Genomic DNA, 284,755 nt, shown 5'->3' with positions numbered 1-284,755 from the left:
CATGAGTATCTCCTCTACCAGGACCTGCTCTGCCTGAGCCTAGCCGTGCTGGGACTCTGTTCTCTGCGAGGCCCAGCTCCGACTGAGCAGTGCCAGTACCTCCCCTTGCAATCTAAGAGTTCTGAGATGTTTACCAGATGCTGGGTATGGGCAGCTGGCTCCCAACAGCAGCTTGTGACTCTGGCCTGTTCTCTCACAGTGCGGGAGAGCTCCTGCCTCAATAGAAATCTAAGGCACTTGCTGGCTTAGACTCCCTTGCAGTCAGCCTTAGATATTCATGGCTTTTTTGCCTCAGCTCCCTATCACTGCAAGCCTGCAGTGCTGGGAAGTGGGTAGCTGCAGCACCTCATACCTGGGGCAATGGGATCACTACAGCTCTCTTACTGGCTTCTCCTCCCTTTTGGGAATCAGGTTATCTGATCTCTGCATGACCCCTGGAAAAGTCCCATTGAATAGCTGGGCTATGTGTGTGAGAACAGCATGGAGCACTGACTCTTCCCTGTAACATCTGACATGTGTGGGGCGGCTGGGGAGGATTTGCCAAATGGGCTGAGACCCCAAAGCAATCAGTAAACCAGGTAACTGATTTCGGGAATCATTGGGAAGGGGAGCTGCCTGCAAGGGAGTCTCAGCCATGCTCTAGCAGGGAAGTAGCATTTTCTATAGCCAGAGAACCACAGAGGGGAGCTCCCTTTGCTGACTGGCCATTGCTGGGGGCAGATGGCATGAGCAACCTGCAGTGAAATGGGGAAGGTGCAAAGCAGTATTTAGGGGGAGGTTCTGTCCCTTCTCTGTCCTGATTCCCTCTGTTCTTAGACAAATCTGTCAGCTTCTCTGGGCCTTGGTTTCCAAATCTATAACGTGGGGGATGTGTATCCCTAGGCAGAGGATGGAAGAGGGATTTTGAGTGTTCATCCCTTTTTAAAATGGTTTGAGATCCTTGGCCAAATAACACTGTGGAAAAGTAAAGTATTGTTCTTGCCCTTTGAAAAAGCCCTGGTGGGTGTAATAGGATTCTGTCAAAATTACTCTAATCACTTGTAGGATCCAACAGAGCATTAGGTTCTTTCTGAAGGGCTGTTTAAATCCTGCTATAGAGCTTGAGAGTCCAATACACTTTCATTATTCTGTCAGATTTAGAAATGAATGGATAGTGAAGAGAGGTGAGGCTCTTCTATTCCCCTTGCCTTGTGATATAGGAGTGAAGGACATCAGTGACATTGATAAGGTAGCACATTTAAAACTGATGCACTTTTTTACACAGCACACAATCAGTCTGTGGAACTCACTGCCACATGGTACGTTGAAGCCAAGAGTCTGCAGGGTTCAAGAACGTTTCAGACATTTATGTGGATAACAAGAATGTCCATAGTATTGGCTTGGATTACATTTGATTTTAGCAGTGATATAAACCCTTGTGCTTCAAAAAAGTGGCCACTAACTTTGGAGGTAGGGGGCGAGAAAACTCTTCCCCTGTGGCTGGGATAGTCCATACTCATCTATTGTGAGGTTTCTGGTGTTGTCTCTGTTAGAGACACAATGCTGGTCTTGTGTGTATGCCTGCTTTGTGCTGGCAGTGCCTATCATTGTCTCTTAGCTAGAGCTGGCTGGAGAATGACCATTTCATTTTGTGACAACTTTCAAGGTTTTGACATTTGCTTTTGTTCCACATTGGAATGGAAACAAAACATTTTGAATGTTTTCATCAAAAGAAATTGTGTCAGAACAGCTGAAGTTTTCAATTCTGGTCTCTCTCTCTCTGGTCAGAAGTGACTAGAGAGCCCTGGACTTCAGAAACGTTCCTGTTGAAAACTTTGGTGAAATCAGTAAGTCTCAATAAAACATTTTGGTGTCAACAAAACAGCATATTTCAACAAAACTACATCACTGAAAATATTCCGACCATCTCTACTCTTGACCTCTGTAGGATTTTCCATATGAGAAGTTATTGGCCATTACTAGTGGCTCCCAACGGAGATCTGTAGGCAGGGGGGTCCTGTTGTCTGGTGGGGAGCAGTCTTTGGGGTCATTTATTTCGCTGACCCATGAAGGGTGCCTAATGGGCTTTCTGTGGGAAACAATGGTTCTGTCCTGGGCCCCTCATTTCAAAGTGAGGACTTCCTGGTTGAAGGTTTGGGGGTATCCATGAGGTACTTCAGATCAGGGCCTCTTGTGGCATGATGGGGGTGGTTTAGCGGCATGTGAGAGACTGGGTATTTGCAGTAGGAACCTGTCTGTTACCAAAAGGACTGGCTGGAGGAGAGGGGCGGGGATGAATATTTCTGCTTGCTGCATTGGTTTGTCATGCCCCATCTCTCCATGTATCAGGGGGTAGCCGTGTTAGTCTGTATCCACAAAAACAACTAGGAGTCCGGTGGCACCTTAAAGACTAACAGATTTCCGTGCATCTGAAGAAGTGGGTTTTTTACCCACAAAAGTTTATGCCCAAATAAATCTTAGTCTTTAAGGTGCCACCGGACTCCTCGTTATCTCTCCATGTGTCCACTCATTGGGCATTTGCATTCTATGGGGCATGACAGCACAGCACATGGAGAGCCCAATTCTGGTTTCACCTGTGCCCATGTAACTCCAGTTTTACTCTGGCCTGTTATGACCTCTTGACCAAGTGTCTCCTTGCTGACGGGTAGAGAGGTGTCACTGACATGGTCAGTCTCCTTCCTTCTCTAATTGTCTTGTTTTTGGTTTTCCCTGCTTCCTTTCTCGCTGTTGCTCTGTCAGTGCGCCGTGCGCTCCCCTCTTGCTGGCTGGTGTGACTGAAGGATTGCACTGCAGTGGTGTCAGTCTGCACTGAAATGTGGAAGTAGCAGGGCAGGCGGATTGGCTGCTGGGTGGCTTCCCTGCTCCTTCTGGAGATGGGGGGCGGGGGAGCCTCTGCGTTCTTGTGGCTGCATCAGGAATCTGTGTTATCCTCCTTTCAGTATGAGCAGGAGCATGATTCACCAGAAACTCCTCCGAGAACGCACCAGGGTTTCAAGTTGCTTGAAATATCAGCTAGCAATTCCGGGACTGAGTGTGTGTCAGGTTCACTCCTCAGCCTGGAGTTTCCTCCTCCTCCTCTATCGATCAAACTGAGACTGCAAGAGACTTATTGAAACCAGCTTATTTTTTTTCCTGTCTAAAGGTCTTTTGATTTAGGTCTGCGGCTTGTTGAATGTGCAGAGAACCAAATACTTGCCTGTGATGTTTTGCATTTAGCATCTCAAAAGGCTGTAGAGGCATTTATTAAGCTTCACTTATCCCTTAGCACACTAGGTTATCATCTCCATTTACTGATGGCGACATTGAGGCACATAGACATGAAGTGTCTTGGTCAAGGTCACTCAACGAGACAGTGGCAGAGCCAGGAATAGAACCCAGGAGTCCTGGCTCCTTGCTTTAACAACTAGGAATCAAAAGTTGCTGCTGTCTTTAAAGCTGCCAGGTAAGGGTAAGGTTTCTGCTAAACCTGCTGTCTTGTCACTAATTGTCAAGGTAGCCACATTTCTGTGCAGCCTCGTTCTCTTTGATGTGTCCTTTCCAGGGATATTTTGGGTCATTTGTCACCCTGGGTCCATGTAGGCACTTTCCATGGTCCAGATGTTTAACATGTCTGCTGGGCAATTTCCCTAAACTCCTCATCTGCCCCTTCACCCAGAAGTCCATCATCTCCCTGCAGAGAGATTGATGGGGGAAGTGGCTTATCTCTCTATGTATCTTCAACAGGATGCAACTGTTGCTACTGCCGAAGGCACTGTAAAAACTTGCAGGCAGTCACTTCTGGCTGCAATCCTGTTGGATCTCACAAACTAAGGGAGGCCAGACTTAGTTAGAATGTGAGTAGGAGAACCTCCCCAGAGAAACCCTGGATTAGCAGGGGGGCTTGACTCAGGATTGGGGATTGGCAGTGTTGAGGGAGGGAAGAGCCATGGGCTGAAATAACAGGGGCTGCTGGTTGGTATCAAGGGGCACTGACAAAGCGGTGTGTGGGGAGCCCAGGGCTGGAATTGGTAGGGGGCTGCTGGTCAAGGTTGAGGAGGCATCAGAGAGCTGTGTGTGGCTATCTGCACTGTGTTTGGCTCAGGGAGATGGTGATAACCTTTCATGAGCACCAAACTCACCTGATTCTGTAACTAAGGGGGAGGGAACTGAGGCAAATGCCTGATCTAAAGAGAAATCTTCTGAAGCCATGGCTTGACCAGGCAGATGGGGGCAGCTCACTGGCAATGGTGGTCACTAGGCCCCCCAGGGTTGTTCCATCCTAGTCTGCACTAATGTTAACACGTGTTAGCTAACACATTTTTAAATATGACTTATTTTCCAAGTCCAGGCATGGCCTGGAAGGGGCTTTGCTAATTGCCCTAGAATGGAGCTGGGCTGGGAGGAACCAGGACTCTGCTCTGGAGAATCCCTTGCAATGGGGAACTTTTATTTACAGGGCACCTCATATCCAAATGCCTCTCAATGCCAGTGAGATCTGAGAGAACCCATCCCCAAAGGCAGCATGGCCTAATAAACAGCAGCAAACAGAGTCCTCTCTAACTCCTCTGCCAAACACAGCAGATAGGTCCCCCTCCAAGCACACAGTCCAAGCTGTGGGAGACTCGGAAGGAAACCAAGGCTACTGCTCAGACAATTTCCGTGTCTTAGTATGGTATGGACACAGTGTCTGTGGGGAATGTCTTTGTCTGTGCCTGGCTGGGGTGCCTCTGGGGTGGCCTGGTATGTGGATCTCTGTTGTGCATGCAGGATGTAAACAGTTTTTGTTAACTTTTTAATTTAAACATTACCTTTCCCCTTCACTATTTTAATGATTTTATTATTGCTAAAAGGGCTGTCTATATAGCAGGTTCACTGTATCACCCACAGAAGCCCTGTAACCACCGTGATGGTGCTGTCTCCATTCTTTGCGAGCGGCTCTGTCCCACTTTTGTCTGTGCTTGGCGGAGCTGACTCTTGCCCAGACCACGAGCACTCTGTCCTGGTGCTGTGCAGTTCAGAGGGGCAGCCAGAGGGTTAATGACTGAAGTGAGAACAGTGGGCATTTCTCTAGTCAGCTGTGCCCTTGAGCTGGCAACACAGGCCCCAGCCCCTGTGGAGCCTGTCAGCAGAATCCATAGTGATCAAGTCAGTCTGCTCACTGGTTTTGTCACCCATGGACAATGGAAATGTTCCAAACATTGGGGCTTTTATGAGAGAATCTCCCAGTTTGAAGTGTTCCTTGTCTTGTCTCTAGGGACTTTCAAGCCTGCTTGGATGGGATGGCTGGTGGGTCTCAAGCACCTAGACTCTCTAGAACCCATGGGTTTGGGTTCTAGCAAGGCTGACTCAGACCTACCCCCCCCCCCCCCCCAAAAAAAAAAAAAGTACTAGCAGCTTAGTGGGTATGTGCGATTTGTGTACTCAGCCTTTAAACCAAGGGCCTCTTGTCTGTCCTGGATGGTCATTAAGTGTCACCAAGCCTAGGCACATTTCCTAGGAGTAGAAGTTTACACTCCAGTCCTTGGCCATGATTCCCCCCATCACTGACACATACAATACTGTGCTCTCCCACCTCCCTGAACTGGCAGCATCCTGGTGCTGCTGGGTGTGTACTTGGTGAAGCACTTTGAGATCCATTTCAATGAGGTGCTGTGTCTATGAAACTTCGGATACCCTGCTGATCTCAAAGCATCCTGCATGCTGTGCACAAGGGGATGGCTAGTGAGAGGAAGGATGGCATCATCTCTCTGCCTGCCAGTGGAGCCCCAGCCTCAAGTCAAGTGTGTGACCCTCAGGGCTGTAGTGTAATGTGCTGCATAGACTGCTGGCTTCTCTGGGATCTCTCAGCAGTAGGCAAAGGCTCCAGGCCATCAGCAGCAGGAACTGCTGCAGGGCTTGCTTTCTGGAATGCCGTCTGGCAGCAACAGCAGCTTCCAGAGGGGCTGAGGGCTCCCTGCAGGCAGCCTGTGTGCTTAATGCTGCAGTTTGCACCATATGGACCTTCTCCTCCTCTTCGCTCATCCTCCCAGTGTCTCCTTCCCTGTTCTGCTCCCCTCCCCCTGCAAGCAGTTAGATAGAGCAGTTGGCCAGGCACTGGGACAGCAGCACTGACATAAATCTCTCCTAGTGTGGAATGAGGGGTATAAATATCCAGAGAGTGATGTGATCTTTCCAGCTGCTATTAATAGGTCCCTAGGGAGAGAGAGCAAGCAAGCGAGACTGGCTGACACTTAAAGGGCTAGCTACTCCCTTATGTGCTGTGAAAATTAATCAGCACCATGGCTCACCATCTTCCTCTAGGCCCTCTGCTAGGTGTGTGGGGATAAGGAGGAGGAGGGAGCCACTAATGACTTGCTAGTTAGGAAGCAGTGATAGGCCAAATGGTGCAGGAGGGATCTCACTTCACTAACTAGAAATGCTTGGGCAGGCTGTGTGGCAGCTCTGCACTTGCAGGCCTCTGAGTCCCATCTGGTTTGGTCTCACGCCCACTGGCAAGGCAGGTGCTATCATCCCACATTTTACAGATGGGGAAACTGAGGCACAAAACTGTGAAGGGACTTGCAGGGGTTATGGGGGAACTGGTGGCAGGTTGCCTGAGTTTGGGTCCTGGCTGACCTGACCCCGAGGCTGTTGCTGTCTCTTGGACAGCACAGATCTGCAGCAGGCAGACTGGCTGCTTTGCTGCATCTTGTTCAAGGTCCAACATCCTGCTGCAGTGGAGTGGGACTTGGCTTTTCCCCATTGCGTGTCCCCAGGTCCACTCTGAGCAGGTCAGAAAGGGCATCCATCCCACTGCTGAGCTGATTCAGTTCTATTTAGAGCCCTGGGGTTTGGGTTGGTGCCCAGCGCTTCTGGTCCCTGGCTGGCAGAAATAGCTGTATTCAGCGTATGGGTAGGGCAGCCCGGCATCACGCAGCAGAGCCCAGGCAGAAGGGCTGGTACCCTGTGTGTGGTGTGGTGTGGTGGGGTGGGGTGATCTCTTTGCCTATGCACGGGAGGAGGCTCCTTTGTGGGCAGGGTAGGGAGTTGAACAGAGCTGAACAAGCAGAGAACACCACAGCAGCTTCCCCGAACAGCTGGCTGGAGGCTCCCCCCAGGAAGTAAAAACGGAGTGAAGGGGAGTGTCTGTATCTTTAGGGCCAACACAGCAGAGGGACATGGGGGGTGTCTCTGGAAGATCCTGGCACATGAGCAGGGTACTTTTCATGGAGAGTTTGGATGCACTTTGCCTTGTTCCTTTCTCAAGTGCAGGAGCCATCTCACACTGCTGGTGGTTTGTCAGGAGCACAGGGCAGGGGAAGACACCGCTCCCCTTCACTTGCTTCCCCTGCCTCTGCCCAGGTGACTCTGAGTGCACTTGCCTCTTCCTCTCCTCCCATTGTGGTACTGCATTTACTCTGGCCTCATTGGGGTTATTGCTCCCTGCTAATGTGAGCCGTTGTTTGTTGCATGCAGGGAACAGTGACAAGCCATGAGGGATGCAGGCTGCAGCTGCCTAGGCAGCCCATTGAACGGTGAGTGGTGCTCCATGGCTCCCCAGAGCAGATAATGGACCCAGCAAATACCTGGCATCTCATTCCAGTCACCGCAAGACTCCTTATCCCAGCATCCAGGGCAGAGACACGGGAGAGCTCCAGGGAAGGGATGAGGATGTGGGTGAAAGAGTCCTGTGTTACGTCAAATAGATGCTGAATAAAGGCTGAATCTGCATTTCCTGAACAAACCACACACACACACACCTGCCACTCCCCAACCTCCCATAGGTGCCCTTTGCTCCCATCTTCCCTCTGAGCACCCTGTGGGGCTATCTAGAGAACTGTGCCCAAGGTCTGGTATGGTGAAGACCTCACCCCATTATCCCTGGCAGCCCCATGCTGCACCACAACATCCAGCTGGAAGTTCTGGTTGGTATGGAGCTTTCCCCATCCATCAAGCATTCCTGTCTCAGGCCATTGTAGCAGGTGCTAAAGCTACCCCTTTGCCTCCTACAAGAGCAGCGACTGTTGCTTGGCTGGCTGGTTCCTCTGCCTGCTCCCACTTCTGCCTCTCTCTTATCCCTCTGCCCCCCACTCCTCCATCCATCCCACTGCCTCCATTCCCTCCTTCCCTCAGCCTTGTTCATTAATTCCTGCTCAGAACAGCCCCCTCTCACCTCCTGCTCTCTCAGCCCTCCCTGGATTTCTCCCCCACTGCATCCCTCCCCTCAGTAGGCTAGGTTGTCACCTCTTGTCCATCTGGTTGAACCACATGCTGACTGGTAGGCATCATGTCTCGTGTGTTTTGCAAAGCACCGGAAAGGCTCTTTCAGTACTAGCAACAACTGGGGCTGGCTGAGAAATGGGCAGTAGGATTTGGGGTGCTAAGGCCCTGAGGGCTCTGTATTTCTGTTCACTGTACAAATTTGTTCTGTACTCTGGGAAACACCTGCAAAATCTTAGAAACGTAGGACTGGAAGGGACCTCGATAGGTCCTCTAGTCCAGGTCCCTGCACTAAGGCAGGACTAAGTATTATCTAGACCATCCCTGACAGAAGTTTGTCTAACCTGCTCTTAAAAACCTCCAAAGACGGAGATTGCACAGCCTCCCCTAGGTAACTTGTTATAGTGCTTAACTACCCTGACAGAAAGTTTTTCCTAATGTCTAACCTAAATCTCCCTTGGTGCAATTTAAACCCATTGCTTCTTGTCCTGTCCTCAGTGGTTAAGGAGAACAATCTATCACCCTGCTCTTTATAACAACCTGTTACCTACTTGAAGACTGTAATCATGTCCCCCCCCCCCCCCAGTCTTCTCTTCTCCAGACTAAATAAAGCTTTTTTTTTTTTTTTTTTTTTTTTTTTTTTCCAATCCTTCCTTGTAGGGCATGTTTTCTAGAGACCTTTAATCATCTTTGTTGCTCTCCTCTGGACTTTCTCCAATTTAGCCACACACATCTGTCTGAAAGTGTGGAAGAATTGTGCTGGGTGTCCTTCCATTCAAGAGAGGACAAGCTTTGAGTGAAAATAGCCCCATTTTATTCATACCATATTGAATTGGTGGATATATATGCCTGCATGTTTTTGTGTACATGCCTCTACTTGGTGGAATTGCTTCTCTGTGTGTCATAGATCTACTGTTTCTAGCAAAGGAGGCTTTTCCTTTAGCTCAAGTGGTCAGGGCCTGATTTTTGCCTCTGGGAAGTCTGATTTATCCTGCTGCCACCTTGAAGTTCCACACAGCCAGATATGCAGCACAGTGACAGTTGTGATCTCCTGGGTCCCCAATGTAGCATTTAAATAGGCAACTTAGAAAATATTACTGTGTGAATCCCATTATTCCTGGCAAAAAGGCCTGCAAAGCTTATTTTTGGGGGATGAAGAGGTGGTGTCATGGGATGACCCAGAATGTAGAATTTTGTGTCCATCCTTAGTAATGTGTAATGTGCCAGGACTACTGAACTGGGCATGCTGGGCTTTGCTAAAAGTTAGAACCCTGCAAATCTGCGGGGTTGAGGATATCCATGGACTGTTTGTGGATTGCAGATCAGATACGGATATAAACTTCGTATCCACACATGACTCTACTTATAGTGGTAGGTGTGGGTACAGGCACTTTCAGTTGGGATGGGGGACAGGCACAAGGGGTGCAAGCACCCTCGATGGAGGGAGTGGAGGAGGCACTTGGGCTGTGGGCACCCTGGAAGGCTTGCGGGGAGGCCCACAGGCACTCCTGGTGGGGGAGGCATGTAGGGCACAGAGGTTTATTGGTTGCTTTCTCTTTTTGCAGGTGTTTTGACCAAAGGGAAGCAGCAGCAGGGACTTGGAGCTCCCTCCACTGTCGCTGCCAGAAGTTTTAGCCAATCAAATGCACCCTGACAATAAACTGACCAATCATGGAAAGACAGGTAACAGCGGCACCCAGTCTCAGCACCATAATGTGAGCCAAGGACCCACCTGCAACCTGGGGTCTAAGGGCGTGGGGGCGGGAAATCATGGCAGCAAAGCCAATCAGATTTCTCCTGGCAACTCTGGACTGAAAAACAGCCAGAACGCTGTCCCAAACTTTGGGTCCTTGAAGGGCAAAGTGAAACGGGAACGAAGCATCTCGGTGGACTCAGGAGAGCAGCGGGAAGCCAGCACCCCCTCACTGGACACGGAATCGAAAGGTAATGCTCAAAAACCTTTGCCTTGGAGAGATTCTCTCTGAACTGTCCCTCGCATCCTAGTGGGAACTGGGTGTGGAGCAGCCAAGAGCCTTCCCTGCAGCCTGTGATCCTGCAGTGCCCATGCTGGGCTAGCTAGGAGCTCCCCGACTCAGCCTGTGCTCCTGCACCCTTGGGCTGCCCTCTCCCTGCAGGTGGTGCTGGGACTGGAATAACTGTGAGCTCACTCATGGCCTGTGTTCCTACACTACTCCTCACAGCACCTTCTGCTGGGGAATGCTTGGATTGCACTGGTTGGCAGCGTCACCCCAGACACCCTACATACCCCATACTGGGCTCCGTTTTGTACTTGCTTCTAGGGCCCTAGTGAGCTGCAGCATGTCATCAGGATTTGTGGTGAAAATCCCCTAATAGTGCAGATTCCAAGCACAGAACTGAGACAGGTTTTGTTAATTGTCTAATTGCTGTTGCCAAAGATCTGACTCTTTGTGGTGCCCTTGCAGCTGTTTTGTTTCTGCCCAGCCTTAGTTAGAGGGAGTTGGTGTGAGGGTCGCTGGTTGAAGAGTTAGTGGTTTTGTTTGCAGTGGATGACTTCTGAGTTAAATCACATGGTTTCTGGAAAAGGGCTGAGTCAGCACTTCCTGACCGTTGGCTTCCCTGTTCTAACCAGCCTCCCACAGCTTGTTGGGCCCTGCAGAGCACTGTGCCAAAGGGCTGCATGTGACACTCACCACAGCAGACCTGGGAGCATTTTGCCAGTGAGTTGCAAAGTGAGAACCTCAGGCAGTATCCTTGGTTCCTCTTAGGGGCCATCTTTACACCTGGTAGCCTGGAGCTGCTCTTTCCAGGAGTAGCACTGCTGCTCTGGCCCATATTCCAGCATGTCTCATGATCAAAGATCTGTTTAGGCTTCTATAGGAACATAAAAACTGGCGGGCTGGCTTGGACCAGAGCTGCATCCAGCCCAATGTCTTGTCCCTGACCATGGCCAGCGCCAGCTGCTTCAGAGGAAGGTGCAAGAAACACCATTATAGATTATGTCCTGCTTAAAAGGAAGGTTTCTTCCTCAGTGACAGTGGGAGGTTGGCTAATGCCCTGGAATGTGAGAGTTCATAGCCCTAGCTAATGGGATGGGAATGTTCTCATTATCCATGTAAATGTTCAATCCTTTATTGAATCCAACTATGCTTTTGGCTCAGTGTACTGAAGCATTGATTTGAACAGGTGAATTATTAAAATAACTCAGTCTAGAATGCCGGAATCTCCTATATAAGTTCTTTGGCCTCCCAATTCAGCTACAGCTCACTGATGTCTATCTTGAATCTGGCCTCTAAACACTGTTCTGTGTAAGAGCTCAATGAGGGAGTGATGTCTTGGGGGTTACAGCAGAGGACTGGAAGTCACCACTCCTGGGTTCTATTCCTGGCTCTGACACTGACACCCTGTGTGACTTTAGGCAAGTCTTTCCCCCATCTCTGAGCCTCAGTCTATCCCTCTGTGTAATGGGGACAATACCCAGTCTTGCAAACTGCTTTGAGATCTTCAGAGTACAAGTGTCATAAAATGGCAGGGTATTATGGCACCAATCCCTCAAATGGCCCTAAATCTCCCTTCCATTTCCACCCCTGGAAATCTCTGCCCCGCAACCTTGGGCTTAGTGCCAAAGCCTTCCCTCACTCGCATCAGGAGCCAGGTAGCATTTGAGTATATGTAGGGCCCTACCAAATTCACAGTCTGTTTTGGTCCATTTCACAGTCATAGGATTTTAAAATAATAAATTTCATTATTTCAGCTATTAAATTTGAAATTTCACAGTGTTGTAATTGTAGGGGTCCTGACCCAAAAAGGAGAGGTGTGTGTGTGTGTGTGTTGCAAAGTTATTGTAGGGGGATGTGGTTCTGCTACCCTTACCTGTGCTGCTGGTGGTGGTGGCATTGCCTTCAGAGCTGAGCAGCTGGAGAGCGGTGGCAGCTGGCTGGGAACCCACTCTGAAGGTAGCACCACCAGCAGCAGTGCAGAAGTAAGCATGGTATGGTATTGCCACCCTTACTTCTGCACTCCTGCCTGCAGAGCTGGGCCTTCAGTCAGCAGCTGCCACTCTCCAGCCACCCAACTCTGAAGGCAGCAGCACAGAAGTACGGGTGGCATGGTATGGTATTGTCACCTTTATTTCTGCATTGCTGCTGGCGGGGCGCTGCCTTCAGAGCTGGGCACCCAGCCAACAGCCGCCACGCTCTGGCTGCCCAGTTCTGAAGGCAGCGCAGAAGTAAGGGTGGCAATACTGCGACCCCCCCCCCTGCAACTCCCTTTTAGGTGAGACCCTCAATTTGAGAAATGTTGGTCTCCCCTGTGAAATCTGTATAGTATAGGGTAAAAGCACACAAAAGACCAGATTTCGCGGCCCGTGACACGTTTTTCATGGCCGTGAATTTGGTAGGGCTCTAGGTATATGGATTCCTTTCAAAGAATAATAAAGTATCTCGTATTCCAAGCTGCTTGTGTTTATAGAGCTGCAGCCTGAGATTCATCCTCTGAGGCAGTTGGCGAGGATGCTTACTAGCAAAGATATGTGCAGAGCTCTCTCTCCTGGTCACATGCCATGGATGGGCTGATGTGAATACAAGGCTCCACCCCCACCCTTAACCCCCTCCAAAAAAACCCATGGATGCTGGGTTGGCAATGCTGATCCTTGCTGTGTGTTACTCTTTCCTCCTGCCTGCTGGGTGGTCTTGGACACCTGTGGAACTGATTTCCAGGGATGCTGTGAAGGCCAAAAGTATAACTGGGTTCAAAAAAGAATTAGATAAGTTCATGGAGAATAGATCCAAAACTGGCTATTAGCCAAGATGGTCAGGGTCACAACCCCACATTCTGGGTATCCCTAACTCTCTGACTCCCAGAAGCTGAGACTGGACGACAGGGGGATGGATCATTTGATAATTGCCTATTCTGTTCATTCTGTGCCTCTGAAGCACCTGGCACTAGCCATTGTCGGATTACAGGATGCTGGGCTAGATGGACTTGGTCTGACCCAGTATGGCCGTTCTTATGTTCTGATGATGGTGGAACGGAACAGGCCAGGTTCCGAACGTGACAAAACCCTGGGAGAGGGACGCACTGCTCTCCCGCCTGTTGCCTTGTTGAGAGACCATTGAATCCATGAGGCAGGAAGCCATCTCTGGGGCAAAAGCTACATCCCTGCCCCAGTGCAGCATGTACCTGTTGCTTTGGCCTAGCTGAGCTTCTATGGTTGTTTTTTTGCAATCATGTCCCTGCCCCCCCCCTTCCCCTTTAATTCTGCTCTGATTGGAACTAGTTGCCATTTTCTGGGGGCAGGAAAGGGTGGTTAGTAATTTTTCTTGTATGAAAACTAGTGGTGCATCTCTCCCTGCCAGTCACCATACACGGCTGCAGATTCAGGCCTCTGGGGAGAGAGTCTAAATGCTGAGGCCAAGATGTCAAGGGATAGCGCTCATTGTGTCTGGCTGGGAGGAGAGCTGGGGAATGTGAACCCCATGCAGGGAGGGGAGTTAGAGCAGGAGCAATAAGGGAGAAGAACTTGGCTGAGACTGAGAGGGGAAAATTTGGGCTGGATGCCAGGAAAGTGCCCACGCAGTGAGATGGCTCAGGCTGGGGAATCGTCTCCCAAAGGGAGGGTAGGAGCCCCATTGCTTGGCACATTTCTGCTACTCAGGGCAAACCTCTGGATGGGACCCTGCTGGGAACAATTCTGCTGCAGCCAGCAGGGAGATGGGAGTTGACAGGCCTCTAATGAGCCCCCATGTCAGTCTGTTGTGCCAGACTGAGCTCTTGTGAATGGCAGAGACGGCTGGTATTGACTGAGGTTTCCTGATCAGCACTCCAGCAGCAGCTTTGCCTCCCCTGGCTAATGTCTGGGTCGCAGCTCCAGGATGGTGCTGGGGCTCCAGCAAAAGCTTCCGGATCCCTGACAAACAATCTCACGCTGTTTTAAACAGTTCTGTGGCAGCAGATTGGACCCAGCTCAGGCTGTGATCCCATCCCCCCCCATAGGTGAGGAATGACTGCATTGGAGAACGGGTCCTGGTAGCAGGCTCCCAGCCTGGGCTCTGACTGCTAAATGCCTCTTTGCAAAGCCATGCTAGCAGGGCCTCACCCACAGCACAACCAGGGCCTTGCTGCAGGCACATCACAGTTCAGCCAATGGTCTCTGGGCAGAGATGGAAATGCTGCTTCCAAGTTGTGCACTGTAGGAGGGAGACTCGATGCAAGTCCTGCACTATTTGGGGATAGCAGGGCTTCTGACCCACGTAGGGCTGTTCAGTCATTGGGCAGGAGTCCACATGGCTCCATGCTGGGTGGGATTGCTGTGGTTTAGTGCAAGAAGCAGATAGAGGCTGGTTGTCAGGGCCAGGGTGACGTCTGTCACAGGGAGCTGAACTCTTGTACATCTGCCCCTCTGTTCATTGGACTCCCCCGGCTGGTTTTGCTAGCATGACCCTAAGTGCCAGGAGATGGTGGGGCAGAGCCCCAGCCTACTCAGTCCATGGCTGTGCCCTGGCACTCTCCGCTTTCTGACAGGTTCTATCCCATTGCAGGTGAGGTGGCTCCCCGCAGCAAGCGTCGGTGTGTGCTGGAGAGGAAACAGCCATACAGCGGGGACGAATGGTGCTCAGGCCCGGACAGCGAGGAGGACGACAAACCCATCAGCAGCACACACAGTGAGTATCCCCTCCCCAAACAACCCCGAGATCACTGCATGCCTAGTTCCTGCCCTGGTATCTGTCAGAGACGGCAGCGATGGCAACCAAAGGCTCCCAGAAGAAGCTGTCTGCTGGCTTAACAGGGCGCTTGGTGAGGCGTGTGTTGATGCTGCAGGGTTGTGGTATTGCATACAGTGTGGGTATATTGTGAGGGAGGTGTGGTGTGGTGCTCTGCAGGTGGATTTTGTGCAGTGTGGTTTAGGTGGTGGTGTGCTGGAGGATTGTTGAATGCAGTGTGAGGGTAGGAGGGGTTGGTGTGTGATATGGGACTGGATCCGTCCCCCAGCCCTCTTGGCCCTGTCTCCACGAGGGGACATTCCCCCCCAACCCCCATGACAGGTGGGCTGGCCACGCTGGGCTGTTGTGCATGGCTGGCACTGACTTGGCTTCAGTGCTGTTTTGCAGGCCAGTGGGCATGCACAGAGTTCATCATGCTCTGTGAGCGCTGTGCTGCAGAGAGTGCCTCCCGCATGGATTTAGATCCCTGTTCACACTGTACTGTCGGACCATCCACTCTGGAGTCACTACAACCCTGCTTGCAGGCGGTTGTGCTCTGGCATCGAGGGAAATGCTCAGGGCCTGCCAAGAATCTGGACAGGGCTGAGTTAACCAGAGTGCACTGCACACTGCCTTAATTTCTGATCAAGGCTTTAAATCAAGTTAAAAGCTTGCTCTGAGGCCCTGACGGTTTTTATTGTAAGTCTCTGGGGAATGGTGATGTTTTATCAATAGGTTTCATGTGACTTTTAAGCCTCCGCTTCCTCATTTCCCCCATCTCGGTCCTCCCTCCCCACCCATTGGAATCTCATATGTTAAAAAAAGTGTCATTTTGTGTTTAGCTGGAAGCTGAGGCACTTCCCTAGGCCTAATAAATAGCACAGTGATCTGACATGTCTGTGTGGGGGTGGGTTGTGAACAAACTGAAGGTCCCTCCTGCCTTCCAGAAACAGGAAAATCCTTTGATTTGTTGCATTTTGAATTCAACTGTTTTCAAACTGTGGAAGTGAAAATATTTTTGAGGCAGCTGGGTCAGGTCCATTTGGGTCCATCCTTCACATTCTCACTCTTCATCCTGCCAATGGCTTTCCCAACAGACAAGTTCCCCAGCTGCTGGAAGAAAAAGCTAGATTTGTTTCCCTGGATCGATCTATCCCATTCACTTCCCTTTCTCTCCAGAATTGTGTTTAAATTCTGCTCACAGCAACTGGAACATGGTAAAGTCATTAAGAAAAGTGTGAAGCTAAGAGTTTGTGAATCAGAACAATTGCCCCTAAAATGATAGAGGAGATTTTCCTAGATCAATATTCATGATGGTTTGTATTTCTTAAAACTCCAGACGCTTTTAGCCATGAGTACCTCCCCCACACCCTCTCTGACCCAGGCTCCCAATTTGACATAAGGGACTCACGTTGTTATCTTCTCCATCCACATAGCTGCAATCTTAGCTTTCAGTAAAAAGACTGTACAGGGTAAAGACTGGTTTGCCACATACTCTGAAGGATGCTTCCAGTTATTGAAGCAAAATGCATGCTATATATCCACTACAACATGAACCCCTCTCCTGAAATATGTGCTAACCTCAGAATAGCCAAGAGCACATTGCAACAAAAATCAAGGCAACGTGCTCAATCGTACTGGCTCTCTCTCTCTCTCTCTCTCTCTCTCTCTCTCTCTCTCTCTCTCTCTCTCTCTCTCTCTCTCTCTCTCTCTCTGTGTGTGAAAAGATACAAATGTCCTTTGAGAATGGAGATCTAAGAGGATGATGGAATCAAGAAAGCAATAGTACCTTCAGCCAGAAAGCTTGCCCACTCAAATCTCTTAATGGAGACGACATCATCAACAGAAGCAAATAGATGCAGTATCACAAGCTCTAGTCACATGAAACCACTCTTTCTGAAGCAGCGCTAAATGCAGTCCCCAGGCTTCTATATCAAACTCTTTGATAGTCTGAACCGTCTATAAATGAGCTTGAAAAGGCAATCACCTCCCTAGTACCAGGAAAGGCTACAGGAAAAGAAGGAATTCCAGCTGAAGTACTGGAATAAGACTTAAACATCTGCCCAATGTCTTGTTTGCCTGGTGGAGGGAAGGAGGGGTATTGCAAGACATAAATGATGCCAACATCATAATGCTGTATAAAAACAAAGGAGAATGGAGTGATTGCAAAAACTACAGAGGAATCTCTTTCCTTAGGATTGCTGGTAAGGCATTCGCACAGGTCAACCTCAAAAGACTTCAGGTTCTTGTTGAACGCATATATTCAGAGAGTCACTGTATCTTCCATGCCAGTAGATCAGCTATCCACATAGTCTTCATTAAGGCCGCTACAAGAAAAGTGTCAAGAACAAGGAAAAGCTCTCTACATGGCTTTCATAGATCTTACAAAGGCTGTTGACCTGGTCAGCAGAATGGGTCTTTTCCAATTGCAAGAGAATTTGTTGCACCTCCTCCCCCACCCACAGTCCTCCTCAGTCTAATTCAATCTTTCCACAATGGCATGAAGGCTACAGTCCAATATGACGACGATCAAGCTGACTGCTTTGTAATCCACAGTGGTATTAAACAGAGATATGTTTTGGCACTAACACTTTTCGATATATTCTTCTCTCTGCTGCTTTGTCATGCTTTCTCATCTAGCACTGAGGGTGTACGGACAACACTTCAACATTGCACATATAAGAGCTAACAGCAAAGTCAAACACCTGCTGATAAGGGAACTTCTTTGTGCTGACAGCGCACTGTTTGCCGCACACAGTGAAGAGGACCTTTAGCAACGTGGCAGTAGCTTTGCACTAGCTTGTGACAAATTAGGGGGGAGGGATAGCTCAGTGGTTTGAGCATTGGCCTGCTAAACCCAGGGTTGTGAGTTCAATCCTTGAGGGGGCCACTTAGGGATCTGGGGCAAAATCAGTATTTGGTCCTGCTAGTGAAGGCAGGGGGCTGGACTCGATGACCTTTCAAGGTCCCTTTCAGTTCTAGGAGATAGGATATCTCCATTTAAAAAAAAAAAAAAAAAATTTGGACTAATCATTGGTCTAAAGAAGATCATGATTATGGCACACATGTGTGGACTGCACCAAAAGTTTTAATAGCTAGTACCATGCTAGAATTTGTCACAAGCTCTGCTATCTAGGATCAACTGTTCTGGATAACCTACCTCTATATGATGAGCTTAATTCTCACATTGGAAAGGCAGCCACCAGACCCACACCAAGGTATGGGTCTACCAGCTGTGCATTTTAATTACACTGCTGTATAGTGGCAAGATTTGGACCACCTACAGTGGACATGAGTAGGCTAAACACCTTCCACACCCATTGTCGTCTTCATATTCTAAATATCAAGTGAGAAACCAAAGTTTCTGACACCAAAGTACCTGAGAAAGCAAAATTGCCAAGTCTAATCACTATTCTTAAACACAGTTGCTGGCTTTGTCATCTGCAATGGATAGATGATGGGCGCATTCGGAAGGATCTCCTGTATGGAGAATTTGTGGATGCTCCAAGGCCACTGGGCCAACCTAGGCTCAGGTTCAAGGATGTTTCCAGGAGTGACTTCAAAGCTTTTAATATAGACGCTACAGGGTGGGACGATGCAGCTAACAGGCTATATTGGTGGGCTGCCCTGCACCAGGGAGTCAGAGGCTGAAGAGATGTGGTTGAGGGAGAGGAAAGTGAAGACAGCAAAGCACAGCAGCCTCAAAGTCTTAGTAGTGCACTAGCTTCCTCTTCTGGCCTTGCGCCTTCTGCCTGCATTATTTATGGCAAAGACTGTTGCTCAAGAATTGGATGGTTTAGCCACTTGCAGTGTTGCAGCACAACACACAGTAACTGAACTTATTTGGCTGTTTCACTGTCAACTTTCAAGGCTGCCATTCCATGTTAATGCTTCATAAAGTTGTATGGGAGTCTGACTATCTTTGCTGCAGGAAAGTTGCCAGTTGGAAATGCGCATTTCTGCATCACCCTAGAGAGAGGATCCTCCCCCCTGCTGTGCAGGCCTACAGCTGGGTGCAGAGCAAGGCAGGCAGGCAGTACAAAGAAAATGGACAGGCATACAAGGAGCTGCAGAGTTGCCCTTGTGTCTGACTCAGTGCAGTGCAAACAAACAAGGGCTTACAGCAAGTTGCTGTTCAAGGCTCCTCCCTTTAGATCACTGGGTTTGAGGCAGTATAGCCCAGGGCACTAGGCTGGAAGTCAGGACTACTGGGTTCTCTTCTTGGCTCTGCCACAGATTCACTGGGTGACCTTTGGCAAGTCACTTCTCATCTGTGCCTCAATAGAAAGGGATAACGCTGCCCTGCCCTTTACAAAGCACTCTGTGATCCATGGGTGAAAGGTGCAAGGTAAGACTAACTGCTATTTCTGAGGCTCGCTGTAAGCAGATTGTCAGGATGCTGCCATGTGTGACAAGCTGGAGAACAAATGGCCATTCTCCTGTTTAAAATGGCTGGATTTTAACAGTTCTGCATAGAATTTTGCCAACTCAGGCACCATGATCCCCATAACATGGGGAGGAGTGAGCCTTCCTCAGACTGCCCCCATGACCGAGACAAGAGCCTGGTTCCCCTCCCAGCACAGAGACTCTAGGGAGTCTTGCTCAGAGACAGAGGGTAGTCTGGACAGTGCACAGAGGAAGCTCTGGGTGAATCCTGGCCTTGAACCATTCCGGCCTCATCCTTTATTTAATGCCAGAGCCTTGTAGTTCACATGAAGGTGCAGTAGCTCTGCATTCCCAGTCAAGTTCAGGGCCTGGGGGGATGAGTGTGGCTGTGGCTTCGAGGGGGCTTTGTGCAGGTGGAAGTGCTAATGCAGAATATCTACTAACTACCCTCCAGCTGTCCATAGGGCGCTGTGCAAATGCAAAGCACTAAGTGTTGTTGTTAATTACAATTATTATTAATATTAAGTAGGAGTATTATTAAATAATTGATAGTGATTAATTATTATCACTCCAGTGTGCCGTGTTCCCGGAGTGTCTCTCTGGAAATTGCCCTGGAAGGGGAAGGCTGCGGGTGTTTGGGGCCGATCACTCACCAGGAGGGAAAATGAAGGGGAGGAACTAAGCCACTCCCTGCTCCTCACATCTCTCTGGGAGGCTGTAGATATCCAGGCCCAGAAAAATCCCTGTTGTGTGCTGCCATCTGCTGGAGGCTGGGGGAATGCATAGCCCTGCCCTGCTGGCGGGAAGATGCAGGAGGGAGGCCCTGCTCCCCAACACATGCGTTTTTTGTTCTTTCCTGTGTTTTGTAAGGGGATAAACTTCAGGGTAGAATGTTAGACCAAAGAGACTGAATCCTCTCCTCACACGCACCTCTGACACTGCCCCACAATCCTGATACTCAGACTCCCTGCTACTTCCGTCCTGGGCTCCCTTGACACGCACAGCTCTGCCAGTGCCTCTCATTCCCAGCTTGCAGATCCCACTATCCCAGCCCCAGGCTCCCCCACACCATAGGCAGCTTTGCCAGTTCCCCTCAATCCTGACCCCCCAGACTCCTGTTATTCCAGCCCTGAACTCCTGTGTTATACCCACCTCACTCTGGTAATTGCCCTTAGTCCAGACATTCAATGTGTGCTGTTTAGCTCTGGCATCCTGCGCGGTGCTTCCCAGCAGTTTGTCTTATGCTGATTGTTGGTAACAGCTGCTCTCTCCTGTGCCCTCTGCAGACTGTAATGTAGCAGATCCTGCAATGTCCACAGCCCCGCAGCTTGGTCCTGGGTCCAACCCGCTGCCGAACCTGAATGAGACCACTTCTTCCAATGCACCACATGGCACTGCTCCTGGCCTGCGACCCGATGCTGGGGGCAGTGGAGGTGGTGGTGCCGGAAAGCAGCCTTCCCAGTTTGTTTACGTCTTCACCACTCACCTTGCTAACACGTAAGCGGTAAACCCCTGTGTCCTCCCCAATCCTCCCCATTGGCTCTGGCCACTTGGATTGTTTTACCACAGCTGTCTCCTACATGCTGCAGTTAGCACTGCAGCCTCTGGAGAAGGTGGGGACTGGAGGTTCCCTGGGTTGCCCCTAGCATGACCTCTCCCCTCACCCCCCAATCCACATTCTCCCTAGCATAGTTGTCAGCTGCTGGTGGAGAGATTTCATCTTAAATGTGAGCTGCCTCCTGGTAGTGCCCTAGCCCTGCCAGCTGCAACAGGAGCCACAGAGTGCATTTGGCCAGATGTATAATAAAAGGTCATAGGAGCACTGAAACACGTGTTGGCTGCTGCCAGAGGCAGGATACTTGGTTAGATGGATTAGTGGTGTGATCTGGAAGGGCCCTGGGAGAACAGATTGCAGTGGGAGGCACTGGGTGCTAACGCTCCAGATTACTGGGTGCCCTTGACTTGCTCCCTTCATTGCAGTATCTCAACCGCTGATTCTCGGGGAACATATAGCTTTAGAGTGCCTGCTTAGGTCATAGCTAGAGTCCTGTGAAATTCTTTTTATTTTTTATCATTTTTCCTTTTATTTTTCGGGAACTTTGTGCTGTTTTATCCATGTGGGAGGGGCTGTGTCCTGCCCCCAGGAGAAGTGGGAGGCCCTGAGGGGGCACAGAGCGAGCCTGCCCCACACTCACCCCATTGCAGCAGCTCCTATCCTGCAGGACCTCCCCACTCTGAGTGTTGAGACCTGGCACACGGCATCACAGTGCTGCTCAGATTTGGCCCAGCTGCCCCTCCATCATGAGGACCGGGGTGTGGCTAGGCCAAATTTCAGTGAGTGGTGCTGCAACATCATCTGCTAGGTCACAATGCTACTCACTCAGATTTGGTCCGGCTGCACTCCCCCATCCCTTCCTGTTATGATGGCAGAGGGATGGCCAGGCTAAACCTGAGCAGCATTGTCACCCTGTGCGCCAGGTCACAAAGCCCAGTGCAAGGAGCTGGGCCCAGCCCCTGCTGTACAGTGATTTTTTTCATTTGATAGTTGTTTTTGCTTTTATTTTGTGTTATTTCACATTTGCAAAGAACATGGGGTTCTAGTCCTAGCATATCCCAGTGTCACCCTCCCAGGCTATATCCCTCTGGCAGCACACAGCAACCAGTGCAGAGTCCAGCACAATGCACAGTTCAGGGGGTGGGGAAGGGGAAATTGCAAGGCAGATGTTTTCCTGTCAGAGAGATGCCCTGAGATCTGTGCAGAAGACGGGGAAGTTCAGTGCCAACTCTCCTCTGAGATTCCACCATGAGCCCAGGGGGCTTGGGCATTCCACTAGGGGGCCAGCAGGCAAAGGGAGCCCTGCTGGGAGTTCTGAGCCTGTGGACCCAGGTTGTTGCTAAGTATTTCTGGCTTGACACTTTGCTGTTCTTGACTGGCTGCTCTCTCTCTTAGTGCCGCAGAAGCCGTCTTGCAGGGGCGAGCAGACTCCATCCTGACCTATCATCAGCAGAATGTACCCCGGGCAAAGCTAGACCAGGTATGGCTGGGTATGAGCCAGACACTCCTGTCTGTGCATGCTGCTGGCTAATGTCCTCATGGCCAGTCACACCCTGACCCCACTTGCAGCTCACATTCTTTCAAGGGGGATGGGCTCAGTTGGCTCTTGTGGGGATTCAAGGCTCGAAGCCCACCCAAGGTCTGGGGCTACACACCTGCCTTACGTGTTTCTTGCTGACTTTGGCTTCCCCTTTCTCTCACAGGCTCCGGCTCCCAAGGTACTGGGAGTCGCCGAGCAACTGGCAGTTAACCCACCTGCCTCCAGCACTCCACAGTCCCAGCCCCCAGCATCGCAGGGCAACCAGGCACAGCCTCAGCCCCCCCCAGCACAGCCCCCCCCACCCCAAAGCATCAGTCAGCAAGCTCTGCCTGCACCAACTACCCTACCCCAGGAAGGGACGGGAGAGGACATTCGGCGGGACCTGACTCCCAACTCTGTGGGAAATAGCAGCGGCAGCACCCAGCCAGGGAGCAACCACCCCAACACGCCCAACGCCTCCACCAACCCGATGCAGCCTGGGCAGGTGGACTCTTCTAGTGCTTCCAGCTCTAACTTACTGGGGGATGGTGCCAGTGCTGGGGCAGGCGGAAATGGGCAGGTAGTGCTGGGCCCCAGGAACCCCATGAACTCAGAGGGGCTCTCTAAGGAGCAGCTGGAGCACCGGGAACGCTCCCTGCAGACCCTGCGGGACATTGAACGCCTGCTGCTGCGCAGCGGTGAGGCCGAGCCCTTCATGAAGTCCAACCAAAGTGCTGGTGAGGGTGGCCCCACTCCCCAGCCGCAACCCCCACCCACCCAGCCACCCCTCCCACCTGCGGGCATGAAGAAGTATGAAGAGCCCCTGCAGTCCATGATTTCACAGACGCAGAATCTGGGGGGCCCCAACTTGGAGCATGAGGTCCCCCACCACCCAGGCTCTGACATGGGGCAGCAGATGAACATCATGATGCAGCGGCTGAACCAGGACAGCCTGACGCCAGAGCAAGTGGCCTGGAGGAAGCTGCAGGAGGAGTATTATGAGGAGAAGCGGCGGAAGGAGGAGCAGATCAGCATCCATGGTCGACCCATGCAGGAGATGATGATCCCACAGTCCATGGGTGGCATGATGATCCGGGGGCCACCACCACCCTATCACAGCAAACCAGGGGAGCCGTGGCCTCCAGGGATGGGCAACCAGCTAAGGGGGCCCATTGAGGTCCAGGACCCCATGCAGATGAGGGGAGCACCCCCCTTCCCAGGGCCAAGGTTCCCTGGAAATCAGATGCAGAGGGTCTCTGGCTTTGGCGGGATGCAGAATGTGCCCATGGATGCCCTTGGGCCCATGAATGCTATGCAGCGGCCAGTCAGGCCTGGCATGGGATGGAATGATGATATGCCTCCAATAGGAGGCCCAGGGAACTTTCCACAAGGGAGCCTGCCCTATCCTTCAGGGCAAGGGGACCCTGAGCGGTTCATGAACCCCCGAGCCAGGGAGGAGATCCTGAGGCACCAGCTGATGGAGAAGCGCCCGGTGGTGATGCAGAGGCCCATGGGGATGTCTGGCAGCTCCATGAGCCAAGGTTTGGAAATGGAGAGGATGATACAGGCTCACAGGCAGATCGACCCGTCCATGTTCCCTGGACAGATGCCAGGAGAGAGCCTAGGTGGCACACCCATAGGTATGGACTTCACGGGTACCCGGGGGATATTGAGCCCACCCATGAGCCAGTCGAGCCTCCGAGACATGGATGCGCCCATGGGACCTGGGAACCTCAACATGAACATGAATGTCAACATGAACATGAACATGAACCTCAATGTCCAGATGACCCCACAACAGCAGATGATGATGTCGCAGAAAATGAGGGGCCCTGACATGATAGGCCACCAGGGCATCAGCCCTGAGGATCTGGCCAGGGTGAGGGCTCAGAATGGTAGTGGTGGCACAATGATGGGGGGGCCACAGAAGATGATGATCCCCTCACAGTTCCCCAGCCAAGGGCAGCAAAGCTTCTCAGGCGGGCAGGGCCCCTATCCCAGCATGCCCCAGGAGATGGGCAGTGCCCCAGACATGTTCAGCCCTGAACAGGGTGCCATGTCCATTGGGAACATCGGCGGCACAACCAGGCTCAGCCACATCCCTTTGCCGCCAGCTTCCAATCCCCCTCCCACCCAAGGGGGCAACCTAGCCAACATGCACCCGGCACCCTCACGGGGGCTGGGCCGCAGGCCCTCCGACCTCACCATCAACATCACCCAGATGAACTCCCCTGGCATGGCCCACCTCAAGTCCCCAACGCTCAGCCAGGTGCACTCACCGCTTGTCCCCTCCCCATCTGCCAACCTGAAGTCTCCCCAGACGCCCTCGCAGATGGTCAGCATGCCACCTTCCAACCAGTCTGGGCCCCTGAAGTCGCCCCAGGTGATGAGCTCCTCCCTCAACGTCAGGTCTCCCACCAGCTCACCAAGCCGCCTGAAGTCCCCTTCCATGGCCGTTCCTTCACCCGGGTGGGTGCCATCTCCCAAAACCACCTTGCCAAGTCCAGGAGTCAGCCAGAGCAAGCAGCCTATCAGCATGAATTCGTCAGCTTCCATGGGAGGGCTGGATCAGGGTAAGCTGTGCTAAACTGTGTATGTGAGTGGGATAGGGCCATAGAATTAAACCTGGTGCTCCAAAGGTCTCTGCACATTGCTGGTCACTCTCATAGGGCCCAATAATTCTGTGGCTTCCAGACCCATATTTTCCATATACTCAGACTAGTAGTGATTACGTGGCTATTTCCCTGCAGGGCAGTGGTGGGAACTTGCCTTCCCATAGCCAGCTCTCCCTGTGCTGGGATTTGGGGCCCAAATCTCTTTGATTTGGGGTTGGCGAGTGGGCATCTAGGGCCCATGGGGATGTCTGGCAGCTGGAAGTGCTGTGATAGCAGCCCAGTTCCTTTTCCAAAGGGATAGAACACACCATCTCCCTTTCTGTGCCATGCACCAGGCCTCAGGGCAATGTGGCTCAGCATCGGGAAGAAGGGAGCAAGAGCCTAGATTAGGGGAAATGCATACACCCTGGAGAGGGACTGCTCTTTCCTGGTGGGCTGAATGAGCCTGGCCTGCCCGACACATGCAAGCCTGCACTTGCTTCTTCTGGGGATTAATGCCAGTGATTTGCTGTGCCCCACCCCACCCCCTGATGCTGTGCTTTCTTATTCACAAGGAGGAAAACAGAGTAGGCAGCCTAACGTGCACTGTAGAGGTTTTGAGGGAGACATTGGACCAAATTAGAAATGGGGAGCCAGGATGCCAGCATTCCCAAATCCCTCTGCTGAGTGGCTCATGCTCTCCAGGGTTGGGTAGGGATGGAAAAATGGATTGATGGGAGACAGAGTCCTTAAACATGTGTCCTGACTTGAGGAAGTGCACTGAGAGGAGGGGACAGTGGGTGTGTGTCTGTCACTGAGCAAACCTGTCTTGGTGCATTCCAAGGGTTGGGGGGATTGCAAGATGTGTCTGGCCAATGCCCAGCTCCCTGCATTTCCTTGTGTTTCTTTTCTCAGGCCCCAGGTCCTGTTGTCTGGGGAGACATTTTTCAGGTAGATCAGAATTTAATCCAGTTATTTATGCAGGCAGCATTGTCTAATGGTCAAAGCAGAGTCTGAGAGTCAGGACTCCAGAACTCTAAGGCTTGCTCTGCCACTGTCACCTTGGGCAAGTCCCTTCACCTCTTGGTGCTTCAGTTTCCCCTGGCCCTGACTTGTGTCTTTCATTGTCCCTCTGATGATATGATAAGGATTCCCCATCCCCACTTTCTTTCTTCTACGGCCACTCATATAGGGGTAACAGGACGGGCTAGAAAGCAGGGTTCCTTTCTAGGTACTAGGGGGCTGGTTCACCTCTCTCCCCATGCCTTCTAGCAAGGTTAACACCTCTCCCCAGCAAACCCCCACCCCATTCCCCTGTACAAACAGGCTGTTCCCATCCATGCCTACTTGCTTGAGGAGGCCTTGGGTGAATGCAGAGCCATTGCCCACCAGGGTAATTTGCATCCTCACAATACACACTGAGTGCCGGAAACCTACCCACAGCTATATCTAGGGAAGGGATGTCAGGGTAAGGCCCCTGAGGTATCTAGTGCTGGAAGAACGGTTCCAGGTAGCCCTGCATGGTGCAGGCAGCATGTGCTCAGAGCTACTTAGTGCAGTGGCGTCAGTCCCATCTTGTACTCCACCCAGAGCGGATTGTTGGCCAGGCCACCAACTGCTGCATTTTTCTTACTCACGCTTGGCCTCCGCACACTTGACATGCACACACATGCCCCAGTTTCTGACTTCTTTGTGTTCGCTCTTGAAGTTACTGTGTATTTTGCCCCCAGGCATCCAGCGGGAACTTTAAAAAGAAGCAGGTAGGGGAAAGGGGCAAAGTTTTCTGTATCCAGGTCTAGAAAAAGGCCTCAAACTCAGTGCCTTCCCCTCAGCACCTGCCCCTCCCCTTCTTCAGTTCATGAGGGAAGGGCCAGAGCTTGGAAGTTGGGACTAGATCAGATCTAACTCCCCCATAGTTTGGGGTGTCTGGCTCTGGTGTCAACCATAGCAGGTGGTCCCAGCACAGAACTTCCCCAGAGTCCATAGGGGGTTTTGGTTGGGGGCCAGGCCTGGTTTAGGTCTATCACTGTTCCAAGCAGAGAATTGGGGATGCTGCCTGATGGGAGCAGGCTGCAGCTTGCAGGGAGCACTAAGCTGGTCTCTCTCTCTCTCTCTTGCTTGCAGGTTCACTCCCTCCTGGGCCTAGGAGCAGTTCCTCTGCGCCAGCCAGTAATCCCTCTAGCACCATGAATCCCAACATACCTTTTACTTCCTCTCCAGATCCATCCCCCTCCCAGAACCCCCTCTCGCTGATGATGTCACAGATGTCCAAGTATGCCATGCCCAGCTCCACACCACTCTACCACAATGCCATCAAAACCATCGCCACCTCTGATGATGAGCTGCTCCCAGACAGGCCTATGCTCCCACCAGGAAGCATGCCAGGTACGTTCTTCTGGGACTGTGTCTGCGCCAGCAGGGAGAGCAAGCTGGAGCTGGGCTTTATAGGGGTAACACTGGTCTTGTGGCTCACACACAGGCCTGGGAGGCAGAACACCTGGGTGTGGTTCTGATGCTCAGAGTGGAGATCAGGAATTCTATTCCCAGCTCTGCCACTGACTTCTTCTGTGGCTTTGGACAAGTCACTTAACTTGTCTGTTCCTGTTTCCCTATCCGTCCCTGCCTCTGTTGGAGATGGGGCTCAGTGCATTGATGACTAGAAAGTACCTTGGGGACATGTTGTAGAAAAGTGTGCTAATTGAGAGTCAGAATAGGAACAGACACATTTGGAGCTGCAAAGCAAGGAGAACAAAAGGGTTAATTGAGTTAGATGAGAGCATTTATCCTGTGGGGAAGAGAAGAGTCTGTTCCAGGCACAGGGAGAAGCCTGAGGAAGAAGTTGGACAAGGGAGAAGACTCAGTGAGCCCTCTACAGGGACAGGACAGGGTGTAATCCTTGTTGCGCACCATGCTGTGGAAGGATCACTCCTTTCCAAATGTATGACTTAATATAGTAGAGACTCCATGGCTGCATCCTTGCTGTGGCCTCTCAAAATGTCACAGAGGCAGCAGGTTAGAACCCAGGATCGCCCACTCCAAAAGCATTGGCCTGACCAACTGAGTTCAAGGAAAATTACTATCTGTTAGTAGTAGGGGGCCTTGACACACAGCAAGCAATTCCGATTCCAGCCAGCAGAGGGCAACAGTGCCATATACACACCAGCCAGTTAATTGCAGTATAATACAGTTGGGTTATTAATGGTAACTGTAGTCACTGTAAGTCCACCAGCATGCTAGAGGTACAGGTTATTGCAAGGGTTACATCTCCTTAGGTGAGACATAGGGATGTCAGGTCTGAGGTATGGGTGTCTTAGCCTGTCCTGAGTGTCTTGATGAGTGTCTTGGGCTCCCAGTGTTCTCACTAGCACAAATAAAAGCAATGGAGCCCGTCCAGCTGTCCTGCATTCAGGTGTAACCAAAGGCCTTGGGGAAACTCTAGCTCCCTGGATACTATTGACTAAGCTCCTTAAATGGAACTGCTGAGCTGGCTTCCCAGGCTGGTTTCCCAGCTTGCTGCAGCTTTGCAAAGGCATTGGGTGCTTCCAGAACCTGGTGCGAAGCTGGCAAGTGTTTGTTTGCTTGGCATTGGCAGATGTGGTGCTGTTCTGCCATCTGCTTCTTACTGACTGGCCAGGGCCAGCTGCTGCCTTTTCCATGTGCCATTGATCTGCCTGGCAAACATAGCGAGCACAGGAGACACTAGAGTTTCTAGCCCAGCACACAGCCAAGATCAGCTGGGGGTAAAACAGATAATGGGAGATGCAGCGTTCATGTGGGTTACATGTACATCCCCATGCCCGGTGGGGATGATGTAACACCCCCTAGATCTTACTTATCTCCCTATCCTCTTTGTCATCTCCTCTCTGCCCCCACATGCCCAGTGTTCCTCCCTCAACCATCTGCTGAGTGTTGTCTCTGGGATGGCAGCCCATGCTCTAGTACTTGGCCACTCCCCTTGTTTGAGTCCTAGACCTAGGTTTCCAGGAACCATGTTTGCCCTGCTTTGAGGAGGGAGGGGGCTGTGACCATTGGGATGCCCTTAAATTTCCCCCTCCCACCAGAGATGTCCCATCATCACTACTATCTCCAGCCCAGAGCTCTGCTGTGTAGGAAACCTCAGATGGTCTCAGCAGGGTATGTCCCAGTGGAATGGGAAAGCCTGAGCGGGGACTGGGCTATCCAGTCCATGCAGGGTCCCAGTGCCTGCACAGTCAGAGCTGAGAGAGAGGCATAATCTGAGAACTCCTTAGTTCTGATTTCAGAAAGTCTTTCTGACCTCCACAGTGGGAGGCCCACACCTCCCTCCCATGCTGGCTGTGAGCCTTGTGTAAGCCAGGCAGTGCTAGGCGCTAGGTGGGTAGCTGTGCTGTCCTTCTCAGTATCCACCACTGGGGGGCACGTTGGAGCTGCACAAAGGTTGCCAACTAATGGCTGTGCTGAGGGTGTTCCTTGTGCTCAACACAGTAGAGAGGTTGCTGTGCTGTACTGTCCCAGCCTGCGTAGCAACAGAGGGGAACAGGATTGTCTGGGCTGGTAAGAGCCACAAGCCCCATGTATGGCCAATGACCGACTGAGTCTTGCGGTAACATCCCTTGAACCCCTATTCCCTGCCTGCACTAGGCCAGCTCTGAGGTCTGGAGCAGCTCTCATCAGAAGCAGCAGCACCTACCAGCGGGCCCTCTTAAGGCAAGTCTACGCTGCATCTGGGAGTGAGACTGCCAGCTCGGGTCCACAGACTCACGCTAGCACTCTAAAAATAGCTGTGTAGACGTTATAGCGTGGGCGGGAGCTCAGGCTCTGATGCCTGGGGTGGGCTTGAGAGCCAAGCTCCAGCCACAGTAGCAACTTTGAAGCACCATCTACACCGCTATTTTTAGAATTCTAGCACGAGTCTGTGGCCCCGGGCTGGAGGCTGGCTCCCAGATGCAGTGCTGATGTGCCGTTACCGCCTCAGTGAGAGAGGGAGGGGCTGGCCTCCCAAGCATGTGCTCTGTGGTGCTCACCTCTCCCCTGTACAGCCTAGCACCTGGCTGGTATGGGGCAGGGTGTGATGCTGCCATGGCAATGAGGTGCTGGGTGAGGGTACTGAGCAGGTATCAGGTCTGACAGCAGAGTCCCCTGGGCTTAGGGACTCTTTCGCTGACCTTACTGCCCTGATGGACCCTCCATGGCAGACCCTCTCCATGGGTCTAGCAGTGAGAGCAGAGCTGGGCCAGGTTTGAACACTCCAGGGAACCTGGCTGGAGCTGATCTCAGCTTAGATGCTGATTTCAATGGAGAGAGCTGCTAGCACCAGGGACATACTCTCTGCATGCGGTGGGAGGAGGTGCATGGGTATTGAGTTAACTCTCCTTCTCCCCTTCATTAGGTATCACAGGAAATCAGCCAAATCAACTGCACTTGAACTCAGTGGGGCCTGCATCCTCACAGAGTCCCATGGGGATGAACTTGCCTGGCCAGCAGCCACTCTCCCATGAACCCCCCACGTCCATGATGTCCTCGCCGAATCCCCTGGGCGCCAACATTCCGATGCACCCTGGTGCGCAGGGGGCGGGTGTGCCCCCCCCAAACCCCATGATGCTGCCTCCAGGGCCCCAGGACTCCTTGAACCAGCCCTGCGGCCCTGTGCCAAACAATTCTCAGATGATCCCTTCCAACCAGCTGGTGTTCCCCCGCATGCAGCAGCCCCACAATGCCATGCAGTCTCCAGCTGCGGGTATGCCCATGACACCAGGAGGTGGGGGAGGGGCAGGGATGCAGCAACATTACCCGCCCGGGATGCCCTTGCCACCAGAGGACCTTCCCTCCCAGCAGCCTGGCCAGATGCCCCCCCAGCAGCACATGCTGGGCAAGAACATCCCTCCTCGGATTGGAGATCCCTACCCCCCTGTGCTTCCGGGTGTGGCTTCAGTGCTGAATGACCCTGAGCTCAGTGAGGTCATCCGCCCCACACCTACGGGCATCCCTGAGTTTGACCTCTCCAGGATCATCCCTTCAGAGAAGCCAAGCAGCACCTTGCAGTATTTCCCCAAGAGTGACAGCCAAGCACCGAAATCACAGCCTTCCAACCTCCACCTCATGAACCTGCAGAACATGATGGCTGAGCAGCCACCCACGCGGCCAGGCATGAGCACTCCCAGCCTTCCAGGGCAGCAGGGCATGCAGCGGGGACTCAACATGTCTATGTGCCACCCTGGACAGGTGTCCATGCTGGGCAGGACAGGTATGCCACCCCAGCAAGCCATGATGGGGAACAGCATGCACCAGGGCATGATGTCCCCCCAGCAGAGTCTGATGGCCCAGCAGAATTTCATGCTGATGCAGGCTAAGCAGAGGAGCATGTCTGTGTCAGGGGAAATGTACGCCCAGACGGGCCATATGATGTCGCCGCAGGGCTCCCTCATGGGGCCCCCACCTCAGCAGAACCTTATGGTCACACACCAGATGAGGCAGAGGAGTGTTTCACTGGACAGCCAAATGAGCTACATCTCTGGGCCTGGAAACATGGCGAACCTGCCTTTCTAATCATGTCCTGAGGGGCAAGGGCCGATTGTAGAAACTTTTTTTTTAAACCTTTATTTGGATTAGGGTCGGGAGGCTGGGGCCTGTGGGGGTGCGGAGGGGGGATGTTTTTCATATTGGATTTGCCTCTATAAGGAAAACCAGATGTGCAGTAAAATTGATGTGAATCCTTTTTGGGGGGCGGGGGTATTATTATTTTTGAAACCCAAGTGGTGACCGGGGGCTTCCAGACCCTACGGCAGTTTGTAAAATCTTCCTTTATTTTTTCCTCGTAGTGTGGGTTTTCTTTGTTTTTTTGTTTTGTTTTAAAGAACAACCAAAACGTACAACAAGATTTTGAATGAGCTGTAAATAGGGCTGGGAAAGGCAGAAACTTGTGCTGGTTTTAAATTGTCTGTATTTCTGTGTTTTAATAGAAGCCTCAATTTTCTGTTTTAAAACAACAACAAAACTTTTTAAAAAATCAATGTACGAGGGTTTAAAACTCTTGCAGAGGGGGTTCTAGGGGAGTGGGAGGAGGTGAGAGTGGGTATTGAGAGAGCCCTCTGCAAAAGAGCCTCTTTGCCAGCCCCACATCATTCATGCATCAGAACAGCTTGTGTGCGGGGATGCATGGTTTTGAACAGACATATATACACATCTTAGATCCTGATTCTGCAGTCAGACCCTCTGGGCCTGTACTCGATTCAGGGGTGCACCCAGTCATATGGATCCACCTGCAGGATTGGAGCTGCTGAGATGTCTATAAAACAGTGTTGGTTGTGGGAGTCGCTGTTTGGTGGTTGGGATTGATAGTGGTCTTTATCTGTCTCTGCTACATGGTGAAGCTGCTGGTAGCATGAGCAAGGAGAGGGCCCAGTTGTTTAGTTTAGGGAAGGGTGGGGGTCTGATCCCACTCTGCAAGTAACAAGTAACTGGACCATGAGGCCTCCACCCAATCATGACACTCCCTGCTCCCCTCTCCATCCCCAGATGTTCTGTGTGATGTGTGCATGTCGCTGTGGAGTGGAGATAGCAGAATGAACACTGGGATTTCTGACTGGCTGATTTCATCCTGTGCTTCCTGGATGTGTTGTGCAGAGGCCAGGAGGGAACTCAAGACACACACAGACACCCCCCCACCAAAGCATCCCATACTCCTTGTTGGCTCTGCTCCCACTTACATGAGTTCATGCATCTCACCCTGCTGCACTATGCCCCTTGCCTTCTTTACAGTCCTTTGCCTCCGAAGTGCACGCATTTCTGTGGGAGAGCTAGCCTGATGCATAAAAGCAGGCATTTTATGGTAAAGGTTCTCCAAGCATTTTCTCAATCTGGGAATCCCAGACTCCTCCATGAAAGGCCCTAGAGGCCAGCAGTTGTAAGGCCACCTTTATACCCTGAAACCACCTGCAGCAGCCCTGCTCTCTACTATGGATGTGCAGCCTGTAGAGACATCAGGTCCTTGCATGCAATACTCCACCTGGATACAAGAGGCCTCCTGCTCAGATTGAGCTGATGTTTTTCTAAACGAAGCTCTAGTTCAAACAGTAATTTATTCAGGGAAGTTCCATGGCTTGTGTTATACAGGAAGCTTGACTAGATGATCACAATGGTCTCATCTGGTCTTAGAATCTATGCTGGGAGATGTCTCCTCCACAGGTCATTCCATGTTACTCATAGGAGCAGCTGGGACTTCATTTCCACCACTGCTGTAGGCTGCTTAAAGCAAGGACTGCAAGCATAAGTTTCGTGGGGGGGAGTGTCCCCATGCCTGGCACCCCCTTCCTGCAGAGAGTTCTTAGTGTGCTATGACAGCTTTTTGAAGGGAGGTTGGAGATAATCAATGTGTGCATGCAGTCTCTGTGGATTGCAGGAAAATATTCTAAAAAATGGATCCAAATGACCATGGGGCACCCTAACCTACCACCAATTTGAGGTTTATCTCAGAAAAGCCAGCCTTTTTGTTGCCCCTCTCATAGCAAAGGGGCCCCTTCTCCAAGCACCACAATGGAGGAGAAATAAAGCTTCTGCACCGAGAAGTTGAGAAGCACTGCATGAAATGTGAACCTTCTGTTTGTGGTTCCAAGAGTGAATCTGTTAGCAAAGGCTGCTGAACTGCACCAGCCCAACAGTCTCTTAGGCCAGATCCCAATGGGCTGAAACCAAAAAGTTTAGACAGAAACATTCCCAAGTTTGAGGGTGTTTTGTGGGAATGGGGCTGGCTGGGAAGTCTGGATCCAAACCCGGTACAAGGGTGTTGAGCTCTGGTCTTTTGCTTTGGGCCTGTGTCTAGGGACCATGAGTGTGGCTCTCAGAACAGCAATGGGCTAAAACCAGAGGCACTTTTCCAACTCTGTCCCATTTGGTAAAATGGGAACAACCCATTGCGTTGCCCATCTCTGCCTGGGACAGTCCCCTGCCCTGTCGAAGGGCCAAGAGGGCTGTCCCCTCCACCTCCCACTCTAAGTGCACTCAGGCACCTTGCTTTTTAACCGGGGTGGTTGTTTACCCATTTCAGAGACTGGAGGGGGGAAGATTGGTGCTGGAAGAGCTGGTTCAAGCAGAACAATACAAACCATACTGTAAAACAAACCTTCCCTATTTCTCCATGTTGCCCCCTGGCAGTGTTGTTGGGGGTGACGCCTGCTAGTATTTCCCTTGTAAACACCATTGGGAGTTGCTCAGGACCAGCACAAGCCCCATGCACCACAAAAGCCCCTGGCCTCATACGCTCAGGGGCATTTCACCCCCCACCATTAAGTCTCTCTATTTTAAGCCATAATCTTTTAAATAAAATTAATCTTTGTCTCCAGGCAGCCATTGCTTTGACCCCTGAGTGATTAAAAGCTCCAGTGTGTAGACCTCCTACACTTCCCTCTGCCCATCTGGTCTAGCTGAGAAATGTCCTGAGGTGTTGGATCTCTGTTCTGTCAGCATTGTCCTCGCATGAGTCAGGGCCTGCAAGTTGCAATATGTCTGTGTGAGGAAAGTCAGTGCAGCTGTGTAGAAGAGCGAGAGAGAGAGAACTCACAGATGCAGGTGGGAGTGATGGCGTTCCAGGTAACAGAAAGGGAAGGTGACAGTGATGATGTTATTTATCCCACGTTAGATTGCATGACAGTTGGGAAGGAGCAAGGCCTACAGCCCAACCGCCCTCAATACAAAAGTGAAATTCTGGTACTTTGCAAGGCTGTTGGCCCTCCTGGGGCACTTTTTGTTTGGTCTTCAGAGCAGCCAACTGGGAAATCGTAACCAACCCCCCACTGCCCTAGCAGCCAGTCTTCATGATGTCTGAATCTGGAGGCCGGCAAGGCTGAGTGGTGCCTTTTTTTGCTTCGGGTACCATCTCCCAAACAGGTCTAGTTCATCAGCAATATGGTGGGAGCCTTTCAGAGGTGAACGGTAGCCACCCCTTGTTTGCTCTGTCACCCTCTGCTGTGCGCTGGGTCTCATCTTGTCTTGTGCTTTATTGCTTCATTTATTGGCTTCAGTTTTGTGTGCTGAATTCTACCCAATCATGGTTATGGATGCCCATTTGTTTCTAACTATGATATGTCAATGTTTTTTCCTGCTCCAAACAAAGGACAACGTCTTTCCAATGCAATTTTAAGCAATCACATGTCCAGAATTAGCTTTCATGTCAAGGTAACAGTGACTGACCCCCCCCTTTCTCTGTCATCCCATGGAGAAACTTCCCCAGTCATTTTGTACCATTATATAAATATATATATAAAAATATAAATATATAAATACAATATGTGAAGACATCTTATTGGTTTTTATTTTGAAACAATTTTTAGGCTTGTTTTTTTGGTATCTGTGCTGCCTGTAATGTATTGACCTGTTTTATAGGTGCCTTTTTATTAAAAAGAGAAGTTTCAAAACCTGATCCTTGGAGCCTGTCTTCACTGGTCTGAGTTTCTTCAACATTAGCTAGTGTGGCCCACTGTACTTGGGGGCTCGCATCAAATCACATACAGCTCGTAGTTGCTGTTTGGTAGAGCCCCAGCGAAGAACTGGCTTGGACACATGCTTTTCTTCTGGTTGTTTTCTCCAACTTATGTTTGAGTAATGAGGAGAGTTGTTGCCATGTGAAGGGCAGAGATGTTGTTAATGCCCAGATTATCCGAACTACAAGTCAAATCTTAGCTTTTAACTGCAATCCTTTCCAATGATGCCAACAGCAGTCTTCTGCTCCTAGCAGGATCTGATGCTGTAGTAGCACCTATGATCAACAATGTCCTGCTGAGCTAGGCCACTGGCTAACCCTCTGTTGCTGCTTTTTGGGTAGTTCATCCTCTCCATTCAGTTGGAAACAGCTACCATGAGGCAATAAAAGAGCCCATTCCCTCCCTGCCCTGCTGTCAGCCCAGCTCTCTGCACCATAAACCATGTGTGTCTAAGCCCTCTTGCTCTCTCAGAACTGCAGAGCCATGGATGCTCCTGAGCCAGTCTCTCGCAAGCTGGGCAAAAGCAGTGAAGGAAAGGAGCAGTGTTGGCTTTATTCTCTGACTGCTCCCTTGGAGCTAGTCGTCAAAGGCTACAAAATAATCTTCACTCCCTGATTGCAAACTATGTCAGTCAGCGTACGTGTGTGTGTTCTTTCCATGTGCTGTCCCAGCTCTGCACAGAGAGCTAGTGCAGCAGACTTCAATATATTGAGACAAGTTACGCATTACACTCCTGGCTAAGAACATAGGAGTTGCTGATTCAAACCCTCTTTCTGCTTGCTGAGCTGGGATTTGAACTTTATTCTCGTACCTCCAGTGAATGAATGGCTGAAGTGCCAGAGTGGGAAGTATTTTGATGTGGGAGCTCCCTTGGTCTTTCCTGGTGAAGCTGGTCCACCACCACTAAATAATAATTGGGTCAAACTCAGGCTGTGAATCCTTTGGTAGTCCAGTTGTTTCGGTACGTTCTCCAGAATGGGTGAGTTGCTGGTTCAAATCCCTTTTTGTGCTGGTTGAGATGGGATTTGAAGCAGGCTCCCTTACCTCCCCTCTGCCTCAGTGGAGGGGATCTGGTGCCTGAGGTGCAGGCTATATTGACTGTGGACTCTACAGAGCAGCTCTTGCTGGTTTAATTAATGAGTAATTGGGTCCATACAAAAGACCCAAATCTCTCTTTTGTCCCCAGTGGCTAGGATACACACCCAGGCTGTGGCAGAGCCCAGGTGACTCCCCTTCTCTGCTGAGGGGTGTGAACTGGTGGCTCCCACCTCCCAGGGAAGAGTCAGAGATGGGGTTCAGACAAGGATGTCCCACTGCAAAGGGCAATCACCTGGGAGGGAGGAAATCCTGGTGCAATCCCCTGCTGAATAGGCAGAGTATGGTTTTGAACCAGGCTCTCCGACAACCCAGGTGTGAGTACTCTCACCACCAGCCTATAGAGGGATTCTGACTTTTGGCCTGGCCTGAAGAATTGTTAAGTCAATTGCAATAGCTTCAAAAGGCAAGAGTGAGGGAGCCCCTCAGCACTATACCCCAAAGCCCAGGGCACACACCTTGGCTGCAGGAGAACCCTCTTCAATCTGCTTCTCCATAGGCCAAGGGACAATTTGAACCAGCATCTCCCACAGGCCAGGCATGTAACCTAACCACCAGGTTGCAGAGCACGTCTTGCCCATGGGCTGGCCCAAAGAATAGTTAATTCAAGTGTCACGGCTTCAAGAGGCAACAATGAGGAACCACCCCATCATGAAAGCCCAAAGTTTAGGGTGCACACGTGGGATACAGGAAATGGCTAGTCAAGCCCTCTCTTAACAGACCAGGGTGGGTGTGTTGCCCTAGCATTTCCCACAATCTACAGCAGTCACTGAACCACTGGCCTAGAGAAGGCATCTCAATTATTCTAGGGGCCAGTGAGTGGGTAAGTCAAGTGGAACAGCTTCGAGGCAAACATGAGGGAACCCCTCCCCCCTGCCTTTCTGTGGCTGTGATGGGGCGGACTAGGCCCAGAGGCCCCATGTTGGTGGCCTCAGGGTCCTGCTACACTCCTCCCAGCTGAGGAGCAGTGGAGCGGTCCTCCAAGCAGGCTAGAGTGGCTGCAGAGGCAGCAGCTAATCATGGCCTAGCAGGGCCACATAAAAGGAGCTGCAGAGCAGCGCAGCAGTTAGTTGCTGCTGGAAGCTGGAGAAGAAAGGACTGCAGGCCTGTCTAGCTGAGGGATCTGCAGCACAATGGACAGCGAAGTGGAGGCAGGGAATGGGGGAGCGAGAGGCTCCTGGCTGGCTGCTAGGACTGAGCCAAAGACAATTTGATCCCCCAGGCCCTGCTAGCAATGAAGGAACTCTGGGCGGGCTGTGGACACTGAGCCGGGACTGAGCCTGGGGAGGGCCACAGGAAGATAGTGGCTCCAGGGAGAAAGCCCTGGGGATACAGCCCAACATCAGGGCTGGACTAGTTTAAAGACTGCAGACACACCCAACCAGAGGAGGCGCTTGTGAGAGGTGGGTGCTGACCCCATTATAGGGGCCCAGGGTATTGTCAGTTGGCATGCAGAAAGAAGTTACTCACCTTGTGCAGTAACGCTGGGTCTTCGAGATACATGTCCCTGTGGGTGCTTTGCTGTATGTGCACTTGTGTGCCTGTGCTGTTGATTAGCAAACTTTGGTAGCAGTGTCCTTTTGATAGCTGCCAATCACTGTGTGCCACCAGGCTGAGCCTTGGATTCTATCTAGGTAAAGCCCCATAGGCAGCTCCTGCCACAAAGGCCTATCTGTCCCAGTTGTTCAGGTATGGGCTAGGGGCAGGTCCAGTTCTCAGTCCAGAGAAGCTATTTCTTACATGATCACTGCTCCTCTGCCCTGTTGCACTGACCTGTTTGTAACTGCTCAGTGATTTGGGCATGTAACATCTGTTACAGACTTTGCTGCATTCGATGTCCAGCTTCCTGTGTGTTTTGGTGAAGCCCAGGGCTTAAATTCTCAAAGATTATTTCCCGGAGCACCCCACCCCATTAGGGGCTCCAGGCTTTAGCTTGGGGGTGGAGGGGCGCCAGGGCTTGGGGCTTTAGCCCCGATGCCTCCGCAGGTTTTAAACTATTTACCAGAGCTCCACTCTGGTGTGCTCCAGCTGAATTTAAGCCCTGGTGAAGCTCCTCTTTCTTTGACTCACTCTTTCCTCTTTGCTTGATGATGAGTTGTTGCCAGGTAGCCATGGATCTGCAAGACTGGGCTGCAGCGTCACATAGCAGGCAGGACTGTAGAGCAGTGTATTATCCCTATTTTGAAGACGGTCAAACTAAGTCTATGTGACTTGACCAAGACCACATCAGGCATTAGTGTCACAGCTTTAGAATCCCTTGCTCAGACTGCTGGACCATGCAGTCTCTCACTCTTGAGCTGCCTCTTCTTGCGGCCAGGGCCAAACTTGGATGAGCAGCAGAGCAGGCAGACAAATAAGTGTTTTTGCCACCAGGCAGTTCTTGCAGCAATTATGGAAACCTGGGAGCACCAACACTCCCCGGGCCTAATGCACTGTGAGCACTTTAATAAGACCTCTCCAATGAAACAAGCTCCAGTTGATTTTTTTTCTTAATTAAAGCGGCTGAGCTTTGAGTCCAACTCTGCTATGGGTTGGCAAATCTGAAACTTGAATAAAGTATGCTATGCATCTGATGAAGTGGGCTGTAGCCCACGAAAGCTTATGCTCAAATAAATTTGTTAGTCTCTAAGGTGCCACAAGTACTCCTGTTCTTTTTGCGGATACAGACTAACACGGCTGCTACTCTGAAACGCGAATAAAGTAGATTATAGTAACCTATTAGGGTTAGCTGATGTCTCAGTACAGTGGTGATGGGTGCTCTAGGCAGTCCTTGGTTAAAAACTGAGCGAAACCTGGATCTTACATGTGCCCTAAAATAATAGAGCCTGCTGCAGCACTAGTGAAAAGAACAAATTCCATTGAGCCTCATAAGCAACACATGAAAGGCTCCTTTTATCTCCATACAGAACTTATCAGAAAGGCATCTGACCAGCCAGCAGCTATTCATTGGTCTCTCTGATCTGTCTGTGTTTCAGAATATTGACAATTCTGGCTGACTTTCTGCAGAAGCATGAGACATGCGAGGTGGAAAAAGTACTTTATTTAATCATTATAGTTCATTTAAAAAAAACTCAGCAGACAAAATTTATGGTGAGTTTATAGGGACACAAGATATAAGTTATAGTAAAAAAAAAATAAAGCCTCTCAAAATTCCCCTTTGAGTTATGAACACTGAAATACTGTACAAACTGTAGCTGGACTTTGCCACAGTAGCACAGTTTAAACAAACTTTTCGGCATTTCTCCCTGCTTGGACCATAAGAATCACCTCCTCAGCTTCACTGGGGTCCTCAGTGGCTGTGCTGTGAACACCGCAGGGAACGTTTGATTGTTTTTTGTTTTTGTTAAAGTTACATCCCTTGGAATTTAAAAAATAAATAAATCTCTAAACCTTGGACTTTTCCTGTTGGGGTTAGAGTTGGTAAAAGGCTTCGCCAATGCTCCATTTTGGGCTGAATTTAGCCCAACGGTGATCCTTTAAATATGGATCATTCCCCTACAGATTCTTCTTCTGACAGATCATTTTTCTGGAAAGGGGTGAGTGAATTGTAGTTGGTCTCTTTGTTATTGGGTGAATGCTACTAGTAACCTTAGCACAAAGCTCAAACATCCACTCTGCCACATGGGCAGTTTGACAACACTGAAATTAATACTGATCAGCAGAAACAGTTTTAGTTTTGCCTAGAAAATCAGGTTAATTTTGGAGCAGATTTTTACAAATGTATTTGCGGTTAGGTTGTGCCTCGGATGAGTGGTGGCCAATGGCTCTTTAGACAGAACTATAACATACATTTCAAGCCAAAGTAACACTTTACCTATTAAGAAAAATATAAAGAAAGCAGCAGCATTGCCTACACATTGTCCCTGTCGATGTGACAGTAGCTAATGGAAAACAGCCAGTTAAACAGAGTCCCTTATGGCTGCTCTACACAGACTTGCCTGAAATAACCCCAGCTGTGGGTTAAAACTGCTGTCGTTAGTTTGGTGCATGTCTGTGTAGAGGCCTGATCCTGAGCGCTGCGGGGTACCCACAACTCTGGTATGAAGTCAAAGTTCAGACCTTTTTACCCTAAAATCTAATACGTGAAATTTTTAAAAACACCATCAATGCAAGTAGCGCTAGAATGCCTGAAAGCACAGTACAAAGCATAGCAAAAACTTTCCCTTGTCTCCCCCTGAAAAAAAAAACCAAAAAAACCCAACCTCCTCCCCACCCCCCCCAAACTCCTCTTCTCCTTCCGTGTTCTGTTTTACTCTGGAATAATGGGAATTCTTGTTCTTAAAACCAAGAGATACAGCAACCGACCCCCAAAGCAAATCAGTAACACGTTCAGCCTTATTTCCCTCCTCCTCCCCCCCCGGTAATCAAAGTAGGAGAGGGTCTGTGCCAGCATTCAGTTACAAGGCTGGACAGGGCCTGCTCAGAGAATATTCACCCTCAAAGGAAATCAATTAGTTCCAGTAAGTCAGTAACTGGAATTATTAATAGCAATAAAATGGATTGAAAGTGAGTGAGAAAGTATGCATCTGATGGGCAGGAAAGGAATTCCTGACAGTAAAGTCTTTGGGCCTATGGAAGAGTCTCCCAGTGTGAGTTGCAGAAACGCCGCCGTTGGGGATTGAGGCACCCAACCTGCCCAAAGCCCCAGGAAAGGCACAACAGGAGACAACCCCACGTTGTCTGGAGGAGATGGGCTGGCTGCCTTACAGGCCTCTTCTACTTCCAGATTCTGTGATGCAGTCAGAAGAGCAGTGTCCAGTCCTTTGTATTGACCAGAACGGTGTGTAACATGCAGCTACGTGCCCAACTAACTAAAATGTACTCTAAACGTCGTCATATTTTACATGACTTTCATTAAACATAGAACGGGTTTCTAATTAAAAGCAATAATCGGGCTGTTTCACTTTCTTCTGATCACATTAATGAGCTGCACAGACTAAATTATGCTCTTCCATTTCTCTGATAAAAATCTCTCCGTCCTCTGGAATTTCCTGTTTGTCATTTTCTAAGGGCCCAATTCTGTGGTTGGCTCTGCACATGGGGCTCCTCCAGTGGGGAGGATGCAGTATCAGAGCTAACTTACTAGGGTCCCAGCAAGCCCCTTTGCAGTGGTTGCTATGTAAAGTCAGTATTTACCAAGGGCTACCACAAACCATTTCTCCATATACTTAGCACAGGAAGTAACTATGTGGTAACAGTTGGCAAGTATTTGCTGTTTTAATGGTGGCCTTTAGACCTCAGTTTCTTGTGGAGAGGAGGGAAGTGGTAGGGATGATACTGAGGCGCAGAGCTGAGTCCTGCACCAAGGGCATTACATGCTCTGCTGGCCAGGAACACCAAGGTCTGTCTCAGCCCCGTGCCCAGTTCTTTCCCCACTAGAAGGTGCTGACAGAAGTGATGGTGTCCGACTCAATCCCACTGCTCTTCCTCGTCACATCAAGGATCTCCTGCAGGGTCTCCTGGCTTATGCAGCCCAGGTCCCGGAGGATCCGGAAGAAGTCGTTGCGGAACTTGACTCCAACAAAGGCATAGAGGATGGGGTTGAGACAGCAATGTGTGAAGCCAATCACCTCTGTCACCATGATGCTGGTGCCCAGCTGGTCGGCCAAGGCACAATCGTTCGGTAAGGTTTCCAGCTTGTCTAGCGTGTCCAAAAAGATGACCATGTGGTAAGGGCTCCAACAGAGTAAGAACACCCCTGTGACCAGGATGGCCACTCTCACAGCCTTCTGCCTCTGCAGTCGCTGAGACTGGCACAGGGTCCTCACAATGGCTGTATAGCAGTAGCACATAACCAGCAGGGGCACGAAGAAACCCACAATGTGATACAGGAAGCGGGTTGCCAGCCACATGTTGCTGCCATGAATCCCAACTTGCTGGAAATTGCAGACACTGTGGTTGCTCTTGTCTGACCAGACCTCCATGAGCACTAGATCGGGCAAGGTCAGCACCAGGGAGATGAACCAAATGGCCAGGCAAGTGAGGTGGATGGACCTGACTCTGCGCTTCCTGTAGGTGTGGATAGCATACACTATGGCCAGGTAGCGATCCACACTGATGCAGCCCAGCAGCATGCTGCTGCAGTAGAAGTTGATTTTGTGGACAGCGCTGAGGACTTTGCAGAGGAAAGTGCCGAAGATCCAGCCAGTCAAGCTCTCGGTCACGCCAAAAGGCAAGGTGAGCACTAGCACCAGATTGGCCAAGGCTAGATGAAAGAGGAAGTTCTCGGTGGTAGTGCGGGCGCGCTTGTAACGCTCCAGGATGATCAATACTAGGGCATTGCCCAAGGTCCCCAGAAGGAATATCAGAAGGTAGACTAAGGGCACAAAGATCTTCTTGAAAGGATGTGTGGGATCGCTAGCCAGTGACGAGACTGTATCCGGACAAAAGTAGTCATCGTAGGATCTTGTGGTGTTGTCATTGTCGTTGTAGTCACTGAATTCCCCCAGCAAATTCTGCAGAACAGGAGGAGAATAATCCCATTACAGGCTGCAGTTTCTGTACAGCCATTTCCCAGGAGAAAGCCCAACCATTAAAGAGGAAATGCCAGACAAGATTAGACACCTAGTCGATCAAGTCCAAGGCCCTGCCTCTGGACAATAGCCAGCACCAGACACTTCAGAGGAAGGTGCACGAAACCTCCAGCAGCAGATGTGAGATAATCTGCCGCCAGATAATCCTGATCTTTGATCGTTAGAACCTCCTGCTCCAGCATTTAAGCCAACGTTTATCTCCCTTCCATTACATGTTTTATCATTAACTAAAATATTTCTTGATATTCTTGTTATCCATATAAATATACAATCTTTTTTGAATCTTATTAAGTCCATGGCTTCAACTATCTCCTGTGGCAATGAGTTCCTCAGTCTAAGTACGCACTGCATGAACAAGTATTTCCTTTGGTTAGTTTTGAATTTGCCACCCTCAATCTCATTGAATGTCCCCTTATTCTTGTGTTATGGGACAGGGTGAACACAAGCATCCAGTCGCCTTGTCTATCCCATTCATTATCGTATAGACTTTTATCAGGTCCCCTCTTATTCAGCTATCGCTAAGGTAAACAATCCCAGTCTCTTTTCATAGATTTTTTTCCCAGCCCTTGGTCATTCTTGTCACCTTTCTTTGAACCCTTCTAATTCCCTGGTATCCTTTTTGGGATGGGGGACCAGAATACACCGACTGTCTGGAGGAGGATGTCTTGTTGGTTTATATAGAGGCATTAGAATATTCTCCATATTATTCTCCACCCTATTCCTTGTTGACACTCACAGGGTGTTTGCTTTCTGAGCACTGCTGCAGACTGGGCAGAGCCCTCCCTCGAGCTGGCCCCCTTCACGCCCTTTCCGGAGTTGATGCAGTTAAAGGGCTACGAATAGTACATTTTCCCCTCCTACATGCATTACTTTGTACTTATCAACACTGAACTTTAGTCACCATTGTGTTGCCCATTTTACCTGGCTTGGTTGTGTCCCTCTAATTAACTTTTCTGTAGTTTTCTATCATGTTAATTCCATATTCTGTTCCCAAAACTACCTTCACACACTGGCCCCAAGGACTTTCTCTGATTTGTCTGTAGGGTGATTACAAACTGTATCTTGAGACAGAGAATGTATTGCCACTCCTCTTTACTCAGTACTGTCCCGCAGCGTGACACCACGGCTGTCTGAGCTCCTTGGGCTAAACTACTGCTGGGAATTTGTGATATCAGGTCCACACCCAATGCACAGGCTGTGATGCTGCCACACAAAGTGAGATGTGCACTGGGAACAATGCAGCAGCTGGCCAATGGAGTGAGCTGTACGTAGGCACTGGAGATGGGACGGCCATTGCCTCCTACTTTTAAAAACCTGGCTGGGAGGGAGCACACTGAGCCTGGCTGGCAGCAGCTGGGGTCTGCTCTGCCTTGTGGCACATGCATCATGCTGGGCAGTTCCGGTTTTGTGTTGTCTTGCATGCCTGCAGCTGGTCCCTCACCTGCTGGTGGCTGAAACCACAGCAGTGGCTTCTAGGGGCTGGGGCCTAACCAGGTTTGGGAAGCAGAATGGACCTACTACCCAAAGGCCTTGGGCTTGCCAGCAAGGAGGGTAAGGAGTGAGGGAAGGCAGGGACTTAGAGAAGATCCTGTTGGTGGGGGGCTTGCCCTCCTCACTTTTATAGTCCTTTTGGCACCCATGGAGCTGTATCACACACCAAGTTTTTTATTCAAAGCAGAAATCAAATCAAAGTCCTGAGCACTAGAAAGCTGGCAAAGCCCAGCCCTCACAGTGGAGCACATGCTCTGACTGTCCTGCGCTGCTCCAGGCAGGCAATGGACAGAGCCTGCTAGCCAAAACAAGAGTGCTCAGGAAAAGGCGAGGGTGGAAATCAATGAGGAGAAGAGGAACAAAGGGCCAAGCAAGGGTTCATGGCAAAAATGTCACAGCCAGCCAGTGATGAGCTGCTAAAATCTTAACAACCCGTTCCCTATAAAGTTCTGATTTAAGGGATGTGCCACAGTATGTATTTTTTGTACCAATAGGGTTACCATACGTCCATATTTTCCCGGGAGGAATTTTTAAATTTTAAAAATTCCGCCCGGGCGGCGATTTAAGAACCAAAAAGCCTGACATCTCCAGGAAAATACGGATGTATGTTAACCCTACCTAAAGTTCTTTTTTAAAAACATGGGCCTGAACTAGAAATGAGCTCCGTTTCACATGTGTGGGTCCCCGCCACTCCCTGGGGGTGTGCACATGTGTGGGTCCGAGCTGCTCCCTGCCCCCCTCATTGAAGCAGGTGTGCAGGGTTACTGTCCTGGGAACTGCAGGGCACTAGTGGATGTGGGGCTGGCTGCAGACAGGGGCGTGGGGCAGGGCTAGCTGGAGGCAGGGGGTGCGACACGGGCTGGCTAGGGGCAGGGGGGTGCAGTAGGGGCTGGCTGCGGGCAGGGGGTGGCTGTGGGGAGGGACAGCTCAACAAATACTAACTAGAAGATGGTAAGGGTTCCCCTGCAGTCAGGCTGAACACTCTCCCCCTCCCAAACACCTTCTCTGGAGACTGAGACTCTTGCATTGACCACAGCGGAAGTTTCTGCTTGCTGTTTTCATACCTTTCACTGCCAGCTGTAGCTGCCTGCACCTGCTGCACCTTCCCCCATTAGCCATAGTTCCTGCTTGAGCTGTTTTCAGAACTATTTTTTTTCTTTTTTTGGTTGCATTTTTTTTTTTAGAAACATCTCAACTGTCCTGTGAAATATAGTGAGTGTGAATCTCCCCAGTCATGAGACCGTAGGCCACATGGCAGAGGCAGAAAGCTCCCTGGTTGGGGACACCCCCCTGAAACACACACAAGCGATCTCTGGCTGTAGCAAGTGATGGCCTCACTTGAGGCAATGGCATGTTGTTAGCTTCTCGCCCGTAGAGAGCAACCCCTGGGACGTTGCACTGTGGCAGAGAGCTGTAGCTGCTGTGCACTCACGCAAATCTTTAAAGCGCAGTTTTGGAAAATAGTAAGGTGCTGGTGCTGCTTTACTCGTGTCTCCCCAGCACCTCCTCCTGGGAGTTAGCCAATAGGCCAAGAGCTCAGGAAAGAAACCACACACCTTGGTCGGGTTTTCTGCCTTCATCTAAAGCAACAGCAGGGCACCAGCCTGGAGGGACCAACACTCACCTCCACTAACTAAAACTCTGCAAAACAAATAGCTGCAAAGGAGGAGAGACGGCAAAGGGAGTCTTTAAACTACCCTTAATTCCATATTTTTCTGTTCCTAAAAATATTTCCTACCAGCTGCCTAGCTCATGTACATACCAGGAGTTAATGATGCCCATGGAACTTGTGCTAATAGCACTGACCATGGCAAGGGCCAATGCCCAAGGTCTACCCCAATGCTGGGGTGGTTATATAACCTCATGCCTGATAAATACATCCTTAAGGGGTTCTTGTTTCAAAGGGCCCTCAGTATCTATGCCATCTGCAGCCCACCAGCTGCTGTACTATTAATGTGACACTATGAATGTGCACAGCATCTCATCAAATGCATACAAAGGTTCCTTCTCTAAAAAGCTTACGTTTTCCCTTCGCAAAACAAAACAGGCTGCTCAAGAGTGAGGGAAGGGTTGGGGGGTTCCAAGCATCAGAGGGAGGAGGAGATGCTGCAGAACAATTTGGGACTGCAGGGTTAATCACAAGAGTGCAGCATGGTGTCAAAACAAAAGGATAGCAATCCTTCAAAACATGAGCAGTGACTGCACAGTGCTAAACGGTTTTAACTGCAGAGAGTGGCTGTCAGCATCACCTTGCATTTACAACAGAAGATGCAGCACTCGAGCACCACTATCTACCACCATCTCATCTGTGATAAGGTGACAGGTAGGGTACTGTTTGTTTTTTACTGTAAGCCACTCGCCTCTGGCTTGGGAAATGTGCACAGTGCTGTGACTGCGCTGTCCTCTCATGTACGTCTCAGGCTGGGAGACAGCAGCAAGTGTGGGTGGGAGCGGACAGAGATGAGTCAAAGAGACAAAGTATTTAGGTATTGAATCCAAGCTGAAGCAGAAAGGGGTTGGAGCGCAGCAACAAGAGTTACATAGAGTGTGACACACTAGGGGTATTGGAACACAGCTGTGAGGGACCGTACAGCATTCAGTATGGCAGGTGCAGAGATTAGTCCCCATGACTCGCAGGGGCAATAGGCTGTTTCCAATGCCTGCTGCTTGGCCAGGGACTCAACATTTTGCTTTAAGGATGGATTTGCTGGGAAAACATGTGTGTGCTTGCGAAAGCCTCTAGTAGCAGGAAAAAGGGGCCTAAAAATAAGGAAGGAGGAAGGAATAGAACAGGAGAATTATGTAATAGCTTCCGTTTGTCCCTGCTGTGGGGGTATGTGTGTGTAATGATGGGGAATTACATGTAAAATAAAACAGAACTGGCAAGCCAAACATGGCACTAATTTTGTGTGTGTGTCTCTCTCTCGCTCCCCTTGCAGGAAGATAGATTAGATTACATTTATTTAATGCAATCCCTCAGGCTTTCTGCTTAAGAGGCTCCTAGAAAATAGAGAAGGAAAAGACATCCCCCTATTAGTTCATCAAGTTCAGCCTCCCACAAGTGCTAGGAGGACATTAAACTGATTCTACTCTACCTCACAACTGCCCATCTCTTCAGTCCCAAAGTCATCCATGTTCCACACAGATCTGGTGTTCCCCTCACAGTTGAATATCATTTACAGATGAGATAAAGTCATAGAGCTGAAGTTCTGGAAAGTTATTCACAACCAAGGAACAAATCCCACAGCACTTTAATTTCCCTGCATGAATAATTTTGTGTCTGTCACAGACAACATCCCCTATCTGGACCTGGGCAGGTTAAGCAGTAAGGACACACCACTGATTTTAGCAGTTTTTCTGCCAATAGGATAATTTTTATATAAGGCATATAACCGAGAGGAGGGTGAAAAGAAAAAAAAAAAATCAGAATTGGTCTAAGATTCCATTAGTTGTTGTTTTGCAGAGCTTACCCACTGGATTCTGTACTTTGTCCACCCCCAACCTGCCGCTCACCGTGCTTTGCCCACTTTTCACTTTTTTCATTAAGGAGTGAGCTCTGCTTTACTCCCAGCTAAACTCCACCACCACGATTCTCCTGCTTGAGCCTTTCATTTAAAAGGAGGGGTCAGGGTGATCAAAGAAGGGGAAGTATCGTTTGCAAAAAAAAAATACTGACAAAAATAATTGTTCATTTTCTTTTAAAGTTTTCACAGGATTTTTCAACAAAACAAATCAAAAATTGTTCTGGGGTTTGTTGGTTTTTGGGGGGGGGGGGGGGAGGTGAGGGCTGCTTTTTCCCCTTTTCTCACCTTTCCACCACCCCCCTTCAAAGGAAACAAGGGAGAAAAAGGTAAGGGGAAAAATTAAACCAAAATGGAATGAATATGTTTTGATTTGAACAGAAACAAAAAACACAATTTCCTTCGAAAAGTCATCTTTAATTTAAAAAAAAAAAAAAGTTGAAAAACTTCTGAGCCACTCTATTTAAAAGCCAGGCTTTGTGGCAAATCTGCCGTGAGCTTTCCTTAGCATGGAACAATCATCTTTTAAAAGATATTGTTTTCAATTTACAAGGCTAATTAGAGGATGGAATATACTGTGTCATAATTCAAATCTAGGCTATTTGTAGTATAGCTTCTCTCCTGGTAGAAAAACCTCTAATAAAAATACACTACAGAACTGCTCTCGGGCAGGCTCCGCAAGACGACCCACTCATAGAAAAGGATAAAATGCAGGCAGGGATGCGAGTGTACAATTATGTTATTGTGGGATGTAGGTCTTTCATGTGTTTCCCAAGGTTATTGTAGCTTACCCAATTACTCCTGTTTGTTAAAGTTAGTGGGTTTGATTTCCCATGGCACTGCACCTTGTGCATTTACACCAGTGCACGGTGGTGTAAAATGCTGTCAAGTCAGAATACGTGTTTTAAACCCACTCTCTGCTGGTTTAAATGACTACACAAGGTGGGCTTCTCTCTAAGCAAGTTAACCTAGGAAGGAGACGCATCTGATTCCCACCATCTCAGAATGAGCCTTTTGGCCACAAGAACAGCGCCTGCAATCCCAGCACCGACAGCAGGAGAATTGTAGAGCCAACCACTGATGAAAACACTTTAAAGATATGGCACAAGTAATCAAGGCATGTGAGAAGGGCTGGCATTCTCATCTGCACCTCCTGCAGCTGGCAAAAACATCCCTAAATAGGTGCTTTGGAGTCTAACTACCTTGGTTTGAAATTTTAGCTCGATACAAACTTATCTAACCGAAAGGGGGAAAATATGTTTGTGGGTGGGAGAGGTTAAAAGCCAAGCTCCTCAGCCCAGATAGAACACCCGTCACCCCCCAGAATCCTCAACCTAAACTCATGGACATTGCAAAAACAAAGAGCCGTGCGTGACTTACCATGTCATAGCTCTTCAAAGAGATGCTGTAGGGCCCCATTATTTGAGAGGCAGTTTTTCTCCTCCAGTGGTTTGGGTAGTGGCTCTGACAGAGACTATCAACCAACTTCCCTTTTTGGTGAGGGGTTAATAATTTAACTGAATGGGGCGGGGAATCTAGTTCTCATCAACAAAGTATTGAGCTTTTCAACTTTGCAAGGCAAATGAGCTCAAAGCTCAGAATGACCTATTTGAGCATCAGATTAGAATCTCGCTCTATCATCTTTACTTTAAACTGATTTTTAAAATACAGAGTCTAAAGGCTTTTATAGAAGACACTGCACTGGGTTTAGGCAATGTACAAAAAATATTTAAGATTTTAAGACATGTTCTACTCATGGGAAAAGTTTGTTTCCAACCCCCAAAATGCCCTGAATTGGGTATGGACTGGATTGTCATGGCCCTCTGACTAATAGCACCAGCTGCTTTAAGCCCTCAACTTTTCTCTTCTTCCTTCTGTTTCGGCTCTCACCATTATCCAAAGTAATCAAACAGTTTGCTCCAGAAGGACACTGGCAGAATGGTTGGAGCAGGGATGGGGGAATAGATAAGTAATTAATTAATATTTGTACACCACTCTGTGTAAAGTAAGAGAGTCCAATTGATTATACAGTACCCATGTAGCTACTGCATTACTCAAATTCCCATTGAGAAGGATGATGTCTCTGCTTGGTGTGCAGGGGCTGTTGGTTGCCCTGTCCAAAAATGTTGCAAAATCAGTGGGAGAGGGAAGGGCAAATTCATGGTGTCCAAACCCAACCATTAGCTTAGCAGGACAGAGCAGCATGGTATCCTGGCCTTCTTTTCTTCATCCTTGTTTCTACAGAAATAGGGTGACCAGACGTCCCCTTTTTAAAGAGACAGTCCCGTATTTCAGCCCTCGTGCAGGTGTCTTGACTTTTTCTAAAAACAGGCAAATTGTCCCGTATTTTCTGTCTACCCCCCATCAGTACAGGTGGGTCCAGCTGCTGGCCAGATCCTGGCTCACCAGCCACCCACCCACCAGTGGTGAGTGGGGTGGTCCAGTGGCCAACAATGGGGGTGAGTGTGCAAGGCAGGCGGTGAAGATGCAGTGTGCGGGGCCGGCGGCTCCCCCTGCTGGTCTGTCAGCATAGCCCCTGCTGTGTGCCAGGTCTCAGACAGCGGGGCCCTGCTCCCCGGGCCCGTTTCCAGCCGGCACTGGAAGCAGCTCCCGTCCCTTCTCTACTGCACAGTGCCAAAAGGCTGCTGCTGGCCGCATTCTGGTGTGAACCCTGGCAGGAATCTGAGGAGAGGGGGCATGTTACCCTGCGTTTCCCCCCCACATGTTGCCTTGGGAAGATATGGCACCAGGTATCAGGAGAGGTGGTCTATCCCGGGGGCCTAGCCAGGCATGGAGGGTGGAGAGAGCCTGGCAGGGAGGGTCGGGTTGGGTCGTCACCCAGCCTGTGTGAGAGAGGTATACCAGAGAGTGTGTATGTGTCACCTCTCCCTGTGTGAGCCCTTAAGTCTTAAAGAGAAGAAGGTAAATAAAAAGAATCCAATTACTCAGTATTTCTTTTTAAAAGGGGCTCAATCAACTTGATGTTAATTTGAATGTTTATACTGCATAGTTCTGATTGATTGCCATTGAACTTGCTTGAATAGGAGTAATTTTACCAGGTGTCCCGTATTCAGCATAGGGAAATATGGTCACCCCAGACAGAGACCATATTGTGGAGGTGTGAAGTTCTGACGAGGGTAATGCCTGATCTCTGCAAGGCAGAGTGCATTGGCACTGAGGCCGCCATGCTGGAGAGGATGTCTGAATGGAAGTCATGCAGACGAAGTGGGGGGCACACTCCATGCTTTCACTGGCCTTTATGCCCCTCCATAAAGGAGCAGCGAACCACTGCACTGGCTGCAGTGAGTCCACATCCCCTTGCCTGTAAGACAATCAGCTTGAAGACAAGCAGGCAGCTGTGATGAGAAGCACCTCTGCCCCTAAGATGCTGCATTTCGTTCTGGGCACATGCCTGGTCCTATGGAATATATACTGTTCTTCCACACCCACCCTGCCACTTCCTGCCTGCCAATGTGGAGAGAGACAGCCAACCAGAGAAGTTGCTCCAATAAAAGATAGTACCTTACCCACCCTGTCTGACAGACAGACACATACACTCATTTTGTGGCCTGGGTGGACTCGCCTTCATGGCCCAGGAGTCACGGCTGAAAAGCAGCTATCCAAACAAGAGGCAGAGAGCTCACACTCTGCTAGGGCATGCTGTTGCCACGGGAATAGGACATGGCACTTTGGCTGGTACATTGACAGAGTAAGGCCCTATGTAGACTCATGAGCACCAGAATGCAATTGTCTGGGACACTGCAGTACCAGAGTCATGTAGTACAGTACTGGGAAGAGCAACACACAGTATTTAGAGGCTGGAAGGACAGAGCTAAAGAAGCAAATTTGACTAAACGCCCACGGGAAGGCAGATAGCTACAGGTACTTGAAGGACATAAACGTTAAGAAAGAGAGGGGCATCATTTAGAGAAGCAGTGTAGGCCCCTCGGACTGTGATTCAGTAGACCTGAGTTCTATTCCCAGCTCTGTCACTGACCAGCTGGGTGACCATGGCAAGTCACAGCCCCTCCCTATGCCTCAGTTTCCCCATCAGCAAAATGGGGATAATGATACCAATGACCTTGGTGAAGTGCTTTGAAATCTACAGATGAAAAGTTCTACCAAAGAGCATACTATTATTATAGTACATGGGGTGTAACTAGAAGCAAATGGGATGAAACGGGGCCGTAGGAAACGCAGGCTGGAAACATCTTCCAATGGTGTGAACTATGGGCCAGTCTGCGCAGAAACCATGCATGTATCTGGTATAACTCTGCTAGGCAGGAGCCTTACAAATACAGAGACACGAGGGAGCAACAAAATGCCTCCATTTAGGAACAGGCTTCTGACCTTTAAACTTTCTGCAGCAAAGCATGGAGGTAGAATTACCTCCAAACAGGTCCAGCAACTCTCTGCTATTGCACGGAGCTGCGTAATGACAGCCTGCCCCTTGTAGTAAGATGAGGCCCTGAAACATAAACCCTTGTATCCGAGACCCGGTATGAGGCCTAAGGCCTGAAATAAAGTAATGGTCAAGACTTTGTTAACATAAAGCAAAGTTAAACTGTGAGCCAGAGGCAGGCCCCTGCTCACAGAAGCTAGCAAGGAAAGGGCTGATGTTGCAAAAATACACATACCTAAAAGGTACTGGACACTAGAGATATAAACATGTGCCAGGATGGTACCAAGAACACTCCGATACTTGCACACTCCACACAGATGACAAGGAACAGGCTGACCCATCCTAAAGACGGGTAGAAGGGGAATATGATGGCTAGAGTTGTTTTGTTCGAACCAACATGTACAAGGAGAGAGGCGGCACCTTACTATATAGAGGGGTTGCACCTCAATACGTCAGGAGTGATGTGTAACGTGTTTGTACCTGTGTATAAGAACGCATCCCTGAGTGGTTGTCTTTGTCTGGCCTAGGGGGCAGTGGTAAATCCCGCCACTGACTGAGCCGGTCCATTGTCAGGGAGCACATATGTACTATGTAGACATCTGATTTGGGGAGCTAGAGACTGTGTTTCGTTTGGCAATAAACTTGGCTGTGTGCCTTCGTACCTTATCGGAGTCTGTGGTCATCGTGTTTTTCTTACGAGATCTGCAGAGCCGGAGCAGCACACAGAGGGAACACACACACACACACACACACACACACAGCTGATTGTTGTTATAACTGAACAAAGCAGAGCACCACACCGGTGATGTCTGATGACACCCCTGATAGTGTCCTACCCTTCCTTTCCCAGACTCTCAAGCTGAGTTTGCTGGGAGCCTGAAGAAACTGATGCATCCAGCCAGTTAAGATAAACCAGGACCCCCCCAAACTCCCTATTATTTAGTGACTAAACATCTTTGCACGCACCCAGGCACTTTACAAAATTACAAATGAGAGGGGCCTTCCCTGTAGCCACTGCCAAAACGCTGCGTCTCTCAGGAGGAAATGCATCAAGCAGAGTTGGGCACAAAAGAGTAGACCTCAAAAACTGCAGCACCGCCAGTATATTGGGGTTCCATGGATACCATGGCACATCAAGCCTTTTCAGACACTGTGCCAAAAGTTCAAACGCAAGGGCTGCAGGTACTTCAAAGGCTGGGCTGTAAGGGCTGTAACACCGTGAGTCCCCAGCATGCATGTGTGCGCACACACATACAGCTAACAGGAAAAGACTATCTGATATGGCTGGCTGGCTACAAGGAAAGGAAGCAGATACCCTAGGGGCAAAACCTGTGCCAGTGAAAAGTCAACTCTGCCTTGCAGGGCTGGGCAATAGCAGGGGAAAGGCTAACCTTCCTGTCATGGTTCATCAGGCACCTTCAACTCTATTCCTTCCTGGGAGGACAAATTAGTTCTTAGGGCTTGCAAGACAGGCCCCGGTGGTGGTACTGGTCTCATGGGACACCATTTGCATCATCTCCCTATTGGCAGGTACATGTTCTCTGCTCAACAGTCTTCAGCTTTGGGCATCACAATGCAAGGCCTCTCCTCAGACTTACCTTGTCCTGCTCTCCTGTACACACTAGACCCAGACCTCTGGCTCAGTTCTCCATTTGTCATGTGTTACTTTGCTGCAGTAGGTAGCTGCTCCCCTACTGGTCTCACTCTGAACCCCACTCCTCTCCTTACATCTACCCCTTCCCTGGGGAGACTTCCCCTCAGCCTAGTTGCATCCTCTGCCTTTCTACAGCATCTAATGGACTGCCCCTTCCATTCCTGGTTCACGCTGAATCTGCCACCGTCCGTGCTCCCTGGCAGCTTCCACACCTTTTGTAAGCCAGCATCGCCTTAATATTCTGGGACCCTGGAGCAGCTTCTCCTGGGCCCACTCTGCTCCCTGGTCTCTGCTTTTCCCCATGAAGCTGCATATCACCATGGCAAATTCCTACTGGGCTGTCTCTTCCCAGCCTCCATCTTGCCAGGCCACTGGACTGCTACAGCCTCTCACCTCTAACCCTTTGTAGGGCTGCCTTTCAGGGGGGTGTTGTTGGTTTCCTTCCCCAGGAACTACATGCAACAGCCACTCTCCTTAGTGCTTAATTGTCCCGGGGCACTGCAGCCATCTCCTGCCCTAGACCCGGGCCATCCCTTCCAGGGGGTGAAGGGAAGAAGAGAGACAGAGCTGATCTATCTTCTACTCTTCTTCCTGCCTTAGTTATTACAGATAGAACTTGATCACAAAGAGACTTTCAGAACATCCCAGATGTCCAACACCTACCAACTTACTGGCTTTAGGTGAATAACCATACCTTATTGAATTAAAGCAAGAGCTGATAGTAGGCAGCATGCACTTGCCCAGGCTTAGCCTGGTCAGGACACTGGGGGTAATACCCTTACTCTTGCAAAGAGAGCCATGGATCTTTAATTATTTGCAAGAGAATTCAAAGGGTCCGTGCCAAGGTTTTAGCCCGACAGTCCTTTTAAGGAGAGCGCACTACTCCAGAGTTGGTCTCATGACGGCGTCATGGTTTTAATGTCACTGTTGCATGGCTTAGGAAGTGCTCAGTATCTCACAGAAGTAGGCCCATATTGTGCCTTTCAGATTATTCTGAATAATTAATGAAGCTTCACGTGGGTAGGGCAGTAACATCATCTCAGTATTACAGATACGTACAGAGAAGCTCAGAGAAATGAAGTGACTCATTCCTCAGGGTTACAAAGTGAGTCAGTGGTAGAGTTGGAAATAAAATCCTGACACCCAGTCCCCTACTTAACTGCAGGACCACCTAGCAAACATAATCTTAGTTTTATCATCCATGATAAAAGGGATAATAGAAATTCTGGCTCAAAGAGAAATCATCAGGCCAAGCCGAGCTGCTCGTCTCCTGTGATGAAGAGCTGAGAAACCTGACCCTGCAGCAGCTGGAGTGAAGTGAGATTCCTGGTCATTTTGACATTAGGAAAAGCCTTCATCCCCTAGGGAATTTCAATCTGTCATTGGAGCCACGTAACAATCTGGGTAGTTCTAGTGGAGTGTTAATGGTGAAGAGGTGGCAGGATGACGACAACATTTGGGGTATTCCCGTGAAAGGAGACTTTATGAATCTTTGCATCAAAACAAGAACTGAAAGTGGAATAGAGACAGATGCAAAACAGAGACGACTTTCAGTCTGAATAACTTTTACAAGTACCAGCCTGAAGGAAATTAAAAATGTATAAGTAGACCTTAAAATGAACTGCTTGCATCCATAGGCCAGCACAGCCTGTACACTCCTAAACCACCTGCCCTCACACTAGCCCCAATGCCGTTTAGCTTGTGCTGCTGGGCCATGGCAGAAAGTAAAACTCCTAAGGGACAGATTTTTAAAAGAGCCAAGCACCCAATGGTTCTTACTGACTGCATTAGAAACTACTGCATGCTGGGCTCTTTTGAAAATCTGGCACACCTGTCCATCACTCTCCATTGCTCAGATCAACTCCAATCCAGGGAAGGAGGATTACGAGAGGCCTCACAAATGTGGAGGAGGTTTGCCACAGTGTGGTGGCACAGGTAGAGTTTTGCAGGCACGTAAGAGATGGCTAGGGGGGTGAGGCGTGTAGGTAAGTGGATGGGAGCCCAATGGGGCTTGAATGTAGGGAAAAATCAGTAAGTCTAAGGCATAAAATGCATTACATCTAGCAAGAGACATCAAAGGCAATAAAAAGGGGTTATTTATACATTAGGAGCAAGAGAAAGATGAAGGAAAGTGTAGGTCCTCTACTTAGTGGGGAAGGGGAGCAAATAACAGATGACATCAAGAAGACTGAGGTGTTTAATGCCTATTTTGCTTCAGCCTCACTAAAAAGGTTAATGGTGACTGTCACTCAACACAACTAATATTAACAACAAGGGGGAAGGAACACAAGCCAAAATAGAGAAAGAATGGGTTAAAGAATCTTTAGATAAGTTAGATGTATTCAAGTTGGCAGGGCCTGATGAAATTCATCTTAGGGTACATAAGGAACTAGCTGAAGCAATCTCAGAACTGTAAGCAATTACCTTTGAGAATTCATGGAGGATGGGTGAGTTCCAGAGGACTAGAAAAGGGCAAACGTTAGTAGCTATCTTTAAAAAGGGGAACAAAGAGGACCCAGGGAATTATAGATCAGTCAGCCTAACCTTTGATACCTGGAAAGATATGGAACAAATTATTAAACAATCAATTTGTAAGTACCTAGAGGATATCAGGGTTATAAGGAATAGACATCATGGATTTGTCAAAATCAAATCATGCCAAACCAACCTAATTTCCTTCTTTGATAGGGTTATTGACTAGTGGATGGGGGGGAACAAGAAGAAGTGCAGAGTGCTTAGGAAGGAAAAAATAAATGCACAACTACAAAATGGGGAATAACTGGCTAGATGGTAGCACTGCTGAAAAGGATCTGGGGGTTATAGTGGATCACAAATTCAATCTGAGTCAACAATGTGATGCAGTTGCAAAAAAGGCTAATATTCTGGGGGATATTAACAGGACCGATGTATGTAAGACATGGAAAGTAATTGTCCTGCTCTACTCAACACTGATGAGGCCTCAGCTGGTGTACTGTGTCCAATTCTAGACACCACACTTTAGGAAAGATGTGGACAAATTGGAGAGAGTCCAGAGGAGAGTGACAAAAATGATAAAAGGTTTAGAAAACCTGACCTATAAGGAAAGGTTAAAACAACTAAACATGTTTACTCTTGAGAAAAGAAGACTGAGGGGGAACCCGATCATCTTCAAAGGTCTGTTAAAAAGAGGACAGGGATCAATTGTTCTCCATGTCCACTGGAAGTAGGACAAGTAGTAAATGGCTTAATCTGTAGCAAGGAAGACTTAGGTTAGATATTAGGAAAAACTTTCTAACTCTGTAATTAAGCTCTGGAACAGGCTCCAAGGGAGGTTGTAGAATCCCCATCATTGGAGGTTTTTAAGAACAGGTTAAACACTGTCAGAAATGGTCTAGGTCTACTTGGTCCTGTCTCAGCACAGGGAGCTGAATTTGATGACCTCTCAAGATCCCTTCCAGCCCTACATTTCTAGGAGTCTATATATTTGTTATTTTGCATCAAACCTAACAAAATCATGACAATACAAATTAAATAGCTTGCTTTTCTTCACTGGGACAGAGCACTGCAGTATTTGATACATTTGGGAAACCTCCTAATATAGAGTCTATAGAGATGTTTGTTCAAGATAATAATATAGAGAGGCTCACTCATAAGGGACAGTATTATGAATATAAGAATTTTGAGATATGCCCTGGAAACAGGGGGATTGAGAACACAGTGTAGCTGTATACCACAGATATTCTCTATTATTTAAATAAAAGTTTTATTTATTTCTCATTCACGGGTTTGTTATTTAATAAACCCCAATATCATTACATGATGTCAGAAGTGTAGAGTGAGAAGGATACTGCAGTAATTTTGAAGTTAACTCCTGTGTTTAAAACTGAAAGCAGAGGCAAAAGGAGCATGTGGAGCAACAAACAGAGACGAACAAAAGCTTTTGTATTTATTCTATGAGCACAATAGTAGCTTGGCTAGCTTTAGAAGGAAGAAAGCCAAAAATGAATGTGTTGCAACCTCCATCCAGTCTGCAACTGTCAGGCAATGTTGCAGAGAATTGGAAAAAATTCCAACAGAGATTTTAATTGTATTTAGCAGCCACAGGGGCAAAGGAGCAAAATGATAAAGTGAAATCATCAATCTTTTTGCATGTTGCTGGGGAGGAGGCATTGCACACACACACACACACACACACACACACACACACATATATATATGAACCTTAAGTTTGCTGAGGGGGAAGGTATGAAGTTAAGTAAAATACTGCCTAAATTTGAGGAACATTGCATGACAAACAGGAATGAGACCTTTGAGAGAGACATTTTGTTTACATTCATGCAATAAACTGAGGACACCATAGAGCAATGTGTCACAGAATTAAGAAGCCTCAGTAAAACCTGTAACTTTGGTGAGCTGACAGATTCTCTGGTCAGAGACAACATATTGTCTTTAATGCCACAGATTATTCTAAGAAATGGACTACTCCATGAAGGAGATTTAAATTTAGAAAAAGCTTTCCAGAGATGCAGGGCAGAAGAAACTGTGAAAGCACAAGTCAAAGAGCTGACTTCACCAGCAGGGACTATCCACGTAGTAACTACAAAAAAGAATATAGCCAGAAAAGGTCAAATCAAAAAGTGGAACCACTGACTATGAAAACCACTACTGCAGGTAGACTGGGTACAGACAGTTATGTGGAAGGTGTGGATCGCAGCATGGCCCAAAAGAGTTTTGTGCCTTTGGGAAACCGTTATAAATGTGCAATAAATAAATAAATAAATAAATTTTGCAAAATGCTGTAGATCCCAAAGGCAGAAAAGTCAAATGCACGCAGTTGAAGACAAGCTGGATGAGGAGTTTTAGGTAGACGTGCTGGGATCAAGCAAGACTGATGAGAGGGACTGGATATTACCAATGAAAGTGGATGAAATAATTATTCCACTCAAATTGGACACAGAAGCACAGGTTAATAAGAAACTGAAAATAAGACCAAAACTTAAAAGTAAGACAAAAATAAAAGTAACTGGTTATTCTGCAACCAGTGAAGGAGATATGCACTGCAAGCATCTAATATAAGAACATTATGTACAGGCTACTGTTCATTGTAGTACCAAAGGAGGTGTCATGAATTTTAGGCTTGGCAGCTTGTGAAAATCTGGTAAAACAGGCGTTCTTACTACAAGATCATACTAAACCTGACTATGAGGCACTCATTTGGGAATATCATGATCTGTTTCAAGAGTTGAGTTGCTTGCAGAGTGAACATACAATCCAGATAAACAAGCAAGTCCCTTCAGTTATCCATCCATGTAGAAAGGTGCCATTTGCACACCCTGATAAACTCAAGGCTGGGCTTGCAAGGTAGAAGCAACACAAGCAATGCACAAAATTTAGGAGCCAACGGAATAGGTGAGCTCCCTAGTCATTGTGGAGAAAAACAACAGCCAGCTATGCATATGCTTAGATCCAAGAAACCTCAACAAGGCCATACAAAGAAAACATTTAAAATGGCCAACCAGAGAAGAGCTTATGGCTCAATTTGTGAATGCACAATAGTTCAGTAAATTGGATGCCTCCTCAGCATTTTAGCAGCAAAAATTAATTGAAGAAGGCTCAAAACTATGCACATTTAATACCCATTTGGAAGATACCGATTCTTACATCCACCCTTCAGCATAGCTTCATCACCAGAAGCGTACCACAAAAATCATACACATGATCTATGAACACTTTAATGGTGTTGACAACTCAATGGATGACATTGTCATCTGGGGCTCAACTAAAGAGGAGCATGATTGTAGACTTCAGAAAGTCTTGAATGCAACTAGAGCTGCAAACTTGAAACTAAATAGAGAAAAAATTATTTTAGAGGTTACAGAACTGACTTGCATTGGAGATATTATTTCCAACTAAGATGTCAAACCTGATAAGAGGAAGGTTTCAGCCACTGAAATTGCCACATCTCACCGAAAGACGTCCCCGGGTTCCTGAGAGTGGTTAATTAACTTAGAAAATTCATACCTAATCTATTTACAAAAGCAGTGGCATTCAGGAAACTCCTAGAAAGTAAAAATTAATGGTACTGGTTTGCAGAACAGGAGGAATCATGGGAAAGTTTGATACCAAAACTGATACAAAAGCCAGTGTTGAAGTAGTACGCACCAAACAGGCATATTAAAATTTTCAGCATATGCTTCAAAATCTGGGTTAGGCACAGTGATTTTACAGAAACACGATTGCGGACAACCAGTAGAATATACATCCAAACCACTGACTGATGCAGAAACCAGATATGCACCGACTGAGAATGATCTTTTAGGAATATTGTTTGCCTGATGTTGAAACGGACCACGCGCCCGATAGCATTATTTGGCAAACTGCCAAGTGCCTGTACCTTAAAGGATTCAAAGAATGATGACAAAGGTGCAAAAGTATGATTCGGTTGTGACCTACACACCTGGTAAATTAATGTTTATTGTGGATGCACTTTCCAGAGTGGTGACTCCTGTTACGAAACCAGAGAAGGCCTCAGAGATAGAGATGCAAGCCTTTGTAGATCTGATTGTAAAGTCAATTCACATAGCTAACAAAAAATTACAGCAAATAAGAGGGGAAACGAGAGAGAGGAATTACTGGGGATCCTGAAAGAAGTGATAATTAAAGCTGGCCTGAAGAAATAAGCAGTTGCTGTCCAAGTATAAGAGACTATTAGAACTGCAGACATGAATTTGCTGTGATAGATGGGGTGATTTTCAAGGGCAGCAAGGTTGTAATACCAGTGAGCCTCCAGAAAGAACTGCTACCGAATATCCAAAGTCGTTTATGGATTTAGAAGTGCAAACAACGAGCACGAGAGGTGATGTATTGGCTGTGGATCAATCACAACATTGCTAATATGGTAGGAAACTGCTTTTTATGCTTGAAATACAAGCCACACCAGCGGGCAGAGTCACTGAGACCTTACCCACTTCCACAAAGGTTTTATGAGAAGGTAGGCACTGACTTTATTTAACTGGCAATCATAGGATTATTTAATAGTCACAGATTATTATTCCCTGTATTCAGAAATTTGCACACTGCACAGTACTAGTAGTAAGTCAGTGGTAGCCAGCATGAAGGAGTAGTTTCCAGACATGGAAATCCACATGAAGTCTTTAGCAATAATGGGCCACAATTCTCCAGCGCAGATTTTAGCCAATTTGGCATAAATTGGAGTTTTCAATCACAAAAAGTCCAAATTACCCCCAATTGAATGGATTTGTGGAAAGGTCTATATGAACAGTAAAGAACCTTATGAAAAAGACTTTTGACAATGGGGGTGATTTGCATAAAGTTTTATTGGTTTACTGAAGTACACCTCTAGAGAATGGCTCTTCTTCAGCTCAGCGGTTAGTGGGAAGAAAGATCAGATCCCATCAATGATAATGTGCTGAAATCTCATGACAATGAAATCATACAGAAGATGAAAGAAAATCAGAAGTGGAAGCAGAAATATTATTTTGACAAAAGGGCCCGTGATCTCCCATCTCTTAGCCCAGGTGATAGAGTGCGCCTGAGGACTCACACCTCTAATACTGGGGGCTAACGGGATACCGTTAAAGAACAGCTGCATCCAAGAATTTATGTACTCCAGACAGACCAAGGGGACAAATATTGGCATAATCGAAGGGATCTAAGAGTAATCCCAGAAAGTTAAAAAACATTGACAGGCGATGTGGACTCTGGCACTACTTTGTTTATTATCAATGGACAAAGGAGAAACAAGCAACAAGAGAACTCAGACTCTAATGAAAGGGGGAGATACTGAGAAGATCAGAGAGGGAGATTAAATGTCCTGAAAGACTCAGAGACTTACTAGCCTGCCTGGAGAAGGGGTATTTGAGGAATGTGAGAGTTAAAGACTCACTCCAGAGTGATGTGCTGGTAGCTTCTCTCTAGGTAGCGGATACATTGGGTATATGGATCATAGTTTATGGAAATGTACTAGTTGGGTTGAGAATTTAATGGATGTGTTATTAGATAGTTGTTAGTGCTTATATAAGAGGGGTTTTTTTGTTTTTGTTTTTTAAAGGTAGTTTCCTGGTTTATTCTGCTTTGTATGGCTGTTTGGCAGAAGAATTTTACCAAATGAGATCAGAAGGCATACAGAGGTGACTGATGTAGTGCAGGCGATGTATGATGCAAAGCAGAGATGGGCGGGTCATGTAGTCCACAGGCAAGACAATAGGTGGGCAACCCACATAAGTGACTGGATCCCCACAGACCACAAGCTGTGAGGGTAATCTAAGCCTCTGACTTCCTGGGTGTTTTAAGCTTCGCTGGGTCTCATCAGGCTGCAGAACTTTGTCCTCCCTAGTGTCTCATTGACTCTCAGTTATCCCTTCACAGAAATGGATCTCTTCAGCCCACCTGCCGTAGGCCCCCAGGACAAGCTAGCCCAAGATAGCCCAGTTGCTTAAACACACCCTCTCCCTCCTTCACACTGCAAAGGTGCGAAGCTTCTGGTTACGGTTTAATTGTCTCTGGAGACACAGTAACTGTGAAGAACGTAGCACACTCCACAGAGACTAACACCTTAATACTCTTCAAACACAGCAGAGTACAGATCATACAAAACAATAAATGTCTTAAACCGCAATATCCGTCACTAGCTCTTCATTTGTGAGTCCTCGGGGGGACCATTTGCGGCCAGGAAGGCAGGCAGAGCGTCCCCTGCCTCATGTAGACTTTTTGCCTGTTGTGGTGTTTCTCCCTCATGAAGTCGTTGCCCAGCTTCCATGATCACCTTACTCTTTCCTACCCCCACACTTCCTCTTCCTGTCTGGTTCCTCTGTGTTTATTAAACCTCTCCTGGACACTTGGCCATTTTTTGTTCTGCTCCTTTATTTCCCTACTCCCTTCAGAGGGGTAAAATAAAACTGGTCTCCCAAGGATGCAGCTAGTTTTTACTTTTTAGAATAATATTGTGACCAAAGTATTGTCATTAACTTTAAGTATTTCCTACTGTACTCAGTATGAGGAAGACATGCTGTCATGCTGGGAAGACATGATGGATACACATACATCTAGGCATTCATGATACAGCATCTTTCATAACAATTAATATCATCCAGAATTCATAAATTTGTACTGACAGATTCCCAAATTATTACATCTGTACATCCCACTTGCACTCTGAATTATCTACAGAAGTTCTCACAGTTAAGTTAATCAATACCCCAGCTACCAGCCTCCATCAGACAACATCTACTACACAGGGTTAGCCTTTTGGCCTGCAGGACCTAGGTAAAAAGAAAAAAAGGCTAAGCGATATTTTCACCAGAGACTGGCTGGTGTAACAGTAAAAAGAACAGGAGTACTTGTGGCACCTTAGAGACTAACAAATGTATTTGCGCATAAGCTTTCCAGACTCACCAACCTCACTGCCAGAGGAAAAGGCTGAGCTGGCCTGTGAATTCTGGAGTCAGCATAGAACACTATACTACTGATTATTTTAACAAGGGATTCCCACAATTTTTTCCCCCCATGTACCAGGATGAGCCAATGGACAGACTTGGCGAGAGACTGGTGAATCCATTTATGTTCTCATTTAAATAAAGTTCATGAAGAAGGCAGGGCTACTGGGCATCAAATGTGTATGAAGTGCATTTAGCTAGAAACATATTTTCTTTCTGAAAAAACATACTATGTTGATTAGCAGAACACAATACATGGAAATAAATAATCCTTGGCAGGGATACATTAGCAGTATCCAGAGGGGGCTGACTCCCTCCGAAGCAGGAAAATCAACTCTCCATGCACGTGGGACCCCTTTCTATTATTCTGATGCCAAAGAGTTTCCTCCAGCACATCACTGGCATAGAACTGCAAGGCCCTCCAGCACCTACCATACTTATGCCTGAGACCAACCCTTATCAAATACAAGGCTCTGTGGGTGAAAGTTTCAGATATAGTACTCAAGGCCAGCCCTTGACCAAATGGTGCCCCAGGCGAGAAACGTCTCCAGCGCCCTCCCTCCCACCTCCATTTGTTAAACTTTTGAATACCTTATTTTTTATTGCATTTGTAGCCCATTTCACGAGTTTGATGCACGATTTGCATGCATGATTTATCCCTGTCATATAAGATTGACCGGCGACGCCCTGCCCCTTATATACCCAAGAGGGCATGGCTGACAACATTCTAGGAGGTTCAAGGAAAATGTAGTTGTCTGAAAGTCTAGAAGGTTCGATGAGATTCTACAAAGGTCCAGAACATTCTAGGAGGTTAGTGAACAATGAAACTACATACAGAATACCTGACACATTTTACTTCTAGCATTCTATTTTCCCTTTTGTCACTAACAAAAACAGCACCCCAAGCCTGATGCCCCGGCCGTCGCCTGGCCCTAAATTTGGCCCTGATAGTACTTACAAATCTGCTTTTCCTGTGTTCCCTGATGTCTTCAGAGGTTTCTTCCTGGTCCTGCCATACAAAATTGAACATTTATAGTTTGAATGTTAATTTTTTGGTACTTTATTGACTAATGATGTGTTAGTGTCTTAGTAACTAATGGTTTAAAAGCCACAATGCAGCTAAGTAATTAAAGTGCTAATTGGTTAAGTGGGAGAGCATAAAAGGAAGGCACAAGGCATGGAGAAAAAGTTTGTGTTGAGATCAGAACAGCTATAAGTGCTGACCGATGTAAGAATAAATAAAAATAACCTTGAATTCTAAAGTGGTTTCAATAGTTATAACAAATTAAGCAGGGAGAGTGATGGACATAGGAACTTGAGTACTAAGTTTAAATACTTTGGGAATATATCCAAATTATTTTGCTTACTAAATTACTGTTTTCTTTCTATTTTGCAACTAAGTGTACTATTAAGACAAGTTTTCCTTTTAAATAATCTAATTTTTAAAATTAATTTTTCCTTCATGTTCAACAGTGAGCTTTAGTTTCCAAATTATTTTTTCCCCATTAGCACTCAATATTTTTCCAGCTGAGATTAAATATAGCATGGGGGCAGCAAAACTGAAATATTTTTGTCCTTTGTAAAATATATTTGTTGCCACAAATGTTCATTTCTAATTAAGGATAGAAGGAAAGTCCTGGTCAGCTGATCCTTATAACTGAGAAAATAACTTGCTGTACTATTAATTAATTTGAGTAGTCTCAACCAATGTCACCAATGGTTTTGTTGTCTGACTCTTACTTCTATTTGACTCACTTTAAAGTTACCTTAATAGAATTATTTCATGCTGGCCAGGAATAGTTTCACAATCTCGTAATTACTATCAGTGTAGAAATGAGACTTAACTCTGCTTTCATTTTTAAAGTCGCTAATTTTAAAACTATATCACCGCGGAGGAAACAATCACACTAAATCTGGCTCTAAATCTGTTGGAATAGCGACAGTAGTTCGGATTTGGATGAAAGGATGATTAAAAAAAAGCCATTGTTCTATTTCTGCACGTGTAATTACTTCAAGGAAAATTAATGAAGAGGAGGTAGGTAGGGGGACGCTTAACTTAACTTGAGAAGATGTACCAACCAAGTCACTGTCTCACCTGGAGGGCCACTCGCTCCCTCGTCTTGGATGAATGTTAAGGCAGCTGTTTAAACTCTCTCTCAGGACTGGTTTTACTGGGGTTTCCTTCGGTTTATTGCTGAGAATCGCTGATGGAGGGAGGAGAGCCGCGGAGACTCCTTTAAAGCAGCCGTTTAATGCTACTTCATTGATTAATGAATGCAGCAGAAGGGGGCTGGCTGGGCGCTGTTACGACCCGCACATTCTCGCTTCCCTGCTCATGAAACTCCCTCACGCCTCTCGCCCCGCTTCCCTGACGCTCGGTTAAGGCGGTTTTTACCCGCCCACGTGAGAGCGCGCCCGGCCCTCCCGCAGGGGGGGACGCGGCGGCTGTTTCGCGGCGTGTCGGGGGCGCCTCAGTTACATGTGAAGCCTCGTTTCACGTCGATTAGAAATCGCGCGCCCAGCCTCGCGGCTGGAAATGGCGGCGCGTGTGCGCGAAGAAACCGCGCACAACCCAGCCCGCCCCCCGCCGCGCGGTGCAGCCGCGGCTCTGGCTCTGGCTCCGGCCCGGGAGGGAGGCAGGGAGCCCGTGTTGTCCAGGGCAGCGGAGGTTTAAGTGACGCGAGGAGGAGGAGCTGGCGGGCCTCGGGCAGGCCCGCAGGGAGCAGCAGATGCCGAACGCGGGCTGTGACTGTCCCCTTTAAAAGAAGCGCTGATGAGCGTGGCGTGGGAATGGCCGAGGCCGAGCTGAGGCGGGAGGGTGAGGTGGGTACAAGCCTGAGGCGGACGCCCCCGCACGCCGCGGGGCGAGGCGAGGCGGTAACGGGACACACGGCTTCTCGCGGAGCGGGCTCTAGGCAGGAAAAGCCTGGCAGCGCCTAACAGCAGGTGACGGTGGGTTCGTGGTGGGCTCCCCGTGGGAGCTGGGGGGGGGCGTGGGGGGGCCGTGGCTGCGTGGGGCCGCCGCCTGTGGGGTAAGGGTGTGACGACCTGGCGTCTGGTGCGGGGCGCACCGGCTCCCCCAGGAGGCCGCTTCGAGGCTAGCGCTGAGGTAACGGGGGCGGGCCTAGGGGCCGGGCCTGCTTGCCTACCCGGCCGGGAGGGGGAGGGCACACGGGAGGAAGAAGGAAGCCGCCATCTTGGAGCGTCGAATCGCCATAACAAGGCACCAAGCGGGCGAGTGCGAGGACTTTTTTACCCGGGAGAGCGGGGAGCGCAGCCGGCGGCGGCGGTGAGGAGGGTGTGGGGGGAGCGGCCTTCGGGGCTGGGCTTGGGGGCGGGCGGGCATCGGCCTGTGTTTTAGTGAGGCCTGCGGCCTGCTCTGGAGACGGGCCTGGGCTGGGCCGGGCCTAGCGGGCGGCCACTCCGGATTAGGTGGGGGGTTATGCTGTGGAGGGAGTTGGTGGGTGTCATCCGCCCCCCCGCCTGGGGTCGGTGTGTTCGGTGTCCCATGGGGGGCCCTGCAGGCGTGTTAGGGCACTGGGGGCAAGCGGGCGCTTCGCGAAGCGGCGGCGCTGCGGGGTGTGCGGGTGGTGGGTGGTGGGTAGGCCGTGAAGTGGGGGGAGGCGTGTATCTGCTAGCCTGACCTTGAGGGGTGCCGGGGGGGCTTGGTATTTCTGCTGGGGAACCCTGCACTGGCGTGCGGGGTTGGTGTATCTGGGGAGCACCGCCCCCCTCGGTGTCTGGGGCCCAGAGGGGGCGGGCATGGTCTTTTGTTTCCCCGACGGATGTTGCCGGAGTCGGGTGCCCGCTGATGTTGCGCAGATACATTTTTAGGGTTGTGCCTGTTCCTACAGGCTGTTCCTTTCTGGCCGCAAATAAACGCGGCTTATGTACGTTTGTTGTTAAACCGGGGCGCCCCTCGGTTGTGGTGGAGCCGGGCTGCCCCTGTTTTTGCCTGGTGAAATCGCCCCCTTCCCCAAGCTTTGCAGAAACTGCTCCGGACACACTCACTAAAGCTCCTGTCACTCCCAGGCAGAGGCCCATGGCGATGTGGGAGTGAAGCAATAAGTGTTTAAGCTGCTGCGCTCCATTGTTTCGGAAAACGAAACGTTCAGTTTTTTGGGGGGAGGTGGGGAGAAGGATGAGAATATGGTTGAAATTTCTAAACTGAATGAAGCTGTAGTGAGGTCCTTATGTTAGAGGAAATGTAGGTCGGTTCTGGAGCAGCTCACCTCGGCCTCAGGACTTTAGAGGACTATTTGCTTGAACCCTAGCAAACAATGGAAGACGTGGTTCCTGGGGTCACCTAAAAAGCGACCCCTAATTTTGTATTTGTTCATGTAGCATTGTGTGCTCTTTTTAGGCAAAAATCAAAGTTCCTCGGGGAAAGGAGGATGTTTACTGCAGAAAGGGCAGTGGAAATGTGTAAGCAGCGGCTTCCATAGTCTGCATACGTGGTCAAAATCAAGAAAGGAAATGCTTAGAATAGGGGGTGGTGAGCTTTACTAGTAGAGGGCACTAGCTTTCGAACTGGTGGTGTTGCTTGTCCCCGAATTTTAGGTTTGTTCAGATTTATTAAATATAGTTTTACTTTATTACATATTATACTTTAAAGTTTTGGAATCCTACTGTGGGTGTGGGTTAAGATTTAAAGGCACGTTGCCAGGTAAAATAAAAATGAAAGTGGGGTACTAACAACACATTATTAAAGTTTAAAGTTGAATTTACCTCTTGCTGTATCTTTCTCTGTTGTTTATTTTTTTTGTTCTCCTGTCCTAGCTATATGCTTCGATATTTGAGTTGTAACACAAGGGAATCTTAATCCAAATAATGTTTCCCTTGACTTTTTAAAAATGAAAATATTTTTATTAAAACACTTCAAAATATTTTTGGGTCTATGGCAGTGTCCCTGTAAATTAAAGGTACTTGAAAATGACATCCATCTGAAAATATTTCACCTACTCATAACAAGAGTACCATCTAAAATGACTGACCCAGAGATTGGAGGAAAGTGTGTGTTTTTTTGTTTTGTTTGTTTTTTGTTTTAAAAGATTGCTTTGTGCTGTTGGCAGTACTTCACATACTAATTTTAATTGTTTCCCTTCCTTAGTAAGTCATTTGCTCTGTCTTTACTTTGAAACAAATAAAGGAAAAGGGGACTGTTTGAAAAAAATATAAACTTGATTATAAAACCATAAAAGTTGGCAGAAATACTCAGAAGCAGGTTGTAGTACCTGAAACTGCTTTTAACTGTTTTTGAAAGTGACTAGATATTGGTGTCCCTTTAAGGAATGTTAGTATTTGAATTCTATGGGTGGATTTTACCTGGGTATGGAGAGAGGTATCTTATAAACAACATTTTTATAAGAGTGCATTAATCAACTAATGCTGCCTTTGCTTTGCATTTATTGTGTAAAATGCAGCTGCTTTGTGGTGATACTTACTATATGTCAAGCCTGTAAATCCTTTTTTGAAAAGGCTATTGCTAGGCCTGTAGAGTTTACTTGTTAGTAACAATTCTAGGGTTACTTCAAACAAATTAATCTTACAATTTTGTACTTTAGTAGCTTTCTATAAAGAGTGTGTGTGTGTGTGTGTTTGATATCTTGTTTGCCAAACAGTTAGTTACAGTTACTTTTCCAATACTCTGCCACTAACTTTAAATTTGTTTTGTATGTATCTGTTTTCTGAGTGCACAAGGCAGGTTTTTCAGTGACAAAGTTATTTTGAATGTAACTCAAAGGGTGGTAGCTCAATTAAAAAATTAAGGGGGAAATCTCTCTTGATACATTTGTATCTGAATTGCATCTCTAATTAGAAAACATAACCACTGTGAGTAATTTTTTTTTTTTTTTTTTTTTTTTTTTTTAGGTTTTGTGAATGTAATAAAACAGGAAGCTGTTTTGATTCACTGAGAGTGAAGGACTTGGTTTCACTATTTGAAATTGAAGTTTTATTGTTTAAATTGTACATCTTACCTGTTAAACCAGCTGTTAAAATTAAACCTCTACTTAAATAGAAATAGAATTTATAACTTTCAGATTTCCAGTGTTTTTCAGATTACTTCAGATGATTTTCATCTTGCTTACCGTATTAGTGTGCTCTTCTCTCCCCCTTTTCCTCCAATTGAGATATTAAAGTAATTGCATAGTGCCCTCCACCCCCAATTTTCCCTATAATTTATAATACAGTGGTATTCTTCATCTCCTGTCCTTAATTGATGTGTAGCATTGCTTTGTGGTGGTAAACAGCTGCTGTGTTCTGCCCCAGAGGTGGCTGCACTTCAAGCTTGGGTGAAATAATCTCTGTGACTCATACCTATGTTCCTGGGGTGTAGTGAATATTTGTAAAGCACTTCATTACATAAAAGATGTTAAAAGTACACATTTTTACAGAGTTCCACATGATGCCATAAAATGATAGTTGTGTGCTCAGTTTTAAGTAGGGAAGTTAATTTTTGGTTTATTCGTGACACTTGATCTTTTGGGTGCCTTTGTTTAAAGTACTGAGGATTTGGAGGCTTGTTCTGGTAGTGCTTCGGTTCAAGTATCAAAGTAGTTTGTAATAATAGTAATGTGATATATTTTTACACACTCAGTCCATGTATTAATTGTTTTTTTTCTGCATCTTTTTCAGACTGAAGTGAGTGAATTCAGATATAATTCAACTTTGTTAGAGGGCTTTTTTAAAAAAAAAAGTTGTTCCACGGTGCATCAGAGCAAGTTACTACTTTACTGTTGAGTGACTTACAGGTGCTTGCCTGCATTGCAATAAAGGACTCATATATTGAGCAAGACTTATTTATCTCTTCATTTTGGAGAGTCTAATAAACTGTTATTACAGTTTCTGTACTGACTTTCAAAGTTTTGAAGTCTAAAAAGACATCTTTACAAAGAAAAACATGAGCACGGCCAGAACAGAGAACCCTGTTATAATGGGTCTATCCAGTCAGAATGGGCAGCTGAGAGGCCCTGTAAAACCAAGTGGGGGCCCAGGAGGTGGGGGGACACAGACTCAGCAACAGATGAACCAGCTGAAAAACACCAACACAATCAATAATGGCACTCAACAGCAAGCACAGAGTATGACCACCGCTATTAAGTAAGTATTTGCGTAAATGTTAAGCAGCATCTTAAATTCTCTCCAATGTCTGGTAGCTCAAACACTTGTTTAAGATTTCTTGTGTTGATATTTAAGTTTTATGTCCTATTGTTACTTTAAAATTCAGTGTAGGCGGTCAGATGAGGAATATGAACTACTGATAATTCAGAAATAAATGTGAAATTAATAGACTTTTTCTGACAGATCCTGGTTATTGATCAGTTGTGCGAATTAATAGTTAAGGCATTTTTTCAAGTTGTATACTATTGAAAAGCATAGGTTGATGGCTACCTTAATTTCTTTCCTTGATAGCTTTTCCCCTGAGAAACACCTTCTCATCCTGATCACTTGTTCAGGATCGATGCTAGGGATGAGGGGAAGATGTGGAGTCTATTGTAGTTTAATACAAGTGTGTATGACCATAGCTTAATACAAGTGGCAAGTTGTGACACATAATGGACCTTAAAGTCACTTTGTTCTGAGTATTGTCTTGTCTCTGTCCCCCACCCCCCCCACACATATATACACACACACATAGTTCAATTACATGACATTTAGTAGATATTTCTCAGTAAATGCTAGAACTAGAGCTAAATATTTAAAAACTGGGAATGCCAGTTTTTATTTGACCTAAACCACTCACTTTCTTTCCTGGGTGATTTGCAAAACATGATTTAAAAAATGTCTGATCCCCCAGTTTAACACTTCTTTTGATACCAGTACAGGTTTGAATGAAGTGTACCTGGAACAAGTGCAACACTAAACCCCCTCACTCCTCCTCCCCAACTTAGGAATGTCTGAAAACACATTATAAAATGTGGATTTGGGAGTTGGAAATTGGAGGAAAGAACTGTCCAGATCCAGTTTCAAGTTTTGGTCTGTTATAAGAACTAGACACTTTTTTGTGTATGGATAATTATTTTTCTTCTGTAGTGTATGAATGAAAATTATAAACATATTTATGCTTTTAACTGCTTTAGTAATTTTGAAGAAACTGCCTCTCAGATGAAAAGAATGCAATTCATAAAAGTGGTCCAACATATAGTTTTGGTTTAAATCGTCAAAAATCTTATGCGTTGCTGAGAGTCTGGCTAACAGGACATGGTGAATTGATTATCAGCTGGGGGTGAGAAGAAAACTTTTCTCCTTTTTCCCCCTCATGGTTTAGCATTGTACAAATTAGACAAATGAATTATGGGTTCTTACTGTTTTTCAAGACATTAGCTATGAGCACTTGACACTTTTGGGAACAGATACAGGTTATGATGGACCAGTGCTGTGTTGTCATATGACAGGATTATAAGAACTATCTTTTTTTCAAAGATAAGGTTGGCTAATGTTACTTGTCATGTTTGGTTCTGAAATAGTGAGGGGAACTTGATGAAGTGAAAAGTTTTTGATCATATTTGCTAATGGTTATAAGAGTGAGTAGATAACCAGTGCTTGAGAGACTCTTCTCTTACAATTATCTAAGATAAGAGCAGCATTTCTGGGTGAAATAATTAGGCCAGGTTCTTTGGTGCATTTAAATAAATAAATAAATAAATAAATTAATGGAGATATTCTATCTCCTAGAACTGGAAGGGACCTTGAAAGGTCATCGAGTCCAGCCCCCTGCCTTCACTAGCAGGACCAAGTACTGATTTTGCCCCAGATCCCTAAATGGCCCCCTCAAGGATTGAACTCACAACCCTGGGTTTAGCAGGCCAATGCTCAAACCACTGAGCTATCCCTCCCTCTCCAATTTACTACATTGCACCATTTAAGTGGGTGCTGTTTAGAGAGAAGTATAATGCTCTGAGTTTGGGGAATTCAGGGACTTCTGAGTTCTAATTCTTGTTTTGTCGTGGTCCTCCTTGCCTTGGGTAAACGGTTTAATCTCTGTACTTCAGTTTCCACATCTGTAAAACTGGGGAAATAATAACCTCTCAGGCAGGTTAAGGTTTTGTTAGTTTGTGCAAAGTACTAATTGTTACTAAACAGAATAGAATTATTTAGGGATATTAACTAGTGCCTTCACATTGCAGACCTGGTGATGACTGGAAGAAGACTTTAAAACTCCCTCCAAAAGATCTGAGAATCAAAACTTCGGTAAGGATGTTTTAAAGGTAACTGTAAGCATGGGGTTGAGGATGTGAGATAAATTGCAGTGACGGTGTGCTAACAGTGAGAAAATTCATTTCTGATCTATTTTTAAAACTTAATTAAAAGTAGATAGTAATATACATTCTTAGAGATACTTGGCAAATATGTTTCCTTTCTCTCTCAAGTATGTTGAAACTCAAGATCTATTTTTACTTACTTTAAGAATACTACAGGATGAAGTCTTAGTGCTTTTACTGCAAAACAGATACAAAGTTTTAAGTGTGTATGCAGATTACTTTGCTTGGTCCCCAGTAACCAATACTACCTAATTATCCGTGGTTGCACTACACAGATTTTTGTGAACTACTGTATGATGGATGGTTGGAAAGTGCTTATTACTCTATTTTGCCTTGTCTTTGTCCTGGATTATTCCGTCGGACCAGTTTATGGGGATAATTTGTATGAACTGGTCTTACTGTTCTACTTTCTTAACTACTTAGGATGTGACCTCCACAAAAGGAAATGAATTTGAAGATTACTGTCTGAAACGGGAGTTGCTGATGGGAATTTTTGAAATGGGCTGGGAAAAACCATCTCCTATTCAGGTTAGTACAGAGCAGATTCGTTGTGCCACATGCTGATTGCTTCATCTTAACTATCTCATAGTCGGTCATTTACAGGTTTTTGGGCATCCTTGAAGTTTTGACACTAAGGCTTTGACAGTATAATTTCTGAGAAACTCACTTCATACCAAACCAAAAAATACCCAGTAACATAGAAATTAGGCTTTTTTACCTTTTAAAGGCTTGACATATGATTCTTCTGTTCATCATAGAGAGGTTAGGGGGTTGTAGGCCCCAATTCGCTAAGATACTTCCAGTGTGTAAGTAGTCCCATGGACGTCAGCAATCTTCTCTGTTCACTTTTATGGACAAACTTAATAGCTCTGCGTCGATCTAAGCACCACAGAGGTCGTCATCACAAAAAATCTCTGTAGAATCTTACTGCAGTTCATCTCACCCCTTAGTTGCAACTCTGTGCCAGTCTAATCACAAACCTCTCAGCAGAGGTGGGACAAAAGGTCCCTGAGATGCACTTCAATGGAAGCTAGTACAATCTCCCCCCCCCAGTAAAGTCCTCTCTCACTCTTGTTCTGATGTTTCTCTTGTTTTGTGATCTGCAAATTTTTTTTTTTTTTTTTTTAAATTGAGCACTGGAGAAGGATTAAAGTACACACAATTGTGCCGTTTCACCTCATCATGGGGAATATGATACAAGGCATTCTGAACACTTATCTTCACCCAGGCTCTAAGTCTTAAAGAATGGTTTTATACTTTTTACTGAACAGCAGAAAGAAGAATACTTCTGGTCTTTGAGTCTGGAGCTGGCACCATAGAGGATGTCTTAAATTTCAAAAGCTAATAAGCCCTTTCTTTTCACAATGTAATGTTAAAATATATACATGGACTTGAAGTCACGCAGACAGTTTTCCTTACTTCCTACCTAGACCTTTTTCCAGTCTAATTGGTGTCTGGAATGGGGGTTAGGGTGGAGAGCCTTTCTCTCCCCATGGGATAGTTTGATAGCACCTCTTCCCCCATCTCCTTCGTTGTACCCAGTATGTGTACAGCCTGCACATTAGGATCATTCCTGTGGTAGCTGTTCCATTCAGTCTGCCTATGACCAGGCTAGACTAGTGGGGCATAGATAAATGGGATACTGGGAGCAGTTTTCTCATAAGTGGGATGCTGAAATGCTTTTGCTTGATCAGTTTGTCATTTTTGTGATGAGGCTGGTGTACTTTCATATATAGGGTCTTATAACTCAGTGTTGCATGGGAAAGTTCTCCTGTCCCTTATCGGGGTCAGTGTTAAACAGGGCCCTTTTTTTTTTTTTTTTTTTTTAAGCTGCAGTTGAGGTTGTTTTACTGTTGCATTGCCCTGTGCTTGCTTTTCAGGAGGAGAGTATTCCCATTGCTTTGTCTGGTAGGGATATCTTGGCTAGAGCTAAAAATGGAACGGGCAAGAGCGGAGCCTACCTCATTCCCTTACTTGAACGGCTAGACTTAAAGAAGGACAATATACAAGGTGAGCTGAAGACAGGTTTACATGAAGCTCCATCTAGGAACTAACATGAGTAGCCTGGCTGCTGCACGTCAGTATTTGTGGGATGAGACATTAGAAGATTGTAGGCATCAGTGTAGCTTGATGGCCTGCAGATTTATACCTAAAATTGGTGGTTGAATTTTTCAAAGCAACCTGGGGATTTGGACACACTTTCAATTAAAATTAATCCCCAACACTGCTTTGAAAATCTCAACTACTACAAATTTCTTCTCATCCTTGCTTATATGCCCTGAAAAGAAGTGTGGTGTAAAGGTGGCTGGGATATAAGTTGTGGCTGGCACTATTTAATAGCACGCAAGGCATGCCAGTTAACTTACAGTGCTTCAACACAGCGATATTTCCTTGTCATGAAGAATACCCATGCAGTTTCCATGATGAGTCATTAAGAATTTTCATAGACCTCCTTAAACCTGCTAAAGTTTAGCCATCATAGCGTTTGAGGGGCATGTGTTCATTAGGATAATCATTCTTTAGTGCCTTTTTGAACTGGGAGGAAGGCAGTATTAAAACATAAAATGCATCCTGTGCTGAGGATTTTGTGTATCTTCTCTTTCAGCAATGGTGATTGTTCCCACTCGAGAACTAGCATTGCAGGTCAGTCAGATCTGTATCCAGGTTAGCAAACACATGGGAGGTGCCAAAGTGATGGCAACAACAGGAGGAACCAATCTGCGTGATGACATAATGAGGCTTGATGATACAGGTTAGGACACTTCCCAATTAAGGTTGCTGCTCTTTAGTGGCTTGCACAGTACTGCAAAGCCTAGCACTAAAATCTCTCCCTTTCAGCTGCTGTTATCCTAGCATTGGCCTTTTATGAGCCAGGCTGAGGTTTTATGCATCCATTCTACATTCCTCTCTAAGGACTGGTCTGTTCAAGCATCTAGTTTGCAGGAAACTGGGGTGTAAATATGCTGTGTGCTAACTGTCCAGGTGGACATACCTCCGAGCATCCTACAGAACTTATAGTGAGCGGGAACGGGGTCCACGTAGATGATTAGTACATGTCAGGCTACCTTGACATAGATTTACATCCCAATTTTCCACAAACTGTTTGTATAAACAGGCCCTTAAAGTTGACTTAGTGTAATTGTCAGCCAAGCCAATGTTGTGTATTTGTACTGTTTCTTATCCAAGCAAAAATCCACTTAAATGTATTTTCTTTTTAAAATTTACAGTGCATGTGGTGATAGCTACCCCTGGGAGAATTCTGGATCTCATCAAGAAAGGAGTAGCAAAGGTTGAACACGTCCAGATGATAGTACTGGATGAGGCAAGTTGCTGTCTTAACGATCTGCAAAACATGGAAAGATATTTAACAGGAAGTTACAACAATGACACATCTCTGCAGGCCTGCTCATTGAGCATTGCTGGCCATTAAAATTGTCAGACTTTCTGTAGACACCATAAAGCTGAGATTGATCCATTTCTGCATTTTTGGGTGGGGAAAGTCATCTGGGAGGGAAGAGTTTTCAACATGTACTTTTCTCAGAGACTGATAGAAGCAAACTGATAGGGAAAGTTTGCTTTCCCCTTATTTTGTAGGACCACTGAGCATTAGGTTAACAATCTCTTCTGAAATGGGTAGCTCTTACTCTTCCATTTAAAATGACTGTTGTAATACAAACCTCTCAGTATAAACTGATATACGAAGATCCAGTAGATTCATAGATTTCAAGGGGTCTGACCTCCTGTACAACACATGCCATAGAACTTCCCCAAAATAATTCCTAGAGCATATCTTTTTAAAAAACATCTGATCTTGATTTAAAAAATCCACCACAACCTTTGGTAAACTGTTCAAATGGATATTCTCACCATTAAAAACACTATGCATAATTTTCAGTCTGAATTTGTCTATCTTCAGCTTCCAGCCATTGGATCATGTTCTACCTTTTTCTGCTAGATTGAAGAGTCCGTTGTTAAACATTTGCTCTCCAATAGAGTAAAAGCGACGTTCCTTCTAACTTCTCTTGAAACAACTGAATCTGAGTCAGGGCGCTGGGAGAGTGGGGATGTGAGAAATAGCTTGCTACATCCAATAGACATTGGGTTCATGCTTGATAATCGGCTGAACCTAATCTCCTAGTGTGATGCTGTGGCCAAAAAGGCTAATGCGATCCTTGGATCCATAAACGGGAATCTAGAGTAGGAGTAGAGGTTATTTTACCTCTGTCTGGCACTGGTGGGGCTGCTGCTGGAAAGGTTTGTCCTGTTCTGGTGTCCCCAATTTAAGAGAGATGTTGAAAATTTGGAGAGGGTTCAAAGAGCCATGAGAATTTAATTAAAGGGTTAGAAAACATGCCTTATGGTGATAGACTCAAGGAGCGTAATCTATTTCACTTAACAAATAGCTGACTGCGAAGAGTTGCAAAGGGATCTCACAAAATTGGGTGACTGGGCAATGAAACGGTAGATGGATTTAATCAATGTTGAATTTCGAAGTAATGTGCATTGGGAAAACGTAATCCCAACTATACATACAAAATGATAGGGTCTAAATTAGCTGTTAACGCTCAGGAAAGTGACCTTGGAGTTATTGTGGATATACCTCTCAAAACATCTGCCCAGTGTACAGTGGCAGTCAAAAAAGCTGCCAATGTTAGGACCAATTAGGAAGGGGATAGATAAGATGAAAAATCATAATGTCACTATATAAATTTGATGGTACACCCACACCTTGTATACTGCATGCAGTTCTGGTTGCTCCATCTCAAAAAAGATACATTTAGAATTGGAATAGATGCAGAGAAGGGCAACAAAAATTATTAGTGTGGAACAGCTTCTGTATGAGAAGATAGTGAGACTGGGACTGATCATCTTAGAAAAGAGATGACGAAGGGGGGAATGTGATAGAGGTCTATAAAATCATGAAAGGTGTGGAGAAAGTGAATAAGACAACATTATTTACCCAAAGGGTAACGTAACACAAGATGAAACTCATAGGCAGCATGTTTAAAACAAAAAAGTATTTCCCAGAATCAACCTGTGTAACTTGTTGCCATGGGATGTTTTGAAGGCCAAAAGTATTACTGCATTCAGAAAGGAATTAGATAACTTAATGGGGGATAAGCCCATCAGTGTGTTACATGGAACACAGGGTTGTGACCTTGAGTATCTTGTATCACTAGACCTCCCAACTGTGTGACGCTGGGACTGGATGATAGGGATGGATCACTTGAAATTGCCCTGTTCTGTTCATTACCTCTAAAGCATCTGGCACAGGCTACTATCACAGACAGAATACTGGGTTAGATAGACCAGTCATCCAACCTAGTATGGCTGCTCTTCTGTTAAGGTGGGGAATTGATCAGTCTGTAAGTACGTACATGGGGAGCAAGTATTAAATAATGGTCTCTTTATTCTAGCTGAGAGAGCTGTAACCTAATCCAGTGGATGGATGCTGAAGCAAGTCAAATTCAGATTAGGAGTAAGGTGTACATTTTAAACAATGAGTAATTAACCATTGGAACAGTTTACCAAGGATGCTGGTAGATTCTCCATCACTGACAATTTTTTAAATCAAGATCAGATGTTTTCTGAAAGATATATAGAGTCTAGGAATTATTTTGTGGAAGTTCTATGGCCTGAGTTGAGGTCCAACTAGATGATCACAAGGGTCCCTTCTGGCCTTAGAATCTATGAATTCCAGTTAAGGAATGGGAAATCTTCTGCTCTTCCTTCTTCAGTCTGATATAGCTCTTAAATTGGAAGAGTTGGAAGTGAGGCAGGATAAATTGCATTTCTCAGTGTTTGCAGTTGAAGTAAAGCTTTTCCCTAGTAGGTAAATAAAGCTGTCCATGAAGCATTATACCCAAAGCAAGCTTTCTACCCCACAGGTTGAGGAGAACATTAGTTATATTTCATGTTCTTCTAACTTAACATTAATCCAAAATATCCGGAATTTGCAGCACTGGGGTGTGTGTGTGTGTGTGTGTGTGATATATTTTTTTCCTTCTCATTGCAGGCAGATAAATTGCTGTCTCAGGATTTTGTTCAAATAATGGAGGACATTATTCTTACGCTACCTAAAAACAGGCAGATTTTGCTCTACTCAGCCACTTTCCCTCTTAGTGTACAGAAGTTCATGGTAAGTGGCCTCTTGGTGCCCATTTGGGTATGGAGTGCATGGATGTGTGGAGACTTTTCCCTCATGCACATAGGTAAATGTGCATCATGTAAACAGGTGTGGTGTGTCTCTCCCCCCCCCCCCCCCCATGTGATTTATGCATGGGTATTCTAAGTTGCATTCTGGATTTAGTTTTGTATCCTAAAAACATTAAATGGGAGTATTAAATAAACTTGCATTGTACATAGCCAATATTAATAAGAGAAAATAATTCTCTGCAACTGAAGTCTGGGGATGCACACTCCTGTTTGGCTTTATCTATTGTAGTTGTGCTAGCATAACTATGTTGACAGTTGATGCATCTTTGTGTATTTGATGCATCTCAAATGGTAGGATAGTAGGTTAGGTAAGAAAATACTTTAATTTTTGTGAGTAGACAGGTATGTCTTTTCTACCTTAATTTAATTTGAAATGCCTCTTTATTTCAGAATTCCCATTTGCAGAAACCCTATGAGATTAACCTGATGGAGGAATTGACCTTGAAGGGAGTTACCCAGTACTATGCCTATGTAACTGAGCGGCAGAAAGTACACTGCCTCAATACGCTATTCTCCAGGGTAAGTATGCTACTGGTCAGTGTGATGCAACTAGAACACCAGTCTGAACCACTTCATTTATCCTTCAGAACATAACTTAATGGCAGAGAGATGCATTCTGGCAAGAAAAGAGATTTTCCTTAACCTAGTGTTTTTGTTGTTTAAAAACTGGCTTTCTTTAAATGAACAGTGATATCTTGGACTATTTACTTTCATGCTGTAGCTTTGAAATTTGAAGTCCAGGATCTTTTCTGAAAATGCATATTCTCTTGCTGTACTATTAAACTGCAGACCTCCTGATCTTCTTTTTGCAGCCAGAAGAGTGAGTGACTTCTTCTAGCTGGAATCCCAGATTCATGTTTTGCATTCCTGAAAAGGATGCATTCCCCTCAGATTTCAAAGCTTTGTAAGTAAAATGCTGCTGCTGTTTAACACACCCCCCCCCCCTCTCTTTCTTCAGCTCCAGATTAACCAGTCAATCATTTTCTGCAACTCCTCACAACGGGTTGAACTGCTAGCCAAGAAGATTTCCCAGCTGGGCTATTCCTGCTTCTATATCCATGCTAAAATGAGGCAGGTGAGTGTGACGCTATACCAGTTAGTTTGAAAGCAACTGATAAAAACTTAATACAGGTGTGAATTAGAATTGTAATATTTAGTCCGGATTCGCTAGTCCTTCAAGAACTGTAACTCAAAAGTGTTGTACTGTTTTTTAACGTTGACGTCATTGTCTCAAGATGGGAGCTTGTTTAGTTAAAGAAATCTTGATCATATTTCTTAGCACAGCAACTCAGTCACATGATCAAAAACACCTTAATTAAAACCAGTTTTGATACACATTTCATGTTTTACATTTAAGTTGTCTTATGTGATTCCATTGATATGTTTCACAACTTTAGGTCAGTTCTCATCATGGTTTAGCTCCAGACTTCAATATTGATCTTGTTACTGATATTAAATGTCACGTCTCACCAAACTAGCAAAAATTGGTGGTAGGCTCAGATGCCATTTGTAACTAAATTTCATTTTGAAACCTTGGATTCCAATTTATAAAAAAACAAATGTATGTTAGAATTTTTTAGCTGCTACTCACTGGTAAGACAAATAATCCAAATACTCCCTGGGCTGTAAACAAACTTTTATATGGTGTTTTCTGGCTGCTCTCAATATTGACTGTTCATTGAAATCTGAATAAAAAGTTGGTTCTTAGTGGCACAAATCAGATTTCCAACTAACTGATCTTCACAGCACAATGCAGTGCATATTTGTTTATGCATCTCAGGCCTATCGTTTATTTAAACTGGTTGCCTAAGATTGGTACTACTAAAAAATTTTTTCAGTGCTGCCAAGGTGGTGCCATGGTTATTGATATGTAAAAATAAGAGTAGTGAGTGAAGACTTGAGTTAGCAGAAAGAGACTGATTTTTCTTCATACATTGATTTATAACCTAAATTATGAATCTCTAAGCAATAAAGTAAATTGAATATTTTTACTCAACAAATAACCCATTGTCTTGAAAAAGACTTGATAGTCAAAATATCTGTAATGAAAATAAGTAACTTTGCAAATTTTAGATTTTCTTTAGGATGTCTGTAATCCAAGACCTGATTTCTAATCCCAATTGATTTATTGTGACTTCAGGCAAATCACTTAATCTGTCTGCTTCAGGCCTTCTCTAAATACAATTTTGTGTAGCTTTTCAGTACAGAACCTGATGTAATTAAATTCATACGAGCCCTTTGGATAGACACTCTTCAGTTAGTGCTTTAAATTCGTTTACTTTAAGAGGCACTCTTAAACAGATTGTCCATCCAGCAGGGCCGGCTGCAGGCACCAGCTTGTCAAGCAGGTGCTTGGGGCGGCCACTCCGGAGAGGGGCGGCACGTCCAGCTATTCGGCGGCAATTCGGCAGACGGTCCCTCACTCCGGCTCGGAGCGAAGGACCTCCCGCCGAATTGCTGCCGCAGATCGCGATCGCGGCTTTTTTGGGGGGGGCTGCTTGGGGCGGCCAAAACCCTGGAGCCGGCCCTGCCATCCAGGGGGATTGCATCAATTAATCTGCATTAGTTTCTGACCAGTTTAGTTAAATATCTATACCCAAAAGTTGTACCAAAAGCCTCTTTCGTGAAGCACTTTATAAAATGGATGAAAGCACAAGAAGTGCTCAGTAGTAGTATTATTGAAGAGTGTGTTCAGTTTTGCATGTTCCAGTGTTTATTCCAGCTCATGGGGGAGAGGAGTAATAGGATCCATGTTTCAATTTGTAAAAGCTGCTAATATTTTTTTCTGCTTTACCAGGAACACCGTAATCGTGTGTTCCACGATTTCAGAAATGGCTTATGCCGGAATCTTGTTTGCACTGGTAAGTGTTTCCTTTCTTTTTGTTTAATTTTAATTTTTTTTTTTTTCAGTTTTAGTAGTAAAAACACAGTGGAACCAGACTATATACACAATCAATTCACCTGCTTTTTATCATAATGAAGAAAACTAATACTTTGCCTTCAGTGATCAGAATCTTTCAAGACTATTAGAAATGTCAGGCTGGAAGGAACCTTGAAGGGTCATGTAGTCCAGCCCCCTAGTGCTAAGCCAGGACCAAGTAAACCTAGACCATCTCCGACAGGTGTTTCTCCAGCCTGTTCTTACTTCTTCAGTGAAGGGAATGCCGGAATCTATTCCTAGAGCTTAACTTCCCTTGTAGTTAGAACGTTTTTCCTGATACCTAACCTAAATCTCCCTTGCTGCAGATTAAGCCTATTACTACTTGTCCTGCCTTCAGTGGACGTGGAGAACAGTTGATCACTGTCTTCTTTATAACAGCCCTTAACGTAGTTCAAGACAGTTGTGAAGTCTGAGTGAGGACTTTTTATCAAGGCTAAACATGTTTAGTTTGTTAACCTTTCCTTAAAGGTCAGGGTTTTTTTTGTAAACCTTTCATCACTTTTGTTGCTGTCCTCTGGACTCTCTTCAGTTTGTCCACATCTCTTCTAAAGTTTGGTCTCCTGAATTGGACACTTATCTCCAGCTGAGGCCTCACCAGTGCTAAGCAGAGCAGGACAGCTGCCTCCCATGTCTTAATACGGGGCTCCCCTGTTAACACACTCCAGATTCTTAGCCTTTTTCACAACTGCATCACATTGTTGACTCATTCAATTTGTGATCTACTATAACTCCCAGATCATCTTCAGCAGTACTACCACCTACCCAGTTATTCTGTATTTTGTAGTTGTGCATTTGATGTTTCCTTCCTAAATGTACTACTTCACATTTATCTTTATTGAATTTAATCTTTTTGATTTCCGACCAATTCTCCCATTTGTCAAGATCATGTTTTTAAAATTAAAAAAAAATAAAAAAATGTTGCATTCTAATCATGTTCTCCAAAGTGCTTGCAACCCCTCCAAGCTTGACATCATCTGCAAATTTTATATGCTTACTCTCCTCGCCATTACCCAAGTTTTTAATGAAACTACTGAATAGTACCAGGCCTAGGACTGACTCCCTTTGGGACCCCACTAGATTGTCCAAGTTTGACAGTGAACCATTGAACTACTCTTTGAGTACAATCTTTCAACCAGTTATGCACACCCTCATAGTAATTCAATCTAGACCACGTTTCCTTAATTGGTTATGAGAATCATGTGGAACTGTATCAAAAGCCTTATTAAAATCAAGGCCAGTAACCCAGACAAAGAATTAGATATGTTTGACATGATTTGTTGACAAATCCATACTGGCTATTTCTTATAACACTGTTTTATTCTCCTAGCTGCTTACTTTAACAAATTATTAAACAATCAATTTGTATCTTTATGTAACATTACTATTTAAATGTTACAGTAAGATTGAGAGAGAACTCCTAACAGGAGATTTCAGGCATATATATGCAAACTATGGCTAAATAAGGACAAAAGGCAAATGTTAAATTCTCCTGCCCTCCTCCTCCAACACTGACTTGGAATGTTTTTGAGGCATTCATTATTTGCATATTATCATGAACCATGTAGCATCCTTCCTGTTTATGCTGAGTTTTACTCATGTCCCATCTAAACGATTGTGTAAGAGTAATTTATAAGACTACCCTTTGATTAGTTTTGCATTTGACACATGGACTGCTTTTAAGGCAGTTATGTACATAGGATAATTCTTTACATAGGATAATTTTAGGAGCAGCTGAAGCATAACAAAAAAAAAAACTTGTTTAAACTTTTTAATAACTGTAGTATCTTCCTTTAGGGCCTCTTACTTTCAGTTACATAGTCTGGCCAAGCTCCTAGTATCCTGCAGAGCATCCCCATATGTTGTAGGTAGCAGTCATTACCTTACTTCATCATAAATTGGTGTTTAGTTTTGGAAAGGATAACTACCACCAGAGTGCATGAGTCATGACGAACTTGATACTAAAAAAGTAATTTCTACATAGAGCAGTATAGCTTACGTTTACACACTATTGTGTCAACTATTGAGGATCAAACTTGCCTATGAATCCTTCTTGTAATTTAGCTTTTGCTACAACCTTAGTATTTTTAATATTTATACATGTAAAGTATTAATTAGTTGAAAAAGTATGTAGGTACTCTATCTGCACTAACTTTGTTCTGTTACATTTGTGGAGTTTTTTTAGATAAAATTAAGGTAAATTGCTGATTCTTATTTTGAAGAAATTTTTTTAAGTGTTCTGCTTTAAACAAACACTTAAAGAACTGTGTGACACTGTGCAGTCCTGCCTTCATTCAGCCTGTTGTCAGGATTCCCCCACTGCAGTAGTTGCTGACAAGTGGTGTTGCTGACTTCGTCAATTCAGTACATGATTGGAAGCTTGTATTCTAAGAATAGTAACTTTTTAACTTCTCCAAAATGCATCAGAAGTAAGGCAGAATAGTTAAATTAGCTGGAAAGCAAGTTGTATAGGCCTTTAGAGACTCAATTGAAAATGGTGTACTTTCCCTTCAAGGGGAAAGGATGTTGTGAAATGGATGTTAAGAAGTAAGCAAAATGCTAGAGGAGTTGTTCATATGAAGGATCCTCAATACCAAGTCTGGAAAGCTCGTGTCTTGATCCTTCTTCACAATGTTAGCCATGCCCAAAGTGGGTGAGGGGAAGATTTTTTTTTTTTTTTTTTTTTTTTAACAAAAATTAAATACAAAATAAGCAGTTCTCGCAGGAGAGGTTCACCATCCAGTTTCTTAAATATACTAACAATGTTTTAAGGGTATTTTATCATGCTCAAGTAACCTCTCCATCCTGGGTAGCCTTTTTCCCCTAGCTCCTGTTGTACCCTCCCATTCCAGCTAGTGTGGTGTTTTTGGTGAAATAAAATCCATTAATTAAATGGAATTCTGTTTCAGATCTGTTTACCCGAGGTATTGATATCCAAGCTGTGAATGTGGTGATAAACTTTGATTTTCCAAAGCTGGCAGAGACGTATCTCCATCGTATTGGCAGATCAGGTGAGGGAAGGGAAATGTTCTTCAGGGAAGCTATTTATTATTTATTAACACAAACTTCTGCTTTTTATTCTGAAGCACTGTGGGTATCTCTAAAATGGCTTGAAGCGAGTTGGTGGGTTGTTTTCATTTGGCCTGTAGAAAGACAAACTTCATTCCCGTTTCACCAAGGGAAAAGCTGTGTAAAGACCTTCTATTTTAAGGTGTGTTGGAACATGATACAAAACAGGATTAAATGGTTAGGGTATTGAAATTGGCCCAGATATCTTAACTTTTGAATATTTTAATCAAAATAAATTTTCACCCTCCTAAGGCTGACAGGTTCCTTCTCTTTGCAATCTAAGAAAACTACTCAAATAGCTGTGTGCAGGTGCATTTTAAACACGTACTTTTTTTCTGCTGGGAGTGGGGGAGAAGATTTTTGTTGATACTTTGGGTCATTAACAATAAGACATTTACAATTAATGTCTTGACACTGTGTATATAAATCTTAATACAGGATCAACAATATTAATATATTCAAAATAGTTTAAACACAACCATAACTTAGTATGAATAGTTACATATATAGACATACCAACTTTTTTGTTTTTTGGGGAGAAGCTGAATGTTTTTGGGGGTTGTGGTGAGAAAGAAGTTTAAAGAGAATAGAAAGAAAGGAAAGCTAAGGGGGGAGAGGCAGGATGATGTAGTTCAGTTATTTACCTCTGGTAAACACACACTTGTAGCCATGACACTTTTTTCCTGTGTATACTCCAGAGATTTTTGTCAGATGCCTGTCAGTGGATTGAAACTTAAAATTATTAATTCCAAGCTAGCAAAGGCACATCAGTGAGGACTCAAACTTTACAGATTGAGTTATCAGGGTGAGGGAGAATAGAAAACACTGAATTTTGTGCACATTCTCCCCCCTTTAAAAAAACAAAACAAACCAAAACACAACCCCAAAACCATTGCATACAAGTATTGGCTTAACTTTTCAATAGAATTTTGTCATTGGGCAGACACCAGACAGGGAACAATAGCCTGAAAGGAGACTGTTCAGAAATCTATAGAGTTAATTGATGTATTTGAACATCGTTTTTCTCCTGTGGGGAGCAGAAATGTCACTTTTTTTTTTTCTTTTCTACAGCAATAAATGGGGATGTGAAACTTGAAATAGCTACTGTACTGATGTGCTTGAGGGTTTGGATTGGTCAGTCTTGTTTGAAACTAGCTTTTTTAATTACTGCATGATCACATGTAATCTGGTCATGTGACAATCTACAGACTTGTGTGATAAAACTGTCACTACTTTAGTCTTTCTTTTTGTGAAGGTCGCTTTGGTCACCTGGGCCTGGCCATCAACTTGATCACCTATGATGATCGATTCAACCTGAAAAGTATTGAGGAGCAGTTGGGAACTGAAATTAAACCCATCCCAAGCAACATTGACAAGAGCCTGTATGTGGCAGAATACCACACCGAACCCGTAGATGATGAGAAACCTTAACCATGTGCGTATGTGATTGCTCAGAAAGCCACTGAATTGAAGGTTGGGTGTGTGGCAGTGGGGAAATAAATTGAGGCAGATAGAACAAGTTGATTTGTATGGATCACTTCACTTTTCTTACCATTCCTTCTCCTTTGATTTTTGTTTTGTCCATTCTACTCTTCATGGTTGGCTCTTCTGGGTGAGCTGCAGTAAATAAAGAGGTAACCTTCAGACTAGCTGTTTTGACCTAAACAGGTATCTGAACTCGGTCATTCTCCTGCATACCCTCTCGTTCAGTAATGCTGTGCCAAAATGCACAAACAGGTGCTGTGAACTCAATGGATGAACTAATTAATGAATAAGCATAGCATGCTTACGATTAATTTATTGTATGAAGCAGCCTTTTCCTCACTTGAGAATTGCTGACTTTTGTGTGTGTTTTCAAGGAAAGAAAAGAGTTTATTGCCTGGTCACAAGAAACTCTGAGAAGGGAAGAGGCAATAAACCTGGCTCTCTGCTGGATTTTGGACTCTTATAATCCTCGTTGATTCATTAGTATTGGTAACACCCAAAGGCTCTGATCAAGATACCATTCTATTAGGCTTTGTACAGGCCACTTTTTTAATTTCAGAATTTCAAATGGAGGTGCCAGACCCCTTTGGAAATCTTAGATATAGTCTGCGAACCCCCAGGCGTCTGTGGACCACAGGTTGAAAACCACTGGTATAGGCAATACAGTAAGATAGTCTCTGCTCCAAAGAGCTAACAAGGGAGTGTGACACAAGGAATTAAAATAAATATACCTCATTGCATAGACTAGCTATTGCAGAGAATTTATGGGTCTTGATTTCAGTTTCTTTTTAGAAACTGGCTCTTCCCAACTGACACAGCTGCTATTGGTTAACTGAGTTCTTATAGGGGTTACAGCAGAGGTGGGTGGTGAGGGAGCGGGTAATGGCCTTATGGATCAATTTGAGGAGGCTCTTGCATGCATGAGGTTCAGCAAGAAAGAAAGTGCAGAAATGGCTGTAGGAGAAGCTGAGAAACAAGTGGATGAGGCTAGCATTACTGGAGTGGAGGAAGTTGAAAAGCTGATGCAATAAGGAGATTTAAATGAGTAGGGAGGGGCAGAGTTGTGAAGGGCCTTGAGTGTGAGGACAAAGTTTTAACTTTGAGCCCTTGTGCTGGTACTCCATTTCATACAAAGGGAGTGTGATGGGTCAGAAAAATGTTTGAGCAGCTGTTTTGAATGGATTTGGGAGGAGCAATGCGTGTATTAATTAGGGATGTTAAAGGTTAACTGGTAAGCATTAGACTTACCGTTAACCAACCTTAACCGTTAACCCTGGTGGCCCTGCACCAGCCAGAGGAACCCCAGCCCCAGTAGTGCCGGGCTGGTGGGAGGGACCCCAGCCCCCGCCACACTGGCAGGGCCCCGGCACTGGCTGGGCCTGAGCAACCTCGGTTAACTGGTTAAATTAAATAATTTTAATTGTTTAACCGGTTCACTTTTTTAACAGATATTTACATCCCTAGTATTAATGAGGTCAAAGGAGGAGGAGGTTAGAGTAGGCAAGATGGAAAATGAGGGCCTGAACTAGAGTTTTAGCAATGTTATGAATGAAGAAATGGCAGGATTTGAACATTATCTGGGATGTATTAGGCGAGGGAGATGCCAAAGATGATCCTTGGGTTATGGAGTAATAGGGAGTATAGGAAGGATGGGGTGATTTCTGCAATGAGAAAGTGGGGAATGCTAAGGAAAGATGCATTCTGTTTGGGCAACAGTGAGCCGAGCACTTCACCTATTAAAATGAACAGATTCAGGCTCCCAGGAGCCTGCAGTCTTTCCCATTTCCTGATCTATTGGAGATGCAGTATTTGCTTGTGTAGGCTCCTTGAAGGAGAAAAAAGCTGTGTATGTTGAGGATGGTTTATTTCTGTAATTCACCTTGGTTGCCACTAGATGTCTCTCTGAAATGGCTTAAAAAAACAAAAAAAACCCAACCCCAAAATGCTAGTTTGACTTCCCAGCACCAGAGTGAGATTCTCCTGCTTATGCTTCAGCCTACTCAGCAAAAATGTTTGCAGTTGATGAAGTAAATCCCTCATGTTTGTTTGGAATTGTAGTGCTAGTTAACCTACCCTGAGGTTATAATTCAGCAGCATAGACCTCCAGAGACTTTGTGGACGCTTGACTCCTCATCCTCCGTCATTGTACTATCTTCCCTATAGATGATCGAAAAGGAGAAAGTAAATTCTTTTGTTTCTGGAAGCAGGAACCAAAACATTGATCAAGAATCTTAATGGATCTCTGAAACAATGCATAATCTCTTTATTCTAGAAAGAGCTGCACTGTGAAACTAGATATAGGAGGAGACTATTTAACCTCATTAAACTATGCCAAGGAAAAATTAACCATTTGTTTCCTCACTGGAAATATTGAAGGGGAAACTAATAATTCTGGTCAAGACAGGCTAACTTATACCCATTGTGTGGTTGGCGGAGCAGCCTCCTTTTTGAAGGAAAAAGTTGGTGACTAATTGTAATACCTTAACTAAAGATTTAGTGTACGGGAATTGGTTAAAACAAGTTTTAGAATGCCTTCAGAAGGCAGAATGGTGCTAGCATACCTCTTGGAGCTGCCATTGAGAGCCACTGACAGCGGAAAGCCTGTATTGTGGGTAGTCTGAGGCATGGAAGTGTAGCCTGCGCTTGTGATTTGGGTGCTTGAGATACAGGAGGCTTTCAGAGTTGTAAATAAATTGTTCTGAAATCTTTGATTAAAGAGCTTAGCCACTTAACCAAATGATGGCTTCTTATTTTTAAAGGAAAGTTCCTTTTTTCCATGCACTCATCTTTTGGGCTGTTTCCTTTCTATCACCCAGTATGAGTGGCTGCTTCCTGTTTTGTTACTTTATTCAACAATCTTGTGTTTGCTATAAAAGCAGTCATCAACATATACCATGCTATATCCTTTCATTTAGTAGGGAATGTTAGGCTTGTGTAACTGATCAAGCAAAGTGACCAGAACTTCAGTTAGCTTTAGCAAAGCTGCTAAATCATAAAACTGAATTACTTTTTTGTATTTTCTTCCTTGATTTTGAAAACAATTTTAGAGAAAATTAACTGCAGGATCTTTGTTTTTTTTAGGCTTTGATTACAAACACCAGAAGCTGAAGCCCCTTGATCCAGATCTGACACGCATTGTTTCTTTGGGGATATCCTTCTCTTTTTGGGTTTTTCATCTTCTTTTCATTTTGGAACTATGAAGACTAAAGCGCTCAGACGTATTTTCTTTTCTTTTTAAATTTGGCAGCAAGGAAGAAAGAAGATAAAAGAAGGAATACTTTTTTGTTTTTTCACTTGTTTGCACTGTGTGCTGCTGATTGAACATTAGTTGCACTAAACTGCTGGTTTTAAATTTTTTTTTTCTTTTGGGGGGCGCAGGGGCAGCAGCAGCAAGGGAAGAAGAGAAACCCTGAAAAGAGAAGAAACTTGATGAACAGAAGTTTGTCTGCAATTTCAAATTCTCCAACAGCTGACTGAGTGCATTTCAACTTCTCCCTGGTTACTCATCCGTTTTTAAGCTAAACAGCTTGTTACTTATTCGTGCAAAGTGCCTTATGCTATGAGACCATTCAGAATATCACCTTTCAGATACAGCCCGTGGAATCAACAGCTTTTTTTCTTTCCAGGTCAAAAGTTCCCAACCCTTCTCTTGCCCTCCCCCAACAATATTCAAGCCCAGGGCTGCGAGATGAAACTATCAGTAATGTAACACTTTTTTTGTTTAACTTTTTTTTAAATTGGAGGAGTTGATATGCAACTGCAGTTCACCCACACTGTAAATACATGTATTTAAGACAAAAACAACTAAAAATCTGGGCTGATTAGGTGCAACATCATAGCTCTAGAAGGAAAGAGCAGCCTATCATCTTTTGCAGGAGCCATATGAAAAGCTCGTATGCTCTAGCAGAACACTAAAGACTGGTTTCCATAAGTCTCCATTCGTAGTTACAGCACTTGATATGTAGACTTATTTCAAAACCATGGCCCTCCTTCCTCTGGCACAGTGTCCCATTGAAAATTGGATGTGTATACTTGTATAAACTTGTAAATAAGTTTTTTTTCTGTTTTGGGTTCATATATAACTTTTTTTTTTTTTTTTTTTTTTTTAATGAAAGTTGCTGGGGCTAAAGGGATTAGACTGATTATGGGAGCAGCTAACGGTGAGAGGGGCTCAGTTTTCTGCAACACTAAACACCTGAAAAGTGCTCTGACCTCTATGAAGAGCAGGCCTAGACAAGTGTCCCTTGTCAGGGTGGGTTTGCTCTGGTGCTTGCAATATTGTCCTGTGCCGCTCTTTTTTGGAAAAGATTACTTGTTGGGTTGGAAAAGACTCAAAATCCATAGCTTAACTTGTTTGAGGTACTCTTTGATTTCCCTCTTAAAATTCCAGGAACTTTACAAGCTCTGAGGGCAAAGACCTGTGTTCCACCTTGGCATGAGGGAAATCCAGCAGCTAACGTAGCTAAGCAGAACATAGGTGTGAATTTGGGTTTAAAAGAAACAATAGAAAACCAACTTACATGCATCAACTGACAGTTCTGGAGCTCTATTGGGTGTTTCACCTCCTGCAGCATTGTGCATACTCTGCCCAAAACAACCTTTATATAGATTTGAGCAGGAAAAAGCAAATCCTTTAACTTGTTAACTCTGAAGCCACAGAAAACTGCTTGCCATCTTCTATGTTTTGGCATGAATTGCTGTCTGTCATTCTGCGTTGTATATTGCTGGAGAATGCTTTATGGTCAAGTAGTGTTGCTTTAAATTGTGCCCCTCCCAACATGCTTGATGTTTGGCCTGATCTACAGGCAAAAGGAGTGAGACAAATCAAAACCAGTAAACTTTTTTTTTTTTTTTTTTTTTAATTTCCTTTTAGCCTGTTCAACTACAGTTTGTCAGGAGGCACCTGGATGAAAGCAATCCCCTTTGGTCAGTTGTACTTTGCATATACTGATGCTGTACTCACACCATGCTTGTTTACCTGAATATGGATATGGGAATTAAGAATAATTTCTCCCCATTTTGACTAAAAAAAGTGAAATTGTTTGGGTTATTTGGGGAGGGGGAGGGGAAGGCAGATTTATCCATTAAACTCCTTGAGGATCAGAAATAGAGCCAGGTGCCTCCTGGTGATAACTTTCAAGGTGAAAAGTGTGCCCCCCCCCTCCCCCAATCTACAGTGACACTGTAATAACTGTAGCAAACGTTGCACTAAAGTACAAACTCAAGAGCTTGGTCACAGGCCCTCTGTGAGCCACTTATCAAGTTGGCAGGTACCAAATGTAAACTAGTTTTAGGGTGCTTTTTGGGGGAGGGAGGGAGTTTGTGGGTGGTAAATTTTGACCAAAAGTAAAATCTTGCTCTTGTACTGCAGCCAGCTTATGATTTTTTTTCAGTGAGGCAGAAGAGGGATCATTTTAGTGCAACAAAGATAAAAAGAAAAGTGTAAATAAAAATTATCTTATGACAGAGCATGCACATGCAACGAGAACAGGATAGCCATGCTGAGAGTCAAAAGTGCGTGCTCTGCCTGGATTTGTGGTAGGTTAGCCTGGTGCCATGTTCTGATGGTCCCTCTTGAAGCACAGAATTTTTAAATTGAAAGTATTAAAGTCAGCCTCTGAGGATTGGCACTTACCTAGACTATCGGGGCACCATTTTTAGGTGGCTTTCTCTAGAGGAAGGAAGCGGTCTGATTCTGGTGCTAATAGGCTATCTCTAAAACGTACATGAACTTGCAAAAGGAAAGATGCTCCAAATGACTAGGCAAATCCTAGTCTTTATTTCTCCCTCATCAAGGAGTGTGTAAAACTTGACTGTCAGGTTTCTTCTGGCTCCTTATTTTTACAGACTACTTGCCAACGTTTCCATGTATTCATTATTTCAGAGCAAGTACCTGCTTTTAATAATCCCCAGGTCAAACATTTGTTCTCTGTGGTCAAGTTCTTAGTGGGATATTGAGAATTTTACATGCTTTTCCATATTTTTCCCCCAAGAAGGCAAAAAATCACATTGTTAACCTATAAATCTGATATTAGACCCTGTATCTTAAATCCCACAAGAGAAAGGAGGTGGTAGTGAAATGGGGGCACAAGTCTGTAGCCAGTTGAATTGTGACTAAAAATCTAGACTGGCTTCTCAAAGTGTATTGTACAAATGCACTGCTGAAGCTGGAGGGTTTCGCCAAGGGGAGGGGGGTGGGTTGGTCGTAAATATTTTCATTTTCAGAATGAGATGGGAGCATCTTTCCTTTGCCTTCTGCTTTGTGTCTGTTTATATGGAGCTGGGTGAGAACATGAAAGCTCGACACAAAGACCTTGCGTACATGTTGGCATCAAATCATCTCATTCTGACTAACTTTGTTCTTTATTTTAGTGGTGGGGAGGGGGAGGGTGTCTGCACCAAGGATTTAGAAATGCTTCAGATGGTTGTATTCCATCAGTGACTGACATAATGCTGGCATGAAGAGACCATCATTCAGCCTTTGTGTTTAAAGCCCTTTGCTAGTTAGTTTTTTACAAATATATGAACTTCTGTCTCTTAATGCCAGGAGTCCGATTCTATTGGTGTACTATCCATTGCCGGCAATGGACTGGATAATGCTGCCGGTGCCAAGGAGCTTATTGGTGCACGGGAACAGAGTGAACTCTGCTCTCAGGGACTAGAATAATGTTGCTGCCACTGCAAAAGTTTGGTAAAATTAGTCCAAGCCAAGAATATTTGGATGCCATGACCCTTTTTAATCCAATTTTAAACCAAGATTTCTCTTTACAACAAATACATGATCTCTGGAGTGAAAAGTATGTCAGACAGATGAAAAATGGGTACATGAGGAGGGTAGTATGCCTTATAGCTTTGCCACCTTCACTGTTCTGCAGCTTAAAGTATTCCCCTATTTGAAGCATTATTAAATTCTTGTGTAGACAAAATTGGGGATGGGAGTGGGGAGGGATAGGGTATACTAAGATACAGGCTTGCTGTATTTTAACCATTAATTGTGGGGAAGGGGTGCCTGGAGAAAAATAGTCACTGTTCCCTTTATTGAAACAAACTGGAACTTATTTAAAAAAAAGTTTTTTTTTGTTTGCAATTCAAATGAGTTTATAATCCATTGGTCCCCTGTTAAAAGGGCTGTGTTCCACTGATAAGTGAACAGGGTGGACTAGAATTTGGAACATTCAAGGGAGGGAGGGGAAAAATTGGCATTTTGTTTAATTGGCAAACTGTCCAGTGGAGCTGAGTTTTCCTTGGGAATGTGTATATCTGTATGTACATGTGTGTGATGGAAGGCTGTGACTATGTGAAAATCTTCACTGAGTTCAGAGTACAGAAAAGATGAATGGTAAAATCCTGATTTTGTTGATTAAGCTCAATAAATGCTCACTGGAACTCCAGATTTGTCTTGGTGTCTGTTTCCTGTTGCTTTTATCCTTCAGACAAGTTTTCTGTACTACTGTGCAAGAAGTTTCATTCCTATTTTCCTCCTCCATCCAAATCCTGCATGCATGTTCTTGCTGTGAGTGTGTGCACTTCAGGCTGGCCTGAGAAATAAAGCAACAATTGCAGAAGAGGATGTCAATCTTTCTGTATAGCAGAATTCTACAAGTTCAGCAGCAGTATTACAGCTGAAGCAAATAGCAGAACAGTGCCATCTGCAAGATAACTTCTTACCTGTTAGCAGCGCTGTCTTGTGTACAAACTGGCTTCTGTTGAAGGTGCTAGGCTGGATTTCGTTAGCACTTACTGTGCAGGACACCTATCTCTAACACATTGCTCATCCATGATATGTGTAGATTTTTTTTTTTAAATGACCCAGTAGTTTGAATGATGATCTTGGACTGCAAATTTTAACTAGCCTTCTGAAACCAGTGGAAATGTGCAAGTGATGCATTCAATTACTACAGTGCCTGTTTGTTTAGCTTAAATAAGAGTAAAAAGTCTTGTCTCTGCACAGCTCTGTGGGTTTTTGTGCATATTGCAAAACCACTTCATAACTGACAGGCTGCTTAGGAGAGGCATAGGGCTGGGACAGCACAGGCTGTTGCAAGTCAGGATTTTAGTGTATTGACAGCCATGTGCGGAGGAAATAAAGCACTCCACATAACACCAGTCCTCCACAGGAAGGGTACATTACCTTCCAAAGCACCTGCCCACAGTCTTGGCTAATCAGTACATCCTTTGCAAATACCAATTTGATTTGAACAATTGATTCATTGTTAATGAATTCTGCCGCACCTTTGTATTCAGGCTGGCCCTACCATACTTATCACAGTTGTTTGCTGAAGCATTTATCAAATGGATATTCTCTGCTGTGATTGTATTAACTGAGTAATTATAGGGAGGGTGTATAAGCACTAGCTCTTACATAGCGCTTTTATCAGTAGATTTCAAAACCCCTTACAAAGGTCAGAGGTGAAGTAACTTGCCCAAGGTCACCCAGCAGGCTACTGGCTAATCTGGGAATAGAAACCAGAGCTGTTCACCAGGCAACACTACCTCTTTAGCTGGAAATGTTCTATGCGTGAAATAAGTCCATGAGTCTGACTAGTGTCTTCTGTAAAAAGAATAGTTCTTTCCATTATAATATGGAAGCTCTATAGTTTGGTATTGCTGTGTCCACCTTGCTACAGAAGAGCAGTGTTTTGGTGCCATCTTTTCAAATAACACTTTGCCTTTACCACTCTTCTGTTTTGTTGTAATACTGTACATAATTTTTGTGTTAAACATCTTTCTAGCGATATAAATGTTGTGACAACTGCCTTGCATAGATAGCATTTGTTAAGAACTCTTTAATTGTGAGTGAAGCTACTGTAGATTAGTAGTGTTGGGAACTGTTTGGTTAAAAGTAAAATAGCCAACAGGAGTGTCTTCTCAAAGAGCAGGATACCTTTCTTTAAGGGATATGAGCACCTGGTTTATCAAGGCCACAAAAGCTAGGCCAGGAATCTTTTATCACCCTTTCTCCAGAAAGACACCTCAGTTTTAACCTTGCACAAAGAATGCTAGACATACTCTAGTTGAAAGGTGGGTGTTTTTTTGTTTTGTTTTGTTTTTTAAATAGGCACTCTAAAGTCTGTTTAATGTTAAGGAAATATGTAAAAATGGGAATGATGTTGATTACTTCTACAGGTTTCTACCACAGTGGTTAGAACCTTTCTAATTCCTTAAATGCCTAAGGTGGTATAAGCTCCTTTTGTGATGGTAATTTGCAAACACTTTGCATTATATACTTGCATATAGATACAATAACTTTCTTATAGCACTGTTACATAACCTCACTATTCATGTATGAATATAAAATCAAGTAATCTTGTTATAACTGGTTACTTCTACAAGAAGCTATTTGACTATAGAATGTTTATATTAATTAGGTATCTGGCAGTGCTTAAGAAACTTTCTTACCAACCTCCGAGAAAAGAACCACATATTTAAGTATTTAGACTACGCTGCCTTTGACCATTTTAAGATTAGACTCTGTTTAAGAATTACCAAAATTTAAAAAGACTATTTAAAAGCAGAGCAAATTTTAAATAGAAATGGGTTTGGAGTAATTTGAAACAAATTCAGGTATTAAACCTTGGTGAATATCTCCAAATGAACTAAATAGTTGACTGTAAATGGCACAGTTTTCCATCAGAGAGACAAGCAATATGACCAGGATGTTGAAGATTTACAACTTTGCTGTGTATGTATTAGCAGGTTGCATATTCATGAACTGAAGATGCTACTAAGACCATCCTATAAAGGTGTTGAGCCAGTAAAAGTGACAGCAGCTGATATTTGAATCCTGCCAAGCCCCTGAAAGAGGGGTCTTCCACCTTCAGTGAGACTATGGAAGAAGAGTGTAAATCTCTCTGAATTGAGATACCAACTCAACACACTCCTGTTCATTTCATCTCCAAACAAGCAAAAGGTAAACAAGCCATCACACACCATCAAGAAGAACCAGCTTGTTATTCCAGCACTGCTTCTGCAATGTGATGACACCACCAAAGACTTCAGCATCATTGGTGAGATGTTTTCAAAAGCACTCCCAAGGAAATAAACTGTTCTTGTAATAATTTTAATGGTATATTGAAATTGTATGTTGTAACTTAAAGTACTAATAACTTCAGTTAACACTAGATTGTTCAGACTGAAAAGTAAGCTAATTGTGGTAAACTACTAATGAGACTTCCTTTGAATTTAAGATTCCTAATATTCATTCATTATGGGGGGAGGGATAGCTCAGTGGTTTGAGCATTGGCCTGCTAAACTCAGGGTTGTGAGTTCAATCCTTGAGGGGGCCATTTAGGGATCTGGGGCAAAAATCTGTCTGGGGATTGGTCTTGCTTTGAGCAGGGGGTTGGACTAGATAACCTCCTGCGGACCCTTCCAACCCTGATATTCTATGATTAATTTGCTTGTCTAAGGAGTGGTCCTGAAAGTGATGTGGTGGGTTGATAAGAAACATTATTTCAGTTGAGTAACTTTTTAAAAGGCTTCTTCTAAGTAATTGAATTAAATACTCATTTCAGTTTCATAGGACTTAGTTAAGATCACTTACCTCTACTTGTTTAGAAATGATTTTGTGATCCATGATAAACCAAACAGAATCTACCAACCCTTAGATGAAAATCATTTGCCCATCTATAAACTGTTTTATCTCATACATGAAGACAGGGAAATAATATACTTTGGTCTTAAGTTACAAAGAGAAGAGAATCCTGACCCAGGGAGGAATCACTCTCCAGAGATTTACAGAAAAGACCCCTGTTCACTGCTGGCTTGTACAGCTAAAGGAAAAACTCAGAAACATTGTTATAACTTCTTGCTTGTCTTTGATCATGGTGGTAAGAATTTCAGGTGCCTGAAATAGTGTGTGGGAGGTTCCACCCCTGGATTGGTATTGGGTCAAATTTTAGTAATGGCTTTGGCTACAGTTCTCTAGACTTTTTTTGTAATTTAAGGATTACGTTTTATTTGGCACTTAGCACCAGAACACCTTTTCTATCTCATAAACTAGCTCCTACACCTTACCCATGTGCAATATTTAATTATGAAACGTGATCAACTACACTAGGGGTAGTGTTAGCCTTCTGAAATGGGTACAGGCTTCTGGTAATCTGGAATAGAAAATCTTGTGTTCATGTCAACTGTCCGAAATGATTGATAACAGCACATCACTGAGTGGTACCTTTAATAAAAAAAAAAAAAAAAAAAAAAAGGCAGTTTTACAGGACGGAGGAAAGGTCTTGTCTACAGTGCAGTGAGAGGGTGGCTGCCCCAGCTGCAGGCAACCTAGCGGGCTACAAGCCAGCTAGCTCCACTAACAGCGGCAGTAGGCCCTGGAAGCCAGGGCCCGCTCCAGGCACCAGCTTGCCAAACAGGTGCTTGGGGCGGCCACTCCCTGAGAGGGGCGGCACGTCAAGCTCTTCGGCGGCAATTCGGCGGATAGTCCCTCACTCCGGCTTGGAGCGAAGGACCTCCCGTCGAATTGCCATCGCGATCGCGGCTTGGTTTTTTTTTTTTTTTTTTTTTTTTGGCTGCTTGGGGCGGCCAAAACCCTGGAGCCGGCCCGGCTGGGAGCACGGACTGCTGGTTTCTAAAGGGCTGACCCAGCTGCACAGCAGCTGGTCTGCCCCCGACCAGTCCTCTAGGGAATGAGCGCCCTCTGATTGGTTATTCGCCCAGGGGCAGCCAGCCAATCAAAACTACGCCAGGTAGAGCGCGCGCTCATTCTCTCTCCGCTCAACCACGCAACCCGACGCTGGGCGGGGGGGAAGAGGCGCCAGGCTTGCGCGCGCCTCCGAGCAACCGGGATGACGGATCTACTTCTCCCCGACTCGCTGCCGCGCCCGGCCCGGGCAGGGCCCGAGGCTCGCGAGGAGCCCCTGCAGCTGCCCCGGAGGCCCGGGAAGAGCTCCCAAAGGAGCGGAGGTGAGGCTGAGGGGGGCTTACCTCAGGGCAGTGAGCGCCTATGGGGGCGGGGCCGGGCCGGGCCGGGGTTGCTTTACTAGCTGGGCTGATGAGGGGTGAGCTCCTGCAGCCGGGCCCGGAATCACCTCGCCCAGTACGTTTGGGGAGCGGGCAACACTGATTCTGTCTCTCACTCTTACCTGCACTGGGGATGGCAAAGGGAGTTCAAAAATCAAAAGGCAGACCAAAAAAACCCAGTGTGTGTGTGTGTGTGTGTGTGTGTGTGTGTGTGTGTGTGTGTGTGTAAATAAACCCACAAACCTCAGACTTTTTGGTGTCCAACTCATGAGTTCGGTCCCCTGAGGCTGGGAATACTGGGTATGTTTGCGCATGCTGCAGTCATAGCTCTGATTGGAGTGTAGAGAGACCCAAAGGCTTGTCTAGAGCACGGAAAGCACGGGATGCTAAACCTGCTGGAGTATTTTAGAGGTTTTGGGAAGAGGATGTTCTTTGCATTCAAGCATTTCCTGAATACTGCAAGGCATGGGTCGTTGTGTTTTTACTGTGTGTTTGTAGCGTTCTGAAGAGGACTGTGAGTAGCAGCCTGCCTCAGAAGAGCTTGATGCAGAGTATTGTGCTCAGTTAAAGAAAAAAGCTTAGTGCAGCACAGGTTTAAAAGAAACATTCCCCGTTCTATTGAAATGCATCTCTCTCTCTACAAGTAGCTGCCAGAATTTGTGGGAGGACCAGAAGGGAAGTGACTTTTGTCTTCATATAACTATCACTGATATAAAATCTCTCCTGACTGTTAGTGAAATAAAATGAAGCAGCAGTGATCTTAAAATGCCATTCTAAATGTAGGGTGGGAGGGGAAAGGAAAGGGATTACTACTTGCCAAATGGAAAATATCAAGAGGGAGGGAGTGAGATTTGTATCTTCCAGTGATATTGGCAAAAGTGATAATTTAAAATAATGGACTTAATGGGCTGAAGAGTTTGGGGGTGGCACAGACACACCAGCACTGGAGCCTTTGTTGCCAAAATCCAGGGCAAGGATGTTAAGGACCAAAAATTGTCCCCATCTGAGGCTGTTTGGTAGCTTTTATGAAACAAATTGGTAGGTCTCAATCAAGTTGCTAGGAGACAGGTCTCCATTTTGTCCCTCTTGTACTAACTGGCCCCTTGTGAGGGCAATGCCTAGCTGGGTCTAGGAGATGGAACTCCCTTATTGGGGGTTCCTCCAGGTCAAGCTGGAGGCATGCTGGCAGTGCATGGGGTGGAAGCCTGACTTACTGCCCCGCTGTGTGGAGTGGGTGAATAGTAAAGTCAGTCTCCAGGGTTGGTAAGCTGGCATCTTTAATCAGCACTAAACTCAGATCTTTAAAACAAACAGGACTCTTGGAGGAGCTTGTTGGAAAATGAAGTTGCTCCCTGCATATTCATAGAACCTGAGAGGAAATGCGAGAGACCCACATGGTAAAAGGACTTAGTTCGATTGTTGCCTGGGCTATGGAGAACATTGATGGTTCTTGGGGTACCCAGGATTGAGAATCACCTTGTTACTTCCCTGGCTCTAGCATGAGGGACATTTCTTGTGCTTAACTGATTGTCAGCTCCCTGATACCACTAGTCCATTAGCCACCCAAGCACACACCTCTGGGCTATGCCAACCATTACTTTGCCTTGCAGGTTAACAATAGGTGCATCCCAGTCCCTGAGCCCCTTTGAAGCATTCACTGCAGTATCCAGCCCCTTATCCACTGAAGACTCTCAGAAATACCAGGTCTGTTATCCTCAATGGAACAATGTACATATCACAGCTCTTGTATATCTTAGTGAAAACAAGAATAAGTTTATTATCAAGGACTACAGATTCAGGAGACAGTAAAGATATTGGGAACAAAAGGTTACATATAAATACAAATTACATGATTTCTAGAGACTAAACTTAAGTATAAGTTAACCTGCAGTCTAAAGAAGTTTCACACCCAAAGACTTTTGCAACATTTTCAACCAATGGTGATAGTGAGTCTGTAAACGCAATTCCTGTTTACTTCCTAGGTGCAGGATAAGGGAGGTATAACCATCCCATGGATTGTTTTTCAAGTGTGCTGCAGCCCTGTTGACTTCACATTTCTTCAAAAGTTTGTATGTAAAGGGACATCATTGTGTTAGTTTACAATGCTTAATTTACATCCAACAGAGAGCAACAGAGGGTCCTGTGGCACCTTTAAGACTAACAGAAGTATAGTCTTAAAGGTGCCACAGGACCCTCTGTTGCTTTTTACAGATTCAGACTAACACGGCTACCCCTCTGATATCCAACAGAGAGAGATTGATAAACATCTTTTGTCTGAAAGAAAACTTGTTTCTCTCCCCGTGACTCCTGCATTCTTAGATCATGTATCAAGGTATTTCCAGTATATATACATGACTCCATATATGGAGTTATCTGTACATACATTTCACAATGATTTTAATGATCAGTGTGACCCTGGCTTTTATTTAAGATTTCACATGACGTTCTTTGGTGAATCAGAATTAGGACATTTCTATAACCTCCTTGCCAGTTGGCTTTAAGAGGTTCTTGGGTCTTGTCCCTCCCTTCTCACATTTATCTCCAGACTTCTCCTTGTCCAGATCTATTCTGCCCCCAACAATCTTCTATTCATTGAACTTTTTGAAATTTTGCACTTTTAGAGAGAGGTAAGGGATTGACTCTGTGTATACAAATTTGCAGAGGGATAGTAGAGTTGAGGTCTGTTATTTCTCCCCTCTATATATTATTTATCTTAACATGCTTGTTAACGGCAAAAATGTTTTATCTCTGGAGACACAAATCCACAGTTTGAGAACTGCAAAACTAAGCATCTCTGATGGTATCTTCTAGACTGAGCACTGAGTCCCATTGGGTAGATAGAAAGATTAACCTAAATAATCTATACAGAAGCCCCTGGAACCCCATCAGATTGGGTCCCTAATCCATGAACTATTGGAACTCTTTTACAAAACTTTTCTTAAACATTACATGAATATATTGTCTCATACTATAGAATTATAATTTATAATTTGTTCCATGATGAGATACATTATAGCTCAAAGATATCTTAATTACAACTATCTTTAGATAGATTTTTTCCTCAAAAAGCATTTTATCAAAAAATCCAATTTAAATAAAAAAAAATCCGTTTTTTTTTTTTTTTTTTTAAATCATTGATTTTTATCTACCCTGGTTCCTTCTGTTTCCTCTATCCATCCATGGGTCCATCCTCACTCCCTCCCTGCTCTTTTCCTTTTCTGGCCTTCTCTGTGCCCTCATGAGGTGCCTGATGTTGGGGCTTGGAGTACAAGTCCCTCCACACAGGCCTTTTTCTGTAGTATACGGTGTACTTGGACATGTTTGTTCTGTTGCTGAACTCCCTTCGTTTCCTCCCCATCCTCACCCCATGATGGGGTGCACTACTGCCATATGGTGCCATAAGAGCCCCTGGAGCTACCCCACCCTGCCCCAGAGACTTGAACTGTTATCAGTGGGTTAATAGCCTGAAAACTCTGTCTTTATTGATGTGTGTGTCTGAGAGTTAAAGCTACTGTAAATAGTTCCAAATAATTTTCTTTGCCAAGGATTGTAGAAGCAGCCACACCTCTTGAAATCTAATGCTAGCCCCCCTTAATGCATGCAAAAACAACAAGGAGTCTGGTGGCACCTTAAAGACTAACAGATTTATTTGGGCATAAGCTTTCGTGGGTAACAACCTCACTTCTTCGGATGCATAGCTATGCATCCGAAGAAGTGACTATGCAACCGAAGAAGTGAGGTTGTTACCCACGAAAGCTTATGCCCAAATAAATCTGTTAGTCTTTAAGGTGCCACCAGACTCCTTGTTGTTTTTGTAGATACAGACTAACACGGCTACCCCCTGATACTTAATGCATGCAGTTTATCTCAGACTTTGCTTCACAGACCTTTGCACAGGTGGGTGGAATCTGGTGCAACTAACTTAATGATTCAGCAGAAGAGCAAACACTTCATTCTTCTCCTCTCAAATGGCTTGCTCTGCAAGGATTTTGGTGACAGCCTGGTGCTTTTTTGTTGGCATCTCTGTTTCTGTGCCAGGATGGCAAGAACTGGTCAATGGGCTCCCACCTCCTTGTGAGAGGTAACTACTTCCTGGGTCCCTGGGGGGTTGGTGGGTCTCCTGGTGATTGATCTTGGGGCAGGGACATAATCTAATTATTTTGCCAAGAAAGTGTCCTGGGCTGTGCTATACAAATAGGAGCTGTTTAGATGCACAGTGCTGGTAGAAGGTTGGGGAGCAATAAGAATATGTTGAGTGACATGTAAGGTAGGGGTGTGTGTGTGTGTACACTTTCTAAGATCTTTACTCCTTTCCCCTCCCTTCCCCAACCCTCCTATGGGCCCTTCTCCTCCCCTCTGCTGGTGTGCATGATCCATCCCTCCCCTGCTCCCCTCTGCCTCTGTTTTGATTGTTAGCTCTGCTGGGTTGTATAGTTCTGTTTGTACAGAGCCCAGCATTGTGGGGCCCCAATCTCAGCTGGGCCTCAAGCTCTGTAGTAATACGCAAAATAACTTTGAAAGGTGCTAGATTGACAGGTGAAGAATGGTCAATATCGTATAGCACTCACCTGTGTCATGTAGTTTTGTGTACATGAAAGGGTTCTATAGGCTGACTTCTGAAGGAAGTAGGGAAAGGATGGTGCAGTGGATAAGACACTAGCCTGGGCCATCAAAGACCTGAGTTCAGTTTCCCCAGGCTCCCTTTGTAACCGTGGGCAAGTCTCTGTGCTTAAGTTCCCTAGCTGTGACATGGGGATAATAGTACTGCCATACCTCACAGGGGTGTTGTGATGAATGCATGACAGTGAGGTGCACAGATACTACACTGGTGGGAATAATATAAGATAGGGAGTCAATGAGCAGAGATCTGGTTACCGAAACTACACTTTTTTGCCAGTAACTCTGCAGCATCCCTGTGCTATGAAATTCAAATCTTGAATGGCTAAGGTAACTTAATGTTAGCATAGTCTATTGAGCTTTTGTTGCCTGATTGTTTCAGAGCCCGTTTGAAGCTGCTAAAAAGGGGTGGTTCATCTCTCCTCCTGCTGCATGTTGTTAGAGAAGTTGTCACTGCAGGAAGGGTTAGGATCTATTGGTTAGGTCAGGAGCCTTATACAGGGAACCCTTAGATTCTGCCCTTGGTCACTTTTCCTCTCTATTTCTTGATTTCCTCTGTAATGTGGTTTGAGGCCTTTGGATGGAAAGCACTGTATCAGTTTATCTTTATGACTAGGGTAACAAGCTTCCCATTTTAATTTACCCTCTCCTGTTTGGAAAGAGTGATGGGCCCCAATGGATGAGTTTAAATACGTGTGGGCGCCGGAGGGGGGTTTAAAAAATTGAAAACAATTGTCGACATCATTTCTGTGGGTGTAAAATAAATATAGCATAAGGAACAAAAGAGTAGGTGAAGCTCAAGCCCAGATGCTGTGGGAATTGGATCAAGGGAGGAGAGTGCTGGTCATACACTCTGGGGTAGCATATTTGTGGGAGGAGGGAGCAGCGGAAGCAGAACTGTGGTAGGCTAGAATCTAGCTTGCAATTTGTAACTTGTGAATTGATCACATTTATAATGCAGAAGCAGAATACTTGGTGCTTTAACAGGGCCTGTTTCATAAAGCTGAAAACAACTATGAGCCAAATCAGCTGGGAGAAAGAATTTAATCAGAAGCATGTGAATGATAATTGGGAATCATTTAAGAACACCTTAGATGCCCCAAAAGCCACAATCCTACAATTGAGGAAGAAGGCCATAATGGTTTATAAAAAAAAAAAAAACCTGACCTGTTTTAGAGGGAAAGTGAAGGCATCTATTAAAATATATATAGCAAATGGAAGAAAAGGGAAGTTGATAGTAAAAAGAAATTAGAAGTTAGGAACCGATAAGGGAAGTAAAGGGACATAAAGAGGAATCTATAGCTAGCAGAGTGAAGGACAATAAGGAGTTTTTAAAAATATATTAGGAATAAAAAGAATCCTGACAATGGTGTTGGTCCATTACTGGGTGGAAATGGTAGAATTGTTAATAATAATGTAGAAAAGTCAGAGGTGTTTAAATATTTCTGTTCTATAATGGGGGGGGGGACGGGACAGATAGTATAGGGATAGTCTCATTATATGGTGGTGATGATTTTCATTCCACTAGTATCTCTGAAAGATGTTAAACAGAAGCTACTAAAGTTGGACATTTTTAAATGATCAGGTCCAAATAACTTGCATCCAAGAGTTTTAAAAGAGATGGGTGAGGAGCTCGCTTAGACAGGCCATTCATCTGGTTTTAAACAGGACAACCCTGCTTTTCTAAGGTTTGTCACCCATTTGGTACTGAGACAAAATCAGATGTATTGGACAGGGGATGCTGTTTTGAAGACCATACCGCACTGATCCCGCTGCTGTGACCTTGCACACATGGTGCATGCAAGGTCACATCGGGAGGAGTGGGGTCACACAGGTGGGGTTAGGCCAGTGAAAGAAAACAGAAGTAAGGAAATAGGTTAACAATTGACAAAGCATGAATGCACAAATGGCCTTGTAAATAATACATAGCTAGTAGATAAAGAAATAGTAGCAAGAGGGGTATGTGATAAGCTTGCAGCTTTGCTTACTAGCACACTTTATAGTGCGTGGAGAGCTCATGATCTCTACAGGGATTGGTTCACAGAATTAGTAAGACAACCATGAAGTATGTGATACAATGTAGAATGTAATGCTCATGTGTCAGTGTGCTTTAGAATATGTATATAATCTGATTTATAATTATGTACTTTGGAGTTGTTATGCTCCCTACACCTGAGCCCGATCACCTTAGGGATAGCTTTATGAAATGCCAATAAAGAAACCTTAGTGACGAGTCCAGATTCAGTCCGAGGTTTTGGATTCCAAAGAGCTAGATAAAGTGTTCTCCTTGAACTGGATGAGGTGTTCTGGATAAGGATAGTGGAAAAGGTCTCGGCGGGAATCCCAACATTAAGTAAGGCTTTAATTTTAGCAACGTTTCCTTGTTCCCTTTTCCTTTACCTGGGAAGTTTTTAGAAGGAAAAATCCTGTTTCGCAGTTTCTTAGATGGCATCAAAGATGGTAATAACTTCTCGTTTACCCAAAAGGACAGTTAGTTGAGATGGGCTAGAGCTGCTGTTGTTGCTGTTAAAGTCTGAGCCCATTTTATCTCAGGCGTTGTTTGGGTTTCAGCTGGAAGTGATGGGGTGGTAATATCATCTAGAGTCTTCTCTTTGGCCTGGTCTGGTCAAGACATCCCCCAGGATTAGGACGAAGAAGGTACGGTATCCCAGAAGGTGGTGGGGGTGGCAGCCATGAAAGGCTGCCCCATCCATTCTTTCTTCAAGAACCCAAAAATGGAGTGATGGGTGGAATAGCCTATCCCCTTATTATTTGTTCACTAGTAGGGCTAATATCCAACACACCAATTTTGATTGATTAATTTCCGGTTCTACATCTTCGGTTTTTACCAAGCATGATTTCAGCACAATCCTGGAGTTGTATCATTAGGCCTTTTTGTTTAGATTAGTTCAGTCAGTCTCCCTTCTGTACCTTTTCCCATAAACATTTGTTCTAGGTTAATGTGACACTTTATGAACTTTCACATACTTTTTACTGTTGAGCTCACAATTAGAATAAATTTGTAGGCCCGATCATCACATTAGGGTCATGCTCTCAGTGGTTGTTCAGGCTGCCTCTGGCTTTCTACTACTTCTGTGTCTCTCTTGTGTCTGTGTGGAAGAGAAACACACCACTATACCAAACAATCCCCAGCAAAGCCCCCCACCCACATTGAATGGTGACACGAGTCTGTGTTTTAATTTGAGGCCCCTATTGTTTCTTAGGTTTATTTTGAATGAAGTTTACACTCACTAGTTTCAAAGTAGTTTAACCCAACCTATAATAATAATCTTCTCTCATTTCAGTATGATTACTCTGTGCAGAGTCTTTCAGCTTCCTGTACTGTTTGTATAGGTTTAAAAAAAAACCACACAGGAAAATGTGATAGAACAATCCCCGAGAGTCAGGGAGTTGAAGGCAGGACATGGAAGTACTTTAAACCCTAATTAACATTGATAGGGTTCCAAGTAGGCAGTGTCCCTTCAAACACAGCTGGGGTAGTGCCTGACTGGTGCATATGGCCTGACCTTGCATGTCACAGAGCCATGCTCTAGCCAGGCACTTTTACAGGTCTGTTATGTGATTCTGTAAATAGTTGTGACATGTTTTGGTCCTGTTTGTCAGGTAAGACCAAGTCATAATTGATTTTGCAGTGTAAATGGTCTCTTAGGCACCATCCATGCCTAAGAGTTAAGGGACCACATTTAAACTCCTACAGATAAGTGGGTTTAACAGGCCTTGGCTGGCTGACTGACTGTGCAACTGGTTACTTGCCCCTTTCTTCTCCCACACCCCCCAGTTGAACACAGCTTGGTGCGATAGGTGTGTGGACTGGCCCCTGCCTTAAGGCTCCAGCATGTCTGGGTTGCTGTCCGTGCTAACAAGCCTGTATCATTCTGCAGTTAATGAAGCAGGTTGTATCTAGCAGAAATAAGTTGGTTGCTTCCTGAGGAATTGCCTGGACCGCATGGGTTAGAATATGCCTGGTTGTGTCTGAATTTCACTCTTTTTTTTTCAGCCAGATTTACTGCACTGGGGACCTCCTGAAGCAGGTCCAGCTGGCCAGGCTCTTCTCTGATGACAAACACTTTGTTGACATGCCGTTGCGGGAGTCTCCAGGTCAGCAATGACAGTATGGCTAGGGCCACAGAACTGTTGTATTTACTCTTTTCCCTCCTGCCAGACACCTGCAGTCTAACCCCACACCCGCCTGTTGGTGCAAGCTGGGCCCTGTGCCCATTTCACCACACTCATACAGGATGATTGGGAATTCTGGTACTAATGCACAGGTGAATTAGTGGGAATAGTGGCACTGTGCCCTGGTACATGCTACACCAAGTAGTCACTGTGCCTTCACCACTCATGGTCCCCTTGTTGGCAGATTCGGCAGAACCTCAGCCAAGGCAGTAGACAGTGAAGGCTGTTTTCTTTTTCCCAGAACTAGTTCTGAAGAAGTTTCAGCAGCTGGTGAATGTGACTCCAGGGGGGATATTGTCCAAAGAGCAGCTGCAACAGTTTGTGAGCTCATCCTTCAGTGACCCTGGACAGGAGTTTGAGCAATGGGAACCTCAGGACTGGACGAGCAGGTACAGAATAGAACCCAAAGGGGCCTTTGCAAGAGTGAGTGTGGAATGATGAGCCTCAGCCCTGGTGATGGAAGTAAGGGAGCCAGACTGCACTGTGCTGGGCTCTGTCCCACTCTGGAGACGGGGGCTGACTACAGCTTTCTTGGGAAGTGATGAATTTGTTTTTAGTACCTGGGGGATGTGGTAGCTGTAATCGGTGCAAGGTGTAATCAGTGCTCCCCATTCACAGTGCTGCCAATGTACCTCGCCCTGACCTGCAGCCTCCCTGCCTTTTCATCTCTGCCAATGCCCCTCCATCCTGACCTGCAGACCTTGCTGATAGTTCAGTCTTTGGCTTGGCTTGAGCAGAGGCTGCCAGTTGTGATGAAATGGACTAGAACATGAGATTAGTTTTTCAGGCTAGCACCCATCATGCCTCCAAATCCATCTGTGATCTACTGAGGATTGAAGCTTGGGTCTCTAGAGCTAAATTGCTAATTTAGCCACATTCTGACTTGTGCACTGCGGGGAGTGGGAGCCAAGAAGGGTGCTGTGACCCATAGAGTGCTGCACTATATCAGGCAGTGTATGTCACATGCAGTTTCTGGAAGCAACCCTTGCCTGTGGTGACTGAGGGCTTGGTTGTGGCTGTCTCCTCTCTTGAGTACGTTTCCTTCTTTATCTTCCAGCCCCCAGATTTTAGCCAAGATTTCTGACCAGAAACTCCAGGCATGGGCATCGGATCTGAATGCCAAGTGGAAATCCCTAGGGAGAAAGGTAGAGATACGTGGGGGGTGACCCTGCTTCTGTGCGCTGTATTTGGAAAGAATGCAAGTGTGGTGACGAATTGGCCCAGGCTAGTTGTGGGGGCTGGAGGAGAGGCGACTGGCTCAGGGAGCTGGGGGTTGTGGGAAAGGGTTGTGGGGAGTGGTGACCAACTTGAATCATCTCTTTTTCAGATCAAAGATGATGTTAGGACTCGCCCGACATTTTACTCTCAGATTTATGTGCCGCACCCTCTGATGGTGCCCGGTGGCAGGTTCATTGAATATTACTACTGGTGAGTAACAGCTGGTGTGTTAGAGCCTTGTACTGGTTACACCTCGAACTGACTTAGCTGCAGCCACAGCTGGAACCCTGGCTCTGCCCCATGCCGGTTGAGCTGGTGAATTTTGCTGAGCCTGGCTGTCACTGGCACTGTTCTCCTGGCCAATATACACGGGGGTTGTTTCAAATAATTGTACTTGCTGAAACGATGTGACAAGCTGTCCTGTCGCACACTAGGTGCGGCCATGACTGAAAGGTGTGGGTGCAGACTGTCCTCAGCCCTGGCCTGAATCCCAATGCTCAGGAGAGTATTGGGTGTGAGCATGGAGCAGCTTACATTTGGTTCATGCAGGGCCACAAGCCCAGAGCATCTGGTATCGCTCGTGCAGCTGCTTCTTTTGTGCTGCAGGGATTCCTACTGGGTGATCGAAGGGCTGCTCCTCTCTGAAATGGCAGCCACAGCCAAGGGGATGATACAGAACTTCCTGTACCTGGTGGAAAGGTGAGACCCTGCCCTAAGGCACGTAGAGAGAGGAGGCTGGCTGGAGGCTCACTACCTTCTTCCCTCAACTCTGAAGCCACTCCTTCCCTGTCCAAGCATGAGGAGCTGACCAAGTGACACAACCGTGGCTCTGGCAGTGCCCTCTGCTGAGAGGGTGTCACTTTGAGGATGCTTGGGCGGGGACAGTTGTCATGAGGGCATACGTCATCTTGTCCTCCAACTTTTGCCATCTCCTCACAATTGCAGGGCCCTGCTCCGAGTGCAGTGTGGGAAGTGGGGAGGCTTCTGCAGGGCCCTTCATCCTCCTCCTCTGGGGCTGTGTAACACATGGTCTCTCCCCTGATGGGCAGGTATGGGCACATCCCAAATGGAGGGCGAGTCTATTACCTGCGCCGGAGCCAGCCACCTTTCCTCACTCTGATGATGGATGCCTACCTGGCCCACACCAATGACGCAAAGTTTCTCAGGTGGGCATGAGGTTCTGTTAGGCGTCACCGGTACCTTGTATGTCCCAGGGGGCAGGGGTGGATTCTCCTTATCTCTTCCCCCATCCCCCATGGCTGGTGCCGATCCCTTGGGCTCTCCCTCAGGATCAGGTTCGGATGGCTGTAGAGGACATGGGTTGGCACCCTGTAACCTAATATAATAAAGCTCCCCCATCTCCTATGGCACCAGTGAGGATCTTGCATAGCAGTGAGGGTGGGCACTGGTTGATGTGCAGACAGGATGGGACCTGAGTGACCATGAGCCTGTCCATTGGGTGCTCCGTACTCCAGGTGTCTCCCCCGCCCCCCTTTACCAATAGGCAAAGCCCCCTCCCTGGGTGCACACATGCCTCTGCATATGCCCTCTTCTCCTCTGAGATTTCCAAGCACACCCCAGGCTCCCATGAGCCTGGCTAGTCTCAGCAAGAGCCCATCACTGTAATATTTGGTACTGCATTGCCACGTGAGCCATCTACTGACTGGTCCCAGGGCCAGCCTGGTCTGCACTCTGCTTGGCCAGCATGTGTTGGAGGCAGCAGGAGCATTGCTGTAGGTCATGGTCTGTGCTGTGTATGCCCTTCAAAGTCTACACTGAGCAACACCCACTGGGAAGTTCCCTGGAGCGGTTCATTCCCTACTGGGCTTCCTGTCGCCCCAGTTCCTGGGCAGACCCATGACTGGGTGATCTGTTCCTCATGAAAAGAGACTGCTCCGTGAGGAGACACTGACCATGCCTGTGGTCTGATTCCCAGGGAGAATATCCATCTGCTGGAGGCAGAGTACGAGTTCTGGCAGAGGAATCGCTCTGTGAGCATCACAGTTGGGGACAGGAATCACACTCTGAACTACTACAACGTTCAGATCGGGGAGCCCAGGTACCATCCCAACAAGCACCATCTAATGGAGTTACACTAGAGGGGGAGTCAGGACTCCTGGGTTCTATTCCCAGCTCTGCCACTTACTCACTGTGTGGCTTTGGGCAAGTGACTCACCCGTCCCTCCCATGCCTCAGTTTCCCCAGCAACAGAGGGGGATAATCCTCCCTCCCGCCCCCGTCTTTTGGGGGCTATTGCACATGCAGGTCATTAGCAAAGCTCTACAGTGGCACTGAGTATGTTCCACAGACCGTTCCCCGTCCCCTGTGATGGAGACAGGTGACGATGGACATGGTTGTGTTGTCTCTTCCCAATCCTGTCCTGTGATAGGACATTGACATCCCAGTGCAGAGTGGGCTGTCCTTCTCCAGCCCCTGCAGAAAACAAGCTGCTGCACAGAGCCGCGCCTGTCCCAGAGCATGCACAGGCAAGACCTGCAGCTGCAGGCAAAGGTATCATGGCCTCTTGTTACCCTGAGGAATGTGTCCCTTGGAGACTTGAGGGTCCACTGGGCAGACAGCTCGAGGAGGCACTCTCCAGCCCAGCAGCTGGGTTGCTGGTTGAGATCTGGAACTGCTGAAGGTGGGCTGAGGGTGAAGCAGTGCCTTATGGGATTCATGCTGCCCTCAATGTCCGACAGGATCATCACGCTGCAGTGCCTGGCAGCTGGTCCTTGTAGGACCACTGGTAGGATTTCACCCACAACCTCAGCTTCTGGCTTCCCCTGTGCACAGCCACTGTGAGACCTGTCTCTGCATGCCAGGCATCCCAGCCTTTGCCTGCTTAGGGCAAGGAAATGACTAAGAACTGGACTGACCTGGTGATCTCTCTGCCTCCCAATCCCTGTCCACCCTCCCCTGCAGACCAGAGTCCTACAGCAAAGACTGGGAGTTGGCAAGTGACTTAAATGAAGGTAAGGAGAGATTTCTGTCATGTGACAGATGCTGTCCCTCTAATGCCCACTAGAACAGAACAGCCTGTGCTGCTCTTCACTGACTGCACCTAAATGTGGGCACCCATGTGCCAGGGGGAGGCAGGGAGAGATTCCTGAGAGCTGGGATGGGGCTTGGATATGGAATTCCCATCTGTGGGAGGTGAGGCCATGGCACAGATGTGGTGACATTGGGGGTTAGGCTCCTTTTGACCATGGCTTCTTGTGATCACTTCTGGAGCTCTCTGCACAGAATCCTGGTGTCCTTCCTGGGAAGCTGGGTGGTGGGATCATGCCCACCAGATGGTTTCACTCTCCGTGGACTGCCTGGGTTCAGGCTCCTACATGATTCAGCCAGGGGAACATCATGTGTCAATTCTGCAGGACAGGATTTGTTGGGGCTCCCCAGGCTTTGTGCTCTAACAGTTCCTTCTTTCTAAGGAGCCTGGGGATGGAGCTAAGAAAGTGTGATAGAAGCAGCTTAACCCGTGCTCCAGCCGAACCAGCATGGCCCTTATGTCTGTCTGTGCTTGGGGGTCAGTGCTCTGGCCTCTAGGGTCCATGCTCTAACAGAGGCTTCTATCCTCATTGCCCCAGTCTGGGGACCTGGTTCCAGCTGCACTGACACACATCCCGTCAGAACCTGTGTTCGAGCCCCAGATCCCTTCTCTGCTGTTTCCTGCCAGTGGTCACCCTGGGCAGAGGTACTAAATCTTCTGCCACAGAGGACATTGAGTAGTATCTGTGCCAGTCTGTGTGTGTCTTGCAGATGCCAGGCAGGAGCTCTGGGCAGAGCTAAAATCAGCAGCAGAGTCAGGCTGGGACTTTTCCTCTCGCTGGTTCCTCTCCTGGTCTCCCCTGCTCCCTGCGACACTGAAGGATACCAAAGCCAGGGCTGTAGTGCCAGTGGATCTGAATGCCTTTCTGTGCAAGACAGAGCACCTGCTGGCTTCATTCTACAGGATACTGGGTAAAGAGCCTGTTGGATCTCTTCCCCCCCCTCCACGAGACAGGGACACAAGATGCTGTTATTGGGGCAACATCCCCTGTGTGGGGAAAGGGCCCAGCATCCTGTAGCATTGCTGCCCACAGAGCAGCTTGTGTAAACAGCAGTGCGGCCTAGTGGCATCTTCCAGCAAGTGGGAGCAGGAAGCAGTTTAACTCTTCTCTGCCCCAGGTAAAGCCACTTTGCTGCTCACTTCATTTATTTCTGTGTTTATTTAATTCTCAGGTGCTGGGAGCCTAGGGAGGGCATCAGGTGTGTAGGGGATGGGCATTGTAGGGATCAGTTTTGTCTAGGGCACCTGCCTTTTCCCCATCCTGGGGCTGTGGCAGCAAATAGGAGCTGGAAGACTGTAGCTGACTCTGCATGAGCTGGAGTGGGTTTCAGCTTCCTCCCCTCTAATACTGAGCAAAGGCCACAGGCTATGCTGTTCAGAGTGCACTGGAACTGGAGAGGCTGCGTTGTGCTGTAGTTAATCTGTGGATGCTCCGCAAGCCCCTCACTAGTGTAATCAGCCATTCTCTCTCTCTCTGTCTAAGGAAACACCACCAAGGCTGCCCAGTTCCAGGCCGCTCTGGAGCACAGGCTCGAGGCTGTCCAAGCTGTCTTCTGGAATGAGGCTGCTGGAGTCTGGCTGGACTTCAACCTCCTGAAGAAGCAGCCAAACCCAGCCTTCTACCCCTCCAACCTGGCACCCCTGTGGACTGACTGCTTCTCAGACCAGGCTGCAGCTGAGAGGGCAGTGCGGTACTTAGAGGTGAGCTGGGTTCATGTGGGTAAGATTCCTCACTGTAACAGACCAGTCAGTCTCCATTAGCCCATCACGTGGGGAGTGTTCCTTGCAGACAGTGGAGGGTACCACATACCTTCCTACTGAGCCTGGCACATGCTGTCTGCGCAGAGCAAGGTGGAGCTGGAGCCCAGTTCTCATGTGGCCCCATCCCAGGTATTTGCCAGGAGATTCCCAGGACTTGCTCCTCTAGCTCAACCCACTAGTGACCCCTAGAGCCCGTTTCCTACACTGGGCTATGCCTGTTCCCATCCCAGAGCATAAGAACGGCCCTACTGGGTCAGACCAAAGGTCCATCTAGCCCAGTATCCTGTCCTCTGACAGTGACCAATGGCAGGTGCCCCAAAGGGAATGAACAGACAGGTTATCATCAAGTGATCCATGCCCTGTCACCCAATCCCGGCTTTTGGCAAACAGAGGGTAGGGACACTATTCCTGCCCATCCTGGCTAATAGCCATCGATGGACCTCAGGAGCTTGGCTGGGCTAGAAGTAGCTGATCAGGTTAGCCAACAAAGTCCTGTCTTCCTAGATCCCTTCTGTGGCCTTCTGTCTCCTGGATGGTGACTCACTGGGGAGCCCAGTGCCACCACTCAATATGCTGTCTATGTTTGCAGGGGAGCACAGTGCTGTCCTACAAGAACGGGATCCCTACCTCACTTGCCAGGACTGGGGAGCAGTGGGACCTGCCCAATGCCTGGCCTCCACTGCAGCATATGGTGATTGCAGGTAAGGATGCTGCTGTGCTCCTATCCATAGTTTGCAGGACAGGATGCCCATTGGAAAATTTGCTGTGTTTGGTACCAGACCTCCAAATTGCTTTAGGACCTGCCCCTTGTTTCCTTGTACCTTGTCCCAGCCGTGCTCCAGCTCTAGGTATTGCATTATGCCTCTCTGTCCCTGCCCTCCGCTCTGATGCTGCTTTGTAGCCTTGTGGATTGATCCTGTTTCTGTGGGTTTGGTTCCTGACTCTGCAGCAGCTGCAGGTCAGGCTGGGAGCTCTGCTGGGAGCCCAGGTGTCACAGTGCCATCTTGGTTTGGGGGAGACTCTCCCACCTGGGCCTTTCCCAAACTGCTGCTACAGTGGGCCATCCAACCACTGATACTGCTCAGTGGAAAAGCCAGGGGGCACCAATAACCCTCCTCACAGCTGCTTGAGTCCATAAACCCTGAGGGCCTTGATCTGTGGCCTTCATTCAGGCAAAACCCACAGGGTTTGGGCCCAACCTGTGGAAGCCTGCTTTTGGAGGGGTGGGTGGAAGAATTGTACAAAGCCCCTGCCAGGCTTCCTGGGGAGGCCTTGAGCTCCAGTGAGGGCTCTAGAGTCACCTCTTGCAGGGATGGACAGGCTAGTGTTTGCAGGAGCTCTAGCATCCCCTGTGACTGGGTCCCTGACCTTCTGTCATTTATCTGTGTTCATAGGTTTGGCCAAGTCCAGCTCCTCAAGAGCCAAAGAAATTGCCTTTGCCCTGGCGCAGAACTGGGTCAGAACCAACTTTGCCTTGTATAAGAAGTACCAGGCCATGTTCGAAAAGGTAAAGCCATTGGTGGTCCCGGACAGGCAGGCTGCAGCCCCTGTGGGTAGGAGCTCTCAAGTGGAATTCATGCACACACCCTCCCCTGTGACCCTGGGCAGCCGGTCGTGATTACCTCAGAGTGCCTAGTGCTTGCATGGAAAGAGACTGGGCTGCTACCCTAAAGTACCCTCGTCTTGTTTTAACTCTTCCGTTGTCAGTCTGTATTCAGAGCAGGTCCCCAGGCGTGGAGGCACCAGATCCAATCTCGGACAGTTCAGCCTGAGTGGACTTGAGCATGGGTGTGGATGTGGCTCGTCAGCCACAGGTCTCCCCTAGTGGGAGGTCTTTGTCATTTTGTCCCTACCCTCCTCTTCCAGTGCTGCTTTCTGCCCCTGCCTGGTGTACAGCTTCCTCTGCCTTAAGCACCTGTGCTCGTGAACACACAAGAGCTGGAGTCTGTGCCTGCCCCTCTTTCCCTGGACTCTGTGAGGTGGGAACATTCTAGCTCCCACTCTAATGGGGCTTTCTGAATAATCATCTTTCTCCTCAGTACAATGTGGATGGAGATGGGAAGCCAGGGACAGGAGGAGAGTACCAAGTCCAGGTAAGAGCATGTACTGAAATGCTTCAATGCCTATAGGGTGGGGAGGGGTGCTCACAGAATCTCTCACTAGGCATGGAGGATGTGCTTTCCTCATGCAGGAAGGGGCCCCGTTTTGCCTCCATTCAAATTGCTGGGCTGGAAGCTGCTGCTGGGGTTCATCAGTCTCCATGCTGCAGCCATCTGTAAGCTCCAGCCCTGGATAACAGGAGCATGTGCCTTGCTAATGCTGCATTCTCCCCTGCCAGGAGGGATTTGGCTGGACCAATGGTGTAGTCCTGCAACTCTTGGATCTCTACGGCGACCGCCTGACTTCTGGCTCCCCCTCTACCTCCTTCAGGGCCTGGATTGTTGTTGCTTGTATCTTCCTCCTTAACCTGAAATGACAGGGGAAGTGGTTTGGGCTCCCAGCAGCAGGGCCAGAGGAAACAAGCCCATGTGTACTGAACAGTACCCTGGCCTTGTAGCCAGTTAGGGAAGTATATGTGTGTGTGTGTGTGTGTGTGAGGGCTCATCTGGGGCAGCCACCTCTTTCTCTACCTGCTGGGACAGCAAAGCAGCCACAGGTGAACAATAGCTGTGACTAAAGCCCTATGCATGCAGCCCTGCTGAGCCCCCTACCTGCGATTCTCTCATGCTTTTGGTGTTTCATTAATGTTTATCAAACTGGTCTTTGCTGTCATACCTGCCTTGGTGGTTACTGGGGCCTGATTCTTGTGGAGGTCTGTGCTGAGGCCCCACATCCCCTAGTCTCAGCTCATTGCCCACCACAGATCCTTTATCCCTTCATTCTCACAAAGTTCCCTTTGTGCCACCCTTCCATGTCCCCCTCATTCAGAGAAATGTGTAAATAGTTAAACTTGTAGAGTTTGTTGAATTATTTCTTTTGTCTGGACAGCCACGGAGGCTGTCACCATTCTAAACTCCATAGGGGTAGGGCAGAGCACATTCAAAGGCAGGCATCTTCCCAGCACAGTGCCTACTGAGAACTCTTTGGCTCAGGGCCCAGCTGGCTGTGGTCAAGAGCAGGGAAGGTGGAAACAACCTCAAGTCTGTTACTCAAAAGGCTTTATTGTTTGCAGTCTGTCTACAACTACTGAAAAAAGAGAGGCTGGACTGGCTGCTACCTGTCCCCAGCCTAGGTGAGCAGAGGAAGGTACAAACAGGACAAAAGGAGAGCTAGGCCTAACAGCAGTGGCACTTGTAGGAATTCAAATACCTAGGGTTAAAAAAGATATTTGGAAAATAAGGATTTCAAGGTTATAAAAGCAAGGTGGGATTTAAATAGTCTCGTTCTTTCAAGGGATTTTCAGCTGTGAGAAACTTAACTCTTCACTAAGCCCTAGAGGAAGGCTGTGGAAATTCCTAGCTCTCAGCTGGATTTTGCTAATGTGGGTAGGTATAGGTAGCCACTTTAAAGGGGCATAAGATGTCAAGGCTTGGATAGTATAGGCCCAATGCTGCAAGGGGCTGCACACCCTCAGCTCTCTGGGAGTTTGAGGGGGCTCAGCACCTCACACCATCTGGCCTTTAGATGTGAATTTAGGCTCTGCCTCCCCATGAGGCATATGCAGACAGTTTAACTGTAGGCACCTAGATTTAAGAACCAGGCTCTGCATTTTTCTTGCCCTGCCCTTCCTGGCATCTTCTTTGGGTGAGGCACTTTTTAAAGCTCACAGTGTCAGAAGAACAAGCCCTTGGTTTCATTAGACTACACCTCGGTGCCTAGTGCATGAGAGAGATCACAAGCCCTGGCAGACATAAGTATTCCCCCTCATCCCACAGCATTTGCACACCTGGCACAGTTACTTCTAGCTTTACACCATCAGAACCTTCCAACCAGGCACCTTGCCTGTGCTGATGCCCAGACTCTGAGGTGGTCAAGGCACAGGAGAGCAGAGAGATGTCTGACATGGACAGACCCCTCACTGTTACAGGCAGCTGCAGTAAATCTGGCAGGACTGTCATGGTGCACATCCTGGCACCTGCAGCAGCCTTGGCACTGGTGAGAATGGCACAAGAAAAGGAAACAAGTCAAGCAGACAGTGGAGCAAACAGGTCTGGTCACAGGTGCTGGTAGGATGTGCTAGATGCGTCTGGTCACAGGTGCTGGTAGGATGTGCTAGATGCGTCTGTGATGCAGTTGTCATAGTGATGCCCAACAATCTCCAGTTTAAAAAAGTGGCAGTATTGAGAGAGTTTAGTTCCTTAATCCAACAGCTTTAGGCCTAGTTTGCACTGGAACCGGTGGGATGGTCTTTGGCAGCTCGTCGGCTTTGTACCTCTCAGCCCATTGATATGTTTCCATCGAAGAATAAAAAAGTCTGGTCTGTTCTGTACTGTTGCATATATTAAAAAAAAAACCCTCTTGGCTAGGACTCTGTCCCAGCCTTGCTTAACACCTCTCTGTTCCACGTGAGAGCAATTACACCACGCCTGGGCACTAGCTAGGCACGTGCCATCACTCTTATCACCCACACTGCGTTTAAGAGAAAGCGCAGGGCATTTGGTGCAGGCGGAAGGGGAAACGCAACAGCGATTCCACTATTCCACAAGGAATGGCTACAATATGAAAAAATAAGGATTTTGTAACAAAATCATGGCTTTACAGGGTTGATTTTTCCTATTTTTTTTTTAACATCTCTCTCCTCTCCCCCCCCCCCAAAAAAAAACCCACCACCCCACATTTATTCAAATAACATCCCAAAGCTCTCTTGGGAAAAGGGCAAGACGGCAAGAGTGCTGAGCCTGGGGCCAGGCCCCTCTAGTCAGCAGGGAGGTTTAACCAACCAGGGCCCAAAGGGCATGATACAGCCAACATCTGCATAGGAGGCAGCTCCCCTGTATTCATGATCATCTTGCTGCAGGCTAAACATGCCAGGTGGCAGGGAAATGGCTGTCTGCTGTATCCAGGTGGTGGTGGGGCCTCCAGCTCATCTTGGCACTGTCAATGGCAAATCCATCTGGGAGAAGAAGAGAAGGCAGGTCTGGAACAGCTCCACCTTAAGCACTCCTGGTCCCCATCAATTCATGAACTGGGTGTAGCCCTCTGCCCCAGTCACAATGACATCCATCCAGATCCTCATGGCCTCAGCTGATGGTGCCACCATGTAATAGAGGCGGTCGTGGGTCTTGACGCAGAAGGTAAGAGCTGGGTTGGGACTCTGCAGAGGGGAGAGAAAAACATAGGGAGCTTGTTCCTGCAGTAACTACGGAGCCAGCTCTTCCCCCCAGTGATAGACCCGATTCCCCACACACACCAACAGCAGCCTAAGGCCTGTTGAGGACTTTTCCAACTACAGCTAGTGCTCCGGGGGGGGGGGAGGGAAAGAGCAGTGCTGAGATTCAGCTCCATGCTGAGCATTTGCAGCTCCTTTGGTAAATGGGCCCTAGTGAGGCAGTAAGTGGGCAGGAAGGCACATTTGTCCTTTATCTTTGTGCCAAAGCCCTGTGAGGCACAGAAAGCTGCTGGGCTACCAGTGCAGGACCAGACAAAGCATCACCATCATGGAACAGTGCTGGGGACTTGAATATTTGCATAAGAGCAGAGAGCAACAATCAGGGCCGGCTCTGGCTTTTTTGCCGCCCCAGGCAAAAAAGCCTCCGGCCGCCCCCCCCCCCCCCGCGGGGGGGGGGGGAGGGAGGGCGGCCGGAGCCCCGGGGGGAGGGCGGCGAGCCCCGGCGGGGGCTCCGCTCTCCCCCCGGCGGCCGGGGGGAGGGCACCGGGGGGGAGGGCGGCTGGAGCCCCGGGGGGAGGGCGGCAAGCCCCGGCGGGGGCTCCACTCTCCCCCCGGCGGCCGGGGGGGAGGGCGGCGAGCCCCGGCTGGGGCTCGGCTCTCTCCCCAGCGGCCAGAGGGGCAGGGCGGCGAACCCCAGCTGGGGCTCGCGGCTCTCCCCCCGGCAGCCGGGGGGAGGGCGCGGGTGGGAGGGCGGCGAGCCCGGCTGTGGCCCCGCTCTCCCCGGGGGCCCGAGCGCCGCGCCGCCCCCCTCCAGGTGCTGCCCCAAGCACCAGCTTGGTTGCCTGGTGCCTGGAGCCGGCCCTGGCAACAATCAAGCCGACTACTGCCTGAACAAGGCTAGGTCAGAGGCTCAAGACTGTACAGCTGCCTGTCATGTTGTTGCCCAACTCCACCAATCCTAGAGAGAGGAAGACATGTCTGCTGGGCAGAGTGAGGGCAGCCCCTAGTGCCAGCCTGCCTACACTGACGTCAATGAAAGCAGGATTTGGCCTGAAGAATGAGGTAGCAGCTTGAATGAATGGAGAAGGGGAAGATGAAGTATAGGATGTCCTGAGATGATGGCACTCCAGGCACTTGAGATCTGCAGCCACAGCCCTGGAGGAGGAATGACTGCAACAGAGTAGAGATCTCCCAGCACATGGAGAGAAACCCAAAAGCTGAAGCTACTGTATTGACTCATCATTCCAATCCAACTGTGTTGTCAGACCAGAACAGCACTGAGGACACCAGGGTTGTGGAGGATGGAGCTTACACAGGATTAAAGGTTCCACTACTGTGTTTACCAACCAGCCAATCTGAGAGCCACTGCAACCTACTGAACGGAGTCAGGACCCTGGGGGGTCTGTCCCTGGCTCTCCTAGTGCAAACATGGCCATAGCCAAGTCAGATCAGCTCTGTGCCTTGACTTCCCAGCTGATAATACATTCTTCCGACAAATCCGGTAAGTAAGCCATCCACTCAGGCAGGGTGGTGCTCCTAGAATCAGACCAATCACACAGCACATTCCTGAGCAGCCAATCGGCATGCACAGTTTAACCCCCAGCCAGGCTGAGGCCAGCACAGAATGGCAGTATAAAAGAGGCTCAGACCTTGGCACATGACCCTTACCAAGGGCAGAAAGGAGCTGCAGGTCTGGCATCTGTGAATCTGGCATCTGCCTGGAGTCAGTAGGAGACAGATATGTGGCACTTTGCTGGACCTGGTCCACAGAGGTCAAAGGAGGTGGGGATACTTCCCGCTCTCCTCCATTTCTGCAACCCAGAGTCCAGCCCCCTAAAATTCTCTCCCTATCTTGCTCATCCCAGCCCTCTCACAGCCCCTAAGTGCTTGTGGTTCCAACCAGCGCTTTGATCTTCCCTGCATGAAACCCCAATGGCAAATGCAAGGGATGCTCGTTCATCCTAGTCACTTTTTTTTTTTTTTTTTTTTTTTTTTTAAAACAGTACCTGATGCTACTCTTATCAAAGTTGAAGGGAAAACTTCCCCTATCTATCCTAGGAGCAGGCCTAAAGCACTCTGAGCGTATGGTGAGCATGACCAATACAGTCCACCCCTAGTCAATCTTGTAAAGGAACCCCCAACCCCACTGCAGAGAGAGGGTGAGGCTCGGAGGCAGAGGGAAGGAGCCTTAGGCTGCTGGTCCAGAAACGCCAAGTGCAATACAGAATAGAGTGCATTGCTAGTTAAAAACAAGTGAGCATGCAAACTGCTACAACTAGGCTGGGGACCCAACCAGTCAGGCAAGGTCACCCCACCCCACAAAACAAGAGAAGAGAGTGAGAGGCAGAGAGACAAGTGCATTGAGACAAACCTCTCTTCGGAAGTGAATGGGGAGAATATCTGCTAGTTGCTAGAAGAAAATAAAGACAAATGCAATTAGAACAGTTCTGTAGCCTTGCTCCCATTGGAGCATCTGTTGCAGCGACTGAAACCCTCTCCCTATGTTAATTATGCACCCTAGGCAGCATTCAGCAAATCAGTTGGCTCCATTAGGGCAGGGAAAGCACTCTATTAGGCACAAGCGTTAGCATTTGAACCTTTTACTTCTTAAGTGAATGGCCTAAGTGCAGGACTAGGTGGTATTCCAATGGAGGAGGGAGGGCCCTCACTCTTTCCTATTGAAGCTGGTCCATCTTCATTAAATAACTCAATAGTAGGGCTGTCAAGCAATTAAAAAAAATAAACAATAGAATACCATTTATTTTAAATAGTTTTGGATGTTTACTACATTTTCAAGTATACACCTCTACCCCAATATAATGCTGTCCTCAGGAGCCAAAAAAATCTTACTGTGTTATATGTGAGACCGCGTTGTATCGAACTTGCATTGATCCGCCGGAGCGTGCAGCCCCGCCCCCCAGAGCGCTGCTTTACCGTGTTATATCGGGGTAGAGGTGTATTAATTTCAATTACAACACAGAATACGAAGTGTACGGTGCTCACTTTATTTTTTTTTTTATTACAAGTATTTGCATTGTAAAAAACAAAAATTGTATTTTCAATTCACCTCAAGAACTGTAGTGCAATCTCTTTATCATGAAAGTTGAACTTACAACTGTAGAATTATGTAAAAAAAAAATCTGCATTAAAAATAAAATAATCTAAAACTTTAGAGCCTACAAATCCACTCAGTCCTACTTCTTGGTCAGCCAATCACTCAGACAAACAAGGTTGGTTACAATTTGCAGGAGATAATGATGCCTGCTTCTTGTTTACAATGTCACCTGAAAGTGAGAACAGGCATTCGCATGGCACTGTTGTAGCTGGCGTTGCAAGATATTTATGTGCCAGATGCGGTAAAGATTCATATGTCCCTTCATGCTTCAACCACCATTCCAGAGGACATGGTAATGATGGGTTCTGCTTGATAACAATCCAAAGCAGTGCGGACTGACGCATGTTCATTTTCATCCTCTGAGTCAGGTGCCACCAGCAGAAGGTTGATTTTCTTTTTTGGTGGTTTGGGTTCTGTAGTTTCCGCATCAGAGCATTGCTCTTTTAAGACTTCTAACAGAATGCTCCATGCCTCGTCCCTTTCAGATTTTGGACGGCACTTCAGATTCTTAAATCGTGGGTTGAGTGCTATAGCTATTTTTAGAAATCTCACATTGGTACCTTCTTTGCGTTTTTTATCGAATCTGCTGTGGAATTGTTCTTAAAATGAACATGTGCTGGGTCATCATCTGAGACTGCTATAAAATATATGCAGAATGCAGGTAAAACAGAGCAGGAGACATACAATTCTCCCCCCAAGGAGTACAGTCATAAATTTAATTGATGCATTATTTTATTTAACGAGCATCATCAGCATGGAAGCATGTCCTCTGGAATGGTGGCCGAAGCATGAACGGGCATACGAATGTTTAGCCTATCTGGTATGTAAATACCTTGCAACGCCGGCTACAAAAGTGCCATGCAAATGAACGCCTGTTCTCACTTTCAGGTGATGTTGTAAATAAGAAGCAGGCAGCAGTATCTCCCATCAATGTAAACAAACTTGTTTGTCTTAGCGATTGGCTGAATAAGAAGTAGGACTGAGTAGACTTGTAGGCTCTAAAGTTTTACACTGTTTTGTTTTTGAGTGCAGTTATGTAACCAAAAAAAAAAAAATCTACATTTATAAATTACACTTTCACAAAGAGATTGCACTACAGTACTTGTATGAGGTGAACTGAAAAATACTATTGTTTATAATCATTTTTACAGTACATATATTTGTAATAAAAAATATAAAGTGAGCACTGTGCACATTGTATTCTGTGTTGTAATTGAAATCAATACTGAAAACGTAGAAACATCCAAAAATATTTAATAAATTTAAATTGGTATTCTATTAAGTGCAATTAATCACAATTAATTTTTTTAAATTGCAATTTTTTTGAGTTAATCATGTGAGTTAACTACAATTAATTGACAGCCCTACTCAACAGTAATTGGGCTAGAACCTACATTGAATCCTGCTGTACTCCAGTGGTTGGGGTACTTCCCCCAGCAGGGGGCGTGAATTGCTGGTTCAAATCCCTTTTGTGCTGGTTGAGATGGGATTTGAAGCAGGCTCCCTTACCTCTCAAGTGAAGGGCCTAAGTGCCAACCTGGGAGGTATTCTGACATAGGGTTCCCTCAGTCTTTTCTATTGACACTGGTCCACTTTAACTACATAATAAATGGGCCAAAGTCTGCTTCCACGGCTCTTGATGGTATGGGGGGTTAGAGCACTTCTCTGGGATGAGTGACCCTGGTTCAAATTCTCTGTCTGCCTCAGTGGAGAGGGTCTGGTGCCTGAGGTGCAGGCCCTTGTAAATTGACAGTGGACTATACAGAGCAGCTCTTGCTGGTTTAATTAATGAGTAATGGTGGCCATACAAAAGACCCAAATCACTCTTTTGTCCCCAGAGGCTAGCCACCCAGGCTGTGGCAGACCCCAGGTCACTCCCCTTCTCTGCTGAGGGGTGTGAACTGGGATCTCCCACCTCTCAGGGAGAGTCAGAGATGGGCAAGCCCTGTCTGAATCCCCTCCCTGTCCCAAGGTGACAATGGCCTCCTGAGAAAGGGAGGGGGTTCAGACATGGATGTTCCACCCCAAAGGGCAATTACTGAGGAGGCAGGAAATCCCTGTGCAAACTCCTGCTGAACATTTGAACCAGGCTCTCCAACAACCCAAGCTAGTACCCTAACCACTGGACTAAAGAGTAACTCTGGCTTTTGGCCTGGCCCGAAGAATAGTTAAATCAAGTGGAACAACTTCAAGAGTCAGGAGGCCCATGAGCACTACATACACCAACGACCAGAGCCCATATCTGGGCTAGTGGAGAGCTCTCTCCACAGGCCAATGGGGGACTTGAACCAGCAGCTCCCACACGCCAGGCACAGAGGTTAATCACCAGACTATAGAGGGAGTCTTTCCAATAGGCTGGCCCAAAAAATAGTTAAGCCAAGTAGAACAGCTTCAAGAGGCAAGCATGAGGGAGGTCTCCCCCATTTCTGTGGCCCATAGCTTAGAGCACTCACCTGGGCAGTCCCCCTTCACATCCCTTCTCCTAACCAGGCAGAGGGGGATATTGAAGCAGGGTCCCCCCCATCACAGATGAGCACCGTAACCGCTGGGTAAAGGGGTCACAGATCCATAGGATCAGTGCTACGGCCTCACCTTTGGAATGGACTCTAGGAGGAACCCCTTCAGTGTGTCAGACTCACTCTCCTGCTGGGGTAAGCCACAGTTTCACCGTCTCCTTAGGCTGAACCTGTGGTCCTGCAGCACTCCTGCCTCACCCCTTGAGCTCTGTTCAGTGAGTTCACCCAAGGCAGAGCCCTGCCAGAGACTCGTCAGCTCCTCAGGGATGAACGTACCTCGCCAAGCATTTGCATTGACACTCCCATAGAGTCCAAATAGTTGGCTTGATTAGTCAGCTGGAACTCCGCCTAGGCAGCACAGAGATCTGAAGCACAGCCCATTCTGGTAAGCCCCAAGCCTAGGCAGGCTGTAGTGAACTCCTGGGTTCAAACTCTGTCTCTCTCTGTTTGACTTCCTTCCTTGGGCTCCAGGTGAGAGCCCCACCTCCTTCCACCAGACAGTTCTTATCACCACCTCCCCAGTCTTGTCTTCTCCAGCTAGGGAAATGCTATTCAGGCTTCCCAAGGAGAAGCAGGGACGTCTATTTTCCTCTGGGTTGTTGCACTAGCAGTTCCTTGCCACCATGCTCTCCTCAGCCATGGCTCTGCTGTCTTCTGTGCTCATCCCTGCCAATTTCCCTTGCTCTCTGCAATGAGGCAGAGATAAGAAGGCAGAAACTGTAGGCGCGATATTTGCAGATGGAGGTCCAGGCAGAATGGAATGGCCCTTGGGCTTCAAGTTCTCATCCAAGACACACCCCCATGGAGTGACCCGCATGGAACTCAGTACAGTGGCCTCAGAAGAATGAAGACCTGGAGCCAGCCCTGTGGGATTTCAGAGTGAGTGTTTCACAGTAATGCAAGGGCCTGATGGTTGTCCCTCAGGCTTGGATGTGATTCTTCTGTGACCCCAGCCTTGAGTATCTGAACCCTGCTCCACTATACCAGAGGTCTGAAAAGTCACTCATTTCATTCAGAAAGCTGTCGAAGTCAGCCAGACACTCCCACTGCAGCCGTAGGCAGCCCCAGGGAAGACAGTGCTGAAAAGAGTTCCCCCCATGCTGCTAGCATGGAATTACAGCTCAGTGCAAAGTAAAGAGATGTTCCCCTTCTGCAGCATATGGGACTCTCCAGCTCTGTCAAAGGCCAACAAGACTTTTCAATCAACTCCGCTGGCAGGCGGCTCAGGGCCTAGTCCTGCCTGCTCCTGGAGTCACACTGCCTTCCCTTCAGCCCAACAGCAGTGGCAGCTTCTTCACCTGCAAGGGGTCAAGGTGGTTCCACTCTCCTGTGCTTGCAGCAGGCTGCATTATCTTCAGATAGAATTATGCTGGCTCTTGCTACTGCCCCCCGCGACGTGCTTCCAGATACTTCTACATCCGTTTTCCTCATTTCCCCATAGCAGATTCTAGCTGAAATTTCTCCTTTGGCGCCAGGTGAAGGCTGCTGGAATTCAGAGGTGGACACTGGTAGCTATTTTTCCACACTTGTTACTAATTTTAAAGCCAGCCAGCAAAACTATAATGGGTGGGCTTAACAGAGAGCTCAGTGCAGCCCTGCTTCACCACCCTGCCAGTAGCAGCTTTCACAACTTTGGTTTTAAACTGAGAAATTTCTCCCCTCAGGTGAAAGTCACGTGTTAAAAACACACTGAGTTTGGCCCTTGCTCGTCCAGTCACTGGGGGCCCCAGAGCTCAGCTATGTTCATGGTGAGGGGGGACCAGCTGTTGTGCACCTCATGGGCTGGTGCCTGGCAGCTTGTTCTGTGCTGATGGAGCATTGCTAGCTGCTCCAAGGTTCCAGGGATGGAAAGGGCCTTCACCCCTGCAAAGTCTGCATCATCACTCCCCAGGGACTCCAAGGGCACTTGCAGCCACTTTATTGCCTCAAGGCACCATCCCCCAGGAAGAGGGGTTTGGGGATGGAAGGGGGGGGGGGGCGGGCTGGTGTGGTTAGGTTAGAGAGACAGGCGGCTGACCGCACGGGCTTTCTGAAGGAACAAGGCTGGTTCTGGTTGCACCTGAACCCCAGGGTTCCCTGGTCCCAGCACTAGCAGCCTGAGGGTTCTGCTGTTAGTACCAACACAGCACAGGTTAGAGCACTCCTGGCAGTAAAGGGTTAAAGGGAACCCGTTGTGAAAGCAGGGTTAATGCTTGGCACAGCAGAGGGCGGGATACATACATTTGCTAGGCTGAGGCTGAAAAGTCCTTTCTGGAGAGGAAGGAGGAGGGGGGAAAAAAGAGAGAAATAGACAAAGAGCTCAGCCTGCCCTGGGTTCAGATACTGTTACACTTGCCCGGCTTTCTATGCAGTAGGATTTGTGAGGACCGGCATGTGCATGCAGAGGTCTCCAGACAGTAGTATTGCTCTGGGGAAAGCTGCAGGAAATGAGGTCCCAGAGGTAGTTCGGCCTGTTGCCCACTCATTCCTGGAAGGCCAAGACTCTGCAATGTCCAGGGACATGCTAGCAGCCCAAGTGCTGGCATCGTACTGTCTGTCAGACATTTAACTGTGCCCACATGCTCAATTTATTATCTCCCAGCAGACAGACAGGGAGTGCTTGCTGGAGTTACCCCCGCAGATAGGAGGGAGATGGCTCAGGCTGTACTAGAGGATTCAGCGCACAGTGCTGGGCAAGCTGCCCCAGCACATGCCGGGAGGTAACACCCCTTCCCAGCCATGTCTAGACCCCATGCCAGCTGAACCTCTGGCAGAGTCACCCACCCCTGGGTGGAGAGAGCAGCAGTGACCTGGACAATGGGCAGCACTAAGGCTATTTCTGGCATCTGGGCCACTAGCCACAACCTGATTTGGACTCCAGGAAGCTTTGGCAGTAACTAATCCCACCCATCCCTGGGGGTGGGAGAGAGGCTCTAGCGCACAGGCTCTGCAACTGTCCTGTTGGCCCAGAGCCGCACTCTTCTAGTACCAAGGGCCTGGGCCCTGCTGGCTACAATGGGGTGAGTCTGGGGTTTGTGGGACATCTGTGGCTCCCAGGGGCCCACGACACATCACACTGCTGTGACTTATCACTGGGGTGGGCATTGTGATGCAAATGGGCTGCATCATGGGGTCCTGTTGCCCCAGAATGTTGCTTCTTGCGGCCCAGTGCTGCAAGGCAATGCTTGCACCATTGCATTTTAGAGGACCCCCGTCCTGGGACAGCATTAACCAGCCAGCCCATCCCCTCCCCCAGCCCACACCAAGGGCAGGACCCAGGCCTCACCTTAGCAGCACTGCGGAGATGGTCATAATAAACCTCCTCTATGGCTTGGAAATAGATCACTCCCTTGAGCTTCGTCTCATGTTTATCTGCATGAGAGAGAAAGGCAAGGCACTGTAAGCACCAGGCTTCACAGAGGAGGAGGCAGCAAGATGAGGGTGGAGGCTGGCTCCCAGCTGGAACTGAGCCAGACACCACATGGGTTAGCTAGAGCCAGGGATTCTGGCAGCCACAGCAGAAGAGAGTCCTGACACCCTGTCAGTGACATGAATGTGATGAGTCCTTCTGAGGGTTAAATACACCACTGGTGGCGGGTGGGTGGGGTGGGGTATTTGTATAGAGACTGGAGAGCAGTCGGGCAGCAGTGGGGTGCTCTTACCGACATAGTAGGAGACTGTGCGTTTCATACGGTCGAAGACGAACCAACGCTTCTTCCAGGATTTGATCTTGCCACCCATCTTGACCAGATAGCCCTTGCACATCTTCTCGGTCAGGATGACATGATAGCAGGTGTCCACATTGTGGCCTGAGGACTCAATATGTGTCTTCAAGTCAAAATCCTCCTTGCGGATGGGGAGATACCTGGTCAGGGGCCGTGCCTGGAGAAGCAACGCAGCCTCGTCAGTGCCACCCCAATGGCAGTCGCCGCCCTTGAGAGTAAAGGAAGTGGGAGAGTTGAGCACTTAGCCAACACAGGCCCCATGGCACTCCTAGCATCCAAGATGCTGCCACCAGATGTGTCACCCTCTTAAGTCTCAAAAGGGGACAAGAGACCTTGATCCTGTCCCTACCCCTCAGCCCCAGATGCTCCAACATCAGACCCAAGAGAACTGCATGACAGGTGGCACCTTCCATGCATTCATGAATGCTAGGTCTCTATGGCTGAAACGGCACCAAGCAGCCTCATTAACACCAGAGACAGATGGGAAAAGGACTGCCTCCTCATCCCCTGCTCAGCCCTCCTCCACATCCCCCCCTCACCTGGGAGAAGTGCTTCTCTCGCATCTTGACCTCCTTCTCAATCAGCTTCTGCCGATGAGCCGTCTCATCCTGCAGCCTCCGCTCCAGCTGCTCCCGCCGCCTGCGCTCATCCTCCAGGGCCTGTCGCCGCAGCTCCATCTCCCGCTCCTGCCAAGTAAAGGACATGGCAAGATCCCCTCTCTGCCCTGCCTACCCCATGCCCGGCACTAGCTTCCAGCGGCACTACTCAATGACGCAGGATTTGTGGGTGTGACAGTGGATGGCTGGCAGCCCTGGAGACTGGATCCCCTCTCCCTGCAAGCTTCCGCGTCCCCCTAAACAAGAGGGTGAGAATGCTCTGAGTGTAGCTCCCTAGCACTGGCATACAGACCCACTCACCCGTGACTCCATCAGGCGAGATTTCTCTGCATGGGCCTCTTTCAGCATCTTCTCCATCTCCTCGATCTTCACTGCCTCCACCCCACTGGCACTGCAAGACAAAGCTGATACCATCACAGCCTGCAATCCCCGCTTGGGCCAGGAGCCTGGCTGCTCCACACAGGTGGAGAGTGTCTCCTTACAGGAAAGGATGGCAGTTAGGAATCCCATGCTCGCCCACCCCTGGGCACTGGTTAGGCAGCAGGGCCAAGCAAACTCCCAGTTCCCTGAGAACTCAGAGCCAAGGCTAGTGAGCCAGACCTTGGTGAGGGAATGATTTTTCACAGAAAGGGCTCTCAGGGATTAACTGGCAGTGGCATCTACTCTGTGGAGGTGGTGGAGGTTTTTGTCCTGAGCTATGAGTCCCTCTGCACTTGGACACTGCACCCCCATCTCTGTCTCAGCCCCAGCAGGGGCCCACAAACACATTTTGGGAGCATGTCCCCGCCTCAGGGAGACATCCACACATGGATCGTTCACCTGACATCCAGGGAAATCTGCATGAGTGTATTATGGTGGTGCCCGAAGGAAGACAACCCCTGCCCCAAAGGGCTTACACTAATCCAGGGGATATATAGGCCCTGGAACAGCTCATGGAAATTCTCCTTTCGCTCGAGAGGGAGGGGCCTGGATCTGGGGTGCAGAACACTGTGCCAACCATGGGTTTTATTGGGGTCCGTCTGCAGTCAGGGATTCATTGTAGAGGGTGACCTGGGGGATCAAACAGGGCAACATCGCCTGCTCTGCCCCAGCCCAATGCCTCTCATACATCTAGAGCTGCCTCTAAACACTGCGTCTGCCACAGCATCACCTCACACCACCAATCACCACAGACACCGACAGAATTAACATGAACAAGCTCTATGGGCTTGTTTTTCTGCCCACACTCTGCTGCAGAGCAGACAGACCCAGGATGGACCCCCAGACAGAATTCATGATGTTACTGACGCCTGAGCTCTGGATTCCTTCCCGAAGAGCATGCACAAGCCAGTAACTCCCCAGCTTGCATGGCTGCTGTGCACAGCCCAGCCCAGTAGCTTCCCAACACCTGTGAGTCAGGCTCTCCTATTGGGCAGAGCAAGGGGAGCCAGCCTCAAGCTTCACCAGGCTCATCCAGCCCCCCAACAATCAACTTGGGGGGGGCGGTTATTGCCCAAGGATTCTGAGACGAGTGCTGAGGAGTTTGGGGAGTCTCAGAGCAGGGGAGCGGGGCTGGGGTGTGTGTGGGATGGATGATGGAAGGTGGCTGCAATGAAGTTGTCAGAAATGCTCACAAATGGCTTAACTGTCAACCCAGTGAAACTCTGTAGGCCCCTGCACTTATTAACTAGCCCTCCCTCCCCCTAGTGACCAGGTCCCTGCCCCCAGCACTTAGGGTATGTCTACACTTGAGCTGGATGTGTGTGGGGGGTGATTCTCAGCTCGAGTAGATGCGCCTGTACTAGCTTTCATCTAGCAAATTTGCTAAAAATAGCATTGCCACAGAAGTGTGAGCTATGGTAGGTGCTAGCCGCCCAGAGTAAATGCCCATCAGAGACCTTAGGCACGTAGGCACCTTAGGTTCATTGAGCCCCACCCAGTTCACCTCATGCAGAGGCCACTGGACACGCTTTGCTCATTACCAACCTGGCAGCCCTGTGGTGAAAGGCTTTCAGCCCCAAGCCAGCTGGCTGCCCCCTTAGGCCAGGCCAGGCCAGGCATCTGGAACGTGCGGACGTCTCTCCTGAATGGGGCGGACTCTCTTCACATCACCTGTTGTCAAGACAGGGACCAGCCCGTGTGCATCCCTCCCCTCCGCAGGCTGCCCAGAGTGCAGGCGCCCGGATTACCTGGACATGTTATCAGGCGAGCAGGCTGAGTTGCCACCAGTGGAGATACTGGTTTCCATGCTGTCTGAGCTCTCCAGGCTGAGTGTGTCATAGGCGTGGTCCATGTCCTCGGCCCGGTGCCCGATGCCATGGGGAGGATGATGATGGAGAATGGAGTGATGCATGAGCGGAGGGTAGGAAGAAGGGGGGTAGTGAGGCTGCCCGTGCAGGGCTTCCCACTGGGACTGTGCCTCAGCAGCCGCTTTCTGCTTCAGCTCCGCCAGGCGCCGCTTCTGCTCCTCAATCACCTGCTGCCCTGTACCCCAAGGGAAGAAGAACAGAGGGCAGATCACCAGGGGTAAGGAGGGGGGCTGACTGGCTACTGTAGCTATGGCCTGGGCACTGGCAGGCAGCCTTCAAGCAGCCTGCACTCTGTGCCCAGCACCGTGACTACCTGGGGCTCATGGCTCACACAGGACTTCTGCTACTGGGCCATCTCTGGCCAGGAAGGCACGAGTCTGAACCGCCCAGTGCATCCAGCTGTCATGGACGAAGTCCGCGTAGCACGTGATTGGAAATACAAGCATGTGGCCATCTGTCTAAGTGTCCATGTCTATGTCCACACCTATCAGAGCATTAATGACGGTGAGCAGAGAATCTATGACATCCATCCAAGTGTGCGAATATGCACCCTGCTAAGCACTGTGCATGCCCCCGTCTCCTCATGTCTGCCTGTTCAGCCAAAGGGGAAGCAGCACACTAAGTCTTCAGAGAATTCCCTCACCCATGACCCAAACCCCTTTACAGCCCCCTTCTCCTGCGGCAGCCCCTATGCAGCACTGTGGGAACGTAGAGTAAGTGGGATAGAGAGAAATGTGGATTTGAACTGCAGTGGTGGCGGAGTCTGAAGGCAAAGGGAATTCCCTGCTGTGCATGTGAGGAGCCAGGGATAAGCCTGGTCTCTGGGCAGGATGCACATTGCTACCATGCAGCAGCCAAGGAACCAGGGCTTCCCTGGAAAGTTGCTCACCCTGAGGAGTCGGAGCCACTGCCACCACTGTGCAGCTGCAGCAGCCCTGCTGCAGGGCGACTTTACCCAGCTCTAATTCCCATCTGGGAGCTGGCAGCGAGACAGGAATCAGGCAGGTCTGACCACGGGCCACCGATGGCACACCCCACTCCCATGCTGTGCTCTTGGATCACTTGGTGGATGCACTGGAAGCTCCCAGTGTATCTCCTCAAGGGGCTCCTCACCTTTTCCAGACCCATTTAGATCAGTTACCCCACTCCTCCCTCCTGCCAAAAATGCACATAGCCAGATCCAATCTTCAAGGTTCCCAGCTTGCATGGAACATCCCAGCTGGGCCTCTACCTTCCCCTGGCCTCCAGCCCATCCCCTCAGACACTCAGAGCAGAGGCAGCAAGGGGAGGGTGCATGCATCAGTGGCAGGGCTGGGCAAAGCATTCATGGACCAGGCAGCCTGATACCAGGTTTGCCAAATCCACACAACCGCTTGCATGCTCGGTGGGGCTTTTGGGGGTGCAGCAGGGAGAGGGGGATGCAGGGAGGCAGCAGGTTCCTGAAGGAGTTCCAGCTTTTGGCGCTTTGCATGGCAGGCACAGGCACTGAAAGGAGCAAACAGCTGCTGTGACTGGAGCTGCTGCTGTGGAGGAAGAGGAGGCAGACAGGGTCCTGCAGAGCTCATTTGACCAAAGTAGGAAAGATGTTGGCTGACATGGCCTATAGGGGAGAAAAATGCTCAGGGCTTTCCCTCTCTGATGCAGGGGAAACCCTGGGCTGGTCAGGAACAAGCCACCTGCCTCAGTCAGCACCAGCCCCTAATGCCAGGGGAAAACAAGCTGGTTCCCAGGTGCAAGCTGGAGACGTCCCCTTGGGGACACAGCTGGGGATGCTCCTGGGGGAAGATGTCCTGGAAGCATCTGGCCAGTTTGTCTGGCGCTGCTAGCAGACGGACTCACAGACACACTGACACCTTGGGGTTGGGTCTGTGCCTCCTCCCCACCCTTGGCAGATGGCATCAGGTGTCTTCTTGAACCACACAGCCATGCTACTGCCTAAGGGGCTGATCTAGGAGTCCTAGCCTTTCCAAGTCTCTACCTGACACATTACCTGGCTGCAAGGGCTCTCCTGGGAGTGTAATAGCTGGAGATGCACCGTGTGGAGCTGGGGGTGAGGGGACAGAGGGTAAAAGCAAGAGACCATGAGAAAGCCACAATATCCATGTCAGAGACAAACCAAACCTGGCAGGCTCCTGGCTTCTTCCTCTCCTGCACAATGGCTCTGGGCATTGCCTGCTCCCCGTGGCTGCCGCTGGGTTAGCTGAGGTTTTAGTCTCATCTACACTGTTAGATCAGCCATGCTGCAGGAAGTGGCAGCCCGGCACGATTACTGTGGGCAGATGGGACCTGCCACATTTCATTGTGTTGCAGGACCATGCTATTGTCTTGCCAATTAACAGATCTCACAAGGGTCAGAGGGATCGCAACCAAGTCGCAAGATGAAATCTGTTGGGAGCACTGCTGGGCTAGCAGCAGGATGCCCAACATGGCTGGGTCTACCACTGATGGGAGTTCTTCCTCCGAGAATCCTGCCAAACTGCTAAACGCCTAGCTGGGCTCTCCAGCAAGATAGCCTTGTGTACATGGGGTCACAGCAACTGCTAGCAACAGCCATGCTGGAGCATGACCAGGGCCCAGCATGGACAGAGCCTGGGAATTGCCAGCTGAGCTGAGCGCTTGGGGCCAGACAGGCCAATGCTGCTCACGTACAGCAAAGCAGCATGTGACAACTCAGTGATGACATCCCCCCACCCACCTGTGAGAGTCCTGACCTCTCCCCTTCCCATGATCCTCGTGGTCTACTCCAGCTGACTTGACCAGTCATATTAAAGTCACAAGATTGTCAAAAGGCCTGACGTAGAGCCTTACTCCTTCATTTCCTCTCCCCCATTAGTAGAGACCACCTCATGCTGGGCATGTTTATGGCTACAGGGGCCAAGCATCAGCTAAGACACCTTGACTCCCAGGAAATGGGTTCAAATCCCAGCTGGGGAACTCAGCCCATCACCCTTCCGAAGATGGACCCAGCTACTGCTCCAGACTCCAAAGCCAGTGGCATAGGCAGCAGCCTGACACACCCCTTGGAGCGAGAGGGGCTTATAGCAACCTAGATTGTTGTTCTGTTTCAATTGTGGCCCCCAGGTGTTCTCATCCCTCCCTCCTGACACAAACTGGTCCCCCAGCACCTGGGAGGCAGGTGCAGTACATGAGGAGAAACCATAGGCTCAGCTCAGCCCGAGTTGCAGAAGCTCCCCAGTGGATTTGAATTTGGATTCCCCCAACCTGGGCTGGGTACTTGCTGAGTTTCTGGTAACTCCAGCCCAGGGAGCGAGAGACCCAGGACCATTCTCACAAAGAGACAATTTCTCTTAAGCCAACCCTCCCTCCACAGGCAGATCGGTGGGAACCCTCCCTCTCCCTCCCCCTCTCGATTGTTTGCATCACCAGAGCCTCCTGGGTTTGCGACGCACAGCCAGACTGGATCATGGTCTGGGCCTGCATCGTTCAGGAGAGCAGAGTAGTAAAAGCTCCAGGCAAAGAGGCAGCCACCAGCTCAGGGAGTGGGTGTTTCTCCTCCTCCCAATGCATGAGAAAGGCCCTCGGAGTTCCCCAGACGGGATGTCTAATGAACCACAGCTAGCAGTAACACATAACGAGCAGAGATATTTGTGCAGGACACAGGGCACAAGCAAGGGCAGAGCAACCCCAGCTCCCACAGAAACTACTCAGCAGTTTGGAGCATCTCGGTAGGAGCATCTCCCTTCTCACTCCCTGGGCAGGTTGAATCCCACCCCCTGTGGGATGCCCTTGGAGCAGGAACTTACCCTTCTGCTGCAGGGCCAGCTGGCGTTTGGTCTCGATGTCCTGCAGTGTGGCTGCCAGGTTCCGTGGCAGGCTACCTGTGCCATTCTGTGGGTGCAGGGGACCCTAGGGATGTGAAAAGACAAGGATGAAGAAGCCCTTGTGGGTTGTGCCCCCGTGGGATGCCCAGTCCCTGGCTCATGGGCTCAAAGTGCAGTAAAGGGCCTTAGCTATAAACAGTCTGGCTGATGGAGATATTAACAGATCAACCTGCTGTACTGCTGTGAAAGGGCGTCAAGTCAGGGTTCCAGACTGTCTCTCCCAACTATCTTCCTGCAGCCCAAGAGCCCAGGACCCCCAAAGTCAATGGATTGGAACAAGCCCCGCCTTTGGGGAATGAGTGACTATGCTGGTACTGCAGCCCCCCGAGCACATACCTTTGGGGAGGAGCTGCGTCCCAGCGTGGCCACACTGAGCTGCAAGGATGATGCAGACCCGCTCTTTGTGCGTGGGAGGGTGCTGCCGGTGTCGCTGTCCATCTTAGCACGATAGACCTGGACACAAACACAGACATGACTCAAAAGGGCAGATGAAGGGCACAGCACACAGGACCCTGTGGACTGGCTGAGGCTTAGGGAGAATTGATGGTTAGCCATCAGCATCCATAACAGAGACTTATGGCATTTGAACCACTTCAACCCCTAAAGGGGCAGCAAGAGGGGAAAGGAGCCCAAGTAGCAACAGGAGGATAAAATGGGATCTGATAAGATGCCAGCCTGGATCTATCTGAAGGATCTGCATCTTTTCAACATGTAAGACACATGTGCAGACAGCAGCTGCCGGAGGGCCCAGCTTGCTAACAGCAGTAGAGTTAACGCTAATCTCTGTTACAACCCTTCAGCCCCAGTCCCTCAGCACAGGCTCCTTCCCTACAGGATATTCCCCAGGGCTTTGCTCCATCTTGTTTGAATGTGCCCCATGCTGGCCAGCTGCTGCACAGGGTACAAAATACCCAGGGCCCAGGAACGTGCCCTCTCTGAGCAAACACCTGCCCTTCTGAAAACCAACTCCCACTGTTACAGTGAGAAGAGACCCTGTTACAGTGAGATTGTGTTTCATTCAAGGTGCAGTGTCTCTGACTCACACTTGCTTTCAAAGGCTGAGACAACCAAGTGAGAGCAAACTGGCCTCTAGGTTGCCTTACACTCTATTCCAATAGCAGAGCCTTTACCCCCTGGTGAGGAGACGGGTGTCCCAACCTGGAGCAAAAGCAACTTCTGGACTCAGCAGCTGAGCTCCTGTGAGCTGGACTCATTGAGAGTGAGCATAGAGCCCATAAGGTTGTGTTCAGTCACCTCTCTACAAACCCGAGTACAACCTCCACAAAGATGGAAAGGCACATGCACAGGTACAGATCACGGATTCAGACTTTCCCAGTGCTGCTCCTCTGATTCCTTTGCAGAGCCCCAGGCACTAAAGAAGCTTGCTGCGGCATGCAGCGGACTTGGACATGGGAGGGTCAGCTCTCACTTCCTGGGGTTTGGTGCCTGGGCCTTGCGGTATACTGAGGGGGCCTTTTACTGCGGGGACTTCTCTCCACACTCATTAATGTCATTCAACAGGTTATTGTTCCTCAGCTGAGATCAAGGGCTGGTCTGGAACCCAATTAACTAAAGGGGCTGTAACCTGAACCATCAGTTCCCCAAGGGAAAATCTGCATGAGCAGCTATTGCGACAGGTCTTACACTGATAAATAATCCATTAAATTCATTCTCACTTGGCACTGGGGCTCACAGACTTGCAGTGGAGTAGCTAAAAGTGAACTACAAATCATTTCATTACTTTGATTCTGTGTTCTGTGGAGACGAGTCCTAAATTACACAAAACAGGGCAGGGAGAGTCTCTTTAATGCGTCTGTTAAGCACCATGTGCCAGCATTACATGGCATAAATAATAATAAATACTTCCCTGAGCTGATAATTCTCCCCCAAAATCGCCAGTTGCAACATTGTGAGAGTAACGGACCCAGCCAGGCAGTGGGAAATCAAAGCAACAACCAACTTCTGGGTCAAATCCACTGCGGGTGCAAATTGGCTCCATTGATTCATGGGAGCTAAGTCAATTGACACTAGCTGGGAATCTGGGTCACACTACCTATGTCTTCCCACCATCCCAGCCGGTTTGGGGAAGGGACTCAGAACATCCCTAGCTCGGAAACTCCCTTATTGGGTGATCAGTCTCACTAATCTAACTGGCTGAGTCCAGCTGCAGCCGGCCTTGCTGCCAACAGCCCCCTCCCCAGGCACCTCTGTGATCCCAACCCTGCAGCCTGTGAGCACCCAAAAGGCCATAACTGTCCACCCCTGCAGGGCCCGGAGATGGGAAGTGGGTGGGGCAATTACCTGGAACAGCTTTCGAGAAGAGTGAGCTTTAGCAGGAAGAGGAGGAGGGGAGGAGTGAGGAGAGGCAGGGGAGGAGGCCTCGAAGCGAGCCATGTACCACTTCTCTAAATCCAGGGCAGAAAGCTGCACTGGGCCCCCCTGAAGCTGCTTCTCCATCTAAAGAGAGAGGGTGTGAGAGACAGGAGGGGAGGGAAGGAGGATGAAACAGTGAGAGAATGAGAAACAGAGAAACCCTGCACCATCCCTGCATGCTCACACCAGGGACCTGGATGTGGGGAGAGGGAAACAGAACCCAGTGCTCCCTACAGCCCACCAGGGGCCCAAACTGGCTCCACCCCCTTCTTCCTGGGAATTAAAACATGGGACCCTGCATCTGCAGCCAAACCCCAGCACTGTGCTGACAACAGCTCCAGGATCTTCCACCCCCAACCCCATCATCAAGGAGCGAGAGCAGCAGGCACTAATGTGAGCACTGGAAAGCCACTCAACCCCAGTCTGCATGGCTTACAGTGAAACCATCTAGATGTGGCAGGAAAGCCCTGTGGGAGCGTTGTGAGTCCTCACAGAGGGGCTGAGATGAATGAAAGGCAGCAGGGGACACAGGCAGGGAGGGGACGCACAGCACCAACACTTGCAATGGGATCTGTGCAGACAGCTACTCCTGCTTAACCCTGGAGCTGCAGCAAAGCAGAGCAACCGTACAGCAGGGTCGAGGTTGGGATGGAGACGTGTTCTCAAACCCCCCTTGAACCCAGGAGTGTTGGGACAGATTGTTCTGAGTAGATACCCACGGCTTGGGGCTCAAAAGGGTGTCATTCCTTCCCCCTCCACTCATGGTATGCTGCAGGGCTCACAAGGGACCCTGCACACACAGGAAGATGTCAGACATCCCTGGCATAAACACAGTCCTAGGCCATGAACTCTCACCACTTACCAATCCTCTTGCTGGGTCTGCTCCCCTTTGCTGCCAGTCGTAGCTCCTCCTCCAGCTGAGTGTTGTGATGAGGGCACTGGGCAGGGCAGGGGAGCAGCACACAATTCTGCTTTGCAGTGAGAGAAGGAACCTGGGGATCCCAGCCTGTCTCCCTCACCCTGCGGACTGACAGGGCAGTGCAGGATGCTTGCTTGTGGGTCAGAGGCCCCGGAGACCCACATCTGCCTTCCCTTCTGTGGCTGGACACCCCCTACCCACACACAGAGCACCTTGCCTCAGGGGTGAGCCATGCTGCTCCCTCATCACAGCCAAATGAGAGCTTAACATTAAATCAGTCCTGAGGCTTTAGAGCTGGCGAGAGGGGCTGGTCTGGTGGCACTGGGGAGGGATCATGCAGTAGGACCAGCTCTTCCTCTGACCCATGTGCGTGTTCTGCACTGCGAGGGATCAGCCTCCATGGATAATTCAGCATTTGCCAAGGTCGCCAAGGCAAGCTAACGTGCCGATGATGCTAGTGGTGTCTGTGCTGGGCATGACTCCATCCCAGGCCAGAAGGGATCCCTATTGCCTGGCCACCTTTCTCTGGGACCCATCCCAGGCACACAGTGTGGGGGTGCTGAAGCCCGAGGGGTGGCAAGAGGGAAATGCAATGGACACAAACCTCAGCAGAGATGAAGGAAGAGGAGAGAGGTGGCGCAGGAGAAGGAAGGCAGCCTGCAGACGAAGCAACTTGAGGGGCGAAGCCTGAAGTGTGATGGCCCAATGGGGAAGCAGGAGGGGCCAGCCCTAGGTCAGCTCTGACATTGCCCAGAATCCCTGAGAGCTGGTCAACAGTCACGTACTGGGGCAGAGAGAAGCAGCAGAGTGAAAAGCGGAAACAGGACTAGAGCAATGAGAGCCAGACAGACAGAGAGGTGAGCAGGCAAGGACTTCAGCAGCCCCAAAGCCCATCCCAGAGGAGGTCATCACAATAGAAGAGTTTAACTTCCTGACAAGCTGCAGAGGTTTTTGGCTCAGCTCCACAGAGCAGCATCAGGAACAGCTGCTATTTGCATTGAGCCCAGCTGTCACCCACTCGCCTGAAGGTCTCGCAGCACATCGGAAGTGGCACCTGCATAAGCTCTGCTGGGGGAGTCACTTTACTTTTTAATTTTGGGCGGAACTATTATTGCTCCTGGGACTGATAGCACCCACTTGAGCCAGAGAGAGGCCAGGCTGGCAGTGCGTAAGGCTCCCCAAGCTGCTCTGCCAAGTCACCTCCCTCCTTAGTTACCGCAGTGTCGGGCTCCCCCCACACGGCTCTGCCGATGCCCCTCAATCCTGACCCGCAGCCCCAAAGCTACTGCAGCCATTCAGCTGAGACTGTCTATGCCAAGCTGAACAGCCGTTTTGTAACAAAGATCTAATTCAACCTAAAGCTGATCCCACATATCTCACTTGCAGACCCCAGCAGCCAAATTCTCCGTAGGGGAATTCCACTGAGAACAGGGAGGGACCTTGCCCCAGGTAGCCAACTTCAGAGGACTAAAGAGTTAACTCATTCACCCCACTCCCCAGCAATGTTCCCTCTAATTTTTTACATCCATGTGCAGAATGAACTTTGATATGTGCACCAATATGGAGGTGATGTGTGGTGAGGGGCCGACTGGTTCGGGGTTTGGGAGGGAGCTCAGGCCTGGTGCAGGGGGTTGGGATGTGGAGGAGTGAGGGCTCTGGCTGGGGGTGCGGGCTCTGGGGTGCGGGCTTTGGGATGGGGCTGGGGATGAGGGGTTTGGGGTGCAGGAAGGGGCTCAGGGTTGGGGCAGAGGGGTTTGGGGTGCCGGCTGCCTCGGGGCTGCGGCAGGGAGAGAGGACTCCCCCCAGCCCTCTCTCGCCACTGCAGTTTGGGGCCAGGGGAGAGGCCCCTCTCCCTGGCAGCTCCGAGGCTGGGGCTGGGGGAGAGGTGCCTCTCCCTGTCTGCATGTCCCTTGATACCTGCTGTGCAGCCACACAGCTTAGAGGGAACTTAGCCCCCCAGTGCTGTCTAAGAGTCTAAAGCGCTCTATTTTACAGCATAAGAGGAGAGAAATCCCTAGTCGCCAGAAATGACCATTTCAGCTTCCCTCACAAGTCAGCATGAATTCACTGCCTGTTCAGCTGCAGGCCAGGGGGCTGCACCAAGCCAAAACCAATCTGCTCCAGTAAGGAGCATTGAGGGAACCGGAGATGGCAAGGTGGCTCCATCCCTTGCACCAGCCTGACCCATCTTGAGCAATAAGACAACGTTGCTCTCAGTGTCAGCTACTAGAGTACAGGCTTTGCTACCCAGCCAGAAACAGTGTAAGCAAAACTCAGCATGCTGAGGAGCAGGTACCTCATTGGCTGCAGGAGGTACAGCAAGCAAGAAAGAGAGTGGAGCAGCAGCAGTGGCAACAGCAGAAGCTTTAGTGTCCTGGCCAGGGCCGTACACATTGCAGTAGAATCTGAAAACGTCAGACAGCCTCATGGACTCCTAGAAATCCACGATGGAGAAGGGGGAGAATTAGACTCATGCACTGGTCCCATGGCACAGCAGTAAAGCTCCACACGTGCTGCCTGGGCTCCCTAGTGCAGCTGGCTGAGCGATTTTACATTCCGACTTCCTCTTCCATAGAGAGGCGCAGCCTGTGGGGACTACAAGTCCTAGCGCTGCAGGGCAGGACTTGTCATCCCAGGAGTGCCACTTGGATGGGGGCAGAGCATGCTGGGACTTGTAGTCTCTGAAAGTTACACCACTGTGTAATTGGCTTTATCTTAGGCTGTCTGGCTGTCCACAGAATAGGAACCTCCCAACCTTCACCACCATGGCGCACACAGCCATTCGCCTTTAGGCTGCTGCTTTATTTCCACTAGAGCTTGAGGATTCCCTAGTGCCACCCGCTGGTCGCCAGCCCTCCTGTTCTCTCTCTCCTGGAACTTGGAGGACTGGGCCAACGGCAGCTTAGCTGCATTTAGTGCCACCTGGTTGCAACGTGCCCACCTGAGACAGTTTGAGACAGGGAATCTGGAACTCCTTTGGCATCTGAATTAGCATCTGATCCAGAGGGATCGATAGATGGAAATGGATTCAGCTGGCCTGCTTCGGAACATGTGGTAGGCGGGTGGGAGAAGGGACCGCATGCTGCTGCTGCAGTACTCAGCCTATAATGGAGCTTTACTGCACACACCACACAAAACATCCACATGCAACCCCACCATCAGAAGGGCCCAACATGCTCCACTCCAGCACCACGGGCAGACAGCAGCAATGGGAAACGCAGCTCTTGGGATACTGGCCCAAGGAAAGCAACTAAATTAAGAGCAATTAATGGGTAGGAATTGGCATGTGGTATTGGAACAAGCTCCCCCTTTACCAAGTAACACAGCAAAGGGGATGGGTGGGTCAGTGCAGACCCCGAGACCCATCCACAGTGCCCCCTGCTGTCGCCAGCCAGACAACACAGGTGATAGGGTGAAGCATCTGGCATCTGTTGCCAAGCATCATTAATAGAAATGTTTGCTAAAGCCCCAAACTGTTTAGACACTGGCAGCAATTTGCAATTAAGAATCCCAACCTCTCCTGCCAGTTGGTTTGGAACCGGTTCCCAGCTCTCTCACTATTTCTAAATCAAAGACTTTGTTTGTTTGTTTTCTATTTTTTTTAAATAGCATCAAACAGGCAAATAGAAGAAATTAAAGGGATGTTGTTGGGGAGCTTTAGGCTTGCAGTCTGCGGAATGGGAGGGAAAAACACGTACAAGGCATTTTGTTGGGATTTAAGCCACACTACAGTATGGTGCCAATGCAAGTGAACCAGGAAGCCAAACTGTCTAGAAACGAGAGCTGTGCAGCTGAATGAAATTTAAAGAGCATCAACTGTGAGGACTGTTAGTCCCAGGTGTTTGAAGGTGCATGAGAAATACGCGATTATTAATCTGATGGTGCCCTGTTAGTGAGCCTTTTCCATGCCTATCTCAGGGGGCCTAAGTCACTGATGGCAACACAAGCCAATTTAAGAGATCTGCTGGCCTGCCTGTCGACTGAATTATTTACAAGACCCTGATAAGATGGCTGCACATAGCAGTCTGGCCCCATTCTGTGCAGGGGAGCGGAAGCAGTGAGCAAGCAAGCACGTGCAGTTAGTCCCGTTACCTCTTGCATCTTGGGGTAAGAGTGGGCGGAGAAAGGACCTAAGGAAGCACTTGCCCCTAGCAGGGGATTCTGGGGTTTAGTTTCCTCTAACAGGTCATAAGGCTCTGAGATATGAAGTGTTTCCTGTTGGAGGGTAAAGGTCATCAGGGCAAAGCAGGCACAGAAACAGCGAGATCAAAACAGCACAGAGGAATCCCTCCCCAACTGAACAGCCTCAGGCAGAAAGCAGGGACACCGTCTAATGGAGCCTCCAGCCAGCCGATCCCTGCTGACAGAGCACTGCAGCTTCATGGCACAGCCTTAGGGAAGACTGCACCTTGCAGACCATCTCAGTAGCAGGACTGAAGGCACCAGGCATCACATATCCCATGGCTGGATTGTCACAGCTCTGCCCTTGGGAGTTCTAACTACAGGAGGGATGAAAAGGGTCTGTGCCCTCCACAGTGTAGAACCAACCCTCCCTGGAGATGCTCCTAGTCTCCACATCAACACACTCACACCTTACACCCACCTGGCTACCAATTCCAATCATGCACAATATGGCGGAGTCTGTGGAAGGGCCAGCCGGCCACTAGCTCACTTTGCCCCTCCCCAGAATAAAGGTACTTAATAAAGTTGATGGTGGAGGGGGTAACGGGCTAATCCCCTCCTCCCATGCTGAACACCTTGGTATGTATCATCAGTGAGAATCCTGGGCACCTGCACAGAGCCAGTGCCACGCTCTTCCCCTGGCACATGGGACAAGGATTCGTGACATGGGACTCCAGCCCCAGCTAGTGCTTGCAGTCCCCGCTGAGCAATGGGATGTACTGAGAAACGCTCCTGCAGCCATGCAAGATTTCCATGAGAACCCCCATCCTCACACATGCCATGCACTCTTGGGCTACGGGATGCTAGCCAGACCCTAATAGCACAGACTGGTCTGGGGGCTGTGGTGAGTTAGCCAAAGGCCACCCCCCTTTCAGGTGTCCAAGGCAACACATACCCAGGGAATGATGCTCTGCTACCAAGACTGGATCAGGTTCCTCTCCCTGCCAGTGTTTGGGGCCAACCAGGTAAGAACCAGTCTCTAATCTCCATGGTGCATGGCATGACTAGCACACCCAGCGAACGGCAAACCCATGTGTGAAGGAACAGCTCCAAACGCGGAGGTTAAACTCTGGTTCCACAGTGTTGGTGGCTCTGCCCCCGGGAAGGTCTGTCAAAGGGAAACAGGATCCCCACTGCAATGAGAGAGCGAGCCCTCTCCAGCTGACAGGTGTTTTCATGGTCAGGGCACTGGGACTTTCAGGCATTTGTGCCAACAATCACACAACTCTGAGCACTGTTTACACCTCGTGGAGGCCAGAGGCAGGGGCCCATCGAGGCAGCTGGAGTCCCAGGAAGTCATGGCACTGCGAAGGGAGGGCAGGTCTAGTGACTAAACATCCCTCTTCCCCCTAGTTACCTCTTTGAGCGCAGATGATGTTTTGGGGAAGCTCCTGCCGCCAGTAACAAGATGGTACCGTCTCTCCAGGGAGACAAGCTTCTCTTTCTCCTGAGTGCACAGCAACAAGGAGAAAAAGGGTGATAGCAAGAGAGTTAGTGGCTGTCCTGAAAAGTGTCCCAAAGTGAGGCCAACACCAGGGCAGCACAGAAACCACTAGGGCCCTTCCTGACAGCACCCACATTGACAGAGACCCATATCATTGAGGTTCCTGCTAAGATCCATTCTTCTCCCAGCCACACGCAGAGGCAGCTAGTGACAGTCACACGAGTGGCATTAGCCCGGCCCCAAGCAGAGGGGTTCTCAGCCCTCTCCCTATCACTAGGTGAGCCTGGGGCAGGGTGTACAGCTGGGATCCCAGTTGGGGGCAGTGTTTGGATACAGGCCAGCTGAAAAGTCTGGGCTCAAGGTGGGAGGGACATGACAAGCCGTGCCAGCACAGTTGCCCTCTCCATTTCCAACAGGCAATGTGTAACGTGACCCTTTTGCTGGAGAGCAGAGCACGTATGCTACATGGACTCACTTGGACTTGAAGGACACAGCAGTGCAGAGACAGGGTCCAGCCCCGCAAGGCAGTGCACTCTGTTAGTGAGTGTGCCTGGCCTGGCACACACTACTCCAGTGAACCCCTTTCCCCCTCTCCATCCAGCATGGTTCCAGGATGTTACCTTCTGCAGCAGCTGCAGCATGGTATTCTTCTCCTTGGCAAGGCGCTCAGAGTCCTGGGCAGCCTGGAGCCGGATGTGATTGGCCTGGCTTTCCAATGCAGCCACCCGCTCCTTAAGGAAAATAAGGCAAGGGTGAGCTGGCACCAGGCCCTGGAGGACAGCTTGGGAAGAAGTAGCTGGCCGGGAGGGAGAAGCCTTATCAGTCTGGGCAGGTATTTGGAGCCCCTCCATCCATTCCCAGAACAGGCACAGGGCTGGCTTGGGGCAGAGAGAGAAGTGTGCGAGGGGACAGTGCTCGGGAGCCAAAGGGCTGTTGTGAGCACAGAGACAGCACAGGGCCTAGGGCATTAAAGGAAGGGGCTGGGCTAGGAGAGGAGAGCAGACCAGAGCAAAGCTGGGCCAGGGAGTCCTAGGCCAAGGTGGGCTGGGAGGGGATTACAGACAAGCCAGTTTCCCCCTCACTGCAGTGGACACTTCTGGGACAAGGGAGAGCGCAGGCTCCATAGCCTTTGCCCAAGGGTCCAGGGCCTGCTCCCCACCTTCCTCTTGGCGATACTGCGGTGGCACTCAGCCTTGCTCTGCAGGAGCTGCTGGCTCACGGTCTCACGCTCCTCCTCCAAGCGACTCTCCTTTTCAAGCTGCTGGAACTCCAAGTCCTCAAACAGCTTGGTTTCCGTCTCCAGGGCCTCTGCCTCCTTCAAACACACAACCATGGATGCTCAGCACTCTCTGAAACAGAGATGCCTCCCTGGTAGCAGGGCCTCCCCCCTCTCTCCCATGGCACAGGGACTGCTCTGACAAGAGAGCAAGTCACTGAGAAAGCAAGGGGCAAAGCTCCATTTGCTGCAGCAGGAGGGAAGCTCTACACCTCCCTGTTGCTTGTTGGGAGGCCCAGGGGCAGTGCACAGCTGGTGGCTCTGATTGAGCGCGTCATGGACCTCCTGCTCAACAGGGACGTGCAATCGTGCCCAGCCCAGGGACCTACCCAGGCAAGGTCTCCTGCTCCACACGCACAAACTCTAGACAAGAAGTGCATTCTCCCTACCAGTCTCGCTGGCCCGACCCATCCTCCCACAGTGCTGCAAACCTATGTGATACTCACACACCAGCAGAGAGAAGTCCAGCCCAGAGCGTTCTCTGCCGACTACGGCAGCGAAAGAGAAAGAATAGCTTTGGGTTTGGGTAGGGGATAATGTGCAGGGCCCCTGCACCATGGGACAACGGGAACTTGTGATCTGCTGGAAAGAGGGTCAGGGCAAAGCAGTCTTGGCGGGGGCTCTGCACAGCCCACTGATCCTTGGCAGCAGAGATTCAAACAGCAGATTTGTTCCCCTACCTTTTTTTTCCTTAAAAGTTCCTTCTATGAAAGGTGCCAGCTGGGCACTCAGTGGGCATGGATTAGTGGGGCTGTCGAGCTGGGGCTACATGAAGGTCTCTCACTAACATAGTTAGTATGGCCAAGCCAACACGTTAGTGTGCTCCAGGGATGTGACCACGTAGCCCAGAGATGGACGAGACTCACAGCGTTTGAGCTAGATCACCTCCTGGACAGTGCAGGACTGAGCTTGGGGCAAGAACCATTTGTTTTATTTCGTTTTAAATGTGGATGGCATCTCCTGGGCAAGTGCGGATACAATTCAGGGTTTGTAAATTCTACACTAACAGCAAGAGCCTTTAGTCATTATGTTGTTAATTAAACAAGGTTTTGTTTGGATGTAAACATCCCTCTGCAACTCTTGCAAATCCAACAGGAGCTGGGGCACAGGAACTCGAAAAAGAAACTGACCAGGCTAGCTTTGCTGTGTAGGAAGCAAGAGGCAAACATTGCCTTGGGGAAACAGTGCATCTGATGTTTTAAATCCTTTACATTCCAGTCACTCTGGCTGTTAGTAACAAGCTGCAGAAGTTAGGGTTAGGTTTTAGCTTGGTTGGGATTTTTGCATTTTATTTAAAATACCTATTTTTCAGCCTGACCGTGCCCCATTTAAGTGAAGAATTTCCCCATGCAAACCCTTTAGCATCTATTTAGTGGAAACGGCCTGTTCAGTGTCAATGGGGAGACATTGATTTCCTGCTCTACATGTCACTCACTGCATTAGACATCTGCTGAGTTCCATTTTAAACTGGACATAGGTTTTCAGGCTGGGATTAGCTGTGACTCCTGCGGGGACCAGGAAAAAGGCTTTAATTTATTGCACTAAAAGAGTTTGGCATAATAAAAGGACGATATTCCATTCCCAGGTGCTCCTGGAAAATCCCAGCTAATGGGAAAAAATGCTGCAGCACTGCGATATTGACATTATCTGGCCTGGATCGTATACATACATGTTCACAGGAAACAGCAGAAAACTGATACAGAGTTTAGTCCCCTGAGGCTTGCCGGCCTCTCCTTTCACAGAGGCTGGATTAAGGCTAAAGTGGTGTGCAGTATCAGTGCGGCACCCAGGGGCTAGCTGCACCTGCATTTGCAATAGGCCTCTTCCAGCTCTACCAATGCCGAGGATCCTTGCTGCACGGCAGTTCAAGGGGCAGAGCAAGAGTTTCCTTTGGCAGGTCCAGTCTAAGTAATCAGGCCTAGGGTCTCTGAAATAGACATTCATGCCTTTGCACTCTGGTGCAGACTCCTCTAGAGAAACTGCCCGAACAGAAACCCCACCGTACATCTCTGGGCCTCCAGCCACACAGGAGTCGTCCCTGGCAGAGGCAGGTGCTCAAGAGCAGCACCTAGATGGAGGATTTAGCTCAAGGAGACAAGTGTTGGGTGGTTGCCCATTTTCCATGCTTGATAGGAGTCTCTAGTCAAAATCAGAGCTGGCCAAGCAGACAAATTGCTGGTTTCTGTTGGCGGGTGGGGGAAGGATGGGACTGAATTCACATCTGGGGACAGGCGGATTTGCTCCGGTGCTCAGAATTCCCCCTCCAGGTACTAATACAAGGGGGAGGCTTGCAGCACTTGCCACATTAGCATCCCCCAGAGAACAGCAGCAGTGACCAGAGAAGCGGCCGGTGGAAAAGGAGGAGAGCACTAGGGAAAGAAACCTGCCCCTCCTCACTTGCTGCCAAGAGGAGAGGCTGCCGTGAGGCGTTATGGCATTCAGAGACAGAGACATGTGGAACAGTATCAACAGCAGGGGAGAGTCGCTCTGCAAGTGCTGGGGCACCAGCCAGCCTACATCCTGGGTGGTAAACTTACCAATACCATGGCACCTGGAGGCCAGCCTCCTCCAGCCCTTGGTGTACTGCATTCAGTTTGGCACATGGCACCAGTGCTGGCTCAGGCTGGAGCTATGGGCATGGATGAGAGGGGGAGTGGGCAGTGATCCAGGAGGGTGGGGGTTAAACACTGACCCTTCTCATCTGGTCCTGTAACTGCTCCCGCATTGACTCAGGGCAGTTATCAAGCTGGCTCTTCGACTCATTGTAAAGCGCCTGGAGTTTCTCTAGCTCCTTCCTTTCAGCATCAACCTTTGCCCTTTCCTGAATCAGGGAAAAAACAACAAAACAAAACAAAAAACAAAACAAAAAAAAGAGAGAAAACACACTTCTCAAATCCGCGCCATGCAGAAGCTGGAGAATTAGACAGTGGCTCAAGCCAGAGAGAGAAGGGGGACAGGGGAAGGGCATGTCAAAGAGGCATTTTCCAAAAGATTTAAAAAGCAAAAGCAGTTGGCATCCAGGGCTGGATTGGATTAGAACAGTTATTGCGCAGGACTGGACCTCAGTCTCACGTCTCAACACAAAGGCTTTACAGAAAGCACATACCAGGCCCCTCTAGGCCTCGAGCAGATTACTGTTAACACAGCTTCATCATCAGGGATGATGTCAGCACAGCACTGGGAATGGCTTTGTCAATTAGGTGTCCTGCACAGCCTGTCATCAGGGGCATTTTCGTAGGCCTTACATTTTGTTTTAAGTAAGTCTCAGGAAGAACATTTTATAACAGATATTTCGAATCCAGGACACCATCAAATAATTGTAAAGCAGGTCAAATGTAGAGATGACACTACCAGTCAAATGTCCTGTTCCATAGACAGGGATGTCCTGGCATTCTGGTTTCCTTATGGACAACATGAAAAACGAGAGACTAAGATCCAATCTCTTCTCAGTTAATACAGGTTCACTCCCTGGGTCCTGGGGAACATTTCAGGTTTTATTTCAGTGAGTTAGTGACAGAGAGGATATAAAGAGGACACTTGTCTCTGGCCTAAAGAAAGGAAGAAACAGGTTCACACCCCACTCTCCCACCCAGTTTAAATATGTAGTTGGCTTCAGTCCTGCATCAACATGCTGGATTTTCAGAGATGCTGAGTCCCCTGCAGTTCCTAGGGTTCTTTTGGGGGTTCTGCCAGCATAAAAATTGATGATAAAAACCCACTGTTCATGTGCCCTGGATTAACAAAGCAATGCAATGTAACCAATGAGAGCAGCACTTTGGTCTCAAGACGTCCGGGGGAGTTTATACTTATTTTATAGGTGGGGAAACTATAGGCAGACAGCAAGTGATTTGCTTAATGTCACACAGTGAGCCAGTTGGAGAACCGGGAAACTCTTGACTCCCTTTCCCAAGCAATAGCCCCATGACGATCCTTCCTCCCATCCTGCCCATTTTACCTCCACCAAATTGAATGGGGGAAACCCCAGACTGGATTACCCTTAATTTGGGGTAAATCTGCATCAAAACCCTGTAACGTGAGACTCTCTCTCATACCAATGCAGAATGATGAGACCAGTTAGTGCAAGTTAGAAAGAGGAAATATGAATATTCCCTCCAATCCCTGCATTGTTTTCAAATCCATAGTTACATGAGACAACCCCTGGGACTCGCTGAGAAGTTGGCAACTGAATGAGATAATAACAGTGGCAGTAATTGCTTGGACAGGGCACAAGTGTCTATTTACAGGGTGGCACCAGCAGGGCAGTACGGAATATGTTACAAATGGTTTGAGCCATGAAGTTTGGACCCAAGTTTGGATCTAAACTGCTGAGAAGTTTGGGATAGTCAGATTATATTATATTATATTATATTATATTATATTATATTATATTATATTATATTATATTATATTATATTATATTATATTATATTATTATTGGGCTCAAGACAGCAGTAACTGGATACAATGATCTGGCTTGTGTTATATAAGAGATCAGACTAGATGATTTAATGGTCCTTTCTGGTCTTAAAATCTATGAATGAAAGATCTGGGACTAGTTTGGGCTCAGCTCTAGCATTTATTATTTCTGGTTTTCGGCACCGAGTGCTGGCTACCTGGGCAACTGTTTTTAAAAAAAGTATGAACCTGTGACCACCAGCATTTACAACATCTACCTATGTATGGCACAATGTTCTGTGGCTTCTAGGGAATCTCTTATCTGAAGAGTCAGAAACAGAAGCGGATTACCCCTACCAACACTTTTGTGAGCGGAAGTGTTATGAAACCCACTTTATGGGTAGGTAAGCTGAGGCACTAACAAGTGAAGTGACTTGTTTCAGAACACAAAGGAAGTCAGTGGTTGAGCCACGAATAGAACCCAGCAGTCCAGACTCCCTGACCCATACTCTAAGCACTAGAAAGCAACCCCTCAGAGTATTTGCACCTTATAACTCTGAGTACCACCCCTCCATACAGTAACATGAGTACAGGCCTTGGAAGGCTGTGGGCTGTCTCCAAAACAGGAGATCCATGCTCTCCCCATCACACTCAGAGGCTGCTAAATGGAGGGTTTGGGCTCATCTAAACAAGCTCCTGCAGTTTTCTAGGAAAGCTTTAACCACTAATGTTATGCTTTTGGGGTCCAAATTTCCAGTGCCAAACATTGCCAGATGTCCTGCACTAGACTGATGTGAGTAAGGTTCATGACCACCCAGCATTTCAGACAACACTGTAATACCTATCTACACATGCGCATGCATGAGATCACACAATTCATTTCTATTCATAGAATAGAATTTGCCATACAAGCCCAGCTAGTTACATCCACTTAAGTCAGTTGCTTCTCAGTGACAATAGAATTCCTGGGCAGAGCTGTATCAAGTACCCTGCCACCTCCTCATCCCTGCAGTAGTCTGCTGCCTTTTAGCAATCCGCAAGCATGCCAGCATCCTCATGCCAGATGGCTTGTTTAACTTGACAAAGTGCTGCGGAGTGAGTCACGTCTCCAGACTGGGAAGAAACCCACATGCACTCAAGGTGTCTACTGCACTTCAGTGGGAAAGCCAGGAGGCTCACTTTAATCAGAGATGCCTCATTGCTCTGCATTGCAATCTGGGTCAGACTCACCCCAGATTGCAAGCAGAGTCACCACATCAAAGCCACAGGCAAAATCCTCCTTAGAATTAAGGAGCTCCCAGGAACCGTTAAATATACAGCTCCCAGTATGAAGTGGGGCATACTGGGTGCAGGGCACAGGGGCATCTCCACAGAACAGACAGACCATAATGAATGCTCCTGCAGTGGCCAGAGGGGAGGGAGGTGGTGACCTAGAGAGTTCCAAGCTTGATTCTCCACTCACTCACACCAGTTTTACATCACTGTCACCCCAAATTTACACCAGGGCAGGTGGAATGGAACTACATCCTTCGTCTCTATGATACCTTGTGGCTACCAACAAGCCACTTGGCAGCAAATCCATCCCTGCTCCCCAAGGTGCTCAGCCTGCAACTAGCTCTCCATGCTGAAGCTCACATCAGCCCAGTTAGCCCCATGAAAGAACCCAAGAATACCTGCAGAGCCAAAATGTCACGCAGGATATTTCCTTCACCCTGGGGGGTGGGGGGGTTAAACCATCAGAATCATGATGCAGAACAATGTAGGAGTAACATCCTCCGAGGAGCTAACCCAGTCCCCCTCTCCCTCTGCCAACTCCTAGCAAGAGGCCAGGAAACACTCCATTGTAACCAACAGAGACAGAGCATGAGACCCCCTATCAACATGAGAATCCACGTCAGTGCCCCACAGGGTAGGCTACTAGCTACACCAGGAACTCATCTACACTACAATCAGAAGTGGGTCAAAGGAGCTGGTTACAGCTAGGCTAGAATGGGCAACTGTGTCCCCAAATTAACCTGGATCCAGGGATGCTATGCCACTAACAATTGGTAAGCAGTCACACAGCTGTCACAGAGAGGGTCTAATTGGTCAGAGGAGCAGCCAATGGGGCTGCTCACTAGTGAAGTGGATTTCCATGCTGCTCCCTCAGACCAGGGTGAATAAAGATCATGTAGGAAAGCTTCAATTCTCAACCCAAGTCAAATATCAAAGTCTATTAGCTTTGATTTTTCATCATCTTTTGTGTAAAGCAAACAACATTCCCAAAGGCACAAGTCCAGCTGCGGTTACTCTGACTGTCCCTAATGTGCCCCCCTGCACCTTCTCCTCTGTCTGCACTATGTGATTAAATGTTCAGAAGGAAATTTAAAAACCAGGAACATTATGAACAGTGATCGATGTCTCTCTCTCACATGCTCCCACAGGGTTAATGGAAATCTGAATTTATACAAATGGGTGGATTTAGGTGCTAGTCCAGAAGCACTGATTCCTGGCCCAGGGCGGCTCAGAGGACGTGTCTCAAGGACACAGCATTGCTAAAGAACAGCTGCCCTAGTTAAGCCCAGGTGTTTGCTGTGTGCGCAAGTGCTGGAGGTTATGTGGGGCCCCATAGCATGCAGAGGCATGAGGGATTAGAGACATTTCAGAGTGGGCGCTGTTAGAGAGAGTTTAGTGCAGACTGATTAGGAAAGCGAAGGTTAAGACGGCAGAGACTTTGGGAGTGTGGTTTCTTTTAGTCACTCTCCTGACTCCATATGGAGCCGGTTGTTTCACTAGGAATGGTTTTTAAAAGGGCTGTAAAATTAAAAAAAAAAAAACCCCAGCACATTGCATCTGTGCGGGAGGGGCTGCCTGCGTCCTGCCACTCACAGGCTTCACCTCGTCCAGCCTCAGAAATAATCACCAATGAAATGAATCAGGACCTGGTGCATTTCCAGCCATGGTGCCAGCATGGCTACACCCCACTGGGTTGCCATGGAGAGGACAAGGAGTGCACAAACATCCATTCACTGTGTGGGGCAGTACGGAATCCCTGGAGGGACAAGGGCAAAGGTTCTCAGAGAGCTGGACGGAGAGTGAAAGTTGATCTCACTGCTGGGAATGTGCTCAGCTCCCACTGATCCTTGCTCCACAGAGTGACGCATTCCAGCAAGCCTGGGACTTCGCTCCAGTGCAGCCAGTTACCTTCCTGCACGGGAATGGATCATCTCCAACAAGACTCCTTGAGATAGGTCCCTGTGTGGATAAGCAGTTCTGAGGGGGCACCAGCAGAGGGTTCTGTTGCTGTGAAGGGCAGAAATCATCAGCAGGAAGGGGGGTTTTGGTGCAGTTTCTGATGGGAATGGGGGTACAGTTTGTCCTGCAGAGGTTATTGCAGGGGACATTCAGGGGTGAGGGTTGGAAGGTTGCCACGGGTACCACAGAGGAAACTGCATTCAGATCTTTTTCTGGAGTTGTGTGCGTTTCTGCATGGGTGTGGAGGTATTATTTCCACTGTTAAGAAGCATGGAGCAAGCAAGACCCCAGATCTGGAAGGGAGGCTGAGATAATGGTCTTTGGAAGGTGCAGTCTGGCTCTTGTTCCCCCTCCTCTCCAGCGTTCTGGGAACCACGTCTCAGCCAACAAGTTGGGAAATTAATGACCCCATAGTGGCATCATGGTCAAAGCTGAATGATGCTTTAAATGGAGCGACATGAGGGTCTCCAGCAAGCTAAGCACTGCAGCTTCATCACCACTTGCACATGAGCACCTGGAGCTGTCGATTGGTGGGGCATATAGAGAACTGACAAACTCACTGCAAAACCTTATACACCAAGGCCAGTGTAGGAAGCAAGGGGGCATGATGGGCCAGTAACCCATGTGCTGCCCAGGTGAAGGCTGAGGCCAACAGAGAAAGCTCCAGAGATTGGCACCTTGTGGAAAGGTTCAACGAGTGCAAAGGTGACTCCCAAAGTGCACCCCAAGCACCGAAAGGAGCTGCCCTCCCGCACCAGAGCCCCAAGAATGGACAGTTCCAACCCCAGACAGGCTGACAAAGCTCCCAAGCCAGTGGCCGGTCTGCCCCAGGATCCCAGACAACGGCAGAGAGAAGGGAAATGCTCTGAGTAGAGGAAGTGCTGTCTCAAGCTGGCTGCAATAAATCCAGCCCCTCCTATCTGGGGACGAACGTGCCTGGGGCAGCCCCCTCCTCATGGAAATGGCACTTTAGATGCCCACCCAGGAGGTGATGGGAAACCCTTTGAGAAGGGGGGCCCAGAGGGAGATGACACAAGCTTTCTTGGGGATGGCTGGCCAGTGTGTGCAGTGCACAGAACCCGTGCCATTCTCCTCCAAGATCAGCGGGTGACCAGATGGGTCAGTCTCTTTGGCACCGGAGCCAGAAGTATGTGCGCAGGGACAACACTTTCCAGCAGAGAGGGGACCTGAGATTGAGCAGCCCCTTGAGGGGGCTCTGGGGTGCACCCTGCACTCACTGCTCCAAGGCACAGACAGGGGAACTCTCAGCTCTGGGATTTACCTTGTCCCGCTCCTTCTGGATGCTGGAGTCCAGCTCGCACAGTTTCTCTTGCAGCTGCTGCACGATCTTCTGTTCCTGCTGCAGCTGTATCATTTCCGACTCCCGCTCCCCCTGCAGCAGTGCCCGCTCCATCTCCGCCTAGGCAAACACAGCCATGTTACAGCAGTGCTGCCCATGCCAGCCCTCATCTCCCAACCTCACGGCAGGGCCCCCCAGAGACACAGCAACACCTGGGTGGGACATGGCTCTGCTGGCAGAGATGAGCCAAGAAGGGCAACTGGATTTGGGTCAGGCCCAGTTGGAGGTCAGGGCTGAGGCTAATGGCTCAGGTTCAATGGTTCTCAGACCTCACATGCTCTCCCCACTGGATCTCTGCTCCATCAAACATGGGAATTAGAGTCAGGCCCCATGAAGCCTCAAGTCAGAGCCAGACCCAACCTGTCAGGGTTAGTTCTGACCCTCCATTCTTTCTCCCCCAAAACAAACAAAACTTTAAAGGGGTCAGATTTAAGGCTCTGGTCTGGGTCCTTCCCCTGTCTAAGGGGAGTGGAGCCCGGCCAAAGCTCTCTAAGGGCAGAGTCCCACAGACCTCCAGAGAAGTGGGGCCGGGGATGCCGGATGCACTTACCCCAGCACTGTTCCACTCTGAACCCGCAGCCAGGGCCCTTCACCCCTGTCCAGTGCAGGGCTCCACCTTGGCCCCAGTGGGTGTCCTGCACCCTTCCCCCACACCAGGAGCAGTAGAAAGGGTTCCCCCCCCCCACCTCATGAGACGACTCCTGCAGCTGCTGCTCCAGCTCCTTGACATGGCTCTTGAGCTCATCCACGTGGCCCAGCACCCGCACCCATTCCTCCTCCAGCAGGGCAGCCTCCTTGGTCTTGGAGCCTGTCGAGTCCTCGTGCTGCTTGGGAGAAATGGTGATGTCACTGGGGGACTGCTTATTTGCTATTCACAGAGTAGGGAGTGCGCACATCACTTCAGCAAAAAGAGAGCCCTGCCCCAGAGCTCACAGCCACTCCCTCCTCTGACACACCCAGAAACCCATCACTGCCCATGCCCAGCTCGGGTCATAAGCACGTCTGAGTCCCCTGCAGCAGGGTCCCCTGCAGGACATGTCCCCCTCCTCCCCCCCGAAAAAACCACTCCACCCCCTCCACCTCAGGGCAGGTGCTCTCTTGTGCTGTGGGCCCCGCCCACACGCACATTGTGGTACGTGCTCTGCGCCGTGCAGGGTCCCCCCCACCTCCTGGTGGGTGCTCTCCATGCTGGGCAGGCCCTGACCCCCCATCCCTCCTGGTGGGTTCTCTCCACGCACTGGGCCCTGCCTCCCCTCACCTCGTGGTGCGTGCTCTCTGTGCTGCTACATTCCTCCTTCAGATTCTCCTCATCTGATTTCTCCAGGCTCTCCCTCTGCTGGGGCCCTGTGGCCTCTCCAGTCTCCTCTATGGCCTTGCCAAGGCCCAAGGCAGCCAGGCTGGCTGAGCCCTTGGAGTGCCGCCTGGCTGTCAGGATGTTGATGGTGGCATCTCCGTCACTCGGGAAGTGCTGGTGCGAGTTGCCTGTGTCTGTGGTGCCATCAGTTCTGGTGTATTCCGCACACAGGTTCAGGATGGTCTCCAGGCGCTGGCGCTCCTGGGCAGGGGTTACAGGGAGGAAGGTGTGGGTGGGCTGCCTGCTGGGATGGGTCCTCACACAGATATGGGGGGGGCCAAGCTAGCAGGAACTGGGAGGCATGTGAACCCAGGCCCCACTGTCCGGGGCTTTCCCCTCTTGCACTCCATCCCTGCATCACCCTATGACATCAAACTCCCTGAAGTGATACTTGTGTTGGACTAAAACACTGACCCCCCACCCCTCGATCCCCCGCGTACTGGCCCTGTTCTTCCCACCACTGGATGAACACACAGCTCCCCATCACAAGTCTTGACCCACCAGCTTGGGGTAGCATGCTGCATGGGACGAGGACCCCTGTGGGGAGGAACAGGCAGGTTGAGTGAGACAGCCCTTTGCTCAGCTGCAAGGGCATGGGGCAGGGTCTGGGCGTACGTGAGAGAGTGGCACTGGTTTAGCTTAAATTGTTTGTTAAGCCCATTTAGTTGAACTGGAGCAGGCCAGTGTGTGGATGCTCCGACTGCCATTTAGTTTAAACTGATTCCTAAGCAACTAAAGTTAAACTGAACTAAGTTTGGTTTAAAGCCAAAATAAGACTAAGGCTCTTCTTCAATTGAACCAGGGACCGGAGACAATTGCCTATTGGTGCCAGGGGCTGTTTCAAGAGCAGGGATTTGTATCAAGGCAGTGCTGGCCAGAAGGGCACCTGGAGCGGTGAAGCTCAATCTGAGCTTTATGCCTTGGACACTGAGAAAGCTCAGCAGCACAGCTTCCCATAGCCCGAGGCAGGCACCCAGAGTCCTCCTCTCCACTGGATGGGTGTGGAGCCAGCCTGCCTTGCCCTGCAGTGGGGATCGAAGGGGATATAGGCGCAGCCTCCACTGCTTTCAATGGAGCTCATCTAGCTGCTCCAGGACATCTGGGGAGGGGAAAAAGAAAACAAGGGAACCCCAACAAATGTCTCATCCTCTTCGAATCCCCCCAGAAAATCAACCCAGACACAGCATCCCACCTGCTTCTGGGGCAGCTGCTTCTGCAACAACCAGAGGAAGGGTTTGCTTCTGCCAGCTCCCTCCATGGCTTTTGTTGTCTGCTTCCAGCCCAGAATCACTGATTCCACAGCACTCTCCCTCCCAGGATCTGAGCCCCCAGAGTCTGGCAGCATTTGCTTCCCACCAGAGTAGGAAACCAAGCAGAAGCCGGTGCCGTATTATTAAGGGGATGTTCTCGGGACAAAAATCATACTCTCATAGCAGGGATTTATCTACATTGCTAGTCACCTCGGGAAGCAGAATGCATGGACCCATCCCCTTCCCACCTCTCTCTGCAGTGTCCAAGGTCACCTGCAGCGTCTCAAGCTCTAGTACACTGCTGCAAATCACACCCCAGATGGGACCCCCTGTTTACAAAAGGTAAGCAATCCCCTCCCCCAAAAGAGAAGCAGCACCGAGACAAAAGAGACTTGCCAGGACCAGTCAATTCCTAATCACAGTGAAGTGTTCAATCCCCTGTAGATCATGAGGGGCAGGACCGGGCCTCTCCAAGGCCCTACGAATCCCCACCTGGTGCCGAGGGACTTGGTTCTCATTCATTAACACACTCCTGGGAGGTGAGAGGACACGTGTGTCTATCTAAAAGCCTGCAGAGCTCCCCAGATTTACCTGGGTGAATGAGTGGCCCCCTCGCTCATTAGTTACACAGTGTGCACACAACACAACCAGTCCTAGCACATTCTTGCTCCCGCCCTCTGCCAGATGTTGCTCCCTGACACTCCTGGCTCTGGGGCAGAGTACAGTGCTATTACTCACTCCAATGTACAGGAAAGGGAGGGACGAGGAAGGGTTTGTTTGAATCATTTGTTTCATACAGGTTAACGTGACCACATACCAGGTCCATGGAGGATCTGATCCCAGAACTCCAGGTTCTGAGTGCCCTGCTGTAACCACTAATCCATGTTCTGTCCCTAACTGGTACCTGTTCACACTGCAAGGAACCACCAGCCACACGGCACTTGTCTGGTATGCAGGGGACCGGGCTACTCCTTGAGGTGCTTTCCCAAGCAGGCCCATCCCACCACCAGGTGCCTGCAACCCCTTGTTACTACTTCCCAAGGCCTGACAATCCCAATCCCAGAAATTTATTCCAAAAGGTTTTCGGCCTCTACTCCTTCCCATCAGGCTGCTCCCATCGCCTGCCTGGGCGCATGAGTGACCACCTGCTTTGCAGATGCCAGTGCTGTCCTGTGAATCAGTGCCGGAGACTGCTAAGGAAGCAAGAATAGCTGTGTGTGCACATATACATATGCAGACACATACTCACAACCCCGACCAGCTCAGTCTCACAGCCAATCTCAACTGGTCTGGGAAGCCAGTGGCCTGATGGACCCACAGAGATACGGGTCACATGCCACAAAGGTGCCGCCAACCGTTAAACAGCTCTGCAAGTTGAGACAAAGTCTCTGAAGAGCCCAGATAGCAGACACTGGGCCTTGCCAGCTTTTTCCTTCGGAAAGGGATGAAAATCAGGGACTGATTGTACAGCAGCAGGCACCACACATAGCATCAGAGGGACAATGACGACCTCCCTCCCACAGCTCTGCCAGCGCCCTCAGTCCAAACCTGCAGCCCCCTGCTATTCCAGTCCTGGGACAATGACTGACAGGCCACAGTGCAGAGTGTGTTTAGTTTTGGCATAGCACAGCCGCGCAAGCACCCACGCTGCTCCAGGTGCATTCCCAGCCCAGGAAGAGCGAGGGAGGAGAACGGGGCAAAGGTCAGGGCAGAGCAATGAAAGGGAGAGGAACAAAGGAAAACCAGGGGTAATGGTGCACAAAAAGCCTTGCAGCAGCCTTTCCAACTTGCACTGACCCTGGCTAGAGACCGAGGGGGTGAACTGCAGCAGCCACAAGAGAAGTGCTCCCTGTGGCTCAAAGGGATTCAGCACCCCGCTCACAGCTGCTCCTGCTAGCCCCACCCCCACATAACCTCCTCCCCCCAGGTCCATATACTCACAGAGGGATCCAGCCCCACTTTCATGGTCCGTCGGATGTTCCCGCAGGGAAGCAATTCACCTTCACCCTCTCGCCCACCTGGATTCAGCACCACCCCATGCAGGGTGCCAACCCGCTGCCCCGCGGGAGACACGTGACCAGCTGGGAGTCAGAGATAGACTAATTACACAGACTCCAGCCCTAGGCTGGAGAGCTGCATGGCTCTCCACGCACACTCCACAGGGCTATTTCTGGACGGTGAATCAGGCAGTCTGAGTGCAAACTGCAGCTCCAACCTGAGTCAGTTCTGAGTAAACAGGGCTCCCTCCCCCACCCCAGCCAGATGCAGCCTGGGAGAAAGGATCCCCCATCCTCCTCTGAGTCTGGGTGAGGAGAATTATGGTCTTGTGGTTATAACACAGGACAGAGTCAGGACACCCGGTGGTATCAGGACACCTGGGTTCTATTCCCAGTTGTGCCGCTGACACAGACACGCTGCATGATGTTCATCAAGACATACACCCTCCGTGCGCCTCGGTCTCCCCATGGGTGCAATGGTGGTTGATGATCCTGACCTGACTGGGCTGGGAGAGGCTGTGACAGGCTGGGAGACCTGGGAAAGCACTGCAGAGGGCAAAGGACATTCAAGAGAGGGATGGGTGTGGGCTCCACCTGTGGGCCAGGTCAGCTCCCTGTTGGGGGAACAGAGGGGATGGCCTCAGGCAGAAAGGCCCTGGATAAAAGAGGGGGATAGACACCTGCCTCTGACTGGTACCTCAGGAACCCACAGTGCCTAGCTGCCCCCTCCACAGCCTCAGCCTGGGGAGCCTGCACCAGGCACCTGATGGCCCCCTTGCACTGCGCTGGCCACCAGAAGGATTCACAAGGGGGGCAAGGGCAGCCTGCCAGGCTCTGGCACCTAGCTCAGCAGGCCCCATGGTTGCTTAGTCCTTAGGCACTACTGTAGCAAAGATGATTAATAATATTGGGGGTGGATGTGCAGGCCCAAGCACAGCCTGGCCTTGGGCGCAGGCTCTGGCAGAACCCCAACCACGCTGGACTGCCCCAGACATTCCTGCGCTCTGCTGCTGTGGATTCACAGGGCTGTAGGTGCTTTCATAACTACCTCCCTCCCATTCTGGGGACCAGACTACCTGGGGCAAGGACAACATCGGCTTCCCGCTGAGCCAAGAGACACAGAAGTTTTAGGAAGGGTTAGGAAGCCAGGCCCCATGTTTGGAGTGGGTTAAATCTGAATATTCTCAGAAAATGGGGTGCTGCCCTCTGACCTGTTCCCACAGCAAAGCAAGATGGATTCCCAGCACCCACCTGGCCCTCTTCCCTCTCGACCCAGCCGTCTGTGGAATCCCAGGCTCCCAACCCAGCCTTGCTCAGAGTGGAAAGTGCCTCCCTATAGCTGGGGCAGACAAAGTGCCCAGAAGCTCTCGCTCTCCTGCTAGGAGGGAGGGGGATATGCAGGAGCAACCTTCCCATCCTGACTGTGCTGTGCCCGTCTCACCCCTTATGCCTCCTCCCACAACCTGATTCCTCCAGCCACTGCCTGAGGGTTTATGCACTCCCCAGCCCTACAGAGACCATCAACTCGCAGGTCAGAGAGAACAGGCGTGAGAGTCAGGCACTCCCCAATGTAGACTCTGAAGAGAGAAAGACAGCACATTAACAAGGGCGCTATAAACCTCCAGCTGGCACGGTGCCTCAGTGTTTGCTATCCCCAAAGCAGGGGCACCAATGGGCAGCTGAGGCATGCCATAAGCCTCTCCTGGGCTGGCATAATCATAGAATCATAGAATATCAGGGTTGGAAGGGACCTCAGGAGATCATCTAGTCCAACCCCCTGCTCAAAGCAGGACCAATTCCCAACTAATGAGGTACTGGGGGATCGAAGGACCATTCTCAGGGATGAGTCCTTAGGGCTGGAATGGGCCCCTAGCATGGAAGGGAGGGGAAATCAGGGTCTCACTGCAGTGCATAGGCAGCTAACTACTTTGGCACGAAGCTGGAGTCCCAGTCTGGCATCCCCCAGAGAGCATACGGTCAAATCCTGAGGGCCTGCATTTAGAGAAAAGTCCTATACATACAGGCCAGACTGTGCCAGTCAATATCCTGTAGGCTCACACTGCACCCTGGACATGGAGACTCAATAATACAACCCACAGGCCTTGTAGATTGACAGTTCACCCCACATAAATGCAGATCACTTAGCTTCATAACCTGCCAGCACTGTCCTGACATGAATCCATTAGGTTCCCTGTCCTGTTATGATGGTTAATTGCACATTGGCTTCTGCATAATCCAGCTATCTGCATTCAGAAGGGAGGCCCAATCTCTCCAGATAAGCAAGGAGTCACGATACTCAAAGGCCTATGCACATTATTGGTATGCAGCTGTTCATAACTGCAGCAAAATGCACAGCAGAAAGGGTCTAGGTTTGAAAACAAGAGTACTTGTGGCACCTTAGAGACTAACAAATTTATTAGAGCATAAGCTTTCGTGGGCTACAGCCCACTTCTTCGGATGCATATAGAATGGAACATATATTGAGGAGATATATATATACACACACACACACAGAGCATGAACAGGTGGGAGTTGTCTTACCAACTCTGAGAGGCCAATTAAGTAAGAGGAAAAAAAACTTTTGAAGTGATAATCAAGATAGCCCAGTACAGACAGTTTGATAAGAAGTGTGAGAATACTTACAAGGGGAGATAGATTCAATGTTTGTAATGGCTCAGCCATTCCCAGTCCTTATTCAATCCTAAATTGATTGTATCTAGTTTGCATATCAATTCCAGCTCAGCAGTCTCTCGTTGGAGTCTGTTTTTGAAGTTTTTCTGTTGTAAAATAGCCACCCGCAGGTCTGTCATTGAATGACCAGACAGGTTAAAGTGTTCTCCCACTGGTTTTTGAGTATTATGATTCCTGATGTCAGATTTGTGTCCATTAATTCTTTTGCGTAGAGACTGTCCGGTTTGGCCAATGTACATGGCAGAGGGGCATTGCTGGCACATGATGGCATATATCACATTGGTAGCTGTGCAGGTGAACGAGCCCCTGATGGTATGGCTGATGTGATTAGGCCCTATGATGATGTCACTTGAATAGATATGTGGACAGAGTTGCCATCGGGCTTTGTTACAAGGATAGGTTCCTGGGTCAGTGTTTTTGTTCAGTGATGTGTGGTTGCTGGTGAGTATTTGCTTTAGGTTGGGGGGTTGTCTGTAAGCGAGGACAGGTCTGTCTCCCAAGATCTGTGAGAGTGAGGGATCATCTTTCAGGATCGGTTGTAGATCTCTGATGATGCGCTGGAGAGGTTTTAGTTGGGGGCTGAAGGTGACAGCTAGTGGTGTTCTGTTATTTTCTTTGTTGGGCCTGTCTTGTAGGAGGTGACTTCTGGGTACTCGTCTGGCTCTGTCAATCTGTTTTTTCACTTCAGCAGGTGGGTACTGTAGTTTTAAGAATGCTTGATAGAGATCTTGTAGGTGCTTGTCTCTGTCTGAGGGATTGGAGCAAATGCGGTTATATCTTAGAGCTTGGCTGTAGACAATGGATCGTGTGGTGTGTCCTGGATGGAAGCTGGAGGCATGTAGGTAAGTGTAGCGGTCAGTAGGTTTCCGGTATAGGGTGGTATTTATGTGACCATTGCTTATTAGCACAGTAGTGTCCAGGAAATGGACCGCTTGTGTGGATTGATCTAGGCTGAGGTTGATGGTGGGATGGAAATTATTGAAATCATGGTGGAATTCCTCAAGGGCTTCTTTTCCATGGGTCCAGATGATGAAGATGTCATCAATGTAGCGCAAGTAGAGTAGGGGCGCGTTAGGGGACAAGAGCTAAGGAAGCGTTGTTTTAAGTCAGCCATAAAAATGTTGGCATACTGTGGGGCCATGCGGGTACCCATAGCAGTGCCGCTGACTTGAAGGTATATATTGTCCCCAAATGTGAAATAGTTGTGGGTGAGGACAAAGTTCAGCCACCAGGTTAGCTGTGACATTATCGGGGATACTGTTCCTGATAGCTTGTAGTCCATCTTTGTGTGGAATATTGGTGTAGAGGGCTTCTACATCCATAGTGGCCAGGATGGTGTTTTCTGGAAGATCACCGATGGGTTGTAGTTTCCTCAGGAAGTCAGTGGTGTTTCGAAGATAGTTGGGAGTGCTGGTAGCATAGGGCCTGAGGAGAGAGTCCACATAACCAGACAAGCCTGATGTTAGGGTGCCAATGCCTGAGATGATGGGGCGTCCAGGATTTCCAGGTTTATGGATCTTGGGTAGCAAACAGAATACCCCTGGTCGGGGTTCTAGGCATGTGTCTGTACAGATTTGTTCCTGTGCTTTGTCAGGGAGTTTTTTTAGCAGATGGTGTAGTTTCTTTAGGTAATCCTCAGTGGGATCAGAGGATAATGGCCTGTAGAATGTGCTGTTAGAGAGCTGTCTAGCAGCCTCTTGGTCATATTCCAATTTATTCATGATGACGACAGCACCTCCTTTGTCAGCCTTTTTGATTATGATGTCAGAGTTGTTTCTGAGGCTGTAGATGGCGTTGTGTTCAGCATGGCTGAGGTTATGGGGCAAGTGATGTTGCTTTTCCACAATTTCAGCCTTTGCACGTTGACGGAAGCAATCTATGTAGAAGTCCAGTCTGTTGTTTCGACCGTCCGGAGAAGTCCACGCAGAATCCTTTTTTTTGTAGTGCTGATAGGGGGGATTCTGTGGGTTAGTATGCTGTTCAGAGGTATGTTGGAAATATTCTTTGAGTCGGAGACGTCGAAAGTAGGATTCTAGGTCACCGCAGAACTGTATCATGTTCGTGGGTCTGGAGGGACAAAAGGAGAGGCCCCGAGATAGGACAGACTCTTCTGCTGGGCTAAGAGTATAGCTGGAAAGATTAACAATATTGTTGGGTGGGTTAAGGGAACTACTGTTGTGGCTCCTTGTGGCATGTAGCGGTTTAGATAGTTTAGTGTCCTTTTTCCTTTGTAGAGAGGCAAAGTTTGTGTTGTAAATGGCTTGTCTAGTTTTTGTAAAGTCTAGCCATGAGGAAGTTTGTGTGGAAGGTTGGTTTTTTATGAGAGTATCCAGTTTTGAGAGCTCATTCTTAATCTTTCCCTGTTTGCTGTATAGGATGCTGATCAGGTGGTTTCGCAGTTTCTTTGAGAGTGTGTGACACAGTCTCTCAGCATAGTCTGTGTGATAATACTCAAAAACCAGTGGGAGAACACTTTAACCTGTCTGGTCATTCAATGACAGACCTGCGGGTGGCTATTTTACAACAGAAAAACTTCAAAAACAGACTCCAACGAGAGACTGCTGAGCTGGAATTGATATGCAAACTAGATACCATCAATTTAGGATTGAATAAGGACTGGGAATGGCTGAGCCATTACAAACATTGAATCTATCTCCCCTTGTAAGTATTCTCACACTTCTTATCAAACTGTCTGTACTGGGCTATTTTGATTATCACTTCAAAAGTTTTTTTTCTCTTACTTAATTGGCCTCTCAGAGTTGGTAAGACAACTCCCACCTGTTCATGCTCTCTGTATGTGTATATATATCTCCTCAATATATGTTCCATTCTATATGCATCCGAAGAAGTGGGCTGTAGCCCACAAAAGCTTATGCTCTAATAAATGTGTTAGTCTCTAAGGTGCCACAAGTACTCCTGTTCTTTTTGCAGATACAGACTAACACGGCTGCTACTCTGAAACCGGTTTGAAAACAGTACAAGTCCAAGGCCCTATGCAAAGAATACACCAGCCCTTATTGCAACTGCCTGGGCTCCCTGGTATCTGGGCTTGGAAAGAGTCAGACTCAAAACATCACCGAGGGTATAAAAAATCCCAGGTCACTGTGACAGCAAGAACGTATAGTGCCAGTGAGGTGAGTGGAGAGACTAGAGAGCTTTCCAATGATGTATACACCTTCCAGTGCCATGTGGTCTGCGTATCAGTATGTGGCACAGCGGGGTCAGGCCCACAGCGGTGTGTGAAAGCACAGGGCAGAGTCAGACTTAGGGGAGGGCTTGGCAACTGCTCCAGAGCAAGGAGGATCCCAGACCCTCTGCATCCTGGAGACTGTGCAAGGCCGAAGCAACCCAGTAGCCAATGCCACAAGCCCCTCGGCCATCCGCTCTCTCCCCTATCCGAGGGATGGGCTGAGCCTGTGGAGGGCACTGTGGTTGGCTTCCTGCCTCCCCTTCACAAATCCCTGTAAGGCATTTGAGGGGGTAGGGGGCCTGTAGGTCACATACACAAGGCAAGAGCTTTCCAGGCTCTGTATCAAGCTACAAGCCTGGGGCTCACCAATAAGTGCCTTACTCTGAGCACTAATTATGTCCCCTGCCATGGATGTGTAATGGGTGTTATAGCAGGAACTGCAGTGCTATTGCTCCTATAAAGCAGCATGCCAGCTGGAGCAGAGGGGGAGGGAAAAGGGGTCACTGCAGCCAGTGCCTCACTCTCAGCAAACACCGCTCTGACAGGGAGCAAGGGCGACAGCAGCCCCCCAGGGCTCCAATGAACTTGCCAGACATGATGTGAAACGGGAGGGGACCAGGATACAGTCAGCAGATAATAGCATCCGAGCTTACAGCTGTGATGAATGCAAGTCAGAGACGCAGCACATTAACTCCTCAACTGAGGATGCTGTGCTGAGGGGAGCTGGCAAGGGTCACAGGCAGTCTTACCCAGCTGCTCAGCAGACTAATGAGCGGGGCAGCTCCTATCACTGCTGCCCCATCTGTGGGAGGACGCAGCCAGTCATATACAGCATGTGAATCTGAAGTCAGCAGGGCAGAAAGGGCCCAGGAATCAAATCCCACAGGGAATGGATTGACCAGCACCGTTCAGACCACGTACCCAGCTAGTTTGGTGTCCTGCCTCCCATGGTGCACAGCGGGGAGGCAAAACAGCCCAGCATGCAGCTGGCCAACAGTACCACGTGGGATGGCAGCTCCTTCCTGACACTCTCAAGGACCAACGGATGCCCTGAGACCTGATCAGCCTTAGTCTAAGTCAAAGCAACCTAGCCAGCATCACTGAACCAGTTCCAGCAACACCAAGAGTCTCTTCCCAGCTGCTGCAAGGGGCTTGGATAAACTGGATATTCCTAAACATCCAGTGCTTTACCCACTGTGGCATTACCCGTGCTCCTCAGAATAGGCAACAGTATCAACGAGCATGGACTAAAGAAGACCTCACTTCTCCCTCAACATCCAGTGCTCCCCCTTGCCCTAGAGCTCAGCGTCTATCCATAGTGCTTCCCCCACTATGCCCCATCTCCGACTCCTTACCAGGCCCCACTTCCATGCCATGCCCTACCCCCCACCAGACCCCGTCCCATCCTGTCCCCATGGCATGCCATGCCTCTCACCAGGCGCTCCATCTCCTGCTCACGCAGCCGCTCCTCGCGCTGGCGTCGGTGATACTCTAGCAGGTCATCCTCATTGTCACTGATCTCAGTGATGCTGTTCTTGCGCTCCCTCGTACTCACAGGCAGCCGCAGATCTCCTGACAGCTTCCTCTGTGCCCGGGGGCTCTGACGGGGCGAGGGCACAACCAGCGATCCCAGGCTGTATGCAGGGCTGAGGGTGATGCCAAAGCTGGGCTTACGCTGGGAGGCAAGTTCTGCCTGGAAGATGGGTGAGGGGCTCCTGGTTCTCAAATTCTTCCCCGTCAAGGAGGACGAGGAGGAGAAGTCTTCATGCCTCTCCAGGGGCCTGGCTGCCTTGCGCCGGATGCGAGGGCTCTCAGGAACCTCCTTGGCCAGTTTGGTCTGCTGTGAGGGACTCTCTTGGGGGGTCCTTGCTTGGGGAGACAAGGCAGAGGGCAGGGGTGCTGCCCGGCGAGACAGGGAAGGGCTGAGGGGAGGCAAATCCCTCATGCTCTCCACGCTCCTTCTGCCCATTCTGGGACTCTCAGGGGGCTGCAGAGAGCGGCTGTCCTGATTGACGTGGATGAAACCCACAGTCTCCAGTGGCTGGAAGCCTCTTGCCAACACCTGCCGGGAGGGGCTGGAGGCCAGGTGCCTGTCAATGCCAGGGGGCTCCCTGCCCTCCCTGCAGGGGCTGGGTGGACGCTCTTGAAGAGCCACAATTTTCAACCTCTGAGAAGACGGTGACTGAAATTTGGGTGCCAGCCGGGGGCTGTTGGGGATGTTGGTAGGCTGAGCCTGGGGGCTCCCTGCTACATAGTCGCTCGGGCTTACAGACACCAGGGGCACGTACTGGTTAGGATGGCCCAGCTGTGTGCTCTCAGCAGCTCTCCGGGTGCTGGAGAAGGCTGAAAGCCCAGGGCCTTCAGGGTGCAGGGCTCTCTGGCCAGGCTTGGGGCTCAGGGGAATGCCATGCACTGCCCTCCTTTGCATCTTGGGACTCTCTGCAAGATGTGTCCCACTTGTGCCTATGGTGCTGCTCCTCAGGTCCAGGCTGGAGCCCCCACATGGAGGTGGAGGTGGCCGCTGCTGTGGGGGCTGCATGGCATGGTTGTAGCTGGAAGATCTCACTGGCACCACTGGGGGGATGGGTGGCCCCTGCTCCTGGCTACTGGGAGAGTGACTAGTGCAGCTGCCACTGCTGGCTGGGGATGAAAGCGGGGAGAAGGGCGGGGATGCGTTGTCATAGCTGGAGCCCACAGACATGGCCCCAGGGCTCAAGGGTGGGGACAAGAAGTAGTGCCCACCACCATTCACCACTGAGGACACAGGGGACTGGGCATTGGCAGAGAGTTTTTTCCTGGGACAGCTCGAGTCCTCCATCACCAAAGAGTCCATGATGTCTTGCAGGTCCTTCTCGATGGAGCTGACCAGGGAGCTGTGGCTGGGCCGGGGCCTCACTCCCTGCCCCTTATGGACATCATTCAGAGACAGCTGGTGGTTGCCATTCACTAGACTCTCCGATTCTGCCAGAGGGAGAGACAGGAGCACACGTTAGCCAAGGAGACAGCACCATTAACCTCACAGCCCAGCCCATGCCAAACCCCTCCACTCAACCAGGCCATGTGGGCAGAGACAGGCCAGAACCAGCCTGCGCTAGGGAACAAACATTCAGCTCCTGCTCCCGTTTCTAAGGCAGGATGGCCCAAGCACTGTCCCACAAAACCCCAGCTGCAAGTCAGTTCTGGAGACTCCAGAGGAACCACGGCAGCCCAGGGCCTGCTCTCCAAGAGGCTGGCGGTGGAGGAACCAATGGCCACCAATGGTGGATGGATCTGGGCTCGGTCTGTGGACCTGCCTACCTCTCCTCTATAGGGAACCACTATTTACTGCTACCACAGCCACGACCATGAGGCCACATGGGGAAGGGAAGGGAAGGGAGCCAGTGTCAAATCATTGTCCTCTCCCACAGGAAACATTCCAGCAGGAAGCTGCCAGTAGGAGGCGCCCACACAAGAGATTTCCACCTCCCAATCTTCCTTCTCTCCTCACTTCCCACATTACAGAATACCCCATAGAAGTTCTAATTGCTCTGAACCAGCACTTTGCATTCTGGAGGAGGCCGAAGCCACACTGCAGGTGTGTGATGCATATCCATGCTGGCTGGAATGCTAAGCACTGTCGGAAGTGGTGCCAGCAATGCAAAGGGGAACACCCACAGCTCCATTAGAGCTATTAACCCTTCAATTTCTAAGCATGAGGACTAGGTTTCAGAAAGCAACAGAGAGTCCTGTGGCACTTTTAAGACTAACAGATGTATTGGAGCATAAGCATGCATCCGACGAAATGGGCATTCACCCACGAAAGCTTATGCTCCAATACATCTGTTAGTCTTAAAGGTGCCACAGGACCCTCTGTTGCTTTTTACAGATCCAGACTAACACGGCTACCCCTCTGATAGGGGTTTCAGAAGACATTTTCTGATAGCCAGGCTATTCCATACTTGGCCATTAGAGGGAAACATGCACTTAAGCAGCTGGGACTGGCCTCTTTGGGAGAGGAGAGGAAGCACTAGAAAGACACAGTCAGAGGCCTGGTCCACACTACCCCCCCCACTTCGGACTAAGGTACGCAAATTCAGCTACGTAGTCCGAACTTACCGCGGGTCCAGACGCTGCAGGCAGGCTCCCCCGTCGATGCCGCGTACTCCTCTCGCCGAGCTGGAGTACCGGCGTCGACGGTGAGCACTTCCGGGATCGATCCCAGAACATCGATTGCCTGCCGTCGGACCCGGAGGTAAGTGTAGACGTACCCAGAGAGAGCTTGGCAATGTCCATGCTCCTTTGAGTGCTCTTCTCCAAGCCAGTGCCACAGCATAGGGTTGCTGCAGGTGCCATCTTCTGGATGTGACCCACGCAGAGGCCCTGACTCCCTGCGGCCATGAGGAGTCCAGGGCACATCTCGGAAGAAAAGGAATATTAACAACTGACCTAGCTAAATGGTTTCAGAGTAGCAGCCGTGTTAGTCTGTATCCGCAAAAAGAACAGGAGTACTTGTGGCACCTTAGAGACTAACAAATTTATTAGAGCATAAGCTTTCGTGGGCTACAGCCCACTTCTTCGGATGCATACCTAGCTGAAGTCCACCTCCTTAAATTCCTCCTGCAGCTTCAGTCAGATACAAGAGTCTTTTTCATCTCCTGCCTGGAGCTACTTTGTACAGAACAGCTGCTTTAGCAACAGGTCCTGGGACCTCTACTGGATCTTTTCATTTATGAAACTCAAGCACACAGGGCTGGCCCTGTGCTGAACTGTCCCCCCTAACCCTGCTCTACTCCCCCTGGGGTTCAGGGTAAGCCATGGCCTTATGAAGTATTGTTATCTCCCATGCCGATCATCTCCTTGGAGCTCAGGTGCCCGGGGATTATATTCCAGTAACTATCCGAATGTCCCACTAGCCTTATTGCCCAGGCAACTGAAATTTGATAGCTCTTTCCAGCACACAGACTGCAAAGCCCTGTGATGCTAATGCATCCTCTTCCTGGCTCTGCCTGTGGTATCACTCGCATGCTGGGAGTTGGGCAGGGAACAGCTGCACATACCTCACCTCATCCTACGGAGATGGGACTGGCTGTTGTGTCTTCCCTGTCCACATAATAATCAGTCCCTGGGGCCGCCTGACTCTTCCTCTGGAGTCTTGTAGACAAAACTGAACCGGCAGTGCAGGGAGGGGGGGAGCTGCAGCAAATGAGAGCCAACTCTAGACATGTCATGTGGCTGAGCATCTGCCTCCCACCCAGAAGGGAGGAGGTGCTGCCTCCTCCAGAGCATCCGACAGCAGCAGCCAGGGCGCAGAGCACTTCCAATTTCACCCTCCCAGCTAAAATGCCACTATCCCCTGCTTCTCTGAGGCCGAGTCAACACCCCCTTTCCTTCCCCAGCTGCGATCAGGGACGGGGGAAGGAAGAACATGCAAGACCCACAAAATCAGACATCCAGGCAGACTGGAGGGAGTGGCAGCTGCTCCCTGGGTGGGATTTGGGGATGGGGCCTCTGGGGGCTTGTCTTGGGGATTCAAAGAGTTTCAGGGACAATAAGGGGGGAAAGGGGAAGAGAATTAAATGATTTGATTGAATGTCCCTTAGAAAGAATTTAACTAACCAGCATGGAGCCAGCTGCTGCCATAACCTTTGCCCGGGGTCTAGAGTTTGAACTATAAAACACGTCTCTAAATAGGGGCAAGCAGGCTGAGCTGGGGGGGCGGGAGGGGGGGGGGGAGAAGAGCATGTGTCAGCCATAAACCAGACCAGGCCACACACTTGCCTCAGGACATGGGGGATAAATGTAAAGTGGCTCCCCCCACAGTTCCTGCCACTTGGGTCTGAACTAACACTCCCTCTCCCCCCCCCCAACCCCTGAAGCTGAAGTTGTGTTGGCCCCAATGCCTCAGGACACTAGGGATCTCAGCAGATGGCAAATGGCCAATTCCTTTGCTAAACAAGTGTGGGGTTATCAGCTCCTTGCTCAATAAACTGCAAGGTGTATTGAAGCTTCTGGCTCCCATTAAACTGGCCCCATACGACAAGCGAGAACTATCCATGGCACAGCATCTCAAGGTCCCAAATGCTGGCCTCATAGAACCCGGGCTCCCCACAGCTACGTAGGCGCCGAGAAGCCATAGCACTCAACTAACCCTTTACGCTCATCCCCAGGATAGACCCTCATCAGCAGGTGAGTTGAGACGTCTTCCCTCTTTTGGGGCAAACACTGCACATGTGAGCTGGCCAAAAGCTGCCTAGCGACTCTGCACCCCCTGAGTACCAGCTCCCCCTTCCCATACAGTTTTCTGGGGCTGGGGTGAGCCACATCTGGAGGCAGCTCCCTCCAAGGGCAGAGCCACCTCCAAAAGCAGCAGCAGCACCATCACTCTGTGCTGCTACACCCTTCCTCGGAGCATCTCCAAACACTTTGCAAACACTAATTAATTAAGCCACAACCTCAGGGCACCTTTCCAGCTCTAACGCTCCCAGCAGCAACCAGCAAACACAGCAGGGGGAAAAAAACCAGCCAACTAGGTCACAAGCTTCTAGGGTGCCTCCCTTCTACACACACAAGCCTTCGACTGCCTGCTGATACCCAAATGATGGACAGACCAACCTTCCTGTCTCCACCCGACTTCTACAGGGCCAATAATGGCCACTTCAGTCATTCTAGCTGTGAAGACAACATGGTCAAGTGGTTAGATCAGGATGCCTGACTCCAGAGCTCCGGGGTGCTATTCCTGGCTCTGCCACTCACCTACTGTGTGACCTTGAGCTAATCCCTTCCCCTTGTAGTACCACCGCATCCCAGTCTCTACACAGGGGGGTAACAGCACTCACCTGGGGGGCACCAATTTCTGCTTGCAGAGCTAGCTGGGCCCCCTGGATGGCCAATGCCCACTACTTGTCTGAGCTGCCAGAAGGCAGCTGGCTGGCTTCATGGAGAAAGTATTGCTCTTGTTTGAAGCCACATAAATGTCAAGCTGAAACCAGACTGTTCTGGCCTGCAGCATTTGTCAGACACGGTTAGATCCCAGCCGGGACTGAGAGTGGCTGGGTTTTTTTCCCTTTAATAAATGAAAAGAATCATGAAGGGGAAGGATGCAGAAGCAGTAATAATACTGCCAGAGCGATAACCCAATCAGGGGCACTTATGGTCTGGCTTTCTGGAAGAATAGACAGACTCCCAGCACGAGTGGCTCACAGTGAGTGTTGAATTAATGGGCAAAGCCATGGTCTCATGGCCAGTTACTGTAAGAGAGGGGATTGATTGGCAGGTTAATCTGCTCATCAGTTCCAGGCAGACCAAAGCTTAATTTATTTCCATTAAATCAGCTCTTCCGCAGATACAAGATTCCTGACCACATCTGCCTGCAGAATTATTTCATAGGAGTAAATTGATTATTATAATAACAATGTGCACTTGGTCTGAAGATCCCAAAGCACTTCACAGACATCCTGCAGCCTCACAACCCTTGTATCATTAGCTCTGTTCTATACCTGTGTAAATGACTTGCCCAAGGTCACAGTGTGAGGCAGTGACAGAGCTGGGAACAGAACCCACGTGTCTTGACCCCGAACTCTCATCACCTGGAGGAGAGACGTGCAAGCCGATTTCAGTCAGTTAAGTATTCCTGGATCAAGAGACAATGCAAATGACTGTACAAGAAAGGGAACGGAGACAGAGGTCACACAGGAAAGACAGCACTTCCCATTTGCAACAGGCAGGCCAAGAAAACCTGACACCAACTTTCCCTTGGTAATTCCCTCTGTTCCAGTCAGCTTGCCCCATTCAGGTAACCACCAGCAACCGCCTGACATGCCTCCAAATTCTATTGCAACGCACGCACAGGGATCTCCATACCTCAAACAAACACCGAATTCTCTGTGCTTCTCATCTGGAAGCACCAGCCTTTTGTTTCAGCTTGTGTGATCGACCAATGCTTAAAACACCAACACACCTGTCACTGGGAAGAACAAATCAAGAACAGCAACACCCTGGACTGTGCCAGGTCCCTGCCCAGAAAAGTGAGACCAGATAATATTTTGCCATAGTGACATGGTAAAACAAAGGCAGACTCCCACCAAATTGAGAACCAGGTGCAAACTGGGAGCCACAAGGCATGGTCAGAACCCAGAAAGAAGCAACTGTGCAGTTAGCAGGACAGAGGAGAGACTGAGACACAGACACTTTCCACCCCACATCCTAAATATGAGGGAGTGCAAGGAAGAGATTTCCTCAAATACCCAGAATCGTAAGAGATGTCTCATTGCAGAGAGACAAGGAAAATCTGCGCCTGACCACGGGAGACAGAACAACACAGCAGAGCCACCTGCCACCCGCTGAGGAATGACACACGCCTGGCCCTGGGGGATCAAGCCCCAGACACTGGGAGTGATCCCATCCTGAGGGGAGCAGACCTGCCCTGCAAAGACCGGAGCAGCCTAGCTTTTTTTGTACAGCCTGTCCTGCCAATAAAAGCTAACTGAATAAAATTGTGTCAATTCCTTCCTCCAACTGTACATATGGCCTTGGCTCCACAGTTACTTAGCTATGGGTGGCAGGGAAGGAAGGGCTGGGGCTGATGGGTCACAGAATTTCTGGGTCTGCCGCACACGTTCAGCCTGCAATAAGCAGCATCACAGGTTTGCCTGTATCAGGTCTATGCCACGCAGTCAGCAAAGCCCAACACCTCTGAATCAGAATCAGAATAATTCCTGCTGGCAAAGTGGCTGGATTGTCCTAAGAGTGAAAGCCCATAAGAGCCCTGCCCTCTACTGATCTCAAGACAGCAAATTCTCAGCACACCCCGTCTCCAAGGCACTGGATGCGGGAAGATGCTGACCAGGATGTCTGGGTCAGAATGAGACATTCTCTGAAGCACAGGGGAGGCCCAAGAATCTCCCAGTTTCCCCTTAGAGGGGCCTGGCATCGATATCCACAGGTTATGCAGGGCATAAAAGACCCAGCAGGGTGGATTGATTTAAACCAAAGTGATTTAAATCACCAATTTTAATCATGCTTTAAATCAGCATGCAGGAAACCTTGATTTAAATAATTGATTTTAATCTTGCTTTGCATTTGTACTTTTTAGTTATTTTCATAAAGAGATGTTGATTCTCATTGTTGGTAAACATTAAAACATGTTGATTTGCAACTAAATACAGCCTGTACACTGAAATCTGTTGCTTCTTTTTGCCAACCAGGAGGATATGCTATATCTATACACATTTATTTAAGCAATCGTATAGTTTAAACATTTATTCAGATTCTTACTTTTTACATTTTTATTAAGCAGATAATGATTAATTTTTTACTTGTGATTTGGTTCAATTTGGATGGAAATTCAAATTCAGTTAAAAATGCTCAAAAGCAGCTTTTTAATTTTGTTTTTATTAATTAAAAAACTACCTTAAATGTGCTGGATATAAAATAAAAAAAAGTTTACCAGAATATGTTTTGCATTTAAAATTAACTTATTAAACAAAAGTAGTAGTTAGGGAATTGAACCGATTTTTCTGGTCTTCAAGATTTTAGAATGAGTAGATCTCAACCCTCTCATACCTAGTTTTTATTAATAGATTGGAAGAGGAAAACAAGTTTTCCTGCTTTTTCAACTCCAATTGGTTTTTGAACTTTGACTGAACTAGTTATTGAATTGAAATAGTTGAATAAACTGAAAAAAATATTTTCTTTGCACCTGCAGAAAAGATACTGCTGTTGAAAGCTGGTTTAGCACTTCAATAAACTCTGGTTCCAGGTGCTTAGCCAGTGACTTCCAGTTCAGAGACCGACTTTCTTCAAAACTTCACAGCAAATATGTACTGCTTAATATTTTTTATTCAATTTAAATGATTTTAATAGATTACAGTAAGTTTAGGCCTTAACGTAGGTTGGTCATAATTTCACCTTTACATTTAAATAAGTTTATTTTTAAAAATAAAACGGTTTCTAATTTAAATACAAAAATCTGATTTTTTGGATAAAAAAATAAAGCTACCAATTTTCCAGGCCCTCCTCTTCATACAACCCGTTCTGTCCCTATGTCTCCCCAGTGCCCAGCACCATCGATAGTCATCAGGGATACAAACACATGCTAGCAAAGGACATTGCAGAGCTCTCTCTTCAAAACATCAGGGCAGGGTTGGCTACAGGACAGGTGAGGACCAGCCTTCAGCTTGGAGACCATTTTCAGAGGTGAATCAGACCAGCTGGACCAGCTCCCTTTGAAAAGCATCGCTTCGTGTTGAAACCACAGCAAGCCAGAATCCAGACGGCACCCTGGCTGACTGCAGTGTTGGGATCCGTGCCCTTAGGACCAGCACTCACTGCAGAGGCAGTCAGAGGCATTGAAGGGACAGAAATCAAATTACTTAAGAAAAGTGAATTCAGTTCTGCCTGGAGCCCTTGGTTGACATCGAACAGGGCTCTGTTGGATGTATCCAGTGGGAACCAGTGACAATTCCCCACTCTCATCCTAGGCTGACTCTTGTGTATGCAGGGAATGGATACTTCTATGCCATACACCAAAATGCCATAGTGAAAAGTCTTAAAAAGTGTAAGGCCCCTCCTCTCTAATTTCCACCCAGGCATGGTTCCTGGCCCTCCTGGGGTGTGTGTGCTAGGGGTCATGTACATTAGACAGCCCAGATATGCGCTCGAGACCGGCATGCAGGAAATAATTGTCTAGAAAGTATGTGCACACACACCCCTAGAAAAGCATGGGGTTCCAGAAGCTCTGACACACTCATTGGCTCCACATGCTCCCTTCCCTCGCATGCTAGCAGGTTAACAGCAGCACGTGGTCCCTCACACACACACTAGTGGGTATCAAGCTACCCCAGGCAGATTACTGCCAGGCTTGTGACACAGGCTGTCTCCTCTCCTTGTGCATCACCCTAGCTAGTTTGATACAGCCAATGCGGGCCCAGACAGCAGTCAGAGCCTGAGATGCTGCAGCTAGTGGCCCATTCCTCCATGCAAACAGCTAATGCCTTCTGTTCTACAGGCCCAGACAAACACAACCCTGATGCAACAGAGAAAGAGCTTATCTCCATTGGGGCTGCTAATAGTCTGCAAAGGGGACGATGACATTCTGAATTAAGCTCCCATCCCCTGACACCTGGGGTTTAGGGGCTGTGTGTGACTGCACAGCATGAGGAATCTGAGGTCCCTGCAGTGCTTCATTCTTAGGGAGTAGAACCCAAGCCTCTCCTGATGGGAGTGGGTCTCAGAGGACAGGTGGGATGGGCAAAGAGGAAAGAGGCCCCTCTCTTTTGAGCTTTGGTAAAGAGTGTGGGCCACATTCTGTCCTGGCTGTGCAGGGACAGCAGGGGAGCAGGGCAGAGAAGACTTTGCCCTACCTGTGTGCTTTCTCTTCCTGGGGGCTATGTCTGAAGACTGCCTATAGCCCCAAGGGGCCATTCTGGCAACCTGGAATAGCCAGAGCACAGCAACGTCCTGGCCACAACACCACGCCAGGAGCTGCAGGGGAGGTATGGAGTGTTAATGGAAGCTCTGCACAGCCTGAGAAGGTGTGTGGAGACAGCACATAGCCACTGGCCTGGATCAAAGCAAGGCCCATCTAGCCCAGTCTCCCATCAATAGTCAGTGGCAGCAGAGGGGGAGAACAGCCACAGAAGGTGAAGGAGACTTGCACTCCATGGAAAAAAGTAACAAGGAACCCCCGGGCTGAAGAAACAGCCTTTGAATCTTGCATTTATTCACCCTTACAGACAAGCGCTGCCTGCAGCTGCCCCACCCAGCTCCAGGAGGGTTCCCTGCTTTCAACACAATGGATGAGGCTCGTGACCTTGTGTTTTATGCTGTTCTGAGGGCTAGAAGGTCTCTGGAACCTGCCCTGTGACCAGGAGAACTGGTGTGAAATGCCAGCCAGGTCCTGTGTTCAGTCAAGGGTTCAGCTCAGGAGCTGCTACAATTAAACTCTTTGGAGACACGTATTAATAATTAACAAACAGAAGAGCAGTTGCTGAGCTGAGTCAACAGTGGGTGCAGGAACGGAAAGGCCACAAACCAGGGTAAATGCTGTTCATATACACGTAAATAGCAGGCATCTCTTACAAGCAGAGAGATCATTTTAGAAACATTTCAGTCCCCAACGCTGGGATTTTTTTCACCAGCCGGAAACACAAAACTCCTAACAGCTCCTCTATCAGGGCCCAGGGCCCCGATGGCCCCCGGCAGGAGTGGGGACACTGGTAGGTCTAAACGGGAGATCCAGTTAGTGCAGGGCTTTTCTCAAGATGGCCCTAGATCTGCGCTGGGTGACATCTGCATTCAGTGTAATGGAGTTTTTAACGGAATCTTCAATAACGATCATTTATGTAATGAGCAAATAGCAGCTTCGCCGGCCAAACCGCCTGCATGTTTCATTTATTAAAGTGGAGTGAACGGGGGCAGGTGGCACTCGGCCACATAAGCACTGCTCCCGCATGAGAAGTGGGGGCTAGCATCCCAGACAGCACTGCTTAAGGAGACACCGCATGGTCAGGGTCTGTGGTTACAATGTTGAGAAACAAAAAACGCAGGAGGGAGGGAGGGCCAGCAGGGCTCCACCACAGCCAGCATGGCTCCACCATGGCCAGCATTCCTTACACAGAACATGCCCTCCTGCCCCAGACAGCTTCACATGGGACTCTCACCAGGCTCCCGATTGGGTCCCAACACCAAGTCCTGGGGTGAAATCCTGGCCCCACTAACGTCAGCAAGGGCTCTGCTAGTAATCTCAATGGGACCAAGAATACACCCCTGGGGTTTCTCAGTGCCTCATTGATGTACTTTGCCCATGATGGGTGCTTGGGGGGAGGGATGCACTCTGCTATAAACTGCTGGTGCAGGATGCCAGCCTGACCTCCCCCTGACTGCCAAGCACTCAGCTCTTCAAAGTGCTTTTCAAACAGTAAGGAGTTTAGTCTCACAAGGAGTCGGGATCATGGGCCCTGTCACTGGATGAGTGCCCTTTAATGGGGCCTGGTCCCAGCCCCAAAGGTGGAGTAGCTGCTGAGGGGTCAGGTGACTAAATCAGAATGCACCTAGTGCTCATAAAAAGCCAGGAGATGCTCAGTTAGGAGGAGAGGGGAATCTGGAAGGAGGCTCCCACAGAAACCCCGGGGTTAGAGGCTCCAGGGAAAGCTGCCTCAAGAATCAAGGCTCTATAAAACAGTGATGGAAACTGAGCCCATGGGGGATAGAGGATTGTTTTGATTTTGTGTTTGTTTGGAGTTTACTGCCCAGGAAGGGGTGGACTCTGATGTGACTCAGCCTAAGTCACCGCAGCAACTGGATGTGCTGAAAGCTATGTAGGTTGGTGCAGTAGCATGCCATGCCACAAAGGGGTGTGCTCAGAGACTGCCCCAATACAAGCCCCACTGTACAGATAGAGGAATGCAAGCAGGAAAGGACTAGCCGTCAACAGCCAGACTCCCTTATTGGAAAGCCTCTGTGAACTCCCCCCTCTGCTCCCTCTCTATCTCCCAGGCTGGCTTCCAGTATTGCTGTGCTACCAGCACAGACTCTCGCTGAACCCTTCCCACTGTAGGCACCAAGTCAGCAAGTCTGTCTCAAGGGGCCATTAAGGAGGACAACATTTAGTCTGCATCAGTCAAAGCGCCTCACTGCCCAGCCCCAAGAAGGGTCAAGCAGGTGTCTTGGTGAGGGTGCTCTGGTAACAGCACATGAAGGGTTAAACCAAACACTGCTACAGGGAGTAGAAAGCTCAGCACTTGAGAGATGTTAAATCCTAGGTTGTGCAGGCCACCCTGTAGCTCAACCGGGCTGGGCCATATGCTGAACCATAACGCCAAGGTGTGGCTGTATGACCACGTTAGGAGCATGCTCTCACGGGAATGGACTTACTGAGCTATCAGACCTCACCTGCTTCCCCCAGAGTCACTCACTGCCAGCCCTAATGGCATCAGCTTTGGCTCAGCCTAAATAAAGGTCAGTCATGGCTGCAGCTGGAAGTAGGAGACTGGGCTTGATGGACAAATCTGCAAATCCTATAGACCAGTTCTGCCATCATACCAAGTAGAAAGGCTTAGGCCCAGCTCTGCAGCCCTTGCTAAAGGCAAAATTCCCACTGAAGCAAATAGGAGTGCTGCCTGAGTAAGGACTGCAGAACTGGGCCACGGCCTTTCCATTTGGTGTGATGGCAGAACTGGCCTATAGGAGCAGACCTGTCAATCAAGCCCAATCTCCCACTTCCAGCAGCAGCCTCCACCTGATCCTTCAGAAGCAAATGAGTCCCCTTCTCCCCTTCCTTCACTGGTGAGAGAGGGAGAAGTTCCTGCCTGACATCGCTGCCACTCTCCGGCTCTCCACAGGCACCAAACCCAGCACTGGTGACTCTCAGTGGCTCAGAGAGCGCAGCAACAACCTGGCAGAGAGTAGGGGTAGCTGCAGACTAAAAGACCACAGCACTGGACAGAAATGCCGATCTGAGCCCTGGCAGAGCTCCCTCCCGAAACTCCTCTCTCCAAGGCCCAGGGTTTGACCTTTGCCCTACTGAATATCTGGGCTCTGTTGAGCTCATTACACTCTGAGGCTTTGTCTACACCGGTACTTCGTGTGCAAAACTTTTGTCGCTCAGGGGTGTTAATACAATCCCCCCCCCCCCCCAAACGACAGAAGTTTTACTGATGAAAAGCTCCGGTGTGAACAGCACTTTGTCGGCAGGAGTGCAGACAAAGCTGCTGCCGCTCGTGGGGACGTGGAAGTTTTTGTCGGCAGGAGAGCTTTCTCCCGCCAACAAACAGCAGCTACACTGCGCGGCTTTTAGCGGCACAGCTGCAGTGGCACAGCCATGTCTGCTAAAAGCTGCATGGTGTAGACAAAACCTCAGTCTGCTGCCATTAACACTCACAGGGGGTATCTTCTTCCTCAGAGCAATCCCAGGCCCACAGGCACTGACACAACTCCCACCTGGGAGGTGGTTTATTATCCCCACATTAGAGGTGGGGAAACAAGCACAGAGAGGGGAAACTGACTTGCCTGAGTCAGCAGCAGAGTCAAGAATAAAACATAGGTGTCCTCACTCCCGGGCCCTGAGCATGGAGGATTCACCTACCTGCCGTGAGTCCATATGGGGCCCCAGGACTCCTTTCTGCAGCTGGGATCATGCTTTTCATCCACTTGGCCTCAGCAGGGTGATTAAACCGGAGGAAGGTTGACTGCCCCAGGCAGATCATGCACCCTTGGGGAAAGAGAGTGAGATGGAGCAGGTTATAGCACACAGTGAACATGGCCACCCCAGTCCTTGGGGGTCTCTCCTTCCACAATCCACCCCCAAGGGATTCATCACTGAACGCAGCCCAGCAGTTGGGAATCTCTGGCATGGCCATGGGAACTGGCAGGATCTCTGTCCCAAATATACCAGCTGGCTGTCTAGCTGCCCTGAGACAGCAGGCATGTTGATGGAATCACTCTTTGTATCACCGTAGCACCAGGATCCCGAGTCACGGAGCCGGACCCCACTGAGCTAGGCACAGAATCGTTGCCATTACACTTCCCTTCCTGAAGGACCACAAGGAGCTTTACGGAAGTCCCAGCAGGATTTACACCGAGCCAAGTCTAAACTCTACCCTGGGACACATGAAGTGATCCCGCTGCCCACACTGAAGCTGCATACACTGCTCCTGATGAAAGAGCCAGGCCTGAGGAGCCTCGGGGGGCAGAGAGACACCAAGAGAACCCTTAGCCCGCCCCTTTATGCCTGGCAGTGTAGCGTAAGCAGGGAGCACCCAAGTGCCAGGTACAGAGGGGTTGAGGGTGGGGCCTGGTGGGTTTTAGGCACATTGGAGATTTGTTGTCGGGTCACAGGGCTGATGTGGAACTCACAGAAGCTGGCGTGTCACTTTGCTCAGCGGGCACTGCAGATAGTACATGCTGTGAGGATGCACTAGAACAAGAGCTTATGGTGCAGGACCACAGCCTGTCAGGAGGCATGAGGCTATGAATGAATAGCTCCTGCACAAGCCTATTGGGGGTGGCTTGGGGGAAGCCCCTCAAACCTACTTGCTAACTAGACATCTGACCCTCCCCACTGAGCCATTCGCTTCCCGTCAGACATTCTGCTACTGGTTATTGCTCCGCCCATCTGTGCCTCCCAAGAATGGGCAGAGGGAGCCGCGCAAGGAGGTGGCAGCTTGGAAAAGAAGAGCCTTGTGCATCTTAAAGAGAGGAGCGCAGCAGTGCCTGCGCAAGGAACGCTGTGCTCCAGACTCAGACAATTGCTCTCTACTGCACAACCTTCTCTCTCCTACCTGGGAGGAGATGGGAGTATCCACCCACCCACCCACCCACCCACCCACCCAAAGAGCTTCAAGTCCAAGGGCAGCGAGGGAAATAAGAGCCAGTTTGCACAGAGACATGATGCAAATACCATAAGACTGAGGGATCACTGGGAGGCTGTTGTGCTGGGACCGCCGATTATGGGTGCAGTCACTGACTCACCATACCCAAGACTTCCTGCATCACCAGATCCTCCTTTCCTTTCCTAAGGCAGGTTGGGATACATGCAGCCCAGCTGTAGCGCTGCTTAGACATGGCCTGGCAGCAAGGCTGCATCAGTCCTAGCCAAACCTCCCTTTCCTGAGCAAGCTCATCTCACTGAAGCCAGCAATCTAGACCTGGCAGGATCTGCATTCAGGACAGGATGCGGAACTGAAACTGCTTTGTGGCACGGATGAACATCCATTCTCATCCTCCTGGACGCCTCTGCAGCGTTTAACATTGCTGAGCACAAGATACTGCTGTCTCACCTGAGGGAGGTGACAGGAGTCCAGAGTAATGCATTAAAATGGTTTGGGTCCTTCCCGCAGTTTGCATCCAAAGATGGGAAACTGCACCTCTACCACTACCCCTTGCTTGTGGGGTTCCACAAGGATCAATTCTCTCTCTGATCTTTTTCAACATTTATATCCAGCAAGTACGTGAACTGGTCAGATCACAGGGACTCAGGTGCCAGCAATATACAGATGACACAGCTCTATCTATCCTTCACTACATTCGACCACACCACTACCAACAAGATCGCCCAGTGCTTGGATGAGATCAGCTCATGGATGAAGAGCAGTTGGTTGAATCTGAACCCAAGCAAAACAGAGGTGATACTGGTGGGCAGAGGAAAGTATTTTGAGGAGTTTACAGCCACAGTACAGTGGTTGAAGGTTCACATCCACAATTTGTCATAGAATCATAGAATCATAGAATCATAGAATATCAGGGTTGGAAGGGACCTCAAGAGGTCATCTAGTCCAACCCCCTGCTCAAAGCAGGACCAATTCCCAACTAAATCATCCCAGCCAGGGCTTTGTCAAGCCGGGCCTTAAAAACCTCCAAGGAAGGAGACTCCACCACCTCCCTAGGTAACGCATTCCAGTGCTTCACCACCCTCCTAGTGAAATAGTGTTTCCTAATATCCAACCTGGACCTCCCCCACTGCAACTTGAGACCATTGCTCCTTGTTCTGTCATCTGCCACCACTGAGAACAGCCGAGCTCCATCCTCTTTGGAACCTCCCTTCAGGTAGTTGAAGGCTGCTATCAAATCCCCCCTCATTCTTCTCTTCTGGAGACTAAACAATCCCAGTTCCCTCAGCCTCTCCTCATAAGTCATGTGCTCCAGACCCCTAATAATTTTTGTTGCCCTCCGCTGGACTCTTTCCAATTTTTCCACATCCTTCTTGTAGTGTGGGGCCCAAAATTGGACACAGTATTCCAGATGAGGCCTCACCAATGTCGAATAAAGGGGAACGATCACGTTCCTCGATCTGCTGGCAATGCCCCTACTTATACAGCCCAAAATGCCGTTAGCCTTCTTGGCAACAAGAGCACACTGTTGACTCATATCCAGCTTCTCGTCCACTGTGACCCCTAGGTCCTTTTCTGCAGAACTGCTACCTAGCCATTCGGTCCCTAGTCTGTAGCAGTGCATGGGATTCTTCCGTCCTAAGTGCAGGACTCTGCACTTATCCTTGTTGAACCTCATCAGGTTTTTTTTGGCCCAATCCTCTAATTTGTCTAGGTCCCTCTGTATCCGATCCCTACCCTCTAGTGTATCTACCACGCCTCCTAGTTTAGTGTCATCTGCAAACTTGCTGAGAGTGCAGTCCACACCATCCTCCAGATCATTAATAAAGATATTAAACAAAACCGGCCCCAGGACCGACCCTTGGGGCACTCCGCTTGAAACCGGCTGCCAACTAGACATGGAGCCATTGATCACTACCCGTTGAGCCCGACGATCTAGCCAGCTTTCTATCCACCTTACAGTCCATTCATCCAGCCCATATTTCTTTAACTTGGCGGCAAGAATACTGTGGGAGACTGTATCAAAAGCTTTGCTAAAGTCAAGGAATAACACATCCACTGCTTTCCCCTCATCCACAGAGCCAGTTATCTCATCATAGAAGGCAATTAGGTTAGTGAGGCACGACTTCCCTTTGGTGAATCCATGCAAGAAGCCTGGGAAACAAGCAGGGAGTCAATTCAGTCCAGTCTAGGAGTACTCTTGGATTCCTCACTGACTGAGCTCTCACATTGCAATGGCCATGAATAATGCTGTCTATCACCTTTGGTTGGCTAGGAGACTCCACCCCATCCTGACAGAAGGTGACCTGGCCTCAGTTATTCATGCTTTTGTCATCTCTCAGCTGTACTTCAGTAACGTGGCATACCTGGGCATGAAACTTTCAGCACTTCGGAAATTCCAACTAGTAGAAAACACTGCAGCGCGTTTCCTCAGCAGCACTGGCTACCATGAATGCATCACACCTGTCTTCCACTCTCTGCATTGGCTTCTCATAAAATATCAAATCAAGTTCAAGGTCTCAGTCCTTCTCGTCAAAGCGCTCCATGGCCTGGGCCAAGGATAGCTAAAAGACCGTTTAATGCGCTAGGATAAAGATTGTGGTCAACAACTTTGCTCTTTTGGCACAATGGAATTCTCAACAATAGGAGTAAAGCTTGTTTGTGAGGGAGACAGAACCTTCTCTGAGGGCAGTCCAAGACTGTGTTATGAACTCCCCAAGAACTAAGGACCATCACAAATCTCACCACTTTCCACTCCAAGAGCAAGGCACATTTCTTTGACCTTGTCTTCTCTAATATAAACATATAGCAACAGGTATATTTATTTAAACAAACAAAAACAAAAAAAACCCAAAAAACCTACCAAAACAAGACACTCCTTTACAAATGCTTCTCCCTCTGGGCAGAGAATGAGAGAACAAATATGTGACAGACACGTATTCACATTGTTTAATGCATTAGTGGAAGGTGCTCAGATGTTACAGTAATAAGCGTGATATAAAAACCTATATAGAACAGAATAGACTCAGCCTCTGCTATTCCACACTGAGACCAGGCCTTTGCTCTTCACTTGTGTGTTATTTTCCACCTTGCACTCATGACAGAAAGCACAAGACACAGAGAGAAAGTGTTGGAAAGAGGCAGGATGGAGCCAGGAACAGCTGGGCTTCAAGGTACGGCCCAGCCCTGAGGACTCTTCCTAGGGACAGGCTGTTCTGCCATCTTCAGGGACCAAGGAGAGAGGCTGAAATCTAGGGTATATCTCCTCCCCCCATTTCCTTCCCCCAAAGCATCATGGAAATGAGGGAGTACACAGCATCTTGAGCAAGAGGGTGGGGAAACACAAGTATGGATAGGGTGCATGGTTCCAGGGGGAAGCGGGATTGTGTGCAGGATTCACCTTTTACTGGAAGTCAGCAACATCGCAGGGATGCCACAGCTGGCAGTCTGCACTGCAGACAAGACAGCTCCTGTCTGCACGAGCAAATCATCTTTTTGGGCCAAAACCAACTGACTTCTCTGGAGAAAGCTGGTGATGAGCCATGAGTGTGGAATGTGGCTTGGGGGATGTGCAGACAGGCGTATAAACACAGGCCTTGTACATACACACATCAGCGCCAAATGCCGAACCCGTGCCACCTGCCTCCCACCAGCACACGATTGCTATCATTCCCTAGGAGAGGGGAAGGCACTCATGGCTGATGCATGTGCATGGAGGCTGTTGGGGTAAAAAGGCCATCACTGAAGACTAGGAGCCTGATTTTCAAAATGATCTGGGCCCACTGACCTCACTGGCAGCTGCAGGTCAGCGCCTCTGAAATCAGGGCCCATGATGAGTTCTATAAATGGGGGAGGATCGAAGAGTGACTCTGCCCCTGGGCTGGATGGAATGCACTCCCGGACTCTCCGAATCACCAACCCAGAGAAGACCAGGTCCCAGCACTGTGTTTCCACGTGGAAAGTGAATTACTACCTTATTAAAAAGGGAGTATGCCTTTCCTGGAGTCCCTTGGCTAGCCACGTGGCCAGTGCATTCAGCTTCATGCAGCCAGCAAACCAGTAACTAGCCCTGACCCAATACATCAGTGCAGGCACTGGGGCTCTTTTTTGGGACAGGTAAGGTGTTACAGGTTTTGGTAAGTAATATTTATATAGGGCTAAGTGGCAACACTCCTCAATATCAACAAACTGCTCCCTTCGAGTATCTGCTGAGAGCTCTCACTCCACTTCCCCAGGCAATCTCACACTTCCCGTTGTTGATCAAAGGGGAATTGGGGAGAGGAGAGAATTTTTCCCTACAAAGCAGTAGGGCTCCTAACATGTTATTGGTAGCTTTCTGTTCTTACACCACTTTACTTTCGGTCTCAGGCTGTTCCCCAGTCTCCTCCCATTCCTTAACAGAGGGAGCACTGTATAGCTGCAAGAGAAGGAGATGGGTGTTTGCAACTCCCAGGTTCTATTCCTGGCCTTGCCACAAATTCCCTGTGAGCTGGATAAGTCACTGCTTTGTGCTCAGTTTCCCCATGTACAATTATAGGGGCTTCATACAGCTAAATTAACGTTTATAGCAAATATATATTCAATGCCAAAAAACTATATTAACCCAGAGTTAAGGTTGCTTGGTGGTACAGTAGAACCTCAGAGTTATGAACTGATCGGTCAACCACACACCTCAGTTGGAACTGGAAATATGGAATCAGGCAGCAGCAGAGAGAGGAAAAAAAAAAAGAGAAGCAAATACTCTGTTAAACGTAAACTACTAAAAAAATAAAGGGAAGTTTAAAAAAAGATTTGACAATGTAAGGAAACTGTTTCTGTGCTTGTTTCATTTAAACTAAGATGATTAAAAACAACATTTTTCTTCTGCATAGTAAAGTTTCAAAACTGTATTAAGTCAATGTTCAGTTGTAAACTTTTGAAAGACCAACCATAACGTTTTGTTGAGTTATGAACATTTCAGAGTTATGAACCACCTCCATTCCTGTATTGTTCGTAACTACTGTATATCATCCCCTTCCAGACCACGGAGTTGAGTAAAACTCAAACTTATGAAAACCAGGAAATATACAGTTAAGGTTGCCCATGCTACCTTAATTCTTCCCTCTTTCAGCAATGTCCCAATACACCCCACTAATACATAGCTTTACTCTGCCAATCCCACAGTTGTTGAAATGTACAAGCTCTTTATCTCCTTTTACAATCCATTCCTCTCACCCACAGGATTCCACCTCACACTATTAAAGGTCAAAAAGGAAAAGGAAAAAAAAAAGTCAGGATTAAAGCATTTAAAATGTCAGGAATGGAAACCCTCTAGCCATTTTTCTGTACCGAGGCATGGGCAGTGTAACAAGTGCACATTTTCTTCAATACTGTTCTCAGTTTGAGTCCCCCAACAACGTAGGCTATGTCTACACTGGCACTTTTGTTGATGCAATTTTTGTTGCTCAGGGGCTTGAAAAAACACTTCCCTGAACAACCAAAGCTTTAACGACGAAAAGCACCTGTGTGGACAGTGCTTCAGCGAGGGCTCCTGCCGATGAAGCTACTGCCCCTCGTTGGAGGTGGTTTTATTTTGCCGCTAGGAGAGCTCTCTCCTGGCAATAAAGAGCAGCTCCACAGCCCACCTTACAACGGTGCGGCTGCTGTTGTAAGGTGCGCAGTGTAGACATAGTCTTAGTGAGTGCCACATATTTCCTTAGGTAAAACTTTACAGTTTGAAACCAGGTTGACCTGCATAACTTCAATAGTTTGGTCTTTAGTGCTGGGCAAAACCAAAAACCACATACCTAAAAGCTTTTTTTAATATGGCTGGTTTGTGGGGGGCTGGGAGGGAGAGGCTTATATCTCTGGAACCCTTGGCTCAAATGACTCCAAATATGGGTCACTAATCCAACCCCCACACCCAACTGAGGCACACCAAATTTCACAGAAATCTGATAAAACATGTCAATTTTAGAGTACTTTGAAAGATGAACCTTTAAATAGATGCTGTGACAGAACCTTAACGATAGTGGTGCTGCTGCACAACTACAATAAAGTTTAATTGACAGACAGGATTTTGAGCTGTGGCCAGGGCTGCTGGAAAGGGGATTGCAAATCACAATCTTTGCTCAAGTCCCAAGCAGTGTTTAGCAACTGTCCCTCACACTCATGAGGAGTGGAGACCTTTGTCACCTTGAAGGCTGTGGGAACACTCTGGCTAGAACTGTCACCTCCAGTCCTAAGGTGAGGGGACGCTGGGGAGAGCATACTCCACCACAGAGCATGTCGGCCCTGCCAGAATCCATCCCCTCTACTCTAGAGCCGCTGCGCTTCTTGCTCTAACATGGACAGGTCTCTGTGAGCAGCAGGGCTACAACAATGGTGTCACTGACCCCTTTTTTCCAGTTACAATTCCTGGCTGGAAACTCAGAGATACATGCAAGTGGATACAGTGTATTTAAAGATCCCCTGGGGGCGGAGGGGTGGTACAGGGGGATATAGCCATGCCAAATGCCAGACCATCTCTGTACAATTTAATTTCATAATTCAATATACACACAAATCTCTCAACACATGACAATTACTGCAGTGGATAATATAGTAAAGGGAGAGAGGCTGGTTGGTATATTCCTCACTTCAGGACTCCTTAGGTCTATAGGCTGGGTTGCGCCAGCTCTGCTACAAATTCATTGTGTGACACAGGGCAAGTCACTTCAGATCTGTCTCAGTTTCTCCAGCAGTAAAATGGGGTCAATATCACCTTGGAAGTGGGTTGTGAAACTCAGTGTTAGAAAAGCCCATGGAGAGCCTAATCCAAAAGTAAATAGGGCATCTTTAAAACAAGGAGCCTAGAGTCCAGCAACTACATCCATATCAGGCACCTAAATAAGTGGTTGAATTTCAGAGGTGCTGAGCACCCACAGCTCACATCATGTGCAACAGTCATGCTCAGCCCCTCAGAGTCCAGCAATAGGTGCCTAATGCTAGGTTTGAAAGTGCTGGTTATAGAGAATAGGCAGATAATTCTGCTGGCTGTAGCTGTTCCTGTTAGCTCCCTCCTGACCAAGCCCCACATAAGAGGTCAAGGCTTTAAATATCTTTATGACAAGTTTTGAGTGGGCAGAGGAGAAGGTGAGGGTGGCGAGTTACTTCCTTTTCAGCAGGGTCTGGTTGGGCCTCTCTGATGGCATCCACATGTCTTCTTTCACAGAAGCTGCTACATTACGCACCATCAGCCAAGGACGGGCAAGGTGCGGTCTCAGCAAAGCTGCCGAGACCTTATAGTCAAGAGCATGGATCATTCTTGTAAGGGGGCCTAAGGGAAGCGTGGTACTTGGATACTCATCCCAGGAGCGTTTTAGACTGACACCAGGATAGCTGACACAATGACTGTCCAGGGAGGTGGCATGGGGCAGTGAATTAGATACAGGACTGGGGCTCAGGAGAATGGGGTTGTCATGGACTCAGTGTGGACACACTGCCTCTCTCTGGTGGGTCAGGGGCAGAGCTCACAAGGAGGAGGCTATTTACCCACCTGTGTAAAGTGTTTCAAGGGCGACAGATGTACAGGACACACACATGGCAATTATAATTAGCCACGGTTGCTATGCCCAGCCCAGCCTGTCCCTTCCTTCTAAGCAGCCCTTTCAGACAGTGAGGAAGGAGAAGACATAAATTTGTACAAGCAAATCCATAACCGTGCCAGACTGCAGCATCCAGCTCTTGCTATACACCTCTGGTCTGTGAAACGCTTCCTGTTCCCGTACCTCTTTCTTTCCTGACTGGTCCTGAGACGAGAAGATTCCCACATCTGTAAGCTGATCCCAGGGGACTCAGGATGTGCTGTACCAGATCAGACCATTTTCAGCAATTCCAGTTCCTAGCCTAACATGGAGGCGTCAGCAGGCAGCAGAAGAGACCACAGAGCACCTGGGACAATGCTGCACCTGGGTGGGAGGTTATTCTTCCTCACCCCCTACAGGAACCAGCACACGCTCTGAAGCACGAGCCCCAACTACAGCCATAAAGGTCAATATCAGTCAGGGCCAGCAAGGCCCAGCAGTGTTTGACTCTGCCCCTGGGGTGGCACGCCACACACTGCACAATGAAGGTTTTTTTTCACCTGCTGCTCACATCATCCAGCAACCCCCTTGCTTTCGCCACCCGGCACAGGAAGAGGAGGAAAGGACTGATCTCTCTCCTTGCCAGGCTGAGCAATGCTGGGGGCTGGAATCTCTCCTGGAGGGTGGCAAGGCTCAGAGACTGTGTGGAATTTCCTCTGGGCTCTGGCCTGACCACAGGCAGGACCATTCCTGCTTCAATTGCCTGGCATAGTCTCCCCGGCTGACCCATGTGCTGTTTGTTCATGGCCTGTTGGGTGCAAAGGAGTGAGCAACCATGCTTGCCATCTAGCCCTGCTTCTGTTGCTATCGACATGCCTGACCAAGTCCCAGAGCAGTGCCAACAAGTCACACTTTAGAGGCAAGGATCTCAACCCAGAAAAGGCCAGAGCCGCTCCTAAGTAGAGCCCCACCGCTGACCCTGACTCAGTTACCAGAATAAAGACCTGCAAAAGGGGAGCAGAAGGCAGAGCTAACGGAAAGTAGAAATAAGAAGCACAGACCCTTCCTGTCTGCAGTGGACAGGAGAGAGTCTATAGCACAGAAATCTCAGACTTGCAGCCTGGAGAAGAGAGTATGTTGTTATATATCCAACTAGCAAGAAAGAAGAGGGTGAACTGCTTCCCCTGGCTGGGGAGGAACTGAACATTCAGAGTTTGGAGGGAGAGTCAGACGCTGCAAAGGGTTTGGTATGCTGACAAATGCTGATCTATATCCCGGTCTGATTCTCCTCCTATTGGGGAAGTTCCCCGACGTCTGTGTAATGGGACTCGAATAAGTGAGGGAAGAACCAGGTCATGTTCTAGCTTAGTCAGATGGCGAATACAGAAAATCAGACTCATTTAACCCTTTGCCCTCCACTAGCTCCCACCATCAGATGATCTCAAAGCATTTTACAAACCTTCACAAACAAGCCCCCACCCCACCCCACCCCACGACTTACGGACCCGACTAGGCCCACGGGGCAGACGTTAGGCTCAGGCACAGAAAGAGGAAGGGCCCAATAGCAAGAGGTACGGGGGATCCACATTTGCAGGGTGTAGTGACTCAGGAGCAGATCTCAGGAGCCCTGCTGCCAATTCCTGTGCTCCACCCCCACAAACTGGAGGAAAAAGTTAAGGTTGAAACTTAAAGCCAAACAGCAGGAAACCCGGTGCCCAGGTCAGCTCTCTGCCCATAGGGCCGGGCTCTCAGAGATGTTGTTCCAGTGCTACAGACCCAGGCTAGCCCTCAGCACCAGACAGAATGCTGCCACATGGTACCCCAAAGTCAGAGGCTGGCAAGCGATGTGCCATCATGTGTGACTCCACCCCAGAGCACTGACTGGGGGTGGCATTCCTAGGCCCAGCTTCCCTCCCCTGTTCTGTGTTGAGCAAGGAACGCACTGCAGAACATGTCTATGGGACCTGCAGTGGGAGGGGAAGGAGCTGGAATGCTCCCCAGACACGCCTAGCTTTGAAGCACTTTGCCAATCCCCTGGGGAACCTTGCTTTTCAGCTTCAGCCAGGGCTGAAAATACCTCCCTCCAGGGGATGGTTCTTCGTGCATACAGGAGGGAAGGAACTTCTGTCTTGGGGGAGTGGGATGTGCAAGGGGAGTGAGATGTGCAGGGAAAAATAATCATAGGAGAAGGAGAGGGGCTGGGACGCTCCCCTTTTCCCCCCGAGTGGGTGCTGTGGGCCGGAGCAGCAGAGCTAGGACAGACATCCAACACCATGAAGGGAAGGGGAGGAAGCTCTACAGAGCACCTAGTTGCTCACGTTTAGATTATCATCACGCACAGAATGTGCCAGTGGCAAGAATTTGCAGCAAGGCTTGGGGCAAAGAGGAGCCCAAGCAGGAACCTCTACCTATCTGTGACACTGGCACGGGGCCAGTATAGATGTTAACCAGCCCTTTATTAAGACTTGGGGTTGGTCTGAAAGCCCAGATCAAAACACCCCTGGGTCCTCCACCCCAAGCACACCAAATGAGAGAGGGCAGCATCAGCTTTCTGCCACCTGGACTGTAGAGGGAGCATCCCAGCAGGCAACACCATACTGGGCTGAGCAGCCCGGCAGGCAGAGCCAGCAGGTAGCAGTATGGCACTTGCCTCCACGGGTCACAGGCAAACAACTGGAACCTTTACTGTGTTAACAGAACACGAACATCCTGTGGCCATTCAAACATCTGGAGGGACATCCCATCACTTGGTGGGATGTGGACATGGAGACAGGCTGAGAAACAAATACTTCTCCCCAGGGGGAGTAGAGGGAGACTCTACACCACCACCACCACTTTGTAGTCAAGCCCCGGTTCCACAGGGCAGATCTGCCAGGACAGCTACGCCAGGGCTGTCCCCTGCCTCCCAAGGGAGAGGACTGCCCTAGGGACCTCTTGCTCTATTGTGGCAGGAGGGACACCCCATGTGACACCCCAAAAGCAGCGCAACAGCTCAGCATCAGGAACAACCATAACAGGAGGCTCAGGTGCCTGGCACAACACATGCCCCTCTCCCAGGGAACACCCTCCAATGGTTCTCAATGACTGAGGGCCTGTGCAGGGAGCTGGGGGGCATTTCTGCTGCTGTGGGGCCCCTAGATCAACACCCCTGTTGATGACAGACAGACAGAGCTATCTCAGCAGAGCGCACAAGGCTTGATTGAGACTTGGTTGGCCACACTGCTATGGGAGGCCAAGGGCACTACACCCAAGTCAGGGAGGCAGTGAATGCACTATGGGCGCCAGACTGCCGAACCAAACAGCAACGACATCAGACAGACAGGCCTCTTAATGCTTCAGGAGATCCCAGATGTGCTTTGAACCAACCCCCTGATATCAGACACTAATGAGTAGGGTCTCTGAAGAGGGTTGGGGAGGGAGGGTGAGAAGGTGCTAAACTGGATGGAATAGCCTATAGAAATCACCTCCAGCATCCATCTGTCCAAAGTAATGAACTCCCAGGAAGACAGAAAATGGGAGAGACGATACCCATAAGGGTGGAAGCGGGAATAGGTTCAGTGTAGGATCCAGAGAGGAAAACAGTTTGTGGCCTTCGACCAATGGGTCAAAATGGTTGTTTTGAGGATGTTGCCAACTACAGTGACACTGTGGAGGACGGCCCTTTTCAGTGAATCTGGGCTTCTTCCTGTAGGGTTCAGCCAGTCTCGTGAGCTGGTAGTGGACTAGATGAGATGTCTACAATCTACTATATTTTTTCTTTGTCACGGGTATATAAATGCCCAGTGATTGTAGTGTCACCTGGGCATCTTCAGGAGAATGAAGGGATCCACCCGTGGCGCTGCTGCACAACTTAGGTCCTTCGAAGGTAAGGTCCTTGATGGCATTTTGTACCTTCTGGGGGAGGCTGGAGACTGCAGCCAAGATGCTCTGCGCACAACTACTGCCATAGCCATGGAACTTGCAGCTGTATTGGCAGCATCAAGAGAGGCCTGGAGAGAAGCCTTGATGATTTTATGGCTTTTATGAGGGCCTGAAATTGTTCCCTCTTGTCCTGTGGCAGATATTCAATAAAAGATGAAAAATGTGTAATAATTCGTAAAATCATATTTTGCCCTCAGGGTTTGGCAACTGGCTCCTCTGAACTGCAATGAGGCCAAGGAGTAGCTTTTGCGGCCAAGGAGGTCTAGCCATTTCCGTTCTCTGTCAGATGGTGTTGATCGGCAACAATGTTGTCTGTTTCATTCATTAACCACCTCAACAACCAGGGAGTCAGGCATCTGGTGAGGAGGAAGATTTATGGGAAGGAGGCACTTATTCTTCCCCAGCTGGCTCTTGCGCCTCTGTAAGCAACTCCTGCAGAACAGGACCTGGGCTTGGTGCTCTTGGCATGACCTCTTACACAATGGAACCCTGTAGAAGAGCTCGCCATCAGGGGCCCCCGGTTCCAAAAACCCATTGTGGTGGGGCATAAGGGAAGGGGGTTGGACCCCCAAGGTTATTCTTGCCAATATTGCTGGGTACACCACCTGCTGGGAGTTTCTTCCTCAGGGTACACTTCAAGGAGGGGTGGCTGAAATGGAAAGGTAGGGGAGCCTTGAATAGACACCTCAGAAGCGAATGAGATGTCCTCGCCCATGACCATCAGAGGAGGAGAAGAAAATGGTGCCGGTAACAGTGTTTGTGCTGGTAACATGATGAGTCCTGCAACTGCACCAGTACTGAGGGCTGAGGTGTTGTTGGCTGGTAAGGGAATTCCAGATAATATGTCAGTACCAACCGGAAGTCCCTCTCAGTACCCTCTAAAGGTTGGTGTGGAACCAGTGGCTGTATCAGCACTGGAGGATGAGTAGTTGACGCAGATGGAAGGGTCGACTCCAGGAGATAAGTCAGTACCAGCTGGGAATGTCGTTCGGTACCCCTACCCCTCAGCAATGGTAACTCACATTCCTTATGGAAGAGGACCCTAGAAAGTACTGGGTACTCTGAAATCAGTACATCAGGAAGTATCGAAGATGGTACCAAAGTGTAGTCCATGTGTTCTCCGTGGCTGGATAAAGACACTGTTACTGATGACTATTTCAGTTTGGATTTAGAAGAGTCCTTGTGTTTTGAAGGCACTGAGTCCAGTACGGATATTGGTACTGCTCCAGGCTGTTTACTGGATGTGATTCTCAGTACATGGTGTGATCTTTTTATCCAGTGACAAGATCTCAGTACCACAGGAGATGGGCGCCTTAGCAGTACCCATGCCAGGACATGAGGTCTCCTGAGACGGTGACTTTCCCCTACTGTTCTGGAGAGGGGATTTCTTCTTTGTTGAAGGTCTAGATAGTTCTCTGAAGGTGGGCTGAGGGTGAAGCAGTGCCTTATGGGATTCGTGCTGCCCTCAATGTCTGACAGGGTCATCACGCTGCAGTGCCTGGCAGCTGGTCCTTGTAGGACCACTGGTAGGATTTCACCCACAACCTCAGCTTCTGGCTTCCCCTGTGCACAGCCACCGTGAGACCTGTCTCTGCATGCCAGGCATCCCAGCCTTTGCCTGCTTAGGGCAAGGAAATGACTAAGAACTGGACTGACCTGGTGATCTCTCTGCCTCCCAATCCCTGTCCACCCTCCCCTGCAGACCAGAGACCTACAGCAAAGACTGGGAGTTGGCAAGTGACTTAAATGAAGATAAGGAGAGATTTCTGTCATGTGACAGATGCTGTCCCTCTAATGCCCACTAGAACAGAACAGCCTGTGCTGCTCTTCACTGACTGCACCTAAATGTGGGCTCTGAATGGCCCCCAAGATCTTTGCTTACCACTGCAGCCACAATGATCACAGAGGTTCTCTGAGCACCTGGAGCTGAAGTACAGGAAGTGGGCGAGGGGATTCAGACCCCAGGAGTCTCAGAGAATGCTCCATCAGCAGCAAGTTCATCCTGTCCTCCCTAAACTTTCAAGATCTGCTTTTAAAACTTGAACAGACCTTACATTTGGAGGGCACATGAGTCACCCCAAGGCAGCAGAGGCAGTTTGAATGTCCATTGCTGCAGGGAAAAGACCCGTGGCACGTCTGGCAGGGTTTGAAGCCTGGGTTTTTTGGTATAACCTGTACCTGAGGTCATAGATTGAGGCTAGAGAAAACAAAGGCCCAGATCAGGCAAACAAAGAAGGGAAGGGGGGAAAGCCCCCAAAGCACAAGACTGTGCTAAAAAAGCAGGAAAAATAAAAGTAACGGGAAAAGAAATATTAAGAAACAATATTTCTTATTGTTTCTTACATTTCTTAAAATATTCTTATTGGGGGGGAGGGCGTGTAGCAAGCTGTGTGCCAGTAACCTAGAGCTGGGCCTGGGGATTCCTGCCTTCTCTCCAGTGCTCAGACAGTCATAGCTTTTATACTAGTGTCCAGTTATGGGGAAATAGTAGCTAGGACTACAGCAGCATTGACATGTTGTCTGGATTAACCACAGCATAGGAACAGAGTTCCCTGGTCTACAGTGCATACAGCACTACCCCCCCACACACACACCAATCGGGACAGGGGGCGGGGGGTAATAGGAGCCTATATAAGAAAAAGTCCCAAATATCAGGACTGTCCCTATAAAATCGGGACATCTGGTCACCCTAAATAATCCTATTACTCCAGGTCTACTGTACTTGAGAAATACGCACTCCTCCTTTTAGCAACCATAATGAGGGAAACGTTTCACACATCCATAGTGCTTGGCAGAGGGTCCCAACATGCTTTATGGGCATAACCTGAGATGTGGTTACCTCCAAGGACACAGGAGCGAAGTACTGCGTGGCAATGGGGAAGGGAAAATGTTGGACAAAAACTTTACAGAAAGTGCCATGGGACCTTTCCTGTCCATGCAGGGCTGATCAGGCCTTGGTATTGAAGGTCTAGTGTGTTTCACACACAGCTCGCTGCATGGATCTTGATTTATGCAAATCAGGAAGACAGGCTGAGCTAGCCCTGCGGGGATTTGTGGTTTTAGGGAATCTGTTTGTTCCAGACCTGATGATTAGACCCTAAAATCAATTCATGCCTTAGTTAAGCAAGAGCACAGATAGGCTAAGTGTAAAATGGCCCAAGGCCACACACAGTCAATGGCAGAGCTGGAGTCTTAACTTCTAGTTCCCTTGCTAGACTACTAGACTCCAGTCACTCCCTAACATTTCTAACACAACTATCAGCATGGTCTCTACAGTCCATGATCAGTTCGACTTGCTACTCTGCAGTTGTCTCTAGGAGGAAGTTTGGGGTTTTTTCTACCTCCAAGGACAGAGCAGAAAGTCATGGTCACACCTTCGTGAATAGATGAAAAGCAGCCTCTGCCCTGTCACCAGGGAGCATCTCTGCTTCTGTGGCTTGACTGGGCCAGGCAGGACCCTCTCTCATTAACACCCAACTCTCACACAGCCTGGGTGTGAGTTTTACACTTCCTCCATGAAGTCTCTTGGGAACAGGTTACATACACAGACTAACCCTGCCTTCCCACCCTCAGTAGACCCTGAAGCTCTCTCCCACCACCATTCGCACATAAGAACATAAGAACGGCCGTACCGGGTCAGACCAAAGGTCCATCTAGCCCAGTATCCTGTCTACCGACAGTGGCCAATGCCAGGTGCCCCAGAGGGAGTGGACCTAACAGGCAATGATCAAGTGATCTCTCTCCTGCCATCCATCTCCATCCTCTGACAAACAGAGGCTAGGGACACCATTCCTTACCCATCCTGGCTAATAGCCATTAATGGACTTAACCACCATGAATTTATCCAGTTCTCTTTTTCACCTCTCTGCTGCTGGTGACCAAGAAAGCATAATCTACTGCCCTTGGAGGGTTTAATAAACTAACAAGCAACACCAGTCCATTTTATTAAAAGTTTTGTAAGGATCCTCAATCTGCTCCCACCATCCCGAGAGGCATGGAGAGAAAGACATCTGCTGCAGAATTCCAACTACAGACACTAATCAAAGCCCCATCCCTTCCACTGGAGTCACAAGATTCTCTGATCTCTAACAACAGGCTAGAAGAAGGGGGAAGTGTCAGGGGAAGAACCACAGGAGGTGAGCGAGGAGCTTTTTCTCCAACCTGCCTCGATCCAGCCACATTAGACCCAGAAAAGCGGAAACAGGGGCAGGAAGTCAGGGACAGGGAGCTTTAAAGAAACAGGTGGTTCCTAGAGCAGAGAGTGGCATTTGGGGAAATCACTTCTGTACACAGACCCCAACAAGCTTCCAATGCTCCTTGGCTTTTTAACAAAAAAAGAAAGTCTCATGTAGAAATCCTGGGATTGTATAAACCCTGACAGCTGGGTTTACAGATCATTTGGAGACTCAGAATTACATGCCTGGCTCTTTACTAAAAGCTCCCCAGTATGTAATCAGTGCTGTACTTGGGAGGGGGTTGGGCAAATCCCCCTCTTAAAACAATCTGTTCCCTGGTTCTAAACATTCAAGGACTAACCTGCATTCCCCTGCCTCCCTATTCCCTGGGGTTTGGATTATTATTCATGAGGTCTCCCTCCATGCTCTAGCCCCAGCCCTTTGTGTGACTTCCTCCACTCCAGGAAATTCAAAGATAAATCACCACCTCACAGAACCCCGATTTCTGGCTCCAATGCAATCCAACATCAAGAAAGATAAAAGTGGTGGGGAGTAGAGAAGGGGTAAAAAAAAAAAAAAAAAAAAAACACTTTAATTTCTAAGAACACTAGAAAAGGAACAGACAACAACAATCCAGACCTCCCCCAAAACATAAATGGGACACATTCCCTTTACCCCATGGTCCTGCTCATGTGGACACAAGTGTGTTTCTTTCACAACTCAGAGGGACTAAGATTCCAGCTCTCACAGCCAGGAATACAATACAGATCTCATTTTCACTTTGTTTAGAGGGGTGTTATCAAATTGAAATCAAGTCAGTTAAAAAAAAAAAAGTCACCCAAGTTTTTTCAGGTCCCATACCTGCTCCTGCTCTCACAGCCACAAAATAAACAAACCTGAAAGAGGAAAAAAAAAATACTCACCCTATGATTCTATGATAAAAAAGTGAAGATTGCAAACAGCACTGTGTGGCAGCCACTTATGAACCCAGTTTATAACGGCACTGTGATATACCATTGCTTCCCCCCAAACACATAACAGCAACCCAAAATAAATACTGGAATTTTCCAATATCTGAACCATAAAGAAAGGAAAACAAAGTCAATGGGGAGGTATGTTATTCAGGATTTCACTATTCCCAGGAGTGATGGATGCATGTAATCACATCAATGCATCATTTTGGGGACAGAGACAGTTAAAGTGTACCACTTGTGTTTAGAGGACAATGTTTATGGGCCAAAGAAGTACAACTCTACTTCAATAAAGTTTTAAGCCACTTAAACCAGAGCTGAATTTAGTACTGTATCTTTAGCAGCTCTCTGTTGTGATATAAATAGCACTGATGGCTGGGAGGGCAACAAACTTTCTATTTTCATTCATTTGGGATGACCATGTGCAACTCGCACATGAAAATAAGTGCAATTAATTCCCCTCAAGCACACATTCACCACATGTACACGTATATATAATACACAGGGGACAGATTTAGCTAGTATTTCATGCTATTTGCAGCGTTTTTTCAAGTCAGTTTCAGCTGCACAGCTGTTGAGGTCTCAAGGAAAAATGCCAACACATCAGAAGGGAAATAAATTTCACCCCCCAGTTCAAACAAGACCAATTATTTTCAAACAAAGAATACTCAGTAGCCTAAGAAAACATCCTTGTAAAAAGCCACATGCAAATACACACATCACAGACATGTACGTACTGGTACACGAGTGAACGCGCACACACAACTGCACACAGAGATGCCACTAAGACACAACTCTGGCTAGTTTATAGCCAGGTGGGAGGAGACTTGTACCATCTGCCACGCTCCAGCGCCCAAAGCTAATTCTGGTACCACATTCTAGCCTCCCAAAATAGCGAGGAGGAGGAGTTATAATTAAAGTCTAAGAGCGCAAGGACCAGCCCGCGATACAGAGGCGAGCCCTGGCCTCCCCGTTGGCTGGCGCGGAGCGCCGGGCTCCTTTCTCGCCGGGCGCCCAGCACGGACTGGGCGCTGCACACACGCGAAATGCACCGACTGCGGCCGCGAGCTGCGGATCCAGCAAGTGGCTGCCGTGAGCGCCTAGCCCCGGCCCCGGCCCCGGCCCTCCCTGCTGCGCCCCTCGGCCAGCCCGTGCGCTCCGCTTACATTTATCCTATTTCAGTCCCGTCACCAGCGCCCCCTTCTCCCTCCCGAGCTCCCGGCATTGGGGAGCAGCACAGCCGGCAGGGCCCCTCAGCTCCCTGTGCTCAGGGCCGGGGCCGGGGTCCAGTCCCCCCGCCTGGCCGTGGGAGGAGGAGACTGCCCCGTTCCCTACCCTGCTAGTACCCGGCAGGGCACTAACCATGAGCCCGGTACCGGCCTGGAAGGACGCGCTGCGAGCCGAGCCGAGCCCCGCGCCGCTGCCGGGCGTCCCGGTGCCAGCCCCGGAGTCGAAGGGTCTATTCAGGGGGCGGCTCCTCCCCGCAGACAGAGCGGCCGCGGCTCCAATGGAGGGGAGCGCACCGCCCCCGGGAGGGGAGGTGACAGCGAGGAGAGCTGGAGGGGGGAAGAGGATAAAGCGGGAGGAGGGGGGGTGCCAGAATAGGGAGGGGAGGGAGACACTGGAGCGGGTTTGGCCGGGCGAGGGGCCAGGGTAGAGAAGGGGGCTGCAGGAGGAAGCTTCACTTAAGGCATTGTATACCTTCTCTCTGTTTCTCAGGAGCAGGAGGGAGAGAAGGGTGCAGCAGGCACTGCCCCCCTCCCCTAGCAGAATGGGGAAATGCCTGCCTGCTTCTATCTTCCCTTCCATCCACTGTATCCCGCCTGCCACGCCCATGCCCACTGTCTGTCTCCCTTATCCCAGCCTGGCGGTGCCTGGATTTGTGCCCTGGGTAGGCCCTGTTCTCAGAGATCCACCGGATGCCCATGCCCCGTGCCCCACACAGACATAACTCTCATCCCCCTCTTTTATTGTCCCTTCTGGCCTTTTCTTCTCCCTCTGTCTCTGCCACCTTCTTCCCATTTTTGCAATGGGGAGCAAAGGTTGCTGTAGCCTCAAAGTGTGCCCACCAGGCAAGTAGTGCAGAGTGCAACACACTAAGCCACTGCCACTCCTCGCAGGTCCCAGCATTGGGCCTCCCCTCAGTCAGATCAGCCACAGTGTAGGCTCCTATGGTGGCCCACACTTTCTATTTTAAAGGGAACACTCTGAAGATAAAAATAATACAGGCCCAGATCCTGCAATCCAGTCCACACTGGCAGCCCACAGAGCTCTGCACACACCCATCAGACTGCAGGGTTGGGGACACCTGCTCTAACAAATGTCCAGTCATTCAGAACTTCAGAGCAACACCAGGACAGAACCGAGTGCTTCCCATTCCCAAAGCATGAACCCCTGCCACCCAAGCCAGAAAAAAACTGTTTTATACATTAGCCCTACAGGGCTTCTGGCATGCAGCAGAGCAGTTCTGATTTCAGACAGTAGAGGGCAGTGGTGCCATTTACTACAATATATATAGTTACTCCTGGGGGCATTCTGCACCAACAATTTTAAAATTCTGCGCACATTTTAAAATTCTGCAATTTTTATTTGTCAAAATAACACTACCTAATCACACCAGTTTCAATTATTCTGGTAATTTTTTCAAAATACCTGTCAGCAAGTATGTCTGTAACAATACAAAAAGCAACAGAGGGTCCTGTGGCACCTTTAAGACTAACAGAGGTATTGGAGCATAAGCTTTCGTGGGTGAATGCCCACTTCATCAGACGCCCTCTGTTGCTTTTTACAGATTCAGACTAACATGGCTACCCCTCTGATACCTGTAACAATACAGACACACACACAAACATTCCCCCAGGAGTAGAATTAAAGAAACCCCTATGATAACCCATTTCCTATTTCTCTTCCCCCTTCCCCACCACCAGAGCCCAGCTTGGGGGGGGGCAGACACCCACAACCCCTCCCCCCCAAGTCCAGCCAATACACCCAAACCCTCTCCCCCCCCAAGAACCCTGCCATGGGGCCCCCTAGCCTGGATACCTGCACCTCCTCCCCCCAGAGCCCAGTAGCAGGGCCCCCTTGGCCCAAATACCTGCACCTTCTCCTCCCCACCAGCCCAGCCACAGCCCCCCCTTGCCCAGATACCTGCATCCCTCCCCACAGAGCCCAGCCATGCCCCCCCATCCCAGACACCCACCCTCCTCCCCCCCAGAGCCCAGGGATCCAGAGGGAGAAACAGCATGATGCTCGGTCCCAGGCTTGCATGGAGTTTCCTGCACGCCACCCTCTCCTTCCCTCAGGGCATGCTGGGAACTGCAGCTGCCCGAAACCTTCTAGCTCCCTCCCCCTCTCCCTGCAGTGTCTTCTATGGGAGAGCTGGGCTCTGCCAGGTCCAGTGGCCCCTAGTGGTGGCCAGCAGCACTGCAGCCCATTTCTGTGGGGGAAAGGAAATTCTGCGCGCACGTAAATTTCTGCAAAATTCTGCATTGCACAGTGGTGCATAATTCCCCCAGGAGTAATACAGTTAATGTCTCTTGCTTGAAGCTAGTAAAGCAGTGAACTCTGACAAGTTTACTTCCTACTGCTTCTGCAGATAGTTGTTTTACATCCTGCACTTTATGCCCAGCTTGGGCATTAAAATTAGCATGGCCAGTTCAGCCTTGGCTTGCAGTGGATTCCAGTGGCCTACTGCAGTTGGGGGAAGGGTTCACAGCACCAACTGGAGCAGATGGAAACCCATTAGGATTCCAAACATTTAAAACTTTGCACAAAAGCAGCATTTCTGTTTGCATATAAAACCTCACAGTGAGGGCATGGGGCTGAGTACTGTAAGTCCCTGAAAAGTGAGGAGGCTCAGCACCTCACAGGATCAGCAAGACCATTTCAAGGGAACAGTAGTGCTTAGAATTCTGTGGCTGAGTCCCATTTCCAACCATGGCATTTCTCCCCCATCCCAGGCAATATGGGGGTGTCTGTGTCTCACTGTCATGACCATTCAGCAGGAGCTTTTCCTTAGTTTATTTTTTTCTGATTCATTCTTTATTGGTAATTTACTCCCTGAATAGCCTGACCCAGACCTAAACTCTCCCGAGTCACCTTGCTATAAGGTGACACCTGAAACAGGCCCCTACCCTGCAAAGTACTAGCAGCCAGGCAGGGACACCAAGGAGATCTGCACAGGTTATGAGCCTATGGTTCTGAATCCACACGACAGCTTTGAAAAACAATTTTGCAAACAGGCTGAAGAGCCATGGTCGAATGCTGCTAGAGAGATTTAATCTCAAATGCAGCTCTGTGGAGCAGAGGGTAGCCCAAGAACGGACAATCAGGCTCTAGGGGGGTTGTACCATGTTACCACGTACAATACACAGCTCTACCAAAGTAAATAGTAGAAGAGACACTCCTCCCACACAAGCAGTACAATTCTGGTAAACAAGTCACAAAAAGGAATAGTTTGCGTGTATATAGCTGCTCTAGTCTGAGAACCTCTCCGCTTTACAGAGGGGAGGGAAATGTTAACAGTCCTATTTTACAAATGCAGAAACTGATGCACAGAGGACCAAATTCATCCCTCATGTAACTCCGTAGTTTTAAAAGGAGTTATATTAGGGACAAAATTAACTCAAAGTTTAAATAATTTAACTCACTCACTCGGTGAGCTCCGGTGACAGTGTTGGGAATAAAACCCAGAAGCCCTCACTCCGTCCGACCCCACTGCTCTAATTGCTAGTTTAGTTAGGTTAGCGTAAAAAGCGTCCAGAAACACAAGATCCTACTTTGCCTTGCAGCACAGCTCGCACATTGCAAAGCGCATTCAAGCAAGGTTATGGATGAGATTTAACTTGATGCACTGATGCAGTATCAATCACTGGGAGTAATGCCATTTTTAGAAGCAGTTAAACCTTGTGCCAGTGTAGACAGGGAAAATATTGTGCTCAGGATCCCTAGCGTCAGGAATACATATAGTGTGGTATTTTTCCCCTCTTTCCCCACAGAACTGGGAAGCACTATTGATCAGCAATGTTTTATTGGCAGGAGGGGAGCATGTGTGTGCGATCTTGCTAAGAAGAATTCCAATGTTCCCAAACATTTCCCAGAGTTAGAGGCAATCTACACTACAATAGAAGTCTGGTGGTGATAGTGGTGAAGATTTCCGAGTGACTCAGTAACGGAGAAAAATATCTACATTATTTTCCATCAAAATCCCTGTTAACACCCCAGGGAAGGCTTCCAGACTGTAAAAGAAAAATTAAAAATGTTTTTTTTTTTTTTTTAAGAGTATGATCAGAAAAAGTGATTCAACTGGAAAACTAAAGCAGCTGTGGAAAATATGACACCATCTTTGCACAAAGATATTGACTGCGGTAGTGTGAAAAACATTACTGAAAGACAGGGTAGGAAAATAAGCCCCTTTGTCCTTGTGAAACCTGGAAGTGTTCTGAGGTGTTTTTTTCTTGTTGTACAACCTAGAAGATGTAAAATTTTATGCTCTAGCATGTGTGGTCCAAAGTCTGTGCTCTGTTACAGCAGAAAAACTCCAGTGAAGTCAGTGGAGTGACTCCAGATTGAGGAAGAGAGCACATGCACACACTCATGTGTGTGTACACACACATTGTATGGCACTGCCAGGGCTGAATATAATGAAACACTTTAACCATGTTTCTAAGATAAGCATAGAGCATGGGCTGGTTGGTCTTCAGTCCCTGTGTCTTGGCCTAATTAGTCTTTGCTTTCTAATAGGCCTAAGTGATGGGCCTCAGATGCTCCAGCTTTGGAGTCGCTTATAGTGTGTAATTTTCTATTCTAATGTGAGTTTTCACACATCTGGTTCAAAGTTTCCAGAGTAATGTGGAAAATATACATCATTATCAAAGGAAATGGCTGAATTCTGAACAGGAATTCTGAACAGCTTAGCTTCCATGCTGATGGCCCTGCTAACATTACTGTTGCTACATCCAGAGAATTAATTGCTGCTAATGTAATTTCCATCAGAAGAGTACAGGTATAGCAGGGAGCTCCACCCCTAGCAGCACAACTTGGGCAATCTGACGAGGAGGAGAATGAAAAGAATATCTTAATTGCTGTACAAAATAAGACAGCACAGAATGAGCCAGGACAGTAGATCCTTGGCCAGCAACAGTGGTACACAGCACAGGGGATGCTTGTTAGCGCGGTTTCTTGTTAGAGAAACGGTTTCTGCTGCCCTTGTAGACAAACTTGCTCCAAAGGAGACCCATTTCCCGGACACGGTGCAGGAGAACCTCACACAGAAACACCATGGGCTCACGATGGGCCTGGGCTCGTTCCTGTTCAGCAGCCAGATTCTGATCTCTGTCACACCAAGATCAATTTAGAGCAGGTAATGATTCTGACTTCAGGGGAGTGTCTCCAGATTTACACTAATATGAGGCAGTTGAATCAAGTCTTTGGGGGGTGAAGACATAGAATGGTGCTGTGTCCAAATCTGCAATGTCCCAGAATAACAGGAGTTCAGAATTTACTCCTCTGTCTCAATTACATTGAGTACTTACAAAGGGTTTTCCAGCCAATGGCTCTCAAAGCCATTTATCACCCCCATTTTACAGATAGGCAAACAGTGAGGTTAAGTGACTCGCCCAAGGTTGCACAGCAAATCTGTGACAGAGACAGGAATAGACTCCCAGTCTGATATCACAGTGCCTCCCAGGGCTGGATAATTCAGGCAGAGAAGGGGAAAGAAGTGAAAACAGAAAAGAAGGGCACAATGAAGTCCCCAGCCTTCCCCAGTTCCCCTGCTCCCATGGAAAAGGAGTTAAATACCTACCCTTTCTAATAGGGAACCCTCCTGTGACAGGGGCTGGAGGAAGGATCTGGCACCTAAGGAAGCTTGTTATTGCCAATCTCATCAAATAGAGCAGACTGCAAGCGGTAGCAGGGTTTGGTGGGATGGTGCCCACCTCCAGCACCCTGGGTTCCCCCACCCCGAGGACCCAGCCTGCCCTCATTTCTCTCCTGGTTGCATCCATCCAGATAAGAAGCTGATGTCATAAGCAAAATGATGGGTGATATTACCTCTCACCAGGATAGATGGCTTCCAGGGCAACACACTCATGAGAATGTTCTGAACAAGGCCGGATCCATCACCTGCCTCACCTGTCTCCATTCAAGAGCTTCTCCCTTCAGAAATCTCCCCAAGTGTGAAGGCTCTGGAAAGGGAAGGTATCAGAGGGCAATAGCCTACCTGCCAGCCTTGCACAGGAGCATCTGGGAGAGGCTGCCAGGCACTGCCAGGAGTGGGGCAGAAGGAGTTGCAGGAAGTTGCAGTGGGATGGGGGGGGGGGAGGGTCAGGTCTGGAGAAATTCTCCTCCGCCACTCTCGAAGGTCTGTACCAGACTGTGTCTCTACTGCACTATCATTAACTGAATTGCTCCCTTTCCCTGGCTACCATACAGCAAAATGATGACACCTTAATAACAGCCCGCGGTGCCTCTGCACAGAGCATGTTTTGGGCTTCACTTACAGCAGCCAGCTCATACTGGGATCACGTCCCAGCTCTGATGTGAGATACAACCCAAAGAAATGCAGCCAATGGACATAGGTGGCAGTCAAACATGCATGTGTCCACACGTGTCTGTCTGCATCTGTCTAGACTGCCTGTGGGCCAGTGCCCAGTAGTATGCGTGTATATTGTTCTATCTGCCCATCGGCAGAGAGTGTGAGGATGCATTGGGCCTCGGGATCTCACTCTCTCATGCATGGACTTCCCAGACAAGCACAGAGAAGGAGCAGTGGGGTGTGAGAACAAGTCTGCTTCTAGTGATTGTAGCTGGGAGCAATCCTCAATTTAGAGGGTACGTTAGACTCAGGGACAAATCTGATTTAGCCTATCCCTGGGGTTTCGTTAGCAAGGCAAAGACACTTTCACTGACCGTGCTCCCTGGGAGCAGTCAGGCTGTGTTCAGATGCTCTGCACAAGTCAGATTCCTGCAAATAGAGACTTCAGGAACCAGCATCGTGAGGAGTGGATCTGTGTGCAGAGTGCTGCCAATCACTACTAGGACATGCAAGAGGGGAAACCCTGAGATAGGTTACACCAGTGGTTCTCAAACTTTTGTACTGGTGACCCCTGTCACATAGCAAGCCTCTGAGTGCGACCCCCTTATAAATTAAAAACACATTTTTTTATATTTAACACTATTATAAATGCTGGAGGTGAAGCATGGTTGGGGGTGGTGGCTGACAGCTCACGACCCCCCACGGGGTCACGACCACCCAGTTTGAGAACCCCTGGGTTAGACCAAAACACAGTGCAGGCTTCCCTCACCCAGCTCTGCTAATGTCCCTCAATCCCAACTCACAGCCCCCTGCTATTCCTCTTCTGGGCTCTCTCCCTCATCACCTCTGACAGTGCCTCTCAATCCCAATCTACAGCCCCACTGCTATCCCAGCTCTGGGATTCCCCCACCCCCAGCTCTGCCAGTGCCCTTCTATCCCAACCCACAGGTGCACCCGTTATCTCAGCCATGGGCTCCCCACCTCACACAGCTCTGCCGGTGCCCCTCAGTCCTGATCTATTACACTCCCTACCATTCCTGTCCTGAGATAGAATCATAGAACCATAAGACTGGAAGGGACCTCGAGAGACACTCATGGCAGGACTAAGTATTATCTAGACCATTTCTGACAGGTGTTTGTCTAACCTGCTCTTAAAAATCGCCAGTGATGGAGATTCCACAACCTCCCTAGGCAATTTATTCCAGTGCTTAACCACCCTGACAGTTAGGAAGCTTTTCCTAATGTCCAACCTAAACCTCCTTTGCTGCAATTTAAGCCCATTGCTTCTTGTCCTATCCTCAGAGGTTAAGAAGAACAATTCTTCTCCCTCCTCCTTGTAACAACTTTTTACATAAGTGAACTGTTATCATGTCTGTCCGTTCCCCTCCCCCCCACCCCGTCTTCTCTTTTTCAGAATAAACAAACCCAATTTTTTCAATTCTTCCCTCACAGGTCATGTTTTCTAGGCCTTTAATCATTTTTGTTATTCTTCTCTGGACTTTCTCCAATTTGTCCACATCTCTCCTCAAATGTGGCACCCAGAACTGGACACAATACTCCAGTTGAGGCCTAATTAGCATGGAGTAGAGCAGAAGAATTACTTATCTCATGTCTTCCTTACAACACTCCTGTTAATACATCCCAGAATGATGTTTGCTTTTTTTGCAACAGTGTTACACTGTTGACTCATATTTAGCTTATGGTCCACTATAACCCCCAGATCCCTTTCCACCGTACTCCTTCCTAGGCAGTCATTTCCCATTTTGTATGTGTGCAACTGATTATTCCTTCCTAAGTGGAGTACTTTGCATTTGTCTTTGTTGAATTTCATCCTATTTACTTCAGACCATTTTTCCAGTTTGTCCAGATCATTTTGAATTTTAATCCTTATCCTCCAAAGCACCTGCATGGTTGATTGTAATGAACTGCACTTGTCCTGTGGCAGAAATGTCAATTAGGAACCAAACAGGTCACCAAACCAAACAGGTCACCAAATGCAAGTATCCTAAGAAACATTTAAGCAAAAAAACGAGCACAAACATTCTCTGTGCCCCCCATCTCCCCTCCCCCCTGCAGCTCTATGCAGCTGCTTTATCACACACAGCAACATTGTAACCGCTACAAGCTGTAACTATGCTAACACCAGGGCCAGTGCTGTAAAAGACGTCATTCAGCCATGAAGTATTAAGGCTGAATGTGTCATTTACAGCTAAATTGGGGGTTTATTTATGAGGCATAGCAAGAGTGAAATCCCCAGCAGAGCAGCCTGTACAGAAAGGCAGAGTCCCCTGCACATATTTCAGGGCCTATTATCGCCCATAGGAAATCTGAGCGTGTGAGGATTACCATTTCATCCCAGTTTGAGCTCAGCAATACCCAACCCTCAGTACTTTTAAAGCCTGGTGAAGATATCAACTGGCTCAACCTCCCCTCCCCTATGAGGCTGGGAGCTGGTATCTTCATTTCACAGACACAAATCAGGGCACAGAGAGGTCAAGCCAAGAGCACCAATAGCAGAGCCAAGAACAAAAGAACCCAGGAGTCCTTACTCCCACTCCCCTGTTCCTTCCACTGAACAAAGAGGTCATGTGACCTGTGGGCTTGCAGAGCGAGTGCCTTGGGGAATCTCTGATAATTAACACTAGCATTTCTGCCAGGATCTCAACGCACTTTACAAAGCAGGGCCAGTGTCGTTGCACCCTTTTCTAAGTGGGGGAACTGAGGCACAGAGAGGGCCCAAGACAGTGAGTCAGCAACAGAGTCAGGCGTAGAACCCAGGATTCCTGGTTCCCCATTCCCGGTGATAAGTACTAGAAAAAGTCACATACAATCTGCTTTGCACCCTGTATTGTGCTACAAATCAAGGTCAATGGGTACAAGGCACCACGTCAGCTAGATGGGAGCATGTGGTGTTTCCATCTGGGACAACAGGCCCAATTGGGGTCAGCACAGACCTTGCTCCTTCCCTGCTGGGTACAGACAGCAGACGGTTTAACAGAGGAGCTTACATCACAGACAGTCTTGCTGGCTGGGTGAGGATTATGTCCCCAGTTGTACTGAGAGGGAGATGAGGGGCCTGACAGGATGCTGGCCAGCTGTGCCATGCGTTACAGAGCCAGCCCACGCTGGAGCACACGGGAGTAGGTACACTACAGCTAAGCAAACACTGCCAGCAGAGAGGTGTGTCGCCCCACCCGCTGCCTCACAAAACACCTTACTGGAGACACAGGTCCAAGGTGGTTGTCAGCTCAGACTATCCCTCACACGAGGCCAGCTCCGCCTCACAGCCCAATGGCCATTAGAATGATCAGACAGGATCAGAACTGTTGTCTGTCTAGTCCGGTATCCTGTCTCCAGCAGTGCCTTGAGCTGAGCCAAGATCTCTCACCCCACCCACAGCTCAGCACAACTGGCCAGGCATCGGGTAGGGTGTTTCAGCCTTCTCTGAAGCATTGCACGAGGATCCAGGACCCCCAGCCATATGGACCGATCCAGTGTGGCAGGCGGAGGAATCAGGGATAGCTCAGATTTGTTCTGGTAAACGCTGTGCTCCTCGGTTAAGAGCCGTTGGGAGAAAGAAGGTCTGGCTCTGGGCCATCCCATAACACTTATGGTGCCTGTGACTCCAGAGGCCACACTGCATCATTTCCTCTAGGCTGGATTTTCTCCAGGTGGAGCAAGGCTCATGCCCCTTTGTTCCTCTTCACAGTGTTCAGAGCCCCCTCGTGGAGCAGATGCCACCAGCTGGCCATAACAGTTACAAGCCTGCAGCTCATTGCTATGGCATCTCAAGCTCTAGAACGATGCCATTGCACCACGTTACCGTGGCAATCAAAGTTCTAGAATGACCCCAACAAGAAGGCCTGTTAACATGGACAATCCCCCCCCACACACACAAGTTCTGTAAAGGGCCAAGCAGAGACACACGGACCCTGCCTCAAAGAGCTTCAAGTCTAAGCCAGGCAAATCTCAACCATGGGACAAAGGGAAAGGGCAGGGAAATGAGGGAGCCCGGTCATGGCAAATGAAACCAACAGGAAGTACATCAGAGAGAGCGTGACTCAGGCATGCTGATATTTTTAAGGATAGATGGGGAAGGGGACAGCCTGGGAAATGGCCCAGGAAAGCTGAACCTAGAAGCTGAAATAATTACATGAAAAGGAAGCATCTGGATTAAAAAGCCTTGTTTGTTTATCAGCTGGTCGGTTCTTTTAAAACAATCAGCTCTAAATTCCCCTTTCTGCCTCAAACAAGCCCAACCATTATTAGAGGCTCTAATAAATTCCTGGCAGCTGATCCCACCTCTGCTTTCTGCAGCTGTCAGAAGATGGCTCAGGATGCACCTTTGATATTTGACAGTGTAAACTCTGCATCAGGGAGGGGGAGCTGGATTCTGTGTTTTGTGCCAGAGACCTTAATACCAGATTACCTGGCAAAGCGCATGGCAGCTCCCCTAAAGCAGCATGTTTCTCCATGGGCTAGCAAGGAACTGGGGCACAGGTGAGCAGAGAGCCATTTCCAGTACAATCTGTGACCTGGTGCAAAGAATTTCAGCAGGCATCTCTTTTTAAGAACCATGCATGACAGCATTGTGTGGCAATGGGCCAATAGGGCTAGTCCATGCCATGCTTCCAGCTACTAGGGATTCTAGCTCAAACCTGCTCCTAGGAGACAAACTGAGGATGCAGGATGGGTCACACCTGTCCCCATCTACCCCTCATCTTAGTCCCAAATTTGCCTTCCCCCCAAGACAGTCTAGTACTCTCTCCTCTTTACAGCCCTCATTTAGACACCAGAAAGACTGACCTCTCAAATGATGATAGCCCCCTGCTTGAGCCTGTAGCAGGGTTTGAACCCAAGAATCTTCAGCACCCTGACCACAAGAACTAAAGGAGTAATCCCATTAGCTGGTAGCAGTAATAGGCCGTTACCCTCTAATGCAACTGCCAATAGAAGGGGACACAACACAAGCTTGACCAGTGAGTCACACTGAGGTTCTAGAAAGGATTATTATTGCTAAAGAAATTCCCATCAGCAGAGCTGCCTGTGCTGTCCTTGCCCTCCATGGAGCCCTGGAAGGCTGAGAGGATGGGGAGGCAAGCTGGGAGTCTTGCATTTCCACAATGGCCAACCTTCCTTGCTCTGGAACTACACACACCCATGCTAGCAAGGCAAGAAACTTCTTCAGAAATACTAGCCTGGAAAATTCCAATTAACCACTGGCAAGAAGGGCCTGTAGCATCATCCCCGGGCACATGGGCCGTTTCCAAGGGAAGAGACAATGAGATGTTAAGGAGAACTGGTCCTCATCAAGGTGACAGGGAGTATGTCTACACAGCAAAGAAAAACCTGCAGCTGGCCCATGCCAGCCGACTCAGGCTCGCAGGGCTCAGGCTGTGGGGCTTTTTCATTGCTGTGTAGACTTCCGGGCTCAGACCCTCTCACCTCGCAGAGTCCTAGAGCCCAGGCTCCAGCCTGAGCCCAGAAGTCTACACAGCAAGGAAACAGCCCCATAGTCCAAGTCCCGTGAGCCCAAGTCAGCTGGCGTGGGCCAGCCGTGGATTTTTATTTGCTGTGTAGACATAACCAGGGAGGCAAACGCAGATCCCTCCAGCTGAGTCAGAGCACTCAATGGCTAAAATATAAAGGAGACTCCAAACCTACAGCAAATGTTGGGGGCTCCTTCAGGAAGGGGGATGGGGAGGAGGAATCTCTGTGCAGCCAGGACTCCAATGAAGCTGCCCAATCAGAACCACATGCCACCTGCACACTAACCAAGCCAGCTTCTGTTCCTGGTGGGACACCCCCATTAACCCAGCACCCCAACAGGATAGTTACTGGAACTGGGCTTCACCTAATTAGCAGTCACCACTGGTGCTGGGCCTGCACCCAGGGCTGGGGTTTTAGTTCCACTGAAAGCAGCGACTCGCTGAAAACACAAGCCAAGTTCACCCTGAAGCCGATCCCAGCTCAATAAAGCTTCCATAAAACTCAGTGAGGCTGGGCTAAGTTGCACTGGGCGCTCTCTCAAGCCCAGTTACCCTCACCTGCTCTCAGGATAACTATGATTCACCCAGCTCCAAGGCAAAGATGTACCCTAGCTGCAGACCTGCAGCTGGCTCCAAACATATCCAAAGTCAGAGGAAGTCAGGATCCACCTTACAAAGCTAGGAAAGCCAGAACTTGACCCAAACATCACCAATCTTTGGGGACTGAGGGGCCCAGGCCTGGAGCTAGTTGAGTGGTCAGGAGTGTCTTCTCATGCATTGCTCCCACCACAGCCAGCCTTGATGCCCAAGGGGAGGCACCTTACCTTGGGTCAGGCGAGTGGGCTGCTTAACCTGCAGGCCATCAACGGCACAGGCATTCCCGCAGGGGTGCAGGGTGAGGGTCCCACACACGTTCTCGATGTAGCAGTGCTCAGAGGCCAACCCAGCCCCCTGCAGAACAATGTCCTTAGCAGCCGAGCCAATCACCGTCCTCCCTGCAAGGAGAAACATCTGCTTAATGCTCCTTGGGTCATAACAAGGAGATCATGTGCATGGGATGGGAGGCCAAAGCAGGTCAAGCACCCCCATTTACAGTGGCTGAGAGGGGACCACTCACCCTGTATTATTGGTGCCAAAACCCCACTTGGTGTGCACCCCACCCCGCATGGGCACCATGTGATAGGAAGATGGGGGCTGGGCAGGAAGCAGCCTCTGTAGTTTTTGCCCAGAGGTGCTCCTGAACTGGGAAGAGGGGGGGGAGGGGGGGGGAGGACACATAACTCTGTGGAATAACGGGAGTGCAGCCAGGGCTGAGGGGAGCTCCTGTCCTGATGCTGCAGAGCAAGTGCAGGCCTGGGCGTCAAGCCACCAAGTTTTAGACACTGGTGGGTCCCCTAGAGAGAGACTGAAACAGCCTCTCCCAGCTCCTGTACCCATCGCCCCCTGCACACACACACAAACCACCAACAGCCACTGATTCCTCCACCTCAGGAAATGGGGGTACAAGCCCCTCAGATAGGGGCATGACATGGGATCCAAAAGTCCTGTGCTCATTCCTCTAGGCCAGGCTGACTCTTAGAGCTCCGAAGGCAGGGCAGTCTGCACCCACAGGGTGTGTGGCAGTGCTGATTTGTCCCTCCGGCCCCAGCACTCTGCAGCACTTGGGGGAACAGGCCTGCTTCGTACTTCAGAGGAGAGGGGAGTCCTTCCACAAGGCAAGATCTCGACAGCCTTGCAGGGCCCAGCACAGTGCTGCTCTCTCCTTGGCTGAAGAGATTAGCACTGGGCTCCTGTTTGTGGCCCAGACTGCAAAGGCCAGGCCAGAGAGATGGGACCTTGCAGGTCCTCAGGTCAGAGCCCATGCTCCTTGGGGCTTTTATCAGGGCTGCTATTGATCATGCTGTTTCCTGGGCAGCACTGGCTCCCTGCAGGGTCTCAGCATATTAGCTGCTGGGAAGACATGGGGCCACTTGGGCACAGACAACAGAGAGCTAAATGTCGGTGGTCAGACACCCCCAAAGAGTGACCCACACATCCCAGTCTTGTCCCTTCTAGGAACATGAACCCAAGCAGAGATGCAGCAGAAGAGGCAGGAGGAGGCTAGTGATAAAGAATCCTGTTTCACACTAACCACTGTGTCCCTAGGTTCCTCCTCCTGCTCCTATCTCCTTCACTCTCTCTGATCAGACAGGCAAGTTCCCATGGCCCCTCCACCTCTTCTTCCCCCCACCCCACTGCAACCCCACTCTCCAGCTGCCTCCTTGGGCAGGCAACTCCCACTCTCCTTTGATCCAGTTATCGCTAGCAGCTTCCTCTGTTGATTCTGTGATGAACAGACCCCAAGCTCTTGGCTAGCCCCTCCTCCCCCCCCATTTCACACTCTCAGGCCCTTGCTGACTATGTGTCCAAAAGCAAGGCTCACTAGGTACAAGTGCATGGCCCAAGAAGCAGCTCCGCTCTGCTCCCCTTCCCTCCCCGGTGGAGGAAGCACACTCCCTGTCTGAAGTGCAGGGGGCTCGATAGGGTCTGTGGGCATGTCACGCGTGCACAGGTGAATCCTTCCCAGTAAGACCTTGGACGTCTCCACAGGGAGCAGACTTGGCAGCTCCCTGCCTCTCAGGCCAAAGAGGCAGACAGGTTGCTAACAGCAATGTCTCCAGGGAGAGCTTGGCTCTTGCTTCTCTCTGGTTTTTAATCTGATCTTTAATCTGAGACTGCACTATGGCCTCAATAACAATTATTGGACACAGATGCATGCCTAAGGCTCGCTTCCTAACACCGACTGCTGGAGAAGGGCTGACGTTTGGAGGGGTTGATCCATGAAGGAGCTGGAGTCTCTGATCCTAAACTGAGAGGCAGGGGGCAAGTGGCTCAGGGATGGGGAAGCACAACTGGGTTCTGATCATCATGTGCTTGTCCCTGTAGCAGGGCCATTCACAGGGGCTGCCAAGGAGGGGTGGCGGGGTGTTATTGGGGATTGAAACTTTTCAGGAGCTTCCAGCGCCTCTGGGAGCCACAAAAATGAGCTAGCCACTCACCGTCAGGAGGGAAGGAACAGCTGCCCTATGTGCCTCTCACTCCCTCCATTCTTGGGAGCCAAGACTGGATCTGAATCCCATTGCCAGCCCAGCTCTCGCTGGGATGCTGGTTCCCATCTGGCTCTGGGCTGCTGAGCTCACATAAACCAGGAACGTCAATGTAGATGTTAACCCAAGTCCCTGCAAGATGAGAGGGTGTGGCAGCACCAGCTCCCATTGCTGGGAGTAAAGATGGGTGGGACTTAGTGCCCACCCCCCAGGGGCTCTGGGTATCCCAGCCAGATCCAGACTGTGCCTCCCCACCCCCATTTTCAGTGAAATTAACCCAGGTTCCGGATCCCACATTCAGCATCTAGATATGGCTATTTTAGTGGGGCTTTCTCAGCACCCTGCAGGAAGTTACAGCCACACAAAAGTGGATCACAGCAAAGCCCACACACCTGGAGGGGACGGGGGGGGAGGGGCAAGGACATGGCTGGCAGCAGCAGTCAGGCCAACACTGACAGTAGTCAGCAAGAGCAGAGGGAATCACACAGGTAACACACTGCCTTCAGTCTGTGCATCGACTGTGGCAGAAGGCAAGTGCAGTGCAGCAGCGTCTTGCGTGCCAGGCCATCAATAGCCCTGTCTTTTGCCTCTCATCTGGGCTCCAAAAGCACCATGTAATCTTTCACTAACTATACCCTACAATCCAGGCAGGCAGGAGGTCCATATCAGATACTGGGGCGGGGCAGGAATATTAGCTCCATTTAGCAATGGGGATGGAGGGGGGCAGGCTAAGATTCTCAGAAGTGGTCACTAATTTGGGGGGCCCAACTGGAGACCCCTAGGGGATGACTTCCAGGGGCGCTGAGCACCCACAACTCTAGCTGACATGAGTGGAAGCTTGCGTGTTCTCAGCACCCCTGGAAGTCAGGCCCTAGGGTTTCCAGTTGGAGCCCCCCCCCCAATTAATGACCACTTCTTAGAATCAGGCCCAAGGGTCCTAAAATGGGGCATTCAAAATTAACAGCCAGTTTGAAAATTGGGGTGTAGGGGACTTGCCCAAGGCCTCACAGTGAGTCTATAACACAGCTGGGAATGGAATCCCAGCAGCCTCCTGTTCTACCCATTACAAACACACCCTCTCCACAGTCTGGCTTTCCCATGGTGTGACGGTTGGTCTCCACCAAGTGTAAGTTACACAGGGGGTCTCAGCCACAGGAGACCAGGAAAAGTGACACCCCTTCCCCCAGGTGAGCTCCTAACTCCTATCAGCCTCGGCCCATTGTCACAGCACAGGCAAGGGGAACTTACCCTCTCCTAGGGGCAGGAGGGTGATGGCAGTGCTGAGCCGGCCACTGCCCAGGCTCACCAGATGTGGCTTGTCGGTCTGGACCTTCAGCCCCTTGCCCATGTCTATTAGGTCCAGAGGACTGTTCTGTAGGGAAGGATAAAGCAGAACCCCTGGTTAGAACATGCTCATCCCTGAACTCAGGGGAGAGGTCACTGGGCCGAGCCCTTCCTAGATGGGGGACAGAGAGGTTTTCCACCTGGCAGGAAATGCAATGAGTTTGGTGAGTCTCAGTCAATTCCTGGTGGACCAGCATCCACAGCACAAAAGCCACCCCAGTCGGTCCCTTATGGGCAGTGTCAGCAAAAAGGTCAAGGGCTGAACAGGCCATTGGGACTGCCCTCTCTTCTCACCCCTCCAGCGCAGGCCAGGTTGTGGATGCTGACCTTGCCACTGACCATTCTGGAGGGAAGCAGAGGGCTCCAGAGCTGTCAGTCCGGCATGAGTACATACATATCGGGAGGCAGATATGGCACCAGCTGCTGCAGAGGAGGTGGCTCTTGCACTGGCAGCACCACACATGTGGGAAAAGGACGAGAGGGAGCAGGGATGGAAGGAGCCCAGATCCATGGGGACAAGGCTGGTACATGTCTGGGGCACAGGCGGGGGTGTGCAAACAAGACCCCTGAAATGAGGAGCAAGGCCAGCGGGGCTTATGATAGGCAGGGGTGGGGCATGTTCTAAGGACTTGCCCATACATGGGTGGCTTCATCTCTAGGGCTTGAGCGCAGGTGGAGCCAGCACTGGCAGGGGAATTCCCAACCCAGATCCCACCATACTGGATCATTGCTCCAGAAAGAACTCACTGGCCAAACCTTCCCCTGCTTGGAGAAGCCGGAAGTGGCAGTGGGGATACAAAACACGCCAGCCATAACCCCACTGCACCCTTGCAGGCCCTGGGCCAGGCCGAACCATGACAAAGAGGCATCCACCCCTCACCCCCACTTGCTGAGGCCTCCAACTGGGAGATGCTCTCCTGGTTCCTTTACTGCAGCGGAGCTGCTTTAGCCCCTGAAACATGCCAGTAAATGGATGGATGGGGTCTGTGCTGTGGGTTGGCTCCTACCCAGCAGCCTGTCCACAATCAGTGATTCAGATAGGTTCTATCTCCGCTCCCACTTTGCACAGCAAAGATGGATCATAAATATTTATGGGCTCCTTATCTTTCTGCTCTATATGACAGGGAAGAGCGGACGTGGAGGTCTCACAGGATGGCTGGCTGCAGCCAGCAGGGCAAGGCTCTCCTCACTGCCCTGGGCCCCTGACCCTACTGCAGGTAAACCAGAATCCAACCAGGCTTCACTTAGACCCCATCAGCTGCATGCACACACATGTACATGCATGAATACGGACATGCATCCCCACAAGCACAGACTGCTGGGCCCCTGGCTCCACATTCTGAGGGTGTCTCCCTCAGCCTTTTTCCCAGAGCCCTGTGTGGGCTCCAGACAGCGGGTTAGCAAGTTGAGGAGTGGACTCCTCAGATGTGGAGTCCGAGGGTTCTGGGACTTCCCCACGTCTCCAGATCTCAAGACAGGCCGGCTGTGATCTTTGCTCTGTGCTGCAGGCTTGGGGAAGAGGAGACTAGAAGGATGAAAAGTGACAATAGCCCAGCCCTAGGGCAAGGGGGATTCCATGGGCTCAGGTTCTTTTTAATAGGATCCAAGGTACTAGCCATTTAGCCCAACTGGATTTACAGCCAATCCCATAATAGGATTGGGAGGAAAGGCCCAATGGCACTCGGCAGAAGGCAGCTCCAGTCACCCACACCCTAGTCCTGGGGTTATTCAGAATACCAAGATCCCTTCAGAGTTAAGCTCTGGGAGGGAGTGGAAGGTGGGAGATGTGACACAGAGCCATGCCATTCTCGAGCTCTAGGGTGGGGGATCATGCCTCATTGACCATAAATCATCAACAGCCTCTTATCGTGATGGGGCCACAATTCCTCTCTGGCAAACTGTTCCCATGTCCCCTCTCCACAAGATCCCCCAGGAGCCTTTAGGGCCAACTGGGCCAAAGTGCAAGTACATGGATGCTGAACTGCCCAATCTAGAACCCCCATCTGGAATTGGGGTTTGGCCCATAACCGAAGCAGGGCCATGTATGAAGACTGACCCAGGCCTGGGAGAGGGAATAAACTCTCCCAATCAGGGGATTGCCAGGCCCATCTCCCAGCACTTGGGGCTGCTCTCTCTTTGGTTTTTGGGATGCCCTGATTTCCTGCTGGCCCCATCACTATGGGGACCTAAGCAGCCTGTATCGCCAGTACTCTCAGCATCGCCCCTGAATCCCTCTCTAGGACCAATAACCTTTGCTCATTTGTGACCCCAGTGCCAGTCTCTGGTGATGGAAGGACAGGGCATTAGCCCCCAAACCTCTCTCAGTCTGCCCTCCCCAGCACAAGGCAGCAGTGCTGATGCACTGGCTGGAGGAGGTGATCCCGGCACACACTCACCTGGATGATTGCTTGGACTTTGCGGGTCGGACTGGTAACATTCCTGTTTGACGCTTCCATGGCAACTTCATCAATGTGCCTGGCACTCTCCTGGGAAGCAACCAGAAACACAGAGGGGGTGTTAGGACTTGAGAGAGCCCTCCAGTAACAGGAATACGACAGAACCAAACCAGCGCTGTGCACGGGGCTGTGCTGCAGAGACGCACCTCTCCCTCCCCAACAGGGGATGCAGAAGGTTGGACCAATGAGACACAAGGTCACAGGCTGAGAGTAAAGTTCAAAGCAGCCCAGCAAGCACAGGTGAGTGATCGAGAGGCCCCATTATCTAGGCCCAATCAATGAAAGGAGAGAGTGGTTTAGTGATTATAGCAGGGGATGGACAATCAGGATGTCTGTGTTCTATTCCAAGCTTGACCTCTGGCAAGTCATTTCACTGCTCCGGGCCTCAGTTTCCCCATCTCTACAGTGGGGATCACACCCACCTATCCACACAGGCTGTCAGAGCTTGTGACTATTTGTAACCAGCTTGAAGTACTTGGACGAAGAGTTCCAAAGAAAAGCAACATGTCCTCAGCAGTACACATTCTACATCACGCTGCTCCCCCCACCCACCTACCCATAGACACAAGCAGCTTCCAGGCTTTTACCCAGCTTCCGCATTGGCATTATTTTCTTCTAGAAATGGGTGGGGTGTATGGATCCCAGTACTAAAGAGAGACAGCATTAGGAGAGTTGATGGCTGCAGCTCTGAGAGTTGGACACCAGGGGGCATAATTTCTGGCCTCATAACCTTCTTTTACCAGCTGGGCTTTGCGTGACCCAGTCCCTGAGCCTCATTTGCTCTCTACCTGGTCCTGCTCAAGTCAATGGGGAAATGACCACAGGGGCATCTGGCTTGGACCCCAACTGAACTGGGTAATTCTGCAAACATACCTTGCCACAGGGTCTCCGCTGATGCGAAATGACAGTGAGCGGCACAAACACACAAAAAGCACAGTAACTTAAAGCCCCTATGTACAGTATGCTACAGAACGTGTGCAGAGCATGTTTCACCATTCACCCAAGGATCTCCCAGCTCTTTACAAACATGAACTACGTTACCATCATAAACCCTGCACAAGGCTTGTCAGGGGAGGTGTACGGGAACGGGCCAGCCAGTTCTCCAGCACAGCAGCTCTTTAACAGCACTCAGACTGGCAGGACAGGAAAAAGAATCTTCTCTTCCAGTGAAACTTCAGGGAACTATAGGGAGGCAGCAGGCAACTTCCCGGGGTTAGAATGGGGCCAAGACACCTGAGCTAAGAGCCCAACTCATACCATGTGCCCTAGGATGGCAGGAGTAGCCAGGGGCTCAGTTCCATGTCTCAGTTCCAAGAGTTACATTTAATGGCAAATTCCTGGTTCCAGATGCTCAGAAATTGTCTCAAGATTACATTTCTCTGTCCATCCATCCATCGATATTCTCTCTCTCACACACATTCACTAACATACACTTGTACACAGAGGGCATAACTACAGAACACAGAACAAAAGAGGGAGTCTTAACTGAACAACAGCTTTGTAGAGGCTCATTTTTAAAAATCTACATCACTAAACTATCAATGAGGGAAAAACCCAACATCTGGGATGCAGGGAAGGAAGGACGAACAGATACAGACGTACACATACTACCTATGACAACGCATCCATGCTTGCCCAGCAGCCCGCCCCACTAGTCAGCAGGGATGTCGTGCACTAGCCAGTCTCTCTCCCAGGTGCTGCTTAGGGAACTAGAACCCCACACATTCATATGTGTGCACACAGCTCCTCAGACCCTCTGCATGTCTGCACATGCCTCACATTTACATGCATGTTCAAACACACACTTGCACACACACAAACTGACTAACTGAAACCCGATTTCAGCTCCTCCTACATTACCATCCTGGGCAGGGTTTCTGTCCCTGCAGGAAGAATAAATAAAGCAGCTTGGAGAGGAAACTGACCCCACAAGCCAGTGATTTCCTGCACTCTGGCGCTCAGACCACTTGGGCCAGCTTAGCAGGCTGGGCCAGGCTACAGTTTCTAAATTTATCCCCACTCCATGCATCCCACACTTCCATCTTGGGGTCACCCTACAGCAGGATGGCAGCAGTAACCCCCTCCTTGCTGGCCTGGTCTGTAAGAGCTTCCAGAGCAGATCTGAGGATGGACAGTTTGTGGGGAAGAGACCTCACTCCATTTGGCCTGTAGCTCATTGGGTTCTGTTGGCTCCCCCACTACAGACCACATGGCTTGTGACATTACCACATAATTATAAGGACTGCTCCCAGCCTTGTGTTGTCTGAGTGCAGGTCAGGGGCAGATTGTATCACCTGGGTTCCTAGCAGCTGCCCCCAAACCACTATTTTGAGACAGTGTGAAGCACTAACATTCTCCCTGTCAGCAATGAGGGTGGGGTGAAGCCTACGCTTTTAGCAAGAATCACTTTGCTTCAGAATAAGGTTAAGAGGCTCCGGAGAAGGCTGGAATCTGCTGGACCCTTCAGCCCCTGCTTCCCAGCAAGAGCCGCACTGCTCCCCTATCATGTAGGCACCAGCTCTTTAGCCAGTCTGGTGTAAATACCCCAAGTGATGCAGCCACCACTCCTTCCCCAAGGAGCTGCAGACAAATCACTCGGATGAAAGAGTATTGTGCTGGGATATTCAGAGCTGGAAAGATGCACTGGAGTACTGAGTCCCCCAGCAATGCAGGGCTCAAAAAGGACTACAGAGGAAGTGTCTGGGAGGAATGAGAGTTGCTGGTCGCATTTGTCTGGGGAAGAGACAGCCCAGCCCCTCCTTCCCCGACCAGGCCTCTGCTCTTTGTAAAATGTTATTTTGCTGGTATTAAGGCAGAACTAGGTCACATATGGCTCATTAAAAGCAGGCCAAGCTGTGTGACACCAGTGCACCATCTACAGGCTAAGCCTGCATTGCAGTGATAGCATGGACTTAGCCTTCTCCTATCATTGCCAATGGAGAACAATGTTCACGAATGCAGCCACTGACACTCCCAAGAGCCCCAACATGCTTTCAGGAAAACACGCTGAACTCTCCTCTCAGTTACCCCCAGGAAGCTTCCCTGGCCCTGCTTCACCTGCCCCCCGGTCAGCATTGGCCCCAGCGGGATTTGAGAGAACAGGATGGGCTGGGGAAACTTGATCAAAACAACTCCAAAAGTCCCACCAGGGGTCAGTGGCGATGCCTGACCTCCAGACAGCTCCCTGCTGTTCTCCACCAGCTCACCTTTGCCAGCTGGGCATTTCTTGTGCCTTTTCCTGCCAAGGGCTAGGGCCACTCCAAGTGCATGGAACGATTGTTTAGTCTCTGCTCCCACACATCCAGCAGCCCACCCATTACAGACACAGCCAGAACAGGGTTGCGCTGCTCCTGGGTCATATTAAAGGGACCCAGATCTCACAGATGCTTGTGTCTAATGCATCGCAAGGGCCTGGAGGCAGACCCTGAAGAGGGGAAAAATTCCCATAGCACTTTTCACCTAGAAGGATCCCACAGTGCTCTACAGAAACATCACTCCCCTAGGACTGACATACAGCTACCTCTGGGGTGAAACGTGGCAGCTGCCACGGGAGGGATAGCTCAGTGGTTTGAGCATTGGCCTGCTAAACCCAGGGTTGTGAGTTCAATCCTTGAGGGGGCCACTTAGGGATCTGGGGAAAAATCAGTACTTGGTCCTGCTAGTGAAGGCAGGGGGCTGGACTCGATGACCTTTCAAGGTCCCTTCCAGTTCTAGGAGATAGGATATCTCCATTTATAAAATAAAAATAAACCAGCACAGTGACAGGTTAGGGCAGACAGGGAATAACCACCTGTATCCAACTGAAACTGCTGGGGGCAGGATTCGCAGAGAGTAATTACCCAAGACGGGCTTTGGCCACGACACTGGAGTCAATGCCCCGGCTTGTGGAAAGTGTCCTGGGAACTTTATTGCTCCCAAGTGACCAGGACTTCAGTCCACATCCCATCCAGAAGACAGGCCATTTGTGGGAGATGGGTTAGTAGAGTGTGAGGGCCTAGACAAGGCCCTAGTGTAGCCTGGGATCACTGCAGCTCATGGGCTTCATGGAGACCCAGTGCTGCCTTCACCTATCAGAACACCTAGGCCAGTGGAAAATACCAGTGCTAGCCCAGCATGCAATGCTCCTCTGGTTCCAGCTGAAGGCAGCTGTGATTTGCTCTTCTGTACAGCATATGTACAACCCATGACTGGGCTCTGGGACAAATGCCAGCACATACCCCTTAGATGGGCAAAGTCTGGGCTTCTCCTACTCTCCCTAGAGACAGAGCTATCTACAGGCTGCCCTGGTAATCCTAGCCCACAGATCCTCAGGCTTCAACCAGTGTAGCAAGGAGAGATCCTTTCCCTACTCTGTCAAAGCAAGCATGGTCTGTGGTTAGCACAAACCATACCCAGGGCGAGAGCACACAGCCTGGCCAGGAAGAGTGGGAGCTAGTGCGTAGCTATTACACACTGCGGAAAAAATGAAAGGCTGGAAAAAGACTGTTTTGACTCCAGGGCTGGGAAAGAACAAAATAACCATCAGCTCACAGTAAAGGCCCTGGCTCCCTCCGGAATAGGCAGCTGAAAGAGGACAGCATCAGGAAGTAAGACCAGACAGAATTCAAACTGAAGTGCCTAGATTGGCATTCAGGCCCAATTTTCATAGCAGCCCCCACTGACACCAAGGGAAGCCAGGCTTCCCCCAAGCTGGGCCCTGGGTATGGAGTGGAGGAGCTGAGTTGGAAACATTATTTGTAAAAGGAGCATGCTGGACGTGAGGCTGAGTGATAGTTCAGGGGTTAGAGCCAGGAGAATTTATGTGGATCTGGCTGTCAGAGGGACTGAGCTCCTGCCACTGCGAGCTGCCAACGCTCAGCTCATCTGAACCTCATCTCACTGTCTGGACAGTGATGCAGGGCCGTTTCCCTTCACTCCCTGATTCTCATATGCAAGCCTACAGCTACTGAGGGTCAGGACTAGCCCGTGCTGCATAGAGGGCCGGTGTGTGTTTTTGTGAACAAGTTGGAGAGGGGGCACTAGCTCATTACCACCAGGGCTTCTCTCCATTTGCTGCCACTTTCCCACGGCTGCAAAAGGAGTTTCCAACCTGCTAAATGAGATTTCCTGTGTGGGCTGTGCAGCCAGGACCTTTCCTGTGGGCCGTGGCACTGGGGGCAGAGAAAGGGGGCAGAGGAAAGATGTGGCACCGGGATCGGGGGTGGCAGAGTAGGAGACACAGTAATGGGGTCGGGCGGGGGGAAATGCAGCTTCCACATAGCATATTAGTGGAGCGGTTTGAAGCTCTCTAGGACCTGCTCCCCTTCCTGCTCAGACACCATTTGGCAACATGCAGCTGAGCCTGCGCCAGCCACCTGTTGGGCCAGAGCCACCCCTGGTGTTTAGAGGAGCCCCCGTTCGGCCTGGACTCCAGCTCCCTCAAGTCAGGGTCTGAGCCCGGATGCTGGCAGGACAAGGAGCCCATTGGACCCATGAGCACTGGGAAGGGCTAGACTTAGGCCTGGTCTACACTAACCCCCAAATTCGAACTAAGGTACGCAACTTCAGCTACGTGAATAACGTAGCTGAAGTCGACATACCTTAGTTCGAACTTACCGCGGTTCAGACGCGGTCCACACGCGGCAGGCAGGCTCCCCGTCGACTCCGCGGTACTCCTCTCGCCGAGCTGGAGTACCGCAGTCGACGGCGAGCGCTTCCGGGATCGATTTATCGCGTCCAGACCAGACGCGATAAATCGAACCCGGAACTTCGATTGCCAGCCGTTGAACTACCGCGGTAGTGTAGACCTGGCCTTAGAGTTTATGTGATCCCCCTGCTCCAATACACACACGCCACATCCCGAGCCACAGTGTGGTTTTAAGGTCCGCACCTTACCTGCCCTTGGATCCTCACCCTGGCACTGGGCCAAGCACCGACCACCAGCTTCAGTGGCAGAGCGTTCATGTCCCTGTGCTCTGTTCGCACCAGGGCCTTGAGGTGCGGCCTAGCCCAGCTGTGGGAGAAGTTGTAGAGAACAGTCTGTACTGCGAGCTCCTTGGGGAGGTGACAGGCACATCAAGGCAGGAGACCCCAGTGGGGAGAGCCAGGCCAGCAGGGCCCACAGCCCTAACCTCTCCCCAACCCCTGCACCTTCCCCACAAAAGCAGCAGCAGCCAGCTGCTAGCTCTTGGCTGCTGCTGGGCCAGAGGAAAGGCAGGCAGGCAGGGGGCTGGACTCTTGAAAAGGAAGAGAGGGAGGCCAGGATGGAATCATGCTTGGAGATTAACCCCTTCCCACCACTGCAGGCCACCGGATCCCAGCCAAACTCACAGAGTCAATGTGGAGTGAGGGGCAAGCGTCACATTGGGCCATGCTCTGGCACCTTCCATCGATCTGGGCATGGCAGCACCAAACCCACCCAGCTCCCGTGAGGGGGGTACCCCCTTCACAAATGGGGAAACTCCAGCACTGAGAGGAAAAGTCACCACAGCAGTCTATAACAGAGCAGGGGATAGAAGCCAGGAGTCCTGTCTCCCAGACTTGCCGCCCCAGCTCTAACCATTAGGTGTCTCTCCTATCCCAGAGCCAGGACTAGAACCCAGGAGTCCTGACTCTCAGACTCTCCATACACACCCTTCAGCTTTAATCACTAGACTCTTCTCCCCTCCTCAAGACAGGACTAGAACCCAGGAGTTCTGATTCCTCTCCCACCCCGCTCTAACTACAAGACAAGCCCAGGTTTCCTGCTCTCACGCTAGCCTAGCAGGGCACCTTCCCCGACCCATAACCATCGAGATGCTATGATCCTTATAAGGGATTTTACTGTTTTCCATAGGAGGGGGACACTGATCCCCCCCAGACCTCTCCACAAAGATTTTGTACCATCTCCCCCATCCCAGTGCCCCGGTTGGAATCCTGGTGGGAGCCAGTGGCCACTCCATGGACCTGGCTATCTCCAAGGCTCTCCAAAGGGAACTCCCCAGTGCAAGGAGATAAGGAATTGGGGAGCCCCCCTCAGGGCATATTTCATGCTTCCTCCATGCCCCCCATCCCAGCCTCTCACCTCACCTCCTGGGAAGCCCCAGCACGAAGGGTGATTGCTGCCCTTCACAAGCAGACTCTGTTCTAGGAATGCTAGCAAGGGAGTGAGGCCCAGCCCAGCCGGGTGCCCCACCTCTGGCAGCAACAAGGCAGCCTTTCTTCTCTCACAGCAGCCTGCAAAACACTTCACTTGTTCCTGCCACGAAAAGAGGCGCAGGCTGCAAATGCCAAAGGGTCGGGCTCAGCTACCATGAAATAGCAACGGTCACCAGAAAAGCAGCCCCAGAGCCTTCACAAACAGCACAGACCATGCTCACCCCTCACACTCTCCCATGAGGTCACTTCCCCCTGCTTGCTCCCTCCTTGGCATCCACGGGGATCATGTCTCCCACAGAAATCCCTACATAATTGATTGAAAAAGTTAAGAAAAAGACCTCTGTTCTTTCCAGGAAGGGAAGAGGTGAGCATGGGAGGGGAAGCGAGGGGGAGGACTTTACCTCAGCGTAAGGAGGATGAGTGCACAGAGGCCACCCACAAAAATGAACTTCAGTCTTGCTCAGCTGGTGCCACTCAGTCCTGACTCACAGCACCCAGCCTTGGGCTTCCTCCCCTGCACACCCCACAGCTCTGCCAAAGTCCCTCCATTTCAACTCATAGCCCCCCTACTGTTCCAGCACTGGGATCCTAAACCCAGCTCTGCCAAAGCCCCTCATTCAGACATGAAAATTACAAATATTTGACAACTCAGGCTGCACTCAAATGTCAGCTGCTGCTGTTGGAGTCTTGGTGAGCTGAGTAGTCTCTGTGGCCTGGTCACAATACGGGGATGGGACAGTGAGCTGAAGCATCAGGTGGGAGCAGTGGGGGCCAACTGGCCTTGTGGCTGAATCCCTCCTGGCCCTTTCTCTTGGGCTGGGGCTATCAGTGGCAACACTCTGAAATGCAGTGGTAGGGCTGGGAGCATAGTTTGGCTTCAGGAGGGTTGGGGAAGGAGGATTTTTTCTCCTGGGTGTCTCATCAAGTTTGTTTCTCTTTGAGATCCAACTGGTCCATTCGGCTCAGATGCTGCCTTCCAAAGTGCTCACCTTCCTTTCTTCTTGTGCATCACTGCACGAGCCTCCCAGTGAGGTCCCTTTGAGACACCATAATGACTGCAGCTTTGTATAACTGTAACCCACCCCCAACCGAACAGAGGGGGATGCATATCACACTTCCAGCAAGTCCCACGTGGCCAAATCATTTCCCCTCTCTGTGCCTGAGTTTTCTCATGGGGATAATAACCCTGCCCTGCCTCCAAGGGCACTGTGAGCCTGGGTTCATTTATGCTTATAAAGCACCTTGTAGATGGGACCTGCTGTTATCTTACTTAAAACCAACAAAACACAAGGTGAAGGAGCACCCATCTGTGCCCCATTTAGTTGTATCTGCAGCTACCGAGGGCAGGTCGGACTCAGCCTGCAAATGCACCTAGAGTATGGAGGCCTGGGGGTGCCCAAGAACAGTATTTGGCCATGTGTACATCTACACACTCCATATGGAAGCTGGACAATGTCTATCATCCTCTCTAATGGCTGAATGCAGGTGTGGCAGAGGGAACACATGAGAGGGGAGGACTTGGGTAACCCACAAGGAATTGCAGCACCCTATGTTATATGCCCTGAAATATAGCATCCCTGGCCTCTTTCTTCCCCCCACCCTCTATTCCCTTCAATGAGTCACTTGGAAGCAGTCAGAGCAGCTGAGTTAACGGGTACACCACACAGCATCCAGGCCCTGCATTCAACTTGGCTGCACATTCACTCCACATCTGCTAATGTGTTTAAGGCACCAAAGCTGCCACCCCGTCCCAGTGAGCAATGGGCTGTTCTGCTTCCAGCCTGGGAATGTCGGAGGCGGGAGCATTGTCTTGGAGACAAACGTGGGTGGGAAGGGGACTTGTGCCAGGCAGCCCACAGTAACTAAATTGCAGCAAGGGCCCTGATTGGCGAGGACTAATACGGGCTGGTGTCACAGTGTCTGAAACATCCCATCTGGGCCAGTTGCTGTGAATAGGCTAAGCTCAGCCTGCACTCATCCCTGCAACAAGCTGAAACAGTCCAGTGCTCAGGAAAGCTTGGAGTTGACCCAGGCTCCCCACTCCACATTTCAGCCTGTTGAGAGGAGAGGGTTGGAGGGCAGTTCGGCCCCAAAGCCTGGATTTGAATCCGCTGTTTGGGTCTGATCTTATCTCAAAGGCCGTGCTCCCCACGGCTGGGGCTCCAGCTACAGTATTTGTTCTGATCCCCTCTTAGCACAGAGCTGGCCATGTCATCACAGGTGCAAGGCCCAGTAGAGAGGCCAGCCTGCCCCAGAGGCTCCTTCCCCTCTTTCTTTTTTCCAATGGCTCCTTCTAGGCGGAAACACCCCACACACTCTCCATCCCCAAGACTACACACACTGGAGCCCTGGTCACATGTTGCCAAGGCGACACAACACGCCTAGCAATAACAGTAACATAAATTAGCTCCAAGATAGTTACATTGGGAGACAAAGAATTCTCTGCCCCACCCACTGATCTCAGCTCCCCGGAGGAAATGAGCTCCCCTACTGGGGTCATTAAAGTGTGCACAGCTGCCAGCTCCATCTCCAGCCCCAAGTGTTTTCACAACTTCTCTTGCCATACTCCATACACAGCAGTCAACCCCTCCTGCCCCCCAGACATTCCGTTTTGCCTGCCACCACAAGGTATTGCTAGCCAGGGAGATTTGGGAGTCAAAATAGGGACCTGCTTTTTAACACTATGGAAACATAAAGGACCCAAAGGCAAAGGAAGGCATCCAGAGGAGCAGAAAGAAACCATAAAACAAGCGCTGCCTCCCCCATCACCCACTAGGGGCAGGTCTGGAAGGGTTTATTCAAATGGACTGGGTTCAGATGTTCAATTAAACAGGGTACCTAATACATAAAGAATCCTCAGGTAAGACAGCTAACACCTTACCACAACAGTACTTCCTGTCAAATTAATGCTTAGGAACAAGACTGCAGTCTCCAAAGAATTAACTAGATAAATCTCTATTCTGCCTTTTTGTACCATGGAAGGGTTTGAGTTTGGGCAACCCAATACATCTCAATCCCAATTCACAGCCCTCCTGCTATCCCTGCCCTATAGTCCCCCATGCACATACAGCTCTGCTGCTACCCCCACATTCTGACCTGCAACCCCCTGCTAGTATCCCAGTTCGGAGCCATGCCCTCACCCCCAGATCAGCAGATGACTTCAATCCCAACCCACAGTCCCCCATGGTTCCCCACACATGCATACAGCTCTGCTGATGCACCTCAATCCAAACTGCAGCATCCCACCCCACTCCCTTTCCCAGATAAAAGAAAACAAGGCTGAGGTTCTTGACCTGTATTTTACAACAAATCTCAAGTGGCAGATATGACACACCAGGAGGCCCAAGGCAGATCTGACCTGAACATCATTTATAAAGGCTGTTTGAATTCATTACATGGGAACAGGACAGTGGCCAGGTCCAATAAGAGAAGAGCAGCAGGGTGTTCTACTGCCACCCACAGACACTCTGAGGAATCCCACCAAGCCAGAACAGCAGCGCTCACTTGCACCAGCCAAAACACCAGGGCACGAGGGGGGACACTACATGAGAGTCCAACCAGAGATACTCCCAAGTGCCACTGTTTTAAAGCTCAACAAACAGACGTAACAAGGGAATTGAGACTATTTGCAGACCTGCCAAGCATTAGGCACCTGGTGACTCTCCCACTCTTGGCAGCATTATCACACATCTTAGGTAAAGTATCACAAGGCAGGAAGAAGAAATTCCCCCAGAAAATGCTCTTAGGCCTCACAGAAGGTGCACTGGGTTGGAGCCCAAGACCAGAGCTTCTGGTCCTGCCTCTTTTGGTGAGGGGTGTTAATGTTACTGGCAGTTCACACCCCTAACTACTGACAAAGAAGGTGTCCGAGTCCTAAAAAGAGAAGTGCTGGAAACCCAGCACAGGGAGCAGCTGAAATCAAGGCCCATTCAGCCATCTCAGCATTTTTACATAGAGATGGATGAAAAAGCAAGTGACCCTTTAAGAAGAAAATCCTCAAACTCAGCACAGAGCAGCTGGGCAGCTTCCTCTGGGGCAGAAAGAGCATGTCTGTCCATAGAGGAACCTCCCAGGCATGAGCATTGGAGATCAGGATTCCTATTGATTGGTGTGGGCTTACCCACCAACCATCACTCCCTGCCACAGAGGGGACAGCCAAGTTGAGACCTACCAGGACCAAACCAAAGGGAACCCCAGCATTGTGTATAGACAAGGATAAGGGGCAAAATATATAATCCCCACTTCACAGGATCCCAGCCCTCATAGAATCATAGAAGATTAGGGTTGGAAGAGACCTCAGGAGGTCATCTTGTCCAACCCCCTGCTCAAAGCAGAACCAACCCCAACTAAATCATCCCAGCCAGGGCTTTGTCAAGCTGGGCCTTAAAAACCTCTAAGGAGGGAGATTCCACCACCTCCCTAGGTAACCCATTCCAGTGCTTCATGACCCTCCTAGTGAAATAGTGTTTCCTAATATCCAACCTAGACCACCCCCCGTGCAACTTGAGACCATTGCTCCTTGTTCTGTCATCTGCCACCACAGAGAACAGCCGAGCTCCATCCTCTTTGGAACCCCACTTCAGGTAGTTGAAGGCTGATATCAAATCCCCCGCCCCTTCTCTTCTGCTGACTAAACAAGCCCAGTTCTCTCAGCCGCTCCTCGTAAGTCATGTGCCCCAGCCCCCTGATCATTTTCATTGCCCTCCGCTAGACTCTCTCCAATTTGTCCACATCTTTTCTGTAGTGAGGGGACCAAATCTGGACGCAATACTCCAGATGTGGCCTCACCAGTGCCGAATAGAGGGGAGTAATCACTTCCCTCGATCTGCTGGCAATGCTCCTACTAATACAGCCTGTAGCGGGGTAGTCACCCTGCTCCACCCCTGAAGGGGTTAAAGCAGCCCTGGAGAAGGGTGCAGCTGGGAAAAGGTAGGCTGATGGGGAAAGCAGCCACAGCTGTGGCCAGCTTAATCAGGGCCCAGCTGGCCCTGATAGGAGGACTGTGGGCCAGAAGCTAGCGCGCACACACTCTCTCTAGCTTTCAGAGAGAGAAGGACCTGGCTGCCTGGGAAACTGAGGAGGGTACCTGAGGTGGCGCAGTGCTGGGGAGGGGCAGAGGGAGCTGGGGAGCTCCAGCCTAGCAAAGCCCCAGGCTGCAGGCCGAGTTAAGGGCCCACCAGGGTATTAGGGCTGCAGAGGGGCAGCCCAGAGATAGGCAAAGGCAGCTGGTCCAACCCCCCTTGCCGATGATGAGTGGCCATGACAGACTGCAGTCTGCCCCAGTGAGTGGGGGCTAGATGATGACTGGCAGTAGCCACTGAGGCAAGGTGGGGACAGAGGGGTGGGGGTTCCCCGGGGTGGGGAGACCCTGATTGGGGGTTACTGCTGGGGGCAGAACCCTGATCTAGAAGGGCACCGGGGTCTGGGAGGGACACAGGGGCCAGCGGCAGGTGAGACATTGGCCTGCAGAGGGCGCTCTGGGCTGGAGAGCTAATTCCCAGGACGACCAGCAGGAGGCGCCGCGCCGGTGAGTTGTCACCTCACCACACAGCCCAATATGCCTTTAGCCTTCTTGGCAACAAGGGCACACTGCTGGCTCATATCCAGCTTCTCATCCACTGTAATCCCCAGGTCCTTTTCTGCAGAACTGCCGCTTAGCCAGTCGGTCCCCAGCCTATAGCAGTGCATGGGATTCTTCTGTCCTAAGTGCAGGACTCTACACTTGTCCTTGTTGAACCTCATCAGATTTCTTTTGGCCTAATCCTCTAATTTGTCTAAGTCGCTCTGGACCTTATCCCTACCCTCCAGCATATCTACCTCTCCCCCCAGCTTAGTGTCATCTGCGAACTTGCAATCCATCCCATCATCCAGATCATTAATAAAGACGTTGAACAAAACCGGCTCCAGGACTGACCCCTGGAGCACGCCGCTTGATACCGGCTGCCAACTAGACATCAAGCTGTTGATCACTACGGGTTGTTGAGCCCGACAATCTAGCCAGCTTTCTATCCACCTTATAGTCCATTTATCCAATCTATACTTTAATTTGCTGGCAAGAATACTGTGGGAGATGGTATCAAAAGCTTTGCTAAAGTCAAGGTATATCACATCCACCACTTTCCCCATATCCACAGAGCCAGTTATCTCATCATAGATGGCAATCAGGTTGGTCAGACATGGCTTGCCCTTGGTGAATCCATGCTGATTGTTCCTGATCACCTTCCTCTCCTCCAAGTGCGTTCTATGCTCAAGTCATTCCTTCACTTGACTTGCCAATGGCTACATAAGCACAAGGACAGCAGCAGCTTTGGGCTGGCAACAGTGGGCCACACAAGAGCCCTCCTGCCACACTCACACAGAAGTGACCGTTCCCAAAGCCACTGTATTTTCCACTGCATGCATCCATCCGATGAAGTGGATTTTAGCCCACGAAAGCTTATGCCCAAATAAATGTGTTAGTCTCTGAGGTGCCACAAGTACTCCTCATTCTTTTTGAGATACAGACTAACACAGCTACCACTCTTAAGCCTAGTTAGTTAGCATCATTCTCTCCATTTCATGGGCACAGAGAGAGGCGAAGCAAGTCAACACCAAAGCTGGGATTCCTGGCTCCTAACCCCTAGCCATCAGTCCATTCAGCCAAGATGCCTCCCCTTGTGTGTAGCTGGACTCTGAATAGCCATTTGCACTAAGGTGCCCAGGGACTCTAATCCCATCTCTCAGGGAAATGGGGAGGCTACAGGTCTGTAAGAATTGCCCCTCACTTTGGCTTCGCAACCCCGAGCTCCCCCACCTTCCTGGAGAGAGGCGGCTGCATGCCAAAGATTTGCTGTTATAGATTATGGGAGAATGTCAGAAATGCAAAGAATTCTGCCAAAGCCATTTCTCTGGGACAGCACGAGCCCTGACTCAGGTAGGGGACAGAGCTGTGTTTGTTTGCAACAGCCCTTTCACGCGCTCCCATCTAACCCAAACAGCGCTGCTGGGGGTAGGGGCATCTTTAGCCCCATTGTCCTCTCCTCTGCTGTCCCGTCGCCCCAGCTCACAACAGGGGGCCAGCTTTAAAGGCGAGATTAGCCCGTTTGCTCCGCCGGGCTCGCACTCCAGGCACCCACCAGAAGCCAGACAGGGTCAGACCCCCCGGCAGCGGCCGGAGGCTGCCCCAGCCCTCCGCCGCCAGCTCCGGACCCGCGCCCAGGTGCACACGCCGTCTGCCAACGCAGCAGCAGCTGCTCGGCCGCCCCTTCCCGCGCCCACCCCCCGGCCCCGAGCGGAGACCGGCCCGGCTCACACACAGCCCCGCGGCCGCCTCGCAGGGGCCCGGCCCGGCCCGGGCTTGTGGCCGCCCCGGGCGCCCCTCTCTCGGGGGGACGGAGCCAGCCCCCGGGCGCCCCTTACCTGGCAGGTCCGCGCTCCCCTCACAGCAGCTGCGAGCCGCTCGGCCCGTGGCTCGGTCACCGCCCACCGCGGGCGGGCGGGGGGGCCGGAGCGCGTGAGGAAACTGATCCCCCCCCGGCGGGCGCGCGCGCGGGCGGAACTCTTCGCGGGCCGCGCGACGCCGAGGGAGGGGGCACGAGGCTGGGGCAGGAAGGGGTCGCCTTGCCCCGCCCCCCGCTGGCCCCGGCTAAGGGGGACAAAGGAACAGGCAGTCCCGGCGGCCCTGGCCCCCTCCCCGGCTGCCTAGGGACTCACCCACCGCCCCGCGAAGCTGCTGAACGTCCTCTGCAACGATCAAGGGACTGAGCCTCGCAGCCGGCTGCCGCTGGGGAAATTGAGGCAGGGAGAGGGGAGTGGACTTGCCTAAGGTCAGACTGTAGCATAGAAGGCAGGATTCCTGCCAGGACCACCCCACCCCCCTTCCTTTCTCTGCCCCGGTTAAAAATACTCCGTGGTCTGCACAGCCCTGGAACTGCGGGCTGCACCCAGCAATTGGGGCTGGCGCCTGTAGCTCTGTGTAGTCAGTGCTGTGGAGAGAACAAATCTGTGCATTTCTAGAGCACTTCCCAGCCCAGGGACTCAACGGCACTTTGCAAACATCAGCACCTCCCCCAGGATGCTTCCAGGAGCAAAAACAGATTTAAAATGTTTATTCAAGGTAATGTTAAAAAAAAGTATATAATACATAGGTTGAGAAAAGTGTCTGTACATCCAGGTATAGTGCTGAGATTATCCACAACTACAAAGTTTGTTTTTAAAGTCATAAGATACATATAGTGCATAATCAGCAATAACCCAAATTTAGGTGAATAGATTTAACAATACAGTTTAGATATTAGAATCCGAATACCCAGGTATACATCACTCATGAAAAGTTGCACAGAGATTTGGTTGTGGAAAGCAAAATATATCCATGAGTGGCAGTTGTGAGTAATTGAGAATTAGATTGGTGGTCCATTTACTACACCCCGGGGGGAAGAGACTTACCCTAAAGACCCAGGGAATCAATTCAGGTTCCTATCTCATGCTCAGCCGTTACCAGTTCTGAGCACTTTCTGGAGTGCAGTAAGGAACATCTGTGTCACAACCTGGGATGTATTCTTTCATCTTCTTCAGGGGAGAATTGTGAGGAGTGTTTAGTGGTTTGATAGGGTGTACAGCTGTAAGTACATGCATATGCCGATATGTTTATAAAGGTGTTTATCCTCTTTGAAGAGAACCGGAGTCTGGCTCCTACTTCACCCCCCCATACTTCTCCAACCCTTTCCTTTTAATGATAAAAAGGCAGATGGCAAAGAGTGTGAGGAGCTCTACTACTGCTGCTGACCTAGACCTAGCTCCAAGAACAGACCTTATTTTCCTGGCAGCAACCTCCCTAGCTGAGCGCTGCCACGAGGACCCTCACTCACACAGGGTAGAGGGGGCATGCAGCAGTGATTTGCCTGGTCCATGCACAGACCAATCCGGGACAGGTTTGTGAAGGTGTCTCTGAAAAGCCAGGAAGGGCTGGGAAAGGGAAAAGAGAAAATCAAGGCATAGATTCCCACTATCAAGAGACAAAACCCCTTGAAATGCTCCTGGCCCTGCTTTCTCCTCAGAGTCACTGAGCCCTCCCAAAGCTGTGCAGAAGGGAAACTTAGCCTGACTAGATACAGGGCACTAAATCACTGCAGCCCAATGGGTCTTTAAACTCAGCAGCTATTTCAGTATCTAAAGACTGGAAGCCATGGAGTGAGCAAGACACAGCACTGTTGAGAAGCAGCTCAGGACAGGAGGAACTGCCAGACACCCTAGTCAGATCCACTCTGACAAATGACATGATGAAAGCACAATGCAATGCAGCCTGAGCTTCCAGTTCCCACAGTCACTGAGTAAACTGGACAATGCCACAGGTCAACATCTGCAGTCTATCAAGCCCTGCATTTTTAGTTATGCAACAGACTGTACAGCTGAGACATCCAAGAGCTGGGGGATGAGAACAGGAAGGAAGAGAACAGGCATGAGGGCAGATCTTTCAGCCACTCCAGCGTTTCCTAGAAGGGAGAGAAGTGGGCAGCGATACACCAGGACACACACTTGGGCCCTGACACTGGGCTTTGGAAACAGCATGAACCTGCTGTTCCAGCTAAATCAGTTCCAAACACATTTGGGCTGAACAGTATAAACTTGGCCAAACTAGTAGTTATTTTCAAAACCCACCAAGGGGACATACTATGTGCATGGGGGCTGGTGAGGTTTTAGCTCTTCACATCTATATCTAGACCTGGAGCCCTCAACCATGTCAGAGCTCCAGCGTATTAGCACTAAACAAATGCATGGTAAATAACAGTCCCTGTTCCACATTGAGCTAACAATCTAGATATAATTGCTGGGTTAAAAAAACAAAAACAAAAAAACAGAGGCTGAGGATGTGGTAACAAACAGACTAGCTATGCTCACAGTTCATAGGAGAGTTAAGCTAAATTACCCTGCTCCAGATAGCAGCAAAGCCAGCTGCTGTCGAAGAGGAGGGATAAACAGAGTCAGGGACTCTCTCCAAACACTTTCCAAATTAAAACCAAATTAACTACAAAAATAAATAGATCCATTTATCGTTTAAATTACATCAGCTCTTGGCCACTCAAACCCCTCTCCATTATAATGAAGCACCCTGACCCGGGAGCTCAGGAAATGTTCGGAACAGGACAGCTGAAATGGCAATGTGCAGTACAAGACCTCCCACTTTGTTAAATTTGCTCATAATGTTTTGCTTCCTGGTCCAGCACAAACACCGTTAGTTCAAGGGCCCAGGTGTGTCCATGGAGCTGGACAGGAAATGACTTTCAGAAATAGCAAGCTGGTGCTCATCCTCTTTAGAACTCTAAGCAGGGTCAGCGTAGGAGTTGAACTGGGCAGTGTCGGCAGAGACATGTTTTGCTGAATGCTCAGCAATTAGTTAGTGGTTGTCTAGTCTTCTGTAGCCACATTCCAGGACACGTGAAGCTAGGGAGGGGTCTATATGAAGAACCAATGTCTTCCTAGTAATTCAATGCGCAGAACTGAGGAAGGACAATGGGATAAAAATGAAAGCAGCTTTTTACCAAACAGTGGTGTACACTCTACAAAGCTACTTTTGGAGGCAAAACTGTGCTGTTTCCCTGACAAAATAAAACCCCCTTGACGAAAGGCATAGAGCTTTTTGTAGCAAAGTTAAAGCAACAAAAGCATCAGTGTAGACGCTGCCGTTGGTTATGTCAACATAACTGGCCTCCCCCAGTATCTCACAATGCCCGCTGTGACCACTTTGTTCACTGTTTTGAACTCAGCTGCCCTGCATCTAGCTATGTAGGCAGGTGCCCCTCCGTTTTCAAATCTCCGGGAAGTTCTGACATTTCTCAGCATGGAGTGCTCACAGAGCTGCTGAGGAGACAGCAGGGGGGCTCCAGGCCTACAGGGGACCAAGGCTTAGCTGAAAGGCAAGGTAACTGTTGCTAGAGCTGTTAGGCACCGGCTAGAGGGTCTCCATATCCGCTTAACCCAACATTAAAATACCTGAGTCCTCTTAATTTATTTCAGTCATACTGTAATGTATTCACTAACAAATACTCTCCCAGCCCCCTTTCCAGGTTTAGTATTTCTTGATTGGAATAACAGGCTCAAGACCTACACAGAGTAATTGCCACGGCCTCTCTCAAGTCATCCAGGTCATACCTACATAGTAGAGGCAGCAGACACTGCTGGATGTGATTCTGCACATAACATATGGCAAGAAACAGTCTGAAAAGTGTTTGTTACAGGGAAGTGGTCATCCAATTCCGCTCAGCAAAATGCAACCTGGAAAGATTCAATGAGAGCAAAAATCCTTCATGAAGTTTCAGTCATTTTTACTATTTTTTTTTAAAAGGAAATAAGACAGAACTCTTGCTCATGAGCTGTCCCAATCCTGATTATTCCAATGAACTCCATGGAGCTGTGGTCACTATTTCTGATATTATTGGCTCCCCCTGCCTCCCAGAGTGTGTTGTGAACAAATCAAAGCTGAGCCATTCCAGCACACGAATAGGCCAAAGCCTCGGATGATTGCTTTTTATAATACTCTTTATTTGATTAAAGAATTTGTATTCTTTGTGTACACTGGAATGTGTTCTATTCCCTAAGTCATTATTATACAGGGTTACAAAACTTTTTTTTTTTCTTTTTAAATATTACCCCCAAAGTAATTTAAGAAAAATGCTCCTTTGATGTTTGAAACTAAATTTGACTCCATTTTAAAATCATACAGACAAGCAACTCTTGAACACAACTGAATTAAGATTCATAGTCTACTTAACTACAGGACAGGATTTGCTTCCCCTCCCCCAGAACACATCACCCTCGCATGGAAAGAATTGGAGCTACGTTTCCTCACTGATGCATTTAAGGGAACAGGGGAGAGACAGCTAACTTCTTTGGCAGGTGACCCTACAAGCATTGGTGTGCACTTAGTCTCAAACAGGTGTTCTCCCGCTGGAGCACAGTGCACACGTTTCTAGGACTTCCATGAGCAAGAAACTTCATTTCCTGTCACCCACAAACCAGCGAAATAGTTATGTTTGGATAGAACCATGAGGCCTTGCTACAATGGTGGTTAGCAAGGTTCCTTGTTGAAGTTGTGCGATCAGCCAAGCACAGCTCAGATGTAGTCAGGCTGAGACCACCACCCAATGTCATCAAAAATGGTTCTAAAGAAAGTAGGTGAGAAGTGTTTTAAGTGAGGACGGGGTAGGCAATGCTATTCCAGCCTCGTCAGAGAGGGAACACCTTTTCTGTAGTGCAAGGGAGTGTGGCTGTGTGCAGCCCTCACACCACAGGGCAAACTTAGATGCACTACAGTACATTTGACTTTTACCTGAAATCTCTGTGCTGCAACCCAGGCTTTCCTTCTACTCCATCCATAAGTGCCAACAGGATCAATCTCCTCTGCTCAGACTTACGCAAGCATGAATATGTCAGTAATTCAGATCTGTTTATGGGGCTGAACAAGGCAGGTGCCATACCCTTTTACAAGCTGCATCTAGGAAGGGCTAAGATGCATACTAGGTATGGGGGCTCAATTTACTGGGGAAGATTCAAACGGATCAAGAAAGGCTCCAAAGATTTTTCACTTAAACCAGGCAAAATGATTTTATGCATCTGGCCTAGGGGCTACACCAAATAGTGACAGGAAATTCCAGCAAAAGTGAGTACTTCCAGGAGCTCCCCCCTTCTGCAGTTTGAACCAGTCAATTCAGAAGCTGCATTCTCTCTGCCAGCTGGGAGACAACTCTGCTCTAAGTCAATTCAGAAGCTGCATTCTCTCTGCCAGCTGGGAGACAACTCTGCTCTAACTCACACCAAGGGCACATGGGCTCACTGTGGGAACTGGCCCAAGTGCAGGTCCATCACTGAGAAGCAGAGCTGAACAGGCAGCAAGTCAGGAGTACAGGCAAAGGAGAGGAACAGGTTTACTACAACCACCCAAAACCTCAGCTTTAAAACTGAGGCCTAGTCAGATTAGCTTATTCCATTCCCAAGAGAAAGGGATCCAGAAGGCATAATGCCCATGTATAGAATATTTTAATGCATATTTGAATCCATGGAAACAAGGTCTGGAGGCAGGGGATAAGTTAAAATGGCAACAGTCATAACAAAAGAAACATAACTCTTGATATACTAAAAAGAAAGAGAATGAGGTGTAGTTTCATTCTGGGACTGAGCTAAGTAGCCAGCTTTGTGGGAGAGAGGAAGGGGAGGTATTAAAGCCAGGGTTTCTCAATGGAGATCCTGCTTTACTGCTGGCCAGTAAAATCTGCCAAAGAAATTAGCAGCCTTTCCCCCATATGATCAAGTCAATTCTCTGCCAAAGAATGCCCGTGACCCAGAAACACTGCAGTTGGGCAGACAGAGCCGTGTGTCCTAGCAGAGAGAGGGCTGCGGCGTTCCAGACATTCAGAATAAACTTCAGCCTTTTTTTCTTTTAATTTAAAAAAATCATTTGTTATTCCCTGCTGCTGGCGTTACAGGATTTCGTATTTGTCCACCAAGAAGGTGGTCTCAGTGGAAAACCTTACAGGGCTGTTCCCATCTACCTGGGTCACTTTGGTAACCTGTGGAGATAATACACACAGTTAGTTCAGCACTTGATATTCTACCTCCAAAACACAATTAAGCAGAGATTTTTTCAATTCAAACCAGGACAACAAAGGGGTTGGGGTGGCTGGGCACATCATCTCTGAGCCACAAGGTCAACTTCAACTTGAGAGCTTAAGTAAGAAGAGTTTAGTTCTCAGCTATCCTTAGAGGACAACAATCCAAACAGTTACTTCATTTACGGTAACAACTAAGTCTCTGCTCAGAGCACCCTGGACAGAACTGAACTGAATTGTGGCTTCTGGTTAAGGTTCAAGGTGGAGAAAGGTCACACTGCAGCTGCTCAGTTTGACCAGGCAGGTGGATAAGTAGCCTTCAGTTCCCCATCCTGGGGCTGTTTACCCCACCCAAACAAGCCTTCACACTAAGACAAAGGGAATTTTCATTTGCTTCAGCTGATCTATCATCCTTTGCCTTCCACCCCAGAACACTTCTCAAACACTGATAAATGGATTGCTTTAGCCACCATCTCATGAGGACAAGTGTGACTAATGCTTAGGAGAGGCACTGAGGAAGAAATCCAGATCCAACTGAAATTGCAGGGCAAGTTTTAGAAAAGCTGAGTGGAATTTTCTGAGATGGAATTTAGCCAGGATACCAGCATTAATGCCCCAGCTCATGAAAAACATCTTTACCACAGGTGCCTAGGAACTCTGTCTCTTCTGAAGGAGATAGCAGCATAATGCCCCTAGCATCAGGCTGTGTGCACTTACAGAGGGCTGGTCTGCGGTAAATCGATCTAACTTACACAACTTCAGTTACGAGAATAACATAACTGAAGTCGATGTAGTTAGACCCACTTACCGAGGTGGCTACACTGCACTGTGTCGACAGGAGAGCATTTCCCGTCAACTTCCCTTACGTACACAAATCGATGGGAGAGTTCTCTCCCATGGATTTAGCGTGTCTTCACCACACCTGCTAAATTGACACTTGCTGCATCGATTGCAGCAATGCAAATGGTGTAGATTCACCACAACCACTTCACGCAGCACTTAACCATTTCATGGAGGATTCCCATTTAAGAGCTAATCTAGCAACACCTCCCTAGCTTGAGAGATCTGAGAAATCCCAGCACAAGCCATCCTCATTACTGCTGCCTACTCTTTCAGCAGTGCCAGGTAGGAATAATGCACTGGGCTGAAGGAAGGGTATTCTCCATGCAACTTGCAAGGGCTGAAAAGCAGTGAGTGGGAACTGCAGCAATATAAAATGAAGAGGTTGCTCTTGGGGAAGATCCCGCAGAAAAAGATTAAGAGAAACTATCTGAGAAGAGGATGGTGCAACACAGCGTGTGGCAGAGCAAAGGGAAGCAAGGGCTGGACAGTCTCCAGGAGTATCAGTGACACAGCTGAGCTGGTGCTACGAATGCAGAGCCGGGCACTATCCACAAAACAATTAGTGTGCCACTACGACTGTTCATTCCGAGGACTGCAGTGCATTGGGCTTCTAGGCAAGCGCTGCACCAGGACACGTAAGAAGGTGGGGGTGGCCATACCTGTATGTTGCAGTAATTCTTTTTGGAGATGAAGGAGACTTGCACCGGGAAGAAGTCATTGGGCTGCCCGGCTATGCTGAACTCCAGGCTGCCACTCTTGTTTTTGGCATCTATCACTGGCAGGCACCATTCAAGGAGATTCCTCCTGCTGTCATGGCGATACTCCCCATCAATCTCTCCAATCACTGGGGCGCCAACACTGGACCTACAGCAGGGCAATAAGGAGCTGCACATTAGCTCATTTGAACACAGGTTAAAGACACACTTGTAACAGCCCCAAAGGGGACAGCTCACCTCCTAAAAGCCCTCCAAGAACCACGGGTAGGGCCCTACCAAATTGACGGCCATGAAAAACGCATCACGGACCATGCAATCTGATCTCCCCCTGTGAAATCATAGTCTTGTGTGCGCTTTTACCCTATACTATACAGATTTCATGGGGGAGACCAGCGTTTCCTCAAATTGGGGTCCTGACCCAAAAGGGAGTTCACAAGGTTATTTTAGGGGGGTCACAGTATTGCCACCCTTACTTCTGTGCTGACTTCAGAGCTGGGTGACCAGAGTGTGACGGCTGTTGGCCGGGTACCCAGCTCTGAAGGCAGTGCCTCTTCCAGCAGCGCAGAAGTAAAGATGGCAATACCACACTACGCCACCCTTATTTCTGTGCTGCTGCTGGCGGCAACTCTGCCTTCAGAGCTAGGCTCCTGGTCAACAGCCGCTGCTCTGCATCTGCCCAGCTCTGAAGGCAGTGCTGCCACCAGCAGCAGCGCAGAAGTAAGGGTAGCAGTACTGCAACACCCCCTATAATAACCTTGCGACCCCCACCCCAAACTCCTTTTTAGGTCAGGATCCCTACAATTACAACACCGCAAAATTTCAGACTTAAGTAGCTGAAATCATGACATTTACGATTTTTAAAATCCTACGACTGTGAAATTGACCAAAATGAACAATGAATTTGGTAGGGCCCTAGCCATGGGTGAGAGAGGGAGAACAGTCAGTCTGCAAAGGGTAAGAGGCAGTCTCAGCTCCTCAGATGGGGGAACAAGACAGCACTGGATTTACAGCAGAGATGCATTTCACATGAATGCCGTCCCCTCCTATGCTACCCCCATGATTGCTGGAAAGGGAAAGAACCTAGAGAATATTTACAGGTACTTGCTGACCCCGGCCCCATCCCCAAATCCTACTTACGGCAATGGGATTGTGATGACCACATCATTCAGTTCTAGGCTCGCCTCTTGCAGCTCATATTCAATGTTAACGTCACAACCATTCCCGCTTTCCGATGGCCAGCAGTTAACTAAGGGCACAAAAGCGCACGTTGGATCATGTGACTGTTTTACAGGAACAGGCCTCTGGAGAAAGACATACTTAGAAAAATGCAGGAGAGCACTGAATGAAGGAGGAATAGTCATCAATATCAATCTCACCCAAGAGCTGCCAGCCCACTTGAGTGAGTTCCAGAGCAAGACGCTCAGTATTATCTAGCATTACTGAAAATAGCTATTGACTGGCTAAAGTGATTGTTACAGAGGGAAGAGGCACTAAAATTGTTTCTTCCCTTGGATAATATCAAAGAGTAAAACATTCTGCTGAAGGCAGAGCCTGCTGTAGCAGATGGGCTGTCATTTCCTATCCAAGACCAGTCACAGCTTCTTCAGCCCAGGCTTCAGTATCCTACCTGAAGAATGTCATATGCATGCTCGCACTCACTTGTCAGTGGAATGAAAGACTCTTCTGTGGTCTGCAACCTCCATTTCAGCACCCCCACATCACTGTTAATAGGGAATGATTTCTCTGGGTTCTTCAAGCCAATCAGAGACTCAGCAGTAAAAAGTTTCTTGTCCACGTTTGGGTGAGTCTGAAATGAAGGAGACGGGAAGACACAGACTGGGTAAACTGTTCATTGTTTTAGTTTTAACTCAATGGAGAGCACAAATGTGTCTAGGTAATACTGTTTCTTGTGAGGTGCTCCTGACCACACATGAATACCTTTGCCAGGGAAAACGGCTGACTTCAAAGTGCTACAGGATCACGGTTGCTCGGCAATCCAGACTTCACTCCAAGAAACAGAAGGCCAGTTTACCAAAAAGTTTCATTTGGCCTATTTCTCCGTTCCTCCAATGCTTTCCTTTTAAAAGGGATTCTGGCAGATAAACTGGGGCTGACATTTAGGTTTTTATAAAATAAGTTTTAATGAAGCTTGAGATCTGCAAGAATATTTCCACTTAAAAATAAGTTTCAATTTGAATTTATTTTTAACAAACAAAAGAACAGCCCCCTGCCGTGTTTGCAGTCTTCTGCAACTGAGTGGAACAGACTAGAAACCAGTGAAACTGTTTTCCTTAACCAAATTCAGATAAATGCAAAAGTTAAACCATCTAAATAGGGAAAATTAACACTTGGATTATAAAGAACGAATTTATTATACTATAGCAACAGATGTGAGCAGCTATTTCAGCAAAGCCATTTTTTGGTGATTAGCATCTAAGTTGTATTGGAGGGAGAGGAGCTGCCACTGCCACCTGACTCTTCCTGGAGCAGCAGGTGCTGGAGTGTTGAGGAAGAATTCTCAGCCCCTGGGAAAGTGATAAGGACTTCCATCACTAAACACAAGGCCCTCTGACCAATTAAGCAGCAGCACTACCTAGTTTGTAGGAGTTGTAATGGTGGCCATGACACAGGGCATATAAAGTGGGGAAATCTTCAGGGCTCAGCAAGCACACGGTGGTTCCGTGGAGAGAGGAAAGGTCGAACATGTGACAGTCTCCTGAGTTTACAATACTGACTGTAACCCAAAAGCTGTGGTTCTAAAGACTGTCTCTGATATTAAGAGCAATGACAACAGCAAAAGTAACTGGGAAAATAAGCAGTTTTCTGGTTGATTAAATCTTTCTTCATTGGCGGAGAGTAACTGGATATAAACATTCTCTTCCTTACAAAGGAAGCTCTCTTGATATAACTAGTGTCAAGCAACACACTGGGACTGTTGCAAAGTCCAAGTGAAATCAAGTGTGCGTCAATGTTCATCACGGGATAGATAAGGCTGTGGGAGCATGATGATAAGTGTAAGAAACTGTATTTTCAAGTTAACTTGAGTCTTTTGAGCATGAGATTTAGTCCTTTATTTGTGCTGCACTTATATTTACTGTAACTGCGCTATTTTCCACCGTATCTATTGGGAGAACTTGGATAAAAATATACAATACAGTGCTGCTACCATACATGACAGAAGCATGTACGGAAGCCAGCCTTACCTGTAGCTGTACCCCCTTCTTGTCTTCATTTTCTACATGGAGGCGAATCCGGGCAAACTTTTCATCTAAGATCCTCAGCATGATCATGCCGTGCAGCTCCATGTTCTGTAACCCACCATCACGGCCACAAGTCAAGGAAATCTTCTCCTCGATTTTCATATGCACGCTGCACAGAAAAGAAAGCCCAATACACACCAAATACCCTGGTTTGACAGGCAAGATAGTTGTTTCCTCCTTTTAAGATCTGACAGGGACAAACTAAGTTTTTTAAAAGGGTGCCCAAGAGGATGTTGTCATAAAAAGAATGACCCAGAGCGAGTGGTGCAGAACAGAATTATGGAAACATGCTCTTCTGCTCGAAACAGAGTCACACAGAAGACACTAGAATCACCTGAGTGTGGTATAAGTCTCGAACAGATGAGAGCCCAAATACAGAACCCTGGCTCTTCTTCTGCAGAAAGCTCAGGCAGTTTTCAAAAGGAAGAGCTAAACAGTGGGAGGAATTCTACATTTTACCTTAAAAACAAATGGACACCTTTGGTGCTTCAAAAGACACTAAGCAAGTTTATGTACTGCACTGCCAAGCTATTCTATTCAGTACAGAATAGAAAACATGTAGGCAATATGAAAACTTGTCTAGAAAGGAGGGCAGCCCTGGTCATGTTTTTCACTTAACCTCATAAAACTGGTATAATGTTGTCTCTAATGGGAGCAGATGGCTCTGTGCTCCAACATGGAAAACTGGAAATGTGCACACATGTACTCTAACTGGCAATTAGTCAGGACCTCTTCAAGATTCCACCAACACTCAGAACGGGGAAAGCAGATTTCTGATCCAGCCACCTCAATACTTGGTATCTGCTGACAAACTGAAAAGTCCCAGACAAAAGCAACAAAAATAGTTAAGGAGTCAGAGGAATGGAAGTATGAAGAACTATTAAAAACTCTGTATAGCTTAGCTAACAGCAGATGGGGGAGGTGGGAAGATAGCTGTCTCAAAGTATCTGAAGGATGCAGACACCAGGAAATAAGAGTATTGGGAGAAAGGGAAAAATTAGGCTGAATATTTGAAATAAAAGATGAGGGGTAAAATTTCCAAATCACCTAAATGACTTAAGAGCACGAGTCCCAATATCTTTCAATGAGATTTAGGCTCCTAACCACCTAAGTCACTTTTGAAAATGGGACTTTGCCTAAACTAATTCAGAGCTTCTTGAAAATTTTACACAAGAGCTAAAGGTCAGCATGTAAGAATCGAATGGTGGGAAGAAATCTGTTTTATAAAATAAAGTGAAGAGCTCTGACAGATCTAGAAGCCATCACTGGAGTCTGCAGTCACACTGAAAAGAGCATCCTCTTACAGCCCGGGACAATACCCACCTCTCCATGTTAATGGGTGGAGCGAGAACCTTGGCTGCCTCTGAGGAGCGCTTGCCTACAGAAGAGGTCATGATATTTTCTCCTTCTGATTTCAGCTTGTCCACAAAGTTGTCCACCTCCTTCCCTTTAGCTCCAAGCTTCAAAGCCTTACTGGGACCCGATGGTCTAAAGAACAAAAATAAGATGTAAGCATCTATCCGACAACTATGGTAGCAGATACAATCTTTCCACAATTTTTTCACATCATTACAATTAGACCATTCCAACATCGCAGCTTTTACTTTTTGAGCCCTTTTCAAGATACGTTAAGAGAAAGGATAGTCTTGTGGGTAAGGTACTGAACTGGGACTTAGGAAATCTGGATTCTGTTCCCAGCACTGCTAATTGCTCTGTGACCTTAGGCAAGTCATTTAATCCATACCTCAGTTCCTCATCTGTAAACTGGGGATAAATCATACTGTCCTGCCTCACAGATCTATCTGTCAGGTTAGCTTCTTTAATGTATATGAGGCACTTAGATACTGTAGTGGTGAGTGCCACAAAAACTCCTATAAATAAAAAGGACAGTCTAGAGAGCATATGATGGCTGCGACAGGCATGGGCAGCAATTTAGACTGTTAGAACAACAAGTACAGATCCACCCCAGTTCAGAAGAGAGGTTTCTGCTTTACGAAAATTATCAATACTGCTTTAAAACAACCCAGTAGGAGTCTCCAGCATCTTTATTCCACTCAGCATCCGCATGCATAGAAGCGCCATGATTACTAGAAAGCTGCAAACATGCAGAATCATGAGGTAAAGTGAAAGCTCAAAACATCCAAAATACACATTAGCTGGTAGAAAAGCTCTAACTTAGCTAGAAGAAGAAACTGACATATGCACAAGGTAGTAGAGAGCACTAGCACACACACACTGTCCATGGGTACCTCCCTCACTTACACATTATGTGCATTTTTTAACATCCCTCTATCATTTTATTTCACTTGTCTAGCAAAGCAGTTAATCAGCAGGACAACCTAAAACTGGACTCTCATTTTAACAAACAGTCCACAATATCTTTTCTCTTGCTGATGGACGTGCTCTATCTTAGAGCCCTGCACCGGACCATTTTAATCCCGCTCCTGCTATTACAGCGACAGATACTGCAGGACCCCAGTCCTGCTGCAGGGATCTACACTAGTCCCGGGCAGGGCTCTAGTGTACCTGAACCAGTTTCCTACCTGGCTGGTGCTGGTGCCACTTTGGGCTTCTCTGTTTCAATAATGGTCTCTGTGATCATGGCCGCAGTTGTGCCCCCAGACACAGCTGAGCTGCCAAATCCACCGAAGCCTGGTGCTTTTTTGCCCTGTCTCTCTGCATCCCTTCGGGCCTGCTGCAACTCCTTGGCTTTACGGCGCATTTCAGCCTTGGCCTCACGCTCTTGAGTCTGGAGGAAAAAGACCAGAGACTGACTAGACCTTTAAGACTTTGATCTATTCCATGCATTAATCAATGAGAGAAAGAGGAGATGAAGGCAGGACAGGTTGTTTACAAAATGTTAAAATAAATTTGATCACTGAAGAATTAAGGGTTATGATCAAACCTGGAACAAACAGCAACTTCACAGTACAAAAAGCAGTAATTCCTGGACACACGACAGACTATTTCAATCAACTAAGACATGGAATGGCTCTGCCCCACCTCTCTGACTGCTCGGAACACCTTCTCTTCATGCGAGTCCATCTCTGTGAAGGTCCGAATTTGTGCCAGGTTTACGTTCTCACGGTAGCCCAGGGCAACAATTTCATCAAAGGCAAAAATCAGGTCAAAGCAGTGCTCAGAGATCTCGTTCTCCTCCAGAGCTCGGCAATATTCGGGAATCTGGTTAGGGAGAATAATTAAAGAAGAGTTTCCGCAGAGGAAGAGAAAATGACTACCTCAGCTAACCCTCCTGTACCACATGTACAGGGTGAATTTACCCCTGTGCAGAGATTTAGCAGAAGGCCTATGCACTACTTACATTCTATTTTGATGGTGTGAGACTTAAGCGGTGCTGAGGCCTCGTGTAGGATCTGCACTGGGGTTAATTTCAACCAAAGGCATCACTTCTGTGACCCTCTCAACCTCACCTGACCCCAAAATGCCACCCCAACGCTATCTATTTAAAGCCATTAACCAGTCATTGCTTTTTTCCACTGCTTAATAGGCAGATTGAGTGTCACTATAAAAGCATGCATTTTTAAGACTAACTTTAAATATAATATTCTATTTAAGCTATATTTTAACAATAGAAGGCTGAAATGGCAGCAGATACCAAGCCAAGCTGTGATTTCCAGGAGTTACCCTGGCTATATTTGGCTGACAGACAAAGCTTTATATAGACAATACTATGAATACATATGCAGATAGATTTTTACAGTAGGATTACTACTAAAGCAATTGCATACAGTGAATTAAATCCACTCTACTTATTTATTTTGTACAACTGGTACTAAGGTTTTGTTTACAGCACTACATACTTGTTAACAAATAGTTAATTTACTAAAGGATTGGGCTGTTTTGGTTTAAATCTCATTGATTATTTCAAAACCAGACACTTCCTCCATATGGGCCTCAGTCAAGGAATAGTGCAGAAGCTTATGGGATCAGACTCAATGACTACTTCCGGGTCACTAATGGACCATAGGAAATCAGATTCTGTTATAAGGCAGTAGATACAGCAGTAATAGCTTTCCAATACAGCACTTTGTAACATGACTGCTTCTGGACAAGATCATCTGAATTTTGTATCAACTAAGCTTGGAATAAAGTCTTACCACTCTAGAGAAGAGCCGGAGTGTTTCTAGGTCTTCCAGGATATTGCTGTTTTTGGTGGTGATCAATACCATATACAGCTTCTCCATTGGCTGATATACATATCGCACACTCTCTGTCTCCACAAATGTGTGTTGTTTCCCAGTGTTCATAAGTTTGGGGAAGGCTGCCAGCAGCCCCTCAATGCGGGTTCGAGTCATTTCCACAAACTGCCGAGAAACTATGGCCTTCCCTGCCTTTGTGCAGACGGCTGCCGCCAAGAGTACCTATGGGGAATACAAGCAGTGGTTAGTTTCATTCATCAAGCAAACAGATTTTCTGAAACTAGACAGTCTCACAAACCTTTGAGATAATGTTAATTGTCTATGTAGGTGAAACTCTTTGGTCAGAGACCATATATTCATGCTCATCTGTATAGTGCCTAGCATACTTAGTGATAAATAAAAAACATTTACATGAACATGTATATTTTTCATCCATGCTTCCTCTTAGCATGGAGAACAGAACTCTTCTAGGGGGAGACCCACTTCTGTTTTTGGTGCTCTTCCCATCCCCCAAATCCAACTAATTCATGTCACTCTGTTCAGAGCGGACATCGCTAACTAACCTGAATTCATAGACTAGTTTTAACACAGGGGTAGGGGGTACAGTAAAATCTCAAAAGTGTTCTGAACAAGTCTTTCAGGTTGACTTAATAAAGCACAAGCACACAAAAAAGCATCTCAAATGCTACTTGCTAGAGTCGCAAAGTAAGTTACATACTCCATTAACATTGTCTTCAGTGAGGTTACTAATAGTTCAATCACACCAAAAGATCACTTGCAAATGGTAATGGCAAGTGTCAGAACACAGTTACTAAAACATTAACCTCCTGCAATGCCTTCAAAGTGCTTTGGCCATTATTAAAATGCTGCTACCTTTTTCATAGATAAGCTTGTTTAAAAGGGACATTTATGGAGTTAGGCCCAAAATTTAGCCTTTGAGGAAAATTATAATATTTTTACCACATCTACTATCAACAGAAAGGATTTAATGAGATTTCTTTTAAATATTCTTTTCACCAAATTGGATTTTTTTAAATGATATTCCCAGGTTGTACTGGAAATTCACACTGGAACATTGTGTAGTTGGAGTAGAACAAACACAGAGCTCTGAATGTTATCATGAAACTGACAAGCCAAGCTTTATTATCCAAACTGAGTAACACGCAAAAAGTAATCTAAAGGCAAAGATACTGAAAAGTAAGGTAGAATTGTTTTAAATTCTATTTTAATATAAACATTAAAAACAAATGAGGGAATGCTTTTAAATTTAATTTTTCTTTTCACAGTACCCCTTTAAAAAGTCAATTGATAACACATTTATGCTAATAAAATATTAAACATATTAATTACTGTTAATTGAGCATCTCTTGGGCTTTTCATACATGTTATCACACTAATGAAATTCAAAAGTAGTGAGACAGATGCCAATTTATCCTTTATAGTTCTATCAGTCTCCTGCAACTTCCTACCAAATAATTTTTCTCTACTGGAAAAAGATTACCGTAACTTAATTGAATTGTTTGGCCATACAAGGCAGATTCTGTTGAAGTCTCAGAAAGACTCAACCATTGCTTCTTTATTTTGAGCTCTTTGTTGGTTAAGCAAATACTGCAAATATCAAATACAGACAAATTTAAGACCCTTTGCCAAAATATGCTGATAACCGCACACTGTACAAGCCACTCATAGTGGATATAATACTTGTATGCCTTGATTAAACTGATTATATCCCATCCAGACAGCAATGTCCTTACATTAGTCCAACAACTCAGAGAGTAATGCAAGTCCATGATATGGACAGGTTAGAAGTGAGCCTCAGGCTCGAACCATTGCCTAGTAGGGACTCAGAGCATGGTGCTGGACAATCCAGATGCACCAAGCATACTTACTGCATCAGGTAATGCCCCTCTTTAAAGGGGCACTTCTGTATGAGGGACTGGCAGCCTTTGTGGAGATGGGTTCTCCCATCAGATGAAGCAAAGGATTGTGAATGGAAAGCAAGGACAGGATTGTAATAATGAAATGCTTACAGCCTTCAACTTTCCTAGGATGGCTGAGTCTGACTGACTATCACTTGAATGAGACAGTAAACACACACACAAAAGAAATCATGAGGTTACACTAAAGACAGCCTTAATATTCTTAAAAGGCGTTTAAACTGTACAGGCATTTAACATAAGTTTACCTAAGGGACTAGTCACAGGTTATTGTATGCTTATAAGGTACCACAGATCCTGTAATTGACACTATGCCTCTGACTCAAGAGCTATCACTTTGGAAGCAAAGACTGATGATGTGTCATTGCTTCATCCCAATCATTGACAACCCAAACTGAACAGCTTATAGGACTGTAAAAAGGGTGTGTGTCAGGTTTGAGCATATTCCACTGTTCAGTCACACCATGTGGCTTTGGACATTGGCCTGTTAGTGTTGATTTGATGTACACAGTACTTTGATAAGCATGTCAAGAGAGGCGATTCAGAAAAGTTAACAGTATTCTCAGTCTCTACTCTGCAAGGATCCAGAGTATGAAAATACTGTTTTACCATATTAAATGTCCCAGTGATCTGAGTAATCTAAGGCTACTAGATCAAATATTTCAAGAAATTCCTATTGATAACCAAAGCTATGCTGAACTATTACATATGGCAGCTTGCAAATCTTGTTTGTACTTAAAGACAGAATACGTTAGCAAACACCAGATTCAGTTGTTTGGATTTCTTTTATTAGATTTAACTAATACTGCAAACGTGCCACTTGAATATTCAACTAGGTTTTAGAAGGATTGCTCCATTTATTAATTGACAATTTTGTTACTGAGAGGACAGTATCTTCTGGGTGGAGAGAGCACATTACACACACACATTTAAAAAAGTAAGATAAATTTTCAACCTGCCATAACAATTCTTTTCAGACTACTAATTTGTGAAAGGGATAAGCCTTTTTAAAGGTACTTAAAATCCCTATTGTGCTATGCAAACAATGCCTTTGGATAGAGAACAAAAGTTAAACTAGGTATTCTTGGTTTGGAACTTGTTTTAAAAGTACATTGTTCTTAGCTTCACTAAATTAAGTACAGCAGTTTCCCAGCAATAAAAGGTTATAGCAAAGCAATTCCTTGTAGAAGGAGCTGTGAAATGTGAATAGTGAAAAATTATATCAAACTAATACTCAGTCACTACCCAATATTTGAGTGGAAAGGATTTGATATGATCTATGAACCTGAAACAGGGATTAAGTTATGATCTATGAACCTGAAACAAGGATTAAGTTATACAGCACTTGATTTTGATGCAATACACATTTTGCTTACTAAGAAAAGGTTCAAATTACTTCAATTTTTTTTTTGCCCTTAGTACAAATATTTTTTCCCATTAAATTCAAAGATCACAAAAATAGCTTGAGGGAAGAATAATTATTCAAAGGAGAAATCCCAAAAGTTAACGTCCTTTTAAATTAAGCTGTCCTTTTGTGTATATTATCTCATGCTGCACTTTGCTTGCTAGATTGTCATGACTTGTCAAATTTTCCTCTAGTTCATTTAACAGGTTGTAATTAAAAATATTTTCTCTGATCAAATCCAAGATGTTTCACCACCTCCAATAGGGTATGAAGCTGTTTCAAATCCATTTACTAATTTATTGAGCAATGTAAGCAAATTACACACTATCTTTGGCGACAAAAACCACACGCTTGAAATTGTGTACAAGCCATGCTACTACAAAGGAAGGAGAGTGAAATGTAATTTACTGCAATTAGGAGCCAAGCTAGCCTCTTTACAATACAAATAGCTACAATACCGGAGTTCATAAAAAGAGAATAAAATAATTGCCTATCAGTTTCAAATCCCCTGCATGAAGCAAGATGAGTAACAATTTGTATAGATCTAAGTTCATATATAGATCATGTAGCTCTTCTTTCATGTTTGTACAAACTCTGGATTAATATTAAACTATGGCACTATCTGCATGCCCAATTTGCCATGGCTTAAAGGAACCTGATTTTCAGAAAGTGCGAAATAACCATTCTCTGAAAATAAGGTATCTCCAGTTGGGAACCTAAAGTCAGTGTTTAGTTTTGAAAACCTTGGCCATGGACTATATAAAGAAACCAACATAAGTGCATTTTCTATAAGGACGGGGATCTGAGGGCAGAACAGGATTGTAAGGACAAATGAATTATTTTCCCAGACCTGTCATTGATTCATGTGATTTTGTGCAAACCACTTAACTGCTCTGTATCTCAAGTTTTACCAACCTAAAACTGAGATAACATCTACATCACAGGGCTGCTATTGCCTGTACAGTACTTTAAAAAAGCATATATGATAATACTGTAATTCAAACAGCCAATTTTAATCAAATGTATATATCATGATCTTATATATGCATATATACACACAGTCCATTTGTCTCATGTATTGCAGGGTGCAATATTTTGCATTTCTATAGATTTCGTAGTTGAAAAGTGCTAACTGCTTTACTCAATATTTTCAGTACTCTCACATCAGTATCATTAGTCCCAGATTATAGGTGGGGAAACAAATATACAGAGGCAAAATAGCATGCCAACGTTCACTTTGAGAGACAGCAATAGGAAGAAGACTACAAGAGTCCTGACTCCAAACCCTGTGCTCCAACCAGAAATTCTCAAACTCCGGGCCACAGGCACTTGCTGGTAACTGGTCCTCCTTGTTTTCAGCTGTCAAATTAGATTGAGATCCAAACCATACTAGTTTCATTTTCCTTGTAAGCAGCTGTTGTCGTTGCTGCAGAGGTCTTATGTGATGAAGAATGGGAGTGGAGGTCTGCACAATGCAGAACAGGAGGCAGAGTGCCCCCAAGACACTCCGTTACACTGGGGCTGGTTCCAGGAGGGGCTGGGAACCCTGCAGAAGGCTGCTTCGCAAGGGGGCACAGGTGTACCTAGGCCCCGTTTTCTCTGAGGACCAGTCCCAGGTGCAAGCACGGCAGCATGTCCCGGATCCGTGCAATGAACACGTAGGGGATCGCTAGCTGTACCGGGGAAAGGCACCCACCGCTGCTAGGGTGCAGGGCGGGCCAGACAGGGGCAGGCCCATGCGAGGGTCTGAGAACCACGGCTGCAGCGACAGCGAGACACAAGCCGGTGGGGAGGCTCCCGGGCCGGGGAGGCTCGGGGCCTGTGGGGCCTCGGGTGAGGGGACCGGCCTGTTTCCACGGAGCGGCCCCCGCGGCAAGGCGCTAGGAAGGGGCACGAAGAGGCCTGGTGCCCCCTTATTTCGGGGCTGGGCCCAGCTCCTCCCCTCGTGTCCCACGGCCCAGCCTCCCCCGGCCGGCCCCAGCCACTCCGAGTGCCCGCTACCCGGGAGGCCAGGCTGGGGATGCGGCCTGGTCCTTACCATGGCGGCGGAGCGTGTGTGCGGCCCGGCGCGCTCAGTCTCTCGCTGCCTCGGCAGCGGCCGCCGCGTCTCCCTCCAGCTGCCCCACAAGATGGCGGCGCCGAGCCACGTCCCCAGCCGGAAGCGGCGCCACGCAAGGGGGCGGGAGCGTCCTGCTCTTCCCCGCCTCGGTAGGGGGCGCAGGTCTCGGGCCTTTCCGCCTTGCCCCTCCCCCCCGAGCGCCGTATCCCTCTGTGGGGAGACTCGCGCCGCCTCCCCGGCGTGGGGGCCCGCCTCTGAGCTCCCTGCCAGCCCCAGGTGCCTCGGGGGCTGCTGTCTGATCTGCTCCCTCCCCACCTGTTTTGGGGGCTGGGGAAGGTCTAGATCCAATTGCTCTAGAACGTGCCTTTACACAGCTCTCGCCCCCCAGCAGGCGGGCTGACCCCTATGGAGCGCTGTGCAGGGCCTAGGACATGGAGTGAGGGCCTGTCCCTGCCACCCGAGTGAAGCTGAAGGGAGTTTGGTTTAGATTGATCTAGAGCACAGACTAGTCCAGGCCGTGTCCATCTGGAGACTGCGCATGGTAAGAGAGTTTCTGCCCTGACTGTCTATCCTGCCCCTGCTTTCTCCATCCATGGACCTCAGAGTGAAAACTACTGATGTAGAGCAAACCTGATCCCTGCCTTTGCCTTCCCAGAGAGACAAGGTGCGTGAGGTCATATTTTTTTATTGGACCAACTGCTGTTGGTAAGAGAGACAAGCTTTTGAGCTTACACAGAGCTCTTTGTGGCCCGAATAAGAGCTCTGCGTAAACTCCAAAGCTTGACTCGCTCACCAACAGAAGTTAGTCCAGTAAAAGATGTTACCTGGCCCACCCTCTTTTTGTAATATCCTGCCACTCGCATGGCTAGAGCACTTTCCTTCTCAGACAGGCTGATGGAGGATTTGAAGTGCACTCGGCAAATTAAGACAGATTAGAAAGCTCCCCTGGCCTTGTAGTCCTAGAGGAGTTAGAAGGATTCGCTTTGCTCGGAGTCAGTCTAGTCCATTCTAGAACAATGCAACCCATTTCCCATCCTTCCTGCATTAAGATGATGGGAGTTTGCAGTGCTGTAAACCCATCTAGCTCGAACTAGAACAGCTCGGCCCTTTTCACCCTGCGGTGGGAGGGGTGAGACTGCGCTAGACCAATCCAACCCGATCTAGAATAGAGTTGGAGCTGTGCATGGGACTGGCGAAATAAAACCCTACGTGCCGTCAACTCTTTTCTTGCCGTGAAGCCGTTCGGCCGCTAGGGGCCGCTGCTCAAAGCTTTCCCATAACCATAGACACTAGGGGGGTGAGACTATCGACGTGGTTCTGGGTGAGCCGATCCGGTCACCGGAAAGCCGTAGAGCTGGGGCTGCGAGTTCTCGCGAGAGTTACTCGCCAATCTCCAGGGTGACGGTACACACACTGGGCCAGGCGAAGATGGCGTCCGGGCGGCGGGCAGCACTCTGAAAGGCCGGGACATGGCGGAGGCCCTGCAGGTGACCGAGCGCCAGCCTGTGGGGGGAGGCGCGGCGGGGGCAGAGGGGAGGGAGTCCGGCAGCGCTGGGGAAAGGCCCTTGGCCGCCTCAGCGCCGCGCACGGTGCCCGGAGCGAGGACCCGAGTCTTCCGCGGGCCGCAGGCGGGCGCGTGGGGAGTGAAACAGTCGCGGGTGGCGTTCGGTGTGATGCCAGCCCCGGGCCTGCGGAGCGACCCTGCCAGTGGTGTCCGGGGGCCCTGGCCGTGCTGGGCTTCTGGGTCCCTAAACGCCCGACTACCCGCGGAGCACCCACGTGCAGCATTGGGACCGTCCCTGGAGGCACCCACAGCGGCAGATTGGACCGTTAACATTGGCAGCATTTAAGAGGCTTTTTATCTTTAAAGTGCTTTGCAGTCATTAACTAGGGAGAGCCCGTACTCGGTAACAGGAAAGAGAAAGTGTTCTTCCCTGTAAACGTCATCCGAAAGTGTTTGTGTTTCTTATTAGACCAAAATAGTCGAAAACCAGCCCTATGATGAGAGTCTAGAGATTAACGACTCAGAAGAGGTTGCCAGTATCTACACACCAACTCCACGGCAGCTAGGTAGGGGAAAGTCTAATTTCACATCCTGTTTCTATCCTTCCTACTAAAACAGTTTGTTTCTTTCCTTAAAATTAAAATGCTGACCAATCTCAGGGATGCTATTGACAACTTGATTTTGGTAATTATATTTTCTTAAAAATACTCTGATGGGATTTAAGTCTTCTCCATAAAATTGGAGCGTGAGCAGATTCATTAGTAAAATAGAATACATTCACAAACTTTTATTAATGTAATGTGCTCATTGCAAAAAAGCTAGTGAGATCAGATGTGGTAATGGCAATTGTCACTGAAATCTAGCTCTGCATCTGGGACATGGTTGGTTTAACATGGATTTGAGCTTCTCCACCAGGGCCAGCCCCTGCATTATATTCTAGTTCAGCCAAAGCATGTTGAAATTGTGAGTAAGCATGATTGTTAAATTTGGGTGTAAGGCCTGTTTAGATAGGGCTTCATTTGTAAGTGCCTCAATGTGACAATCCATGCTGCAATCCCACAACCCAAACTTGGGTAACATACCTTCTTGGTGATCTCTTCAACAGGTCCTAGGTCCACACGCCCACAGCTCAAAAATATGGCTGATAACAGCAGTGATGAGTATGATGAAGAAATAAACAAGGTATGAGGTTGCCCATGTTCTTCTCTGCTGTTACGCTTGATCACAGCATTTTGTAGCCCCATCTACTGGGGCCTCATTATCTGCATGTTGAGTCTTACTGGGGAAGTTGCAGCAAAGCAGCTTGGAAAGTTTTGTGATTTTTTTGACCCATTTTGAGTAGAAAGAAATGTAGTTGCAGTATCTTTTGGCAAGACACATTATTTATACTAGGGTGAAGGTAAGAAGGGGTCAGATTGCTCTTTCCTTCCATTAGAACAGATGGAACAATTTAAGCGTACTAGGGAGAATAGATCTGGAAGGGGATTTTCACATCATGGCAGCTGACACCATCCAGTGTGGATATAATGAATACCAGGCCCATTGTCACGCAATGGCTGAAGTGGGATAAAAAGAGAGATGTGAAAAATCAAGGGCTTACACCCACATTTGGCTGTAAAGGCAGGGAGTGTTTTTTACAGGTTAGAGAAGATAAGTTGACTCTGGGTCAGGACTCCTGGGTTCTGTTTCCAGCCCTGCCACCAATTAGTTGTATGACTTTGGGTGAGCCAGTTCCCCCCATCAGTATTTCAGTTTCTCTGGCTGTAAAGTAGGGTCATACTATCAGCTACCTCGCAGGGACTTGGGAGAGGATGGAGTAGTGTTTGTAAAGCATTTTGAGATCCTCTAAGAGAAGGACAAATTATTATTTATTAGAACTGAACATTCCCCCCACCACTGAAAACCATTCGAGTCAGACTAAGATTAAATGCCTGTGCTGGCATTCCTTTTCCATGCCACTAGAGGAAGTTGTTTGTTTGTTTGTTTTTTACACTGCTGTGCCCCACCCATTTGTGGCAGTTTTGGACAGAGGGTGTTTTCTGTTTAGAATGAAAGATGATAGAGCTGGGAAATGGGGCTGTTGGAAATGTATGTTGCACCTGTCGTCAGAAGCTACCGGTGTGGTGCTCTGCTCTCTTCAATGTTGATAACAGTCGGCTGTGTGCATGTGTTCCCTCTGTGTGCTGCCCTGGCTCTGCGCAGATCACTGACACAGCAGACCCCCGAGAGAACCCCCAATGACCACAGACTCTAGTAAGGTACGAAGGCACCCGGCCAGGTTTATTGTCGAAGAGGAACACAGTCTCTAGCTCCCCGGATTAGATATCTATGGTTCTGCTAGTACATATGTGCTCGCTGGCAATGGACCGGCTCAGTCAGTGGCGGGACTTTCCATTGCCCCCTAGGCCGGACAAAGATATCCGCTCAGGGGTGCATTCTTATACACAGGTACAAACAATTAACACATCACTCCTGATGTATTGAGGTGCAACCCCTCTGCATAGCAAGGTACAACCCCTCCACGCAGTAAGGTGCCGCCTCTCACCTTGTACGTGTTGGTTCGAACAAAACAACTCTATCCATCATATTCCCCTTTTGTCCCTGTCCTTGTTATCTGTGTGGAATGTGCAAGTATCGGAGTGTTCTGGTATCTCTAGTGTCCAGTACCTTTTAGGTACAGTAACTCCTCACTTAAAGTCGTCCCGGTTAACGTTGTTTTGTTGTTAAGTTGCTGATCAATTAGGGAACATGCTCGTTTAAAGTTGTGTAATGCTCCCTTCTAATGTCTTTGGCAGCTGCCTGCTTTGTCTACTGCTTGCAGGAAGAGCAGCCCGTTGCAGCTAGCTGGTGGGGGCTTGGAACCAGGGTGGACCGGCAGCCCTCTTATCAGCTCCCCACTCCCCTAAGTTCCCTGTGCAGCAGCTGCCCAGCAGGCAAGCAATTGCAGTTGTCCCTCCCCCCACTGCCATGTGCCGCTCCTGCCCTCTGCCTTGAAGCTGCTCCCTGAGACTCCTGCTTGCTGTGCGGGGCAGGAGGGAAGGAAGAGGGGGGCTAATGTCAGGGTGTCCCCCTCCCCCCTGCTCCTGCACCCCGCTTACCCCATCTTCCATAGAGCAGGGGGGACACACCAGGGCTCAGGATGGAGGGAGCTTGCAGCAGCTGCAGTATCAGCAAACTGATCGAATTAACAAGGCAGTGTACTTAAAGGGAAAATGCGCATCTCTCCCTCCATTCCTGCTGCCTTGTCGAGTGAGAGAGTTAACCCTTGAGGGCTCAGCCAATTTCTAGTTCATCCTTTAGCAGTAAGGGAAATATCCCACCCTCTGACTCCTCCACCTCAACCAAGCTTCACAATCATCATCACTGTGTACCAGTATTAAATTGTTTGTTTAAAACTTATACTCTGTGTGTGTGTGTGTGTATATATATATATATAATAGTCTTTTGTCTGGTGAAAAAAATTTCCCTGGAACCTAACCCCCTCATTTACATTAATTCTTATGAGGAAATTGGATTTGCTTAACATCGTTTCGCTTAAAGTCGCATTTTTCAGGAACATAACTACAATGTTAAGTGAGGAGTTACTGTATGTGTATTTGTGCAACATCAGCCCTTTCCTTGCCAGCTTCTGTGAGCAGGGGCTGCCTCTGGCTCACAGCTTAACTTTGCTTTATGTTAGCAAAGTCTTGACCATTACTTTAGTTCAGGCCTTAGGCCTCATACCGGGCCTCTGAAACCAAGGGTTTATGTTTCAGGGCCTCATCTTACTACAGCACCATAACTCTGGTTTTAACATTGACCTAGGAGAAGAAGGTAGCCCAGTTGGCCCCCCAGCAAGGATTTAGTGAGAATGAGGATGGGGAAGATGAAGATGATTCGTCTGAAACTGACTCGGATGATGACGATGATGAAGAGGAGCATGGAGCCCCTCTGGAGGGGTATGAGGGATTATTAATTCATAATAACAGTGAGAATAGCCATGTGAATTAAAGTCAGGGTCTCCATTCTGAGAGAAGACTCCTAACAAGCCAGTTGAATAATGTTACATTCTAGCAATACTGTGCAGATATGTCTTTAGGTTAGATATTGTGGGAATGAAGGGTTTAAAAGCTGAGGTAGATAATGTGCAGGTGCAAGTGTCCTCAAACAGCTCAGTGGTACTGGGGTTGGAGTGCTGCAATGGGAACTGTAAGTCTGAATCCAAGGTTTTGGGGAGCTGCTTTCAGAGTATCCGCCCTGAAAATGAAGATAGAAGGATATAGCTATATTAAGTGGGGAGGAGGAATTCCATTGCCCATGTGGACAGAAAGTGTGTCACTGGGGTTTGAAAAGCATCAGAAAAGATGCACTGTTCATACAATAGAACTGTTCTTAGAGAGCTTGAAAATTGGATTCCTAAGCAAGATTCTGACTTGTTCATTGACACAGTAGGATTCTTAGATTTCAAATACTGCTGCCCAGTTTTCTTCCTACCAATACCTACTCATGAACTTTATAACCAATGCAATCAGCCTCTTTGAGGTAGTGTAGGGGGTACCCAAGTTGCCTGGCATAAACTGAGACTTAGTATAATAAACTAGCACTAATAGAGGGCTAATTAATTAATACATTAGGAGGCCCATTAATATGCTCAATGCATTGTGCTGCACAAAGATAGAGTACATTTACTGCCTTTTTGCAGACAATTCATTTCCATAATTTACATACAGATGTCTAGCATGCAAACCAGCCTGCCCCAAGGGAAATAATTGTATATCATTACACTTATTGTAATATAACTTTGTTGAAAGTCTGGTCTGCTGCCCATCACCATGGTATTATTTATTAAACTCCAATCAAAAAAGAGTATCTGGTAAAAGGGGGTGTCAGTGTTGTGAGTGGTGTTCTTATGATGGAAACACGTCTTCAAAGAGGAAGAGTTTGCAGCGTTTACTAAAGATGTCAGAGACTGGATTCTCTTGATCTCTTCTGTAAATTTGTTCTGTAGCCAGATCCATCTCCCAGTATGGGTGTGCTAAGCTGGGGAAGACATCCAAGGCCCTTTCCTCCTCTAACACACCCACAGAGAATCAGATATAAGTACCGCATAAAGTTAATCTGCATGAATCTATTGGTCTTGAATATCTCTTCTTTTCTCTAGTGCCTACAACCCTGCAGATTACGAGTATCTACCAGTGTCTGCAGATATTAAAGAGCTCTTCCAGTATATAAGGAGGTGAGTAGAAGGAGCACTAGTCTGCACTGGGATGCCCTTCTGGGGGGTGAAATGTTTACAGAAGGAAATGCTTCTTTTCTGGACGATAATTTTCCTGTGTAATTCTCAGGTACACTCCACAAATGATAGAGCTTGAACACAAACTGCAGCCTTTCATTCCAGACTTCATTCCAGCTGTTGGGGACATTGATGCCTTCTTAAAGGTACCCAGCTTTCAGACCCTCCCCTGTAACTCCTGTTGTGCAGGATCAAACAGTGCTCTCTCCCATGAAAGCAATAGTAATTTAGTGAGAGAAGCAGCATTTGCGTTTCTCTTTGTTGGAAGAGGAGCAATTTCAGCACACGGGGTGCCAGACTAGGGGCCCAAACCCACTTATGGGGACTTAGCCTCCTCGGCCCATAATGTGGCGTTAACCCCTGCTTGTCCAGTGTGGGGTTGGTGCACCCCGTCAGAGTGTCAGGAGGTAAGTTTTTTACCTACTTCTTAAACAGACCCATAGAATAGCCTTTGCTAAAAGATTTGTATAAATTTCTAGATTTTTTTTCTTAATCCTTGGTAGCCTAGCAATATTTACACAGCCACAGTTTTCTTTTTCAATAAAGACCCAGAGTGTGACTGGTGCTCCCATTCTGCTACTATTTTGAGCTGGCTGGCTTGACAATACCTTTGTATTCCTTCTAGGATTTTTATCTGGGGTGGTTACAAAAGATTTTGAAACAAGAAAGATATCCATGTCATTTTGACTGTGGCTCTTCTTCCCAACCAAGAAATGGAATACGTACCCCAACACTCCAGATCTCTTTTCATTTGCTAACATTTGGTGGTTTGACATTTTAATCCTATAACTCTTCTAGGTTGTTTGAGATTTGAATTCCTAGTTACCCTATAGAATTTGTTGCCCATTAGTACCCAAATGTTTTCTGGAGGAATGACTTATCAGAGTCCAGCAAATTCATAGCTAACATTTCAGATTTGTCATAATTTTGTTAAATGTAAATGCTTTCCAAAGTGATGGATTTTTTTAGATACTGATTTTAGGAAAATGTTTGGGTAAAAAATATTACATCATCAGCTTGAAAAGTTATTTTTCTATTGTGTTCCTGCAAGTTTTATTTCTGTGATAAATTCATTATTCCTTATCCTCAATGCAAAGGCACCATGGCCAATGCAAAAAGTAAGAAACAATGGACATCCCAGCCTAGTCCCTCTGTATAATTCAAACAGGGGAGATTAAGCCCCATTAATTCCCACAGCTGCTTTTGGGCTGATGTAAAGAGCATTTATCCAATTAAGGAACTGTGGGCCAGTGTTGTATGTATGGGACAGGACTCGAAACAGCAAGTTCTGCTCTTTTCCATCAAAAGTTTTCTCTGGGTCAAGTGATAGCAAAATTAATTGATTTTTTTAAAACTGGCATTATGAATGATTCAGAGTGCACTCCAAATATTGTCTGACAGTGTCTATCCTTAATAAGTCAAGTTTGATCTGGGTTTATATAAACTGAGAGCATGGATGGCAGACAGCTAACTAGTATTTTTTTTTTTTTATCTTTGCTGTGATTCATCAGTGATCTGAGCCTATAGGAGCTGCATAAAGTAAAGTCTTTTCCAACTTTAGGGAGACCAGCAGTAGCTTCTTTCATAGGTTGTGGAAGTCCCTCCCATAGCAGAATGGCACTGAAGATACCCTTCAGGGACCCACTAATAACTCCTTAACTACTATGTGAAATTTAGTTGGAAAACCATCAGGTGCTAGAGTTTTATTTCTTTACACTTGCTCTTGCCTTTGAGATTTCTTCTTCTGTTATTGCTTTATCTAAAGTTTCTTTATCAGTTTTGTTTATCTTTGGCAAGCCTGCTAATTCCAAATATTTTTGAATTACCGCAGATACGTCAAACTCTGAAGTTTAGGGTCTTTTATAATAAGGAACAAAAGTAGCATATGTTTCACTGCATTGTGTAACTGTCTTTTGCTGATTGTTTTTAATTGGTGGAATAATATTTTCCTCTCTAATCCCTTTCTGCCATCAGCACATTCAGTTTCCCCTGATATTAGTTAATTGTTTATATACTTTTTTGAACCTGTGTTTTTATGAATGTCACAACATATTTATCTGCAGTTCTGGTTTTATTTTTCTTACGTGCTGCTTTCTTTTTTCTATTTAGAGGCTCTGCTTATCAACTGGCCCCTAAATACTGCTTTACCTGCCTCCCAGAGAAGACCTCTTTTTATATTGTCTAATCATTTATTTTAAAGTATTGAACAATGTCCTCTTTAATTACTGCAACCTGATTTTTGTCCAGAAGAAGCAAGCAGTTCATTTTCCAAAGAAGTGATCTTAGGATGATGCTAGCAAATATTACTTTCAGCGAGGCAGGACCTGACCACGTAGTGGTGCCAATTTCCATAGCACTAGTCTGCTTCACTGAGGATTTAGTGATTAACATTAACTCTATTCTAGTATATAAATTATGAGGGTATGAATTAAAATCTGAGAGTTTGTTCCCCAGTGTGCAAATCTCTCCAGCAATCTGAGAGATTGAATTGTTGGCATAGAGAAGTCAATTCTGCACCTGCTTCCCTGTCTACCTTGTCTCTTTTATCCAATCTGCCCCAGTAAGGAGTATGTGTGCATTTGAAGTCTTCTCCAAATATAATTGCCCGGTCTCCAAAATGTTGCAGTATTTGGGTATAAACTGGCCATGAACAAAATTAAGGTTGGAAATTAGAAGACAGTTTCTAACCATCAGAGGGGTAAGGTTCTGGAACAGAAGTTGTGGTGGCAAACAACTCAATTAGTTTTAGAGAGAGCTGGACAATTTTATGAGTCTGATTGTGTGTCAAGGTTGGTTGTGATGGTAGGGGGCAAGGTTCAGCAGCCCCGGGACTCACTCCCAGTTTACATCTTATGTTCCTAAAAGCTCATCCTTCTGTGTTTCTTTTGACCATCAGCCGGGGTCAGGAAGGGATGCTCCCCCATGTAGTCTGTTATTGTTTTGTTTTTTTATCTCCTCCCTCTCAAGCATCAGGGATGGCCACAGCTGGAGCTGGAGACATTGGACAGGGAAGCCTACGGCCCTGATTGGCACCGAGCATCCTCTCTCTCAGGTGCTTGGCTGGCTGGTTCTTGGTCACATGCTCAGGGTCTAATTGATTGCCACATGTGGGGTCATAAGAATGGCTTATTGAAAAACTTGAAATTATTATGATGATTTAGCTGTTTGAAGGCATGACTCCTTGTGTGGACATTGCCTCTCTCATTTCTAATTACAATGTATTCACAATTGTGTGCCTGAATATGGCTTGAATTCTGTTTGTGAACTTCCATAGTATTTTTTGTATTAATTCCCCACTGCCTCCCTGGTTCCCTTCCCTCTCCTGCATTCTCCTTACTTTAAATCCAAAAATAAAATACCAACATGGTGTATAAATCAGTCCCCAAACAACTGTGCTTTGCTGAACCCTAAACCCTTGTACTCTCCCTATGAACACTTTGACTGCTTCTCTTGCAATCCAAAGGAGGTATATTCTCCTCCTATGGGATCTTAATCCTCTATCATAGGGACAGATTATCATCTGGTCATTTGAGTTACATGGGGGGGATTAATACAGGACCTCTAAGGGCTCCTCCCCATCCACTCTCCGTTTGCTCCAATCTCTTCCATCCATGCCCCCCTACGTACTCCCCCTATTGTCTTTTATTTTGTCTACTTGTTAAAATACAGAACAGTTATCAGAGTTATGGTCACCCCAATTAAAGCAAATTTAGTACTGTTTTTCTTACAACATTAACGTAGTTACTCTTCAAGTGTTTATCAAGTGTCCCTCAGGGATCCAAGTCCTCTTGTTCAGCTTCACTTCTGTTATTTCAGTACATTCAGGAGTCTTTTGTCTTGTATTTTCCTATCCTCCTTTTCTTGGATTTCACCATCTACCAAGGTTTTCTTCAGAATTTCATCCTTAGTTTTATCTCTGGATTATCCTCCAGTATGTCTGAGATTTGGAGTTCTATCCCGAGTGACTGGAATGTATTGGTTTCTCTTATTTACAGTCTCTTACTGTATCATACTACTGATTTTGGAAGCTGTTTGAGAGTGTAAATGGGATCCCCGTCTATAGTGGATATCTGGCCTCCTGAGTGCTGCTGTAATTTCCCCCAGCTCTCTTCTCCCTTTGAAAGTAAGGGCACAGAGGTTATGGAAAAACTGAGGCCTTTGAATAAAAGCTCTGAATGCTCTGTTTTTTTTATAATTCAATCTTTCTGCTGACAATGATGAAATTTCACAATCCGATCTCTGAGTCTATTATGAGACCGAAGCGGACAGAGCAGAGCTTTATTTGCTCTCTCCACTTTCACCTCTTCCGGTGAGCTCAGCTTTAACAATTTTGCCATGTACATCCTCCTTCAGTGGTTTCAGGCGGTCCCTTAATTCTGATGTTCCTTCTTGCTCTGTTTTCTGTAGCATCCCATTGAAGCTGCAGCTCTCTTTCTGCTCCAGAAGTGCCATGCAGCTCTGCAACGGTCTCTCTCGCACCTCTCTCTCTAAGGCCAATCTGGAGCACAGTGACTTGATCTTCCAAGTCAGCAATTTAGAGAGGCTCATTTTAAACATCCTTCAAACTCCTGTTTTGAATATAGAAGGGGAAAAAATTCAGTTCCTCTTTGTTGCTCTGCAGGTTCCACGTCCCGATGGGAAGCCAGATAACCTTGGCCTGTTGGTACTGGATGAGCCATCCACAAAACAGTCAGATTCCACAGTGCTCTCTCTCTGGTTAACGGAAAACTCCAAACAGCACAACGTTGCAGTAAGTTATGAAGGGAAAAGAGCTGGTTACCCCACACTAAGCTTGGTAGAAAGATGGGAGTCTTGTTCTAACCCGTGTGGCTGTACCACTGCCATGGTTACAGCACAGTGAGGATTTGACTAAATTCTCATGAACAGGAAAACATCTTTCCCACCCACATCTTTAGACTACAGTGTGTCTGCTCTCATTCACACACACGTCTTAATAAACAGACTTTGGATCCATTTGTTTCCTTGGGTCAGAGCTTCGTTCCCCTGTGGTTGTTGCTGTCTGGTTTGAGTCACTGTGTTCTTTCCCAGATGCTCTTCTGCTCCTGTATGCAGACACTGGATGGTATAGCGCAGCTGGGAAAGAGAACAAAACCACACAGCCCAGCCAGGAATGAAGCATAGGGTTTCCAGGGACCCACCAGCCTTGGAAAGTATGTCTCCAGATTCGCATTTCTGTTCTCAGCAGCAAATAAAAGTGAAGAGCTTGGAGAATGCAGAGAAGAATCCCAAAGCCATTGATAACTGGATCGAGAGCATCAGCGAGTTACATCGCTTCAAACCTCCTGCTACTGTTCACTACACCAGGTGAGCTCTCTGTACCCTCCTGCATTTGTATTTTACTCTGCTTACTCCTTACCGCTTGTCTTGCATGCAGAGATGCAGTTTGAGTGTCCTTTAATCAATGGAATTTCTCTCCTGCTGACTTTGTGTAATTCAGATAGGTCTAGTTTGCCCTTGTAGAAAGGGTGCATGTGTAAGTAGCTTGAGTGGGGGACTAAGAGTCAGGACTCCTGGGTTCTATTTTCCCCCTCCCACTGACCTGTTTGATGTTGGACAAGTCACTTACTTTGTATTTCAGTTTCCCTGCCTGTCATATGAGGATAGTAATACTGACTTACCTGAGAGTAGGACTGAGGGGCTTCTCTAATGTTTGTGAAGTGCTTAGTTACCCTGAGATGAAAGGCTCTGTATGACAGCAAAGAACTATCGTTAACTCTTTTCAAAATGCAGTCAGGAGAGAGGAGGAACTTTGTTGCACTGCAGTGATAGGGGTTTTAGAAATGCAGATACAGAGTTAGACATGGTTTATTTAGAGAAGATAAAAACATCACCTCATCAGAGTTATTCTTGCCATGACTGTGAAGAAGGAATTGATCTCTCATCAGATACTTGGTAAGTGGTTACAGCTATGGATTGTGTGTACAAGTCAAAATCTCTGACACAGGCAACAGTTAGGAATTAATGTGTGCACTCTCTCCATGTTACCTTTACTTGGCTCATCCAGTCTTAACTGGAATTCTTATTGATTCAAAACTCCTCAGCAAAACTCTGCCTTGAGTTTGAAACATACAGCTGTTTGTGTTTGTGTCTTTAACTTTGCAAGTGAGTTTGGTCCCCACTAAAGCGAGTGTGATGAGTGACACTCACTTGGGCCAGGGATAGTTTGCACAGCGATAATGATGCTGAGCACCTTTGCAAAAGCGCTTTGAGGAAGGGACTATTATTTATTAGAAAAGCTTTCTCACCCTGCTTTGCCAGTATCCCCAATCCTGACTTGCATACTCCCTGCTTTTCTAGGCCTGAGCTCACCGCACACCTCTGCCAAAACTCCTCAGTCCTAGCCAGCAGCCCCCCTGCTATCCCACAAGCCTCTCCTGTGAAGAGAGTTGTACCGTATAGAGACTGTGATGTCCAGATGTGTGGATTAATCTGAGACCATCAAACTCATTTTCCCATGTGATCCAAATCAGACTTGATCCCAGACCTCCAGAGGTGAAGTCTAGTACATTAACTCACCTTCTATAGCAGGTGTAGTGAAATCTGTGGATGACTTGCTCTTGTCTCTTGCAATATGGAGTTGGCACCTTGTTTTGACTACCATAAAAGCTGCTTAATCAGGACCACACTTGTGTGTGCTCATAGGCGCGAATGTGTGTCTGTTTTCTCCCTCTGTGAGGACAAGAGTGCAGTTGCTGTGTCACGCTCTCCCCATTCACACCAGTCTGTTGTCAGTGCACTGTCAGGAAGCTCCACATCCAGCAAAATTAATGCTGTGTTTTTACGTGCAGGGTTTTACGTGCAGGGTTGTTTTTCTCCCCTTGCAGGCCAATGCCTGATATCGAGACTCTGATGCAGGAATGGTCCCCAGAATTTGAGGAGCTTTTGGGAAAGGTATGTTGTCAGCCTGCCTAACAGCTACCCCAGCTGTGTATTACAGGCATAATCTGGGCTTTTGTCTCACTCTGGCCTGTTTGCTATTTGCCTACTCTGTGTTATCCCTCATTAACGCAGGCTGGCTCAGAGCTATTTGGGTTTCTTGTATCGATATGAAGGAAAACCACTGTGCAACCAATGACTAGGCAATTTGGTATGTTCTAGCTCAAGCCTCAAAGCCAGCCAGGTCAGTCAGTGGTGCTTGAAAGCTGCCACCCTGTGATGCCTGTGTGAAATGGGTGAGTGAGTTTCAGCCCAATTCCTAGTGAACAGGCATCCACATCACAGCCAGCAACAACACAGTTGGTACTAATTGTCCCCCATGTTGGTAGAGACCCCAAGTGATGAATGGGCCTCAGAGGCTTCCATCCATATAAAGCAGGCTGTGCCTGCTCTGTGCTGGGGTAACACTAGCGCGTAGTCTCGCTGTATGGGCACTGAACAAGAGCTGGATCATGAGTCACTCTTTCCATGTCCCTTCTAGGTAAGCCTTCCAACTGCGGACATCAACTGTGGCCTGGCTGAGTATATTGACATGATATGTGGTAAGCAAAGGACCTGTACGTGTCTCATCTTCTTCTCAGAGGGAGCAGAGTGCTAGCTCCTCACCATCCTCCAAGCACCACCATGCGCAATCTATGAAGTGTTATGTGCCTGAGGGGGTGTCTGAGCAGGCAGCACTTCCTCCCGACAGCAGTGCTCTCAGGCTGTTTGAAGGAGGTATTGCAGGTGCATTAGTTGCATTCCCCTCCCATTCAAGCTTAGTCTTTTATGTCCCCATGCCCCAGGTGTGGGCGGGCTGACAGGAGATCCCTTCAGAACCTGTAGCTGTTCCACATTGCATCAAGGTGAATGACCCTGACCTAGCGCTTTCATTTCAAAACTTGTTTTTCCTGGAGATGGGTGTTGTGCTCCCAGTATCATGTCCTTGTGCGGAGAAACAGATGGGTCCCCTATTTCTAAATGTGTCTGTTCCCTCTGGATATTCGGGGCAGGCTCTGGCCTATTCCCCATTCACTGCTAAACCCCTGACTGCACAGTAGCCTAGTAGCACTAGAGATGGAACCACAGTTAGGAAAAGCAAGAGACACCTGGAGGCAAGTTCAGCCCTGACCTAAGCTGATGCATCTCCTGGTGACTGCAGTTGGGAGAAAGAACTGTGTGTGTAAAGCCCCAAAGCACTGGGGATGCGCAGAGGGTATTGCTACTTGGAGAGGGCCAACGTCCAGGCAGCAGCATTGTACTCAGAATCCTTATGTTGTTTTGTCCTAGCTATTCTGGACATTCCTGTCTATAAGAGTCGGGTCCAGTCCCTGCACGTCCTCTTCTCGCTGTATTCAGAGTTCAAGAACTCACAGGTAGGTGACGCCAGTGTCCACCACCTTCCAGGCTATCACTGTTAGAATGCTCAAGGGGGGGCAGTGTTAAGCCACTTGTCCTGAAATTCAAAATAGCTCCCCTGCACTGCTGAAGAGCCCATGACAACAGTGCCTGTCCTGGCCAAAGAACATCACTTTCTGAAGTGTTACCATTATTTCCTAACAATTTTAGCTGTAATGCATTTTTCACCTCGCAGGCTTCCCATGCCCATGACTCACAAGGATTCCTTCATCTAACACTTGCATATAGTGACCCTCTTCCCGCAAACTCCAACCCACCTCCCCCCCTTTCAATATATAGCTATTCCATTTCTGCTGTAGAACGCTGACTTGTTACTTTTTCTAGTACCAGAATTTCCCACACTTCTTGATCTCAGTCACTAGTTTTAGGGGAGTCACTCCCCTTCCACCAAATGCTGTGGTACTTCTACTAGCAGCTGGAGAAAGAATAATCAATTTTTTAGGGCTCTTATAAAAAGCAGTTTGCAGGACAATTCAATAAAATACTGATGCCCTGTTATTTCCCTTCTTAAGTCTCCAAGGGCTTTCCAAAATGTCAATTTTTGGACACGTATGCTATATATGGAAAAATCCTTCCCTTACATTCTCTCCAGCATTTGCCAATCCCTGTACCATAAATTCACTTACTTTGAAGGAGACTTAGGTTCCACTGATGAATGTGAATGTACTTTTAATTTTTTATTAATGTGTTTATGGAGGTGTGGGGACCATTGCCCCATATGTTTCCCCTTTCCTCCTACATCAACTTTATCTATCAATGTAGTTACTTCCTCTAAATAACAGATTATTTTGTGTAGAGTGGAAAGGAAGCCTTTATGTTTAATGAATGTAGTTGAGTAGCTTTTCAAATTGCATCAATTTTCTACTTAGAAGTGACCCTTTTTGTGGGGGGGAGTTGAAAGAATGCCTCACTTACAATATTGTCGTAGTGGAATTCTGATGGTTTTTGGGAGTTGTTTTTCATTTGTTGGTCTAAATATATTATCTCTAAATGGCTGGTTGTGTGTGTTAAGTGACCAGAGCAAGTCACTGCACTAACACAGTCTCCTTTCCCCCACAGCATTTCAAAGCCCTGGCTGAAGGGAGAAAGGTAGGGAGTCCTCCATCGAATCCACCCTCACAAGCAGGAGAGACAGAAGTGTTAAGCTTCAGCTGAGAAAAAGACCCTTTCTTCATAAGCTGGGGCCTGCACCTAGGAGTAGAGCCTTCGCCTAAGCCAATCAGCAGAGCAAGGCAAAGCATTACTGAAACCTCTATCTTTTCTGTATGTACTGGCAGATGGACAGCGTACGACTCAGATGAATTAGTAGAGGTTAGCATTTAGCTCGTGGTGTTTAATTGTAAATGCTGCATGACCCTTTTTCTTTGGCTCATTCCCAGAGGATTCAGCATTAAACAAGTGCTTGCGAGTGGGAGTACCTCAGCAAGGGTAACAATGTCTTTGGTACCTGAAATCAGCTTGGGCAGAGCATCTCCTTAATGACATAACCCTCACTCTGCTCATGCAGCTGTTTGGACTCATAAGAATGGCCGTACTGGGTCAGACCAAAGGTCCATCTAGCCCAGTATCCTGTCTACTGACAGTGGCCAATGCTAGGTGCCCCAGAGGGAGTGAACCTAACAGGCAATGATCAAGTGATCTCTCTCCTGCCATCCATCTCCACCCTCTGACAAACAGAGGCTAGGGACACCATTCCTTACCCATCCTGGCTAATAGCCATTAATCGACTTAACCTCCATGAATTTATCCAGTTCTCTTTTAAACGCTGTTATAGTCCTAGCCTTCACAACCTCCTCAGGCAAGGAGTTCCACAAGTTGACTGTGCGCCGCGTGAAGAAGAACTTCCTTTTATTTGTTTTAAACCTGCTGCCTATTAATTTCATTTGGTGACCCCTAGTTCTTGTATTATGGGAATAAGTAAATAACTTTTCCTTATCTACTTTCTCCACATCACTCATAATTTTATATACCTCTATCATATTCCCCCTTAGTCTCCTCTTTTCCAAGCTGAAAAGTCCTAGCCTCTTTAATCTCTCCTCATATGGGACCTGTTCCAAACCCCTCATCTTTTTAGTTGCCCTCTGAACTTTTTCTAGTGCCAGTATATCTTTTTTGAGATGAGACCACATCTGTACGCAGTATTCAAGATGTGGGCGTACCATCGATTTATATAAGGGCAATAATATATTCTCCTTCTTATTCTCTATCCCCTTTTTAATGATTCCCAACATCCTGTTTGCTTTTTTGACTGCCTCTGCACACTGCGCGGACATCTTCAGAGAACTATCCACAATGACTCCAAGATCTTTTTCCTGAATCGCTGTAGCTAAATCAGCCCCCATCATATTGTATGTATAGTTGGGGTTATTTTTTCCAATGTGCATTACTTTACATTTATCCACATTAAATTTCATTTGCCATTTTGTTGCCCAATCACTTAGTTTTGTGAGATCTTTTTGAAGTTCTTCACAGTCTGCTTTGGTCTGAACTATCATGAGCAGTTTAGTATCGTCTGCAAACTTTGCCACCTCACTTTTTACCCCTTTCTCCAGATCATTTGTGAGTAAGTTGAATAGGATCGGTCCTAGGACTGACCCTTGGGGAACACCACTAGTTACCCCTCTCCATTCTGAGAATTTACCATTAATTCCTACCCTTTGTTCCCTGTCCTTTAACCAGTTCTCAATCCATGAAAGGACCTTCCCTTTTATCCCATGACAACTCAATTTACGTAAGAGCCTTTTGTGAGGGACCTTGTCAAAGGCTTTCTGGCAATCTAAGTACACTATGTCCACTGGATCCCCCTTGTCCACATGTTTGTTGACCCCTTCAAAGAACTCTAATAGATTAGTAAGACACGATTTCCCTTTACAGAAACCATGTTGACTTTTCCCCAACAATTTATGTTCTTCTATGTGTCTGACAATTTTATTCTTTACTATTGTTTTGATTAATTTGCCCAGTACTGACGTTAGACTTACCGGTCTGTAATTGCTGGGATCACCTCTAGAGCCCTTTTTAAATATTGGCGTTACATTAGGTATCTTCCAGTCGTTGGGTACCTTCCAGTCGTTGGGTACAGAAGCCGATTTAAAGGACAGGTTACAAACCCTAGTTAATAGTTCCGCAACTGCACATTTGAGTTCTTTCAGAACTCTTGGGTGAATGCCATCTGGTCCCGGTGACTTGTTAATGTTAAATTCAATTAATTCCAAAACCTCCTCTAGTGACACTTCAATCTGTGACGGTTCCTCAGATTTGTCACCTACAAAAGCTGGCTCTGGTTTGGGAATCTCCCTAACATCCTCAGCCGTGAAGACTGAAGCAAAGAATCCATTTAGTTTCTTTGCAATGATGTTATCGTCTTTAAGCGCTCCTTTTGTATCTCGATCATCAAGGGGCCCCACTGGTTGTTTAGCAGGCTTCCTGCTTCTGATGTACTTAAACATTTTGTTATTACCTTTGGAGTTTTTGGCTAGCCGTTCTTCAAACTCCTCTTTGGCTTTTCTTGTTACATTTTTACACTTAATTTGACGGTGTCTATGCTCATTTCTATTTACCTCCCTAGGATTTGACTTCCACTTTTTAAAGGAAGTCTTTTTATCTCTCAGTGCTTCTTTTACATGGTTGGTAAGCCACAGTGGCTCTTTTTTAGGTCTTTTACCGTGTTTCTTAATTTGGGGCATATATTGAAGTTGGGCCTCTATTATGGTGTCTTTAAAAAGTGCCCATGCAGCTTGCAGGGATTTCACTTTAGTCACTGTACCTTTTAATTTCTGTTTGTTTAACTAACCCCCTAATTTTTGCATAGTTCCCCTTTTTGAAATTAAATGTCACAGTGTTGGGCTGTTGAGATGTTCTTCCCACCACAGGGATGTTAAAGGTTGTTATATTATGGTCACTATTTCCAAGCGGTCCTGTTATAGTTACCTCTTGGACCAGCTCCTGCGCTCCACTCAGGACTAAATCTAGAGTTGCCTCTCCCCTTGTGGGTTCCCGTACCAGCTGCTCCAAGAAGCAGTCATTTAAAGTATGGAGAAATTTTGTCTCTGCATTTTGTCCTGAGGTGACATGTTCCCAGTCAATATGGGGATAATTGAAATCCCCCACTATTATTGAGTTCTTAATTTTGATAGCCTCTCTAATTTCCCTTAACATTTCATCATCACTATCACCGTCCTGGTCAGGTGGTTGATAATAGATCCCTAATGTTGTATTCTTATTAGAACATGAAATTACTATCCATAGAGATTCTGTGGAACATGTGGATTCACTTAAGATTTTTACTTCATTTGATTCTACATTTTCTTTCACATATAGTGCCACTCCCCCCACCCCCGCCCCCGCACGACCTGTTCTGTCCTTCCGATATATTTTGTACCCCGGAATGATTGTGTCCCATTGATTGTCCTCAGTCCACCAGGTTTCTGTGATGCCTATTATGTCAATATCCTCCTTTATCACGAGGCATTCTAGTTCACCCATCTTATTATTTAGACTTCTAGCATTTGCGTACAAGCACTTTAAAAACTTGTCGCTGTTTATTTGTCTGCCCTTTCCTGATGTGTCAGATTCTTTTTTATGTGAATGTTTCTTGTCTGATCTGGCCCTTACATTATCCTCCTCCATCCTCTGCTCCTGACTAGAACCTAGAGAATCTCTATCATTAGACTCTCCTCTAAGAGAAGTCTCTGTCCGATCCACGTGCTCCTCTGCAGCAGTCGGCTTTCCCCCAGCTCCTAGTTTAAAAACTGCTCTGCAACCTTTTTAATGTTTAGTGCCAGCAGTCTGGTTCCATGTTGGTTTAGGTGGAGCCCATCCTTCCTGTATAGGCTCCCCCTATCCCCAAAGTTTCCCCAATTCCTAATGACTCTAAACCTCTCCTCTCTACACCATTGTCTCATCCACGCATTGAGGCTCTGCCTGCCTACCTGGCCCTGTGCGTGGAACTGAGAGCATTTCTGAGAATGCCACCATAGAGGTCCTGGATTTCAGTCTCTTCCCTAGCAGCCTAAATTTGGCCTCCAGGACATCTCTCCTACCCTTCCCCATGTCACTGATGCCTACATGGACCACGACCACTGGCTCCTCCCCAGCAGTACATGTAAGTGTATCCAGATGCCTCGAGAGATCTGCAACCTTTGCAGCAGGCAGGCAAGTCACCAAATGGTTCTCCCGGTCATCACAAACCCAGCTATCTATGTTTCTAAAGATTGAATCTTCCATTACTAATGAACACCTGTCTTTTCCTAATGACTGGAGTTTCCTCCCCAGGAGAGGTAACCTCAGTGTGAGAGGATACCCCAGCTATGGGAAGGTTTCCCTCTGCGCCTGTTAACTGCTCTGCTTCCCTGGGCCTTTCAGCCTTGTCAGCAGTGCCGGGGCTGTCTGACAGGAGGTGGGACAAATCTACAGTGTCCTGGAAAGCCTCAGCAACATACCTCTGTGCCGCCCTTAGCTCCTCCAGTTCTGCTACCCTGGTCTCCAAAGCCTGTATGTGGTCTCTGAGGGCCAGGAGCTCCCTGCACACACATGCCCACAGGGCAGGTAATCATACCTGCTGCACTCAGCACAATACACTGGATAGCCCCCACTGTGCTGCTGGGCTTCTGCCTGTAAGGTCTCCTAGTTACTGAAAGGGTTTTGTTTAAATGAAGAAGTTGTGACTGTAGTATAGCTTATTGCTTTGAAGGACGGAGTGAGGGGCCCCTGCCCCCTGTTAAACTCCCTTGTAAACTCCCCTGTTTGCCATCCCTGTTCGCACGCTCCTCTGGTCACTTGTTGCACTGCTTTATAAAGCCCTGGCCTGCTTGGTAGCCCCGCCCGCTGCCTAAGGCTCTGCCAATTGCCAGAGGCTTCTAGCTTTCAAACCTTCCTTTGAGACTCCTTTTATAGCCATTCCCTAGACTGCTAAACCTTGTGGCGCTGCAGCCTGCTGAGCTTCAGAGTTGGGTCTAAAGACCAGGAGCTTGCCTCTTCCCCCCAAGCAAATATTTAAAAGAATTTAGCCCAGAGACCCACCCTGCAATGCTAGGGAGCCAGGACTTCACTCCAGGAATGGGCTTTGATTTGCTTCTCTGCAGCTGTTTCCATTTCAAGATGAGTACAAGATTCAGCCACTAACTGGAGAGATGAACAGCACTGAGAAACACAACCATGTCATTCACCTGGAGATGGGCATAGGCATTTCTAATAAAGTGATGTATTCACCACACTTCAGGTGCTTGTGTAAACCTGTGCTGCAAGAGGGAAGAGCTATCAGTGGAAGCAATTGAAGGGGAGAAGGTGGTGCTGTGGATGGACCTTTGCTCTGCATCAGGAGCCCATTAGCAGCCACTTGAGGGAGAAAACTAAGGGGACAGACAGAAGGGAGAGGGTGGTACTGCCTTCAGATCAAGGCAGAGTGTAGTCTGTTTTCCCCCTTATTTCCTGTAGGTAGTATCAGTTAACATATGAAATGTCACCTTTATCAGCCTCTGGGTAGAGATGAGGGCACTAGCTCTGAGCCATCTCAGCCTAGTGTAAATCCAACAGTTACTCCTGGTTTACACTCATAACTTCCAGCAGAATTTGGCCCAGTATTGTCCTGCATTTTGGGAGAAGAGGACAGATCACCAGAAATAACCAGCCACCGCTACAGACTATTATTTGGTTTATTGCTGTTGGAAGAAATTTCCAGACTCTGTTGAGTCAGTGCTCTGAAAGAGATCCTTGGGGTGAGGACCACCTGAGGCTCCCTCATTAAAGCAGCTACAACAAGGTAAGTCCCTCCATCCCATCAACTCCTGCCAGAGACATAGCAGCCCTCAACTCAGCAGAGCATTAGTCAATTTAGAAAGAGCTCTGCATTACACTTTGATTATAGCATTTTATTCTGAAAAGTGCCTAAGTTACATAAAAACATGCCTCGGCTAACAATGCAGCATCTTAAAACAACTAACTGAGCTAACACCTGCTAGATAATTTGATGCATAGCTTAATGTATTACTGAGGCTGGTCAGCCTGCATGGCCAGATGTATTTATTTCCACCAGCACTTCTATTTGTGCTTATTCCATCTTCTTGGTATGAGAGAAGGACCAAAAATGGGAGTCTCCCAGGAAAGAATTGCTCTTCCCAGATGCACATTGATGGAGAGAGATAGTTGCCTAAGCAAGACACTAACAAAGCAAAGGCTAAAAAACCTCAAAGCCATCCTAATGCCCAGGTGCTGCAGCAACTCTGGACTGTAGGAATTACACAGCAGTTATTGCAATGGATGGTTAGGGTCTGCAGTGGTTTTTCACATAGAAATGCCCTGTGTGCGCTGCAGTGTCTAGGTTCAGAGGGGTGAAGAATTAGAGGGATAACTACCCTCAGGCACACCCATACCTATCCCTTGTCCACAGGGGAATTGCATGAGTGTAACTGAGGACAGAGCAGGGATACATCTTTCCTAAATGTTCTTTTCAAAGATTATGAACTTCCTTTTATTACTCTAGTTCTTCTCCAGGAGACAGCTGTGGGCTCCAAGCAGAAACTACCCCATCTTCTTTCTCACAAAGAGGATGATTATGGGATAACCAGAAGCAGCCCATCACTGCTCTCCCAAGATAGGGCTGGAGTTAACTGGAGGCTGAGAAGCACCAGGGGGTACTCGCACTCTTTTAGTGTTCCCTCATCCCAAACTGGTGAGGTTTACTTTTCCCTAGCAGGGTGAGTACACACAACTAGAGCAGCTCACAAATAATGGCCTCAGTGCTTGCTATTTTGGGTTTCAGCACTATACCGTTCCTGGAGTGCGTCTCCCCTCCCAGCCCCATGGGGAGGTAAGTCTGTTCCATCTCCCACTGTATGATACGATCCTCAACACACACAGGACAGGCCACATTTTCCAAAGTGGTCCCTAATTTTTGAAGCCTAGCTTGGAACACCTAGAGCCTGATCTTCTGGGTTTCCTACCACCCCAAGCAGCAGATCAGGAGCCGCTGGGCTTAGGTACTTGGCCAGGCCTGAGAGGGAATGTTTGACTGACTGAGATTGGAGTTTGGGCAAGCCAGGCTTCCTGCCAATCCCCCCTACTCACATGCTTCCCTAAGATGCTGACATTACCTCACCCTCTTCCACTCCCAGCAGTTTCAGACTCCTCGCAGGAGCTCCAGAACGCAGCCCTGATCCGTTCAGAGATGGACATAGCTGGGTGCTCCCATGGCTGAGTGGAGATGAAATGACCGTGGCTGTTACATGTATGAATTTCTCTTGCTCCTGGACAGGCGAACAGGCCATTCCCACTCTTGGTGCTCCACCTGCCCCCCAGCACACTGGAGAGTTCTTAAAAATCAGACTCCATGATGTTTTAGGTGAGACTAGCTAACCTACTCAAGTGCAAGAGCAGAAGAGCCCAGAGATCCTTGGGGTAGGATGGTGTGGAAGACCTGCAGTCACAGGAACTTGGTAACGTTGCACTTTTCTCACCTGGAGCTCTGGTGGTGGTTACACAGAGAGCTTGTTCTGAGCTGGCTGCTGTAGTCTGGGATCCTGGGGAGAACAGCAGCTCCTGGATGGGTCTGCAGTGCCGATGGATCAGTGGACTCATCCCAGGAGACTGAGGGAGAACCTGGACCCCTACAGGAGTGTCCTGCCTACACAGTCACAGCCATATCTCATCACTGCTCATGCTGGACACTTTGTAAATGTGCCCAACCATCGGGAACCGGACGAAACCTGGAGGACAAAAGAAATCCCATTACAAGGGCCCTGCTGCACAGTCAGCCCAGGGTGTGGGTCAGGGAATGCAGCTCAATTAAGCTTCTGGATGCAGGTGGTACACTGTTCCCAGGCTTGCTAAAGCCCCAACACTCAGCCATTTCAAAGCGTATCATGCAAGTTGCCTACCAGCCCCTCCGCTTTCAGCCCATTTTAGTATTTAAGTTAAATAGGTTTGAATAATGACAATCTATGCAAAGGTCTAAACATGTAAATTAAATAATACTAAGAACATAAGACCAGCCCTACTGGGTCAGACCCACAGGCGCCTACTCTGTGGGTGCTCCAGGGCTGGAGACCCCTAGAAAAAAAATAGTGGGTGCTCAGCACCCAACAGCAGCCCTGCCAATCAGCTCCTCCCTCTCCCCCAGTGCCTGCTGATCACCAGCAAGTGGGAGGAGCACAGGCAGGGTGTGCTAGGTGGAGGAGACGGAAGACAGGATACTAGGCTAGATGGATCCCCTGTTCCGACAGTGGCCAATGCCAGGTGCCCCAGAGGGAGTGAACCTAACAGGCAATGATCAAGTGATCCATCCCATCGCCCATTCCCAGCTTCAGGCAAACAGAGGCTAGGGACACCCTCCCTGCCCATCCTGGCTAATAGCCATTGATGGACCTATCCTCCATGAATTTATCTTGTTCTTTTTTGAACCCTATTATAGTCTTGGCCTTCACAACATCCTCTGGCAAACAATTCTACAGGTTGACTGTGCGTTGTGTGAAGAAATACTTCCTTTAGTTTGTTTTAAACCTGCTGCCTATTAATTTCATTTGGTGACCCCCTTAGTTCTTGCGTTATAGAATCATAGAACTGGAAGGGATCTCGAAAGGTCATCTAGTCCAGTCACCTGCACTCAGGACTAAGTATTAGTTAGACCATCCCTGACAGGTGTTTGTCCAACCTGTTCTTAAAAATCCACAATGATGGAGATGCCACAACCTCCCTGCACAATTTATTCCAGTGCTTAACCACCCTGACAGGAAGTTTTTCCTAATGTCCAACCTAAACCTCCATTGCTTCTTGTCCTATCCTCTGAGGTTAACAACAATAATTTTTCTCCCTCCTCCTTGTAACAACCTTTTATGTATTTGAAAACTGTTATGTCCCCTCTCAGTCTTCACAACCCCAATTTTTTCAGTCTTCCCTCATAGGTCATGTTTTCTAGACCTTTAATCATTTTTGTTGCTCTTCTCTGGACTTTCTCCAATTTGTCCCCATCTTGCCTGAAATTGGTGCCCAGAACTGGACACACTACTCCAGTTGAGGCCTAATCAGCATGGAGTAGAGCGGAAGAATTACTTCCTGTGTCTTGCTTACAACACTTCTGCTAATACATCCCAGAATGATGAGCTGACACTGCACCCAGTAGTGAGCCATTTGCACTAGTCCATCACAGGATGGAACCACCTTTCCCAGATCCACTCCCAGCCCCTAGAGACCTGCCCAGACTTGCTACCTCTATTACCAAGGCCCAGGCTGTTCTCTGGCTCTGATAGGGCATCGTCCTTCCGCTCAGTCTGGATTCCTGCGTCTCCACGGCTGGCTGTCAGGGGAAGGAGGTGTTTGGAGTGAGGAGGAGTCACACGCATTGTGTCCACATGTCTGTACTGCCCCCATCAGAGCTGGGACTCCCCTACCTGGGGATACTGGTCCAGTCCCAGCCCCCCCTCCAAATGCAGCAGGGACCCAGCCCAAAGTACAGACCTACAATCAAAGAGGAAGCCACTGCCCCAGACAGATGCAGGAAAGGAGTCCCGGGGAAAGGCTCACACTGGGTCAACGGGAAATCCCACCCCACCTGCTATGGGCAGCTGCGCCCAGCTCAGAAGGGACATCCCTCTGAACTGCCCGGTTCTGGTAAGGAACACACCTTTGGCCTCCTGTGTGAGGTCATTGAGCTGTAGGTTGGATGGGAGGGACATGTTCTCTCGTGGCAGTCGCACGCTGTTCAGCTTCAGGTTGTTGGAATCGCTGCAACAAGAACGAAGGCTGAATGGCTGCAAGATCCCCCTCCAGTGGCACAGCACATACTGCAGTGCAGGCCTCTTGCCCAGAGGCCCTGCCACAGGTCATGCCTATGTGGCAGTAGATTTGGCTCATTCCGGGCTGGGCTGGCCCTCAGCCCCTGCTCCTACATCCGTGTCCCATGGAATCAGCGCTGCTCGAGGGGGGAGGTCTGGAGAGGGAGCCCTGCCCGCCTGGCAGGGACTGGACACTGTCCCCAGACAGCAGCTGGGGCCCCTCTGTGAAGTGAGTTGGCAAGAGTCAGTCTAGCTCCCAAGGGCGCAAATTACAGTCAGCCCCAGCTGGCCCTACAGGACTCTCCTCTTGCCCATACACAGGGTCTCTCCAAGGCGGGGCAGGGCGTGGGTGCCCGGGCTGGCCCTGCTCTGGGGATAGAGGACTCCAATCTCCAGTACTGTGAACCTGGCACCTTGCAACAACACCAAACTTACCCCAGCCCCAGGGGCCACCACATGGAACTGAGCCAATCCCCACATGCTCCTAGTAGACCATCCCCAAAAACTGCACATGCCAAAGCAGTGAAGGGGTTAAAAAGGCAGGCACAGGTGTGGGGGGGGAGGGGGGTTGCAGGCTTCAGGCTGTTCAGTGAGGGTGGGGGAGGGGGATAAATAAGGCACTTTTACCCCTCCACCAAGTACTGTCAGAACAGAGACCCCACAGCAAGGGGCAGGGGTGGGTTACCTCGGAGGCGGCGGCGTAGGTCCAGAGAGCCCTGGCAAAGAAGAGAGCGTTAGGGGCAAAGTTGGCATCCTGGCCTTTACACAGAGCTGGGCGCGGCAGGGGCACCCGGGCCCATAACCCAAGCAGTTGGGGGAGGGAGCACTCCCAGGCCCAAAGAAAAGCCCTGGTGTCCAGGGCACCGGCAGTGCAAGGACACGTCCCTCTCACCTGACGCCTTCCCCTTCCTGCAGACGACACAGATGATGAGGGTGTTGAGGCAGACGAGAGTCCCCAGTGCCAAGGCTCCTCCAACAATGATGGCCAGGAGGGGCAGCTCCACACGGGTATCCAGGAGACCTGCACCAGAGCCAGGCACCCGCATTAGAGACCTCTAGACGCAGCACACACAGGCCTACGCCACCCCTGGGTTTGCTCACTGGCCATTCCCATATGGCACCAGAGGCTGTCTGGCATCTAGGGCTCCCCCATCACAGGTTCATAGATTCCAAGGCCAGGAATGGCCACTGTGATCATCTAGTCTGACTTTATAACACAGGCCAGGGAACTTGCCCCAAATAATTCCCAGAGCAGTGATGGAGAATCCACCACAACCCCTGCTAAATTGTTCCAGTGCTTAATTACTCTCACCGTTAAACATGGACATCTTATTTCCAGTCTGAATTTGTCTAGCTTCAACTTCCAGCCCTTGGATCTTGTCCTCTCTCTCTCTGGTAGATTGAAGGGCCCATTATTAAATATTTGTTCCCCATGTACATATTTATAGACCGCAATCGAGTCACCCCTTAACCGTCTCTTTGTTAAGCTAAATAAATAGTGCTCTTTGAGTCTATTCCTATAAAGCATGTTTTCTAGTCCTTTAATCATTCTGATGGCTCTTCCCTGACCCCTCTCCAATTTATCAACATCCCCCTTGAATTGTGGACACCAGAACTGGACACAGGATTCCAGCAGCAGTCAGTCACACCAGTGCCAAACACAGAGGTTAAATAATCTCTACTCCTACTTGAGATTCCCCTATTTATGCATGCCAAGTTCTCATTAGCATTTCTGGCCACAGCATCAAACTAGTAGCTCATGTTCAGCTGATTATCCACCATGACTCCCAAGTGTTTTTCAGAGTCACTGCTTCCCAGGCTAGAGTCCCCCATCCTGTAAGTATGGACTGCACTCTTTGCTCCTAAATGGATACATTTACATTTAGCCGTATTAAAATGTATATTTTGTTTGCTTGCACCCAGTTTACCAAGCGATCCAGATTGCTCTGAATCAGTGACCTGTTTTCATTGTTTACCACTCCCCCAATATTTAGGTCACCTGCAAACTTTATCAGTGATGATTTTATGTTTTCTTCCAGGTCACTGATAAAAGTGTTAAACAGCGTAGGGCCAAGAACCGGTCCCTGCAGGACCCCACCGGAAACACACACTGTTGATGATGATTCCCCATTTACAATTACATTTTGAGACCCATCAGTTAGCCAGTTTTTAATCCATTTACTGTGTGCTGTGTTAATTTTATATTATTCTACTTTTTTTTTTTAATCAAAATGTCATGCAGTACCAAGTTAAATGCCTTACAGAAGTCTATTTCGTCAATACTATTACGTTTATCAACCAAATTTGTAATCTCATCAAAAAAAGATATCAAGTGATTTGACGGGATCTATTTTCCATATACCCATGTTGATTTGCATTAATTACATCCTTCTTTAATTCTTTATTAATCAAGTCCCATATTAGCCACTGCATTGTCCTGCCCAGGATCAATGTCAGGTTGACAGGCTTACAATCACCTGGGTTGTCCCATTTAATCTTTTTTTAAAATTGGTACATTAGTTTCTCCTAGTCTTCTGGAACTTCCCCAGTGCTCCAAGCCTTATTGGAAATAAACATAAATAGTTCAGTGAGCTCCTCAGCCAACTTATTAAAATTTTCTGGATGCAAGTTATCTGGACCTGATTATTTAAAAATGTCTAGCTTCTGTTTAACATTCTCCAGAGATATTAGTGGAATGGAAAGAGTGTTATCATCACCATGTGAGGAGACTATATCATCTGTTTTCCCCCCAAATACAGAACAGAAATATTTATTGAACACTTCTGCCTTATCTGCATTATTACTGATAATTTTACCATTTCCATCTAGCAGTGGACTGATACAATTGTTAGGATTCTTTTTATTCCTAATATATTTTTAAAGTCCCTATTGTCCTTAAGGAGAAATCTGTGGCCAGCAGAGTTATGTCCTTTTGCTTCCCTTATTAATTTTCTACAATTCTTAACTTCTGATTTATATTCATTATTATTAACTTCCCCTTTCTTCCATTTGTTTTATATATGTGCCTAAAAGCCCACAAGGAAGAACACCATGTTGGTTAAAAAACCGACCTGGTTTAAAGGTCATTTTTTTAACCAACACGGTGTTCTTCCTTGTGGGCTTCTAGGCATCTAGAAGATGTTGTTAACGTATTCCCAACTATCATTCACATTTTTTCTTCCTCTCAGCTGATTTGGCTCATAATTGCTCTCAGCTGTGGGACATTGCGCTTCAGAAGGATAACATGAGTCTCTACATTCACTACCCAGTTCCCCCAAGGTGGAGCAGGGAGCGTCAAGCACAGCTGGGCTCCTCTGTAAAATTGTTCTCACAAAACAGAGATGCTTTCTGGGGGGAGTAGGATACAGAGCGTTCCCCTCCAGGAGGCCCTCCAGGTGTATATTGGGGAGACAAAGGAGGTATCAGCTCCTCTACAGGGCAGTAATAGGAAAGAAGTGTCCATCCCCACAAGCTCTTAGAACATCCAGTTTCCCCATGGACATCCCCTCACTCAGGCACTTGTCCCACAGCCCTGCTTGCACGGGCTGCAGCCTCTCCCACCCTTGCTGGATTTGTGAATCACCTCAGACCAAGACGAGATGTGGGGGAAGGGCCCTGATTCTGCAACGCTCTCCAGCCCCAGTGCCCAAACTCCCAGAGGGTCCCACCTACCCGGCGGCAGGATGGAGGAGTTGGTGATGCCGACATTGTTGGCTGCGGTAAAAGAGAAGTTCTTGGCCACGCTGCTGAGCTGCACCTGCACGGTATGGTTGGTCAGCCAGGGGTAGCTCTTGGTGTCCAGGATGAGGAAGTCGGACGTATTCACCATCACGTGCCCATCCTGGTCTATCCAGGTGATGCTGGCTGGGGGGTTGGCCCGCACCAGGACAAAGAGAACCATGAAGAGACCTGGGTCCTTGGCCTCCTGGTACTTTGCGTTCATCGTCATGATCTCCGGTTTAACTGGGCAAGAAAGGACACAAACCAAATGTGTATAAGACAAAGCAGGCCCCGGTCTTGAACCTAGTGAACGCTGACCCTGGAGAGGCAGCAGGGTCTAGTAGTTAGAGCTGGGGACAGGGAGTGGGGTCTAGTAGTTAGAGCAGGTATCTGGGCATCAGGGCTCATGGCTGTGGGCTGGGAGCAGGGGCTTATGAGCGATGGGGCAGGGTTCTGCCAGAGTTGAATTTGGCCTCTTGTCTCAGCGATGGGAGGGAAAACCCATAATTTCATGTTTGTGCAGCACTTTAATGAGGAGGCTTCGTTATTATTAGTGCCAGATTCAGGTCAGTGTCCTGTGTTCTCTGCACATCTGACTACGAGGTGCGGGGCTCAAATCCCTCAGGTGCTGGCAGCACAGAGCTCCTGAGGGCCCCAATTAGCTGCTAATGAGAATAATGATGACAGCCTCCCTGCAACTGGCCAGGGCATCCAGGGCACTGCACAATTAACCCCTTCCAGTCCAGCCCCTGCTCTGGCTGCCTCCTTGGTCCAGACACACAAGCATGGGTGGGAAGGAAGCCTCTCCCATTCCATCGTGTCTAAGTGCCTGGGACTTGGCTGGAGAAAGTGCAGGAGGGGCCTTGTTAGCCTCTCTGTTCAGGGGAGCTGAGCCCAACCCTTCCTCAGATCTCCAGCGAAATACATCTGGTGGAGCCCAGGGTACTGTGTCTACCTCAGAGCTCTGTATGACCAGCTGCCTCTGCTTGGGATGCGAGCCAGGACTGAGGAGCAGCAGCAAAGCTGGGGGCATATGGAAGGGCTGGGATAGTGGGGTCAGGATTGAGGGGCACAGGCAGAGCTTGGGAGGAGAGAAAGGGCAGGGCTGGACTAGCCAGGGGCCATGGCTTGGAATCAAGGGGTACTAGCAGAGCTGTAGAGGGAAAAAGGGGGCATGGCTGGAATAGCAGAGGGGCTGCAAAATGGGATTAAGGTGTGTGTTGTGGGGAGGGGTGCCCCTTGGTCTCTCCTCTAACGAGTTCTCCGGACGAAGGACCTGGCCCGCACGGAGCAGGAGCCCTCGCAAAGCCCAAGGAGCCGGCCCTTACACTGCACGTTGAGGAGCACCGAGGCGTTGGAGGTCTTGCCAGAGGCCGGGTCTGTCAGTGAGCAGTTCAGTTCCCTGTCTGCACGCTGCGCCGTCACTGTGAAAGTGCTGGAGCTCTGCTCAAAGGCCTCAGCCAAGGTGGTCAACACTGTGGAACCATTGGTCTCCTGCTTCTTGCCATTCAGGTACCAGGTGAGCATGGGCACGGCCTGCCAGCTGTCCACCTGGCAGGTGAAGTCCCGGCTCTCATCCTCCTGCATGGTGCTCACCAACAGTGATTGCCCGTTAATCTTGGGATCTGGTTCCCCCAGCCCTGCCAGGGAATCAGGAGGGAAAAGCCACCAAAGCAGCACACTTGAGCCAGGAGCTCATCCGATGCCCCCACCTCCAGAGATCCATGTCACCAACACAAAAACAGGCTCTAGGTGGCTGAAACAAGTCCCTGGAGACTGAATCTAAGCGGGGCTGCTTTGAGCTGGCTGAGACAGCCGCTGGGGAGCTGGGCCGCCCTGGGCACAGGACGCTGCAGCAGACCAGGTAAGGGAGTCTTGGTAGGCATGACCTCCAGGAGCCTCCAGCCTCACAGCCAATGCAGAGGGCTAGGTTTGGCACCTGTTCACTCCGTTTCAGGGGGCCCCTCAAGGGATGGAGGCAGGGGGCAAGTCCAGTCCCAGGACCGCATGGACTCTCCATGCACAGGGCCCAGGCCTGCCCAGCACCCCACAGGGCACGGGCACTCTCCTCCAAGCAAGGGCCTTACCTGAATGCACCAGCACCTCAATGTGGAGCAGCAGCAGCAGCACGTGGGAGAGGGCGGCACCGCAGCCGGCCAGGTTCCTGGCGAGCCCCATCTATGCTCCGGTCAGGTCCCCAGTTTCACCAGTGCCCCAGCGCTAGGAGAGAGTCAGATGGTACCTGAGTGCCATGGGGAGGGCGGAGCAGGGATGCCGCTCCTTGAGTGGGCTCTGAGGGAATCCCCCCACTCCTGAACTTGGATCTGTTGCCTGCCTGGCCAAGCGAGGGGGTGATCACTGCCCCAGGTGTTAGCCAGGTGAACAGTACAGCGCGTCTGCCCATGTGTTTCTCACACGTCCATCACTGGGGCACGGACACTAGGGGATGAACTGTTGCTGTGCGGCCCCCACTACACCCTGGAGACCTCCGGGGGCCACCCCGTCACTCAGAGCGTCACCACCCAAACTGCAGGTCTGGGTCTGTCAACACAGCCCCAGCCAGGCCTCCACACTGGGAATTACTGGGGGGAGGGGGAGGTTTCACACCAAACCCCCCACGGCACACGCACTCACCTGTCCCCACGGTGCGCCTTCACGGGGCACATGCGCAGGCAGGCACACCCAGGGCTTGGCCCTCACACACACGCACACAGGGGCCACACAGGCAGAGCAGGGCTCGCACAGGGGCACAAGGGGCACACGGGCAGGGCTCACACACACGCACACAGGGGGCACACGGGCAGAGCAGAGCTCACACAAGGGGCACACGGGCAGGGCTCACACACACACACACACACACACAGGGGGCACACGGGCAGAGCAGGGCTCACACACGCACACAGGGGGCACACGGGACACCTGGCGCAGAGGCGCCGG

General features: G+C 48.5%; 8 protein-coding genes across 11 annotated transcripts; 4 read left to right on the top strand and 4 right to left on the bottom strand.

Annotated features, from left to right (window-relative positions):
* Window positions 1–9,821: 9,821 nt before the first annotated feature.
* BCL9L (BCL9 like) lies at window positions 9,822–31,437 on the top strand. The gene is made up of 7 exons (XM_065417270.1): window positions 9,822–10,122; window positions 14,697–14,819; window positions 20,531–20,741; window positions 22,195–22,279; window positions 22,503–24,891; window positions 27,037–27,297; window positions 30,281–31,437. Exons 1-7 carry the CDS (start codon window positions 9,822–9,824, stop codon window positions 31,435–31,437), a joined length of 4,527 nt encoding a protein of 1,508 aa, XP_065273342.1.
* A 10,399-nt stretch (window positions 31,438–41,836) lies between these two features.
* Window positions 41,837–49,425, bottom strand: CXCR5 (C-X-C motif chemokine receptor 5). The gene is made up of 2 exons (XM_065417307.1): window positions 49,387–49,425; window positions 41,837–42,916 (listed from the first exon to the last, which is right to left on the bottom strand). Exons 1-2 carry the CDS (start codon window positions 49,423–49,425, stop codon window positions 41,837–41,839), a joined length of 1,119 nt encoding a protein of 372 aa, XP_065273379.1.
* A 17,228-nt stretch (window positions 49,426–66,653) lies between these two features.
* DDX6 (DEAD-box helicase 6) lies at window positions 66,654–90,522 on the top strand. Its single transcript, XM_065417015.1, has 14 exons — window positions 66,654–66,785; window positions 70,133–70,597; window positions 72,625–72,688; window positions 73,183–73,287; window positions 74,640–74,769; window positions 75,365–75,511; window positions 75,987–76,085; window positions 78,780–78,898; window positions 79,366–79,494; window positions 79,934–80,050; window positions 81,773–81,836; window positions 84,823–84,924; window positions 86,238–86,417; window positions 89,549–90,522. Exons 2-13 carry the CDS (start codon window positions 70,398–70,400, stop codon window positions 86,411–86,413), a joined length of 1,452 nt encoding a protein of 483 aa, XP_065273087.1. The 5' UTR covers window positions 66,654–66,785; window positions 70,133–70,397; the 3' UTR covers window positions 86,414–86,417; window positions 89,549–90,522.
* Window positions 90,523–98,265: 7,743 nt separating this feature from the next.
* On the top strand, window positions 98,266–116,154 carry TREH (trehalase). The gene is made up of 16 exons (XM_065416924.1): window positions 98,266–98,388; window positions 100,423–100,505; window positions 107,076–107,176; window positions 107,496–107,643; window positions 108,312–108,399; window positions 108,582–108,682; window positions 109,079–109,171; window positions 109,522–109,638; window positions 110,409–110,531; window positions 111,395–111,444; window positions 112,232–112,432; window positions 113,005–113,222; window positions 113,872–113,983; window positions 114,677–114,789; window positions 115,322–115,375; window positions 115,621–116,154. Exons 1-16 carry the CDS (start codon window positions 98,266–98,268, stop codon window positions 115,756–115,758), a joined length of 1,863 nt encoding a protein of 620 aa, XP_065272996.1. The 3' UTR covers window positions 115,759–116,154.
* Window positions 116,155–118,395: 2,241 nt separating this feature from the next.
* Window positions 118,396–217,125, bottom strand: PHLDB1 (pleckstrin homology like domain family B member 1). The gene is made up of 21 exons (XM_065417073.1): window positions 217,066–217,125; window positions 214,574–214,697; window positions 211,064–211,234; window positions 179,360–179,485; window positions 166,169–167,259; window positions 165,734–166,135; window positions 155,075–155,371; window positions 154,503–154,640; window positions 153,739–153,876; window positions 144,711–144,866; window positions 144,172–144,282; window positions 143,465–143,554; window positions 136,935–137,090; window positions 134,970–135,086; window positions 134,556–134,658; window positions 130,672–130,966; window positions 128,804–128,894; window positions 128,426–128,572; window positions 127,824–128,043; window positions 127,448–127,533; window positions 118,396–118,572 (listed from the first exon to the last, which is right to left on the bottom strand). The coding sequence occupies exons 1-21, from the start codon at window positions 217,123–217,125 to the stop codon at window positions 118,396–118,398; spliced, it is 4,296 nt and encodes a 1,431-aa protein (XP_065273145.1).
* Window positions 217,126–235,739: 18,614 nt separating this feature from the next.
* Window positions 235,740–252,281, bottom strand: ARCN1 (archain 1). The gene is made up of 10 exons (XM_065416944.1): window positions 252,181–252,281; window positions 246,759–247,022; window positions 245,644–245,823; window positions 245,184–245,389; window positions 243,964–244,128; window positions 242,584–242,749; window positions 241,040–241,187; window positions 240,518–240,626; window positions 239,324–239,528; window positions 235,740–237,782 (listed from the first exon to the last, which is right to left on the bottom strand). The coding sequence occupies exons 1-10, from the start codon at window positions 252,181–252,183 to the stop codon at window positions 237,693–237,695; spliced, it is 1,536 nt and encodes a 511-aa protein (XP_065273016.1). The 5' UTR covers window positions 252,184–252,281; the 3' UTR covers window positions 235,740–237,692.
* A 217-nt stretch (window positions 252,282–252,498) lies between these two features.
* Window positions 252,499–269,738, top strand: IFT46 (intraflagellar transport 46). 4 transcript variants are annotated; one of them, XM_065417120.1, is made up of 12 exons: window positions 252,499–252,742; window positions 254,175–254,271; window positions 254,811–254,887; window positions 257,510–257,643; window positions 258,846–258,920; window positions 259,030–259,123; window positions 263,599–263,727; window positions 264,181–264,302; window positions 265,823–265,889; window positions 266,416–266,476; window positions 267,204–267,289; window positions 268,392–269,738. In XM_065417120.1, the coding sequence occupies exons 1-12, from the start codon at window positions 252,740–252,742 to the stop codon at window positions 268,485–268,487; spliced, it is 1,041 nt and encodes a 346-aa protein (XP_065273192.1). In that variant the 5' UTR covers window positions 252,499–252,739; the 3' UTR covers window positions 268,488–269,738. The 4 variants fall into 4 exon arrangements, with proteins under 4 accessions (XP_065273192.1, XP_065273193.1, XP_065273191.1 ...); XM_065417119.1 differs by lacking the exon at window positions 252,499–252,742 and adding an exon at window positions 253,610–253,688 and having other exon boundaries at window positions 264,184–264,302; XM_065417118.1 differs by lacking the exon at window positions 252,499–252,742 and adding an exon at window positions 253,610–253,688.
* A 6,222-nt stretch (window positions 269,739–275,960) lies between these two features.
* On the bottom strand, window positions 275,961–283,996 carry TMEM25 (transmembrane protein 25). Its single transcript, XM_065417281.1, has 8 exons — window positions 283,906–283,996; window positions 283,147–283,458; window positions 281,771–282,061; window positions 278,991–279,119; window positions 278,784–278,814; window positions 277,948–278,048; window positions 277,534–277,620; window positions 275,961–276,034 (listed from the first exon to the last, which is right to left on the bottom strand). Exons 1-8 carry the CDS (start codon window positions 283,994–283,996, stop codon window positions 275,961–275,963), a joined length of 1,116 nt encoding a protein of 371 aa, XP_065273353.1.
* Between the last annotated feature and the right edge of the window lie 759 nt (window positions 283,997–284,755).

The sequence above is a fragment of the Emys orbicularis genome, chromosome 15 (assembly GCF_028017835.1).
Source record: "Emys orbicularis isolate rEmyOrb1 chromosome 15, rEmyOrb1.hap1, whole genome shotgun sequence".
Lineage (NCBI taxonomy): Eukaryota > Metazoa > Chordata > Testudines > Emydidae > Emys > Emys orbicularis.
This window is presented reverse-complemented; position numbering and strand designations above follow the sequence as displayed.

What these genes read in the sequence shown, in the direction of transcription:
- BCL9L (XM_065417270.1), top strand. Translation starts at nt 9,822, where the DNA reads ATGCACCCTGACAATAAACTGACCAATCATGGAAAGACAGGTAACAGC. An exon ending in ACTGGACACGGAATCGAAAG is followed by an intron (nt 10,123 to 14,696) that starts GTAATGCTCAAA and finishes ATCCCATTGCAG; the next exon opens with GTGAGGTGGCTCCCCGCAGC. An exon ending in CCCACCAGGAAGCATGCCAG is followed by an intron (nt 27,298 to 30,280) that starts GTACGTTCTTCT and finishes CCCCTTCATTAG; the next exon opens with GTATCACAGGAAATCAGCCA.
- CXCR5 (XM_065417307.1), bottom strand. Translation starts at nt 49,425, where the DNA reads ATGGGGCCCTACAGCATCTCTTTGAAGAGCTATGACATG. An exon ending in CTTTGAAGAGCTATGACATG is followed by an intron (nt 42,917 to 49,386) that starts GTAAGTCACGCA and finishes CCTGTTCTGCAG; the next exon opens with AATTTGCTGGGGGAATTCAG.
- DDX6 (XM_065417015.1), top strand. Translation starts at nt 70,398, where the DNA reads ATGAGCACGGCCAGAACAGAGAACCCTGTTATAATGGGTCTATCCAGT. An exon ending in AAAAACCATCTCCTATTCAG is followed by an intron (nt 73,288 to 74,639) that starts GTTAGTACAGAG and finishes CTTGCTTTTCAG; the next exon opens with GAGGAGAGTATTCCCATTGC. An exon ending in TCAATACGCTATTCTCCAGG is followed by an intron (nt 79,495 to 79,933) that starts GTAAGTATGCTA and finishes CTCTTTCTTCAG; the next exon opens with CTCCAGATTAACCAGTCAAT.
- TREH (XM_065416924.1), top strand. Translation starts at nt 98,266, where the DNA reads ATGACGGATCTACTTCTCCCCGACTCGCTGCCGCGCCCGGCCCGGGCA. An exon ending in CCTCAGGACTGGACGAGCAG is followed by an intron (nt 107,644 to 108,311) that starts GTACAGAATAGA and finishes TTTATCTTCCAG; the next exon opens with CCCCCAGATTTTAGCCAAGA. An exon ending in GGGCAGTGCGGTACTTAGAG is followed by an intron (nt 113,223 to 113,871) that starts GTGAGCTGGGTT and finishes CTATGTTTGCAG; the next exon opens with GGGAGCACAGTGCTGTCCTA.
- PHLDB1 (XM_065417073.1), bottom strand. Translation starts at nt 217,125, where the DNA reads ATGGAAGCGTCAAACAGGAATGTTACCAGTCCGACCCGCAAAGTCCAA. An exon ending in GCCCACTCGCCTGACCCAAG is followed by an intron (nt 179,486 to 211,063) that starts GTAAGGTGCCTC and finishes TCTTTCCCCAAG; the next exon opens with GGTGCATGATCTGCCTGGGG. An exon ending in CTCGCCTGATGGAGTCACGG is followed by an intron (nt 128,573 to 128,803) that starts GTGAGTGGGTCT and finishes TTTACTTGGCAG; the next exon opens with GAGCGGGAGATGGAGCTGCG.
- ARCN1 (XM_065416944.1), bottom strand. An exon ending in TGTTCCGAGCAGTCAGAGAG is followed by an intron (nt 245,390 to 245,643) that starts GTGGGGCAGAGC and finishes TTTTTCCTCCAG; the next exon opens with ACTCAAGAGCGTGAGGCCAA. An exon ending in AGAAGGGGGTACAGCTACAG is followed by an intron (nt 241,188 to 242,583) that starts GTAAGGCTGGCT and finishes CCTTCATTTCAG; the next exon opens with ACTCACCCAAACGTGGACAA.
- IFT46 (XM_065417118.1), top strand. An exon ending in ACCAACTCCACGGCAGCTAG is followed by an intron (nt 254,272 to 254,810) that starts GTAGGGGAAAGT and finishes TCTCTTCAACAG; the next exon opens with GTCCTAGGTCCACACGCCCA. An exon ending in GCTACTGTTCACTACACCAG is followed by an intron (nt 264,303 to 265,822) that starts GTGAGCTCTCTG and finishes CTCCCCTTGCAG; the next exon opens with GCCAATGCCTGATATCGAGA.
- TMEM25 (XM_065417281.1), bottom strand. Translation starts at nt 283,996, where the DNA reads ATGGGGCTCGCCAGGAACCTGGCCGGCTGCGGTGCCGCCCTCTCCCAC. An exon ending in TGAGGTGCTGGTGCATTCAG is followed by an intron (nt 283,459 to 283,905) that starts GTAAGGCCCTTG and finishes ATTCCCTGGCAG; the next exon opens with GGCTGGGGGAACCAGATCCC. An exon ending in CAGGAAGGGGAAGGCGTCAG is followed by an intron (nt 278,815 to 278,990) that starts GTGAGAGGGACG and finishes CTTCTTTGCCAG; the next exon opens with GGCTCTCTGGACCTACGCCG.